The following is a 288,358-nucleotide window of genomic DNA, read 5'->3' on the forward strand; positions in this document are numbered from 1 at the left end:
CTAATGATGGACTCCTCCCAATCCTTAGTCCAGTTACAAAGTCAGAACTAGTAACTTTGTGCCTTTGCCACTGGATCAGCATGTTTCCAACTCTTGGCTCAGCCCTTGATTTTGATGCTACATTTCCTAGAAATCCTCCAGTGAAAATGAGGGTCACAGTGGACCACATCACCCCCTTCCTCCAGTAGTGCTGAGGCAAATGAGGAAGAAGCAGGTGTCAAAACTGCAGTCAAAACTATCATTTCTCCTTTCAGCCCAGTGGAACAGGGGTTAATTACTTTGTCCACAGAAATAAAACAGAAGACTCAAATTCAATTAAAAAGATCTCAGGAACAGGTCAGGCATAAAAAGTGTTCCAGAAACCCTACAATTGATTTTTTTTTACTCACTGATAAATGATCCTGCCAGCATTGTAGATAGAGTAACGTATCTAATTCCTATAATTCTATATCTTTAACTGAAGCCTGCAGGAGCTGCAGATGCTTTGATGGAAAGAAAGATCAATGGGACTGAAAGGAACATATTCCACTTCATTCCCTCTCTCTGAATTCAATTTCTTAGCAGGTACACTGAGAGCTTCCCTCTTCCATTCTTGCCTGAAGCCAAATCTTATTTATCCAACCCAAATGAAGAACACAAAGCCAATGGATTCGCCAAACACTTAACCTATTGAACACCCCAGCCCTCTCCCTGAGGCAAACCTTGGTAATTTCATTTTAGGTTCTCCATCCAGAAGAGAAAGAAGTACACTGGAAAAGTGGCCAGAAAGAGAAGAGACGGAGAGAGGATTAAAAGATCCAGAAAGTTAAGAAACAAGAGAACCTGCTTCAGTGCTATAGTCAACCATACTTTATGCTTAAATCAGCCATTCACTAATAAGTAGCCTGCTTACTTATATAAGTATAAGTAAGACATAGTCCCGGATCTAGCATTACTTGCTTCCTGATCTTGGACAAGTTATTTAACCTCCTTGTGACTCAGTTTTCTCATCTGTAAAATGGGTATAGTAAATAGACTCTACCTCAAAGGCTGTGATGAGAATTAACTGAGTTATTATGTATAAGGCATTTAAGTGCTATTGTAGAGATATTATCAAAGGAGCATAGGATACCTTCACAAAGGAAATATTAGTTGGGGTAGGTCTTAAACAATTGAGTAAGGGTTTAAGGAGAATTTGAAAGGGTTGAAAATGCCATCCTAGAGGAAAGACCAATATCACAATGACACAGAAGTGAAAATATGCACAAGTCACATGTTGGTGAGAGGCTGGGGTGGGAGAGAACTGGGAGGGTGAGGCTTGCTGGGCCTAAGCCTGCAGCGGAGAAGGCTGTCCAGATGATCTATGAAGCTCCTGCTGCAGGGAGGAAGCAGTCTTCGACTGGGTATAGGAACAGCGGTCGTGGAACAGAGGGGGAGCATCGCCCATCTGCTCCCATCAATTTCCTCAGCATCTGTTCCCGCCTACTCCCCATGGGGATGGGGGTGCAGAAAGGATGGAAATGATGTTTTCCCTGGGATGGGACATCTTTCCAGTTAAATTCAAACAGTGCTCATCCTTGGCAAGTTTCTGAGTAGAGCCTTTTGTTCTAGAATTTTCCCTCCTCTGAGCACTGTCTTCACAAGCAACCCCTGTCCCCAGGCTTCCCTCTGCCCCTCACTTTGCAGAGTCCCCCAGCACTCTAAGGAAGGAGCAGCCCAGGTGAGGCAGAGCTGAGACCATGGGGCACAGAGTGACTTCGGCTGCAATAGTATCTGCCCTCTACAGGGAGACCAGACTTTCAAGGGAGGCAGAGAGCAGGGGGAAAGAGACAGACACAGAGAGGAAAGCAGAGAGATGGAGGGAGAGAGAGTCTGAGTGTATCAAACACCTTCTGTGCTCCATCTTACAAGGCTTTGGCATTCAGCTTGGCAAAGATATAGCCTGGGTGGAAGTAGGAGTGGTCTCCCCACCCCATCACTCCCAGGGACCTCTGTGGAGTTTGTGCTCCTGTCTCAGGACCTTAGGTTCCGGTGGATTGGAGGCCCCAGGTCCCAAGACAAGGACACAGTTGGAGTTTCACTGGAAACCATCTGTTCATTTTAGGCTTTCATGTCAGTGGATGAGCAGACAAGACAAGGGGTTATATGTAATGTTTGCAAGGGTAACTGGTCCTGATGACCGTGAGGAGCTGGGCTTGCTGTTCTACCGTGGGAGGCAGGAAGGAGTGTGTCTGGAACCCAGGAGACCCCCTGGGGTGTCTCTTGGGGTTTTCTGTGCCCAGTAAAATGTCCATCTGTACAACCATGGCCTGGAAAGCCCTTGAAGAGGAAGGTTTGGGCCATCCCACCAGGCTAGCAGCCTTGATCCACCAAAGTGCTCGCTGAGGTGAGAGAAACGTAGAAGGTGTGGTGGGGGCGTGGATGATGAATCCTGATGGAGGCCTTGGGACCAGGTGTAAGATCATACATAATTCAGGATATAGGTATAGATATAAACAAGTGAAACCTTTTCCTAATATAAAGGTTTGTAATGGTTTTAAATTACCTCGTTTTCTATAGTGAACTTGTGTGCGTGCACACACACACACACACACACACACACACACACATATACACCACATTATAAACATAAGTTGACAGGGTGTGAAACTGCATCTCATTTACTATATAATGAAACACTATAATGATACTCCTAGAAATAATGCCTTTTCTCTGAGCCACTTTTCTTTTTAGTATTTAATATATGTTTTTATTACAGTTTTCATCTGTTTTTCAGAAATACTCTGCAAAATCCATTTTCCTTGTTGTGAAACGAAACCCAGAGAGCAGGGATCCCTGTCTGCATTGTTAACAAGTATTTTGCGATTTCATTAGAGATGCATAACTCCGCAGAACTGAGCCTATAGGCATGTGAGGTGCTGAAAGGTGTCACATCTGTAAGGATACCTCCCGGGCTAACCTTAAACTAACATCATGGGTGAGGGATCCTCTTCTCAGATGGCTTTGCTGGTTGTCTGGGACCAAAAAAAAGCAACAAAGATAGGTAATAATAAAGCAAATGACCAAAAACCAATTTTCAGATCAGCCAGGACTCATTTTTCAGTTGAAGTGACCAAAACACAACTCAAAATAACTGAAGAAAAAAAAAAACACATGGGGAGAATGGAGAGTGGTGAGAGGTGTCTTGATACCCAAGTCCAGGAACTCAAAGGAAATGATCAGAACTCTCGGCTCTGCTTCTTTCTGTGTGGTATCCTCATTCTCTCTGGCTGAAGAAATGTTTTGGTTGCAGGAAAGTCTTAGCATCATCCCAGAAAATCCCAGAGAAGGACTGTAATTGGTCCTGTACATGTCTACCTACCCACACATGTCCAATCATTGTGGCCCAAAGGATGGGGCACCATGATTGGAAGGCTCTGGCCACATGCCACATCAGTGGCTTAGTGGAGCAGAGCATCATGAGTAACAGTCCTACCGGAAGTACATAGTATGGAAAAATTAACATTTTCCTAAAGAACTGGAGACCAGAAGAAGGATGGAAGGGAAACTAGGTAGACAAAACAATAGATATCTACCTCAAAATTCAATGCACTGGTTTCCCTCAACTTACAGTTAACCTCCTAACAGTAGCTCCTGGTCCCATAAAGTGGAAAAGAAGACTGATCTGTAGTCACGTATATATAAACAGAGAGAAGAAGGAAGAGAGACCCAGGGAATGCTTCAAAATTTACCAGTCCGCATTACTATGTGGAGAAATCTCTGCCTACAGAGAAGGAGCCAAGTTCAAGTCAGAGGTGATGAATGAGAGCAGGAAAGCTTACTTCCTCCAGAGACATTCAGGGCAAGTGAAGGAAAGGCTGGTAAACACTGCAAAGCCATAGTGCAGTTAGGCAGGGCTCAGGGAGCAAGCTACTGTTACCTGCCCTCCCTCCCCCAACCCAATCAAACACCTACTCCTGCAGCCCAGAATGACTACATCTACCTGGATGGTATTACCCACCTCCACTGAGTACTCGAGGCCAGCACAGATTGTAGCTCTATTGTTTCATTTTCTTCCCACCACCTGCTAACCAGGATTTAACTACCCTTTTGGATTCTACTTTTTTAGTCTCCTTAACCAGGCTCTGGCAGCTTAGATTTCTTTTTATATCTAAATTTTATTTTTCATTATAGTTTACATTCAATATTATTGGAGTATTATTCAAGTACTAGAGGCATGGTGCACAAAATTCGTGCACAGGGGGTGGGGAGGTGGAGGGTCCCTCAGCCTGACCTGCACGCTCTCCAATTTGGGAGCCCTCAGGGGATGTCCTACTGATGGCTTAGGCCCACTCCCCATGGTTCTCTGCTGTCTGAGGGGCCCACTTGGCTGTTCCTGGGTCACCGTGGTGATGGCCAAGCAGGCCCTGCTCTCAACGGCCGCTCCCCGGGACTGGAGGACTCCAGCGGGGCTGAGAGGACTTAGCACTGCCATCTTTGTGTCAGAGTGATGGTTAATTTGCATATCACTCTTTTATTATATAGGATTGTCTTCAGGTGTACAGCATAGTAGTTAGATAATCATATACCTTACAAGCGGTCCCCCTGATATTTCAGGTACCCACCTGGCACCATACATAATTATTACAATACTAGAGACCCAGTGCATGAAATTCGTGCACTGGGGAGGGGGTGTCCCTCAGTCCAGCCTGCACCCTCTCCAATCTGGGATCTCTGCGGGATTGGGCCTAAACTGGCAGTCGGACATCCCTCTCACAATTTGGGACTGCTGGCTCCTAACCACTTGCCTGCCTGCCTGCCTGATCACCCCCTAACAGCTCCCCTGCCAGCCTGATTGACACTTAACTGCTCCCCTACCGGCCCAATTGCCCCCAACTGCCCTCCTCTGCTGGCCCGATTGCCCCCAGTTTCCCTTCCCTGCCAGCCATCTTGTGACAATGTGAGGGTGGCCATCTTGTGGTGGCCATCTTGTGATGATGTGATGGAGTGAGGATCAATTTGCATATTACCTCTTTATTATATAGGATTATTGACTATATTCCCTATGCTGTTCTTTACATCCCTGTGACTATTTTGTGACTACTAATTTGTACTTCTTAATCACTTCACCTTTTCCACCCATCTCCCCAACCCTCCTCCTCTCTGGCAACTATCAGTCTGATCTCTGTACCTATAAGTCTGTTTCTATATTGTTTGTTCATTTATTTTGCTCTATAGATTTCACATAAAAGTGAAATCATATAGTATTTGTTTTTTCTCTGTCTGATTTATTTCACTTAGCATAACTAGGTCCATCCATGCTGTCACAAATGGTAAAATTTCAATTTTTTAAAAAATATATTTTTATTGATTAAAGAGAGGAAGGAAGAGGGAGAGAGAAACATCAATGATGAGAGAGAATCACTGATTGGCTGCCTCCTACATGCCCCCCACTGGGGATCGAGTCTGCAACCCAGGCATGTGCCCTTGACCAGAATAGAACCTGGGACCCTTCAGTCCGCAGGCCGATGCTCTATCCACCGAGCCAAATGGGCTAGGGCAAAATTTCAATTTTTTATGGCCAAGTAATATTCCATTGTATATGTGTACCACAGCTTTTTTTTTTTTTTTTTTTATCCACTCATCTATTGATGGGCACTTGGGTTGCTTCCATAGCTTGGCTATTGCAAATAACACTGCAATGAGCATCGGAGTGCATATATTCTTTCAAATCAGTGTTTTGGATTTCTTTGGCTATATACCCAGAAGTGGAATTGCTTCATAAGGCAGTTTCATTTTTAATTTTTTGAGAAAACTCCACACTGTTGACCATACTGGCTGCACCAATCTGCATTCTCATGAATAGTGCATGAGGGTTTGTGGAAGCAAAATTTGGCCAAGACTTGCAAAAATAGTTTTAAGGAAAATTATTCTTACCCTAATAAAGTAATTACATGATTCTGGCTCCATAAACTCCCAAAGTCCCAATCCTTGTTCTGAAAACACTGACTTTAATCACTCTTTCTAATTTTATCTCCCCTACTTTTCTTCATAAATACATCTTTCAAAACACACTATTCTTTAATTACTGTCCTTCAAGTTTGTTTACATCTCAGCTTCTGGGATTTTGCTTGTGCTATTCCCATCACTTGGGTGGTTCCTTCTTCCATCAAAATCCCAATCATTCTCCAAATGTTACCTCAAAAACAAATTTTTTCATGGCGACTCCTATGACCACCTCAATGGAAAACGATTGCCATAATTGGTATTAGAATTTGCCATAATTGGTATTAGAATTTGGTGTTGGAATCAAGCTAATTTTAATAGCTTTAAGTGTGAGATTTCTCTCCTTACCTCTCTGATATTCTGCCACCACTTTTGAAAAGTGATTTTACACAACTCCAGCCATAAAAAATTAATACATGGTCTGGGTCTAAAGAAAGTATTGCTTTTTGGATTTTTATAAGAATTTTTGATGAGAGAGAACCCTGACTATGCCATGCAAAATATGAGCCTTAGTCTCATGAGTGAAAGGAAGCAAATTTATATGAAACTATGAATCTCAAAAACACATATAAAGTATGTGCAGATCTAATATTACAAGGATTACTCATTTGAAATTTGGAGAGTTTGCTACCAGCTGTCTAGAAGCTACAGAACCCTCTGACAAACACATCTGTTAAAAGTTTAGCCTACACAAGAATGAACTGTCTTTTCAGGGAATCCAAAGTACAAATAAGTTCCTAGAAATTGTAAGTCTTAATAGTAAAGCACACTAGTGGATAGAGCTTATGAAACAAGTAAACAACTTCAAAAATATTATTTTCCTTTTTAAAATTGCCCTAACTTAATATAGGTTCATTTTTGAAATTGTATTTATCCAAGTCTCCTACTTATAAGTGTTCTGTTCTTCATCACAGCAAGCTGTTCCAGAGATTTCCCTGTTGGTCACCTTATATTTATAGATATTATTTAAAAATATGTTTAAAAACACACACACACACAGCAATTTCGCCTTATAATCAGACTTCTAAAAAGTATTCTTGCCCTTGTCCTTGCCTTGTCACCCACTGCAGTCTTGCTGCTGGTCTCACCTCCTAAATATCTCACCAAGCTTATAAACACCACCTGCTGACAAACCTAATGAGAAACATTGGGGCCCTTTATTACTTGACTTCTCTGTAGTGTTGACACTGGGGGGCACTTTCTTGCTTTTGAAATGTGTCTCTTGGAGCTCAGCCTTTGCATCTCCTTCCTCTATATGCCCCTGAGAAATTTTGACTGTCAATGGATTCCGCTCCCCACTGGACATCTTCACCTTAACATCCTCCTTGCTCATCTTCACACTAAAAAAAAACCTGCTCCTCTGAGAATTTCCCCAAGAAGGGCACCGCCACATCTGCCATTTGCTGAGAGTCATCCAAAATCCCTCTCCTCTCAGCCCCCACATCTGATCAGGCACTAGTTCTTACTAGTTCTGCTTCTCCAAACCCTCTCTCCTTATCTTTGCCAGTGTGTTAGCACACTCATCACTTCCTGCCAGTGCCTTGTGGTCCTCTAGCTGCTCTCTCTGCTATCATTTCTATCCTTCCCATCCATCCTCCCCCTGCTTCCTGGGTGATCTAAAAATGCCTCATGTCTCACCCCTGATCAAAGTCCTTCAATGACTTCAAATAGCCTGTAGAACATATCCCAAATATGAATTGGTCCCTACTTGTCTGCTCTGTCTCCTTTCTGGCCTCTCTCCCATCATACTCTATGATCAAGACATCCAATCTACAAATAGTTAACTACATATATGGGCTCTCTAGGCCTCTCTGCTTTCATATATGTTGTCTTTTCTGCCTGGAATGCCCTCACCGTGCTGGTGTTCTTGGCAATCCACCACTCACTCTTCAGGTCTCAGTCCACATGCTACCTTCTCTGAAACATTTCTGACCCCTTAGGTCTTCTTTCACCCATGTTTACACTGTACTCAACAGATGATAATAGCTAACCTTTATTCAATAAAAATTCAATAATCAATCAATGATAACTAAGATTTATGTAGCATCTACAATGCGCTAGGCACCATTTAAGCACTTTTACAATTTAGATAATCAAAACTCTATTAGGTAGGTACTATTATTATTATTCCTATTTTATAATGAGGAAACTGAGGTACACAGTGATTAAATACATAATTTTTCCCAAGGTCACATAGCAAGTTAGTGACAGTGTTGAGATTTGAAGCCTGTAGCCTGTGATCAAAAAATCTCTCCACTCTTTAGCCTTCATTAGGGAAATCACACTCATATGGCAAACACCATTCCTTGGTATGTCCATGCTTTCTGTTGATTCCATCTTTATCTCTGATTTCTCAGGGACTACACAAGTCCAGGTACACGGGACTCACTGCATGTTTGGTAAAGAAATGTGTGAAAGCCTTGCTGGCGTGGCTCAGTGGTTGAGCATGGACCTATGAACCAGGAGGTCACAGTTCAATTCCCAGTCAGGGCACATGCCCGGGTTGTGCACTCTATCCCCAGTGTGGGGCATGCAGGAGGCAGCCGATCAATGATTCTCTCTCATCATTGATGCTTCTATCCCTCTCTTCCTCTCCCTCCCTTCCTATATATATGAAAGGTGTGAGTGAATAAGTGAATGAATGAGTTAATGAGATGAGTGTCCACAACATTTCTTGTAAGCATTTCTAATTAGTGCCTCTCAAGTTTCTAGTCTGTTCTTTCTTTAGCATCAGTGTGTCCTTCAAGCTGGTGAATATTGCAAAACCTGACAGTAAATTCAGTGTGAACAGCCTTTAATGAATAGCAAGAGGCAAAAATCATTAATCTGTACAAGAACCAGCCTGGAGAGGTCGGCTGGAGTATGTCACGGCCACTGCAGTTTAAGTGTACAGAGGACTGACTCCACAGGCTACAGGCCCAGCAGCCTCCCTTTCCAGGGACAAAAGGGACAACTAAACTGAAGACTCGGGGTCTGGTACTTGGCCTGGGGTTTGTTGCTTTCTCCTTCGTCTTGTTTACCCTAGAGAAGAGTGGGGAAGGGGACATCCAGGGACGAGTTTACATGTTGCCAACCCAGGTTCTTTCTTCCTTCCAAAAAAGATCTTGACTTTGCTGATTTTACTTTAGATTCTTTTCATAGATGTTTTACACTCTTTATCCCTGTCTGCTTCACTCTTGCCCTGCAGAAAACCCTAAAGCACACTAGAAATGAGGGGTTTGCTCCTTTCTCTACTCTACAGAGTTTTCAAGCTGACTACAGTCTTGAAGGCTGTCCAAGAATGTGAAATCATGTGACTAAATAGTCACTCACACAGACCCCTAGAGCTAGGCTGTCTGGCTACAAATCTCAATGACAACACTTACTAATTCTGACTGTGCGCAAGCTTTTTAGACTCCTGATGATTTAGTTCCCAAATCTGTAAAATGGGGATAGTCATAGCTCACATCTCACAGGGAAGTTGACAAATTAGAACAATATAATAGTATTAGAAAATTGCCTGACATAATATGTGCTCAATAAATTCTTACTTTTATGAGTATTGTTAATAATAATAAGTACTGAGTTCCTGTGGCATACAGAGCCATGCGTGGTGTACTTGCACAGTGTAAGTGGGGAGATAGAAAAATATTTGAAGTCCTAATTTTTGTCCCCACAAGAGTTCATGAGCAAAAAGGTAGATAAAACATACAAATAAGAAGTTGCCCAAGGCTATAGAAAAAAACAATACTTCGGCCAGGAGGAACATTCTGGTCTTCTCAGAATCTTAGCACATTCTGAGAACACAACTCTCTGCAAGGGAAATTAGAAAACTTGGGAGACATTATCTTTGACAAAGACAGATTTGAGTCTATTGCAGTGTTTCTCAACTTTGGCACTATTGACATCTGACATATTGACAATTCTTTGTTGCAGGGGCTGGCCTGTGCATTGTGGATGCTTAGGGGCATCTCTGACCTCTACTCACTTGATGCCAGGAGCACTTCACCCTGCAATGTGACAACTATAAATATCTTTGGGTATTGCCAAATGTCTCCTGAAGGCAAAATCACCAAGTTGAGATCCACTAGTCTATCAGGATTTCAGGAATGACACCCAGTGAGAGCACGCTGTGAAATAAAGAAATGAATAAAAGAACATTGGGCTTCTCGCTATAAAACTTGGGACAAGGCCCCATTTCTACCATAGCCAGAAGACCTTGGTTCTATATTTTCACTTTGCCCAGCCTACCCTTCCCTGTAGAATCAGGTTATTGCACGCAGCCTCTCAAGTTTGTGGTGGGGACTGAGTTGTGTTTGTAAACCCACTTTAACTATAAACTACCATTCCCATTTAAAGAAGTATCATTTTAAACCCAGAGGACAATTGCTCCACTGTGATTAAACCTCTGTGTGGACAAGTAAATTCGAACAGAAACATTGTCACATTAGAGTCTAAGATTTCAGACTAGATGTTTCTGAACTTCATAAATATTCATCAAGGCCCGCTCCCTGCTAGGCACCAAGCTGTGCCTTCTGGGGACACAGGGATGGGTCATGGGCAGCCTCTACCTCAGCTGGTGTGCTCTCTGCTCAGCATCACCCAGGACTGGACAAATCAGCCCTCAATGTTCACAACATCCAAGAAAGATAAAAATTGAATTGCAAGGTCCTATCTGGTTATATTGCTCTGTCTGATTATCTTGCATTGGAATTTCAGAGGGACTCTATCTTAGCCTTTAAAATCTCTCAGAGGGCAGGAAATCAAGTTTATTGAGTCTGCATCATGTGCTAGCTTCTGCTCAGGTTCATTCAGGACTGTGAGGAAGGTGTTATTATCCTGTTCTTACAGATTTGGACATTGAAACTCATAAAGAATAAAGTAATTTTCTCAATGTCACAGGGTAAGTGGCAAAACTGGGATTTGAAGTCACATTGGTTTTAATTCAAAGCCTTTTCCTGCCACACCATGCAAATGGAGGTATATTTGGAAAAGATGCTGTGGATAGCAGGAAATTGAATGCACTACTCAGATCATCTATCCCAGGGATGTGAATTTCAGCAAAAGACACTTTGCTCTTCTGTGTGAATACCTCGTTTAGGGAATGCTAGGGAAATGGCTATCACAGTGACTTGCCATTCCTCTGTTGAAGAGATATCATCTAGGTTGAGCCAGTAGAATCTGGATGTAGAGAACAAAGGAGGGGGATTCTTGACCAAAAGAAGCAATAACAATGAGCATCACAGTCTGTGGCTTCTTGAAGCCCAGCTATCTCCATATCCCTATAGAATAGAGCATTTCTCTGAAGCCAGCCATTCTAGGAATCCAATGGGTAAGAACATCTTAACAAACCAGCAGAGCCAACACATCGAGGCAGGGAGCAGAAGGGCAGATCCATAGGAACAATGCTCAAGGTCATCCTTGACAAGTAACAACAGTGTGATGATTTTGCAACCCTGTAATTTCCATTACAACGTATGAATATGCTTGGGAGCCAGAGAAAGGCAGATTGATAACTTCATTTAGAGCAAATCAATTGGATTCCACTGGTAGATTCATGAATCATCCAGGAGACATATGCAGGGTGTCAAGGCACACTGAGTCCTCTCCCTGGTGATCTTATCAAGACTCATCCATTTCTGTCCAACAAAACACTTCCATTTGGATTATTAATATATAAGTTCTAGAGTTCATGAAGTAAAATCCTTTCTAAAATTCTGGCACCTTGGCCAGCAAAACTTTGCCATTGCACCTTTAATTTAATTAACATGAGTAAAGGAAATATATGCCTATCCAAGTGTGGGCTGATCAGCTGTGACACTTGGAAAAGAAAGCCACAAAGGTAATCATTGGCAGTGTCCATGAAAGCAGTGTCCTGGGAAGAGGGAGACTTAAGTTGTCCAGATGCTCTTGTCAAAAGATCGTATGGACCATCTTAGCCTCACACCATTCCACACTTAATCAAATATTCCTTGTTCTAAGCCCATAGGTATTGACTGAGTTGGAGCTGGGGGAATGAGGTTGTGCCACCTCCTCCAAATATATCCATTTGTGTGCCATGATTTTCATAAAGGCTGAGAAATCACTGGGATAAAGTCTCAAATCTTGGGGTTCTGTTATAAACAACATAACTGGTAGACTTAGCAGATAATGGGGCTTGGTAGAATGGCAAAAAGAGGATATAAGATGCCCAGCGATACCTTCATATTGTTTTTCATAGTGGTTGGATAATTTACATTTCACAATAAATCTACATATGATCCAGTAATTCACTTCTGGGTATAAATCCAAAGGAAATGAAAACAGGGTTTCGAAGAGATATCTGCACCCTAAGCTATTTGCAACATTATTCATCATAGCCAATATGTGTAAACAACCTAAATGCCCAGCAGTACATGAATGGATAAAAAGATGATGTGGTATACATACACAATAGAATATTATTCAGCCATGAGAGAGGAGGGTATCCTGTCTTTTGCAACAGCATTGGTGGATCTTGAGCAGATTATGCTAAGTCAGATAAGTCAGACAGAGAAAGACAAGTACTATGTGATATCACCTATACATGGAATCTAAAAAAGCCAAACTTGGTAAGAACAGAAAATTAAATGGTGGCTACCAGAGAATGGGGAGATACGATTAATGTTTTTTAAGGGTACAAACTTGCAGTGAGTAGTAAATAAGCCATAGATGTCTACTGCACCATATAATGAATATTGACAACAATATTGTGCCATAATTATGTAATGGGATAAACATCACCACAATGGCAATCATAATATATACACTTATCAAAGTAAATTAACATATACCTTAAAATTTACACAATGTATGTGTCAAATATATTTAAAAATAAATATATAAAGCCTTTTCTACCTGTGACAAAAAGAAAAACAAAGGTGCCCAGGGACACTGTAATGTGCTGGTAGCCTCCTTCCCTGAACTCTACTGCCACAGTTCTGGTTTGCAGTTAGTGAGCTGCTGGTGCCCACAGAGGCTGGTGCCTGGAGACAGAGGTCTTCCTTTGCCTCCTCCACTTCTTTGCCAGTTGAGGGGGAGCAGGGAAACCAGTAAAAGCCAGCTTAAAGGAGGCAATAATAGGGGTGTTGAGAGCTAACTCATTATAGGAGAGGAAGAGTTGAGCTCTAATGAGTGGAACCCAATGCTCAGGCCCAATGTTAGAAGAGGTTAGTGGTTCTTGGTGATGTGCATAAGTGACACTCGAGTTTGTCTGGTACATGCCTGGTGAGAAAGAGGTTGCACACCAACCGTGCTCTGCATAACTAAGAAGAAATATTTCTTCAGCGCAGGGATAAAGGAACTTTGGCCTTGAGCCCTACAAAACTGTCATGGTTTGAGTGTATGGCATTTACATCCCCCTAGCTGCCATAACACCAGGCACCTTAGGCTCCGACTTGGGCTTTAATATTGACCTTCAACGTGTTATGTGAACTCACTGTGCTTCCATTTACTCAGCTGTAAAATGGGAATAAAAATAGAATCTATGTACTTTTATTTAGATAGACTTGAATCCTCGAACCAGCATTTACTTTTAATATTACTTTGAGCATATGGCACATCCACTCTACTCCTTGGGTTCCTCATTTTAAAATGGGCATAATAATTTCACATAACTCTTTGGGTTGCCATGAGGACTAAGTAAATACTGCAAATAAAACATTGTTGACATTCCAACCAACCTTGATAACCCTTCGGTTTCACTGAGAAGTGAGCTCTCTTTTCTGGGAGCAGCATTATCTCAGTCTGTATATGCAAGTTCATAGAAATGAAAAGGACAAAGCTCCTCACTTAGCAAGCAGCCAGCCCTGCTCCTGCTCCACGGAAGTCGCAGAGTCCTACACCAGGGTCACACTGTCAGAGGGGCGGGACTCAGTAAATTTTATGACCTGTAATAATAGTCCAAGTGATGCAGCTGAGATAAAAAGTGCTAATCAAATTTCATGCTTCAAAGCGTGAGCTGATTACTGCTGGGCTGAGAGGGGATTTATTCCGGTGGTTCTGACAGGCACCGGGGGACAAGTACACTTTGTGAGGTTGCACATGCTACTATCTACTTCCAAAGGGGAGGATCCATGAGTCGGGCAGCCTGACATTCACTAGCTGGACTTCTGTGGTTTCTCACATCAAAGGCAGAGGGATACCATAGGGGAGCTCCACAGGCAAAATATTTGCAGAGAAAGAATGACAGGGAGTGTGTGGAATGTACTTGGGGAAGCCCGGAGAACTTGTGTGCCAGGTTCTGGTCCAACCTAGAGAGGAAGGAGAATCCTCATGACCTCTGCTATTTTGTGTCTTAACTTCTGTAGGAATCAGTTTCAATATCTGTGAAATTAGGATAATAGTACCAGCTCCTTGAGGTGGCTGTAAAGATGAAAGTGGGCAAGATTGGATTATGGGAGACCATTGCAGATAGTGTCCCCAAACTATCAAGCTGACAACCTGGGAGACATGAGAGAACAGTATCTTGGCTGTGAGACAGCAATTCTTATGCCTAATAGCTCTGGGTAGTTAAAACCTTTGGCTCTGTATCAGAAGCATATAGATAGACCAAAAGTCTAAAATGTGCCCTAGCTGGTTTGGCTCAGTGGATAGAGCGTCAGCCTGCAGACTGAAGGGTCTTGGGTTCAATTCCGGTCAAGGGCACATGCCCAGGTTGCGGGCTCGATCCTCAGTGGGGGTGTGCAGGAGGCAGCCGATCAATGATTCTCATCATTGATGTTTCTATCTCTCTCTCCCTCTTCTTCTCTGAAATCAACAAAAAAAAATATTTTAAAAAAAAGTCTAAAATGTTTTCAAGGTAACCATAAACCTAGTAATTATTCAACCCCTAAGGCAAGTCTCAGGCCCCAGGACTTACACCAACAGGAAGTGGGATGCCAACATTGATATCCCAAACTTTTGTTCTTCTAGTGCTTATTTAGACAATGGCCAGAGAGGACAACAAACTAGGAAGATCCTTCTAGGAGCAACCTGGGCATTGAGTGGCAACCCAACCATGGGTTTGTTCTATCCCCAGTATTTCTCCAGCCCTCATGAGCTTCCCAGTTAGAATGGAGGAGACTAAGCTACACTTCCATGTGCACCCCTCAAGTCCACTCCAGGATGCTGAGGTTCAAGCCAGTTCCCCTGAAGGTGGGCTGGTCCCTCTTTCCTCTTCCTAACTTACCTTCCTCATTCTTTAGATCGTAGACCAAATCAGTCCACCTCTACTCAAAGTCTTCTCTAAACATTCCAGGCCACAGACCACTTTTCTTCTTCAGAATTTCCTATAACTCCTTTTACTAAGCATCAATATTGTACATGGCAATAATCTCTGTCCTTGTTAAAATGAACAAATATAAAGGTAATATATTTCAGAGGAAAGAGCGCTGGCTTTGAAGGGAGGCCCTGGCACCACTACTTGCTGAGTGAACTTGCTGGCACCACTACTTGCTGAGTGGAAAGTTTCTTACTCTCTCTAAGATTCAGGGTCCTCATCTGTTAACTGCAGATAATCATACTTGTAGGGTAATTTTCAAAATTAAAATAGTGTATGTAAATCACCTGGCACACAGTAGGCACTTAATACATTGAAGCTATTAATACTTGTGTCATTGACTTGACTTGGGGTGGTGAACACACAATACAATATATAGATGATGTATTATAGAATTGTATACCTGAAACCTATATAATTTTCCGAACCAATGTCACCCCAATAAATTAAACATAAAGATAAAATATACTGAAAATAAAATCCTAAAAAAATACTTGCATCACTTAAGTTTTTGTATGCTCTAGTTTTTATATCTAACTAAAGTTTAAGTTTTTTAAATATAGAGTTGAGCCTTGTTCATTTTGTATTCTTCATAGGTTAATGTCCACAACTAGTATCATGAAATATTTGTAACTAAGGACTAAAGTAACATTTGGGGTAAGGCCATTTTTTTCCCTTTGGTGTTTCCAAAACACTAGCCTAAGGACATTGAGCCTAATAATTCTGGAAGCAGATGATCAGTGCAGCAGAGATATCAGTTGAGGATCTGGACCTAGACATCCCAATATTGAGAACTGAGGGATAAAGTCTATGTGGTAAGAAAAAAACAGCAAAAATAGAAATACTGAGTAGAAGTCATCCTATTTCCCAATGGAAATGACAAGAGAGTGGATGAAAGATCCCAAAATGAATCTGGCAATAGATTCAAGAATCAGGGACCAGCAGTAAGAAGGACTTTATCATAGAAGCAGGTCTCCTGACACAGGGTCCAAGTTTTATGTGGCATCTGTAGTCACGTACCAATTCTGGTCTGACCTGTAGGTGAAGCAGGAACCTGGAGACACCTGACTGAGGTGCGTTCTCCAAGTCTTTAGGCTCATAGTGCAAATAAAGAGTTCAGGAATGCAGCAACTGACATTTCTAAATTACAAAACAGATAAAATTCTTAGAAGCTACATGCCATAAGCTCTACTAAGCAACTGGCCACAGAACTAGAACATTTGATAACTTTACTGGTGATTTCAATAGGCCTCCAGGCAGATACTGACACACGTTTTCTCTTAAAAACTAAACAAGAAAACAAAAACACATTTCAAGGCATTTAATCTGATCTACTTTTGATCTTCAGGAACAATCATTCCTAAGAGAAGCAGAGAGAAGGACAGAGCTTCTAAAACATAAACATGGAAGGAAGGGGCTGCTGCTGTTGGATGTTGTATAGAAATCCAGTCAGTGATCATTCCACATTTGCATCCAGAAAAATAGAAACAAACCATATTTCATTCATACATCAAAATCCAAGTGATCCTCAGGCCATTTTTTTTAGCTTGTGGTATTTTAATGATCTTTCTTGAAAGACTTTTGTGTATACCAAGGGCAAATATGCCCTCCCAAGCCAAGCCCAGTTCTCCATGTCCATGGTGGTCCCCCTGATTTACCACTGGAACTCTTCACATTTTCCACCTTGACGGCATCTCTGCCATCAGGCATTACACCCCCATCAGCCTTGGAAAAGCCTCATAACTCAGAATGACAATATCAAGACCATTAAGCCTACATACATCAGCAAAACTGCCTCACTGCTGTCTCTGCTCCAGGTTATAAAGATATGTCACAGCACACACAAGTCCCCAAAGCACCGGACTTGATGGGTTGTGCTCAGAAGGCCACTTCTAAGACCAAAGCCATTTTTCACTCAAGGACCCTGTCAGCAGGGCCCTCAAAATGCTGCACAGTAATGCTGATGGTGATAGCTTGAGGGTATTACCCAGGCATGGCCCATTGCTCAGATCTCAAAACTGGTGATCAGGTCTAGTTTACCATACTTCAACACATGCTCATTCATACACACACACTGAAACATAAATAATTTCCCTTTACTCGTGAGGTTGTAAAATCCATAGCCTATAGTGCAAGAATCCATTTGTTAGGCTTATAAGTGAATGAATCAAAATGGGGTAAAGTCAAGATCTGTTAACCAAGTCTAATAATCCCCCCAATTGCCATATAACCAGAAATATTTCTGGAGTCTAGTGGGGAAGACATTTTTCCCAGAGCCCATAACATTTGAGCTCTGTTGAAACTACAAATTTCAATGGCCCTTGGCATACCAGATGCCTCCTGAGATCTTTCAGCTTCCTCTTCTCAGCTCTACATCCCAACTTCCACCTCTAGGCAGATTAGCAAAGGTTGATAGATGACAGTGTCCAAAACACAGTGATGATTTAAAAGCAAGTGACAAAGTCGAGAGCACACATTAAAATTCGCAAATGTACATGACATTTGCCAAGAAATCTGTCCATTTTCTGTGGCACTGTAGGCAGAGGCTACAAAATGGTATGACCTCATCTCTTGTCCCTCTCTAGGGCTTGACAATGACATCTTAATTGTGAAATGTTATGCAGCTTGTAAACACTAAACTTCAAGGTCATAATTTCATATACACTGGCATTTATTTTGAATTAGTGCTCTCCTTCATTTTCATATCAGATTCCTACCAACTTAAACGTCACACCGCACTATCCATCCAAATCACCGCTGTCCTATACAACTTTGCAATGACGAAAATGTTTTGTCTCATAAAGAAGTCACTAGTCACATGTAGCTATTGAGACTTGAAATGTGGCTAGTGCACCAGAGGAACTAATTTTATTTTTTTTAATTAATTTATATTTAGCCACATGAAAATACTGGCTAGCATATTGTATAGTACAAATTACAGTGCTGATGACACATGACTATGTTTGCATCCCTAGCACTTAGGAAGCCCTAGAATGAATGGCAACCTGGCCCAGATGACATAGATAAAGAAGAGGAATTTAAACAGGACTCAGACACATCAAATACCAAAATGAATATGGGACTTAGCTTTTCAGATGCAGAGCTCATGAAATAAATGACTAATTGAACTGGTTCCATGATTATTGGACTCCTTCAACAAGACAAAGGCTATAAAAAGGAATCAAAGTCTGAAGATGGGAGAGAGGGTGATGAAGAGATTCTCTGGAGAAAGTAACTGCTACTGCTACCTTGTGATCTGCCTGAAATCCTTCCAGAGTTGGTTAAGACAAAATAAGATAAGGATTACCTGTAGACACAGGTGAGATAGGCTACAGCTCCTTAAATGCCACCCAGTAAGACTGTCGGCAGAGCAAGGGGACTCCAACGGCATGATACGACCTCATCTGGGCAGGGTGGACCCAGTGGTGTGCTGATTAATGTTTAAGAACCAACTCCCTGGAAACAAACCAACAAGTTCTGATTTTTTGCATTTTTCCACTTTCCTGAGCATAAATACTCCCACCATGGCCAATTTCCAGCTACCAGTCTGAACTCCCTGAACATAGTCGAGAATGGATGTGCACGATCAGCTTTTCTGAAGCAGAGTAGGCCAGCTCCAGAACAGCATTGGGTGGACCACCAGAGAGGCAGGGGCCACTGGGAAGGATCTTGCCTAGGGAATGGAAGGCACTCCCCGTGGTACAAGACTTGCATGTACGAGGTCCCCAGTGATGAGTGTGTCTATAGAACCCAGGAGAAGGGATGAGTTCACTTGCCAGACCATGAGCATAAGTCACCCAGCCAAATCAGAGCTCTCTCTTCGCCTTACATCTGCTTCATCCTCTGTCCCTTCAGCCCTTGCAGGAGATAAAATAGCAGTTTGGGAATCTGTGATAAGGTGAGTGGGAGAAAGAGCAGAAGCCAATCATAGTCTCTTCCTTAAAGGCAGGCAGCTGCCAACTACCTGCCTTAGACCAGAAAGGATGAGGAGACATCTCATCTCTGAGTGAAGAAGACTGAGACACTGATTAATATCATGGACTGGTTTATTCCAGTTACTGAGTTGAGATTGCGTGTAGGGACTTAAAATGACCTTAGAACTATCTAGTATTTGCCAACTATTTTCATGAGAGCAGGGACAAATTTAGAGGGACAGTAGGAACTCAGAACTAATAGTAATACAGTTGATCTTATATTACATCGTGAGTTATGCAAATTCAGCATTAAAAAATAAAGCCATGTTTGAGATACTATAACTTTCACATCAAAGTCAGCAGCTGTCCATCTTGAAAAACCCCTTCCTAAAATTTAATGTCTTTGCATGAAGATTTTCCTCCCAGATCCTCTCTGGTGAAACAACAAAAGGAAAAAAGAATGTAGGCATCTCCCTCTGTGACATGAGACAAACACGAACATGAGTCCATTCTTTTTCTCCACTCCCAGATGTTTGCTCTGGACACACTCTGTCTTCCAGCCTGGCACCTTCAGGGAATGGATATTGCCTGGTCTAATTCCCATTCAGAAGCCGAGAGTCAGATGGATGACTCAGAAAGAACAGAAAAACTCGCTAATGTTTGGTGATCACCCAAAGGTGCCAAGCTGGGGAAAATGGCACAGTTTGGTTGGAAAAACAGCCCTTTTCTTCCTCCCTGAGGGGCAGAGGTGATGGAGGTGTCACAAAGGATGCTGCTGCTTCCTCTTCCATGTTCAACGGTGCCAGTCACCCTTGACTCCCTTCTCCCTCTAGTTTCTTGATTTTAAGCAGAAACTCAAGTGATGCTTAACCCATTCTGGGTCTTGAGACTATCTGAATGATTTCCAAATATACTGAGATCCCCAAAAGAATACATACATGCTCACACTTAGATGTCCTCCAAATCCTGCATATAATTTAAGGGGGTTCACAGAGAACACTCACTCCCACCCAGATCCCAGGGATGAGGTTCAGAGGCCCTATCTCAAGACATATGCGCTGGAGCGAATGCTTCTGGATGATTATCCACACCCCCCACTCCTTCTGACCTTCTTCAACCGGCCTGGTTTCAGCCCAAGGTCACTTGCCAGTTGAACTGGCACCATGGGCCACTCAGGAGTTGTTTCCTGAGCCCAGGAAGCATGTGTTATGCATACATGAAGGGGAAACAGCCAACTTTCTTTAAGCAAATCATGCCTTAGTCATTTATTTTCTCCACTTGAAGGTTTTGAGAATCCCAAATTAAATCACAAACCACTGCATCAGCCATCTGCTGCTTCAGTCTCTTGAACCAAACTTCAATTTCTTGGGGGCACTTCGTGATAGATCCAAAATGCAGCCAGTTCTGGATCTATCTACATCGTTTAAGCACTAACACTTAATAGATCATCTATTGGGTACCAGGCAGTATTCTAGGCATTAGTGCTACAGCAATGAACAAAACAGACCTGATCTGAATTTATTCTTTTCCAAAATGGCAATTCTAACTATTGTTGCTTTAAAAACAATGATAATAAATGTTATAAAACTACATGTTATAGAGTCTGCATTATCTTATTATTTCTTAGAAAACTTGGTGAGGTGGGTATTATTATCCCCATTTTACAGATGTGAAAACTGAGCCAAAAATTTACCTAAGCTAGAGAGGGGCAAAGACATGATGTTGTAACACCAGGCAGTTTGTTTAAACTGCCTTTAGATTCAACATCCCTGGTTGTGCTTACAAAGTAGACTAGGTAGCACTACTGAAATGAGAACAGGTGTCTCATAAAAAATTAGTCTGGCAACGTGCATATATTTATGTAGACCCTGGGGCTACCTGTGGTTGCCAAGAAGATCAAAGTCAGCATGAATGTAATCAGGAGGCACTGACAACTTTGTTAACCAGAGAAGGTCTGTTGATCCTAGAAACAAAGTGGGATGCACCTGGCTGGGGAGGTAAGGCTGAGCGCTACTGGAGTCAAACTGGAGACAAACAACAGACAAACCACATGTTATTTTTAAAAATGTGTTTCAAATTCTATATTTTTAAGAAATTGTATTTGGACAGAAGATGATAATCCTAAGGCAATAAGTGGAGAAAATATAGAGTAGGTACCAAAAAGACTGACTAGTCCAAAGCAAATATTTAAAAACTAGTGACTCAGTGCTCAAAATTCGTGCACATTAAAAGGGGATTAATTAGAGGAAATGATTTAATATTGCTATTTGCCCTTTCTCTATAATAGAAGTGTCAGAGATGAAAGAAAATTAGTAAAATGTATATGAAAACCTTCCTCCTGTCAGAGTCTGGGGTGCACCACGGGAATCAGAGTCAAGTCCCCACACATCCATGTGTGCCTTGAAATCGTGCAAGACCCAGACCTGGCCAGCCCCACCCCCATCAAGCCCCACAGGGTGGGGGGCGCGGCCTCAGATCACCTGGCCTGGTGCCAGGGAGGGGGGCACGCCTTGCAGTACCCTGGCCCAGGCCAGGGGGCATGGCCTGAGGTCCCCCATCAAGCCCCACCAGGTGGGGGGAACAGCCTCAGGTCCCCTGTCAAGCCCTGCTGGGCGGGGGGCGTGACCTGAGGTCCCCCATCAAGCCCTGCTAGGCAGGGGGGGGGGCAGCCTCAGGTCCCCTGCCCCGGCCCAGTGCCAAGCAGTCTCAGGTCCCTGCTGATTGCTGTTAAGGCTCGTTAAGGGAATTTGGCCTCCTCTGTGGGTGCAGCCATCTTGTGTTTTGGGATCCCCACCTCTGGTGTGGGCGCAGCCATTTTGTTACCACGTCATGGTCAATTTGCATATTCCCTCTTTATTAGATAGGATAGCAGTTTGATACAGCCATGGCTTCCAAAGACCCCAGTTACTGCTAATGGACACTCAGATGAAATTTAGGACTGGAAATAATTGAGGGCAAGTCCATACTTTGCAGGGTGTGAAGGTTATGCAATTTGGGTGACCCTCCATAAAAAATTGCTAGTACCAAACTAGGTCCCGGGCCTTGGACAGGACCGAAGCTTCAGCTACAGTCGCATCACAGTGAATCTGTCTCTGCCCAAGTGTGCATCAGGCCCCAGGAGGAGGCTGGTAAGAAACACATTCCTCATTAGTGCTAGGATCACAGTGGCTGAGATAAGACTAAAAACCCAATTTGGAGAACGTTATGATCCAAAGATTATTTATTTGAAGGCACTTTGATAAGAAGATGCAAGACAATAGTGGAGGTGGTTTAAAGAGAGGCTTTCAGCAATCCAAACCATTGAAAGAGACACCCAATGTGAATTTGAATGAGACACCAATTTTTCTATGTCAATTTAAAAAATTCATGCTGTTAAGCCAGCCTCCAGCTAGCACGTACAGTCTATGCGGGATTTACAAAAAGACACCTATGTAGACAGACAAGGTGAAACGCCAAGTCCCCTCTGAACAGAGAGCTCCTGCAGGTGAATTGGTATAGCAATCAGGAGGCGCTTGGGGGTGAGGTAAAAAGCAATCCTTTCTCTCTATGTGGTGTCCCACTTGCAGGAGGCAAGCTGAGCAAGGGACGTGCAGGCTGGATTTCCGCCCCAGTTCATCCTCTCAGCTCGGTAGTTTGTGCCGCGTTCAAACTGCACAACCGAGCAGGGCAGTCTGTGTTTTAATTTATTCATTTATTTGTTTTTAAATTTATCTTTATTGTTGAAAGTATTACAGATGCCCCCTTCCCCCCCATTGACCCCTCCACCCGGCAGCCCCCTCGCCTCCCCCCCACCCCTGCCCTACTGTGTTATGCATATGTGAAGTGGCGAGCCTATATTTTAGAGGCATAGCGGTCTTGACAGTATACTGAAAGGGGCTTACAAGTGAGTAATTCTCTGGTGATATTACCCTCACTGCAGATACACATTTCTAAATGGTATCCAGACTTGCCAGGCAGAGACAGAATGGGGCAAGGAGTCAAACCCCGCCTTGACCTCCTGGGCGATGCTTGCACCTCACTGATTTCCACTTCCTAGCAAGTCCCAGCCCCGGGCTGCCGGCTGCACTTTGCCTCCACTGCCTTCTCTGACCTGCAGTGATGGGCGGTCATGGAGGGACATGACGTCCCCCTCTGACCGCCGCTGCCCTTCAAAGCCCTAGGAGTGTCTCTGTGCGCTCGAGCACAATGGCGGAACAGCTTTGGGTCACTGAAGACACTTCCCAGAGCCATCCTAGAAGGTGGGGATGATGTGAACCGGCTGGAGCAGCTAATTAGCTTAGCCAGCCTCCTCCAGATTTAGAGGACACCATTGCTGAGTAATTACAATTACTGAGCCATTTCCACAAGATATTAACTTTACGTAATCCTCACTAAACAAAAATTGAGAGCCGGGTTTGGGTTTTGTTTTGCTGTTTTTCATTTGGAAGCAGTAATTAAAGATTATTCAATTATGATAATGGGTTTCTATTAAGCATGCTCTCCGTAGCTGAAGCCTGATGAATACCATGGAGCCTGGATTTGAGACACTCTCAGATGAGTTCCAAATGGAGGAAATGTGCTTTCTCCCCTTTTCTATGGCTAGCTGTTCCGGAACCATCTTTAATTCCAGGCAGCTATTCTTCCCAGGGTCAGAGGTGGATAGAGCTACGCAGCATGTGTTTAGTGCCTGGGGGCCCAGGCACACCTGGCACTGTGGGGACCACTTTAGGACACAGCGGGTGGAAATTGGAAAAGGCTTCCTGCTTAATACTTGTGGTTAAATGGTGACATAAAATGGCCAGAGAGACCAGCTCAGGACCAAAGGCCCACAAATCTTCTCCAAGGAATAAAGGCTCAGCCCCCATTTATCCATGCACACAGCCTGGCCTGGCCTCTTCTCTCCAAAACCGCTCTTGCCTCAGGCTCCCCAGCAAACATTTGCTGAGTGCTGGATGCTGGTACACTGACATCCCTGGTGAGCATGCAATCAGCACTCCCTCTGGCGAGCTCTTAGCAGCCACTGAGCAGAAGGCAAACCCAGGTACAAATGACTGACAGGCAGGTAAATTACAGCTCCGGGGTTAGCAGGAGCCAGACCTCTCTCCTTGGTCCAAGTTCTCTTTTAGGGGTTGTGGGGAGGGTGCTGTATCAGAAACAGCAGAAAAAACACAAGCTTCTGTATAAGGCTAGACCTCGGTGTTAGGTATTCCTGTCTTGGGCAAGTTTGTTTTGCTAAACCTCAGTTTTCTCATCTGTAAAGTAGGGATGATAGCACATAACTCATGGAGGGGACTGTGAAGTCAGGAAGATAGCCTATCTCATTAAAGGGTAATATGCAAATTAACCATCACTCCATCACAAAGATGGCGGCACCCATAGCCACAAGATGGCAGTGCCCAGTCCCCTCAGCCTCTCTGGAGTCCTCCTGGGGAAGGCTGCCACTGAGAGTGGGCAGCGTGAGCGGCCTGGCAGAATGCTTGCTTCATCGCCATGGCGACGGAAGGCCTCTGGGCAGCGGGCACGGAATGGGGAGGGACGCTTGCTTCGTCGCCGCAGCAACGCCCTGGCTGCGGAGTGTCTCTGGGGGACAGGGGTCCGGCCCACAGCCTCTGCTGCCGAGCGCAAGTCCAGAGAGGAGACGGCGGGCCTGCCTCCCACGGAAGCAGCGCGGCTCCTGGTGGTGCACTGCGGTTCCCGGCCTACTGCACACGATACCGCGCGATGGGCTACTAGTCAGATATAAGAAGGCAGCACAGTTACTGACATTGCATCTGTTCTCTTCCACGCTCCTGGTCAGCTCCCAGGTGCTTCCTCTCATTTAATCCTTGATACCGGCAGCTACACTTCAGAGTCACCTGGCAAACTTATAAAAAAGACAGTTGCTTGACCCCTGTATTAGTTATCTATTGCTGTGTAACAAACCACCCCACAGTTTAATGGCTTTAAAAAGATACATTTATTATTTCACAGTTTCTGTGGGTCAAGAATCAGAGCAGCTTAGCCAGGTAGTTCTGATTTAGAGTTTCAATCAAGTTGTCAGCTGGGGCTGCAGTCACCGGAGGCTTGACTGAGATGGGAGGATATACCTCCAAGCTCACTCACAGGGCTGTTGGCCGGAGTTCCTCACCATGTGGACCTTTCGTTCCATGGGGCTGTTCATGGCATTTGGCTGTCCCCAAAGCAAATGATCTGAGAGAGCCAGAAAGCAAAACCACATGCCTTTGATGACCTAGTCTACAAGTCACAAACCTTCATGGCCACCTTATTCTATTCATTAGAGGCAATTCACAAAGTCCTGCCCACACTTAAAGGAAGGGGATTATAAAAGGGCATACATACCCTGGGTAAGTATCATTGGGGATAATCCTGGAGGCTGCCCTCCACAGGCCCCATCCAAAAGATTTCAATTTTACTGGTTTGGAGCAAAAGCATTTTTAAATATTTCTCTAGGTAACATCAATGGGTCACCAAGGTAAAAACAAACAAACAAACAAAACCACACTATACAATTTCTCCTAAATTACCTTCTCTTCAACTCAACTTTGTCAATTTCATCCCTTCCCTTATCATGTCCTTAATTGGCTCATCACTTCCTGCTGATAAATTCTCTCAGATCCTAAGCAGTCAGAAGCGGGGGGGGGGGGGGGGGGGGGGGGGGAGGGGGAAAGGGGCAGCCAGGGGGGTGGGGCCCTCCAGAATGCAGGGCTAAGAGCAGTAGTGGGGTTGAAGGCCAGATAAGCAAACAGTACCCCGATGTCAAGCTGACACAAACACTGGAGGACCCTGGAGCTCCCGGAGCAAGTGGTTAATCAAAAAGACAGGGTAAGTCAGCAACCAGGAATGATGAAAGGGTTGCCATGCATTGCTGCAGGCCAAGGCCACAGCGACCAGTGACCAACAGCAAGAAGACATCCAAAGCTAAAGCAGCCTGCTGGTTCCACCCCGCTGTCTTATTACTCTTTACTTTCATGATAGCCAATCCCACACACCTCCTGAAAGCGCTGCAGGTGACGCCAGCCTAGAGCAGTCTGCGTGTGAATTCAGAGAAGGAAAACAGACAGTTTCAGCTTCCAGGCAGAGGCAGTTCCCCTAATAAAAGCTGCCCTCAGCCCCTCTTCCAGGAAGCAAGCTTTCCTGGCTCATTGTAATGTTGGCAATGTCATGTACAGGATGAAATTGCCGACAACAAAAATAAACACAAAATGATTGTGATATACACATCACTGGGGAGTGAGGTGTCCATCATCACAGATGGCTTATTCATCTTGCTGTAATGAAACCCAAATTGTAATTGTGTATATTTCCAGCCTGTTCTCTCTCTCTGCGCACTAAAGAGATATCTCACTTTGTCTGTCTGATCAATTGCTGCCTGCGCTGGCCCTCTGGTCCTTATGTAGCATAGGAGCTAGAGAAGAGGGAGGAATAAAAGGACAAGTGATCATAGCCAAGGCTGGGGAGGCCTATAAAGGAATGCTTCTGAAGCGATGTGGTGAGCATTTGCAATATGCAAGAAAAATGGATGGAAGAGAAAAGGCTTGTAAAAAGAAAAATGTTTTCCAATAATGAGTCCCTTTTAAATGTCTCTAAGAATAGCAATGTTAAAAACCAGTTACTTGTACATTTCTTTTCACTTGATAGCCTATTTTTTTAAAAATTATGATCATGTTTGGAGATTGGATCATGGGGCCCTGCTTTAACGACATTCAATTAGTTCCCACACTAATATCCACATAAGAGTATAAACATATGGAGAGTTTTTGGCCTTCCAAACAGGCACCATGACCAAACTGGTGGATAGACAGGAGGCCACATCAAACACAACCTATTGTGCCTTTGAACTGTATCCTGTAAACAGCAGGGAGACAGCAGGGCACAGTTCAAAGGCATAGAAGCTTGATTCTATGTGGCCTCCAGTCTAACTACCAGTTCAGTCATGGCGCCTGTGTGGAGTGCCAAGAACTCTCCTTTACTCAGCTCTCGCCTCCACTGATTTGTCATTCCATCATCACCACCTGCACCCCACATTCCCACCTGGAGGGCACCTGCTGAGTCTGTACTGCATCAGTTCAATTATCACCCATCCTAGATGCAATTAATTCTCTCTTATTTTCCCTACTACTCCCCCATGGATAATTCTGTCACAGTATTTGTTTATAACCTTGCTGCACCTATTATTTTGAATGTCTTTCTTAACCAACGAGTTTGAAAGCTTTCAAGGGCAGGACTTTATTATATGATAGTATTCTATATAATAAAAGCGTAGTATGCAAATTGTCCCCTCCACCGGAGTTCTTCCTAGAGTTTGACGAGGGGATGGGCCAGCCTGGGCAAGGGAGGGAGGACTTGGTGCTGGAAGGCGGCCAGGGGAAGGGAGGGAGGCCCCGGCCAGCAGCCAGCAGCCGCTAGGGACCCTATCAGTGCACGAATTTTGTGCACTGGGCCTTTAGTATAATAATAATAACAATAGTTTTATTGTTATGAGAATTGTTCATGACCATTTGTTGAGCACCTAGCATGTGACAGAGCCAATACTCTTTGCAACACCTTGTGCCTTTTCCTTTTTGTCATATTTATTGCCTGTGCCTAGCAGAGTCTAGCATATGCTGGGCACTCAGTAAACATTTGTAAACACACAAATAGATATCTATTCATGGAGAAAAGGCAACAGGGAGTTTGAGTTTGACTCTTGTTACTTCTCTTCTCTGATACAAAAGAGGCCTGTAAGCTGATACTCTAATTCTGACCACCCAAAGTGGATTTTTAGTAATAAATAAAGCAAATGTAGTGAAATACTTTAAAATATTATATATGGTTTATATATGAAGATTTCTCAAGCAATAAATGGATGATTGGTGAATTATTTTTAACTGTATTTCAATGAGAGGAAGGAAATGTGAATATGAACTTTTAATCAAGTATAATCCATAGTATAAGACATACCAGCCTAGTAATTGTCTTCATTTTTTAATTTGATCCCTGGGCATTATTTTATGTTTTTCCTGGTGCAGTAGCTTAATAATTGTTTGATCTGATTTACGGGCATATGAAGCTTTATTTGACTATTTTCTCTACTTTTGAGTGTGTTTGAAAGTTATTGTTATAAAAAGATGAAAACTTTTTTAAATGCAGCATTGTTTTAGGATCTCTCCTTGCCACGGAGGGATCTGCATAGGGCTTCCTACTCCTCTCCCAAGCTTCCCCTTTCCTAATAAGCAACCAGATAAGGTCATTTTGGTGAGTGTTAGATCAAGAGTGACACATTATGTATTTTACCTGGTGGAATCGCTCTTCAACAAGTGCATGAAATTCGCTCTTCGCTTGATCTGATTTGCCTGGGTGATGTATGCAGCAGTGATTCAAGCTAAACAGTCACCTGGAGAGGCAATCCTTCTTCAGGGGACAGCCCAGCATATGAGATGTGGTCGATGACAGGCTTGATGACGGCAAGATTTATCTGCCAGATGGGGACACGGTTAGGGATGTTTTTCAGCTCCAGGGCAGGCCCCAGACTCAGCAGCAACGCTGCTCAATGTCTGCAGCTCAGAGCAGATAGGATTTTCCTTAGTCTTTGCAAAACCTTAGCCACAGACTAAGCCCAGGAGAGTTGCAGCTTGAAGCTCAGCAAGGCCTTAACCGCTCCTGGGGACTGGAGATGAAATGAGAAGAGCAGATGTACAAACATATTTGATAAAACATCAAACTTTCCCAAATTCTTGAGGGGGTCAAATGTGGTTCAGAATATTTTAAGCTTTTGATGGGAGATAAAAAATCAACAGGGAGAGAAACATAAATTTTAGAGTCAGTCAGATATAGCTTCTGATATCCGAAAAGCCATTACTGATTCGTGACCTTGAGTACTATTTAAGCAGCCTGAACTTCCACTGTCCCAGGTAAAGCATGGTGATGACCTTATAGAAATAGTACATGTAAGAAACCAGCACAATGCCTGGAACACAGTAAGTTCTCAACAGATGATAGATGTAGTCCTAGAAGATTTTTGACTGAGGTTGTAATATTCCAAGAGGCACACAAGAGAGGAAATAAGTGTTGATTTTATAGACTAGAAAGAAAATACTGAGGACAATGCAGGGAAATCATAAATTATGTGAAAACAGGTGAAGAAGACCTCAGATGAATTAACAGGCAGCCAGCAAGAATAAATAAAAATATAGATAGCTAATTTTCTCTTTGTAGATATCAGTTTTCGGGACTTGTTCCTGGTTTTACAAGACATTCCATCATCAAAGTGGAGCCAACGTCTCCTGAACATCCAGAATCTCATTAACTCAGTTTGGAAGCTTGTAGCACTGACTTGTGCAGTCCCCACTGAAACCCACAAGCGCTGGGTGGGGCAGTGCTGGCCTGAATGTCACCCTCAACACCCCACTGCCCTAAAAGAAGCAGAACAGACCGTCAATGAAGACTTGCTAAACCAAGCCATTTTCCTAGGTTATACCTCTTCCATCTCTGTACAAACTTTACAGTTCATTAATTGTGTGGGATTTCGGGAGCCTGAGGCTGTAATTCTTGGTTAGTGCTGTCCCACATGCTCTGGCAGGAAGACGAGCTGATCTGAGGATCCGGTTCCCAGACACACCTCAGTACCAGCCAGGAGACTCTGGGCTCAGACCTAGGGATGCAGCTTCGAAACAGATGTTTAACACCTGCCTGGTTAATGGCCTCCTTGCTTTAGGAAGAGATCTGGTAAAGGCTGTCGAGGAGCATTTTGATGCCACTGTGTTCATTTTCAGCAACAAATTGTATTGGTGTTGCAAGATCAAGTGTATCAGACAGTCAGAGTCCATTATGGCGTAAGGCCAGCAGCATCCTGGGAAAATCACAACATATATGGGATGCGAAAAGCTACGACCTTCAAAGTATCACTTAGGGCATATTTTAAAATACACAGAAAATTAGGAATAAAGACATTAAGGTTCCCACAGCCACACTAATTGGGCCACATGATTATCTAACCATCAGACTGTGTTTGGCATTGAGCAGGGCGGACAAGTGTCACAATTAGACCCTGAAGTCAATCAGCCATCTGCAATGTGGAATTGTCAACCCTAATGGTCTTACCATACTTTGTGTTTGTACTATGACATTTTACATGGCTTATGCATTATCTCCTAACTTGTTAATTAGTTACAGTCACATCTCTGGTCTCCTTTCCTAGTTCTTCCCTAGTTCAGGAAGCCTCTCTCTCTGCTTTTCACCCCAAAGCTTCACACAATTCCCCCTGGCACCAGACATTCCCCCAAGAAGTCTCTCCTACAGCAGAAGGCCAACTAATCTTTCTAAAGACCAATCTCTCAAAAACCACCAATGGACTTTCACATCTCTTCACACAACACATTTCATGGCCAGTTGACTATGTGGATCTGGTCCCCCAGTTGTAGTCAATTTTTGTGTCTTCATAACTTGACATTAAACTTTGACAGCAGAGACAGTGCTGGCATATACTAGTTGCTCAATAAATATTTGCTGAATGACTAAATGAGCCTGTTCATACGTAGTGGCTGATAATAAGAACTAGTAAAAATTCTTCTGGAAAGTAATTTGCAAATATCAATATTCATTATAATATTCATAATCTTTGACCTTAAAATAATATTTCTGAGAATCTATTCTAAGGCAATCATTCAATGGGGGAAATGATGTTTACTGCCTATAATAACGAAATGTCAGAATGATGTTAAAGCAATAATAAGAGAATGGTTAAGTAAATTAAGATAAATCCACTCAAATGAATATTATAAAGTCAATAAAAATTACTATGAAGACTGGTTAGTGACATGGAATGTTCTTATGACCTATTTCTTTTTAAACAATATTGAAAATTAAAACTATATCTTATTTTATCCACTCATGGAGCCAGGGTGGTAAGAAATGCTTAAAAGTAAAAATAGTGGTATTCTAGAAAAATTTTCTTTTCATTTGGATTTCTGTTAGTGTTGCAGGGCAAGTAAACCAGTCACCTTCCTACTTAACAAATGGGCACTTCAATGGCTCCCTATTCTACAGAATTGTGGGGTAAAAGTCACATCCCTCATTTTGTCCTTAGAATGTTTCAAGGGTCCACCAAAGACCAAAGTTTCCTTTGATACAAGACGCAGCCCAGCCCAGTGGATGCAGCACTGTAGGGCAGAGCCTCAGTGTTTCATAGCCCTGCTGTAAGCCCCGGCCTCACCCCGAGCCCAGTCTGCCATAGAGACATATTTGTCCATATTTGACCTCAGGTGAGTCAAGCCCAGTGCACAAGAATGGGCGAGAAGTAAACACAACACACATTTCCACCACTTCCCTCTCTTTTCCTTCTTATCACCTGCTCCCAACCCAATTTAAATCAAAGTTTCTGACATTTGGGAAGAAGTGGGGATACTTTGTGTACCCACATCAGGCCAAACTGCTTCTTCCCTCCTCTGTCTGACTAACACGGGAAGACTAGCCACGGGTCCCTGATCACAGTGAGCGAACAAAGGGAAGAAAGGGGGAGAGGTGGTGGCTGGTGGGGAACATCTCATTACCCTCTTTAAGCTCTGTGAGGGGTTAGGGTTTCCAGGGGTCTGTTTACTTAGACCAAGTGAGAAAGGAAACCAGGTTCAAACTGCGCTCTCTGCACCCAACAAGGGAGCAGAGTGATGGCACTGACTTTCTCTCAGGCTGTAAGCTCCTAAGGGCAAGAATTGTGTTTCAGCCTGACCTAGCGGGGTACCCCAGACAGACACACATAAGCACTCATCTGAACTGTACGCAACTTGAAGAATGTGTCTAGCACTGTTATGGTTATTTACTCGGGGCCCGAAAAGTGCTTCGTTCACATTAAAATCTCATCATATGCCTATTGACCAGTTGTCGCTAAGAAGCAGGCCAAGAGAGCCCTGGATGGGGAAACAGAAGAGCTGGCTTCCAGTTCTGGCTCTGCTCTGTGATCATGAGCAAACCCCTTTACCTCTCTGAGCCCCGTTTTCCACATTTGTAAATGAAGAAACCACGACTCTGCCAGGCTGTGTGAAGTCAGATGAAATAATGTTCACAAAGGTCCTGAATACACTAAACTGAAGTAGGCAAAGGAAAGTTACTTCTACGTGGCATTTCCCTCTCCCGCCACAGGGCACAAAAGACATTTTATAAAACCTAGGAATAGATGAGCCAGCACCTTCCAACCAGAGATGTCAGGTCTACAGTTTCAAAGCTGCTAGCAGCAAGAAACACAGAAAGAGGAAGCCGCTTCCATGCACTCTGGAAGATCAACAGGAGGGCATTGAGAAGAGAACCTCATGAACCCTGGAGGAAAACCTATCCCCAAGTCCACGGCTACTCGGTTCCTTCTGCAGAGACCCAGTGTCAGAAACAAGTAGGCAGCAATTTAGTGGCAACAGGAGGCATTAAGGAGACATTTGCACATTTTACTTGCCCTGAAACCAGATATGTTAGAAATAAAGCTTCATCTGGGGTCTCCCTAAAGTTAATGAGACTGAGCTGATAGTTCATCGACTTGCTTCGCAGAATTTATTTTACAAGTGTCTCTAATCCACATGACTCCTCTGCTTTGAGACTCAACCAAGGGGAAACTCCAGAAATCCCATTGGCTTACTTATACTTCCTATGTTACCTCAGACACAGAAAACACTATTTTAGAGATGATGTTAATCCACATGAGCACACACATGCATGCATACACGTGTGTGTGTGTGTGTGTGTGTGTGTGTGTGTGTGTGTGTGTCTGAATGTTCAAGGTCCAGTTATAGATTCCCCACAGGTACGGGGCTTCCTGTTCAATCTATCATCCAGATGAGTTTTACAGGGGAAGGCTCTCCCCAGCTAAAAATCACAGATTTCCCAACTGCCAGGAGAGAAAGAGAAAGAGCTTGGACAACTGATCTTTTTCAAGACAATGTTCCCAGGCAAGGGCCAGATCTCAGAGAGGATGACTGCACGCCACACTCAAAAAGGTTTCAGAGTCTTCACAATGAAGATTCTGATGCCCTCAACATGCTATGGAAGATGGAGCAGATGAGCCTGAAGGGACTATCGAGATCCCAGAATTGACACAGCTCATGTGCATAAATGACTAGTGCCACCCCCTTACACTCCATTCCACCTGGGACATAGAGCTTCAAGAATGACTGGAGTTACATTTCCTCCCAACTTAGTGAAATGAGGAATCAGGGTCAAATTAGGTAAATTAGAGATTATAAAAGTAAGATTTATGCACTCTGAGTTTATTGATAGAATTTATATTTATTCCAACGGGGAAATGATTACTTAAATTAATACCATGGGTTTGCTAGATTAAATCTTTTCAAAACTTAGTGTCCATGAAGAAAAATCCAAGTGGTTGTGGGGAGAGAGGGTGCATGGAGTGGGAATCCTTGGTGGTAAAGGCATTGGAAATTGAGTTTCTACCTAATCCGCAAGCACACAGCATTTTCTCCGCATTGCCCTTCCCTGCCACTTCCTGGACTCCCATAAAGACCCCACCTTGGGGTACTGCTCTCAGGCTTTAGGGGGCAATGCTGACTTACTTTCCTTCAGACCATCTTTTCATTGTTTCAGTTACTTCATCACTCCCCAGAAGAGCAATCTCAAAGGAGGTTGTCCAACTAGAAAGGCTGATGAATGGGTTGCTAGGATCTTTAGGCTGCAAAAAACAGAGACCCATTCAGGTTAGTTCACATTATGGGAGTCTATCAAAAGGACGTGTGTGAAAGCAGGGGTGCCATGAACCTCAGAAACAGATGCATACCTGGCCTTGAGGGAATGCAGGAGCCCACCCTACTCTGAACTCCACCACTGACATGGATGCAGGTCCTCTCTGTCTCTGCTTCTGCCGCTCCTGTCCCCACAAACCATGTCTAGGGACCCTTCTCTACCTCATAGCTTATATACTCATGGTCATTATGTACTCCTGGACTCTTCCATGTCATGATATCGTGTCCTTCCTTCTCTCAGTGTGCTGTCCCATTTCTGCTCCTTCTACAAACCAATCAATCCTCTGGCCCTAACTATAGTCCAGGGTTCTGAGGAAGACTCCCAATGTCCCTGTTTGCCAGAGCTTTCATGCCATGAGACGTCATAGGTTGCCACTGGTCAGCCTATGGATTTCCTAATGTATACATTTCCTACTCTCTACACCTTCTACTGGTCTAATCAGGTTATGAGGCTGTGGCCAAGACAGACTTTTCCAGGCTTAGCTTATTTGAAATAATCAGAATGTCAGAGACTTATTGTCAATTAGCTGAGTATACTTTTGCATATCTCTTGGATTGTATTAAATCAATATCACTTTTAAAAACGGATTTTATAGAAGCTCATCCTCTCCATTTAAGAAAGACAATAACTATAAATATTTGACCCAATTTCCACTTTAAATGGAAGATATCACTGAGCAAAAAAGTGAGATTAAATGCCTGACAAAGGATCAGTTTAAGGGGCTTTCTACTGAGAGTGTCAGGCTTATTGGGGTTTCCGGATGCCAGCAGGTGGTTCTCCCTGAATGGGGAAACACCTCTTCCTGATCATGAGAAGTTCTTGTTTCTAGGACAGTTCAAAAGACAACCTGCACACAGAGGTGTGGTTCCACTGTCTCATCAGCAAGCAGAGTGCTGACATGGGTTTGAAGCTGTCATGTGCCTTCTTATACATACGAGACCTGCGCCCCAAGCAAACATCCTCTGGCATCTGAATCTACAGGGATGGCTCAGCAGGAGGGTGTTTTTGGTTTGTTTGTTTTTTTGTCACTGGAGGCCTAGAGGTTGCCTTTGTGGCCTCCCAGGGTCTATGGTCTCCCAGGGTCTGTGGATGGAAATGCTGCCTCCAACCCCATGTCTCCAGAAAGTGCCACTTGAGACGCAATCAAACAGGCCAGCAGAATGAGCACACTTGTGCTCAGTGGTGCATCTTCAAATTGGCCTTCTTTGGCTTTTAACATGATATTTCTTCAACAGTTTTATGATTATCAAGGACAATCAGGACAGTAGGAAACCTGGAATATTTGCACCCTCTACTCTGTTTGGGCCTCAAGCACCAAAAACATTAAGTCAGTGCCCTAGAGGGTCCCTCCCCTTTAGAGAAAATGTTTTAGTAATTAAAGGCACCGTATTTCTGTACTCATTAATTTAAAAATATTCCCCAGTCAACATTCTTAGCAATTAACATGATTATTTACTGCTCAGTGATGAGCTCAGGATATGACAACAGTCTTTCTTCTACTACCTTCTGTTTTCTTTCAAGAGTAAGTAGCAGCACTCAACTGACTATTCACAATATCTATTAGCAACCAGTGTAATTTTAAATAATATACACAAATACCTATCTTTTTGTCCATCAACTATTGGTAGTATTTTTTGCCCATCACCTGCCACTTATCTTACTGTCCCTAATTCACTGTCCCAACTTCTCTACTTTTCTTATCCATACTTCTATTGTATATCTTCTTATACATGGTTGATGACAATAACATTTAAATGCTATCCCATAACCGTAAATCTTCCATGCTTTATTTATAGGTTGAATCTAAAAACCAACAAGCCAATACCCTTTTTGCTGTAATTACTATGTAAATATTATTCACCACAGAGTCAAACTGGATCATATAATTACGTTTTTCTTCGATACAGATAAAACACCATAACCCCTCGGACATTTGGAGAACATTTTTAGTGTCAAATACATTATCTGTCCCAATACTCAACCAATGCTCCAATCATGTCACAATATAATTAACGTTCTTTCTTTTTTTTTTTAATTCAACAAACTGATCATTTTATTTGTATGCCTAATTACTTTCCAAAATGGTAATTCTTTTTTTATAATACATTTTTATTGTCAACTAATGTAAAATAGTTTTAATACCTTTTAATTTATTTAAAAATATTTTTATAGATTTCAGAGAGGAAGGGAGAGAGAGATAGAAACATCAATGATGAGAATCATTGATCGGCTGTCTCCTGCACACCCCCTACTGGGGATTGAGGCCGCAACCCAGGCATGTGCCCTTGACCAGAATCGAACCTGGGACCCTGCAATCCACAGGCTGACACTATCCAGTGAGCAAACCAGCAAGGGCCCATTTCATTTCTTTCAGATTATGTTACATATATTTAAAATGTGAAAGGACCTGCTCTAAAGTTGTTTAAAAGAATTTATGATAAAAATCTGTACTAAGCATCAGTTTATTCTTATCTTTCTATGTGACCAGGACTTGGTTACAAAATGATTTGTTTTTTCCTGAGATTTCTAATTACCTTTTATTTTCTTGTTAAAGAAGATTAATAAGCTGTTCAAGTACCCTCAATTTTTTTCTTTTTCTCAAAATAGGTTTGCATGGAAACTCTATTTTCTCAGAGACAACTTCCAAGAGTCTTCTCTCCCTGCTGACCGGGTGTTCTCCGGGCCTGACGCTCGGCTGCCATGCTGGACTTCCCTCTGCCACAGCATTGGGCCAGAGCCACTCTTTCCATAATCATGGCTTTCTTTCCACCTGGTTTTGCTAGAAATCACTCCCTTATTTTGTCAAGTAAATATTTTGAGACCTTGTATGTCTAAAAATGTATTTTAGTCTCCCACTTGATTGGAGTGTGGCAGGATACAGAATTCTAGGTTAAATAAAATCCAGGTCAAAAGAATTTTCTCTAGGAACTTTAAGGCATTGCCCCATTGACTTCTAGCAGTTGCTGATGCGTGCTGATTTTGTTAACAGTGCATGCTGCTTGCTTTGCTTATTGTTTCACACTGAAAACTGTTAGGATTCTCTCTTTATTCTGACCTTTTTGAGTTGGATGAGATTATTCTTATGTGTGGATCTTTTTCCTTTCACACTACTCAGCACTTGATGAACCCCATCAAACTGAAGACTTTTGCCTTTCTTCAACTCTTGGAAGAAAGGCAAAAGAAATTCTACCCTGTATTATATAGTCTAAGTCTGGAACTACCATTAGTCATATGTTGAACCCTGGATTGATCTTCTCTTTCTCATATATATTTTTTTATGTCTGTCTATCTTTTTGCTCTATAGTTTGGAATGTTGTTTTCACTTCATTATCAATATTTGCTATTGATTTTTAACAATATTTGCTATTGATTTTTAACAATATTTGCTATTGATTTTTAGCATAATTTTTTAAAAATATATTTTATTGATTTTTTACAGAGAGGAAGAGAGAGGGATAGAGAGTTAGAAGCATCGATGAGAGAGAAACATCGATCAGCTGCCTCTTGCACACCCCCTACTGGGGATGTGCCCGCAACCAAGGTACATGCCCTTGACCGGAATCGAACCTGGGACCCTTGAGTCCGCAGGCCGACGCTCTATCTAATGAGCCAAACCGGTTTCGGCTGATTTTTAGCATAATTTTTATTACAAGAGTTAATTCTTTGACTATTCATTTATTATATAACTCTAGTCTTGTCTTGAACACAATGTCTTCTGAACTCTGTTAAGACATAATCAGATTTTTTAAAGTGATCTTCTGTTTCCTGAAATAGCTCCTCTGGGGTAAGTTATATTTATACTGGTCCTTCTTTTACATACTGCTCTTCTTCCTCACACATTTTTCACTCACATTCAGGAGTGAGGACAAGGCTGATTATTCTAGGTAGCTGGTATGGTTTTTTTCTGCTGTTTTATAGGTTCATATGATCATTTCCCCTAACAGAACTCTGCCCTGAATTGTAAGGCTGATGGTTACCTTTGTGTATCTGGATGGGATGTATTAAATGGCAGGTTTTGCTTTAGGGTGATCAGGGAAGAACAAGTTGCCTGAGTTCCAGGAGAAAAAATGCTTTATTCTGGTACAGCAATATTCATCAAAAGTCTTAGGTCTCTATAGATTACTTGTTCTCTTTATTTATAGAAAGAGAACATTTTTCAGTTTTGGTTTGTTTTGTTTTTGGCTTTTATTTATTTTTTTAGTCTTGGAGTGCATGCAATCTATTAGTTGTTTTATAAAAGGAGGCCAATAGAAGGGGAGAACAGAGCTGACTTCTGCAGCTCTTCTCTCGAACTCTTTTCAGTTCCCTCTTACTACTACCCTCTGCAACTATAGCCTCAGAGTGCAGAACCCCTTAAGAATTTCACAGGTAAGGTCAGCTTCCACTTCTCCTACGGGCCCCACGGTGGCTTCCTCTGCTTTGCTCACAGATCAACACATTTCAATTTTCCCTCTTCCGGGAATTTCTTGAAATAATAAACTCACCAATGATCTCTCTTTCCAAACTCATTGCCATTATAAGCTTATTCCTTTTTGTATTTTCTCAGCCTGGTCTTGGGGAATAAGGAGAGTCCATGAATGAGCAGTTTTTCCATCTTGAATCAGAAGCCCCCAGCACTTATTTTTTTGGGGGGAAGTTTGGACAAGAGGAAAACAGTATTTCCTCTCTCCCACAGCCAGAGAGGAATCATCAGTGGTAATCACCTGGGGAGGACAGTTGGGCAGCAGAATGGCTCTCACAGCAACCCTGAGTCATAAAGGCTGTGTGGCCACAGAGCACAAAGGCCAGGGTAGAAGACATTAAGAGACAATTGTAATTGTGTCAATTGCCTGGGTCAGACAGTTGTGAGTAGGTGAGTCAGTTGTCTGCAGAACTCTCATAAGTAACTGGAGGTCTTTTTTAAAGAGGACAGAAAACAGGGGATTAATTTCCCAAAATGACCATTGCTTCCCTACTTTTTCCAAAAGTACTGGATGGCCCCTTTTCCCCCCAAAGTAATTTATCTTTTAGATCTTTTAGACAGATATCCTGGGGTTAGGCAATCAACTATTCTAATAATTATGTTATTGTCTGGTCCTTGCTGCTCTAGCCCTCCACCCTATGCTGACTTCTACTTTTTATGCATAAATCCCCCTTTCCCCAGGACTCACTTTAGCTCTTTTCCCACTTGAGACACTGTTATAATGGCTATCTGCCTTCACAACCATCATCTTTCTTTATAAGTATATTGAGCAGGATAATCTAACAATTGGAGTGGACTGGCCCTATAAATGCTAATTCTTCCTCATATTGCAGTCCAGTGCAGGTAGTCAGGATGTATGGGTACACCCTATGTTTCAAACAGTCATTCAAGGTCCTAGGGTCCTTCATTCTTAGGCTCCATACTTATCTGGCTCTGTGGCATTCTCTCTCTATTACCTGGGTTTCATGGACCAGTTCTAAAGTAGCATATGTGACTTCTGGCCACATTGATTAGCCAGACTCTAATCACTTGAACCTAATTAATACAAGGGAGTCTTGGAAAAGAGCCCCCAGGAAGAAAAGAAAAATGTTTGGTGAACAAGCAGGCAGTTTACACAACAACAAATATTATATTATGGTGTATAAAATAGTGTATAAGATAGGATATCATCTGACAATACTGATGATTTAAAATTGTATATTACCCATATTCCTGGCTAGATTTTGAGATTTCTTTAATTTAAATTTTTAATTTATTTTAGAGAGAAGGGAGAAAGAGATAGAAACATCAATGATGAGAGAGAATCATCGATTGGCTGCCTCCTGCATGCTCCCTACTGGGGATCAAGCCTGCAACCTGAACATTTGCCCTGAGCGGGAATCAAACCATGACCTCCTGGTTCATAGGTTGACAGTCAACCACTGAGCCACACCAGCCAGGCTTGAGTTCTTTTAAGACAGGATTTTACATCACTTTTTCTAAAAGAGTATCTAACACTTAACAGTAGTTGCCCAATAAATGTTTGATGAATGAATTGTGGTGCACTGAAGCTAAAAGAGTCCCTAGAGATTTTCTAATCTAAACCCTTCATTTTAAATGTAAAGAATCAGAAATCTAGAGATGCTAAGTACTTTGCCTGTGTTCATTGGCGGGGCTGGGGCCCATTTATCTCATATCCCAGATCAAATGAGACAATCTTTTTAAACCAACTTATCTCATTTCCCCAACCAAAAGAGACTCTTTTTAATCAACTTATCAGAACTTGCACATCTAAACAAGTATTGTTTGCTCCAAGGAAGTCTCCTTGGGAGTGTCTATAATATTCAAATACTACTGCCATTTAAAAAATTCATGTCCCCCCTTCCCCCGCCCCCCCGTGTGGCTCAGTGGTTGAGCATTGAACCAGGAACCAAGAGGTTGCTGGTTTGATTCCCAGTATTGGGCTCGATCCCTGCCGATCGATGATATTCCTCTCTTATTGATGTTTCTCTCTCTATTTATCTACCTTCCTTTCTCTCTAAAAATCAATAAAAACATATTTTTTAAAAATTCATGGAACTTCATTTGAAGAATTGCTCTTATAACCTATGGCATTTTCTTAAATCCCATTAATAGCAGCTGATAAATACTCATTCTTTGGGAATAAATTTTATTTTGAGGAACTGAAGTAGTTTGAAGTCCATCTTGATAAATAAAGGTGAGTAGAGGCGATCCAGCTATGCGATATAGGGGTTGGGGGGCGGGGGGGGAATACTGGTTTTCACTTTTAAAAATGAGACTGTGAATCATTTTGACACAGGCCATTTGCCAAACAGCTTGGGGAACAACTCCAAAAGAGGAGATGTGTGGACATTTTGAGCAATGACATCATTGTTGGAATAAGTTCATGGATTCCTAAGTTGACTAGGTTGAAGAGAAATTACAGCCATCTGAAAAGTCTACTTCTAATTTGTATAATCCCCATGTCAGAAATGCATGTGTTGCCAAATGCCCATCTTAATGTCTAGTATCTTGAGATTCTACTAAAGAAATTTAGATGACTTTTAGGCCCATACTCGCTCCTTATTCAGAAAACAGCCACAGGAGGGGAGAAGGAATTGTTATTAGAAGAATGGACAAAAAGATTTCTGTATAAAGTAGAAGAAAGCTGGTAACCTGATCCACCCTTTTCTTGGGAAATAGAAAAAACTTAAAACAAAAGGCTGCAAAAAGTTGACTGTGCACCCAACCAACCTTTCAGTTCAGGAGCTGAGAGGATTCTAAGAGCAACCACATGCTCAGTGAGGCTCCAAGAAGAAAATTGTCCTCTCTCTCAACAAGCCCCAAATCAGGGGAGACCTTTCTTCCTTAGAGATAAACAAATAAAGCAGCAGCAGCAGGGACCCTTGATGAAAGCTTGCAACATAAAACAGCAATGCTCTGCAGAAAGTGTCCAGGGTTCTGCCTTAATTACCCTAAATTAAGCTGGGGAGGAAGGAATTCAGAGTTCAGAATCATTGCCTTTGTTTTACCCATTATATAAAAATTCAAACGTCAGTCTCATTACTTTACACTCACACCTGGCCTGTTCTGAGAAGCTCCACGACATTTCCCAGACAATCCAATTTAAAGACTTTTCAATTGCATAATTACGCTCTTGTGGTAAATTATCATCTTAAACAAGGGCCCAGGTGGGAAGAAAAGGACTGTTGGGCATGCGCTTCCTGGGAAAGTGCTGTTATTCTGTCCTGGTAATCTTTCCTGAACTAAACATTCATTTTAGGAAATGGAAATGTGAACAAGTGGCTACAAAATAACTATCCAAGGACTCAACAAAGACCCCAGCCTAGAACCCCTTTAGCTGGCCTCTTCTGCGCACACAATTACATAACAAGAAACCACCAGGACTCTTCCCTCTCTAAGTCACCCTTTCGTCAGGCTGACCTCGAATGCCTCTTGGAAATGGCACTTCCAAGGAAGTGGGAGACGTGCAAATACACATGTGAACTGTCCAACCACAGTGACCCCTCCTATCTGCCTCACCCAACAGCTGAGCTTCTTAAAACATTTTCCCCCTTGGCCTTTTAGATGACACTTAACTGAGGACGTGCTGAAAGGGCAGTTATTCACAGACACCACCAGGGGGTTTCAAGTTTGACCTCCTCACAATCACCTACAAGTTAAATTGTCCTCAGTTAACAAACAGTCAAAAGCTGACTCCTGTCTGCCAGTCCTGCAAACTCCACCTGGGGCGAGGGACCCAGCTGTGCTCTATTCTGCCTCTCACATCTTCAAAACTAATAAAGCCTCAGCAATTGGGATTTAACTGTCAATTTTGCTGATGAAGCAGCGGGAAAATTAGGAACTATTTCTGAGCCTATGGCTGTGTTGGACCCAACAAATGCTAACTGGAGCAAAAAGTTGTGGCTGCACACTTAAGTCAGTAGCCAGGACCAGGGCTTGGGGAGCAGACATACTGACTGAGAAAGGGTCATTTTAAAATAGTCCTCTTGCTGCCTTAACTCCTACTTTAAAGGAGGCTTCTCTGATAATTGAGGGTTATTTAAAAATCTGATCTCCTTCGTTAAAATCAAAACAAACAACTTGGAAATGCCTCAAGCAGATTCCGTGGAGACCAATATAACCTAGAAAATGTAATAAGGCAAAGCCTAGCAGCTGAGTTTTTTATTTGTGCCTAGCTTCAGAAAGCCAAACCTCTAAGGGGTCTGAACCCAAGGTTCATTTGTTCTTAATAAGCTCACTTCCAGGGGTGCTGTCAGCTTCCAGCTAATGACACCACCAGCAGCGGGGGTAGCTGGATTCCAAAGAAGAGTGAGCATCTAATTGAGGTAAGAAATATAAGGGTGGACTCATGTCAGCGTTCATTAATGTCCAGACCCCGTGTCTTATGTTTTTCACAGTTCATTCAGCCTGGATTCTCCAGCCCCCGAAGAAAGAGTACTTCTTGGTGCTAATCAAGATGGCACTGGAGACAGAAACCGTAACAAGCCCCTTCACCCACTATCCACAGACCTAGTTGCATAGCTGCTCAGAGAAGCTTGTGCTGGCCACAGAACACAGAGGCTGCTGCCCAAGGTCACATTCCAAACTGGTTGTCTCCTCCTGGTCATGAGAGTCTTTAACCCTATGTCATGAACTCCCATTTCACACCCTTCCCAGGGAATTAGGTGTTTGCTCCCTGAGGAATTCAAGGCTCATAGAGTCCATGTGAAGTGAAGGATCTGCCCTCTGGTCAGCTTGGTCCTGTAAAACAACCATTCTGTGGACGAAAGGAGCCTCATGCTAACCTGACAAGCTCAGGGGAGGCCTGCGTGGCAGTCTTGCAAACTCAGAGACCTGGAATAACCACAAAGGATGGTTTGAAAATTAAATATTTAACTACAAACAGGTTATAGTGGGCAGTCATTCCTAAGCTGATACCTTCCCTGACAAAGATCAACTTAGATCTTCTTTCCTGAGCCCATTTGCCTTTTTGCCTCTAAGATAACATATCTGTGAGATGTCTGGGTAACTTGTAACTTCCTTCTTTTGCTGGAGCCCCTGGGGCACAACCAAATGTGGTAGGCGCCAGGACAGATGCCTCAAATTCCTTCATTATCCTGTTAATTGTTCCTGTACCCACCTAAGTATGTGTCCATCATTTTACTTTTTGTCCAATCCCAGGGGTTTCCCACCATTTGACTTTATCCAATGAATTTCATGTAGCCCACCTATGTCCCTCCTTTGATGGCAATGCATAAATACAGATGTAACCCACCATTCTTCGGAGCATAATCTCAATTCGTTGAGGTTCTGCTTCCCGGCATATGTCGACAGTTTGGCTCAAATAAACTCACTAAAATTCTTTACAGGTTTCAATGGTTTTTTTCGTTAACATTACTTGGCGTAGTCGTGGCAGGATTCCAAAGAAAACTCACCCAGGATCATCCCTTGGACATGGACTTGGAGCTAGGATCCAGCAAAGGGCCCGTTGAAGCCCACCGGTTCTCCGCCCATTGGGTGAACGTGGGTGAGTCGTCTCTTGGATCCAGGACCTTCCCTTGCTTTGGTAGAGGGTCTGACTTTATTTGAGCTGTTTTAAAATCCTCGAGGTGGAACCAGGGTTGACAGAACCCCAGGTTAAGGGTTGGCAGAACCCAGGCTAAGGCGGGACTGGAGAAAAAAAAAAAATGGGTGGCTGGTTTTGATTTTGGCTTTTCAATTGGAATTGCTGAGAGTCTGAGCAAAAGTAACTTTCGCCGTATAAATGAGCTGAACTCATTCAGCTCCGAAGATAAAGGGGCAACATTTTCTTTATTTTTAAAGAATAGTCCGATTCTGAGGTGTTCTTAGGTGACTAAGAATTTTGTGGAAGTGTCAGAAATGCAGGAGCCCCATCTGGAAGTTCCGACGCAACTGCTAAATGGCTTTTCTAGGGGGCCACCATAAGATTTGGTCTGCCCGGGCCCCAAAACTTTTTGTGGTTTTAGACAGCCGGGAGAGAAACTGAGGCCACATTTGACCTACTACATAACATATCTAAAGTTTGCTCAGACTACAGATATCCAAAAATAAAAAAAAATTAACATGGGAAATTGTGCCTCCAAGGCTAGAAGCTCCCAAGACCCCAGCCCTCATTTAATACTCCTGATAAGAAGCCTTTACTTGCAAGTACTTAACAGAAATGAGAAAATTTAACTAGAAAATATTAACTGAGGAATGGCCAGAAAAAAGAAAGAAAAAAAAAATGCAGTTTGTTTGGGGTACCTATGTTAATATTTTGCATGCAGAAGAAAAAAAAAAATGCCGGCTCTGAAATTAAAGTGAATGAGTATATGGGAAGCATATCTTGATTTGGAAACTAGAAGCTTATAAGAAAAAATTTTCTTCCAATAAGATGGAAATTAATAAAAAAGATTTTCAGAGACTGTCTCAGAACTATTCTGAAGTTAACAAATGTCTACAGCCATTTTTGAATAGTCCTTTGGGAATGTACTGAAATTCTAGAGAGAGGCAGTTCCCGAACCGGGGACAAAAGACACTGCTTTGGTAATTTTAATGCTAGACATTCTCTGGTGTAAATTCTTAGTGTGTTTTCTGCGCGCCTGTATAAGAGTGTTGATGTTTTTGTGTCTCTTTGTTGTTGTTTAATTTGTTGAAAGAAGAGGCAACTCCCGCTTTGGGGAAGCCTAGTTGTGTGTGGTGGGGTTGAAAGCGTGAGAGAGATTGCAAGAACGTCCCAGCAGCTGCCAAGAATTCTTATTAATCTTGGGGGCTCTTCTTGCTCTCCCTCTCAGGGTTCAGCCTCCAGAAACAGCTAGTGAGATTTCTGTCTGTTTGTCTGAAAATATAATTGTGGCTGTCTATCTTTTAGGGATTTGGTTTGCTCTTTCCTTATTTGTTGTGAGAATAAACAAATCATCTTCTCTGTCAAAGAATAGTTTAGACAGCCTCCATTTTGGACTGTGACTTGGCAGCCGCCATGTTGGCCGCATGGCTTGCTGCTCCCCTTGAAAGAGCAAGGGCCAACCCCTCCCTTTGAATTAGCCAATCGGGAAAGACCGTGTGCCTGAGCTCCAATCAAGAGCAAGGACAGGTTACGTGCCTTGTTAAGGCACTCTGCTTCAGAAAGAAACTTGCAGAGATTCTCAGAGCCAAGTTCAAACAGGAAACTTTAGGAGGGTAGCATGTGTCCAGTCAGGGACACTGGCAAGCCAAGAGTCATGATTCCCTGTGGGGGCGTCTGCCAGTGATACTCTGGGTATTTGCGTTTCACATATTGGGAGTTTATGTATTATTTTCAATGCTCAATACACTGCTTGCAATAAGCCATGTGCCTCATTTTAAACTCTTACATATTATTCTTTATATGTTGAAATTATAATTGAATCTAAAGGTATACAAATTTTATATTATTCTCTATGTCATTTTACAGGGATTATTACTTACCAAGAAGTTGTTGTCTTGGAATGTTATATTTTATAGAAAAGCAAAGTTTTTATCAAATCTATAACCATGCCACTTTTAAATTTTTGTCATTTGTGGACAGCTTTATTCTGATGCATTTGTAGGTATATATGTCTAGAAAAATCCATGAAAAGGACTCAGATTTACTCTTAACTTGCAGGCTTCTAAGCAGGTCATATTTTGAACTGGATGAAGATTTATAGAACTTCAAGGAATAAATAAACAAAAACAACTATGGGACTAAATGAATTGAAGATAATTATTCTTATGATTCTATTTAAAATATTGTTGACTCTTAAATCTCTTGTTTCCTGAATATAGGGAAAAGTAAAGAGCAGACATTCTGCATTATAGGAACTAACAAATTGGTAACAGATTCATTTCACAGTGCGCTCCCGGGAGACGAAGCGTTCAAAGATCATGGCTTACAACCAGGAGATTTGCTGTCTTCGAAAAGACACCAAATAAAAAAACTCTCCAACCTCATTGGAGGGGACCTTACCAGGTATTACTAACTAACCCATGTGCAGCTAAGCTTAAAGGAGTTAGCTCATGGATTCACATTTCTCATTTAAAAAAGGCATCTGACTGTGAATGGACATCTACTCCCATCTCTGACACCATCTCCGTCTGCAGCGGAGACCACAGACTTTTCAAGGACGAGAAGTCGCTGACCACGGAGGCAGACAGCTATCCCAAGATGACATCAACAAGGCCTGTATACTCACAAACTGATAGCTTGTTTTCATATCATCTGATTGATACTGATTGAATGTACATAAAATGATTTTCATATTATTATTATCCTTATGGTTCCCTAGTGGAAACAATGTCTACCTCCCCAGACCTCTTTCTTTATTAGATATGAAAAATTTAACTTAGATACCTGCTAACCTTTCCTACCTACTACACAATGATGTTCTGGTTATCAGGTATGATAGTGAAATTAATGCCTTGTTAGCCACACATTGGTCTTCTGCTATCAATTTAAGCTTTGGTTGTTGTTGTTGTTGTTTTTTGGCTCTATCTATTATAAAGGACCCACCTTAGGCAAATACCTCCAAGAATATCTCCCTGATAATTCCACTGGTAGAATTGTATATGGATGTAATCTGGATGAATATTGTATGGCTATAGAGATGGGTGATGAATAACTAAGAAAAACACCTGGATATGATGGCCAAAGGCTTGCAGCAGCCTGTGCTATCTGTCATAGCATATCTTGTCCTCAGACTCACCAGCCATGTTCTTGTGGCTGGATGTCTGTGAAGCAAGAAAGAAATCAATGGGTCCCTATTTCAGAAATTATTGGCATTACTTGGTGGGTAGATATGTCTGTAACTACCCCACCATCCTTGCGTCCTGGACGCTTATGGGAAGCCCTATGAATACTCAAACTCTAGCTCATTTGGGAGTCCCCTTCACCTATTTAACTATGGCATGGGAAACTCAACATTTTGGGCTCCACTCAGTATACCCTAACTGCTCCCAAGCCATAGCTACCCAATGGCAACAACATTCCTGGTGGATCCAACAACATTGGTCCCCCAAAAAGAAGCAAAAGGGGAATACTTGGAGCAGTAGGGGCTGGCCTTGGTATTCGGGACAAGCTGAACTTGTATGTAGCTAATGAAGAATGTCATTCATTAGAAAAAGATTTTTATCTCAAATAGGTCACATAGAGGGAATGCTGTTTCTGGAAGAAGGAAAAACAGTGGGAAGCAGCATGGAAAGATAATAAAGCCTTAGTTTAATGGATAGAACAGGCTCGACAGACTAAAAACTCATGCCCAAACTCAACAATGGGAACATGCTTGTGCCCTAATTCAACTGGGCCTGTTGTCTATGCTAATGCAAGGAATCTGAAGTGGCTATGAAACAATGGCCAACTATAATGGCTGCAAAAGCCCAGGCCAGACACTTATGGGACTCATATGGTTCCCCAGGAATTTAGAAAATTTAAATGGGAAATGTGATCTACAATATTGTGTTTTTAAAAGCCCAGGTGTGAGTTAAATCCTAAGCTTAAAATTCCCAGTAGTTCAACTGGCTGGTGTAAGGACCATCCTCAATAATACTAGAATACTTCCAATGGGAAGTAGATGGGCCATATTTAAAATAATAAACAATGTGAACCCATCTCACTGTCTGTGAAAATTGGAAAAGTGAATGGTTATGCCCTCAATCCATATGGAATACTGAATTCACCCAGTCCTGGCTTATTGTATCTACCCCCATGAATAACAACATATGGTATATGGGAAAGGGGCGTTTTTGCTGGGAAGGGTTAAAAAACTCTTCTGTTATAATAAGTGATTTTTACTGTAATAACACCAAGTTTACTTTAAATAATACTAGAATATGGTGTAATACTGAAATTATAGGCAGAATGACTTTGCCTGATGTTCATAAAATCTGTGATAATATTGATACTGAAAAACCAATGTATTGGGAAATTGAACTCCTCCCCATGAAGCCATTTTTATGGGAACTAATTGGCCAGAAGAAAATTAGAGCTTCTAGATAATGAAATAGTAGAGTCTTAATTCATTTGGCCAAACATATCATAAGGTACAAATGACAGTGGATGAAGGAGGAAAGCATAATTAGCTTAATAAAAGATTATGATAATACATGTAAAGGGTTTTTTGGTTAGCTGTGATGCTTGTTCCCCTTAGAATTTTCCTTGTCTAGTATTAGACATTTTCTGTTCCTAATCAGTGTTATTGGTTTACTATTGTTACTTTTGTTCTTGATATGTAAATGTTATATTAGATGCAGAAAAGCAAAACGTAAGACAAACAGCAAAAAGACTCGGATCATGGTGGCTCAAAATTAGAAATGATCCAGAATACTTTTTAACAAGGACATATAGGATTTGACTGCCTCCCATTTACCTGCCTTTTTAAAATATATAATTCGATCTTAAATGCCATCTAAGGTTATGGTCTTACCCCATCCCCAGTGGTCCACCTGTTCAGCAAGACATGCTGACACAGACATCCTAGGAATGAGCCTTCCTAGCACCGTGGGACTCCATTATCCAACCAAAAGGTTGGTCATCAATGCATCCTTTGGATTGATTTATGACCAAAAGGGGAATGTGTGGACGAAAGGAGCCTCATGCTAACCTGACAAGCTCAGGGGAGGCCTGCGTGGCAGTCTTGCAAACTCAGAGACCTGGAATAACCACAAAGGATGGTTTGAAAATTAAATATTTAACTACAAACAGGTTATAGTGGGCAGTCATTCCTAAGCTGATACCTTCCCTGACAAAGATCAACTTAGATCTTCTTTCCTGAGCCCATTTGCCTTTTTGCCTCTAAGATAACATATCTGTGAGATGTCTGGGTAACTTGTAACTTCCTTCTTTTGCTGGAGCCCCTGGGGCACAACCAAATGTGGTAGGCGCCAGGACAGATGCCTCAAATTCCTTCATTATCCTGTTAATTGTTCCTGTACCCACCTAAGTATGTGTCCATCATTTTACTTTTTGTCCAATCCCAGGGGTTTCCCACCATTTGACTTTATCCAATGAATTTCATGTAGCCCACCTATGTCCCTCCTTTGATGGCAATGCATAAATACAGATGTAACCCACCATTCTTCGGAGCATAATCTCAATTCGTTGAGGTTCTGCTTCCCGGCATATGTCGACAGTTTGGCTCAAATAAACTCACTAAAATTCTTTACAGGTTTCAATGGTTTTTTTCGTTAACAATTCTAACAAAGGTCTCATTCAAATCACCTTTCCAGCGCTTCCAGACTGAGTGGCTCAAGTGATCCCCCCTATTCCCTTTTTCAGACCCCATCAGTAAACAAAAGCAAAGGGTTTCCAAAATGGTGTCAGCAAAGGAACATAGTGAAGCTAACTGGCCCACAAGGGGTTGGTTCCTGCTCTAGATGGGACTGCATTGTGTTTCCCTAAAAGGAGATGAAGAGGGGTTTCCTAGCTGAGGACATGTCAAAAGCAGACAGAGGGACATTCTTGGTAGAGACAGTAAATCTAGGAGGCTTTCCTGGTTTCTGGTTCCCCCCTGTCTGCAGTCTAGTCCAAGTACAGAGCCTTATGCTTTAGGAAGATGGGGGTTTTGCTTTCTAAACTTGTAGCCTGAGCCACAGAATCAGATCTCCAATTCAGACCCTTCCTTGGGTCTGGATCTACAGAGCCACTGTCTACTCAACATCCCCACTTAAACATTTCAAATGATTATTGAATTCAACTCACCCCAAATTAAATTTGGGATAGTCTCTCTGAACCTGGCTCTCTTCCTGTGTCATCTCCATGGATGACCCATCACCATCCCAGTCACTTTAGCCAGAAACTAGGAGCTGTCTTTGACATGTTTCTCGTCATCACCTCCCCCTCCCCCACCATATCCAACCGATCATGAAGTCCTGTATTTGTTATCTCCCAAATGTCTCTCAAATATACCTCCCTCCATATCTACAGACATTGTCTTTCTAGTCCAAGCAACCCGTATCTCTCCCTCAGCCTACTGTCATTGAATCCCCTTTCATCTTCCTACTTTCACCCCTGCTCCTTTACATTTAATTATCTGCACAGTATCCATAGGGACCTCTTTGTAATACAAATATGGTATGTTACTCCCATATGTATACCATTCAATTGTCCCCCATCTTTCCTAGGACAAAAGCCAAATCCTGAGCTTGGCTTATAAGGCTTTCCATAGACTGGCTCCTACTTGCCCCTCCAGCTCAACTTGCTGCTCTCTAAACACACTGACTTTCCCTTCGTTCCTCAGAGGTGCCATGCTTACCTCCTCTCACAGAAATCTTACACCTACAGCTCCCCCTCCCTGAGTGCCTTCTCCTTCCCCTTCACAGTCACTTCTTCAGGGGCTCCTCTCTGACCTCCCGACCAGGTCAATTCTCCTGTGACATGCTCTCATAAACACCAGGTACCTGCCTTTCAAAGCCCCTACCACAGTCTTCTTCTATGATTAATTGGTTAGTGTCTCTGTCTTCCAGTTTGCTGTAAGCTCCATGAAGTCCATTTTTGCTCATTAAGGCATCCCCTTTACAATGATGCCTAGCTGGCATTCAAAAATTGTTGAAGAAATTTATTGAATTAAGTGCCAAGGCAGTAAAGAAATGTCCACAGATTTTTGAAGGAAAAATGTTATGGCCCAAAATACTTCTTTAAGTTTTAATTTAATTGAAATGCTTCACACCCTCCTTGCTTTAAATAATTAAAATCTTATAGTTAATATTAACAGGGTCTTTGATCACTACCCACTCCCAACACTATACTACACACACACACACACACACACACACACACACACACACACACACACTTACTTAATAGAAATAACTACTGTTGAAAATTTGATGTGTATCCTTTCAGAATTTTGTCTATTCCTTTACATATTCACACATGTACCCAGAAAAACACTTAATACTAGTTTGGAAGGATGAAGGGGTAAGGGCCTCGATAATTTTCAACTTGGATAGGTTGTCTTAAACTAGAGAGAACAGCAAAAAACATTCCCAGATAATATCTTCCCTAAGAAAGATACACCACCCATGTACTCTTGAAAAACAGCTTTTGAGGTGTGGGATGGGAATGGGGGGATGAGGACAAATATGTGACACCTTAATCAATAAAGAAATTAAAAAAAAAATAGATCAGGAGACAGAGAAGATGCAAGCAGACCTTCAAACCTCAGAGTGAAAGTAAGAGAGGGTGGCTGGGGGGTGAGAGGTGTAAGAGATCAACCAAAGAAGTTGTATGCATATAAGCATAACCATTGAACACAGATAAGAGGGGAGTGAAGGCCTGGGCTGTAGGGTGGGGACAGGTTGGAGAGAGAAAAAAGGGAATATGCAATGCTTTCAACAATAAAGAATTTTTTAAAAGAAAAAAAAAGAAAAACAGCTTTTGAAAACTAATTTCATCAAGGGAAGATAAAAATTGTGATAACAAAAGACGCATAGCTCATTTCCACACAGTTCAGATGCCAGAATTGTACTGTGTGTGTTCAGAGAAGGTTTGTGGTCAGAAGACCAGCTTTCTTTACAATGTTTCACACACCTTCTAGTGACAGTTAACTAGGTCTTGAGCCATCTACCTCAGTCCCTAGTGATTGCTAATTTTGTTTAATAATATCATAAAATATAATAATGCTGTTTCAGTCCTTGCTAATAATGATCAAACTCCATATGGATAGGATGCTGTCCCAGGGGAACTGCTAGAAAAATCTTTTTTTTTTCCCTCCACAAAAGCATAGCTGTAGTAAGAACATATTGTTCATTTCATTGCCAAGGGAATTGAGATAAGATTTGCTGTGTTAAAACTCATACAGTTTTGTAAGTGGTAAAGAATAACAAGCCAGATGCTGTCTGTCATTTACACTTTATCTTTTATCTTTTTAAATCTAGTATCTATAAAGGTATCTGTGTTAATGGTGCTTAAAAATCAATACACAAATAAATATGCTTTAAAATATATACAAAAATAAATGTACCAAAATGTTAGCAATTGCTTATGTGAATTTAATTATTAACTCAAATATTTATTGAGACCCTGTTATATATGACACTAGAGGCCTGGTGCATAAAATTCATGCACTCGGGGGGTGGGGAGGAGGGTCCCATTCATGCCCTCAGGGGCTGGGGGAGAGGGTCCCTCAGCCTGGCCTGCACCCTCTTGCAGTCCAGGAGCTCTCGGGGGATGTCCGACTGCCAGCTTAGGCAGGGAACAGGCCTAAGCTGGCAGTCAGACATCTTTAGCCCTGCGCAGAGGGAGGAGAGGCTCCCACCAACACTGCTGCACTCACCAGCCTTGAGCCCAGCTCAGGGCTTCTGGCTGAGCGGCGCTCCCCCTGTGGGAGCACACTGACCACTAGGGGGAAGTTCCTGCATTGAGCAGCTGCCCCCTGCTGGTCAGTGCATGTCATAGCAACTGGTCATTCTGCTGTTTGGTCGATATGCATATTAGCCTTTTATTATATAGGATGAACAAGGGATCATGCAATGGACAAGTCAAATAAGAAAGAGTAATAGAATTCTGGCTGCTTTATCTCTATTTTATACTCTATAATAATTCATACTTTCTACAAATTTGAACATTTCTCATATTTTGGGGTTCACTGACATTAAGCTCTTCATAACATTCTTTTATAATATTCTTAAACTTGTTTGCATCAGTAATTTTGTCCTCTGTCTCATTCTTGATATATTTCTTTGTGGCTTCTGCCTTTTTAAAAAAATATATTTTTATTGTTTTCAGAGAGAAAAGGAGAGGGAAAGAGAGATGGAAACATTAATGATGAGAGAGAATCATTGATCAGCTGCCTCCAACCTGGGAATCGAGCCTGCAACCTGGGCAAGTGCCCCAATTGGGAATCGAACCGTGACTCCTGGTTCATAGGTCATCACTCAACCACTGAGCCACGCTGGCTGGGCCCTTTTTTTCCTTAAGTAATTCTGCCAGAGATTTGTCCATTTCTTAAAGCTTTCAAAAAAAAAATCTTTTGGTTTTGTTGATCCCTCTTCTGTAACTTCTTTTCCAGAGATTATTCATTTCTGTCTTTTGTTGATTATTTTCTTTCTCCTGTGTGTTTTGGAAGTTTATTCTATTCTTTTTAACTTTGTAATTTGGATGCTAATAAGCTTGTTTATTTTCAGCCTTATTTTCCAATATGAACATAATAGGCTATAAAGTTCTCTCTAAATGCCACATATATTTAAGACTATAAATTTTCCTCTGAGTACACTATTACACATTTTAATATATAGCATTACTTTGTTGTTTAGCTCTAAATGCAAAAGAATCCTGTAAGTAATACCTATAATCTGTACATTACTAGCATTTACAATCACCACAATCTGTCACAGTCCGTATCTGATCTAAATTTTCCAATTATTCCCAAACAAGAAGCCATGGAATACTAATTAGCACTCAGAGTATTATGAATAACTACTGATTTGAGCATAAACTCTTTTTTTAATATCTGAATACAAAGACTTACCAAATAGGCTAAGACCACATAGCATTCATTCCTTGTGAAGTTGCCAGTCTATTAATTTGGTAAATAACCTAATCTTACTTTTTCTTATCTTGAATAAAAATTCTTTCCCAAGTATCCTTGGCAAGTCATTTTTCTGACTATCTTATGTATACATCTATGTATTTGTTGATGTATATGTTTTTCATAACCACTTGGCTGGTGCTCGGTTCAGCTACTCGTTGTGCTTTAATACATTTTTAATACCCATGATTTCTGATGTATGGATTATTTGGAAGTAACTGTTAAAGAATTCTAACGTGTGTCTTCTTATCTTTCTTGTGTTTAATTTCTAATTTGTTAGCGTTGCAATTGTTGAATATGATCTGAATAATATCAAATCTTAAAAAATTTTAAGGACCTGGTTAATTACTTAGAATCAACTTTTATAAATGTTCTATGGGAACTTAATACAACTATACACAGGGTTCCCCCATAATGAGTAGAGTGTTTCTATGAAAACTTTTGCAAGCCAAATTGTGAAAGCAAACAGTATCCCCTGCTTTCTGCAAGCTCATGTTAAACCACTTTGATTTTACGAAAGACCCACATTAGTACGGTAACACTTCTTTTGTAAAAATGAAAATTCTCTTTGAATATATTTTGATTAGCAAAAAAAAAGCATATCTTTTGATCAGGTCCAGATCATTCTAAAACCAAAACAGTTCTTTCCTAATGCCTTTATATTGACACATACTGAAGCCAAGGAACCTCTACTGCCTGGGGAAGCTGTCAATGCAGATAAACAGCCCAAACTTTAATTCTCTACAGATATATTATGCTTTGATCATGAGATAAGCAGAGTATCTTGTCCTTCTGATTCCACAGTTCTGGGAGATCGTAATTGTCAGACTAGCAAGGGGTTGAACTGGCAGGGATTACACTGAGCCCCTGTTTTTGTGTGTGTGTTTTTGAATACAAGATTCAGGCTTCAATTTATACATAGGGAGAGTATGTGGAAATTAAACACCACCCTCCTGTACAACCAATGGATCACAGAAGAACTCAAAAGGGAAATAAAAAATGTATCTAGAGACAAAAATGGAGACACAGCATATCAAAACTTATAGAATGCAGCAATGCAGTTCTAAGAGTGAAGTTTATACTGTTAACATCATAAGAAAAAACAAAGATCTCAATAAGCAGCCTAACATTACACCTCAAGGAAGTAGAAAAAGAAGAACTAAGCCCAAAGCTAGCAAAAAAGGGAAATAATGTAGATAAAAGAGAGAAGACTAAAATAAATAAAATTATAAATGAAAACGGACACATTACAACAGATAACACAGAAATACAAAAGGTCATAAGAGACTACTATGAACAATTATACACTAAGAAATTGGACAACCTGGAAGAAATTCATAAGTACCTAGAAACATAAAATTTACCAAGATTAAATCACGAAGAAACAGCAAATATAAACAGACCAATAATGAGTTAGAAAATTGAAGCAGGAATAAAAAATTTCCCAACAAAGAAAAGTCTGGGACCAGATGGTTTCACAGCTCTCCCTACACACATATAAAAAAATAATAACTGTGAAGTGATGGGCATATTAACTAACCTTATTGTGGTAATCATTTTGAAATATATACATACATTCTCTCATAACGTTGTACACCTTAAACTCAGATAATGTAATAATGCAATTATCTCTCAATAGAGCTGAGGCAGGGGAAGATTTCTCTCCATGTTGCTCTGTATTGACATAGAACTGGCGGTAGCATTATTATTTTCCTAAACTGTTCTACCATATAGTTATATATATATATATATATCTTGGTATTAGAAGGGTCTGATTCCTATATATTTACCTACTATCTTTCTTTCCGGTGACTCCCTCCTCACTTGCTTCTCTATTATCACCTACCATTGCTGTTTCTTTTTTGGTCTCTTCCTTAGGCCTTCCCCACCTGCAGGCTCAGCACTGGGTATCCTTATCTTCGTCTTAAGTTCCCAGAGCCTACCATAGCAGCTGAGCTGTAGAAGGCCTTGTGTGGTGGCAGGCGAGGGGTAATCCCATGGTTATATGAGCGATGGACTTCGGTGGTACAACTGGAAGATAGTTTCCCCTCACATGCATACAAAAAATTCCCCAGTGCAACGGAACACAAAGCCTCAAACGCCACCACTGAAGAAGCATGCTTTAAAATAAAAAGCCTGTTGTTTGAGATCTTTATTAAAAATAAAATGCAAGAAGGCCAGTAGCCCCGACAAGAGCAACAAATCAACTTGTTTTCACTCATGGCTGCCTTACCTCTAATGACTTCAACTAATTAGACAGACAACCGGGAGAGAATTATGAGCCTGGATTCAATTCACAACCACCCAAACAAATGCTTGAGATTGTTTTCTGGACACCAGGAGAATTCATAAGTAGGCCAGATAAAGTCTAAAGGCAGGTCCAGAGGGGGTAACAGGCAGGGAGGAGCAGCCTCAATGTGAGTGTGTGGCGGGGTTGGGAGGTTTACCTGGAAAGTTGTCTGAGGTTCAAATGACAAAATATGTAAAAGTCTTGGTGAGCTAAAAAGCCCCAAGCAAATCTTCGTGGTTGTTTTTAGTATTCTAGAAAGAAAACATTCGTCAAGTGCCAGAAGGAATGCTGCCCCACTCGGGATTCAGGCTGGGGCTGGCCCTGTTCTGCTACCAGTGCAGGGAAAGCAGGGACCCCAGGGTGTCTTTGAGAGGCTTCAGACTTTGTGCTGGTCGAAGCTGCCACCCTCCTGGTTAGCGATGAGCAGAAATATTCTTGTGTGATGCACGTCATGGGGAGCAATTACTATGAACCCCACAAGAGTGCTCTGGCATCTTGAGTTCATTGGGTTGTGCTTCCTTCACACCAGGCTAGTTTCTGCTCAGAAACCTGAGCACCAAGCAGGTCAATCCCCACAAATCCCTCCCCTTCCTTTTCAATACACCTTAAGGAGCAATACACCCGCCATCAGCCCTCCAGGGCCCAAGGAGAGCTCTGCTTCCAGATGCTTACCCAGCACACCAGGGTGAGGAGGAAACAGAGGGCACGAAACCCGCTTCCCTGTGCAGAGCTGCTCTGGGAATTCTCTCAGCCTCACAGTGCCCCTCCCTTATAGCTCTTAGCTCGTTTTTAAAAAGACAAAAACAAAATGAACAGATGAGTCCTTAACATCCAAAGGTTTATTTGTTCAACATGAATATAGGAGTTTAGCCTAGATTGAGGGAATTAAACAAAAAGGGGCTTGCATTTGCATCATCCATTCGATGGATCCAATTTGAGTTCAAAAACAGTGGGGGAGATGAACCACGAAGGCAAACAGCATAAGAGGTCCAAACCCCCAAATAATGGGTCTTTGCCCAGAGATACCTATCCAGGGTATTCTAAGCAGGAATTTTAAACATTGGATACTGACACATTTATAAAGGTCCTTTTTCCTTATTTTCTTGTTGCTAAAAATTTCCTTTGCAAGGACCAGGAAATGCCCAAGCCCTGCCCAGGCAATCATTTCTGACCCTTCTTCCTGTACTGCCCAGCCTCCCTGAGGGAGCTCTGCACAACCACACAGTGGTGAGTGGAAAAAATAGGACAATGGCACTAGAGCTGTAGGTTGGGTGGGAATTGTAATAACAATCTCATCCTCATGTTGTTTCCTATCTAGGTTACAATTAAACAAATGTAATGAATTTTCTGCTTTAGCCAGAAACACTTGCAGATTTAGTTTTCTGGAACAGACTCTAATTAGAAAGGAAGAAGGGTACGCAATTTGGAGAAGGAAAGAAAAAAAAAAAGGTTTGAACTCAAGAGGAAAAAAAAGAAACTATGCACAGATTTAAAATAGGGGTTGGGAGAAAACGGTGACTTCATAAAGGCAGCTGGAGGCTACCTCCACTTGCAACGTAGCCCTCACAAACCTAGTCCATTTCTCCTGGAGCCCCAGCATTTCAGAAGAAGGGTTTGGAAAATGCTGCACCAGGAGTCACCGCGCCAAGGGCAGCAGCGGTGCTGAGTGAGGCCGCAGCATCCTGACAAGAACTAAAGAAGACGGAAAAGCAGTTGAGAGCATGACCTCGCAAGTCAGATAAAACAAAAAAGAATGACCCTCCTAGATCAGACATCACACTTCCCATATCCCATTGCTACAAATGCCACCTGCAGATATGAATGCAAATCCTGACACCCTGACTTACTTTGAGAACTAGAGCAAATAATTTCTCAGAGCTTTGAAACCAGAGCTTCATTTATAATAATATGACCTACCTGATAGGGCAGCTGTGAAGGTCAAGCAAGAAAGCACTTCATACACTATATCTAGCCATCAGCACTTAATAAATCTTGACTAGTAATTATAATAATTGTTGCTCATGCTATCAGGAACTGCAGCATGTTTGAGGCAAAGGGAGGAACTGTTTGCTTACCTTGAAGGTTAAAGCCATATTTTCATCTATTCTCTGCTTCAACAAAGTCCCATATATAACGTCATGGTCTCCCTCACTCTGTTTTTGTTCACTGACCTTTCCCACAAAGAGGTAGCTATTCTTTTTTTAAAAAAAAAAATACAAAAATCAATTTTTTTCTATATACTAGCAATGAACACATGGACATGAAATTTGACTATACAATATCAATTTCAATCACTCTGAAAAAAGGCATGTATAAATACAAAAATATATATATACAGGATGCTTTTGATGGAAATGATGACACAATGATGAATAAAATCAAGGATCTAAATTGAGGAATCTATCCTGATGATCCATGATCTTTGTTTCAACCATGTGTCTATGAGAGATGAGTTTCTGCTTTATTGTTATTTATTACTATTTTAAATTAAAGATAAAAGATAAAGCTGCTAATACTTGGGTGCCCTAAGAAATGGGAATGAGTGGCCCTAAAGTGTGTGGAGCATACCCACTCCAAGGCTGATCTCCATGGCATCCACTTATGTGAACATCTTCTCTAATATGATTTGTCAAAAATAAAAGTTTACCTTAGCTGGTTTGGCTCACTGAATAGAGCATCAGCCTGGGGACTGAAGGGTCCCAGGTTTGATTCTGGTCAGGGGCACATACCCAGGTTGCCAGCTCCATTCCCACTGGGAGCATGCAGGAAGCAGCTGATCAATGATTCTCTCTCATCATTGATGTTTCTATCTCTCCCTCCCTCTCTAAAATCAATAAAGTTATATTTAATAACTAAATAAATAAAAGTTTGCTTTGTCAAAAATTTATTTTAAGTTCCTTTCCTGAAGTTGTTCAAGCTCTTTGAATCCATTACTCCAAGGACACATGAGAAAAAGTATGGGATGTCTTAGTTTGGCTTCATAATAAAGACCAGCTACGAAGCACTGTTCCTCCTTAATGTAACTCTTGCACTGCATTTTCAATGCCTGTCCTGTTACACATGCCCTCTGAGCACCAGTCTTATAAAGAGTATCCTTGCTCTTCAGTGGGGTTCTGTTGGTGCAGTTCATTGAGAACAGAAAACTCTTAAGAACCACATATTTGGAGCTGGAAGTGATTCTGGAGATGGTGGATTTAATCATTTTTAAAAGTAAGGCCCCGAAAGGTCATGGAAAGCAAGATCCACACATCTTGTAGAGGCAAAACCAAGATTAGAACCAAATTCCATCTGGTGTTCAGGCCTCTTTCCCCCATCCACATTCAGAGAATTGTCAGGATTTTCTGTTCTCACCAAACACTCATTTATTCCCAGTTTGTTTGTGGCTGCCTTGAAGGCAACCCTTAACACAATAGCTCTGTGGTTCAGAAGGGCGGGGGACTTCTTCAGTCAGCAACTCCTCTTTTCCCAGTGTTACATCGGCACTGACGGCACTGACGTTTTTTCAAAAAGCCAGGTTCTAGGGCCTCACATTATTCATCAAAATGTAAATGGACAATTTGTATTGTGACCCTACAAGGAAGGTTAAAAGCCCAGAGGTATATTTTTTCCTGGTCTCTTCTGGGTGCTAATCAGCATACAGCCTTTGAACCTCAGTCATTTGTATCCCCGCATGCCTCTGCCACCAGCTGTGACTAGAGATGTTCTGAATTAAGAAAGCTTCCAGGTTTTGTGTCTAAGAAGCATTAATTCCTAGAAGCGAGGAGTCTGTTTCCTGAGGAGACTGTCCTCCTGATAGCCTTCTAAGAAGAAACCAGGAGTCCTTCTTCTTGGGAGCAAGAAGAAGCCAAAAAAGAGAGGGGCTTAACAGTTTTTGAGAAATGAATGCTAAGACAGGAAAGGCACAAGAGATAGGAGAGGAAGAAAACAGCCGTATAAAAACAGACGGAAAGGAGAAAGCTGAAAAGTGGAACTGGGAGATGGTGAGGCTCACAGTAAAAAGAACATTGAGGGCAGAGATGGCAGCTGTTCCACAGAAGAGACCTTTGGTAACACCATGGGTCTGAAGCATCGCAGGATATGCCACCCCTAAATATGCCACTTTGGTATAAGGTTTATATTTGTTTTGTTTTACTTTTATTAGCCTTTATTTTATGCTGAATTTACTCCCGGGCCATAAGTTTTTGCTTCTTCAGTTTCTTCTGGGATATATTTTTCTTCGGTGCAATCTCCTCTTCTGGTTCAGGAACAATCTGCTCTTTTTAGTAGGATCATCTCCATGTGGCAGGGAGGGCTCAGGTATGGTCTAATCACCCATGAGCTCTGTAAGTTTAGTGCTTATCTTGAGAGCTTTGTTCACCTGGATATGCTCAATGACCAGAGAATCTACATCTAAACCCTCAAACTCAGCATTACTCTCTGCATTTTCAAGCTTGTGCAGCAAAAAATCAGCACTTTTTGGGGACCAACAACCCTATGTCTAGCCCCATTGTTTAGCCTGGGCACACCTAACAATACCATCATTGTAATGATGGCAGGGCACATCTTGCTCCTGTCACGTGACATCCTTCAGCTACTTGGTGGCTTTTCATATATGCTTACCCTTGATGGCATGGACAATTTCATGTGTGCTCTTAAAGTGAACATGAAGATTTAAACCTCTTGATTTGCATGATTTTGTGGGATTTTCTTGGTCAAGGGAATAGTGAACCATTTTCAGAGGTCATCAGAGGCCGCTTTGAGGAAGAGCAGTATTAGGATTATCTTGAGTGCAGGCAATTGAGAATAAACAAATACAAGAAAAACTCTTGTCCTCACCCTATTTATCCAAAAGCAAGACATGAGTTTGTAAAGGTGAACCCCCTCTCCTGTCTACCATCCAAGACAGAAGTTAAGCACCAGAGACAATTTTATACTCTTATCAGCCCACAAATGGCATCAGAGGAATCTATACACAATTTACTAACCAGCCCTTATCCTCCATTAGATTCCCCATATATTTGCTTCCCATAATTTGTCACCCTAGAAACTCAAAGTCCTTTTCCTTTGTCTTGTCACTTCTCTAAAATGTATTGTTTTTTTATTAAGCTGCTAAATAAGTCCAAGTTCTAACCACTTTGATTTACTCATTGCTAGGTGTTCCCATGTGTATTTGGTCAATGAAGATTAATCTATCTTTTGTCAGTGTAATTTATTCAGCCCCAGCCAAAGAATCTAACATGGTGCTATGGACTAAATGTTTGTGTCCCCACAAAATTCTTATGTTGAATGAATGTGATGGCATTAGGAAGTGGCATCTTTGGGAGGTTATTAGGACATGAAGGCAAAGCCCTCAAGAATGGGATTCAGGCCCTTATAAAAGAGACCTTAGAGAGATCCCTCACTCCTTCTGCTATGTGAGGAAACAGAAAAAAGATGGCTATCACCAGTCACTGAATCTGCTGGAGCCCTGATATTGCACTTCCCAGCATCCAGAACTGTGAGAAATAAATTTATCCTATCTAATAAAGAGGGAATATGCTGCCGAAACCGGTTTGGCTCAGTGGATAGAGCGTCGGCCTGCGGACTGAAGGGTCCCAGGTTCGATTCCGGTCAAAGGCATGTACCTTGGTTGCGGGCACATCCCCAGTAGGGGGTGTGCAAGAGGCAGCTGATTGATGTTTCTCTATCATCAATGTTTCTAACTCTCTATCCCTCTCTCTTCCTCTCTGTAAAAAATCAATAAAATATATATTATAAAAAGAAAAAGAGGGAATATGCTAATTGACTGCCCCACCCTCAAAGATGGTGGTACCCACAGCCAATAAGGAGGGAATATGCTAATTGCCACACCCTTAAAGGTGGCGGCACCCACAGCCAATAAAGAGGGAATATGCTAATTGACTGCCATACCCTCAAGGTGGTAGCGCTCACAGCCACAAGATGGTGGCGCCCAGTCCCCTCAGCCCCGCCAGGGCGGCAGGCACGCAGCAAGCCTGCCTCCGGAGTCCCCCAGTCCCCTCAGCCCCCCAGCCTCCCAGGGCCGGCCGGAGGCACAGTCATCCAGGGCAGGCCCGAGGTGCAGGCAAGCCTCGGATGCTGGCCCGAGGAGCAGGCAAACCTCAGATGGCGGCTGCCCAGCTGCCCAGGGCCGCCCAAGGCTCAGGTAACCAGGGCCGGCCAAGGCTTGCACTGGCGGCAGTGGCAGCAGCAGAGGTGTGATGGGGCGTCACCTTCCCCTGATTGCCAGGCCACCTCCCACCCCTGAGAGCTCCCAGACTGTGAGAGGGGGCAGGCCGGGCTGAGGGACCACCCCCTCCAGTGCATGAATTTTCATGCACCAGGCCACTAGTGTTGATTATAAACCACCCAGTCTATGGCATTTGGTTATAGCAGCTGAATGGACTGTGACAGATGGATAGAGATAAAAAGAATGTTTCTCCTCCGATAGGTCACACCAGGTAGGGATGGTGGTCTAGCCTTCAAAAAAGAAGGGAATCACACATTTAGATTTGCATGGTTTGACAATTCTTACCACCTCCCTCAGTGAGGTGTGATGGATGATGCAAGACATGTGGGGTTGCTTCTAGATATCTAAATAATCACGCTCAATAAACCAAAGTTAAAACCCCATCCAAATGTCAAATGTCTTTGAGACATTTTGAAGGGACACTAGGCTAATGCTACTGGAACCAGTTCCCAAGGAGGAGCTAGCTGTACCTCTGACCCACTCATAAAAGCAGGGGCAAGGACTACAGAATAGAAATTTGGGTGTAGGAGGTTGCGGTTGTAGGGGTTCAGAATGAGTCTCCCTAAGATGTGCCACTGTGGAATGTGAATTGTTGTGAGCTAAAGGCAACCAAGACTCTGCAGGCTCAAGGGAAACTTCTGTGCCCCCTGCACCCACCAACACCCCACCCCACCCTATCTGGCACTACCTAGAAGAATTTAAATTAGGGGCCCTTTTCATAATAAGAGATTATCAGAGATGAACATCTTGGTTTATCTATATGGCAGGGCAAACTACTAATCACTGTATTGTCCTGTGTGATCTTCCTCCCCTCTGAAGCCCCAAGTTGCCTTACCTCATTCTTAGCTCAGAATGCCATATATACCACAATTTAACTTTCTGTCCCTAAACTTCTCATGCATGTGGGCTCTCATATGTTTGTATGTCTGTAATAAAGCTTAGTTATGTTTTGCTGTTAATCTGTCTCCTGTTGATTTAATTATTAGACCAGCTGAGAGAACCTTGAAGGGGAGAGGAAAGTTTATTTCTCTCCCACACAGTAGTGACACACATCAATAGGATTGAGTTCTTATGGTCCCAAAGTGGAGAGCAAAGAACTCTAGCAGGCAAGGCTTTCCAGAACACTTCCTAGAAACACATGGCTCACACACCTGGGGCTGTTTCCCCATCAAAAAGAATAGGAAATCTAAGAGAAAAGGCACAAAAGAATAACTTTCCTGGATCAAACACAGCACTTCAAATATTCCATTGCTACAAATTCTACCTACAACACAAAAGCCTCTAGCTATCAGATTTTTTTACTCAATTTTCACTCCTAAAAAAAAAGAAGGAAAAATATTTCTTCCCATGTATCAATTCAACTTCTTGGACCTTTTCTTTCCAAACAACTCGTATGTCTGAGGAATTTTCTGAATTCGGAGCTTTGGCTCATGATCCTCCCAGGAGCAGGTTGGGTTTTTATATTTAAGCTTCATATTTTGTAGTATTACTATTATACTTGTAATCCATTGCATTTACTTAATCTAAAATCTTTCAAATCTTAAATACAGGTTTACCTGTAGTGTTGAATGAAGAAACTTTTTAGGAGCCCCATGTGGAACTATTAATAAGAAATTAGGTATAATAAGGCAGATAGAGACCCCAAACCACTGAGTGCTCCCTTTCATCTTGTGCTCCCCTCCTATAGAGTACAAAAAGCCCGAATACTCACCTTCCCAGTGTCCCTTACAGATAGGGGGAGCCATATGACCCCTGAGGAAGTTTTCCCCTTCCCAAATATGAAGAGAAAATTTCAAAAGGAGAAGAATGAGGGCTTCTCCCCTTCTTCCTGCCTGGAATTCAGAAAGAGCTGCCTGGAGGCACAGCAGCCATCTTGAAACCATGAGGATGAACCTCAGGATGGAAAGCAGGAGACCGAGGGAGACGGGATCTGGTGCCCCTATGAACCACTGTGCCAGCCTAGGACTGCTTGTCTCTAGGCTTCCTGGTACATGAGAAAAATAAACACCTTATTGGTTTAAGCCACTGCAGAGTAAAGAAAAAAATTTGAAGGACTTTAAAATGGACCAATTGTCTTCAAAGGAAAGTGAGTCATTATCTAACGGCAGTGTGCTCTTCCCAGGTTATCTGATTCTATGGGGTCTCCGCCTGTTGCAGTGTTGGTGAGCCATTTCGCAGCTCTGGAAATTATATGGAACTGCCAGCGATGTAAATGACTCTTCCCTGTAAATTTGCAATTGAATGTTGTTGGCAGAGGTACACCTGATCACCCACGGTTTTACTCTACTAAGGAAATTCATTTTGGTATTCCTCCTTACACATATAGGCCTCTGTCCTCTGAATTTTTCCCCTAAATCGTTTGCAATATCTTACTGGCTCCCTCTTAATTAATGAGTTAAATAAAACAATTGGTAGGTGTTCGTTCTGTATTTGGATGACAGTCATAATGTAACCTTTTAAAAAAAGATACATACTTTACCATGGGTTTCTGTTACTTTCAGCCTTTCTAAACTAATCTTAACTGATGCATATACCTAGCATGACTATAGACAAGTAAACTGGTACCCAGGCGCAAGCTGAAGCCGTCACCAACACAGAAGAGCACAGCAGGAGAAACAGCTCATTCTAACAGACTCCGATCAAACCGGTGTCATCTAGACTGGCCATTTCCTATTCATCATCCCTCACAACAAAGAATGAGCAGGGGTAGTTGCTTGAAAAGAGTTTACTTTCCTTACTGACTCCTGAGATATTTTGGCAGGAGAGTAGGAAATGGGCTATAATAGTCTGGAAGAACCTGTGTGGCTTTTACTGATCTTGCTGGTGCTGACAATGGAGGGTTTGATTTTGCGGTGAGCTGGTACACACTGAAAAAAGGAAGCATCACTCCTGCTCCATCCACTCTCTTTCTCTACCCACAGCAAGACTCCAAAGGGAGAAGAAAGGTTAATTTCCTTGGTCTCTGACATAGGAAAGAAAGGCCAAGCCCCCTTCTCCTTGTCCTCTGCATTTTGGGTCTAGCCCTCTATAGCCCCATAAGGTGTCATTTCTTTCCTTGATAGAAATCCCCTGAGGGTTGGGGAGTGTGGTTTTTGGGATGGATCTCATAAAGCATCCAGCACACTGGGGCATTCGTTTGAATTAAATAGCATACTGGTAATTAAAATTTTAAAAAATTAGCATTTTTCTTTCTCCCAGGGATTTTGTTACAACAGTCCCTGGAGATGACCTAAGTTATATTCTAATAACTGTGGGGACATTTTTCATGAGACTATTCGACCATGTCATATTCCATCTGACCCGCACCATGATCTGACCTTTAGGAGGAATTGAATTCCATTGTCTACGTGTGAAGGTGTACTCTCTTGTGTATTAACATGCTAAATGTTGGTGCTAGTCCAGAGAGCACTTTCTAGAGATAGGCAAATGAGGGGCCAGAGTTTGAAAGTAATTATCTTAACATTTAAAAGAGAATATCTTAATAATGATACTATTTAAGCCTAGACCTATTTGATCTAAAGGACAATAAACACACCCACACACACACACACACACACACACATACACTCACCAAAAAACTCCCCTGGTAGGAAGAATGTTTAAAAATTGTCCTCCCTCAAAGATGTGAATTCTAAAATAACCCTCTACTGGCTGGGTCTGAAGTACTTTTCTTGGAAAGTAAATTAGGGTTTTAAGATGCTACTATTTGAATGATGGTAAATGGTCCAGGACAGAGCTTTGGAGTCAGACAGACCCTGGTTGTTGTCACATTAAATTAGATGCATAGGGAGCTTGACAGGATCCTTGGCACATAACACCAGTAAATGGTCATCATTGATGAGGCCAGCAAAGTGTATCTGGCTTGTATGACCTCACCTTTGAGGGCTGATGGCCTGGACTTAGTCAGTTAGGTTTATTAGGTGAAAGAGAACCTTTTAAAGAGAGACTGGTGAGACAAAGTGTACTAGAATCAATTTGAGAGCAATAAAATAAGGCCAAAGACTTTGTCTTATTTACCCTGTGTCTCCAGTACCCAGACAGGGCCTGACACCTAGAAGTCATTCAGTGAATGTCTGTTGAGTCCATGAAAGACGGAACAGCAGGAGGCCCAGCTCCCTTCCCAGCACTTCGGAGCCATCCAGGGAAACAGTACTTCCACTCCATGGCGGTTGTCACTCCTTCTCTCTGAGCTCCAGCTCCTCTCTGGCCCTTAGGTCTTGCTCACCAAGTATGGACACGTGGACACTGGCTGCTTTCTCTTTTAGTCCTGCTAACATCTCTAACACACCGCTAGTGTGTGAAGCAGATGAGGATCAGAGAACTGTTCAGGAAAACACTCCCCTTGAGAGTTGGACATCCCTCTCCTGCAGCCTCTGCAGCTTCCCGCCATAGTAGACGCATTATAAACCAGCTCTCCCTCAGGGCTTGGGGCTGGTTCTCCCCTCTCCTTTCTCCCTGGAGAGACTCCTAGTGTTGCCTCCGATGATGACATATTGAGGGTAACAGAGGTGACAGGAATGGGGGGACTCAATACTTCTGCTCAGAAAGAGCAGGTAAATCCCTTTTGTTTTGATCTCTCTCTTTCAAATTATACCAAACCTTGTCTTTCAGAAGCAAAAAGGCCATTAACTTAGTTCTTATAATAATCACACCCTCTTCTTTATTTCCCCTAACATACCCCAATACCATCCCCAAGTTCAAAGGCAAACACTTTCAACTCTTTCACTGTCTTCTTGGCCCCACCCCTGGCATTTACTTCCATATTTTTAGCATGATGCTTACACTGCTATTTCTTGATTTATCCATTTTAGACATTATTAATTGACGTCTGTACCAGTCAGACTCCATAAACCTATGCCAGGTAATCCAATAGAGGAAAATTTAATCTAAAATATGAGTTAGAACGTGTTAGAATTGCTGAAAGAGCAAACAGAGATCAGTAAATCCTGTTCCTGCCTCCCCCCAGGGCAGGAGAGATCAGGAGAAGGGGGTGTTCCTGGGCCGCACACAATAGGAGGGGAACCACTGGGCCCACCAGGCAGATTATGTAAATATTATTCACTGTTGAGCCAGGATTATGATTACATTTTCCTTCTCAAACAATTTTAGTTGTTTCTCCTGAAATATTTGCATTTTTTGGTGACTTGCTTACTTTACTGTATAACCAGTGACAAGTGTTGTCAAACACTCACCAGTGAAACCTCTCTAGTGCTCTCCTCCACTTTGGAATATTCATGATTGTGAGCTGAAGGCACCTGAGAAATAGCTGATGCAGGAGGGCTCTCTCAGCTTCCCCTTTCTACCTAAAAGCAGGTCTTGAAATTCCCCATGAAAAAAGTACCTTTCCCACCCGCCAGGCATGGCTCAGTGGCGGAGCACCAACCTCTGAACCTGGAGGTCATGGTTCATTTCCCTGTCAGGGCACATGCCTGGGTTCAGGCTCGACCCCCAGTGTGGGGCATGTAGGAAGCAGCCAATGAATGATTCTCTCTCATCATTGATGTTTCTATCTCTCTCCCCCTCTCTATTCCTCTCTGAAATCAAGAAAGAAAGAAAGAAAGAAAGAAAGAAAGAAAGAAAGAAAGAAAGAAAGAAAGAAAGAAAGAAAGAAGGAAGGAAGGAAGGAAGGAAGGAAGGAAGGAAGGAAGGAAGGAAGGAAGGAAGGAAGGAAAGAAAGAAAGAAAGAAAGAAAGAAAGAAAGAAAGAAAGAAAGAAAGAGAGAGAAAGAGAGAGAAGGAAGGAAGGAAGGAAGGAAGGAAGGAAGGAAGGAAGGAAGGAAGGAAGGAAGGAAGGAAGGAAGAAGGAAAGGAAGGGGGAAGGAAAGGAAAGGAAAGGAAAGGAAAGGAAAGGAAAGGAAAGGAAAGGAAAGGAAGGGGGAAGGAAAGGAAAGGAAAGGAAAGGAAAGGAAAGGAAAGGAAAGGAAAGGAAAGGAAAGGAAAGGAAAGGAAAGGAAAGGAAAGGAAAGGAAAGGAAAGGAAAGGAAAGGAAAGGAAAGGAAAGGAAAGGAAGAAAGAAAGATACCTTTCCTGGACCAGGAAGAGAAGAACAATCTTGTCACCAGAGTCTGGGAGTCTATGCCAAAATGGACCTACATGAATTTACTCAAATAACCCTTATCTTCTATCAGTTCCCACCATGTATTTCCTAGTCCCAGGCCCACAATTTACTGCCCCAAACCCAAGTTCCTTTATCTTGTCACATCCCCACAATTTATTATTTTTTGTATAATAAGGTTTATAAGCTTTTGAGCCCAAGGGCTTGTTTGGTTCTTCATTTTTATTTTGAAGACTACAGTGTGCACATAAAAAAATATTAAGTGAATTTGTATGTTTTTCTTCTGTTAATTTGTCTCATGCCAGTTTGATCCTTAGGCCAGTCACAGAATTTGAGAGGGCAGAGGAAGTTTTCCTCCCCTCCACAGACAAGCCATCAGTTCCATGTTCTTTCCCAGGAGACCTTCCCTGCCACCCCCTGCTCCTGCCTGCACTGGTTGCTCTGTGGGCCTGGAACACAGCTGTCATCCCAGGATCTCCCATCACCGCCCCGCAGAGAGGCCTCCAGGACATCTTCTTTCTTGGTTTACTCCTTTATTGTGCCAAAGCATATTCTCCACAGAAAACTAAAAGTACAATGTTTGAGTCACGGCTGTCTGAAAACACCTTTATCCCATCCTTACACTGGATTGGATTCCAGATTGAAAATTGTTTCTCCTCTAGTATTTTGAAGGCATTACTCAATTTTCTTGTAACTGCCAATGTGGCTTTTGAGCAGTCGAATCCCTTTCTGATCCTTTTTATGTGACCTTCTTTTCTTTCTGGAATCTCTTAGGATTTTTTCTTTATCCCTGGTGTTTCGAAAACTCACAGTGGTGTCCTTGGTCTGGGTTGTTTTTGGTGTGTGTGTGTGTGTGTGTGTGTGTGTGTGTGTGTGTGTGTGTGTTGTTGTTTTTTTGTGGTTTTTTTTTTTCATTGTGTTGGATAATGCTAGAATTTTTTTTATCCAGACAAGGAGTCAGCCAAATATTTTTTTTGGAAAGGACATGATAGTAAATACTTTAGGCATTGTGGGCCATATAGTCTCTGTCAAAATTCCTCAACTCTATCATTATAGCAAAGCAGCCAAGGACAACAGGTAAACAAATAGTCATGGCTATGTTCCAATAAAACTTTATTTACAAAACAGGTAGCAGGGCAAATTTGGCCCATGGACCAATGTTTGTTAAGCCCTGATCTAGACTCTAGATACCCATGGTCCTCAGTTCAGGGACATTTTCTTGTGTTATTTGATAATATTTTCCTCTCCATCTTCTCTATTCAGCCTTTCTAGGTTTTCTATCAGTCAGGTATTGGCCCTCTTAGATTGGTTCTCTAGTATTCTAATATTTTCTTTCTTATTGTTCACATTGGTCTTTTTGTTTTACTTTTTGGGAGATTTCTCCCACTATTGCATATTTCCGTTCTATTATTTAATTTCTAAGACCTTTCTTGTTCTCTGATTCTTCCCCCCGCCCCCCCCCCAAACAATAGCTGGCTTTTGTTTTGCAGAGTAAATATTTTTGTCTTTCTAATAATATATTATGGAGGATTTATCTTTATGTTATGGGAAATATCTGTTTCCTCTGAGAACCTTCCTTCCCAATCTTCCCCCATTTTATTTTTGTCTTATTTTGTTTCTCTATCTTTTATGTTGAATGTTCTCCTCAGACTTCTACTGATCCTTAGCTGTTCATTTTTATTTATTTATTTATTTATTTATTTATTTATTTATTTATTTAATAATTATATCTTTATTGATTTAAGAGAGGAAGGGAGAGGGAGAAAGAGAAAGAAACATTAATGATGAGGAAGAATCATTGATTGGCTGCCTCCTGCATGCCCCACACTGGGGATTGAGCCCACAACCCAGGCATGTGCTCTGACCAGGAATCAAACCATGACCTCCTGGTTCATAGCTTGATGCTCAACTACTAAGCCTTGCCAGCCAGGCAATGTTCATTTATATTTAATAGTAAGGTAGAGAAAAGTGATGGGAGAATAAAAGTTACCAAAAAGTAAAAACTACCAAAATGTAGTTCCTATTAGTTCCTATCAAACCAACCTTCCCCAAAAGAGGGAAGTTCATAAACCCTGAACAAAATATTAAAAAAAATAACTACATGAAGGCACTGAATAGCAACCAAAAATAGCCAGATATTGGAGAAGAGTTGACATTCAGAAGCAAAGGATCATTTCTCATTCTGTTACAGCTTCTGGCCAGAGAACAAGTATCATCCTGTACCAAGCAGAGGGCAAACATTTTAATAGAAAGCCCCAGGCTTACCAGCTTGAATAATCAGAGTCCTGGGCAACAACAAAGTGAAAGTACAATCTGGAAAGGAGAGACTCAGACAAGGGGAATCCCAGATTCTGTCTGTAAACTCCCATCCCATCTCTGGCTGCCTCCTGAACCACAATGTGTGGACAGGGTCTTCCCCCCCACACCCCTTAAATGTATTTATTGATTTTAGAGAGAGGAAGGGAGATGGGGAGAGAGAGTGAAACATCAATTACTTACTCCTTCATGCCCCCTAATGGGGATCGAGCCCAGGCATATGCCCTGCCCAGGAATCAGGGACTTCTTGTCTGATGCTCAACCAGCTGATCCAAACCAGCCAGGGCTACTGGCAGGCGTGAAGCCACTCAGATAAGACTAACATGTGGAACCCAGATTTCAGCTGCTGTCCATCATAGGGGAGAAGGAGTTCTCCAGTTCGAGCTCAGACACGTTAACTTCCTGATAATCCTATCTAATAAAAGAGTAATATGCAAATTGACCATCACTCCAACACACAAGATGGCTGCCCCCATGTGGTCAAAGATGGCTGCCCCCATGTGAACACAATATGGCCACCATAAGATGGCCAGCAGGGGAGGGCAGTTGTGGGTGATCAGGCCAGCAGGGGAGGGCAGTTGGGAGGGACCAGGCCTGTAAGGGAGGGCAGTTGGGGATGATCAAGCCTGCAGGGGAGGGCAGTTAGGGGTGACCAGGCCTGCAGGGGAGGGCAGTTAGGGGTGACCGGGCCTGCAGGGGAGGGCAGTTAGGGGTGACCGGGCCTGCAGGGGAGGGCAGTTAGGAGTGACCGGGCCTGCAGGGGAGGGCAGTTAGGGGTGACCGGGCCTACAGGGGAGGGCAGTTAGGGGTGACCAGGCCTGTAGGGGAGGGAAGTTAGGAGCGACCAGGCCTACAGGGGAGGGAAGTTAGGGGTGACCAGGCCTTCAGGGGAGGGCAATTAGGGGCAATCATGCTGGCAGGGGAGTGGTTAGGCGGTGATCAGGCTGGCAGGCAGAAGCAGTTAGGGGCAATCAGGAAGGCAGGCAGGTGAGCAGTTGGGAGCCAACAGTTCTGGATTATGAGAGGGATGTCCCAGAATGGAGAGGGTGCAGGCTGGGCTGAGGGACACACCCTCCCCCCCCGTGCATGAATGTCGTGCACCGGGCCTCTAGTCTACACTAATAAAAGAGAAACATGCAAACATCATTCCGCTATGCCAAGCCACACCCACCAGCCAGTCAGGAGCGAGTATGCAAATTAACCCACCCAAGATGGTGGCCGGCCACCAGCAAGCAGGAGACTTGGGTTGCCTCAGCAATGGAGGAAGCCAAGCTTCCTGGCCGGCCCTGGCCCCGACTCAAGGCTACAAAGTTTCAATTATAGAAAATAAATAAATCCCAACAAAAATGGCAGCAGCCACAGAGCTGGAGCAAGCAGGAGGCTTGGGTTTCCCTGGGAGATGGAGGAAGCCAAGCTTCCCGCCTGCCCTGGCCAGCCCTGTCCTCTGCTCAAGGGTACAAAGTTTCAATTATAAAAGATAAATCCTAGATACTTGCTTCCAGCCAGCCCTGGCCTCTGCTCAAGGAGCCGCTGGGGGGAAAAAAAAAAGAAAGAAAAAGAAAAAAAGGAGGGGCTGGGGCCTTGGGTCGCCAGGGGGTGATCAGGCCAGGATGGGATGGCAGGGGCCGTTGGGGGTAAGCAGAACAGCAGGGGGGCCAGTTGGGGGTGAGCAGGCCATCAGTGGGAGTCAGTTGGAGGTGATCTGGACAGCTGGGGGGGGGTCAGTTTAGAGTGAGCAGGCCAGCAGGGGGGCAGTTGGGGGTGAGCAGGCCAGTGGGGAGGGAAGGTGGAGGCAAGCAGGCCAGTGGGGGGGATGTTGGGGGTGAGCAGGCCAGCAGGGAGGGAAGTTGGGGGTGATCAGGCTGGTGAGGGGAGCATTTGGGGGCAAGCAGGCTGGCAGCAGGGGGCAGTTGGGTGCGAGCAGGCCAGCAGGCAGAGTGGTTAGGGGAAATCAGGCAGACAGGTGAGCAGCTGAAGCCAGCAGTCCTGGATTGTGAGAGGGATGTCCGAGTGCCAGTTTAGGCCCGATCCCTGTAAACTGGCAGTAGGACATCCTTCGAGGGGTCCCATATTGGAGAGGGTGCAGGCCGGGCTGAGGAACACTGCCCCCCCCTCCCGTGCATGAATTTTGTACACCAGGCCACTAGTTGTTTTATAAAAAAATAAATAATGGAAATAGAAGTGCTGAGAAGTTCTAGATTGCCTAGGCCAGGCTTATCAACTTCTAAGGTTTGAGGGAGGTCCTCAAACATCAGGATCTGTAAGCATTCTCTGTTCAGTTTCCCTGAAAAAGCAGCCACTCTCCCTGGCTTTCAGCATATGGAGAGCAGGGCAGGGGCAGGTAGCTGGGGGGCCCCTCATTCTGATTGTAGACATGTAATTAATCCCCTTTGCCAACCTGTGGGGTGGCCGATGTCCTCGTGGCCTGAGCCTCTCAGCATCAGCTTCTAAAGGAGAATTTGGGAGTGTTGGAGGGGAGAGGTTTAGTCATCACCTCTCTGCAAGAATTGGGGAGGGACCTGGAGCTCTAAGTACCCTTTGACTCAGCCCATCGGTCCCCGTTGCACATTGGCGTGCTTCTCCACAGTGCCCTCTGTGGAGTCAGTCACCATCCATTCTTTCATCTCTAAGAATGCACTGACATCTTTCATAGTTTCCCACATTTCCTCCATCCTGTGCTTCATAGCATATCACTCCTTGATGGCCCTTCATAGTGAGGTTGCAGGAGGAAGAAGGGCTGACTACAGTGGGTTAAACTGCCCTGTTTAACTGGAAGAAAGTATGATTTTGAAACATGCTAAGCACTCAGCACCAGATAACCATGGCATTGGGCAGCCCAGGGGAGAATGCCACAGGAGAGAGTGCCATCCTCATTGGTGGCCCTGGAAAAGCAGACGTAAGAAGAGAAATGTCTAGGGTATTCAGAACTGTCCTCTATTCTGGCCGAACAGGATAGCAGAAGGGGCTAGCATTTTCACCTGTAAAGAACTGATTTGTAGGGGGAGGGGAAGAAGAAGAAAAAAGGAAGCACCACCCATTTCCCGGGCAGGTCATCATGGATAAAAGCCATGAGAGTCCTAATGTTCTAGCTGAACCTACCCTCCTTTCCTGGTGACCATGTGATTTATGCTAGAGCCTCTCTCAGGTGACAGCTGCCTCTCTGTTCTCCTAGACAGAGCTTCTGGCTGCTTCCAGACTCCTTTTGAGGAAAACAAAATAGCATTTTTTTCACAGAACATGAGAGGCCACCTTGGGTTCAAGTTTCTTTCCCAATTAAACTGCTGGAGAGAGGGAAGCCGGGAAGCCTCCTTCCCCTCTGTGCCTTTGGCGGTTTTCACAGAGCCAGAATACAAAGGGAGCCATACCTGCCTCACAGAGACTCCCAAGGAACTGAGCAGCAGCCCCAGGCAGTGGTGCTGGTGTTGGCTGGATTTTACAGCTGGGTGAACTGGGGTGCTCACGCCTTACCCCCAGGCCCTAGCACAGTGTCTAGCACGTGCAGTAGGAACTCAATAAAAAAACTTGTGACTATGAAAGTGAATGAGAAAAGGTTAAGTACCTGATCAAGTCCACACCACTAGTACCTGAGGGAGGGGGAGTTGGAAGCCAGGGCTGTCTGACTCGCTTGCTGAGGCTGGAGCCAGTGCTGCATGGACAGAGGGTAGGCCAAGGGAGAAGGAGCTCCTTACTTGAGCTACAGAAGGCCTGCAGGCTCCACCCACTCAGACCAATCCCAACTTGAGTCTGCCTGGCTGAGCCTCCGTTCTGCTTCCTTAGCCAGCCAATCGTGCGGAGTTTTTCTACAACTTGAGCAGACGAACTGCAGCAAATCAATACTCTTGGATCAGGAGCTGCCACCTTCCATCTGTGGAAAGGCTGTTTTCAGCAGTAAAAGAGCTCGATCCCTTCTGTGGTTACTTTAGCCAGCCTCTGGATGATAAGGCAGCATCCCCTGCCCCGACGCAGGCTCTTCACCCTGCAGGGAGGGCATCTGCCCAGGGGCCTCGGGAGGACTCTCCCAGGCACTTTTTGGAAGAAACAGACAACTAACTGAACCAGAGGCTGCTGCAGCATGGATGACATGACTCCTCCAGCCAGCGCTGTACCCGCTCCAGCCTCTGTGCTCACAGCTCTGCATGCACGTCCATGCCAATCAACAAATCACTGCGCTGGTCCATGCTTCCCCATCAGGGACGGCTCTCATTCATTCTCACTTAGGAGTCAGAGAGAATCTTCCCTCTCTCAGCAGCCCCATAGCTATTTTCCCTGAAAACAAGCAAAAAAATCACCCAGCCCCAACCAGCCAGCCTCTCTAGGAAGCTTCTAGAAGTGGGAAGAAAAGCATTAATTGACATCACTTTCAGAAGAAAGTCTGGAAATTGGCTTTTCTTTAGCATTAAGGAAAATTCATCTGCCTTTCTCGCCTCTCTCCTCATCTGCTCCCAGGCAAAGGGTCTCTTAATTGTTAATCTCTTACGGTAGAGGAATTGTCTCTTGCCATTCCAGATACCTGGAAAGCTTAAATCTCGTATTGAAAAGGACCCCAATTCACAAGGAGCAAAAGAATCATGCAGTGTAGATGTAAAATAGGATGGATAGGGGGGAAACCTGTAAGTAGAGAAGCAGCTGAGCAGATGTAACACCCAGACTTCTCGCCATCCTGTAGCTCACACCAAGTGTGATGGGCCACAGGCTCTGCCCAGAGCCCCCATCAAAGGGTCCATCCCTGGGAGGCTCTACATTGAGAGGGGCAGGGAACAGCTTGTGACTGCAGAACAAGGGAGGCTCCCTGGTGGCTTTGTTAGGGACAGGCCTTTGAAGCCCAGTGGCAGTTGACCTATTGGGCTTACTCAGCCAGCACTCTGTGAAGTTGCCAGGGATGGTGGGGACGTGGGGGGTGGTGGGACATAGAGGGTGGAGACTGAGCTGCTGAAACATCCATATTTGTCTCTCAAACCAGAGAGAAAAAAGGCTGCAGGGATGCATCGTTCCTTCGACTGGACACAGGGGTTCAGGCAATACCAGATCTACAAACAAAGGGTTACTCAAAAGATGAAAATGTTCTTCTCTTTCGAAACCAAAGGGCAGCAGAGTATCTCTCAGCTACAATTGGGGAGCAAAGTCTTCAGCTTCCCTCACACCCATCTCTGTGCTCTTTCCCTGTTTTCATCATTTCCTATCTCATCCCTCCTCCTCCTCCCTGGAAATGAACTTGGTAAGTCATTAAAATCTTATAATCAGCTCTGATATCTAACTTTTATGTAGCACTTTAGTATTTACAGGGCACATTTGTGTCCATTCCCATTGGAGATGCACAATAGCTTTTTAATATACACCTAGCAGGTACCAAGCACTGCACGAAATGATGGGAGCCCCTAGCAGAATAGAATTTAAATGTCACTCAAATGTCTGCTACCTGTGTGTCCCAAATTACCAAGCATTCCCAGGTCACCCTTCCCTTCAATTTGAATGATTAAATGTGTTGAGCCTCCCTCCCTCGCTCCATTAAACCCCAAGGTTTCTATGTGTTTCTGAAAGGGCTCATGTCCTCATGGTCATCTATCTGGTTTCCCTCCCCAATAACCTCTCAAACAACCTCCTTTAAGAGCTGCCTGCAGACACTTCTCTCCAAGTCACAGCTTCCAGCCCCACTCCCTCAAGACTTTTGACAATAGTTTCCCATTAAAACGAACTCCGAGGGATTATCCATATTTTTATTTAGAACACACTTTTTCCTCATTGAATACTGCCTGACACAAATAGGCCATTGGGAATCACTGGGCTGTAGAGATTTTCATTGCAGTGGCATTTGCTATATAGCATTGCACCCATGTTTGGAATTTTCCATTGGCTTCATATTGAATTCTTTTCTGTGACCTTCCACAAAGTAAGATGCGATTGCTGAAAACATCATCACAATTTTAAATAATATGGAGCTATCCACCTCCTTCCCCTAAAAGAAACAACCTCTCTTCAGGGTTTCAGGAAAATCTGGCAAGGACAGAAATACATTGGCATGTGCAATATCAGGAAAATGTACAGACTTCATGATGGACATTAGGATCTCAGAAATAGTCAATACAGCCCAGCCAGCATGGCTCAGTAGTCGAATGTTAACCTATGAACCAGGAGGTCATGGTTCGATTCCCAGTCAAGGCACATGCCCGGGTTGTGGGTTCAATCCCAATGTGGGGTGTGCAAGAGGCAGCCGAGCAATGATTCTCTCTCATCATTGATGTTTCTATCTCTCTCTCCATCTCCCATTCTCTCTCTCTCTCTCTCTCTCTCTCTCTCTCTCTCTATATATATATATATATATATATATATATATATATATATATATATACATATATATTAACCAATACAATGCCTCAAGCCTATCTCGAAGTAGTAAATTTTGTCCCCAAATATATACAGATCAGATCCTTCCCCACATTATAGTCTTCATAATATTCACCCAGCTCAACATTATCTGGCTTCCAAAACAACATTCCATAACAAGCAGTAGCCATGTCATTAAAAAAAAAGATAGATGGCAAGTCTTCAGATGTAGTTTATGCCTTGATTCAAAGTGCTTGTCTTCAGGCCTATTACCTGAGGCTACTATTTGAGGAGTTCTTGGTCTCTTATGAGAATCTGTTGCCCACAGGAAAGCTCACAAGCATTCCCAATGTGTTGACTATCAAGGCTATCGCTGTATACTCTCCCCACCACACACCCCACCTCTCAAAATTATTGTCCAAATTCATATAAATCCTAAGAATCATAGTTCAGAAAACCTACTACACTCCAACCACAAAAGGTGTCTATAAAATGCTCTAAGTAAGCTACAGGGCAATGTAGAAAGTCACTGGGGCAGGGAATTGCCGACCCCAAAAACATTATACAAAGGAAAGAGAATTTATAGGCCAAAGCATGTGTGAAATGCCTACTTAATGCAGGACTTGCCTCTTACGTTTGGTACTTAGTATAATTTACCTCAAGTATGAGCATCTCACCTTTTAAAACTCTGCAACCCATGTCACCTAGGATTGAGACCGCCAAAGATCCCTGGGTTCACTCCCCACAAGAACCTGGTCATAAGAATGCAGCTTGTGCTGGCTGATGGCGTGTGAGCAACTGCCAGTGCATGAGCTGTGTGCGTGGGGTGCCTCTGAATCCATTTCATTTGGGCAGCTGCTTATGGAGACTTTCCCCCAGAAACCGATTTAGCCTAATGATTGTGAGTAGCAATGACTTCTGCTTAATTAGTACAGTAATCAGTGCAAATTCCCCCTAAATGGGAGAAACCCATTTGGCAGGTGCCAAGTGATGCTTAACCAGGTGCTAAATAGGTGTGAAAGCCTCAGTCCTGGTCTTTCCCAGCTAGTTGCCAAAGGCATAAAGATGAAATGAGGTCCTATGTATGCCTGGATGGATGAGTTGTTTAAAACTTCCCTCTAATTGCTGATAAGAGCTGTCGCATCCCCATCCCCACCCCTCCTCCCAGTTTGTCATTCTGAAAGCAGAGAAGGCACAGGAGTGGAACAGAGCAAAAGTCAAGTCAATAACACGTTGGTATCTCTGCTCCTGACTCTCAGTTCCTCCTTTTTCCCAGCTCCCACTCAGCATTCCTTTCCTGGTCATATGTCCATATGTCCTAACTTCTGCCTTTGTGCTTTAAAATGAAGCTGCTTGCCCGACTGTTGTGGCTTAGTGGTTGAGAGTCCACTCGAGGTCACTGGTTCTATTCCCAGTCAGGGCACATGCCCAGGTTGCAGGCTCGATCCCCAGTAGGGGGCGTGCAGAAGGCAGCCAGTGGATGTTTTTCTCTCATCATTGACGTTTCTATTTCTCTATCCTTCTTTATTCCTTTCTCTCTAAAATGAATAAAAACACCTTTAAAAAATAATAAAACCACCTTAGGATTGCTTAACACTGAAAGAAAATGAAGATCAAATTTAAAAATAAACACAAATAAATAATAAAAATGAAGCTGCTTTCCATGTACAAATAAGCCTAGGGCTACCTTCCTGGTTTGTGTGTGCCACTCTGATGGGAAGTGAGATTGTGCCCATGGACTAAAGAAGGGAGTGAAGATAAACATTAAAGAAAAAGAACGTTCCACATAGTCAGGCATGTATATAGTAAGTGCCCCAATTAATACTCTCTTCATTATTAAAAAATGTAACTTACTTTTATTGGGTGCTAGCTCTGGGCAGAAAGGCCTATGGGTTATATTATTTAACCCTTCTCATCACCCAGTCCACCCCATGCTAAGCCAGTTCATGTGTAGTATTTTGCTGCTGACTATTGGTCCACAGGTAGGCACATGTCCCTAGAGGGTCCTAACAGATGGAATAGAAGTCCTGATATTCCACTTTTGGGGGAGGGGACTTTCTGTCTCCTGAACTAGACATGAAGGAGAAAGCATGTTGCCCCAGTTACTGTCGATGATCCTCACAACAAAGCTGAAAATCAGAACAGGACAGAGACAGGAGAACTGGAGAAAACTTAAACTTGGCCCCAATTCCATTTGGACTGGTGCCTTCTTTACCTCTGGACTTCTCTTATTGGATTGCTTTGAGGATTATAGAGGACAATGACTACTTACTGATTTAAAGGATGATTAAGTGAGAGCTCATTAAACATCTACTTCAAGACCAGGTAGATATTAGACATTAAATGGAGGCACCAATCATCAATACTATTGTATTTACCATATTAATTACCATACAGTACATGGTGGCTGTCACCAGTGATCTAACTTCTTGGTTTGGCATTTAAGCTTCACCTGGATTCCTAGGCTTATATATCTACTAGAGGCCCAGTGCATGATTGAATCATGCACGTGTCGAGTGCCCTACACGCTTTCGCTTTCGATCACAGGGGAGCTGGGTGCCTGTCCACTGGTGCACCAGGTGCCGGAGGCTTCTGAAAGGCCTGGTGCCTGAGTGGACAGGCACCCAGCTCCCATACTTTCGCTTTCGATCGCTGGTGCACCAGGCCTTTCAGAAGCCTCTGGCGTGGTGGAGGCTTCTGAAAGGCCTGGTGCCTGAGTGGACAGGCACCCAGCTCCCACGCTTTTGCTTTCGATTGCGGGGGAGCTGAGTGCCTGTCCGCTCAGGCAGAAGGCCTTTCAGAAGCCACCGGCTTCTCAGCTCCCCCGCTTTTGATGGTTCGCGCGGCAGGACGTCAGCTCGCTGCCCCAGAGGCCCCTTCTGTGCCACAGCACAGACATGGCGCAGACGCTGAGCTCGTGCTGCTGCTGGCAACGCAGCTCAGCGTCCTGCCGGCCCAATCAGCTACCCCGGCCACCCTGAGTCCCGCCCGCGCCTCCTGGCCAATCGTGGGCATAGCGAAGGTACGGTCAATTTGCATATTTGTCTATTATTAGGTAGGATCCTCTCTTATATCAACACTACACTCCAGTCATACTCTTCTGCTCACTGTCTTCTAAATATGAGTCATGCATTCCCAGCTCTAAACACTAGGTCTTCTGCTACCCCCTGCTTAAAGCATTCTTTACATACCCCTTCCTTTATTTAAACTTTATCCTCCATTTGAGGTCTTTAAATCATCCTATCTTCTAAGTCATTTCTGACTGCATCAGACCAGAGCAATTTCTCCATCAACTAGGCTTTTTCTCCATACCAAGCATCCACCACTGAGCCTAAGTGGGTCTTCTCAACTTGAGTATAAACTGCTTGAGGGCATGGACCTCACCCTATACTTCTTGGATCCACAGTACTTAGTGAAGTTTATAGCACATAATAGAAGCTCGATAAATCTTAACCATTAATACTATTATCATTATAATGTAGTTAGGCCACAACAAATGTTTTTAAATCATTATCATACACTACCAAGTATCTATTTAGCAAAATCTTCTCTCCCTGATTTTTGAGATTCTAGGTATGGGTAAACATTTCTGAAGTTAGAAATATGATTCTATCAGAAGTTCATTTAAGTAGACCTTGTGGAAATTGATATCCATAGAGGTTGTTTTGGCTTTTACTGGTTCACATATCTAAAGATATATAGATCTTTATAAAGATATATTTATAACTTTATATCTATACTAGTGACCTAGTGCATGGATTCATGCACATTGAAAGGAAATTAATTAGAAAGGAAATTAATTAATTAGTCCCTAGCCGGTGGGGCGGGACTAGGAGAGATGGGCAGGACACGCCCTGGAGCCAACCTCCTGCGGTCCCTCCCTGGCGTCTGCGGAGTGAGTGGGGGGGGGTCCCCTCCGGCAGGTGGGGTCCCTCGGCCTGGCCTGTTGGGATCGGGCTGAAACCGGCTCTCTGACATCCCCTGAGAGGTCCCAGAGTGTGAGAGGGCACTCTGCAAAATTGCTGTTGTACAGGGTGTGGAACACAAATGCAAGTGTGCAGTAAACTAGATTCGGGGCCAGCAGTGCCCCAGTAACAACATAACCCACAGCTGAAGGTGGAATTGCATGGCCCCACGAGGAATCGGGCTCCCTCCTCTCTGGTTTTGGGGTGCATCACCTGAGAACTGCCACTGCCAAGTCACTGCAGCTCAGCAGTTCCTGCATTGAGCATCTGGCCCCTGGTGGTCAGTGCGTGTTATAGCGACCAATCAGACGATCGGACACTTAGCATATTAGCCTTTTATATATACAGATGTCTTTAGAAGTGAACCCGGGCCCGGACCACAGTAGGAGCTAGGTCTGAATCTGCCAGTGAGTAAAAGTGCTTTCCTCTATTCCAGGTCACAGCCCTGAAACCTTTGATTAAGTTAATAACAGTGGAGCAAGCTTCTCTGTTTATTGATGATAAATTAACATGAGAAAACCTTCTGAGTTTCCACTCCAGGGATAGGACCATGGGAAGAATGAGTTAATAAAGGTAAAAATACTCTATCAACTGTAAAACAGCATTTCATAGATGAGTATTACAATCATCATCATCATTGTTATTACCCCTGACAATAATAAAATCACAGGGATTCTCTTATGGGCAGGAGATGGTTTTATGCTTCTTGGGATTCCCCCTATCACCTAAACTAGCACCCTTCTCTTTATAGTGACAACTAGAAAAACACTTTGAACATTCTGCTTATTAATAACGCTCCTACAAAGAAAGAATATGAGAGCCTAGGAATGAGTGAACAAATGTCTCTGTGTGTAATAAATGGCTGAAGCTTCTCTAAAATACCTGGAAGGGAACCACATCTTCTGACAGTGTCATTAACAAGCTGTGTATATGCGTTGTTTCCATCCATGGAGCTCCCCACCGTGCGCTGGAATCTATGATCGGGGACCAGATGCTCTGCCAAGCACAGATTTTAATGAGGGACTCTGCATTGGGACGCCATAGCTGCCATTGCCTTTCATATTACAAGGGGCTGCTGATTGGCACCAAGGAGGCTTTCCAAGGTCTTGGGGCATGTGGAGGGGAGCAGCGAGCTGTGTGCGGATAGACTTTTTATATCTTGTTGACAGCTCCCAGCCACATGAAACCTGCAAAATTAAACTTATCTGGATAGAAATACAAAATTAAACTTAATTTCATTCAGCTGCACGCCATAGCATTTTAGGCAGAAACGAGTTTGTTTGTTTTGTCATGCAAACCTGTCTTTCTCCAAACCAAGATACTTATAAATAAATTAATTAGATCCAAGATTTGGAGTCAAAGGTTCTGGATATAAACCTCAACTCTGCACTCTATTTATTAGTTGTATGATACTGAGGAAATCCTTTAAATTCTAGGAATCTCAGTTGCTTTGTTTATAAATGAAAACTATGAAAGGACATTTTTAAAAATTTAATTCTCACAGAGTAGGTATGAGAATTCGATGAGATAACATTGAGTCAGGTTTTCCAGAAGCAGAGCCTGAGATGAGGACTCACAGGCCAATGATTCAGTAGGAAATGCTCCCAGGAGAAACAGGTAAGGCACTGGGGGAAGCAGGACTGCAGGAGAAAGGAACCACGCCAGGTGCAGGTGCAGGTGCAGGTGCAGGCAGAGCCCATGGGAGTTCCTTCCACTTGAACCCACTGAGAGACTCTGGAGCAGAAATTATCCCTGAGTTCTCCCAACCCAAGGCAAGGGTTGGGACAAACTCAGGCATTAATTCCTACTCCATACCTGTCAGGCATTGGCAAAAAGTGTGCCATCTGTTTCAGGTCACCAGGTGGGAGAGTCTATGTGACTAGATGTCTAGAAGCCTGAAGGATTTTCTGCACTATTGGCCCTGCCCAAAAGCTGCATGTGCAATGCCCTGGAGAGAGTCTTGAAGCAGCTTCTTAGGAAATACAATCAATATTTTCTTCCTCATTGCTAGTCAGGTTGTGAGTGAGAAATCAAGATGAGGTTGACATTAAAATAATGAGCAAGAAGCAATTCAGGGGAAATGAACTCAATTCTTCTTGAACCTTTGGAGATTTTTTGGCAGAAGAGAAAAAGGGGTCGGGAAATGGTCCCAGCCTTGTTAATAGACACATTCCCAGAGTTGACTCCTGAAACACATTTCACAAATCCTCTGTAAAGATGTCTCTAACCACACTCCTGAGGCCTAATCAGCTTCCACCAACACAACACCTACAGAGAAATCATCAGGCATCTCCTAGTGGATGTCTCATTATATTGTCTGTAGATTTGTGTGTGTGTTGCGGCGGGGGGGGGGGGGGGGGGGTGGGCGGGGGGGGGCGCGGGTAGCAGCTTTTAACCTTTAAGAGACAGGAAGGGCCAGAACTTGAAAACTGAGAAAAGCTTAGATGTAACTTGACTTCATCAATTTCTGAAATCAGGATGCTCGGGCACTTTATCTCCCACGAGGCACTAGGTTTTGGGATTTAGTAAAGTAATGAAAATAGGACTCCTACTATGTGAAGAAATGACTCTCCAAGTGTGTTTGCTGTTTCTTCCTCCAGGTAAAGAGATGACAGTGCTCAATACTCAGCCTTCCTGTGGAAGAATAAGAACACAGAGAGAGCTGAAATAGAACCCTAAGCTCCACTTACAGACCCACATTCTCATTCCAATGAACTTATTGAGCTGCCCCTGTAAGCTGGGCTCTCTGCTACACGCTGGGGGCACACAGCAATGAGTGCGATGACCCCTGCAGTCCCACACTAGGGGATGGTGCACTGTGCAGGTCCTCCAGGGAGAGTGTACCCTCGATGCAAAGAGAGCATTTGAAGAAGGAGGGGTGGCTGTGAGGGACAAGATCTGAGGAGGAGAGGGAGGAAAAATAAAGTCAGAGGGATTTCAAGTAGGGGTAGAAGCCAAGAGTGAGTGCGTGGTGAGGAAGCAGAAGCAGCTGCAAAGATTGCTATAGTGAAAGTATTTTTCTCTGTGTCTCAGCATTCTTACCTTGAACTTCTTACTCAGCATTTTTACCAGAGAATACTTCTGCATTGGGGGGACCCCCGGGGGAAAGAGCTTCTGCCTTCATTCCCTCCCCACTCACTCTTCCCGAAGACAGGAAATAAGTCTTACCTAAGGGGCAGACCATACCCCAAACCTCTAAAGATGATCACAAAGACAGCTCAGAATAAATGTGAAGGAGGAATGTGGTTTCTAAGCAGATGAAAAGGAGAGATTTGAAAAAGCCTGAAACAAAAAGCTATTTGAAGACTCAAAGCTTAAAGGTGTGGAGTGGGCAGCAGAAATAGATGACCATACCTCCAAGTTTTTGCAGGACAGTTCTGGCTTCGTTATTAATGCCCCCTTTTACTCTCAGTAGTGTCCTCATTTGGACAATAAATTATATGGTCATAATAAAGGAAATGGGATCAAGCATACAGCAGGGAAAGTAGCTGGTCTTAATAGAACATCTCCTCAGATGAAAGAATAATGGAAAGATGGAGATTTATGGGTGAAAAGTCACTTCAAATGACCAAAAAAACAGATCATTGTACCAACCCAAGAAGCTGGATTAAATTATTTCAAAGGCCTCTTCCAGCTTTTAAAATTCTATGACTTTATTATTTTTCCCCCTTAATAAAGATAGAGAGGGATGTTGGGAGCTTTAATGAGTGATTGCTTGGCAAAGAGTTACCAAGAGATAATTATCTTTTGTTGGTTTTTTTTTTCCTACCTGGGATCTCACCCACTAAAAAAACCCTAACTGGAAAAGTTTTAATTGCCAAGAAATTACTTGAAATCTAATTAAGTATACAGCAACTTGTGTAAAAACAGAAGGAGAGAAAGTCTTCAAGGAGTCTAGACAGTTAGAGGCCAAACAGGAATTTGCTGATACGCTTTCAGCAATGTCCAGAGGATAATGTGTCCTTTTTATGGGCTAGAACTTAACAAACAATTTTTAAAATTATAACATGAATTTGTCTTTAAAGAGAAAAGGATACAATCAGCCAATTCAATATTTACACAGACACAAATACACAGTCACCCCTACCCCATTTCAATAATTATCTATGATCATTTTTTAAATTTTATTTTATATCCTCACTAGAGGCCCGGTGCACGAATTCGTGCATGGGTAGGGTCCAGCTGGCCCACCCTGATCGGTCAGCTGGGGGAAGGTGCCTGAAGAAGACCCACTGAGCTGGAGCTGAGCACAGGCCCCAGGCTTCCTAGGGAGGACGGCCTCAGCAAGGAAACAGAAACTACCTGAAGGCTCTGCATACAGGCCCTGAGCTCCCTTTGGCCAGGCGGACTCAGAGCTGGTGTCTCTGTGTGTTCACAGCCCGGCACTCGCCTTTGTCTGTTGGTCAAATCCATTGCATGGAAAAACTTGTTCCCCTTCTTCTCTTTGGGCCCTTACAACAAACACTGGCCAATTGGAAGACTCGGGCCCCAGTGGCAGAGCCAGGCCCCACAATCACCCAGAATTTAGGCCTAAGACAACTGGGTAGCAATCTCCACGGAACAAAACACCTGTTTGAGAGTCTTAATTCTCCCCTAAAGTGTGCCCAGCTGCTCCTCTTTAACTAAACTAAGGAACCAAAGACTGAGTTTCCTTTGAGGTGGGATCCACCAGGAGCCGGCTGGTGGCAAGGCCCCTCACTGGTGGCTGCCTTCCCCCCAAGCTCAGTGTGCTCTGAGCCGGTCCATTTCTGGCGGTGCCGGGTCCTGTGCTGCTGATCAGGCATCAGGTCCACAGGGTTTCTCTCCACTGCCTTCCTGGCCTCCTGAGCAGTACCCTCAGGCCCGTCGTGCCAGGCGGCTGTCACTAGAGCCGGGACTTGCGCATCATAGTGACTGGTTGTTCTGCCCGTTCTGCCGTAAAGGTCACTGGGCATATATATATATATATATATATATATATTATATATATATATATATATATATATACTAGAAGCCCGGTGCACGAAATTCGTGCATGGCGGGGGGTTGTCCCTCAGCCCAGCCTGTACCCTCTCCAATCTGGGACTCCTGGAGGGCAGTCGGACATCCCTCTCACAATCCAGGACTGCTGGATCCCAACTGCTTGCCTGCCTGCCTTCTTGATTGCCCCTAACCGCTTCTGCCTGCTAGCCTGATCACCCCCTAACCACTCTGCTGCCAGCCTGGTTGATGCTTAACTGCTCCCCTGCCAGCCTGTTTGCCCCCAACTTCCCTCCTCTGCCAGCCTGGTCACCCCTAACTGCCCTCTCCTGCAGGGTTGATCACCTCCAATTGCCCTCCCTTGCAAGCCTGGTCTCTCTCAACTGCCCTCCCTTGCAGGCCTGGTCCCTCACAACTGCCCTTCCTTGCAGGCCGGGTGCCTCCCAACTGCCCTCTCCTGCTGGCCATCTTGTGGTGGCCATCTTGTGTCCACATGGGGGCAGGATCTTTGACCACATGGGGGCAGCTATATTGTGTGTTGCAGTGATGATCAATCTGCATATTACTCTTTTATTAGATAGGAGATATATATATATATATATATATATATATATATATATATATATATATATATATATATGTTTATTGTTGTTTTTTAATAAGTAACTGGGTTTTCCATTTATACATCAAGCTTAGAGTTTGGTCATTGTGAGTCAGTTCCCCTAGCCTGGTCTTCTCAGAACAAGCAGACAAACTCATGTTTCTGAAACCACAAAGTTAAAAAGCTGACCCGCAGCCAGGCAAAGTCCATGAAGCCCTGACTGAGCTGCCAACTCACTTCTCTTCCTGGTAACGCTGTCTATTCTTTCTTCAACATTAATAACCAGGAACTCTGAACAGCTCTAGCCTCTGGGGCCCCTCTGCTGTGGGCCAGGACTGATCAACTTAAGGAAGACCTGTGTTGGGACTGAAGCTCTGATTCCTCTTGTCTGTATCCTCTGAGCAGTACTGGACCATCACCCCGATTTGCCCATCTGAGTAGTCTAAGTCCACACCCCATTCTCTTCTCTCTGAGACCCACTTCCCAGAGTGGATAGACTGGTAATATTACCCTCCCAGATACTTTCTTTGAGAAGCCTCCTCAGGCAAATAAAAGTTTTCATTAAAACAGTATGAATTTCTATCTTAATTTCTTGTCTTTGCCAATGCACCTGACTTTGCACATGTTATTTCCTGCTATTCTCCACCCCAGCCAGGCAGATATGGCCAACCCCATGTTCCTACCAGCCCTCGGGGCCTTCGACTGCAGTCTTCTTTCCCTTCCTTCCAGCCCCAGCCTGAGCGCCCCTGACTCCAGGAGGCCTTCTTTATGGACCAATTCACTTTTCTAACAACCAAACGTTCTCACTACTTGCCAAACCAAATGTCTAGCACTTGCTCACATCCCAGCAGCAAGAGAGGAGCTAGAATAAGGGAGGTGAACACAGTCAGGGAAGCCTGGAGCCCAGGGTATAATGTAGTAGGATCTGTGTCACTTAAAGTCACCCACCAGTCGATGGCCATTTTAGATTTTTAGGCATGCTGAAAGTGCTATTTTATGAAGAAAAAGAACATTTCAATAACACACTGGCATAGGATGCTGTCAGTGCAGAAAGCAGGCTGGAAATGCCTGCTGGTTAGTATTCCACTGTGTGGCTGCATCTTTCAAGCCTGATTAATACTTAATGTGATTGTCTTTAAAATCTGTCACTACTTGGCAGTGATCAGCCGAGTGCCAGTGATAGAAGCACAAATATTTGTATTAAGGCTATGCTGTCTGCTAGGGTTCTATGATTAATAAGTTTTGCCTGATCACCCATAGAGATTTTGTTTTCCAATTTATTCAGCCATAGTGTTAACCAAAAATGCTGGAACCAGTGTGAAAATAAATAAATAAACAAGAGGAAGGACAGGTTGTTAGTAGCTTTGGGGTTTTTCCTTTAATTATTGAAAGGGTAGCACATTGCTTAAAGGGACTGGCTGACAAATTTAAAAGTCCTCAAAATCCTGCTGGAACCAGAGCAGACACTCTTAGAACCTGAATCTCACCAAGGCTGACACAGTCTGAAGAGAGGAGACAGGGCCAAAGAACTGCTTTAAAATTTAAAGGGAGAAGGGTGGGGGCAGAGAGAAACCAATTTTACTGCAGGGAGAACAATAAGATACCCTATCTAATAAAAGAGTAATATGCAAATTGACCATCACACCAAGACACAAGATCGCCGCCCCCATGTGGTCAAAGATGGCTGCCCTGATGTGAACACAAGATGGCCACCACAAGATGGCCACCACAAGATGGCCTGCAGGGGAGGGCAGTTGTGGGAAGTTAGGGGTAACCAGGCCAGCAGAGGAGGGCAGTTGTGGGTGACCAGGCCAGCAAGGGAGGGCAGTTGGGGGGGACCCAGGCCTGAAGGGGAGGGCAGTTGGAGGGGACCAGGCCTGCAGGGGAGGGCAGTTGGGGTGGACCAGGCCTGCAGAGGAGGGCAGTTGGGGGAGACCAGGCCTGAAGCGGAGGGTAGTTGTGGGTGATCAGGCAAGCCAGGAGGGCAGTTTGGGGTGACCCGACCAGCAGAGGAGGGCAGTTGGGGGAGAACAGGTCAGCAGGGGAGGGCAGTTGGGGGAGACCAGGCCTGCAGTGGAGGGCAGTTGTGGGGGGACCAGGCCTGCAGTGGAGGACAGTTGGGGGGGACCCGGCCTGCAGGAGAGGGCAGTTGGGGGGGACCAGGCCTGCAGGAGAGGGCAGTTGGGGGGGAACAGGCCAGCAGGGGAGGGCAGTTGGGTTGGACCAGGCCTTTAGGGGAGGGCAGTTGGGAGCCAGCAGTCCTGGATTGTGAGAAGGATGTCCAACCGCCCATTTAGGCCCGATCCCAGTGGGATCGGGCCTAAATGGGCGGTTGGACATCCCTTAAGGGGTCCCAGATTGGAGAGGGTGCAGGCTGGGCTGAGGGATTCCCCCCCCTCCCGTGCACGAATTTCGTGCACCGGGCCTCTAGTGTGTGTGTGTGTGTGTGTGTGTGTGTGTGTGTGTGTGTGTGTATACTGAGTGGCCAGTTTATTATGATCTCTGAATGCATAATAATCTGACCACTCAGTGTATATTCTATATAATAATCCTATATAATAAAAGGCTAATATGCAAATTGTCCCCTCGACCAGGATTTCAACCAGCAGGCAGGCCAGCCAACCACCCATGTCCCCTCCCCTTGGCCAAGCTGGCCGGACCCCACCCATGCATGAATTCATGCACCAGGCCTCTAATATATATATATATATATATATATATATATATATATATATATATATATATATATGTATATATATATATATGTATATATATATATTTTTTTTTCCCCTGAGAAAATGCACACAAAATACCAGATGCTATAACTTCAGCAATTCTAACAGAACCACACTACATACTTCTGAGCAAGAAAGAACATTCTGAAAGGAGACATAAGAAAGCAGTGCCAGGCTGCAGGGCCTGTGAACAGCGGTGAAGCAATTACCTATGGCCCTGCCTGCTCTAGGCAAATCCTAAAATTTGCCTTTAACTGCTCATGGTCACAGGTGGTCACAGGGGCACCATGTTCTATTTTTTCTGATTTTAGGTGGGAAGAAGGCCTGCAGGTGCTCTCTAAGGCTTCCTGACTATGTGATCAAGCCAACTACCTGGAACTGCTGAGTCTTGCAGGGTGGATTGTGAGTTCAGAGGATGGGTTTCAGTCACTCAGACCTGGTTTGAATCCTAGCTCTGTCATTTACTATGTGTATGATCTTGGGCAAGTTACTTAACTTCTCTGGGATCCAATTATGTCATCTGTAATATAAAGACAATACTTGGCCGGGCAGGGGAAAGGGGGCCAAGGGAGATGATGTTTTGAGATTTAAATGACGTATAAAGTGAAAATTATTATTTATGGAGTGAAAATTATTATTTATTTAAAAAAATTATTTATTTATAGTAGCCATTATTCATGGAGATTCATAATTTCCAAATTTCTCATTTTCTACCTCCTTCCCTTCTTTTCTCCTACCTTCTCATGAAATATTCATTTTCAGCCATCCTACCAATATCTGCCAATTGGACCTGCTGGCTTACCTTGATATTCATCTCCACAACACACACGATCACCTTTCCAGTACTAGTACAGAGACATTGATCCAAACAATGGAAGACAGCAGTCCCTATAGGATACAATACAAACAGAAGGTATCTAGTTCAATCATCACTATATTATTACCATCATCACCATTAATTAGGTGTCTGCTGTGTGCTTAGCTTTATAAATGATGACTAGCCACCTGTGTCCTATAAAATAAAACCAACAAATTGTTAGCAAGGCCAAATTACTCTGTGCCAAAAGCCAAACACTGTGCAGGGTGGTGTGTTTGTGGAAAGGAGAAACCAACAGAGAAGAGGGGTTTGGATTCAATGGCCATCTCTGGAAGCTGACAATTGCATGAAAGGAAGCTACCTGGGAATTAGGGGAGAAGCCTACAGGCTTCCTTTTCCCAGCTTTACTGAGATATAACTGACATATAAAATTGTGTTAAGTCAAAGTATACAACATGATGATTTGATATATGTATATATTTTAAAATTGTTACAATGAGGTTGGTAAACACATTCATCATCTCACATAGTTAACTTTTTGTAGGGTTTTGTTTTTGTTTTTGTTTTGTTTTGTTTTGTTTTGTTTTGTTTTTGGTGTGATAAGAATTTTTCAGATCTATTCTCTCAGCATCTTTCCAATATACAAAACAATACTGTAAACTATTGTTACCATGCAGTACATTACACCCCAGAATTTGTTCATCTTATAGGGAAGTTTATACTCTTGACCACCTTCCCTACTTCTCCCAATTCCCTACCCCTGATAACCACTGATCTACTCTCTGTTTCTATGAGTTTTGATCTTTTAGATTCTACATTTAAGTGCGATCATTCAGTATTCTCAGCCTGCCTTTTTGCACTTAGCATAATACCCTCAAGTTTCATTCATGTTGTCACAAATGTCAGGATTGCATTCTTTTATTATGACTGAATATTATTCTAGTGTGTGCATGTGTATGTGTGTGTGTGTTTTTCCACATTTTCTTTACCCACTCATCCATCAGTGGACACTTAGGTTGTTTCCATGTCTTAGCTATTGTGAATAATGCTTCAATGAACATAGGGGTGCAGATATGCTTTAAAGATAATTACTTCATTTCCTTTGAATATATAACCAGAAGTGGAATTGCTGAACTATTCTGCAGCCTTGAAATAGTCAATGAGACTCACTAAGGAATCACCCACAACCTACATCTACATTCAAATTTAAATTTTGAACATGAAGCCCCAACATACATACCTGCAAATACAATTGAACATATATAATCTATAATAATAAAAGCATAACATGCTAATTAGACCAGACATCCTTCCAGACATCCTTCTGGATGACCTTCCGGATGAAACCAGGCTGCAAGGGAAGCCCGGGTCCCAGGCGCCAGAGGGAAGCCGGTGCCGGCAGCTGGGAAAAGAAAGGCCTACACTTGCACCAATTTCATGCATCTGGCCCCTTGTTTACTATATTATTATAATATATTATAAAACATATTAAAATAGATTAAGTGAAGGGATAAATAATAGCTATATTCTTAAATAGAAATTCTAATATTTGTTTTGTTCCCCATGGATCATCTTGTAAAACTTCTGAGATGTGCGCACCCCACTTTGGAGATGGTTGTTCTAACCAGCTAATCCCTAAGCCCCTTCAATAAGGGGTGCCTGTATCAACCACTTCAGCTAAGTTGGGAAAATCCTAAGGGTGAACATCTTCTATGAGCCCTGCTCCTAATGCTGAAGATTGAAAGATGAGCAAGTCTGACCCTGTCCTTGCCCTCAAGGTGCTCATAGGCTGGTGGGAGAGAACCACAGGAAACTGCCCTTGTCAGCAGAATGCAGGAAGTTGGTCGGGCACTTAGCCCAGCCTGGGGAGGAAGAGAGAGTAATGTTTCCAGAAGCAGACATGAGTAGGAGGCAGGAGCTGAACGATGGTGATCAGCCGATTGACTGTAAATTTGTCTTTCCATGGAGCCATCCATAAAGCACATCAGTGAAAAGGAGAGCACTGGCTAATTGAACCAGAAGATTAAAACCCAGAAAAGAATATAAAAAGGGCATATGTAACATGTCCTGACCTCTGAATAATTAATTTGGAATTACACTAAGTCTAAAAGCCAAAATCTTGGCATCCCATTCCTGGCTTGTCAGCCAAAACTCTGAGAAGCAGGAAATAAAGCATTTAGAACTTCTTGAACCCCATGACCCCATCTATAAAATGCAATGTCAACAGATCATTCACCAACTATAGAAAATACTTTAATCACTAAACATGCAGAAATCCCTTGTAAATTAGAAACAAACATGCTATTTTGAAGCTTCTTAGTTGAATCTAAGCCCTTGCCTAAGAATCGATGAACAGAACTTAACTATTCCAATGAGATAGGACCAATTTGCAAAAGGAGAAACTGAGTCACAAGTGTGGCAATAGCCTCTCTATACCGGCACTGTGGAAGCCCAGGCTTAGTATCAAATCCTCTACCCATTCATATTCCTACTGTCCATGCAGGTTCTGCCTGGGGCCTTCTTTTCCATTCTGCCCTCTTCCTGGTGACCTTACAACTCCCATAAAGGTGCTGAGAGGCCCCACATCTCTATCTGTAGCTTGACCTCTTTTATGAGCTCCCTGCCCTTTCATCCAGCTGCCTCCTGGCCATTTTTCCATTGGAGCTCCCAATTGAAATTATTTTCTCTTGACAAACCTGATCCTTTCTCTGTGTTTCTTAGTTTGAGGAATGGTAGCAACATATACCAGATTCCCCTAGCCAGATTAGGGAATTATTCACTCTTCCCATTTCTCACTCATCAATCACCCAGAACAATAGACTTCATCTCCCACTGGCTTTCAAACCTCACATCTCCCACACCTCTCCATCCCTATGGCCACTACTCCATTGACCTTTTCTGAGGTAGCCTTCTTCCCTACCAATCCATTTTAAAATGCTTGAAACCCTTCATGGTTTTGTGTTGCCCTTAGTATGAAGTCCAAATGCCTTAACATACTTATATGGCCCTTAGGGACCTGGCCGTCTACATCTCCAGCTTCATTTCTCACCGCTTTCCTCTCCAAACTCTATGTCCCAGCCATGTTGAATTCTTTCTGTCCCATGAATGCACTGTACACTCTCCCACTGCTGGCTTTCATATAGTTTCTCTGCTTGGAATACTCCTCCCTCTTCACTTGGCTAATTCCTACTTATTTTTCAAACCATCTTCCTCTAGCAACTCTTCCTTCATCCACTAAATTAACTTGCTAGCCTGCAATAAATTCCCAATTCCATCAAGAAAGTATGGACTATGCTGTGGCAATAGTAAACCCCAACACCTTAGTGACTTAATCACATGTATTTCCTTGACATTTAATTTAGAAGTGATTTAAAACTTACCAAAAATTGCAAAACTAACAATAGTACAAGGAGCATCCATATACCATGTACTCAGATTTTCCTATTGTTAATATTTTACTTCTATTTGCATCAGTATTTGAGGGTAAGTTACATAAATTATGGCCCTTTACCCCGAAGTACTTCAGTGGATATTTCCTAAGAATAAAGAGGTCTCTTATATAACCATAATACAACTGTCATCTTCACACGTTTACTTTAATACAAAACTTTTAATAATCAAATCTAACATTCATATCCAAATTTTATTAGTTGATCTAACTATATCCTTTTTTAGTACATCCATTCTAGAGGCAATATTGCATTTAGTTCCTTCTTTTTAATCTGGAATATTGCCACAGTCTTTCTTTGTCTTTTCTGACATAGACATTAAACGTTTATTTCTCATTCACATCACAGTCTGAAGCAGACTGGGCCACCCTCTTATAGCTATGTTCTGTGGAATGTGTGGCCTCCAAAGTCTTACAGGCCAGGTAAAAGTGAGCATGGAGAAAGTATGCCTAGGATGAAAGCGACAATCACTTCTACTCACATGCCTTTGATCAAAATTAATGACATAACCCTGCCAAATACAAGGGGCTGAGAAATGTAGAAAAGCAGACAGATATGGTGAGAGACAGCCTCTGCCATGCTTCCTCCACGAAACGTATCCCATGCTGTTGTAAATGCACATGGAACTAGTTGTCACACGTAGATTTTTGACTGTGTCAGGGCAGGGTTTGCCTTGGTCAGTGTCATCTCTGGAGCACCTAGTGCAGCGTATGGAACATACTCAGGGATCATTAAATATTTGTGAATGAATGAATGACCAAGTTTGCTCAGTTTACATATCATTTCAAATATTTTAACAAGTTCCACTTACCCTCAAGAAGCATAACAACATGCAGAATGCTCAGAATAAAGTCGACTCATTGAGTTTGATCAAAGAATTTTTCCAAAACTTCCAGATAGATCACTAATCCTAGGAACAAAAGGCAAGCCTTGCCAATGACCATAAATAAAGCCAGGGAATGGTTAATAACCACCTAATTATAGTTTGAAAATCGTTTCTGGAATAGCCAGATGCCTATCCACTGCTGGGTGGGATATGTGAATTAAACAGAAGCAAAAATGCCAATTAAGTCATCTCCAACCAGCCTCTCTGGAGTCTTTAACAATTTGCTAGAGAAGATTCTCTGTCTCTTCCTTAAAGCCCTTGGATGGAACTTAATGTATATGTGAGGTTAATAAGAAAAATATGTAAGACCTTAAAACGTACAGCCCACAGCTGTAGAGAGTCACCCAATATCACAAAACTGGCGAATGACAATGCCAACATTGGAACTGAGATTTCTGATTCTATTGCACATTCTATTGCCCTTCCCCTTTTACTCAGCAACCTGGTCAACTCCCAGCCTTCATGAGCTGTTGCTGCCTCTGTTTGGTTGTTTCTATCTCACCATCCACATTCATCGCTCAGTTAAGGTTATGGTCCCATAGTGCTCTATCTCCAGGCTGAGAATTAGAAATCTCTAATTGTGTTTGGGATTGAGTATTTCAATGTCTATTTCTCACATACAGCTCTGGAAAATGGATGCCTGTTTTCTTCAGTTATATTTTCCCAAAGTTGTTAATTGGCCAGAGTTGATAAAGATCTGATAGCATAGGCTCCTAGGAAACCTCAGCTTTGAACTCCCTCTGAAATTGGGGCTGGGACATCTAAGTAGATGTGATATGGCAGGCAAAGGCTGAGGAAATATATGCATCATTCTGGCCCTGGTAATGGTGGCTTTCATCATATTTCTTCTCTTTAACACAGCGCAGTTAGCTCTTTTGGAAAGCTTTACCTTGACTGTCTCTTACTAATTAAGCCCATTTCTTCCATCCTGGCAGTCTGTACTGCAAATGGGACTCAGCACTGGCTGCTGTGTGATTTGCAGCCACGTGAGCTATAAAGGTGCAGTCTGACAGGGTTGGGAGAGGAGGACAGGGGGCCAAAGGAGTGATAAATGGTTCATTTGTTCTAAGTAAAAATTACATATCCCCTCCTAGCTTGTCTGGCTAAGCACTGAATTGTTTTATTACCTAGCCCTGAAAAGAGCCAGAAAAATGAGTATTAGACAGGTGGAAAATCTACATTAAAGGATTAGATCATTTGGCAAACAACGTGAAACAGCACTTTTTATCAGCCTTGCGTTTTTTTAAATAGCTGACATACATATAGTGATTACTTTATGCCAGACACTTTTAAAGTACATAATGTATACCAATTCTTTGAATCTTATGTCAGTCTTATGAACTACATGACATTATTATGCCCACCTTACAGATAGGAAAACTGAGGTACAGGGAGATAGAGTATAGGTAGGTCTTATAATACAAGTGGCAGAGCTAGGATTTGTACTTGGCAGTTTGACTTCAGAGTTGATGTACTTAACCACTACACTAAACCCTCACAGAAAAAAAAAGACAACTAAATTTTCACAGTTAGTAAGGGTTTTATTTTGAGTATTGCTTTAATCTCAGACTCTGTTTCCTCACTGGGACAATGAAACTCATAGTATTCACCTTGCCAGTTAGCTAGAAGAATTAGTGGCAATATTTATAAAATGCCTACTATGGGAACCCACCACATGTACTTCATAGCTATAGTATTTATTTTTTTTTTCTGTCATTCTTTATATATCAAAAGGGACTCCACAACAGCTTCTTATGTAAATAGAACCATCATGCAAAGATGTGCTCATTTAAACCCAAGCACAGAGGCATCAAACAAATATTAACATGTACAATTTTCAGTATTGAAAAATTTAACCTCAAGTAGACAACTGTCATGGCTCCAAATACCCAGAAGAAATTTCCTGAAATCTTCACCTCATCTGGTTCTGGTCAGTTCCCAGAGCCAGCCTCATATAAGGTGCCCTTGGCAGCCAGGTCAAATCCAGGCCCCTCTGGATTCAGGGCCTCCCTGGAGTATACCTCATTCCAGAGTTCTCCCCAGAACCCCGGGCTGGTGTGGCCTGAGCTAACAACCTGGACAAGGTCCAGATGGAAAGAGCTCCCTGGAAAGAAGGAGAAGGAGAACGAGAAGGGAAAGAAAAGAAAATGTTCCAAGGCTCTCAGGGTTTTCTGGGCCTAGAATAAACCTTGCACCAGGCAAAAGACTAGTTGAGTTCATTCAGTGCCTTTCAGCTCTCATGCAAACTTTTTTCATGGAAGAAAAAAGCCATAAAAACACAAAGCTTCCTACTGGGGTCTTATGACCACAGCGGGCTTCTAGCCCAAGGATGGAAGCCCAGAGGAAACGCAGGTGGAGAGAAGGGAGATTAAACAAAAGTGGACGCCACATGGAAGCTCAGCCACATGGAGGATATCCCTGGAGAACAGTGGAGGAGGGTCAGTCAAGGGTGTCTGTCCTGCCTGGGGTCTGTGGAGGCAGAGGGAGAGCCTCAGAAGCTTACAAGGCCTTGTTCCTTCAACACGGGGGAGGTGGTCAGTGAGACACACTGAAGCTGGCTCTTTGAGACTGAAGTTGAAAGGGAAAATCTTGCTGTGCGGTTTTGTCAGAATAGGATAAAAACTGTCACTAGAAAAGGAAAATTGCTCATGAAAGGGCATGAGCCTTTCTCATCTCCTCAGAAGAGTGAAAGAAAATGCCTCTGCTCAGCTGCTGAACTCGGCTTGAAAAGCAAAGAAAAATCTACGAACCAGGAGAACTAACAATATCTCTGCTCAGGATAAGAATTCATGGTCAAATTAAAACTTCAGTGTGAAGAAACTGTTATTAAAATCCCCAGACATGAAATTCATATAATTACCTGAACTTAGATCTTTCAGCAAGCTGAGGCAGGTGTGGGGGTTGCCAGGGGGTGGGCAGCTAGGCTGGACCTCATTAAAACGAAGTGAAGAAATGCCAATTTGCAAAAGACACCAAGAGAAAAAATTGCCGTGAATGTAAGCTCAGGAAGGGGCAGGAGCAGAGCCACGGAGCAGAAAGACCTCTGAACTGGGTGTCAAGGAATCTGGGGTTGTGTCCTGCTGATAGCCACATGACCTTGGCAAAATAGCTCAAACCAGTGTCTTGTGTTTTGTTTTTTTTTAATTACAGTTGACATACAATACTATATTAGTTTTAGGTGTACAACACAGTGATTAGACATTTATGTAACTCACAAAGTGATCACCTGGGTAAGTCTTCTACCCACCTGGCACCACATATAGTTAGAATGTAATTGACTATATCCCCTCTGCTGTACTTCCCATCCCGTGATGGTTAGCCAGTGTTTCTTACACTATAGCGTGAAGCAATCCTCTGGAGGGCTAGTTAGAATGCAGATGGCTGGGCCGCACCCCCACTTTCAGATTCTATAGGTGTGAGTGGGGCGTGAGGATTTGCATATCCAAAAAGTTCCCGGGGAGGCTGATGCCGCTGGTCCCAGGACCATATTTTGGGACCCACAGGCCTACCTGGGCCTCAGTTTCCAAATCAGTAAAATGAAAAAGGAAACCAGGTGATCGCTAAGCCCTCCTCCTGCTCCAAAAGTCTATGAGATGAACAACCAGGGGAAGCAGGGACAGTAGCAAGAGAATTACTCCCCAACAGCTTGCACTCTGCCTGGACTGGCAAGAAACAGGTGTGCAAACACGCTGTTGAAGAGAAACTTACTCAAGGGGGCTGACAGCAGGCCGAAGACCAGACAGCAGGACCGGGCTGTAAGCAATGCATCCTGGGTGGCAGCAGCACCTGCCAGACACACGTGCTTCCTCCCCACCGTTTAGAAAGGAAAGAGAGAAAAGTGGAAAGAACATCAAAAATATCATCAGTCAAAATGATGTTAATTTGGTCAGAGTCCCAGTCAATTGGTGAAGAAGAGGCAGCTAAAGTGACTGATGAAAGATACTCTATTTTATGATTCTAGAGCTGGGAGAACTATTTGAAAAGATAAACAGTAACCTGTTTTAACTTGAAATACAAAGTCAATGGTTAGTTTTTGTGCACGCTTGACCATTTTCATAGGTTTCTATATGAACATATTGGCTATGCTTGACTTTATGTAGGAAAAATAAAACAACTACTTAAAAAATTACATATAAACTCTAGAGCCCACTCAAGGGTTGAAGAGCCCCTTTATACAAATATAAAGTAATAAACATTGAGTCTTTGGTATTCCTTGACTAATCAGTCTCTTCCCCCTTCACTTATTAATAAATACATATTTCTTGTAACCATAATGCACATGTGAGAGTAAACCTGATATGGCTAAGGACTGTTGAGAAAATTTGATAGAAATGTGTATTTTTATTCATATTTATAATTAGTTGAGTTTATATATATGAATACATGGATGTAGAATTAAATCAATGTAAGTTTCTTAGAAAAACTTATATAACTTTTCATATAATAGTCATATACTATCACTTCCACAATGTCTTCCCTGACCCCTCATAATGAGTTTCATGTAGTAAAATATCTTGCTTTTAGATGAGAGCCTTATTCAATCACTTTTGTAGTTAAAAATATGACTTTGGAATGAAACCACCCTAAGTTCAAATTTTGGCTCTACCATTTGGTAGCTAAGAGACACTACGAAAGTAATTTAACCTCTTGAACCTTGGTTTCCTCCCATGGAAAATGGGGGTAAAAATAATAAACTTATAGTGTTCTTATGAAGGTTACATGAACTAATCTATCTATACCAATAATAGCCTAGGTCAGTGGTCGGCAAACTCATTAGTCAAACTCATAGAGCCAAATATCAACAGTACCATGATTAAAATTTCTTTGAGAGCCAAATTTTTTAAACTTAAACTTCTTCTAATGCCACTTCTTCAAAATAGACTCGCCCAGGCCGTGGTATTTTGTGGAAGAGCCACACTCAAGGGGCCAAAGAGCCGCATGTGGCTCAGGAGCCGTGGTTTGCCAACCACTGGTCTAGGTAGTGTCATGCCCTCACATCGCCACAAGATGGCCATCACAAGATAGCCATCACAAGATGGCCGTCACAAGATGGCTGTCACAAGATGGCTGTGCACACAGTGGAGGCGGGTCCCAGTGGCCGCTCAACGTGGTGAGGCCTGGGGGTCCTGCGGCTCTGCGTGTTGCAGAGGAGGCCAGTCTCAGCGTCTCCACCACCTCACATGGAAGAGGCAGGTCCGGGCAGAGAAGACTGGTCGTGGCAGGGGAGGGCAGTTGGGGGCAATCAGGCTGTCAGGGGAGGGCAGTTGTGGGTGATCGGGCCGGCAAAGGAGGGCAGTTGGGGGTGATCAGGCTGACAGGGAAGCAGTTAGGCATCAATCAGACCAGCAGGGGAGGGGTAGGGGGTGATCAGGCTGGCAGACAGAAGCGGTTAAGGGTAATCAGGCAGGCAGGCAGGCAAGCGGTTAGGAGCCAATGGTCCTGGATTGTGAGAGGGATCTCAGATTGGAGAGGGTGCAGGCTGGGCTGATGGACACCCCCCCCCATGCATGTATTTCATGCACCTGGTCTCTAGTCCTATCTAATAAAGAGGGAATATGCAAATTGACCGTCACACCGTCACTAAGATGGCGGCACCCATAGCCACAAGATGGCGGTGCCCAGTCCCCTCAGCCCTGCCAGAGTCCCCCAGTCCCAGGGAGTGGCAGCCACGCCGCTTGCCTGCTGCTGGAGTCCCCAAGTGCTTTCACAGAAAATGGGTTGCCTCAAAAGTTTGTTAAGCTTCTTAGGACAAAAAGCATTCAAAATCTTTATAAAGGGAATTCCAATATTTATAAAGGTTTGGACTAGACAATTCAAGGTTATTTCCACTACAACCTTCTATTATTTTGTGATATTAACATTCTGAATTCACTTAGTACCAGCTGTATTGTATGTAAGCAGATATTATTTAAAGGAATGTCTATTATTATTAAAACAACTCATAAAACCACACTGTTTATATGTCAAAGACATTCTGTGTGATTTTCCTAATGGCTGGAGTTCATGCCCCTAAATCAGCAGTTGGACATCCTTCGAGGGGTCCCAGATTGGAGAGGGTGCAGGCTGGGCTGAGGGACATCCCCCACCCCCACCCCATGCACGAATTTCATGCACCGAGCCTCTAGTCTATATATATAAAAAATAAAAAGCCATCAACCAGAATGCCACCTCCAATCGGTCCTCCCACACCAATCACGGGTGGGGCTGGCTGGCCAACCTCCCACAGCCCCTCCCCATGGCCGGCCCTGCCTGCAATCAGCCCCACATCCCAATCAGGGGTGGGGCCCACTGGTCAATCGCCCACGGCCCCTCACCCCAGCTGGCTGGGCCCTGATCGGCCCCAATCGGGTTGGGCCAGCCAGCCAACCTCCTGCTGTCTTCTCTTCCTGACAGGCCCAGCCCCAATCCAACCTGATTGGGGCTGGGCTGGCCGGACCTCACCTGTGAACAAATTCATGCACTGGGCCTCTAGTGTATAATAAAGCACGGCATTTATAAAATGGTAGCTATTACTATAAAACAATGTGACAGTTTTTTTCATTAAAATGTTAATAAATTATATATGGGAGATTTAATAAATGTTAAATTAACATAATTAGTTTCTAACTTAAAAAATTAGGTCTCTATTTCCAAGGTTACCTTAAAAATATTGTATAGCCTGTCAGATAGATCTCAAGAAGGGAAATGTTGATAAATGTGGAAACCTAACAAACAAAGCTCTAAGGGAAACAGGATCATTTCATAGATCTTTAGCCATGAGTTATAGTCAATGATTCATGTTTGAAATTGTCTTTTTTTGCCCATATCTCTGACCCTAAGTACTAGCTCTTTGGATTCTCTCACCATCACTTTCTGTTTGACATTCTCTGCCTATTGGCTACTTCCACATACATCTGTCTTACACGGTATCATTCCTTGCACCACCAGTCACATTTACAGACAGCTCAAGGCACACACCTATTGTGTGCAAAGTATGCAAGAAGACCCAGACTTTGCCTTAAGCTTCAGCTCTTATCTAAGGTCTTCTATTTTATGTTTGGTCAGTAATGAATTATGTTTATTAAATCAGCAAGCATTTAGAACACCACTACCTGGAGGAGGCTCTGGGCTGAGAACTCTGGGAGACTGAGGGGCAGGGCTCACGATCTCAAAGTCTAACAGGAAAAAATATCTCTATGCATGTAACTGTCATAGGTAGAAAGTAGAATGCCATGAGTGTCACAGAGGAGAGCTCCACAGTAAGATACAGTTCAGAAGACAAAATCTCTCCCTACTGAGGTCTGAGAAAATAGCATGGAGGAAAGAACATTGAGCAGTTTTGAAGTTTTGTATTTCTCTAGAACAGCATAAATTGAGAGAAGAAACTCCAAATATGACATATAAGGTTTCCTTTGGCCATAAGTAATATAGGGACTGTAAAGGAGTGGACAATAATTATTACTATTGACCAACATTTACTGAATACCTACTAGAAGCTTTATGTGCTTTTGTCCATTATTTTATTTAATTTTCATAACAACCTTATGAGATATTAACTAAAACCAACATATTTCCTATCCCTGGAAATAATACTAGCATCAGGCAAAAATAGTTTAGCCATTTGTTGCTAAAATAGCTTCTATTGAAAGATAAGACAGTGAAACACCTGAAATAACTCACTTTAAGGCTCTTGCCTCAGTACCCACCAATCCAAAGCTATTGTCCAATCCCAACCTCTGCCCAATCCCAACCTCTCCTGCCTTTCAAGACCCATCTTAAAATCATGCAGCCCTAAAGCCCTATAAATACCCTCTCTTGACTTCCCCCTTCTGAGATGCTGTAGTCTTTGCCAAGTAGTGATCTTTCCGTTACTGTAGTAAAGTCAAATAAACTTGATTCAGTCTAATAAACCTGTGCTTGATTAACAGTTTTTTAAAGTTGTCTTTGAAGAGTCAACTGTTGGCATCCATCCCCATTTTACAGAAGAGGAAACTGAGGCACAGAAAGGTGAACTACATGTTTAATGTTTCCAAATTAAGCAGCAGAGCTGAAATTAAAACCCAGATATTTCTGATGCTAAAGTCCAAGGTCCTAACTAGACAGTGGAGGCTATAAATGGCAAGTTGGGAATTTGCATATTGTAGGTACCATCCCAAAGGGATGTTCAAAGTCCCCCTCTTCCTAAAGCCTTCCTGCCCTGTACCCTGCTTAGGAACTCCCTCTATAACATCACTAGCACGGGACCACGGAGCTTCTGTTTCAACATTTCCAGATATGGGTCCTTGCTGACTCAAAAGACCATTCCTAGCATGACTCAACTAAATTAAACACTTTTTAGCACTGGGAATTTTATAAAAGAAAAGTAGCCCACTTATTAGGAGCATGGGCCCACCCAATATTGGCCCAAGAGTAGAAGATGCTCCAGGGTTCTTCTCTGGATGGAGTTGGCTTAGAATGTCATGATTTTAATTACGCCATCTAAACCATGGTTCAGCTTAGCAGGCCTCTTGATTTTCATTCTGGAGGAACCGGGGAGGTAGAGTTAGGCCTTCAGACATCTCTGGGTGTTTCCTTCCAGTTAGTGCCCAGGGCTCAAGACATCTCCTGAATTTTCAAACTCCTGTTTATCAGAGCACAGCCAGCTTCTCATGGGTCTTTTTCCCCAAGGCTACTACTTCAGAAGTAGGGAGAGGGTAGGGATTGGGGAGATGTGGAGGAAGGTATTGACTTATTATCTCCTGTAACTCAGGCAGAGGATTCAGGGCTTAACTTCTATTTGACCACTTCTTTTCTAAATTTAATAAACAAGAACATCCTTCTGGCTAAGTTGTGCTGACTGGTACAAAGTTAGCTTAAATTTAATACTAGATCACTTCTAAGCCAAAATATAATTAAAAACTCATTGGCATCTATCTTTTCCAAAGTGGATAAACGTATACAGAGGAAAATTATCATACACAAGACAATATATCATTTGTCTTTTTTCATTACAACCTCAAGTTTAGAAAATTACCCAGAGAATTTTAAGAATTTACTACTTGGAGAACAGATTTTTGTGGATGACCTGCTGCTCTCCCATTCTGCTGGCAGTATGGGAATAAACACTCATATATGATTCAACCCTGTCTCTGCTTAATTGGCTCAAGTAGTGACAGGCAGCACAGACCCATTAATTGTCTGGTTACATATTCTGGCAACCACGAAGGGATATAAGCAAGAGAATCCTCTGGGGTGAGTACCGGGGATCCTGCTTGCTGCCTGGACTGGGGACTCCTGGGGCTGAGGCCTGGACTCTCATTTTCAGCGCTGCCAGGAATTTTCCTGTTTTGAGTTCTAGCCGCAGCCTTAGCAATCCCCGTCGTCTCACCTGAGACCCAAGTTGAATCAAGCGTTTTTGTAGGAGGAATCAAGTATGTTTGTGTGGCACGAGAAATACCTGCTGCCTCTCATGTGGGCTTCCTTGTAAGGAAGCATGTACTGTATATGGTAGTATGGTGAATGGCATGGGAGGCACTTTACTGTCTCTTGTCTGGGTGAGGCTGATCAGCTCCAGGTGGCAAGGGACTTCCAGCAGTCCTTGCCTCATCTCCGAGCCCTTAGTCTGATCCACTCTGGGATGAGAGACATCGCTCTGCTTCAGTTGGTTTCTGTGGCTGGACAGACAAGGAGCATGGTATGAAGCTCTTGTCTGTAAATATGGTACATAGAGTGTCTCTGTTGATTGTTTTGTGTCTTTGTTTGGTTTAATTTGTTTAAATATGGGGCACATCTCACTTTGGGGGACCCAGCTACTTGTGGCAGGCTGACCCCATGGCAGGGACTGCAGGAACTTCAATCTTAAGCTGCCAAGTATTCTTGGGGACCCTTCCTGCTCTCCCTCTCACGGCACCAGACACTGGAAACTCTTAGCTAGTGAAAGTTCTTGTTTGTCTGTGATGTAACTTGGTTACTGATGTTCTTTGCTTGCTTTCTTATCTTTGGGGGACTTAGTTTGTGCTTTACCATTTTATGAACATAGGGAATCCCCTGTCTCTGCTGTTTGGGCTTTGTGCCACTCAGAACCCATTTGCTATGCTGGTTTAGTGTGATAGAAGATTCTAAGGCTAATGTTCTAGTCCACCCTTTTGTGAGTACTCATTCATTTACTGTAAGGGATATTCTGGTTTTGTTTTAAGATCTGTTCTTATATGTATGATTTCATATTGTTAGTCTACTCATAAAGAAAAATATAAAGGAAATAAAATCTTTGAAATCCCCCAAGTTCTTTTCCTAGGAGGACCAGATTGGCAGAAATGCCCTCCAGTAGGTTACAGAAATACTAGTGGGGGGCCATTCCCATTTTTGTAAAAAAATAAAATAGTACTTTTATATTAAAGCCACTGAAGGCCAGTGAGTAATTCCTGTTACAAAATTTGCCAAGAAAATGCCTTGGGTAGTAATAATTGCCTTTAAAATCTCAAAGTTGTTAAGGCAAAATAAATATAACTAAAATGAAAGGTATATGATAAAGCTTTTTCAATGATAATTATATATGCCTAACCAGTTTTAAGTCTTTGGTAACTTAAAGTTCATAGCTCTACAGGCCTACCTCAAAAAAAAAAAAAAAAAGAAAAAATTGTAATAAATTATCTAACCCTACAATTTAAAGAATTAGAAAGAAAGCAACAAGAAAAGCCCAGAGGAAGCAGAAGGAATTAAATAATAAGGTCAGAGCAGAAATAAATGACATAGAGACCAAAAAAAAAAAAAAAACAAACACACCACAATACAAAAGATCAATAAAACCAAGAGCTGGTTCTTTGAAAGGATAAATAAGATTGATAAACCTCTAGCCAGGCTCACCAACAAACAAAGAGAGAGGACCCAAATAAACAACCGACCCCACAGACATACTGGGTGTACTGGTTATTAATGCGAATTTTTTTCAATAGATGGAGTTACACATATGTTGATATATATGCGATTTGATATGTATGCTATTTTGTTGTATTGACAGCAAGCTTCAAAACTTCATATGTCAAATTTGCTGAAGGTGTTAACATCATAGATATTTTTACACTTAAAAATGTCGAATTTCGTGCCAAAAAAAGAGCATTTGTGGGAAGTTTTAATTCATTACTTCATTTTGAAGAAAAAGTTATCGTATACTTCAGGAAGCTTATGGTGAACATACTCCATCTCAAGATACTTGTAAACCCTGGTTTAAACACTTTAAAAGTGATTATTCTGATGTGAAAGACAAAGAACGTCCAGGTCAATTGAAAAAGTTTGAAGACCAACAATTATAAGCATTATTGGATGAATATGCATGTCAAACTCAAAAACAACTTGCAGAAAGATTAAACATTGCTCAGCAAACAATTTCCAATCATTTACAAGCAATGGGAAAGATTTTAAAGGAAGGAAAATGGGTGCCACATCAACTGAATGAAAGACAAATAGAAAACCAAAAAGTCATCAGTAAAATGTTGCTTCAATGGCACGAAAGAAAGTCTTTTTTGCATCAAATTGTGACTGACAATGAAAAGTGGATTTATTTTGAGAATCCCAAACGCACAAAATCATGGGTTGATCCAGGTCAACCATCAACATCGACTGCAAGGCCAAATCGCTTCGGAAAGAAGACAATGCTCTGCGTTTGGTGAAATCAGGAAGGTGTGGTGTATTATCAGTTTCTAAAACCAGGTGAAACCATTAATAATGATTGCTACTGACAACAAATAATCAATTTGAACCATACTTTGTTCATAAAACGACCAGAATGTGCCAGAAGACATGGCAAAGTAATTTTGCTTCATGATAACGCACCATCACACACTTCAAAACCAGTTAAAGACACGTTAAAATATCTTGCCTGGGAAGTATTAACACACCCGCCGTATTCACCAGATCTTGCTCCTTCAGATTACCACTTGTTCTGATTGATGGCACACGCACTTTCTAAGCAGCACTTCAAAACGTACGAATAAGTGGAAAATTGGGTCTCTGAATGGTTTGCCTCAAAACAAGAAAAGTTCTATTGGAACGATATCCACTGAAAGATGGGAGAAATGTGTAGCTAGTGATGGACATTACTTTGAATAAAACACTTATGATGTTTCTCTTGAAATTATCATGTTTTCTTTTATTACAAAATCCGTATTATTGACCGGTACACCTAGTACAAAGGATAATAAAAAAAAATATTATGAAAAACTCTACTCCAACAAACTGGACAAACTAGATGAAATGGACATATTCCTGGAAATATATAAGCTTCCAAAACTCAATCAGGAAGAATAAAAAAACATGAATAGGCCAATAACTATGATGAAATTGAAACAGCAATAAAAAAACTTCCAGCAAACAAAAGCCCTGGACTGGATAGCTTCACAGAGGAATTTTACCAAACATTCAAAGAAGAACTAAAACCAATCCTTCTCAGACCATACCAAAAAATTCAAGAAGGCATTTCCAAGCTCTTTCTATGAAGCCAGCATTACCCTAATCACAAAACCAGATAAAGACACTACAAAAAAAGAGAATTACAGGCCAATATCCCTGATGAACATAGATGCTAAAATCCTCAACAAAATTCTAACAAATCAAATCCAGCATTATATTAAGAAGATCATACACCATGACCAAGTGGGATTTATTCCTGGGATGCAAGGCTGGTACAATATCCGCAAATCAATAAATGTGATACATCACATAAACAAATTGAGAGACAAAAATCACATAATCATATCCATTGATGCAGAAAAGGCATTTGACAAAATCCAACACCCTTTCCTGATAAAACTCTCACCAAATGGGAATACAGGGATAATACAACAACATAATAAAAGTCTTATATGACAAACCTACAGCCAATATCGTATTCAATGGGCAAAAACTAAAACCATTTCCCCTAAGAACAGGAACAAGACAGGGATGCCCACTTTCACCACTCCTGTTCAACATAGTACTGGAAGTGCTAGCCATAGCAATCAAACAAGAAGAAGAAATAAAATGCATCCAAATTGGAAAAGAAGAAGCAAAACTGTCATTATTCACAGATAACATGATATTGTACATAGAAAACCCTAAAGACTCCATCAAAAAGCTACCAGACTTAATAAATGAATTCGGCAATGTAGCAGGATACAAAATTAACACCCAGAAATCTACGGCTTTTTTTTTCTTTTTCTTTTTTATTGATTAAGGTATTACATGTGTCCATATCCCCCCCATTGCTTTTTTATACACCAATAATGAACGTACAGAAAGAAAAATTTTTTAAAAAATCCCATTTACCATTGCAAAAATAAATAAATAAATAAGATACTTAGGAATAAACTTAACTAAGGAAGTAAAATAGCTGTACCCAGAAAATAACAGGACATTGAAAAAAAGAGATAGCGGAAGGCATTAACAAATGGAAGAACATACTGTGTTCATGGATTGGTAGAATCAACATCATTAAAATGTCCATACTACCAAAGCAATCTATAGATTCAATGCAATCCCCATTAAAATACCAATAGCATATTTCACAGACCTAGAACAAACTCTCCAAAAATTCATATGGAATAAGAAAAGACCCCAAATAGCTGCAGCAATACTGAGAAAGAACAAAGTAGGAGGGATCTCAATATCAGATATCAAGCTGTATTACAAAGCCACTGTTCTCAAAACTGCCTGGTACTGGCACAAGAACAGACATATAGACCAATGGAACAGAACAGAGAACCCAGAAATCGACCCAAACCACTATGCTCAATTAATATTTGACAAAGGAGGCAAGAACATACAGTGGAGTCAAGACAGTCTCGTCAATAAATGGTGTTGGGAAAATTGGACAGATACATGCAAAAAAAAAAAAGGAAACTAGACCAACTTACACCATACACAAAAATAAACTCAAAATGGATAAGGGACTTAAACATAAGACGGGAAACCATAAAAATATTAGAGGAATCCACAGGCAACAAAATCTGACATATGCTGAAGTAATTTCTTCACTTATACAGCTGGTAGGGCAATGGAAACTAAGGTGAAAATAAATAAATGGGACTACATCAAAATAAAAAGCTTTTGTACAGCAATAGAAACCATCAACAAAACAAGAAAGCCCACTGCATGGGAGAACATATTTGCCAATGTTATCACCGATAAAGGTTTAATCTCCAACATTTACAGGGAACTTAACAAAAGGAAGATAAATAATACAATTTAAAAAAATGGGCAAAGGACCTAAATAGATACTTTTCAAAAGAGGACATACAGAATGCCAAGAGACATATGAAAACATGCTCAAAGTCACTAATCAACTGAGAGATGCAAATCAAAATGACAATGCAGTACCATCTCACACCTGTCAGAATGGCTATCATCAACAATTCAACGAACAACAAGTGCTAGCTAGGATGCAGAGAAAAAGGAACCCTTGTGCACTGCTGGTAGAAATGCAGACTCGTGCAGCCACTGTGAAAAAGAGTATGAAGTTTCTTCAGAAAAATTAAAAATGGAACTCCCATTTGACCCAGTAATGCCAAGAAATCAGAAACACCAATCAGAAAGGATATATGCACCCCCATGTTCATAGCAGCACAATTTACCATAGCTAAGATTTGGAAACAGCTTAAGTGCCCATCAGCAGATGAGTGGATTAAAAAACAGTAGTACATCTACACAATGGAATACTATGCTGCTGTAAAAAAGAAGGAAATCTTACCATTTGCAACAGCATGGATGGAACTGGAGAGCATTATGCTAAGTGAAATAAGCCAGTTGGAGAAAGATAAATATCACATGATCTCACTCATTTGTGGAATATAATGAACAACATAAACTGATGGACAAAAATAGATCCAGAGTCATAGAAGCATCGAACAGATCATCCAACCTAAGAGGAAAGGCGGGTGGCGGCAGGGGGGGGGGGGCGGGGGGGGAGAGGTAAGAGATCAACCAAAAGACTATTATGCATGTGTATGAGCATAACCAATGTACACAGACAGTATGGGTGTGAGGGCATATGCTAGGTGGTGGGAGCGGCTGGGGAGAAGTCAATGGGGAGAAAAGAAGACTTATGTAATACTTTAACAATAAAGATTTTAAATTAAGAAAAAAAGAATTTACTACTTCAAAGATATTAACTTAGCTCCCAAATTCATATCAACCATAAACTTGAGCATCAAGTCTTCCACCAAAATATTTAATTTTTTAAAAAGGAGGGGTGGAAGCAATGACAGGTTCCTGAAACACATCTTTATAAACCTTTCTCCCAGTTTATATTATAGTAAAACCTTGATATAATGGGCTAATTCAGGCAAGGGGGTGTCTGTTAAAGCCAAAAGTCTGTTATATAATAAAGCAGGTTTTTGGAATGTATATGTTAAAAAATTGACAACTTAGTTTACCTGTTTTTAGTAATGTAGGCATTTTTGTGTAATTAAAATTAAGTATGTATGAAAAGTTTAATTTCACAGAAAAGTTTTTTATATGTATTAGTATAATTTTAAATGAACACTGAATAGGCCTAGTAAATGCATGCATTCACCAGTCACCTCGAGTAAACAAATGCACACAGCTGGGGTGTGGTTTAGTGCAGATGTGAACATCAGCCTTCACATGTTAAACCTGCTACATAAAGTCACACCACAGGACTATTACCACTGTGGTGTGATCACGTGCCAATCATTCGCTGAACACTGTTGAGGAGCGGTGACTCTTGGATTTAAATATGCAGACTATACTTGTAGATATGTAATATTTGTTTATGTTGGCAAAATTACTACAGTGTTTTTTCCAACATATGGCCTATTTGCTAAAATTTGTTAAAAATAACAGTGACTTAAAAACAACCTCTTAATTTAATTATAAGCATATTTTGGTTAAAAACATTTAAAAATTAACAGGATATTAATTTTCACATATGACATATGGACTGGAAATTTTGTCCATTAAATCCAAAGTCCATTAAGTTGAGGTCCCAAAATTGAGGGTTTACTGTAATTCATTTAACAGCTTAAATCCACCAAACCAAACAATTATCCAGGCTACACTGTTCCAATTTCTCCATATGAATTTAATTCAAACTGATCAGAATTCTAATTAAAATTCAGATAAACTGAATCTTTATCTCCCCTTGACCTTTAACGCTAATGATCCTATTAAAAGAGAGAAAACAATACCAATCTGAGATGATTTGTTCATAGTGAGTTAGGTTCATCCCACCTTCTTATGAATAAATTCTATAATATTTCTAACTGTACATATCAAGCTCACTAGACTATAGAGTTTCCTATATGTATTTTTTAATTTAGATATCTGTTCAGCTTAAATCTCTGAGGATCTTTCTAAATCACCACCCTGCTAAATGTCACCCAGTTACCCAGCAGTTTTCAATTGTATCTCTCTCAGTTTCCTGAAATGAAATTCACCTACACACAGAGATTTGAGGCCTGTTTCAGAAACTACAATCTCATTGCCTCCTCTCAAGTCTTATGCTCTACTTTTCTTAATAATTCTTAACTAGAATTGCTTTTCCTTTCTGAGAACTTACTGTCTCCCTACTCTAACCACATATAACAACTACTAATGGCCTGTTGCATGAAATTCATGCACATTAAAAGGGAGTTAATTAGAGGAAATATTTTAATATTGCTAATTTGCCCTTTCTCTATAATAGAAGTGTCAGAGATGAAAGAAAATTAGTAAAATGTATATGAAAATCTTCCTCCTGTCAGAGTCTGGGGCACACTGCGGGACCCAGAGTCAAGTCCCCGCCCACCCGCACGCACCTCAAAATTGCGTGAGACCCAGACCCGGCTGGCCCCACGCCCTTTGGGTGAGACTCAGACCCGGCCGGCCCCACCCCCATCAAGCCCTGCTGGGCAGGGGGTGCAGCCTCAGGTCCCCTGGCCTGGCGCCAGGCGGGGGGTGCAGCCTCAGGTCCCCCGGCCTGGCGCCGGGGCGGGGGATGTGGCCTCAGGTCCCCCATGCAGGGCGAAGGGCATGGCCTGAGGTCCCCCAGCCCGGCAGCGGGGCAGGGAGTGCAGCCTGAGGCCCCGCGTCCAGCCCCGCTGGGCGGGGGGGCGCAGCCTCAGGTCCCTGCTGATCGCTCATTACAGGAACCCTGCCTCTGCTGTGGGCGCAGTCATCTTGTGACAGCATGAGGGTTAATTTGCATATTACCTCTTTATTATATAGGATTGGTACTCTATCTTAGCACTTGCTCCCTGTCCTGGTCCATCACTCATTGCAAGCAGTTTCAGTGCAGGACCAGGTGTTATTCCTTTATGTGTTCCTTCAGTGCTTAATCACTGGTGGGTAAGAGCCCCATACTGTTTGTTGAGTTGTTGCTGAATGGAGCCAATACAAATGACATTTTGAAAAAGTACTTTAAGATGATTAATCTGTCTGTGGCATGTGGGAGACATGGAAAAGTGTAAAAAAGAGAAGCTAGTTTCTGAAATCACTTAAGGAGCTATGATAGTACCTTAGTGTGAAGTTAGAAGGGCCTCAACTATGGTGGTGGAAATGGGAATGGTAGGCAAGCACCAATATGAGAGAGAATTTGGGGAGAGAATACCCATGTTTGGCAAGTAATTGAATGTGGGGTAAGTAAGTGTGGCCCAGATGACTAGCTGATGACCAAAAATTCATGCTTTTTGTCAAAAAGTGACTGCCCAGCCAGGGACTATATTTCCCCATCCTTTCTGCATGTAGGTGGAGCCGCATGACTAGCTTTTGCTATTGAAATGTGAAAGGAGGTAATACGTGTGCCTTTTAGTTCAAAGTGGTTAAAAGGTGGGTGAGAGATTTCCATGATCTTTTGCCTCTTCTACTACCCAGAAGGAGAGAATTTCAAGGTCCTGGGGGAGGATGGAAAGAGACACTTTGGAAGAAGCCTGCGGCCTTGAATAGTCACCTACCAAGTGAGAACTGAGGGCACTGAGACTGTACTTTACATGAGTGAGACATAGGTTGCTATTGTGTTAAGCCTCTGAGATTTTAGTTTATCTGTTACAGCAGCTAGTGTTGTCTTAATTAAAATAGAAAGGGGCAGGAAAAAGCATGGATGCCTTCTGGTTCCTGGTGATACCCAGTACTTTGGAGAATGGTGGTGTTGTCTTAACACAGTGGTCGGCAAACTGCGGCTCGCGAGCCACATGCTGCTCTTTGGCCCCTTGAGTGTTCTAACACCACTTCTTCAAAATAGACTTGCCCAGGCCGAAAACTGACTTCTGCGCATGGGCCACTTAGTTTCAATCGCACTGGCACCCGCACGTGGTATTTTGTGGAAGAGCCACACTCAAGGGGCCAAAGAGCTGCATGTGGCTCGCGAGCCGTCGTTTGCCGTCCACTGTCCTAACATAAGGAGAGGTTATCAATAGCAGGACCATTTAAGAGGGAAATAGCAGTACCCAGCCAAATGACATCATCATGTGAGGAATGTGTCTAAAACTGGTAGTCAGAAGGCTCAGCTCTAGACTCAGTTGCCCCCTTAAAAAGTATGTCTTTAAACAAGTCCCTTCACTTTTTAGCCTCAGTTTCCTCATCTGGAAGATAATATATGGAGCCATGTTTAACAAGCAATAAAGCGCTATTCCAATGAAAAATGGCATTATTATAATATCATCACCCCCTTTTAAAACTATAGGGGACCTTACAAGTCATCTAAGTGAGAAAAACACTAAGTCTCATATGGCAGTTACTATAACCTGGCACTGCATTAACTCATATCATTTTCATGACATAGTTACTATTATTGCCATCACCAATTTATCAATGAAAACAATTGAAACACAGAAGGGTTAAGTAATTTTTCCAAGGTCACACCACTAGTAAGTGGAAAAGTAGGGATCAAACCCAGGCAGCCTAGATCTCAAATGGGTGCTATTTGCCACCAGAAAAAGATGTCTGCTCTGGGTACAGTATCTTCATTTCAGATGTGGAAAGTCAGGTCATGTCACACAGGTGGTTATGCACTAAATATAAACTACAGTGACAGAGAAGGCAATTTTCTCCCCGGGAAAATTCTAGTTTCTTATAAAAGGCTGGTTCTGCAGAAAATCAATGAGCTGAGACTGCATAAATTACTAAAGAAACCAAACCAGATACTTGAGCAGAATATATGTTGATAGGAGAAAAGACAAAATGAGCCTTACCATGGCCATATCTTTCAAATATGAAACAGGAGGGATGAGCAGATGAATTTATTTAAATGTTTTCCAGGTAAACTTTTCCTGTGGTTCTAAGACATATCAAGGTCCTTAGAGAAGTGAACTCCAGTCCCTTGAACCCCTTCCAATCCAGAGCAGAGAAATGGCCCCAGGGTGACCCTGAGGCCAGATCAAGCTCCACTTTCCTCCTGAAAGCACTTAGCCAGCATAAACCAAGTACGAGAAGCTGTGAGCAGAGCCCACAGTATCCCCCTCCTCCTGGGTTCTCCTGAGTTACTCATCCCTGAGGAAACTGAACATGTACCCAGAGCCCCTGACAGGCTGTCGAGGTCTACGGAGCCTCCTTCTGGACAAAGCCACCTGTGAACAAGACTCTGCCCCTCCAGACACTGTCTAAAGCAAGCATGTCAAACTCAAAGGCTAACACGGGCGAAATAAACAAGGTTTAAGTTTATGCAGGCCGAAAAAAAACCAAAAGCTTCAATTTTCATAGAAATGTAGGTTTATATCGATAGAGACATGCTGAACACAAAGGGCTGAAATAAATGAGTAATTTTTAACATAAAATAATAGAACATTTTAATAAAAATTAGTATTTTTTTCTTGAACATTAACTTACCACAGACACTGAATAACTGCACAAATTAATAAGCATAATGCAAATAAACCTATTATTCTTGTTCTCAGAAAGCAAAATACTTCCTGTTGCGCACACCAAACAAGTCAGTACAAGACTAATGACGTGGCTCTCTACTGTTAAAATATTTGCTGCTAGTATTAGTGGGGAGAAATGGTGCGCCTGCGCGTAAGGTGGCGAGTAAGGGAAATGAAGGCAGCATAATTATAGTAATCAGTCATTAGTGAACGTTATAGTTCGTTATTAACAATTATGTATAACAGGATATCATAAAAATTAAGTTATAAAATTTTTATTAAAACGTTTCTTACCATTATATTGACTGGGCTGCAAAAATATTCATGGGCTGCGAGTTTGATATGCTTGGTCTAAAGCAGTGGTCGGCAAACTGTGGCTCGCGAGCCACATGCGGCTCTTTGGCCCCTTGAGTTTTTAGCAAAGGCCAGCTTAGGAGTACCTTAATTAAGTTAATAACAATGTACCTACCTATATAGTTTAAGTTTAAAAAATTTGGCTCTCAAAAGAAATTTCAATCGTTGTACTGTTGATATTTGGCTCTGTTGACTAATGAGTTTGCCGACCACTGGTCTAAAGTGATCATGGGAAAAAGTGACTTCTCCTAGTATCAGACCATTCACACTTGCTTACATTCAGATCAGAGAAAATCTCGTGTTTCTGAAAGCCCCAGAGGCAACATGGTTCACCCCTGGAACCAACTGACGCCAGGATCCACATGTCTTACTCCTACTGATTGTTTGAGGAATGTCTTCATTCTCTTATGACACAGGTGGAACAGATGAATTTCCAGATGGTTAGACGGATCCTTCCCTTTTCCCACACTGAGAGAGATGCGGTCTATTAGTTGCTACAAACCTGCACAGACACTTTTAAATGTTTATCATCCTTGTATGGACTATTTATTTCTGACCATTCATTGACCTTGGATATTTTTTTAAAAGACTCAAAAATCAAAACATGCCGTTGGTATTTTAATGGGGAGTGCATTGAATCTATAGATTGCTTTGGGTAGTATGGACATTTTAATGATGTTGATTCTACCAATCCATGAACATGGTATGTTCTTCCATCTGTTTACGTCTTCCTCTATCTCTTTTTTCAGTGTCCTGTAGTTTTCCGTGTATAGGTCTTTTACCTCCTTAGTTAAGTTTATTCCTAGGTATCTTAATTTTTTTGGTGCGATGGTAAATGGGATTGCCTTTTTAGTCTCTCTGTCTGTAAGTTCACTATTGGTGTATAGAAAGGCCATAGATTTCTTGGCGTTAATTTTGTATCCTGCTACATTGCCGAATTCATTTATTAAGTCTATGAGTTTTTTGACGGAGTCTTTCGGATTTTTTATGTACAATATCATGTCGTCTGCAAATAAAGACAGCTTTACTTGTTCTTTTCCAATCTGGATGCCTTTTATTTCTTCTTCTTGTCTAATTGCAATGGCTAATACTTCCAGTACTATGTCAAACAGGAGTGGTGAGAGTGGGCATCCCTGTCTTGTTCCTGTTCTTAGGGGAAATGTCTTTAGTTTTTGTCCATTGAGTATGATGTTTGCTGTGGGTTTATCATATATAGCTTTTATTATGTTGAGGTATGAGCCATCTATTCCCACCTTGTTGAGAGCTTTTATCAAGAAAGGGTGTTGGATTTTGTCAAATGCTTTCTCTGCATCAATTGATATGACTATGTGATTTTTATCTTTCAATTTGTTTATGTGATGTATCACGTTTATTGATTTGCGGATATTGTACCATCCTTGCATTCCTGGGATAAATCCTACTTGGTCATGGTGTATGATCTTTCTGATGTACTGCTGGAGCCGATTTGCTAGAATTTTGTTGAGGATTTTGGCATCTATGTTCATGAGGGATATTGGTCTGTAATTCTCTTTCATTGTGTTGTCTTTATCTGGTTTTGGTATTAGGGTGATGCTGGCTTCATAGAAGGAGCTTGGAAGTGTTCCTTCCACTTGAATTTTTTGGAATAGTCTGAGGAGGATAGGTTTTAGTTCTTCCTTGAATGTTTGGTAAAACTCTCCTGTGAAGCCATCTGGCCCCGGGCTTTTGTTTGCTGGAAGCTTTTTGATGACTGCTTCAATTTCGTCCATAGTTATTGGCCTATTGAGCTGTTTAGATTCTTCTTGATTGATTTTTGGAAGGTTATATTTCACAGACCTTGAAAGAACTCTCCAAAAATTCATCTGGAATAAAAAAAAGACCCCGAATAGCCACAGCAATCCTGAGAAAGAAGAATAAAGTAGGAGGGATCTCAATACCAGATTTCAAGCTGTATTACAAAGCCACTGTTCTCAAAACAGCCTGGTACTGGCACAAGAACAGACATATAGATCAATGGAACAGAATAGAGAATCCAGATATTGACCCAAACCACTATGCTCAATTAATATTTGACAAAGGAGGCATGAACATACAATGGAATAAAGACAGTCTCTTCAATAAATGGTGTTGGGAAAATTGGACAGATACATGCAAAAAAATGAAGCTTGATCACCAACTTACGCCATACACAAAAATAAACTCAAAATGGATACAGGACTTAAACATAAGACGGGAAACCATAAAAATACTAGAGCAATCCACAGGCAGCAAAATGTCAGACATATGCCAAAAGAAATTCTTCACTGACACTGCCCCTAGGGCAATGGAAGCTAAAGAGAAAATTAACAAATGGGACTACATCAAAATAAAAAGCTTTTTCACAGCAAAAGAAACCATCAACAAAACAACAAGAAGGCCCACTGCATGGGAGAACATATTTGCAAATGGCATCACTGATAAAGGTTTAATCTCCAACATCTACAGGCAGCTTATACAACTTAATAAAAGGAAGATAAATGATCCAATAAAAAAATGGGCAACAGACCTAAATAGAATCTTTTCAAAAGAAGACAGAAGGAAGGCCAAGAGACACATGAAAACATGCTCAACGTCACTAATTATCCGAGAGATGCAAATCAAAACAACAATGCGGTACCATCTCACACCTGTCAGAATGGCTATCATCAACAAATCAACAAACGACAAGTGTTGGCGAGGATGCGGAGAAAAAGGAACCCTCGTGCACTGCTGGTGGGATTGCAGACTGGTGCAGCCACTGTGGAGAACAGTATGGAGTTTCCTCAAAAAACTGAAAATGGAACTCCCATTTGACCCAGTAATCCCACTCCTGGGAATATATCCGAAGAAACTAGAAACACCAATTAGAAAGGATATATGCACCCCTATGTTCATAGCAGCGCAATTCACCATAGCTAAGATTTGGAAACAGCCTAGGTGCCCGTCAGCAGATGACTGGATCAGAAAACTGTGGTACATCTACACAATGGAATACTATGCTGCCATAAAAAAGAAGGAATTCTCATCATTTGCAGCAACCTGGGAGGAATTGGAGAACATTATGTTAAGTGAAATAAGTCAGTCAATGAAAGAAAAATACCACATGATCTCACTCATTTATGGATAATAAAGAACATTATAAACTTGAACAAAAAGATAGATACAGAGACAGTAAAGCATCAAACAGACTGTCAAATTACAAGGGGAAGGTTAGGGAGAGGTGGGGGAGATAAGAGATCAATCAAAGGACTTGTATGCATGCATATAAGCATAACCAATGGATGCAAAACTCTGGGGGGTGGGGGCATATATGGGAGTGGGGTGTGGGGAGGGCAATGGTAAGATATGTACACATATAATACCTTAATAAAAAAATTGAAAAAAAAAATCAAAACATTATGAAATCAAGAAGGAAAAACAAACCATAAGAACAAAAGAGGAGAGGTTAAAGTGGGGGGATTTGGAGTCTCTGATGAAGAGAAAAAAAACCAATGACTACACAGACATTTTTTTCTCCCTGACCCAAAGCCAGGGGTCTAAAAATACAGACAACACCTACCTGCCCCTGCATCACAGGCTAATGCAGAAAGGCAGGGAAAATAGTTATTTTTTAGCTTTGGACTTCATCACGTGCAAAGCCTCTCCTAATTGGTGTTCACAACAACCCTTTCATAAGAAACTGGGATTAAAGTATTAAAGTGATGAGCTCAAGGTCATAGAGTTCTAAACAGAACATGTCTCAAATCCCAGCCTCAGCCTCTGTGCCCCACTCCCTCTTGGGTCGCCATGTGAACTTGTTAAAAACAGTCCCTGCCATAACCAGCCACACGAGGGAGGATGAACTACTTTCTTTAGGGCTCAGTGTATTCACTTGGAAAATGAGGTTACACTAGAAATGGATGATGTAAGGTTCTGAAAGTCTATGAATCCAGACTCTGAAAGTCTATGAATCCAAGAGTCTGTATATCCATGAAGACTAACAAACCAGTTTTTTAAATTGCAAGTGATGATTTACTAGTGGATTATGAAATTAATTTAGTGAGTAGGCATCATTCCCTCTTTTTTTCCTTCTCAAAGTGACAGTGAACAGAAACTGTTTGAACAGAGTAAAATGGGTAAGGTGGGGGGAAATGGAGTGAAATAGGATAGGAAAAAAATGCCAGCATGCATCCATGAAGTAAGCATGAACGTTGTTTTGTGTATGTGTACTGAGTCAATTTACTTCTTACTATGGGACACAGTAAAAAATGATGGAAACTCAGATTTAAATTATAGACTCACATGACACATGTAGCAGTATTCCCCAACGATATAAGCACTAGCTGTTTTTTTGTGGTTTATTTTGGCTCTGGTTTGACTGTTTCTCCTTTGGCATATTTTCCGCTGGACCAGGAATTCTCATCCTCTCCTTCCCTTTCTCACTTGCTCGGTATCATCCTCCTTGGGGAGGCTTCTGACTGCGACCAGAGAGGTGAGGTCTGAAGGAAGGGAGGCGTCCAAGTATTGGGTGGAATCGCATGTGTTGCTAAGCTCATGACTTCTGGTTTCCTGAAACAGGGAAACACAAAGGATGAAGAAAGTCTGGTTGGGATGATAGGAAAGGCCCTAGAGATTCTGGACAACAATAGTGTCACGGTGTGGGACGGTGGGGCTACAATTAGCCACAACTCTGGCTCTGCTGCCTTTTCTTTGCAGGAGGGTGATTAACAAATGTGAAGTCTTCGAATAAACGTCCCTAAGAAGGAACCTATGTCTAGGGAAGTGGGGGTTACATCAGCTTTCCCAAGGCTGGCCGCCCAGAGGAAATTGCCTACATTCATACAAGAAATGGATGTTTGGGGAGGAAATGTTGAGGTCTACAGCTTCTAGTCTGTTGCTCAAAACCACTCTCCCCCAAAAGGTTTTGCCCATTCTAGTTCAAGTTTAAGCAGGTGAGACAGGAGCTCCGTGGAGCTGGAAAGGAGTTCCTTGACCCTGGAGCCTCCCATGAAACATTGTCTATTGGGACCCTCTCCTGGAGCCTTTTGAGTACACAACTCTGACTTGCATATAATTCAAAGCTTGAAGTTTAGGTCAGTGGCTAGAAAACAAAGCTCACAGGCTATCAGGTTCTCAGTCATTCAGTATCTGAGATGAAACTTGCTAAAAATGTAATGGAAACCATTTAATTCTGAGTCACCTGGGTGAAAACTTGAGATGTGGCATCCTAAGTATTCCTATCAGCCTGGTCTCAGAACAGCCTGGCTTGGAATAATGTCCAGGAAATTATTAATAATGAGAAAAAAATCATTCCTAGCAGCCACAGTCTACTAAAGGCATGTGAAATGTAAGTGCAATCTCATGGGTACTACACAAATCTATATATTTTGGTCTCTCAGTGACAACATCAGCACTTCCTTCAAGGGGCTGCAGGTGGGGATGAGATGAGAGTGACCCCTGGTTCTCATTGGCTCTCTGCACTGAGCTTTTTTCTCAGAGTATCACAGTGTCCACTTCGGATCTGCCTGGCAAGGATGTCTTGTCAAGCGTTACTGTGTTAAGCAGCCCCTGTGGCTTTTTAAAGCAGCTGACCTGCCATTGACCTGTTCTGTGTCACTGGAGCTCAGAAGCAGTCTCTCTGGCTAAATACTTAGGGCCCCATGCTAGATTACAATACAGATGACAAAGGCACAGCCAACCCTAATGGCTCCCCACGGCCGCACATACAAAAGCAGTTCCTGTTAGAAGAGCATGGTGAGCCCCTTCAGGAAGGTTGGGTCAGCAGCAAGGACTCCAGAGCTGCTCGGGGACAGTCCCCCCCAGACTCCTACCCCTCCGACCAAAGCCAAGTGGTCTATCCGGGGCAGCTCCACATTTTCTAAAAAACAAACCTTTTCTTAATTTATTCACAGTTCCAAAGGGGCCGCAACAAATTTCCACAGGCAAAACTCATCTTTACCATCAAAAATGGCTTCCAGATGTAGCACAGTTTACTAATCCACTCATCTGCTGATGGGCACTTAGGCTGTTTCCAAATCTTAGCTATTGTAAATTGTGCTGCTATGAACATAGAGGTGCATATATCCTTTCTGATTGGTGTTTCTGTTTTCTTGGGATATATTCCTAGAAGTGGGATTACTGGGTCAAATGGAAGTTCCATTTTTAATTTTTTTGAGGACACTCCATACCGTTTTCCACAGTGGTGAATACTATGCTGCTAAAAAAAAAAAAAAAAAAAAGGAATTCTTACCATCTGCAACAGCATGGATGGAACTGGAGAGCATTATGCTAAGTGAAAAAAAGCCAGTAGGAGAAAGATAAATATCACATGATCTCACTCATTTGTGGAATATAATGAACAACATAAACTGATGAACAAAAATAGAACCAGAGACATAGAAGCATGGAACAGACTGTCCAACCTATGAGAGAAGGGGCGGGGGGAGGGCGGTGAGAGGTAAGAGATCAACCAAAGGACTTTTATGCATGCATATGCGCATAACCAATGGACACAGTAAGCAGTAGGGGGGTGATGAGGGCATGTGCTGGGGGATGGGAGTGGCCAGGGAGAGGTTAATGGGAGAAAAAGGAGACTCATGTAATACTTTAAACAATAAAGAATTTAAATTAAAAATAATAATAAAAAATGGCTTCCAGGAATTATCTTGCTATGCTTGTGACTGGACAAGGGATGTTAAGCATCATTCCTGCCCTGGCCATAGTCAAATAAGTTAGGCACTTGCAGATAAGAGGACCAGAGCACTAAAGAGATACTTAGATTAGATAAAATCAACATTGACACCACCTGTAAGATAGAAAGTTCACCAAAGATGACAGGAGAGGCTATGGGCAGTGCACATTTGGGCAGGGTAGGAAAGGCTGCTAAAATGTTTGAGCACCTACTATGTACCACACACTGTGTTAGCTATTATGTATATTTTACTTCATTTAACCTTTTATCATACTCTTAGAAGAAAGGTATTATCTCCCTTTTTTAACAAATGAAGAAGCTGATGCTTAGTGTTTTCTTTTGATTTTGTTTTGTTTCTCCAGTTTTAAGATATAACTGACAGTTTTTAAAATGTATATATTCAATGTGTGCAACATGATAATTTCATATATGTATACATTGCTAATTAGCATACCCATCACCTCACCTAGTTACCACTTTTTTGTGTGTGTGGGTTGTTAGTGAGTTTTAAGTAATTTGCTCTAATATCAATCCCCTATTGACATGTGAAGATTACATGAGATGAGGTAAGTAAGTCCTTAGAACTCTTGGTATAATCCCTAATACGTACTATTTGGTGATTGTTTAGGTTTTCTCCACCTTGAAAAGTATGATTGTTATCATTAGCTAAGTGGACATTTGTCATTGGAAGAGACCTAATGTGCCAGTTACTCAGGATGGCAGCCTAGGTCCAGGAACTAAGTTCTATAGCCCATCTCTCTCTCCCATGGTTTTCTTATTTATTTGTCTGTTTATTTGTTTATACCAGTCCTCGACCCTTAAAATATTATGAGATGGATCACAGGGAACCAATACACGTTTAAAATTCAAGATCAAGAAAAATAAGAATATATGAAGACCAGGCCAAAAGCAGAAATGGAGACCATCAGGAGCTGTGCAGCTGCTATAACTGAACCCTGGTTTACTGAGAACTGAGTTTCCTGAGCACCAACACACAGGGAGCTTGATGAGTTGCCCAGCTTTCTTTGTTCAAGAGGAGGGAAGTGTGCCAATTCCTTAGAGGAAGTAAAGTATATCCTTAGAGTTTTCCCTCTAGTAAATTTCTCCCATGAAGCTTATTCGATGCAATGCAAGGATAACATCCTCAACAACAGAAAGTGCAGTCACAGTTTCAAGAGAGCTTTGTCATTTCTCTCAGTGAAGCCAGCAGGATAACAAAGCACAACTCATGAAAGCAGTCTGTTGGAGACCGAGCAAGATGGCCCAGCCACATCTTTCCTGTGGCTGGCTTGATCAAAGAATGAAGAGCAGAATATCTGAAGAAATGGATGAACCTTTCAACAGTCCTCCATAACGAGAAGTTTCTTTATGGAAAATACTAGAGCAGTCTACCATGGTCTGCCCCACCTCCTAACTCTTCCTCTTCTATGGTAGCTACTGTACCAAGTCCCCATCGGCACTGGGCACAGGTGGTTAGAACAGAGCAGGCATTTCATCAGATGGCCTGACACCTGTGAAGTTTGGCCTGAAAGATGAGCTGAGCCCAACAGATTGTTCCCAGGAATTTTAATCTAACGCTCCTGTTAGATTCAGAAATGGTTCTAAGGGCAGGAGTAGGAAAAATTGTGATGGGAAATTGCTGAGGTGCGGGAAGAGAAAGTATATGTCATATGGAAGCAGGAACAGCCAGCTGGTAAAGAATAAGAACAGAGCAAATCTATACTCAGAAAGAGAAGCAGCATGAATGAGAGACTATGCAGCCCCTGAAAGAGAGACTGTGATCATATACTCACCCCCAAAGCTGCCTTGGATCCAAAACCATCTCCCATTCCAAGACCTAGCTATGATGAGTCTTGATTTTGGATTCCTGGAAAGCCCTGGATTCTTACAATAAATTCCTACTTACTTGGGTGGGGTTGAGTGGGTCATTATTCCTTGAAAATAAGCAAGCCTGAATAGAACACAAGCTTTTATTGGAGTTGGACAATAGGCAGTATAATGTTCTAGTTTCTACATTGCAGGCATTGTATTGTTGAATGAGGGCAGATCCAATACATGAGAGATCAAAAGCAGATGGTGTAGCACACAACAACGTGGACGAATCTCAAAGGCATTATGCTGAATGAAAGAAGCCAGTCTCAAAAGGTTACACTCATGATTCTGTTAATATGTAATTCTTAAAAAGACAAAATAATAGTGATGGAGAACAGATCAGTGATTCCCAGTAGGGGTTGGGGGAAAGCATGACTATAAAGGATAGCACAAAGGAGTTTTGGGGGTGATGGAACTGGTATATATCTTGATTATAGTGGTGGTTACACAAATCTATTCCTGTGTTTAAATGCAAAGAACTGTAAGAAGAAAAGAAAGAAGGGAGGGAGGAGGAAGAGAGAGGAAAGGGGAGGGAAGGAGGTAGGGAAGGACCACCTCTCTCTTGAGTAAGCAGAGTCACTAAATAGACCCTCACTCAGCCAGGCTGGAAGGCGGGCCAACTCTCAGCAAAATTGCCTTGGCATATTTCTCAGTGGTCTTTTTGTCCCTCAATGCCTCCTTCTCTTCTTCTTGGCTGGCATTGCCTTCATAAAAAAGTCAAGCTAAAGAAATGAGCAATGCAAGTGGAGTTTTATGTATCAGCCAAGAAGTAAAGCAGATTTTGATAGCTCAGATTAGGTCTTGCCATCCTTCCTAAAATCACACCATAGATACAGAAAATCCTCTATTCTTCCTACAAATGATCTTGGCATGGAAAAAGCAAGATAACCTAGAAGCAGCACTAAAACTTCTCAGGAAGAAGGAAAGAAAATGCCTCCGCAGGGACTAGAGTGATAAGAGGGTGGGAAGAATTAAAGCAAAAGCAGCTTTCACTCTAATCAGGATGCTTATGCCCAGGAATTCGGGTTAGAAAGCAAAGCCTTCGCCTGCTCTGGCTTACGCTACTTGGGCCTTCCCACTGAGGCAAGAAGGGATCTTCCACACAGTCCAGCCCAGCTTTCTGGTCCTGGCTGATAGTGACACCTTGCTTTTCATCGCTCCGTTTTCCTTACAGACATTTTCTTTGGGAATCTTGCAAGAACGTGTGGCTGGGACAGCACATAAATGAGCATTTCTGTGTTCCCTAACCAAATGTCCGCATAATCCTATCACAACCTTCCCCCAATGTGTCATTTCTAAAAATGCTGCCCTGTTATTCTTTTCTTTTTCTTTTTTTATTGTTTAAAGTATTACAAATAATAGTACATATGTCTCCTTTTTTTCCCCCAATTGACCTTCCCCCAGCCTCCCCTACCCCCCAGCACATGCCCTCACCCCCCTCCCAGTGTCTTGCGTCCATTGGTTATGCTTATATGCATGCATACAAGTCCTTCGGTTGATCTCTTATCACCCCCGCCCCCCAACCCTCCCCAGCCTTCCTGCTCTCCACAGTAGTTTGGCATAGAGCACATAGCAAGAAACAAACATTTATTGAGTGGGTGGGAAGAGAGGCAAATAGAGAGAGAAAGGGAGTGGGCAAAGAAGGGAGGAAGTGCTCCTGGGATTAAGGGTAGAGGGAACAAAGGCATCGAAATGGAAGAAGCTGAGCAAAGGTGCAATTTGGGGTCAAGTTTCTAGAGTGGCTTCAGCCTGATCTTGCAGGCGAACGGGAATATGAATTACCCTGCATCAAAGGAATGGGGCTTTCATGCTCCTGAGCCCATCGGTCATTGGATAAGAGCTGCCCTGAGGAATGTAAATGCCTAGGCACTTCTGTGTGGCCAGGCAGGCCCTAGTATCCCAAGGGGAGTAGCCTGAGGGCAGTCTCCTGCAGCTGTTGGTAGTGAATGGACCCCAAAGCCTTATTTGCTGTACTTACTCTTCCCCAACACACACACACACACACACACACACACACACACACACACACACACTATCATTAAAGTTATTCAAAGTGATCTGGGTGGAGCACCAACATTGTCCAAGGCACAGAAGCACTCAAAAATGCTAGTTCTCATGAGGGTGTACCTTACAATGAGCTACCTCTGCTCCTCATGAGGAGTCAAACTGAATGAATTAGGAGGCATTCTCCATGAGAAGATTTACACCAGTAAGACAGGGAGTAGTAAATAAAAGCAACAGATTAGTGCACTATTACTAAATCCCATCATTTAGGTTCCTGCCTGACAGATTTAATAAATGAGATCTATCTCAGTGGATGCACAAGCATAAGTACCACCTAAATCAAGTCTGCAGAGAATAAACTGACCTGATGGATAGCTATCCTCTAGCTCAGTATCAGCAATGCATGGAGGATTTGGAGGGATTTGTGCCAGGAATTAGAGAATGTAATGTTTGTCTTGAATTAACTAATTTTTATAATCAATGTACTGTGAGTGATATGCTCCTGCCAAGGTAGATTTGTGACCTGCCTGAAGTACCAATTATGTTCCAATTTATACAGTAAAATCTATTTGGTAATATGAGGTGTTGCAGCAATTTTAACACATCAGTAAAGATAGAAATCAATTTATTTTCCTTAGTATTTGGCAACAAACTTTCTACATAAAAAATAAAAAAAGAAAGTGTGGGGTTTCTGGAGCCAGGCAAGTCTTTTGCTTTAACCTTTTGTATTTCTTGGTTACTGGCTGCGGGCAAGGTTTGACCCTCTGGGGTTCCACTCTGACATAAGACCAAGCTAGTGCTCCCTGGGCCACTAACTTCTCAAGTTGTTGAGAAGAGTGAGGTCTTCTTCAGGACAGAACTGGTGCTGGTTGGATGGGCTAATACTGAGCTTTAAAAGTGTGTCAGATCACGCCACACATTGTTTTACCTGGCAAAGAAAGTTGGGAAGACATCAGCATTCCTACATTACACATAAGGAAACCAAGTCTCAAATATGACCAGAGATTTGCCAAGGTTAAAGGTGAGACTCAATTTCTAGGTCTTCTGACAATAAATCCTGATTTTTGTCTATGGAAGTAGTTTAATGGTTTAATCACTGTGTAAGCCTGCCCTTGTCTTCTGGGAAGAACATGAGGTCACTAAGACAAGTGGAAGGTTGCCAGGTAGAGGAAAGGGGAGAGGTGAACATGCAGGCAGAGTGAGCATGCGCAAGAGCAGGGAGGCTTTAAGTATGGTGAGATTTCCACTTGAGATGGAGAAATCTGGAAAGAGTCTCACTCTACACTTAAAAAACAGCACATCCCAAATTTTTTTGAAACCATCAGAGTTCAAGTGATAGGATAACCAACTAACCCAAAACCTAAGGAAAAACAGGTGCTTGCAAGGAGAGATTAAGAGTCACAAACTCTTGCTTATCTGGGAAAGATGCTATTGGACATTGAAGAATTCAGCTAAAACTTAATGAATTGGAAAAGGCTGAGTAGGAGCTAGTGAGAGTATTTAGAACCCCTGGGAAGGGAGTGGATATACAAGAAATCTGCACCTACTTGCAATTTCTTCTTTATGGACCTCACTGGGCACTCACAGAAAAGTCTGGCAAGAGTCCTAAGAATGTATCCCGAGATAGCGTTGTAGGACGGAAATAGCAGCTGCTGCAGGAAACCCAAGAAACCTAACCCAAATCCTACTGTTCTATCTCCCCAACAGAACAAAAGTTTTAAAATATTGAGGGGAGAGCAACACACACTGTCACACTCAGGGCATGAAAAAAAACCTACTGCAGTTGAGGAGAGAATATGGAAAAGAACCCTCTACTCCTGGGGGTAGGCAGGAGTACCTTCAGAGCCAGAACAACCTCTGGGAGGGGGCAGAAGCACCGAGAGCAGCACAGCCTGCGACCCAGGGACGGAGCACCTCTCTGAGGATGTCTACATAGAATGACAGAGAGCACCTCTCCACTCCCCACCACTTCCCAGGACCAGGCTAACAATCAGAAGTAACAGATAATCAAACAGTGCTGAGAGACTTACAAGAGTGTGGAGAAAGACTCTCTTGGAGGCACAACTCAAAGAGACTATTGAAAGCTGAGAATAGAGAAGACATTAAGAAAAACCTTCTAACAAACTAGCCCCACCCTAAACACAAGGCAATGCCAGAGAAATTTTAAGCCTGCCACGCACTGGGTCTAACCATGCCAACAACAAACTCCAAGCCCAGGTCACTAAAAGCCTCAGAGAAGAAAAGGTGTGCTCATTCCACGCACAAAAATTACTTTCAGTCTCTATTATGCTATTCAAAATGTCCATTAAAAAAATTACAAGGCATATAAAAAAGAAATAAAAAACAATATTATCAATATACAAATCCCCCCAAAATGAGGCATATCATATTAAAACTGCTGAAAACACAAGACAACTTTAGAAATCTTTAAGAGAGCCAGGGGAGCCATAGCCAGTTTGGGTCAGTGGATAGATTGTCAGCCACGTGGACTGAAGGGTCATGGGTTTGATTCCAGTCAAGGACACATACCCCGGTTGCAGGCTCCACCTTCTCCGGGGTGTGTGCAGGAGGCAACCAATCAATGTATCTCTCTCACAATGTTTCTCTCTCTGTGTCTCTCCCCCTCCCTTCCACTATCTCTAAAAATCAATGGAAAAAAAATATCCTTAGGTGATTATTTTAAAAAGTGATGATTAAAAAAAGAGAGAGAGAGAGTCAGAGGAAAAAGATACATACAAGGGAACAAAGATAAGAATTACAGGAGATTTCTTGTCAGAAAACAAGCAAGCTAGAAGACAAAGGAATGACATATTTAAAGTGCTAAAAGGAAAAAAGAAAAACCTACTAACCTGAATTTTTTAGGCAGTAAAAATGTCTTTCAAAAATGAAGTAGAAATACATTCTCAAACAAAAACTGAGAGAATTCACTGCCAGTAGACTTGCAATATAATAATTTTTCAGGCAAAAGCAGTACGTTACCAACAGAAACTTAGATCTACACAAAGAAATGACAAGCACTGAAATGGAATAAATGAAGGTAAAAATAAATTTTTTCTTATTTTAATGACTCTAAAAATAGTTGACTGTTTAAAGTAAAAATAGTAGCAATGTATTGTGCATTTATATCTTATGTACATTAAAATATAAAAGTAGTATAAAAGATGAAAGGGAAGAATTGAGACTATACTTTTGTAAGGTCCTGACATTATACCCAAAGAGGTATAATATTATTTTAAGATGTACTCTGATTAATTACAGAGGTACAAACCTGTACATTGTAAACTTATTGGCAATCACTAAACCATTACAAAGAAAAAGTGTAAATAATAAGCCAATGGTGTTGATAAAATGGAATCAAACAATTCTTGGTTAATCTAACAAGGTACAAAGTAGGAAAAACTTTTAAGGCTAATGGAAAAACTAGAAAACTACTATCTAAATGGTAGACCACCATTTGCAAAACAAACCTTAGCAAATTTAAAGGAATAGAAATCATACAAAGTATGACCTCTAAGCACAGCAGAATTGAACTAAATGTTGTAAAAAAAAAAAAAAAAAAAAAGAGGGATCCCAGACAAAGTCTAACTAGAAACCTGAGGACACCAGGTTGGGAAAGCTCAGTTGGCTTCTAGGACTATGCTGTTTTCAAGGCATATGTTGCACATGCTGATCAAGACAGGCAAAAGCTTTACAATACTTTCTGAAGCCAACACATGGTAGGAAAAGTATTTGGGGTTGTCACATTCTTTCCCATCCATCAGGAAATACCAATGCTTTGCTTTGACTTGCGATGCATATACATTGAAAGGCTGTGAAATATAGACTGATGTCTGAGAATCCAAATCCAAGGCCTCCTGCTGAACACGCATGCCCTATTTCTTCCCCCTCTGTCAGATCATACAGCGCAAGCAGTACAGAGTGATGATTCAACCCTGGGGCCTTACAGACCTAGAGAGATAGGCCCAATCCTCGTTCTACTGTTGACAAGCTATGTGGTTACGGGTACATTGCTTAACCTCTCTAAACTTCATTTGCTCATCTGTCAAGTGGAGATAACAATTGTACCTATTGGTTTTGTGAGAATTAAATGAATATGATGTATGAAAGTACTTAGTACAGGATGTACAGACCACAGTCAGTACTCAATAGAAAGAGTTATCACCATTATCATCCATTATTATTTTTCCTAGAAAGAAATTCTCTGGGGAAGTTTCCCATAAGACTAAAATACATGTGCTGTTTAGAGACCATTTATTTAAATTTATAACCTGGCTAGAGACATAAAATCTATAGGTGGGAAGAAATTAAATCTGCTCTGGTTTCCTGTCTCCTCTCTGGGAAGGTTGGGGGGGGGGGGGCGGGAAATGGAGCCAAATATAGGGCTGCCTTATATAGACTCTCACAGGAAGAGCCTGTCCCAAGTTGTTTTCTCTACCTGAGTGTTGGTGCTTGGAATGTCCTTAACCAGAAACATTGTCATTCTACAACAGAAATGTGACTTAAAATATATGTAGTGCTGGGATAGGTGATATAAAGTATTATATTTCTATTAAAATAAAAAAGTGGGTTTTAACAGACTGTCAAACCTCAGAGGGAAGGCAGAGGAAGGTTGGGGGGGGGAGGAGTAAGAGATCAACCAAAGGACTTGTATGCATGCATATAATAAGCATAACCAATGGACACAGACACTAGGGGGTGAGGGTTGGGAGTGGCCAAGAAAAGGTCAATGAGGGAAAAATGAGATACATTTAATAGTTTAATCAATAAAGAATAAAAAAATAAGTAGGTTCTACATTAGGGTAAAAAGCTTTTTATACATGAAGAATGAGGAATTAGGAGGTTCTCACTGAAAGAGGAGGCAGTGCATCCTGAAGACCTCCCTGGACCCCGAGAAAAAAGGCAAATGAATAAAACTGGAAGGATCCTGGAAGGTACACAGACCAGAGATCTACAGACACCAGGCATCAGGCCAGTTTGCTAGAATCACCTAAACTTTGTTAGACATACTGACGCCTAGGCTCCATGCTAGACCTACTGAATCTGACCGAGGTGGGGAGGAATGATAGGATTTTAACAAGCGGGAGGAGCCACAGGTAGGAATCCCATCAATCACACAACTTTTCACTTTACAGAGGACAAAACTGAGCCCAATGAAGTAACTTTGTCTGGGGTCACTTCACAGCTATTTTCAACAAACTCGGCTCCGCTGTAATTGCAGGAGAGAAAGCAGTGTGAGTGGGCAACTCTATTCACTATCTCACCTGCCCCTAATGGTCCACTGAGCATTTTACACATGGTGAACAATGTCACCTTCCTGTGATCCCGTCTCTCTATGTTATCCACAGTGACACCTCTCTCAGGATGGCTAAGTCCACACTCCTCTGTAAACTCAGCTTCTTGATTATACCCTTAACTTTTCTCCAAACAATAAAACTACCAAAGGTGGAAATGTCACATTTGGTCCATAGCTGGCAGTCATGATTAGAATACACGCTAACAAGAAGAAGTAGCAAGAGGCCAAAAACGAATCTGAAGGGAACAAAGTGACCTCTAACCACCAACAAAACACAGGTCAATAAGCTGAGAAAATCAATGAAGTGAAAATGGTCTGCTCAGGAAAATCAATAGGGTGCAAGTCAGCTGCATTCAGGCCCGTGGCTTTGCGCGCAGCTCTGACCCCAAAGCTGAATTGCATCTTTCCGGCTTCCCAAAGACAGCTCCTCATTTCCACCTCAAACTCCTCACCCCAGCATCTGCCAATTTACCCAAATGTATGTTTCTCCCTGAAATGCCTTAAGTGTTGTCACCACATGAAAATGTCCTCTGTCCAGCCTCCCATGGCCACCACTCTTGCCCAGCACCTCATTGTTTTACATCAATATTATTTTCAGAACCTACTCTCTCTGCCTCCATCCTATTTCTGGTACCCCTGGTGCACAAAGCTCAGAAAATCCTGCCTCCTCTCTCTCCTATGACACTCCCCCGACCCTTATAAGACTTCCCTGCCAACCAGGCAGGTCTCCTCTTTATCCCTGCCTGAAACTCACAGCTTTTCTTCAGCCTGGTCCTTAGAATACCTGTTCTCGTCTCTCCCTGAATATTCAGATCTTCCACCAACTTTGGGTTGTGAGCTAAAGTGCCCTCTTCTCCACCAGGTCTTCCTGGAATACCAGCAGCCCCCAAAGCTCTCCCCTCTCTCAGCATCAATGGAACATTTCATCTGCACCCCTCACTTCTATATTAAGCAATACCCACTTTCGCTGTTACAATGCTGGGGGGTAGAGGCAAGGGGTGGTATTGCTACAATATGCTCAGCTCTTGGAGGGAGGCAGCATAGAGTGGAAAGCACACTGGGATGAGACTTGGAAGTTGTTGGTTCTGTCCAGCCCTTGCCTATATTTACTGTGGGTCCCAAGGCAAACATCTCAGGGCTTTTTTAATAATAATAATAATTATTATTATTAACAAAACTAGTGGCCTGGTACATGAAATTCGTGCATGGTGGGGGGTTCCCTCAGCCCAGCCTGCACCCTCTCCAATCGGGAACCCCTTGGGGGATGTCTGACACTGCCGGCAGTCGGACATCCCTCTTGCAATCTGGGACCGGTGGCTCCTAACCACTCACCTGCCTGCCTGATTGCCCCTAACCCCTCTTTCTGCCTGCCTGATCACCCCTAACCTCTCTGCCTGCCTGCCTGATCACCCCTAACTGCCTCTGCCTGCCTGCCTGATCGCCCCTAACTGCCCTCCCCTGCCGACCTGATCTCGCCCCCAACTACCCTCCCCTGCTGGCCTGGTTGCCCCCAACTTCCCTCCCCTGCCAGCCTGATCTCACCCCCAACTGCCCTCCTCTGCCGGCCAATTTGGTTCTGATTGGTAGGTTTCTATGCCAGTCAGTGTCTCTGGGCCTATCAATGGGGCCTGATCAGAAAGGCAGGGATGATCAGCAGCCCCGGTGGAGGCCTGGAAAGAAATGGAGGTGCGGCTGCTGGCCTGGCTGGATAGAAAGAGAGAGGCAAGTGCTAATCAACAGCTGCCACACAGGCTACGGATCAGACCCTGCTTCTCTCTTCAGGCCTCTCTCCGGGCCTGATTCGCACCCCCCTCAGCAGTTAGTGCTGGGTCGCCACGGCAACCCAGCGCTGACTGCAGGACTGATTTCTGGTTGGTCGAGCCTCCAGTCCTGATGGACCCAGGGTTTTTATATATTAGGATAAGATGATTGTATGAGAGACCTCTAAAGTTCCTTCTCATTTTAACATTCTGGATTTCTAAAGCAAGAATTGTGTCTTTAATATCTCCCATAACACTTATTAACTCTTTGCCCTTAATCTTCCTTAACCTCTTTCCTAATTTATTAATGAGATTGATAATAATACCTTCTTCATAGAATTTTTGAGAAACTCATATAAGATACTGCTTGTAAGATATACAACCTAGTCCTGGCACAAAGTAAAGGCTTTAAGAATTTTTGTTATTATTAAAAAATAGAAGAAGCATATTTGAATATCTAAATGAATAAATAAAAATAACTTTTAAAACATAACTATTGTTTGAGGCAAAAAATACCAAGAACATTTAATTGTTATTCAAACAATAAAGCATGTTACCTTTCTGTTTAAAACAGGAAGTATTTTCTTTCCCTGAGCTAGGAATCTCATTTATAACAACCTTTCTGCATCTACATGGGAAACAGAAACTCAAAGTGATTTCTGCAGCCCATGGGGCTGGACAGTGGCTCCCAGGGAGGCCAGGGAAAGACAGCCTTGCCCACCCTAGATGGCACTCCTGAAAGTCAAGCTTGCTGCCCCTCCTGATAGGAAGATCAAACATCCCCTTTAGAGAATCGATGGCTGCTTTAACCTAAGACTCAGAGATGGAGATCCTTGAGAATACAATGAGGAGAAGTCTGTAGTTCAGAGGCTGACAAGTTATTAAAACGTCAGTGAGCTCACTGAGTGAATCCTTTTCCTTCTGAAAGCAAATCCACTTGATGATGCTTCTCTCAGAGTCAGAAGACAGAGAAATCTCACCCCCTGGTGACCATTTACAAAGCCAGCCAGGTCCAAAGCAGAGGAAGCATGTCCTGAGACAGCCCCCAGGGATGAGATCACACTCTGAGCTAAGCCACTGGGAGGAACAGTCCCCACTCACCCAATAGGAGAATTTCAGGGGGAGCCATGACAAGGCCACTGCCCCAGGGACTATAAGACAGGACAGTCCTGCCGTAAAACAGTGCTCAAAGAAATGGAGTGAGGCTGCCTACGCAGATCAGGAAGCCAGAACACATGGCACTCCAGAATTCGAATAACCCAGACTAGATTTAGGGAGAGTGACAATGTTCTTCTCGGAAATATAACAGCTTATTAAGTTCATAGAAGGAAGAGCTTCATACAATAAAAACATTTTACTACTGCTTCTGACTCCAAACATGTGAAGTATTGCTTCAAGTGCCACCAAAAATAATTCTTTAAAAAATCCAACATGCTTCCTCTCCTTTGACGGAATTCTACTGGGGCTGGGAGGCAGGTATGAGTGGAAGATGTACAAGGTGATTAGAAGAGAAGTCAACGCTTTGAAAAATGCATTACTCAGTAGCTAGATTATAGATGAACAAGTAGTCAACACCAATTTGTAAAGGAACTGTCACAGCATTTCTATAACCTTGCACATGCTCAGTATGCACCCCTCATTCTATAGGACACACATCAATCCTGATGTCTCAATCCATTCCAGACCCTTTATAGCAGTGGTTCTCAACCTTCCTAATGCCGCGACCCTTTAATACAGTTCCTCATGTGGTGCTGACCCCCAACCATAAAATTATTTTCGTTGCTACTTCATAACTGTAATTTTGCTACTGTTAATGAATCGTAATGTAAATATCTGTGTTTTCCGATGGTCTTAGGCGACCCACAGGTTGAGAACCGCTGCTGTAGAGCCTAAGACCATCGGAAAACACAGATATTTACATTACGATTCATTAACAGTAGCAAAATTACAGTTATGAAGTAGCAACGAAAATAATTTTATGGTTGCGGGTCACCACAACATGAGGAACTGTATTAAAGGGTGGTGGCATTAGAAAGGTTGAGAACCACTGCTTTATAGGTTGATGGTTGAAATGGCAGCCACAATGCCTTCTTTCATTTACTGAGAGTCACAGGGAAGGTGGAATAAACACAAGCTGTTTGAATTCTCTCTTGCAAGAAGTCAAATGGTATGATATCTGAGGATAAGTTCAACCACTGTTCAATTGTTTTTAATCACCTTTGTTTTTATAGCGTATGTGTGATATCAGCACATATAAAACTTTGGTCAAAATTATTTGGTGACAAGGAAGGGCTCAGTGGTTGGTGTCAGTCCTCACACCTAAGGATCGAAGGTTCGATTCCTGGTCAAAGGCATGTGCCTGGGGTGCAGGTTCGACCCAGGCCCCGGTTGGGTTGCATATACCAGGAGGCCACCAATCAATGTGTCTCTGTCACATTGATGTTTCTCTCTCTCCCCCTTCCTCCATCCCTTCCACTCTCTCTTTTAAAAAATCAGTGGAAAAAATATCCTCAGGTAAGGATTAACAAAACAAAACCAAAAAAAAAGAAAAGAAAAGAAAAATGAGGAATGCTGAAAGTGCATACAGTTTACCATGATGAACTCTATGGGTAACAAGTGGGAAAGAAAATAAAATGCTATAAAGGAAGTCACATAGCAGAAAATATTACTTTTAGGGCCAAAAGAATGGACATGTGTCATTGCTGAGTCTCTTACCGATTGCAAAATTTTGTATAAGTCCTTCTATTCACTAGGTCTCAGCTTCATCTTCTATAAAATTGGGAAAACAGTAACTGCCCCTTGTAAAATCAAAATATTGTGTGCTTTTTTCATGTAGGATCTCAGGGAGCAAAATATGAAGACCAATCAGTGATAGACCCAGATCTTGATATTTAACAAGTTTCTGAATCTACTTCAAAGATCTATTTTTTATGTTATTATTTCCTAGTTTCAGGGTGACCTGCATGATCCTGGGCATGAAAAAAGAGTCGTCCTCTGAGTCTCTGAGTCAGGAAGATCATGCAATGCAGTGAGAATGCAACACAGAGCTTCCGCCATGGAAGCTGAGACTGAACACAGGGGCACTCATGTCTTTTCACCTGTTCCGGTAAATAAGGGACAAAATTCATTTTTTATTTTCTTTCCTATAGAAAGTCTCATGGCCTGGTCTCCTGAATACTTTTCACATCTCAAAAGGGAAAAGATTATTTAAGTAGGTTAGTCCTGCTTCTATAACAGACACTTCAACTTTGTACTATATCACGTTTTTTCAGTCGTTGAGTGCACACACGAGCCTGTGTGTGCGTGTGTGCATGTGTGTGTGTGTGTGTGTGCATGTGCACAAGTCAACCACAATAGAAGGACCCTGGATCTAGAGAGCCACCGATTGAGGAGAGAAAGCCAAAGTGACAAGCTCAATCCTAGTGCCTATGGGAATTGCATTCCTGACCCACGGCGATGGTCTCTGAGTCTGCTTCAAAAGTAGTTTCAGCAAGTCTGGCATCCCTGCCCTCCCCTCAGTGTCCAGTTCCTCTGTCGTGCCAAGGCTGCCAGCCAAGGGACCAATTAGTGTCAACTGTGATGTCAACACTTGCCTGGTGAGTCCCGCATCCAGCCACATCTTCCTAATGAAGCTCTGAACTATTTAATTAGGAGCTGCTCCGACAATTCTGTCCTTGTCACATCAGCAATAGATTGGAACACAAGGGAGAAAATTTCCATTGAATCCATGCCACGGCATTTGCTCTGCAAATTGAGACGAGTGGGATGCATTCACCTTGCTAATGCACAGAAATAAGAGGTAATGCAGTCTCTCACCATATCAAATGGAAAGGTACAAAGACACAGTCCTGCATAAAACAAAGGACATTTGTTTCTCTCCCCAACCAAGCATTTGTTTGCTCACCATTTCTTCTTTTTGGGACATACAGGTGCTTTATTTGAGGATATTGCCTTTAGAGTCAGAGACATCTAAGTTTGAATTCTGTTCTAGCCTTTATTAACTGCCTGACCTTGAGCTAGATTCTTAACTTCTTCTGAGCCTCAGTTTTCCCACCTGTTAAATGGAGATAATTATAACTACCTCTGAAATTGTTATAATGATTAAAACAAATAAACAAAAAATATATAAAGCACTAAGCATAAGTACTGAATGTCCAGTAAAGGATTCTTCTAATTACGGTCATATCTCAATAATGTCCTGTGTTCTAAATTAAAAGATGAATTCCAGACCCGACCAGGTGACTCAGTTGGTTGGAGCATTGTCCTGTACACCAAAAAGATTGTGGGTTTGATTCCCGGTCAGGGCAGGTTCAATTCCCAGTCCATGTGTGTATGGGAGTCAACTGATCAATGTTTCTCTCTCTCTCTCTCTCTCTCTCTCTCTCTCTCTCTCTCTCTCATCAATAGAAGCATATCCTTAGGTGAGGATTTTTTTAAAAGGTGAATCACTGTGATAAGTATAGCATTGTCTTTTATTGGCCTCTCTCACTCCAGACAGTTGTCTTTTCCAACCTAGTTATTTCTTGAGTCCTTATATAACACTAGAGGCCTGATACATGAAAATTCATGCACTGGAGGGGGAGTCCCTCAGTCCGGCCTGCCCCCTCTCACAGTCCGGGACCCCTCAGGGGCAGGAGGTGACCTGGAAATCAGGGGAAGGTGATGCCCCATCACACCTCTGCTGCTGCCACTGCTGGCAGCACAAGCCTCAGTCATCCCTGGTTACCTGAGCCTCAGACGGCCCTGGGCAGCTGGGCAGCTGCCATCCGAGGCTTGCCTGCACCTTGGGCCGGCCCTGGGCGGCTGGGGGGGCTGAGGGGATTGGAGGACTCCAGAGGCAGGTGCGCAGAGCAGCTGGGCCTGCCTGAGGGCGGGCCCAGCCTTGCCACGTGCCTGCCGCCCTGGCGGGGCTGAGGGGACTGGGCGCTGCCATCTTGTGGCTGTGGGCGCTGCCATCTTTGAGGGCAGGGCAGTCAATTAGCATATTCCCTCCTTATTGGCTGTGGGTGCCACCATCTTTGAGGGCAGGCAGTCAATTAGCATATTCCTTCCTTATTGGCTGTGGGTGCCGCCATTTTGCGACGGTGTGAGGGTCAATTAGCATATTCCCTCTTTATTAGATAGGATAGATTTCAGCCACCTCACCACCCCAGTTGTCCTCCTCTATTAATTCCAATTTGTAAGTAATTTTTAAACACTTGGTTCCCAAGTTTGAATCCTAAGTTGCTATCACAAAGTACAATGAGACTTTTATTTCTGTTGAACTGGTCAACTTGCTCACTAATTCAGTCTTGGATCCCATTAACTTTTCGGCAGCCATTTTACATGGGGATGAGAAAGGGCCCTTCTAGCCCAAGGGCCAAGAAAGGGTAATTTATTTGGGGGGGGGGGGACACCTAACTCCACCCATTTAAGTTTTTATTAAATGGAGAGGAAATGAGATCTTAAGTTATATAATTCATTTGTGATTATTACATTCTTTGAAAAGGTTAAGGTGCTTACCACAAGCATAAAACAGTAATCTGCATCTTTACTGCTGAAATTTCAGGAAGAAGAATGGAAATTTAGAAGGCAATCATTCCTCTAGAGTCTTGGGAGACAAACAGAGTATTAGGATGAAGTCTGACAATCAAGGAAAATAAAGATAAAGAGTAAAATTGATAAAGAGCAAAATTTCACTGGTTCTTTCCTTTAGTTCAAAAGAAAACAAAAGAAAATGTAGGTCTTTTCAAAAGCTAAAATTGCTTTAAAAAAAAAACAAGTATGATGGGATTTCTTTCTTTTTGTAAGGATTATCTTTTTAAACACAGCCCTTTTACCCTTGAAACTACCGCTCCTCCTCCCCGAAGATGCCTAACTAGGGCACTTTGCCCCTGAGCAGAGAAAGGATGTTCCAGCAAAGAGACCTGCAATTACCATGTGATCAGAGCACAAGAGAAGATTAACTGGGAGCAACAACCACTTAGAGCTTTTTATTCCTCATTCAATTTGTACCCAAGTCAAAAATAATTTTTTAAAAAATTCACTGGGGTGACATTTTTAATAAAATTATACCCATTTCATGTGTTCAGTTCTATAATATCTCATCTGTATATTATATTTTGTGTTCAACACCCCAAGTCAAGTCTTCTTCATCACCATTTACGCCCCCCTTTACCCTCTTCTACCTACCCCACTCCCCTTTCCCTCTGGTAATCACCATGCTATTGTCGGTGTCTATGAGTTTTTGTGTATGTTTTTTCTTAATCCCTTCACCTTTTTCACTCAGCCCCACAACCCCACTCCCCTCTGATAGCTGTCAGTCTGTCCTCTATCTATGAGTCTGTTTCTATTGTGTTTGTTAGTTTATTTTGTTTATTAAATTCCACATATAAATGAAATCATATGGTACTTGTCCTTCTCTGACTGGCTTATTTCACTTTGCATAATACTCTGCAGGTCTATCCATGCTATTGCAAAGGGTAAGATTTCCTTTGTTTTTACAGCTGTATAGTGCACCACAGCTTTTTTTATCCACTCATCTACTATAGATACTTGGGCTGCTGCCAGGTTTTGGCTATTGTAAATAATGCTGCAATGAACATTGGGTACATATATTCCTTCAAATCAGTGTTTAATAATATGTATTTTTTAAATGTCAGGGATTTCCATGTTCCATGTCATCCCAATGCAGCTGGAACATCTGCTAAGCCCTCACGTCCCTACAGAGCCAGGCAGAGTAAAAAGGAAAAATGGCTTCACTGGGCTGAGTTTTGTAAGAGCATGAGCAACCTGTGACATAAACAGAACATGACAATGACAAGGATGGGGAGTCAAAACTCTTGCATACCAACAAAGGAGCATTTTCACTGACAACTGAGAGGTACAAGTTCCTTAACTCTCCCATCAAAAGCAGAACCAAGAGAGAATGTAAAATCATTTGTCCCCTCAACCTGAACATGGAACCAGAAATACAGAGGCCCAACTGCTGTAAACCAGGGACTCTCTTTAGGAGATGTAACAGACAGAGAAGGAATGACACAGAGAGACAGAGAGCCTGAGGGGGCCCAGAGAGAGAGATGAGACAGAGAAGTTAGGAGAGAAAGAGGTGGGGAGACAGAGATGCAAGAAGTCCAGAGTGAAGGAAAAAGAGAAGTCGTGAAAGGAAATCAAAGGCAGAATGATAGTTAGAGAAAAGGCACTTGATGGGCAGGCCAAGGGAAACCTAAAGGAAAGGAAAAATAATGGGAATCAAAGTGAAAAGGGAAAGTGGAATGGATGAATGATTGATGGGCTGCAGAGACACTGAGAACCTGATGAGTTATGAGGCCAAGCCCTTCATGCATTTCTTCAGGGGACCTGGCAATTGCAAAGCATAGTCTAAAGCTATTGATGTTTGCTTTCCAAGAGCATGGACTTTGAGGGCAGGCAGATCCTGAGCAGATATTTGGCAAAGCGAAAAGTTTAGTTTGCACGTCTGCTAAATGGGAGTGATAACCTGCTTCACTGGATTGTTATGAAGATTAAATATAATAAAGTATATAAAATCCCATCATAATATCTGACACATAATGGATGCATAATGAGGGTGAGTCTCCCTTCTTTTCCCCATACTAGGCATTACACGTTGGACTTTTTAGTCATTAATAATTCTCTGTACTGTCTCCCCACCCCACTGCAAAGCCTGGCTTTTGATTGTAACTTCTTTAAGGGCAGAACCTCTGTCTGGGTTACAAGGGAATCCTAGGTGCCTTGCACAGTGCTAGGCATAAGGCCAATACTCAATAGCTGAATGGACAAATATTTATTGACAGAATAAAAAAACAAATGAGTTAATAAACAAGTCTTCCTTTGGGAGAAGTTTCATTACTATACATCAGGGTTAAGTGCAGAAAACAGAAACTACTCAAGATAATTCCAGAAGAGAGCTTAATATTGGCTATTGCGTTGGGGCGGGGGGCGGGGGCTTCCAAAGACATTGGCAGGACTGGAGAAACAACAGTCAGAGAGCTGCCACTCAGCTATAGGTTTCGAGGTCCCTCCATGGTAACAAGCCACAGGTCAGGAAACTGATGCTTTGGCCATGGCCACAACCATCCTTCATACCCACAAATCTGGTGACTAGACAGGGATTCTGGTCCCCTCACTCCAACTCTTCAAATCTTACATGTGATGGCCCAGCCTGCCAGAAACAACAGCTGTAGTAGAATGGCATCTTCCTCCTTTCTTCCAAATCTCAGCCCCAGCTCACTGAATTAAAAAAAAACAAAACACAAAATTTGCATCCTTGAGTCTGAAGCATGCAGCTTTTATAGCTTTCTAACATATCCATCTAGAAAGAGGGTGGAGTGAAGAATGAAAGAGCCAGTCCATGTCAAAAAGTTCTTTCAATCTAATGAGAGAACAGGTTTCAGTCATGACAAAGCAAGAGAAGAAGCAGGAAAGGCTAAGAGAAAAACATAACTGCTCCTTGGTTTTCTAATATTGCTCCTATTCAAAGATGTGGGTCCATTATCAGACCTCATATGCCTTTTTGGGTTTGTAAAATTGCTCACATCAGATGCAGAAGAACAAAATTCACCCCATTCCCCAAATACCATTCCTTCTATGACTTCATCCACATAGACGACAGCCAGCATTCTGGAAATCATAGTCATTTGAGATGGGGATCTGTCCTACCAAATGTTTTCTCAGAATCTTGAAAACATTCCCATCTGTTGCAGAGAGGAAGCATGTTTTCCAAACCAGCTTCTCAATAAATCACAAGCTGTGGCAGCCATGAAAATGGGTTTCAGTCTTCCACCTGCTGGGAATGTGACTGACCAAGGGCCTCAAGCTGCTGCTGGCTCTGACACCCGTCGAAATTCATCACTGCTCTGGCGCCAAAGCTGCTCTTCCCCCAAGCTGCTCCCAGGCAATGACTAAGCACAGCAAAGGCAGGCTCTTTCCTGGAAGATATGGGACTCATTGAATGGGTGACTTTGGCTCAAGGACTTCCCCAGAGCCTTGCCAGACTTTCCTTAGAATTTTCCTTAGCCTGCTCAGCAGTCTAGGGTGCGTTCATTCAAACTTTCTTTCCTCTGCCCTTCACTCAAAGTCAGACTTGCATTCTACTTTACAGGCTCTCTCAGACTCTCTCAGCTTCCTTCCATTTCCTCTGACATTTTCCCAGGCATTTTTCTTCATAAAATCCTGCCTTGACATCTTCTTTCTGCTGGACCTGGACTATCACATGAGGCATGCCTTATGGCTGATCTTTAATGTCCTAGTCCCAACCATGTCACTAGGATGGGGAGGGAGATGCTAAGGAGGTGGGGATAAGAGGATTATTATGAGACCATCCAGAGTAAGCCTCTTATATAGGCAATGGAACCATGTTTTGCATATCTAACAAGAGAACAGATATGAGAGAGGAGGAAGTCAGAGAACAACCAGAGGGCTAAGAAATAAACATGACTACTTTATGACCCTGAGTTTCCAAGGTTGTTCCAATTCAAATATTCTGGCCCATCACCAGATCTCATGTACCTTTTCAGGTTTGTAAAAACTTGCTCACATCAGATACAGATACAGACGGACAAAATCTACCTCATTCTCTAAATACCATGTATACATATATACACATCTGTGTGTGTGTGTGTGCGCGCGTGTGTGTGTGTGTGTGTGTGTGTGATTAAGGAGGACATTTTGTATTATTAATCTCCGTCAGGAAAAATAATCTCCATTCATAAATAAATAAAATATGTTTTAAAGCTTTCTTCTCCTGCCTGTATTCAGGCAAAATTTTCTCTCCTATTTATTTATTTATTTATTTATTTATTTATTTATTTATTTATTTATTTTTATTGATTTCAGACGAAGGGAGAGGGAGAGAGAGTTAGAAACATCAATGATGAGAGAGAATCATTGATCGGCTGTCTCCTGCATGCCCCCTACTGGGGATCGAGCCTGCAACCCGACATGTGCCCTTGACCAGAATCAAACCCGAGACCCTTCAGTCCACAAGCTGATGCTCTATCCACTGAGTTTTTATTGTAAAGAGTTTAGTACTTTTGTTTAAGCTTTTAATCAGAGCTTGCCTTGCTTATTTTATTTCTGAGTATTCTCCTTGCTAGACTAGATACATGAAACAGATCTATCACATGATTATAAAAATCTGGTCTGTAAACTCCATATCAGTCTAGTTAAACACTGTAACATCAGTCCCTAGCACAATGCTGGGTATATAGTCAACATGTTAAAATGTTATTGATTATGTCTCAGTCTTGATCCTCATGAAGTCTGTCTCAATGGTGAAATAACTCACAGAAGATTCTCTTTGCATTTTTTTCTAATAGTTGCTAATCCTGTAAACAAGGACATATATAGAAGGAACTGCATTTGGAGCTGACTTTCATGGTCCAATGTGTGAAGTTGAGAAAGGGATGCCACCTGCCCATATGGGAACTTTAGCGTTACTGGTTCCCATAAACACAGTCTATCCAAATACTATAGTGATTAAAAACCCAGTTCAGCTGTCCTTAACATCCTTATGATGTGAAATGTATAGAAATGCCCAGCACTCTGTAAGCAGTCTAAGCTGTTTTGGGATTGCTTCTGCACCACTGTTTTGGCTCTGGAAGACAAACCTGAAAACAGAAACTGCTTTCTGGTCCAGTGAGAGTCAGATTCATTGAGCCCACATACCCAGGGCTTCTTTGGCCAATAGGATTCAACTCTAAATAAAACAAGAACTTGGATTCTGGCCAAAACAGTCGAATAACCTAATTATTAGCACCTTCGTGGGTAACTTTGATTATTTGTCTAGAAATGCCACTTTTTAGTGGCCTATTATTTGACTTTTATTTATTTTTTAAAATATATTTTTGTTGATTTCAGAGAGGATGGGAGAGGGAGAGAGAGATAGAAACATCAATGATGAGAGCGAATTATTGATTGATTGCCTTTTGCATGCCCCCTACGGGGGATGCAACCTGGGCATATGTCCTGACCTGGAATCAAACCATGACCTCATGGTTTCATAGGTTGACACTCAATCACTGAGCCACACCAGACAGGCTAGAATTTAATTTAAAAAAAAATCTTTTTAAATAACAAAAATAAGACTATTGATGTGATCAGTTTGTGTCTTATGTTGTGATTTTTTTCTTTATCTCCCCCCAACACCTTTTTCCTGCCACTGTGGATCCTGCCCTTATACAACCAGACACAATTATGAAGAAAATCCTGACCTTCATGACTTTATTTTTAAAAATTATTTATTGAGCATATACTACATTCCAGGCCAGACATTAGATTCTATGGAGACCATGATGAGCAAAACTGACAAACTTTCTGCTATCATTAAGGCTTTAAGTTTGGAGGCAGACAGTAATAAAGTAATGTCACAAATCAATATTCAAATTATAAACTAAGGACTGTGCTATGAAGAGTGGGATGCTAGGAAGCATCTCAGAGGAAATAACAAATTGAGCTGATTTGTGAAGCATGGGTAACAGTTAACTAGGAAGAGGGGGATAGATAAGAATTGAGAGGGTGCTCCCAGACAGGTAGATCAGCATGTACAAAAGTAGGAAGAAACACAAAACATTTCAAAAACTGGGGTAAGGCCCCATTGGCTGAGCCCCAAGCATGAGAGGGAGTGCAGTGAAATGAGACCATGGAAGGAGGCCACAGTCTGACAGATCATCAGGCCCTTGTACACATTCCAGGATCCTAAGAATTTTCCCTTTGGGCTTTTCTTTATTCCCCCACCAGAGCTCAGTACCAGATCTCCCCCAAGCTTGCATCTGACTCAGTTTTATACCCTCTCCTTATGCATTTCAAAGTCCTCTCCCAGCCTCCTTCCTCCCCATGAAAACACCAGGGCTCCCATCCGGGACTAGCTTGCAACAACACTACTGGAGAGCCCTTGTCACTTCCTGCTATCAGCTCTGCCTCCTTGGGCCTGCTGTTTTTTTCAGTGTGAAGTGTCTTGCTACTTTTTTCTTCCACTTAGTTCAATTTATTCTCAGATCCTCCCTTTGTTGTATAAATGCCTGGCTACAGCCTACTGGGTAATCCTTCCCAAGGATACAGGACATTAAAAGGGAAAGCAACGTCCCTATGCTTTAACCCACAAACAAGGAAGTGTTGAGGAAATGTATCTCTCAGGGAGGGAGATGTCTGTGGGCACTGCATTCCCGGTGTTCCCTAAACCTGCCACATGGGCATTTCCTCCCAGCTCTTCTTGTCTAGCCCCTAGCAGAAATATATGTGAGAAGGTCATTCACAACTGATTATCCGTAAGCCAGTGGTTCTCAAACAGGGGTCATACTGCCCCGCAGGGGACTTATGGAAATGTTGATTGTCACGCTGAAGCCCTGTGTTGATGCTACTGGTGGCTAGTAAGTAGAGGCCAGAAAAGCTGCTAATATCCTAAACATCATACAATATGCAGGTTGGCCCCCACAACAGAGAATTATCTGGCCCAATATGTTAATGCTGCTAAGATTTAAAAACCCTTAAATAAACCCTTCCATCTTTGACATGACAGTTCAAGCTCCACACCCTTCATCCCTGATTAATATCACCAATTTATCATAATTTATATCATTTGGTGGATAGTGCCCCCACAATACACTCACATAATTACTGCCTTGTGTTTGTGTGTATTTTTTGTTGATTACAGTTGCATCCTTGTTGGCTCTCCAACTTAGATATTTAAGGTCTTCAAGAAGCTGATACTTCATGTACACTTAGTAATCCAATATGACCTGACTGAGCAGTTGGCATCCAACAGTCTTACTCTGTGTTGGAGAGATGATTAGATTGTTGAGAAGTATTAGGGTCTCCTTTTGCACATTCTCTTTATATGGGGGATGGGACTGCTGTAATGGACCCCAGGGCTCTCCCTGTTGGGGGGGGGGGGGAATAAAGTTCTTAACAGTCAAGATAAAATTGAATGTGCTTTGGTGACAAATATCCTCAAAATCTCAGTCACTATAAAATGACAGATTTTATTGCTCACTCTCACTACACATCCATTACAGGCCAGCCGGGTTCTGCTCCTTCTAGGCAGGCAGGGTCCCAGGCTGATGCACACTCTGCCACTTCCAGGTGGGCCTTCGGGGCTTTCCTGGGGAGGGAAAGAGACGCTAGAGAATCATGCTTCAGCCCAGAATTTGTACAGGTCAATTCTGCTCATGGCTCTTAGGCAGGAAAGAGTCACATATTCCCATATAAGCAATAGCAAAATGTCTAGAAAATATAGGGGGCAAATAGAATATTAGCTGAGCTTGTGTTCCAACTTCACCACTTACAACCTGGGATGAGTTGTTTAACTTCCTGAAGCCTCGGTTTCTTTTCTGTGTAGATGTTACTTCATAGAGTGGTTGTGAGGATGAAATAATATGTTTTCTCTTTAACTGTGAGATAATAGAAAAATATATATTGGTCTCTATCCCCGGTTCCTGGCACAGAGCTCCTGAAACTTTATAAATTCCTCAGTGATGAGAGAACTACACACATGTTTTGTTCTAATGAGGCAACTCTGGCTGGGCTCCTAGGTGGCTCAGCAAAGACCAACTCATAATTAGAAGCTGATTTTCAGCCCTGCTCCCGACTTCTCTCGAAATGAAGAGGGGCTGGAAATGGAGTAATAATTGGTCATGCCTAGTGAGGAAGCCTCTATAAAATCCAAATAGCACAAGTTTAGGTGAACTTACAGGTGGGTGAACACATCCACATACCGGAAGGGTAACACACCTCAACTCCACAGGGCTAGAAGCTCAGGACTCTTCCAGACCCTGTGTGTTTCTCCCTGTGCATATCTTCATCCGGCTGTTCATCTGTGTCCTTTCAGATCCTTTAATGAACTGGTTAATGTAAGTAAATGTTTCCCTGAGTTCTGTGAGCCACTCTAACAAATCAATCAAACCCAAGGAAGCGGGGCCGGGGGGGGGAGGGGGGGGGCGGGCGGCATTGCAAACTCCAATTTTCAGCCAAATTGGACAGAATCCTTGCCCTCCTACAAGTGGGATTTATTACAGCCCCCTCTTATCCTCTATTTTCCTTTCTGCATTTTCAGTTACTTGGGGTCAACTGTGGTTAAAAAATATTAAATATAAAAATTTCAGAAATAAGCAATTTGTAAGCTTTAAATTGCAAATTATTCTGAGTGATGCGATGAAACCTCACACCATCCTGCTTTGCCCCACCCAGGATGTGAACTATCCCTTTGTCCAGTGTATTCACACTGCATACACTACTCGCCGCTAGGCACTTAGTGGCCATTTCAGTTGTCACATCTACTGTTGCAGTATCATTGTGCTTATGCTCAAGTAACCCTTATTTTACTTAATAATGATCCCAAAGCACAAGAGTAGTGATTCTGGCAATTTGGGTATGCCAAAGAGAGCTGTAAGAATATGTATGTATAGGGAAAACACCGTACATATAGAGTTTGATAGAAACAGAATGCCATTAATACTGAGGCAAGATGTAGCACAGACATTTAGGGGCTACGATGCAAGGTCTGATGGAGTATCAGTCAGACTTCTAGGAAAACCTATTAACATAATCATCATTCAGTCTATGCTCCAACTGCAAAGGCTGAAGAAATGAAATTGAAAGCTTTTATACAAATATCCATGGAGAAATTAATCACACACCAAAACAAGACATGGTGATAATTACAGGTGACTGAAAAGCAGAAGCAGGAAATAAAGCAGAATCAAATGACATTGGAAAATTTGAACTAGAGGTCAGAAACAAAGCAGGTGATCAGCTCATGGATTTCTGTGAAGCCAACAATTTGTTCACCACAAATACATGCTTCAAACAACCAAATCCATGGACATCACCACATGGCCAATATAGACATCAAATAGACTATGTAATTGGAAGCAGAAGATGGAGAAGCTGTATTCTCTCTGGCAAAACAAAACCAGGAGCAAACTGTGGTGCTGACCACTAACTGCTTATATCAAACAGAGTAAAGCTAGAAGAACTCTAAAAGGATCATAGTGTCAACATATAGTGTAAATGACATTCCTGGTAGATTTAAAGTTCACATAAAAATATTTGCAATGTTAAACTTAATTGACTGAGACCACAACTGTGGGCTAAAACTAGAAATATCATTAGGAAAAAGTGCAAAAAGACAATGTCAGAAGTTAAAAGGAGAGAAAAATTGAGTGGATGACAGGAGAAACATTAAAAGTTGTTAAAGACAGATGAGAGGCAAAAGTAGAAGGTAATGAAAGCAGGGTTAGAAAGACTAACTAACCCTTTTCAAAGACTATCACATACAGATAAAGAGAACTGTTACAATAGTCAATGGAAGGAGATGGAAGAAAACAACAAAAAAGGAACAACAAGAAATATTTACCAGGAGGTTCAAGAAATAAAAAAAAAATTTTAAAACTAGAATAGGAATGCTGAACAACCAACAAGGAAGCCAATTAACTAATCAGGAGAAAATAAAGGGGAGGTAGAAACAGTATATTGAAAAATCTATACAGAAGAGACAAAAGCATGACAGATACCTTTGAAGAAAATTCCTAGAAATCCTGTAATTCTAGAAAGTGAAGCAAAAGCTACCCTGAAAGTACTGGGAAGAAATAAATCATCAGAGGTAGATGGGATACCAATATAATTAGTTCAAGCCACAGAGACAGAATCTGTCATAATCATAACAAGAATATGTCAACAAATACGAAAAACAAAACAATGTTCTATAGCCTGGAAACATTAATACCCATCCCAATCTTCAAGAAAGGAGATGCCAAGGAGTGCAGTAACTATAGAACCACTGCTCTAATTTCCCACACAAGTAAAGCAACACTCAAGGTGATGCAGCTAAAGCTTATATGGAGAAAGAAATGCCAGATGTTCCAGCTGAATTCAGAAAAGGAAGAGGCACTCGAGATCTAATGTGAGCAGTTGCTGGATAAAGAAGCTCCAAAGAATTTCAAAAAGGTCAGTCTGTGTTTTATAAACTACAGGAAAGCCTTTGACTCTGTCGATCATGAAAAGCTAGGGGTTGCTCTGAGAGAAATGGGAGTGCTGAGCCCTTGAATGTTCTAATGCAAAACCTGTACCGTGGACAGGAATCCTCTGCCAGGACAGAATATGGATGGACAGAAGGCTTTCCTATAGGCAAAGGCGCCAGACAAGGGTGCATTTTATCTCCATATTTGTTTAATCTGTACACAGGACATACTATACAAAAAACTGGGCTAGACTCAGAGGAAGGAGAGAAAATTGGTGGGAGAAATATCAACAACTTCAGGTATTCAGATGACACCATCTTATTGGCAGAAAGTACCAATGATTTGAAATGACTTCTGATGAAAATGAAAAACTAAAAGGCCAAAGCAGGACTGCATTTGAATAGCAAGAAGACAAAAATCATGACTACAGAAGTAACACACAACTTTAACATAAATAATGCAGACATTAAAATTGCTAAAGATTTTGCTTACCCCGGTTCTGTCATCAAGTCAAATGGATACTACAGCCAAAAAATCAAGAGAAGGCTGAGACTTGGAAGGGCAGCAATGGAAGAATTAGAAAAAAATCATCAAGAGCAAAGCTGTGTCATTAGAGACCAAGGCTAAGATCAGCCATACTCTTGTACAGATGCAAAAGTTGGACAGTGAAGAAGGTTGATAGAAAAATATAGGTTCATTTAAAATATGTTGTTAGAGAAGAGCTCAATGGGTACCATCAGACAGATGCACAAGTGGGTCCGAGAGCAAAGTAAGCCCGAAACATTGCTAAAGGCAATGGTGACAAAACCAAAGCAGTCCTACTTTGGGCACATCTGGAGAAGGCAGGGTTCTTTGGAAAAGAAAACAAAACTGGGGGAAAATAGAAGGCAGCAGGAAAAGAGGAAGACCAAATGCAAGATGGATTGACTCCATAAGAGATGCCATAAACATGAGTCCACAGGAACGGAGCAGGGCTGCTGAGAACAGCATACTGCAGACATCCGTCATTCATGGGGTCCCCAGGTGTCAGAGCTGACCCAATGGCACGTAACAAACACATATAGTTAGTTACTATTTGTGATTTCAGGCATCCACTGAGGGTCTTGGAATGTATCCCCCACAGATAAGGGGGACTACCATACTTGCAATTGGTATCTGAAGTACAGTGGGGCTGTTTTTGTGGGACTGAGCCCTTAACCTGTGGAATCTAATGCTATCTCCACGCAGATAGTGTCAGAATTGAGTTGAATTGAAGGACACCCAGCTAGTATTGAAGAATTTTTGGTGGTGTGGGACACACACACACACACACACACACACACACACACACACACTGAAATTGGGCTCAGAACACTTTAATAGCTCATGGCATACTTTATGCATATAGTACTGGCTAAATAAATGAAAAGTGCTATTGTTATAATAATGGTGACAATAATGATAATGTTATTCTTGGTCTTTGGGCCACCAGCTTGAGTAGGTCCAATAAATCATACTGTAAAGTGGATCCCAAAAGAGGCTACTGCCAGACCATGTTATCATGGTGATTTGTCAAATTTTCTCTTGTATCCCTGGGAATAAAAGGATTTTACTGTTTGTTCATTCATCCAAAATAATTTTTGAATACCTACTATAATCCAAGTATCACACAAATGCTGAAAATAGAAAAATAAATAAGACCTCAGTCCTATCCTTCAAGAGTTCAGTCTGGAGAAGGGGACAGTTTAGGTCTATGGAAGCTCTGGAACAGCACCCTGCAGACTAGGAAGGCAAGGGTCAGGCCACAAAAAGCAAACAGAAATTATGAGGGAAGGGGGTAGTCTGGACAAGGAAGAACGACACAGCCAAGGAAAGAACATTTGCAAAGGTACAGAGAGAGCTTGGTACATCCTGTCATTTAGCAAAGCCAGTGTACTGAGTGAGAGGTAGGGTCAAATGTAGAGGGACCAGCTACACAAAGAAGTTTAAGCAGGACAGTGATGTGATCAAATTTATTTTTGAAAAATTCTATCCAAGGGGGTATAGTAGTCTGTCTGTGAAGGCGGCCATAACAAAGTACCAGAGACAGGACAGCTTAAAAGAATTTATTTTCTCGCAGTTCTGGTGGTTGGAAGTCCAAAATCAAGGTGGCTGCAGGTCTGGTTTGTACTGAGGACCTCTCTCCTTGGCCTGCAGATGGCCACCTTCTTGCTGTGTCCTCACTTGATGTTTTCTCTGCACTGTGTGATCTCTACTGTCTCCATCTTCTTATGAAGACATGCCATATTAGATTATCACCCACCCTTACAACCTCATTGAACCTTAGTTACTTATTTAAAGGTTCTATCTCTAAAGTAGTCACATCAGAGGGTAGGGCTTCAACATATGTATTGGATACAATTCAGTCCCTAACAGTGGGCAACTGTGGTGGCAGAAAGGTAAAAGTTACAGCAGCAAAAAAATGACGAGGCCTGCACTGAGTTAGTGGGAGTAGTGACAAAGAAAAGGGGAAGAATCTGAAAAATAAAATGTTGGTAGGATTGATGAGACATGGTAGCTGGTTAAATGTGGTATGACTTAGGCAACTGAGTAGAGAATTATCATACCATGCACTGAGGTGGAGGAAAAATAGTATGTAGACAAAAGATGAAAAGTTCACTTTTTCATTGGTTTTCAGTTCCTGGGGGACATATCAATGAATAAATTAAACAGATAATAGGTATGTGGTCTGGCTCAAGCAAGACATCTAGGCTGGAAATATATATTTGGGAATTGTGAGCATGGACAGGGGCTGGCTAAGGACATGAGAGTAAATGAAATCACCCAAGGACAGTAAGTAGAGTGAAAAGAAGAGGTGGCCAAAATCCAAACCTTAGGGGGAAAAAAAAAACATTTAAAGAGTGAGTGGAATAAGAATTGCTTGTGAGGATGCCTTGAGAAAAAGAACCAGGAAGATTATTGAGAAATCAAGAGCATTTGAGGCCACAAAAGCCACGGAAGCAGAGGGTTTCAGGAAAAGCCTGGTCAGGAGGGTTAAATGCCACCAAAACATTAACAATATGCATTGCAAAATAGATTAAACTTCCATGTGTTACAACCATCGGGACAGTTCTAGCATAGCACGAGAGGCAAGAGCCACTCTGGGGTGGGGATATCTCACAAGGGGACATAAGAAAGGGGTCAGTAAACTAACTCTTTCAAAAATCTGTTTGTATGAAGGAAATAACAAGAAAATAATAGAAACTAAAGGGGGATTTAAAAGTCAGTTAAGGCCTTGGTTTTGCTCAGGTAAAATACTTATAACACATTTATATGCTGAGGGGGTGTGCCAGTAAATGGTAGACTGAAAATATAACCAACTGTAGAAAACTGATGGCATAAGGCTTCCAAGGAAACAGGGGTATACAGTCCAGGGTCCAGGGGGAAGGAATGGCATAGAATCTGTTACAGCGACAGATCAGGTTCCTGAAGTCAAAAAAGAAAAGTCAGCATGCTGGGCTCTTAACTCCCCACCCTGGCTTCCTGTCACAACTCTGCTTCACTGGAGGCCTCTGCCTGCTCAGACAGCTCCCTCTTTTTCAGGACAAACACATTTCTTTGGGTTGGGCTGTCATTAGCTAGACCAATGGTCAGCAAACTTATTAGTCAACAGAGCCAAATATCAACAGTACGATTAAAATTTCTTTTGAGAGCCAAATTTTTTAAACTTAAACTTCTTCTAACGCCACTTCTTCAAAATAGACTCTCCCAGGCCATGGAAGAGCCACACTCAAGGGGCCAAAGAGCCGCATGTGGCTCGCGAGCCGCAGTTTGCCGACCACTGAGCTAGACATCTGGAACTTAGCACAGTCCCAAGTGTCTCGTAGGTTCAATAAATACTTGTTGAATAAATAAATCCGGGGGTGAGGCCTTAGCCTGTTCAGTGCAGACCTTGTACCTTCCCATGGTCACTGAAGAATGGACCAGGCAGTGGTCAGGTGAAAAGAAAAGGCAGACACTCTTGCAGGGAAGATCTCTGGGTAAGATTCATTATTCATTCCACGAACATTTACTCAGTGCATGGTGCTGCCTTCAGCCATAGAACTGATTGCTCAAGGCAACTAATTCACAAGGACTCCTTCAAACTGGAGGATTCCCTGCTCCCTGCAAATGATAAATCAGTGGCTTCTACACACACCCATCTGCCGTGATCTGGAGCCCAAATATTCTTTCTGAATCCCCAGCATCGGGAAGTGGATCACAACCAATTTTTCTTTCTGTCAACAGGAGCTAAGGAATAATTATGCCCAGTTGACATAAGCAGCTCCAATTGCCTTCAGAATTTGGCCTGAAGCCCAATTATATTTCTCTAGCTTGTGCCACAGTACATGAACAGTACAATTTGTCTCATTTCTTTCTCTTGCTTTTTAGAATATTCAAAAAATCTGGCTCAGTGAAACCAACCAAGCATGTTCTTTAAGAATAAATTTTAGCACAATCCATAAGCCAAGTTAATATGATATATAGTCTGAGAGAAATTCAGTTGAAAGCATCTAGATATATTATTTTTAAATTATATGCACATGAGTAAAGTATATTGCACACAAATAATTTTAAAATGCTATTGCTAGGTTTAATATAAATCAAGATTGTAAATTTGTACATGCACACACACATACACATACACAGTTCCAAATTCACCCATGAGCTGTTTTTAAAAAAATTATTTTCCTAAGCTGTTTGAAATTTAGAATGTATGTTTTCAGAAATAATGGCATGAATGTTGGGGAGCTTCCCAGGGTTATCTCCAAACACCAACTTCACCTCTAATTCAAATGAACTAAGTAGACTGGTCTGGTTCCTCAGGAGAATGGGGAAGAAAATGAGAATGGGGGTGCATAGGATAGGAGAAAAAAAACACAGCTCCAGCTAAAACCTGCTAGTGGCTGGTGGTCTGTGCATCCTCCCCTTTTCAAGACCCCCACGCTGCACTAAGTCTCATGTTTTCTGGAATCCTTTGCCCAAGTTCAGGCCTCCATTTGATACCAATGGCTCTGTGGACCAACTGTGCTCACCCCTGCCCATGACCAAAATTCACATTCTCTCAGAATCTTACCCCATGAACAGGCCAGCGCTGCCTGTGGGCTTGTCCTCAGGACAGGTCCTAGTCTGGAACCCACCAGTAAGCCTAGACCAGTGGTCGGCAAACTCATTAGTCAACAGAGCCAAATATCAACAGTACAACAATTGAAATTTCTTTTGAGAGCCAAATTTTTAAACTTAAACTTCTTCTAACGCCACTTCTTCAGAATAGACTCGCCCAGGCCATAGTATTTTGTGGAAGAGCCACACTCAAGGGGCCAAAGAGCCGTATGTGGCTCGCGAGCCGTGGTTTGCCGACCACAGGCCTAGACCAAAGGAGGGTTTGCTTGGCTCACTCGGTGAATGCTCGCTCAGTCTTGTGTTCGTTTCTTTCTAACTGTATTACATGCTCAAAAGTCAGGAGAAGAAAGTAGATATTACTAGCACTCACCAATACCCACCTGTCCTCTTCTGGGTCATACTCCCAGCCCCTGAGTAGCCAGGGGGCCACACGACTGCTTCTGGTCAACAGACTGTGAGCAGAAATGACTTTGAGGCCGAGGCAGGGAAAAGCTCCCATGTGTGTTCTCTAACCTTTCTGATTCTCAGTGTATTAGGTTCCTAGGGCTGCTATAACGAAGTACCACAAACTGAATGGCTTAAACAGCCGAAATTATGGTCTCACAGATCTGTAGGCCAGAAGCTGGAGGTTAAGGTGTTGACAAGGCCATGCTTCCTCTGAAGGAGCGAGGGAAGGACTTGCTCCAGGCCTCTCTCCTCACTTCTAGTAGTGCCTTGCCTTGTGGCAGCATCATTCTTCACGTGGCATCCTCCCCATGTGCGTGTCTTTCCCTGTGTCTAGGACTTGCCCTTTTTAGAAGGACACCTGTCATATTGGATTGGGGCCCATCTGATGACCTCCATTTTCATTTGATGACCTCTGTAAATACCCTATCTCTTAAATAAGGTCACATTCTCAGGCACTGGGGGTTAAACCACCAACATATCTTTTTTTGGCGAATACAATTCAACCCATAACACTTGGCCTCTGGGAACATGGAAACCTGGTGTTGAGATGGAGGAGCCTAGGTTCCTGGGTTGATGCCTGGAGGAAAGCTTCCCTGGAGACTCCCAGAGGACTTCACATGAGAGAGAAATAAACTGTTGCTAAGACACGGGGCTTTCGGGGCTATCTGTTAGCACAGTATTGGCTAGCCTAACTACCTATCGATACAAGAATATTTCATGTAAAAATCCAGATTTCTTCCTTGGAAGATCTAGCCTGCTGGGCTTATAGCTAATGGCAACCACCAGCAACAGGCAACTGAAGAGCAGGGGTTTCCTTTAGGCTGAAGTACATACTGCTCCCCAGGCCCCATTCAGTACAATCCACACTACTCCCTATCTTTGCAGCTCAGTATTACTCAGTTACCATTTTCCATTCCATGCCTGTTGCTGTTTTTCTTACTCTTACCCTGCTTTATTTTTGTATGTTACTGCCCGGACTCTAAGCTTGTGAATTTGCCAACTCTGCTCTAAACTGGTCTTATTATTCATTCATCCCTTTCTGAACATTTAAATTATAATCCGTGTGTGTGTTCTCAATAGCTCTCTAGGTAGCTGCAGATTAGAATAAAGTCAGTTCCTTCTACCTCAGAGTTCATAATTACCTGTTTTTCCTGTTTACTTTTAATGTAGAGGCATAAACACATTTCAGGAGCAATTTCAGATATATGTTGAAAAATCATCATAATATCCTAAATAGAACTTTATACCTATTTTAGGGCATTTTTATATTCATAACAATTCTGACAAGGTAGAGGCAGAAATATTATTTTCATGTTTATAAATGAAGAAACTAAAGAGCAACGACATTAGGTGATGCCACCACAGTCCCAGAAGTGATCATCGGTGAAGAGTGCACGAAGTGGGTAGCTGTTAGACTCAAAAGCAGTGTTCTTTTCCATGGCTGGGTCTGTGTTTCCTCAGAGAAAAAAGGAAGCTATTTGATAATAAGTAGGAGTTTCCAAACTTACGTTTAGCTGTGTATGTTTTACTCTAGCCAAAGCTCCCACAGAACAGCCAAAAGGAAGTAAGAGGCTCTGGCTGACATAGGCATGCGCTCCAGAATCAGCTAAGTGACATTTTCATTCTGGCAGATGTTTTTGACCAAGGAACATTTTGACTCAGGAGAAAATGCAATCAATTAAACTTTCAATTTTTAAAAAATTACCAATGTTCCTCTTTATTTATTTATTTCACTTAAATTTCCCTTTTTAAATTACCAAATGTAGTGGGTTGAATAGACACTTCAAAATGGTATATCTACATCCTAATCCCCAGAACTTGTGAATATGGCAAAAGATTGAATGTTTCCTTATTTGGAAAAAAGGGGGGTGTCTTTTCAGATATAATTAAGGACTTTGAGATAAAGAGATGATCTTGTCCTCTTCTGGGTCATACTTCCCAGCCCCTGTGTCTATCCTCCCCTTTTGAAGGCCCTAAATTCCATGACAAGTATCCTTATAAGAAGAGAAGACACTGACACAGAGGAAAAGACCATATGAAAACAGAGGCCAAGGTTAGGGTTCTGCAGCCACACGCCAAAGAAACACTGGGTCCCCCAGAATCTGGAAGAGACAAGGAAAGATTCCTCCCTAGAGATTTCAGAGGAAGCGCAGCTCTGCCGACACCTTGATTTATGGCCATCAAAACCGTGAAAGAATAATTTTCTGCCGTTTTAAGCTGCCAAGTATGTGGTAATTTGTTACAGCAGCCACATGAAGCTAATAGCAAGTAATTTGAAAACCCAATATGCCCACACTATGTCTTCCCCATACTGGCAATGTCATTCCAGAGTAGAGAAAAGGGGTGAGGTCACATTGAAGGGTATGGTGAGGGTACATGAGGTTCAGAGACAGCATGAGGCTCAGGAATTCCCTAAGAATTTACTTACCCCTTGGCTGGTCCAGGTCTCAAATTCTCTCATTCAGTCATCAGACTTCAAGACACTTTGTATAAAGATATTCAACCCTATACTCTCAGCTCCAGACTGCACAGGAAATTGCCAATTACATTTCTAGCCGTTCTCTCAGAACTTTTGGTAATATACATTTTCATTTCATAATATTCCTATGTAATGCTGGTTTGGGGGAGATAAGCTTGATGCTCCTAAGAACCTATCCTGGTTTAATAAGACTTCTAAAAAAATGTATTTAATATTTTTTTCTGAGTAAAAGTAATAAATGTGCATAAAATTCAAACAATAGATAAGAGAATAAAATAGAAAATGAGAATCACCATAGCAGGAGGGGTTGGGGTAGAATAAGGATCAAGGGCAGTTACTGTATACATTATTGGTTATTAGAAGTAGTGGTTTTATGACTTTACAGGATCATTTTGTGCAGCCAAGCCATGACACAATACCTGCACCCAAATGGTTGCGCCAAGATGACTCTTGTATCAAGATAGCCGTGTCAAATGTCCTGCTTCGCCTACAGAATTGCGCATACACTGTCCCTGAGCTTACAACACCCAGAAAGTCCCTTAAGAGATTTCCAGGAGCCCCTAAGAGATATTGAGACACAGTTTTAAAAATATTGAATGAGTGTGATGCTCTTAAAGTGCCATTCAGCTATAACATCGCACTGTGTTTAATAGAGAGCCATAAAATAACACAATGCAACAGAAAGCTACTGGAATGGGTGCCCATAAACCAGTTAGTGCCTGTCAGCAATCAGAAAACCAGTCGCCTCTATTATATTTGTGATTGCAACATAACAATGTTTTTACTTAACTGATGGCAGCTGTTTCAAGAGAAGCTATTAGCACATTAGGTCTTTATTAAGACTGGCAAAGTAATAAATAATGTTTGTGACTTCTCTTTTATTCACAAAGTTAATTACTGTTTAATAGTATTATTGTGATGTGTTAAGAGCTCCTGAGGAATTATATGTGCAAACCATTAGACTAAAATCTCAAAAATCTACTAATTTATAACTTGTTGATGGACCTAAGACATACCTGGCGGTAAAGTGCTGGGTATTGTGATGATTACCCAGGATTTTGCATTCATTCAGATATTTTCATTTAAGCTGTTGTTGGGAGATACTTCTTTAGCAATATACGGAGCTAGAAACTCTGGGAGGTGAAAAGATATAGAAGATACCACCAATGTTCTTGAGAAACGTTCAGTGTTGTTGAGGAGGAAACAATGTTAAGTAGATCATTGAATGAGCTGCATTCAGAGGATGCAAATAGAAAACTGCTCCAGCTTGGTTGTAATACGTAGTCATTTTTACACGTTGCTGGATTTGGCTTGCTAAAATGTGTTTAGAACTCTTTCAAATCCATGCCATTTGTTTAAGCACTGTCAATTGGTTTCTTTGCAACTTGCTGCCAAATATACCCTAACTTACCTAGGTGTAGTTCTTTAGACACCGCTCCCCTTGGAGTGGGACAGGACCTAAGAGATCATTAATTTCTATCTCTCTATCCTACCAAAGAGGAGGGTGGAGGCCAGAGAAATGAAGGGATTGGCCCAAACTACATCGCAGCAGCAAAGCCTGGACCAACTACGTTCAAGTCACCTAATCTCTTCTTTCCTTGAGACCTTAGAAGACAGTTTTAGTTGTGCCAATCCTGCCCATTATAGTTTTCCCAATTTGAACACAGTGGCTCAAATCCCAACACACAAATTAGACACACAGGCAGAAAGGGGGGGAAATGATGATGATGATGTGGAGGAGAATAATAAGAAGAAAAAATTCTATTTAATGATAGTGTATGATGGACCAGATGCTTTTCAAACACATCCTATATAATAAAATGCTAATATGCAAACTGTCCCCAAGGGTGGGAGTTTGACGTGCACTGACCGCCAGAGGGTGGGTGTCCCTGACGCGGCGCTGGCATCAGGCGGCAGCAGAGGGACTAAACCACAACACATAACACAATGGACTCTACAACCTCTGGGAAATCCTGTGCCCCCTCCAAGTCCAACAGGAACTAGTCAGGGACACAGACAGTCCTCACTGATGTTGGCTGAGGAAGCCTGGAGACAGGCTCAGATTGCTACAGCAGCCCCAAATGACATTTTTGATGTTCTTGCTCTCTGTGGTGCATTCAGTTACCAAGACAATCATCTCAAATAGGAATTCCAATGAAGCTCAGAGCAAATTAATTAGCCGTGCAGCAGACACATTAAAACTCTGGGAGCAGTCACCATAGTAGGTAACCTTGCATGTTTTACAAAGTATGGCGTTTTCATTTCAGCTCACGTTTAATAATTTCCCATGGCCCCTGCTAAACAGTGAATGATGAGAAGCCCTTCGCAGATTCAGTGATGTTGAATTAATCTGATGGTAGAATATCCACACTTTTTTCTAGTCTGCCATCCCCTTATTCTAGGTCTCTGTCCCTTTTCCTCTCTCCATCCCCCACAAATTCCACCTCATGCCTTCCAAGGAAATGGCCCTCCATTCCTGGCTACAGAGGCAGCGTCTGCTGGCAATGCCCAGCTGGGGGCAGGAGCCTGTGGGAATGGGCATGGGAGAGTGTCAGAAGCCACTGGCATCCCAGGAAACCAGATGCAGTGCTTCTGCCTGCAGCCTCAGTGCCCACCCAGAACCCACCTTGCCTGAGGCAGCACACAGCATTGCCTCCCGGAAAGACAGTTCCAACACCCTCTGTTGCTCTCCTGCCCTGCCTTGCTTTATTGGTCTTTAGGAAAGTTGTATATTCATTTGCTTTCCACTTTATTTCCCTCCACTAAATGTAAATACCATGATAGTGTGGACTTCGTTTTATTCACTGCTGTGCTGGGGTGACAACACCTAGAACAGTGCCTCGCACATGGACGAAACGCAATACTATTTGCTGAATGCGTGGATGAATGCCATAGGCATTTGCCAGCAATGCCATTTTGCTGAGGTTTCCCTGGCAAGGTGGAGGAGAGAATGAAATCACATCCCATGAAGCAAGACTTCACCCAGTCCCTCACTGGACATCTGTCCTCTGATGTAACTCCTTTCCTTTCCCACCCAGTCTCCACAAATGCCCCTCAACTGGCCCAACAGCCTAGGAGGTACCTACCATCCAAACAAAACCCAGAGTCACTGCACACACTCCCCGCCTCCACCTTAGAAATTACTTCAGCCAAAGACAAAGCAACCCAAACATCAATAGAGAACTGACTAAATAAATGATGGTAGATTTGGAAGAAAAAATACTATGTAGCCATTAAAAATAATTTGGCTGATGAGAGAGAGAGAGAGAGAGAGAGAGAGAGAGAGAGAGAGAGAGAGAGAATAATGATCAAGACATATTGTTTAATGAAAAATCAGGTATAGCACCACATATATATAGTATGATTATCTATGTGAAAGAGAGAGAGAAATACACATATATTAATATTTACTTAGTGATCTTTGGGAAGGCACATAAGAAACTGCTAAGTGGCTGCCTATAGGAAACTGTACAAGGTGAAAGGAGACTACTTTTTAGGGCTTTTGGTACTCTTTAAGTTTTAGTTTGGGGTTGTTTTATTTTTTATTTTGGGTGTGTTTGAATTTTTTATGTACATCAAATAAACATAATTATAAACTAAAGGAAATAAAGAGTGTGGTGGGCAGGCAGTCAAAGCCATCAATCAGAATTCACCCAGCCAAACAGGACTATGGTGCCTTGGGGGTGTCTGCTGAGAACACAGTCTGGAATCTGCACCCTTCATTCTCCGCAAGAGTGAAATCTCAAAGCACATAATGCTCGCCCCTCCTCCCCCAACCCAAGGCCAAAGAAACTCAGTGAGCCGGCAATTAACTTAAGAAGGCATTTGCTACAGAAAAACTATTTAAATGTAACTATGGGGTTGGTTTCCCCAGAACTTTCAGTTCTCCCAGCCATTCTTTTCATGGAAAATAATCAGGATAAATTGCCTTCTGTGATAACAATATAATGTAATGAGTGTTTGGAAACATGTTATATTTATCAAAGAACTCTCCAATCACATCAACTCAGTTTTCTGGAATGTATTTCTCTCTGAATTATTTATCTGCTGGATCTGTGGCCTGTATTCACCACTTGTTAATATGTCCTATAAAAGTGTTAGGTCAATTGTTGGGAGTAAGAGAGAAAGAGCAAGGGTTTTGTTTGTGTGTTAATCTCTGGGAAGAATCCGGCCTGTTCCTCTTGAAGGGCATTGTGAACTGTCCTGAGGGGTGAGAGTATTGGCTCTCTGCCAGGCAGACCCCCATGGCAGCTGACACTTACTGGCAGTGACTGACCAAGACTTGTTCCAGAGCCACTGAGAGACAGCAGGGAGTTAAGTCTGGATCCAAGAAACATTTAGTCTAGGCCATCCTCACCTCCCACAGACTTTCCCAGGCCCTTCATCCTAAAACTACACATACTACTATACCTATAACTACACCTACAAATCTACCTATACCTACACCTACACCTATAACTATACCTACACCCACATCTATTCCTACATCTACACCTATGCTTATATCTAACCAATACCAATCTATCTATAGCTTTTCTCTTTGACTGAATTGGACAAAAGATTGAAGTGGGTTGAGCACAGGTGAGGGAAAGGGAAGGCTGGTGAATTTCATGCTTTAAAGAAGTAGGGGAAGCCTTTCTCTTAAAGTAATTTTGCACTATTTGGCACCATCAAGGAGACCATGGTGGGAAGATCAGTTCCTTTCTGATTGCCAAGGAACTAACAGCACTGAATATTATACTTCCAAAACAGCTAAAGAGAGGGGGCTGTGGTAAGGACTGAGAGAAAGTCCTGTGCTGTCAATCTCTGATAAGTCAGAGAAGTCTGTCAGCACAAATGTGGGTGAGTTAAGCCTGGCATACAAGTTTAGGTTTATATCTTCATAACTGCATTTGCATCTTCCTAGAATTAAAGAAAAATTGCTAACATAACCAGCAAATACCTAGATCACTGACAGTTGTTGAGGATAAATGAGCATGAATGCATTTTAATTTAATTTAAGGGCCGATTAGGTAATAAAAGAGGTGCCATTTAGAACCGGATGTCCCCATATTTCTAGCCTTAGTGCCTCAGTCCTCTAATTTAAGGCCATTACAGTCACTTTCAAATTGTTCAGGACAGATCCCACTGTACACCCTTATTAGTCATACATACCTAAATGTTAATTAGTATGATTTAGACCTTCTTTTAAGATTAGTATTTAGCCTGGCTGGTGTTGTTCGGTGGTTAAGCATCAACCCATGAACCAGGAGGTCACAGCTTAATTCCCAGTAGGGCATATGTCCAGGTTGCAGGCTCAATACCAAGGCAAATTTCACTAACTTTTCTTGAGGGGTTGGACTCTCGGGCAGCAGAGAGCTTTGCCCATTTAACATGCCTCTGTCATAGAACATGTGGTTTCCTGACATCTCCTATATATATTTTAATCTTTAAAATCTTTATATAGAGAGTAGCCTTGTCCTGCTTAAGCTGTGGTTGTTCTTGATCCATTTCTCTAACTAGCAGCAGAATAGCATAACCTCACTCTGAGATTTCACAGGAGTCACTAAAGAGTATCAACTCCACTTAGCCATTTCTTCTCCCTCTTAAGCACCGTAATATATGCCTTGAAAATCCTCATTATATAATAAACAGAATTCATAGCTATTTATGAGCTCATCTGGTCTATTATTTTCAATTTCTTGAAGAATCAACCCTAATGTTAAACATGACTTCATTAAGAAAGCTGTTAATCTAAATTCAAGCTGACTCCCTCAGCCAGAGACCTGACACTTAGGGAAAACTCACCATTATGGGTTAAATTGTGTCCCCCAAATTTATCTGTTGAAGTCCTAACTTCTAGAACTTCAGAATGTGACTGTATTTTTAAATAGAGTCTTAGCAAATGATCAAGTTAAAATGAAGTCATTTGGGTGGTCCCTAATTCAGTATAACTGTGTCCTTATAAAAAGGGAAATTTGGATTTAGAGAGAGACACTTGCACACAGGAAGAATGCCACTTGAACATAAAGGCAGAGATTGGGGTGATGTGACTACAAGCCGAGAAACAACAAAAATTGATAGCAAACTACCAAAAGCTAAGACAAGAGGCATGAAACAGAATCTCTCTCATAGCCCTCAGAAGAAACCAAATTTACCAATCTTAATCTCAGATTTAATCGCTAACTTCCAGAACTGTGAGACAATAAATTTCTCTGTTTAAGTCACCCAGTCCATGGTACTTTGCTACAAGCAACCCAAGCAAATCAATAAACGAACCTTCAAAACTTTAGCTCAAGGTCTATTGATGTAAGCCCTAATATCTTAAAATATTCCTGTCTCTACTTTGCTCAACCATTTCAGGAATCAATCAATCTTCAATCAAATAGCTCCAAACTGAGCCCTAGCCAGTTTGGCTCAGTGGATAGAGCATCAGCCTGCAAACTGAAGGGTCCCGGGTTCGATTCCAGTCAGGGGCACATGCCTGGGTTGCGGGCTCGATGCCCAGTGGGGAGCGTGCAGGAGGCAGCCAATAGATGATTCTCTCTCATCATTGATGTTTCTATCTCTCTCTCCCTCTCCCCTCCTTTCTAAAATCAACAAAAAATATATTTTTTTAAAAAAATAGCTCCGAACTGAGATGGGTTTTGAGTTTCCAATTAGGGAAATAAAAACTTGTATTTTAGTCCTGGTTGACTATTTATGTGAACTTGAGTAAGTTATTTCATATCCTTATGCCACAGTTTCTTGGTTGTCATATGAAGAGATTAAACAAAATTCTGGTTAGCAAATAGATTTCATCTCTTGTGACTATTCTGATTTGTGGCAGTAACCTAGAGCACAGTCTTGACCATTCTCTGTGGACCAGATCCCCGTATCTCTGAGCCTGACCCACTGGCTCTGCTCGTCTCATCAGGTAAGAATTAGATAATTTAATGATTTATATCCATCCCTTTCCACACTGTTCCAACAAGTTCTAAGTGAGACTTTATATTCCCACAGAGCAAGTTATTCAGCTTTAGGATCATTCTGCCCTGCCCCTCAGATGCCTTGACTGGGTAAAAAGAGTGCAACAATAGATCAGCAACGTTTACTATGGATGCAAGATGGGAAATTTGCCCCACATGACCTGTGGATTTGCCATCCGGGGACTGAATGATCTCTGAGCCTTTCCAAATCTAAAAGCTTCACACTTTCTTTCTTCACTGATTCAGGGCTTCTTATTACTGCCCTCATTATCACTTTTAACCACTGCTGCCGCTGTATGCTATTCTCTCCAAACCAACTGCACTTTATTTTTCTGTCTCCCCCCATATCACTTCTCCAACTGTGACGGTTAATTTTATGTGACAACTTGCCTGGGCTAAGGAATGCCCAGATAGCCAGTAAAACATCGTTTCTGGGTGTGCCTGTGAGAGTGTTTCCAGAAGATAGTAGCATTTGAATAGGTAGACTGAGTAAAGTGGATTGCCCTCACCAATGTAGGTAGGCCTTATCCAATCTACTGAAGACCTGAATAGAACAAAAGAACAGAGGAATAGGACAGAGGAATACAACAATAGGACAGAGGAAGGGTAAATTTGCTCTCTGGTTAAGCTGAAGCATCCATCTTCTCCTGCCCTTGGACATTGGTGCTCCTGGTTCTTGGGCTTTTGGACTCTAACCAGGACTTACACCATTGGCTCCCCCCATTCTCAGGCCTTTGGACTCAGACTGAAGTCCACTATCAGCTTTCCTGATTCTCCAGCTTGCATATGGCAGATCATAGGAATCTCTTGGCATCCATAATCATGTAAGCTAATCCCTATAATTAATAAATAAATCTATATATGGATGCATATATATGTATATGTGGATATATGGATATATCCTATTGGTTTTCTTTGAAGAACCCTAATACACCAGCCTTTTCCTGATCTCTGTCCCCTAAGCTTCATGGCTTTGGTGCTGGCAGAGTTATCTATTATAGCCATCACCAGCCAACTAAAATGTACTTTTTCTTATGGGCTGATAAAATAATCAATCACAGTACATTGTCTACGACCTTTTCAGCATAGGTCCTTGGCTATTTTCCTCAGTGATTATACTCATCTTTTTTAAGTCTCCTAACGTTTTGTGGTAGCGCTGGGCAGCTATGAATGCTGGACCCTGATCAGCTAGGGCAGTGTTGTGATACCACAAAGAGCCTTCCCAACACTCAGTGATTGACAGGAGGTAAAACCAGTCATGATTTCTGAAAAGGAGGTGATTACATTGCAGCAAACACAGTCCTATTTTTATCTACAGCTTCCCACACATTATCCTGTTTGATCTTCACAACCTTGTGATATAGGCAGGACAAGTACTCTGCTAATCCCATGTTACATTTAGGAATCAAAATCAGAAAAACTAAGTGACTCAATTACACAGAATTAAAACATTTCAGGTTGTGTTATTTCACCACTCACTCGACAAATTAGCTCATCTCACTCATAGAGATAATATCACATATGAGTAGATCCTTTTCCTTAACCATCAAGGTCTGCCAAATGAGTAGGGTTAGACAGCTTGGCTAGTATTGTATTGATTAAAGGCTACATTTAATGGAGCCTTAAACTGTGTGCAAACAGCTTTTTCCCAAAGCAGTTTTTTTCTCTCTGAAGTGCTCTCTCTTTGAGACTCACAAGCTCTGCTTGCCTCATCAGGTGTGAATCAGATAAAGTAAAGAAATAGCTAAATTCATTTTGCACATGATTCCAAGTCAATAGGCCTAGAGTGAGGGCCTATATGTTACCCCACAAGGGTAATGGCCTGAGGGGTTTTCCTTGCTACACAGATGCCCTTTTCACTGTGGTCTAGATACCATTACTGTGTCTTGTGGTCACACTCACCATAAATATGCAAACACATTGCCAAGTGCTTCCACAGAAAGCAACCCATCTTTAATGTTTATTAGGAAAATAAGGAGACCATAATGAGGTTTACACTGTGTATAGCTGCCACTATTTTCAATCTCTACCAATGGACTTTTCTGAAATATTAGCAAATAGAAATAATAACAGGTTTTCCTTTAGCCTAAATTTTCCTCTGGACCAAACACTAAAGAAAGCTACACTGAGAGCTAAAGTAGAAAAGGCTTGCTGTGCAAAAGCATCCATCTCTGGGATGAGAGATCAGGATTTCCTCTGCCTCCTGGTCCTGGTGAGACATGCAGCATTAGAGGGAGTTGTGCTGTGGTGAGCGATGAAAGCTCACCTCAGGAGGTGCAGCTGTGTCCAGGTTTATGACAAAACTACAGGTTTGCTCCCTGAAGATCTGCAAAGTATTAGGCAGAAGTAGGAACACCGTCATCCTTCTTTGCTCTTGACAGGTATTACCCAAGTTATTTGCCAAAAGGACAGAGCCCAGGTTTCCAATCAGTCTTTCATGTTGAGATAGCAGAGAGCTCATTATCAGATTAGAGATTGAAAGCTACCAGGTGACTGCTGCTGGGCAGGCCTCCCACAGGCCTGAATCACTCTCCTGGAGGCTGTCCACCCACATGACTTCACAGCCACGGTCATCTATCAAGTGTCTCTGGTACATGTAAGGCTCAAGTACTCAGATACTTTATAAGCCTTATTTTGTCAGACTTTTCATCAGATAAATCATATTTGATCATTCTCTGCTTTGTTAAATCCTATTTTTTTTCCTGTTTCTATGACACTATGCTCCCACGGGTTTTCTCTTACCCCTCTGACAACCTCTTCCCTGTATTTCACTTGAACCTCCTCTCAAGCTAACTTCTGAATGCTGGAGTTCCTAAAAGTGCATTCCTACCTCCTATTCTTCTTTCTCTAGACTCTCTCCTTGGTGATTGCATTCTATATTGCTTATCCAATAGCTTTTGTATTATCTTACCCTGGATATCTCAAAAGCTCCTCACATTTAACAAAATAAAAACTGAAGTCTTGATCAAAAAGAGGTCTGAGACTTCTTGCATAGCTTTTAATCAAGAATGACAGACAGTGACCTATTCAGAGGGAGTCACTTCTGGTGATGGTGAACTAGATAAATCAGACCAATTTTCACACGGAGAACAACTAAGAGAGCTGGGGAAACAGTTCTAAATCTGAGGGCATCAGAGAAGTAACGTGGCCAGGAATAATCATGAGGCCAAGACTCAGAAAGAGAGGAAATGCAGGGAGATGAGTCTAGCTTTGGGGACCACTTTTTCCCTAGGGAAATATTCCACTTCATGTAGAGATGCCCTGGAGGCAGAGAAACTTAGCAGAGCTTTTAACAAACATATAAGGCAAGGGGGCATAAATGAGATCTTAGGGCCTGCCAAGGAAAGGAACCTTCATTAACTCCCCAGGCTTTGGTTTGGTGAGAGAGAGAGAGAGAGAGAGAGAGAGAGAGAGAGAGAGAAATGAAAAAGGAGGAGGAAATAATAAAGATAAGAATATACATTAATAAAAAAGAAAACAGACATAATAGAGGGATCATTAAAGGAAACAGGTTTGTTGAAAAGACTATTATAGTGATAAACTTCTTCAAAAAAAGGCATAAATAATGTCAGGAATGAAAAAGGCAATAATGTCACTATACATCCTACAAACATTGAAATAAAAACATTGTTTTAAAAATCTACATGCAATATATTTAAAATTTTAGATGAATTAAATATATTCAATAAAACACACACACATAACCTAGTAAAACTAAAATACATTTATGCCAAAGCTGGACAAGGGCATTAAAAGAAAGAAACACTGGAAGCCATCTTGCTTATGACATTAATTTTTTTTAATTCTAAACAAATTCTAACAAAACCAAACCAGCAATGTATTCAAAAGATCATACATCACAGCCAAGCAAAAAAAAAAAAAAAAAGCCAACTTGGTTTAACATTCAAAAATCATTCAATGCAGTCTGCTTCATTAATAAAATTAAGGAGATGAACCCTATGATCATCTCAGTAGATGCAGAAAAAGCAGTTCATAAATTCATCATACCAGAGTTTCAAAAAAGATAGCAATCTGGAAATACAAAGTAACAGCCTTCATCTGATAGAGTTTCTACAATAAACCCAAAATAAAACTGAAGTTCTTCATTATTTGCTCGATTCACTATTCTACCAGTCTTTCTCCATCTCAGTAAAATAACATCTCCATCCATCAAAAATCGATAAAGCCGAATATGTGAAAATTATTATTTATAGTTCATTCTCTCTGTCTCCAATCCATTGCCAATGGATTGATTCTACTTCCAAATGTTTCCAGAGTTCACCCGCTGTTTCTATTGTGTTCATTACTACCATAGACTTGCAACTGATCTCTCTGTTTCTATTCTTGATCCTCAAACTATTATTCAAATCCACTTAGCAGACAGAGTGATTTTCTTAAAATGTCAATCAGATTATGTCAGTACCTGTTTAACAACTTCCCAATGTGCTTGGGAAAAAAAATCTAAAATTCTTACTAGTGTCTATAAGACCCCATGCCTCATTCGAAAATCATTTTCCATCCCCCAACCCACTACATCATATTGACCTCTTTCAGTGCTTTGCATTTGCAATGCTAGCCCCCTTTTCAGCACTGCTCCCTCTGCTTTCAATGTTCTACCCACTTCTCATTGGCCAAGTCTTAGTCAACCTACAGGATTCAGCTTAAATATTTCTGCACAGTATCATTTAAGCCTTCCTGGTCACCCTATGACCCCCTTCCTCAGAATTCTATACTTTTCCTTCAGAACTCTTATTGTAATTTATAATTCTATATTATTTTGTAATTTTACTTTTTGTTTTGTTTTGTTAATCCTCACCAAGGATATTTTTCCATTGATTTTTAGAGAGAGTGGAAGGGAGGAAAGAAAGGAGAGGGGGAGGGAGGGAGGGAGGGAAAGCGAGGGGAGTGGGGGAGGGGAGAGAGAGATAGAGTAAAAGGAAAAGAGAGAGAGGAACATAGATGTGTCACATGCACTGATTGCCTCCTGCGCACACCCTGACCAGGACAGGAAATTGAACCTGCAATTCAGGTACATGCCCTTGACCGGAAATCAAACCCAAGACCATTCGGTGTGTGGGCCAATGCTCTAACCACTGAGAAACGCTGGCCAGGGCTAATTTTACTTTGTAATTTGTCTGCTTTCTTCACTGCACTGTAAGCTCCACAAAGGCAAAAATCATGACTGTCTTGTTCTCTTCTGTGTCATCTCTATCTATCCTAGTATTATCTCTATCTATCCTAGTACCTAGTACATAATAAGCATTCAATAAATTATTGTTGAAATTATGAATAAATGAATACTTTATATATTTCAAGTACACTGAAAGTGTGTGCAGCTTTTTGAGTAGATTCCTTCCAGCATGCACATTTTGAGTCATTATTGTTAGTCATTGTGACTATGAGCAGTTTCAGGCATATAACCTTGAGCTCCCAGACAAACCTTGAAGCAAATGAGCATTGTGTCTCAGTTAGACCCCTGCAATTAATTCTAACTCCTAAAAAACCTTACCTACTAGATCTTACAGGAAGTTATTGCAAACTTGAATAAAAGCAACTAAAACAACATATTAAGAGATAAAAGCTTTTATTATGCTGCAAATCCAGTTTTCTACTTAGCAGACTTCAAAGTCAAGTTAGAAAGCTTTATTTTGTCGTAAGCAAATAATGTTCCTTAAAAAAAATGTGCAGCCAGTGATATTTATTTATAAAGACCTATGACCACCTTCTAAGAAATGTTAAATGATGGTAAAACTTAAAAGGCATCAAAACAACTAATACAAACTTTTTGTTACAAATAGCATCTTCAGATGATAATCCCAGAAAAGCAATCTTTATCGGACTTGCAACTAATCTCTAACTGCAGAGAGATGCAAAATTAATTTGGTTATGCCTTTGTACCTCGTTTTTTTTCTACCTGCAAAAGGTGACTGCTTATCCTATGTGAAAATAGAATCTACAGAAACCCATGTTCCTAGTACACTTTAATGATGGGGTCAACTCCCTCAGTATCCTGGAAAGAGAGGAAATCCTTTTTATTTTCTTTATAGGTTGAAAGACATGGCCAGACTTTGTGCCATAACTGGAATCAGCTCAAAGCTATGGTTCTTTGTAGTATTAAACCAAAATCAAAACCACCAGCTGACAATTGATACAAAAAGGTAGTTAACTCAGTCCTGTAGGCACAGGAAAAGGAGAAGCACCAGCTTTCTATATCCTTATTTGAAATAAACAAGAAGAGTTCAAGTAAATATCAAGCTGTGGACCCAAGGGCACTTAAAGAGGAAGGTTCTAGAAGCAGTAGGAACTGGTAAGGGCAACAAGAGCTTTATACTCTCATGGTTGTGAGTTCAAATCCCAGGTCTTTCACATAGAAGTCCTGTGACCTTAGGTAAGTTTCCAAAACTCATTCAGCTGCAATTTCTTCCTCTATAGAAAGAGGATAACAATGCTGTGAGAAGTTGGAGATTATCTACAGAAAGTACCTGGCACATAGTGGGAGTTCAACAGATGGTGGTTATTCAGTGAAATAGATCTTGGCTTTTCTTGATAAGTAAATTAAGAAAAGGAAACTGGCACTAGCAAAAGGTACTAACATTCTTCCTGGGGTTTAATACCACCAGGAAGCCTGAACCCATCAAGAAAGGAATGTGAGCCAGATAGAAACGTGACTGGTAACCAGGACTTCGTTATCTCACATTCTCAAATTACCATTAGCTAACAAACCAACCGAGTGACATCAAATCTGGACTAAATTGAGAATAATAGTCAGAACCCCATGGATAAGAGATAGACAGGAAGGGAGAAGGAGGAGCAAATGAAAGGAACAGGAAAGGAAAGGGAAGACAGAAAAAAGAAAAGAAAAAAGACAGAAAGAAACCTACAGCTCCATCTGGATTCAAGTTTGCTTATAAGCAGAATGACATGACGTGGGACTGCCTTCTCCTTCCTGCTGTATTTCCTGTGAAGCAAAGACCATAACTGCTTTGTTCACTTCCGTATGTCCAGTGACTAGCACAGTGACTGGAATGGCACAGCCATTTAATAAATAACTGTGGACTGTGCAAATGAATTAAGGAATGACTGCTGCCTATGTCTCTGGAGTCATAGATATTCGCCCTACAACCAAGAATTTGAAAACCCAGAGGACTGATTTTATGCATTCATTCTAGGTACTTGGAACTAGAATTCTAGTATAACTGTCCCCAGGTTTGCATCAAGTGGCTGTCACTTACCCATCTCTCTGGCCCTGCAAAATTGCCTTTTCAAATAAAGATTTGAGGGTCCTGTAGGGTGGCCTCAATTTCATCTCTCACGCTACCAGTATTCTCAGTTGCCTTATAATATAGTTTCTGGTGTTAGATATTAAAATGCAGACAGAACTGTTTAGAGACTCTGAGTTATATTTTAAAAAATCAAGATAGAGCTGAGCTGTTAAAAACCAGTCAATATAGTGTCTGCTCTCATTATTGAGAGATGCTTAATCTCGTTATTCAGTTTCAGGAGAGAACAGGAGGCATGCAGTGAAATTCAATACAGACAAATATATAGCTTCAAATTAGCAGCAGATAGGGTAATGTTGCAATTACCAATTTCAATATAAGTTTACCTGTCAATAATTATAACTATTTAATCAAAACATTGTTAAAAAAATTTTGATACGTTGCATATTAACGTTTTTTAATCTATTCAAAACAGGTCAATGTCCCATTTAGATTTATGCTTTGGGACTTTTTCTAGAACAATTCCTGTAAACCCACTGCTACCAAAACACAGAGCTGTGAGGATTAAATTTAATTGTGTACATAAAAGTGCTTTGCAAACACTTGATGACATTGTTTCTTTCTCAGCCAGTAACATGTAATGACATCACCTTCCTTCCTTACCTGCCTTTCCATTAGAGGCAAGATTTTTCTTCTTTCCTTCATACGCTAAGGAGATTGTTAAAAGCAATCTCATCCGATCAGAAGCTACCATATTTCAGAAATGAAGTGATTTATGGGTGGTAATTACATTACAAAAAGTTTATACATCGTTTGGGCTCAATCTGGGGAAATGGGATAGTATGTTACTGCTGTTATTAAACCCCAGAGACTCATTGATCAAGAACATAAAGATCAACCACTTGTTTTGTTAAGTAATTAACTTAACTCTTCCCCATAGCTCCCACTCAGCTTTAGCATAATCCTGTTTCTCATCGGCAGTGAGAGTCCCCAGCAATGTACTGAAAAGGGCTACTGAAAGGTGATGCCAATTAATTGCCAAAAGGAATTGCCATTTTGAAATTACATTATTGTCTAATTTGCTGCCACTAGATCGTTAAAGTGCCAATTATGCATCTCTGCTCTAATGTATTAATAAAAAAAGCAATCATGCATTTATTGCCTTTATAATTCCTGAGATAATTACCCAACAGGCTGAAGGTATATTTCTTCTGTGGTGCAGCAAATTTAGCAGCCACATTAGAGGCTCTAGTGGCTAGGAAATTAACATACCAGAACTGACTATTAGAGCTAACACCCAATATTCTCAACTACTTTATTTGAAGTGTCCTAGGGCCATTCCATAGAATGAAGTTGTGAGAAAGTAAGAGCTTGCCTCCCCACGATAACCTATTTCCTCTTCCTCTATTCTTTCCCAGGTAGGAGTGAAATAGAAAGAAAACCTTGTCCTGGAGCAAGAAGCAGGTTTCCGGGTTGGTTTATAGGCCGTGTGTTCATGCGGTTCAGGAGAGATTGAATTTCTAGGCTACCAATGAGCCACTTGCATCTTCAGGAAGCTCCCTGCCCGCCTTGGGAAAGGTTGAAGTATCGCTACAGCAGGGACAAGGAAGCTGGGGCCCAAGTGGCAGGCTAGAGGTGATGTTTTCAACACTTGGTTCTATTATTGTGCTTGAAATTCTGTGAATTTCCAGATTATAAATCTCTCTTTTTTTTTTTTAACATAGATATAAAAATCCATTCTGCAGATAAATAGAAATGATTTAAGGAGTCTTTCTTTTGGATTATCTGTCCTCTCTACTTTTAATATAAATGAGTTTCAACTCGCTTGAAGTGTTCTTTCTTATCCAAAAGTTATGGCATTGCATATTTTTTGTCCACTCTTCCTCATACTTGTCATGTTAAAATTGAAGTAGTTGGTTCCATAACTGTAATATTTTTTCCAAAATAATTTATTTTTAAATGAGGTAGAAAGAGTATATGTAATATAATACCTTTGTGAGAAAAATAAAAACATTTTTTTCTTATTTATAAAAACACAGGAAAGATAAACTAGAGGCTAATGACAATAGTTGCCTTTAGGAAATGGGTAGGATTGGAATGGATGGGATATACATGGACACAAGATTTCCCCATCTATAGTTTTGATTTTTGAAGCACGTAACTGTTTTACATACCTAATAATACACAATTAAACCAAAAAGAATGAAATCATTGAATGCAAACAAACAAATGATTCCAAAGGTGTCCTTGCTAGATTTCTTTACACTAAATTCTGAAGAAACAAAAAAAATCCAGAATGCAGGGTAGCCTGCAGGACACCTTAACTGAACTCTTTAAAAGGATTTAAAGTCAAGAAGAACAGTGACCTGGCAGGGGGGAAGAGATAGGCTGTTCTAAGGGACACTGAAGAGACAAGAATCAATTACAATGTGTGAACCCTGACAAGCTCCTTAGTTAAAGGGGGGAAATCATCTATATGAAACATTTTGGAGAAATTTAGTATTTAGTGTGGACAGCATATTATATGATGTTTAGTAAGTAATGGTTATATTTGTGGGTGTGATGATGGTATTGTTTATCAGAGGATGTCCCAGTTCTTGGCAGATGCATGTTGAAGTGTTTAGGGATGAGGAATAATGATGGCAGAAACCTACTTTCAAATGATTTGACAATGGGAATTGTGTGCCTATTTATAGGGATGGAACAGATGTTAACAGTTGGTAAATCTAGATGTGTGATACACTGGTATTCATTGTATTGTTCTTTTAACTTTTCTCTAGGTTTGTAATTTTTCAAATAAAAATTAGATTTCAAAAAGTAAAAAACAAAACAAAACTGAAGTAGTTGTACTGAGTGCTCCATGGAGCTACACATGTGGGCAGAAGAACTCCCAGGCTATTGAGGTAGCCACTACTCATCTCATAAAGGATTCTGTGCAAATTGCTTCTCCAGCTGTCACAGTCCACTGATATACCTTTATTCATTCCTGACATCATTCAAGTGAAGAGGTCAACAAACTACAACCAGCAGGCAAATCCAGCCCACCTCCTCCTGTCCATAAAGTTTTATTGGAACACAGCCACGCCCATTTGTTTACATATTGTAGCTGTCCCTGTCTTTCCATAGCAGCTGAGTTGAGTAGGTGCAAAGTGGCCCACAAAGCCTAGGATATCTTCTACCTGGTCCTTTACAGAAAAGTTTGCCAATCCATGTTCTAGTGGTATTTTTTCTGCTGACTATTACAGAATCTCCTTCCCCACAATTATTCTTACATTGCTTGTTTTACTTTTCTTCTCTCCGAATCATTCTTCCTAAATTACAGCATCTTCTTTAACTTCAGAAATTTAACTCTAACATTTTATCCACACACTCCCTAGTGACTTTGAGAACAGTTTCCCAAGGATGCTCACAAAGGCACTTACTTGACAACATCTCCTTTTGATCAGCAGCTTGATAAGAAATCACCCTCTGAGTAGATCAAAAAAGTTTATGCATCCTTTCAAGTAATAGACATTTGATAAAGGTCTTTACTGTGTGCCAGCACTGGTGCTGAGATGCAAAAATTCACATGGTCCCTCCCTACCTGCTAACTCAGTCTGGCAGGGAAGACCTCCAACAATTCAGGGTATTGTTGTGATTGTTGTTTAACACTTTCATAGTTATACAGGCTAAAAACTATTATGAGCTTTACATATATTAACCCATTTAATCCTCATAATAATCCTATGAGGAAAACATCCTTATTTGACAGATTAAAAAAAAACAACTTAGGTATGCATAAGAGAATAGAAATTTAAGGTAGGATGACACAAAGGTTTTGGTAATTTGGCCAAGGTCAAACATCTATTAAGTAGCAGAGCTGGGATTTGAACCCATGCAGTCTGGCTCCAGAGCCCAAACTCTTAACTACTCTGTCAATAGTAGCTTTTATTTTCTCTGCCCATGACCAGAGGACATTGCTCCCACATGGAACACCCCTGAAATCCCCATCATAGAACAGCAGAGGATCTGAATTAGGTTGCGCCAACTCACACACTTCCCACCATCAGCCTGCTCTGCTTTGCGGGAAGATGGGTGGGTGCTGGCACCTTCAGGCTCCCAAGTTATTTGGGAATATTCTGGTTTTCTAGTTAATGATTCTCTTATCAGACCAGAGCCTCTCAAAAAAGAAAAAGGTGGTTCTCACTCTCCTGTAGTGGGAGGTGAGAACTATCATCTATTTTAGCCAAACTGTTGGCAACTACTTCTGACTTCAAGAGGTGAGGCAAAATTCCTCTCCAAGGGAGACAGTTCTTCAGTTTAGGAAAATACTTTGATGCATATCAATGTTGTGTTTCTAATTTGGACTTTATTTTGGTTTATTTTTTATTTTTTTGCTGTTACAGGGAAAGGCCTCTGAGCATAAATGGATAGGAGTGTTTGAGACCATGAGGGATGATCTGCTCTGCATAATAAAGTAAAGAAAAATTTGAGGGCATCCCAAAGAGAGAAGATAAGGGGCTTGAGATGATTGATAATGGAAAAGGTATGAAGGCAACCTAGAGGGAGAAGAAGGCCCAAGAAGGTTTCCAAGCATTGGGGCCATAAGAAGAGAAAACTGGCCAGGGAGAAATCCCCTAAATGGAGATGGTCAATGGCCTTTAGGACTGTGATGCCTGATACCAAGCTTAAAGTTGTTTGCTGGGCTGTGTGATCCTAGGAAAGGGCAGTAGAGGAGACAGGAGCATTGTGGGAGCAAGACTGGTTTTAAAAACAGCCTCCTAACTAAAGATTGAAAAGAAAGAAGTAAATCTATCTCTATTCATAGATGACATGATTTTATACATAGAAAATCCTAAGGCATCCACAATAAACTATTAAAACTAATAAATAAATTTCTATAGGGTTGTAAAATATAAGATCAATATATGAAAATCAATTGTATTTCTGTACATTAGCAATGAACAATCCAAAAATTAAGGAAACAATTCCATTTATGATTATATCAAAACAAAATACTTAGGAATAAGTATAACAAAAAAAGTACAAAATCTACATACTAAAAACAACACATTATCATTGGAAAATCAACAAATGACAAGTGCTGGCGAAGACGTGGAGATAAGGAAACACTTGTACACTGCTATTGAGAATGCAGACTGGCGAAGCCATTATGGAAAACAGAATGGAATTCCTCAAAAAATTACAAATGGAACTCCCATTTGACCCAGTGATCCAATTTCTAGGAATATATCCTAAGAAACCCGAAACACCAATCAGAAAGAATGTATGCACCCCTATGTTCATAGCAATGCAATTTACAATAGCTAAGATCTGGAAACAGCCCAAGTGCCCATCAGTAGATGAATGGATAAAAATGCTGTGGTACATCTACACCATGGAATACTATGCAGCAGTAAAAAAGAAGGATCTCTTACCCTTTGAGACAGCATGGATGGACCTGGAGTGTATTATGCTAAGCGAAAAAAGCCAGTCAGAGAAAGACAAGTATCACATAACCTCATTCATTGTGGAATCTAATGAACAAAATAAACTTATGAACAAAATGGATCCAGAGACATAGAAGCATGGAGCAGACTGTTGAATCTCAGAGGGAAGCCAGGGTTGGGTGGGAAGAGATCAACCAAAGAACTTGTATGCATATACTAGTATATGTATAACTCATGGACACAGGCAATAGTGTGGTAAAGGCCTAGGATTGCATAAATCATGGCTCCTGCCAGAGAAAAGAATGAAGAACCAGGCAAGTGGTTAGATTTGGCTGAAAACAGGGCTCTTTCTGCTTACGTCATAGATCAAAATTTGCTGCTAACTATGTGAGACAAGTCATGTCCTGATGGGCTTGAGACTTCATTCTTCCTAAACACTGGAGGATGAAGTTGTGAACCGGAAAGAACAGCAGAAACCCAGGTCAATGGGGCAGAGGTGGAAGATGCAAAAGACCCTCAGAAAACCTAGGAACATCTCCTAGGGAATAAAAACTACACCACCCACCCCAACTCCCTCCTGGACTCTACTCTTACCCACAACCCAGACTGGAGGGAAAATGTCAGAGGTAGTTAGATCAAGGCACAGCACCAAAAGCCCCCAATCTCTGAAACCCCAGCAGTCGAAAGGGGGTATCACCTACTCCTACATCATCAATGGAGCAGCAACACTAACCATGGACAGCCAGCAGCATGGGCCCTTCCCTGTAACTCAGCCAGAGAAACAGGGAGGTACATGTCTTCAGCCTCCTCCTCCCGAGGAAGACTCTTTCTCCTTATGACAGAATGACAGGGAGTCTACCACAGGTTTAGCTGCCTAAGTTTGGGTACTTCCAAAACCACCTCCTATTAATACTGCAGGCTTTTAGCCCCATTTCTGAATTCAGAGAGTCCCAAGTTCAAATCTCAGCTCTTCTTCTAACATGCTAAGTGACCTTGGGCACATTATCTTCTCAAAACCCTTTAAGAGGAGTTGTCATGGTTGAAGCTGGGAGAACGAGACCAAAGACATAAACTTGAAAATCAGATGTTATATGGCTTAGGTAAGATTGCTCAGAGAAAGCACAGAATGGCTAGAGAGCTCAGGACTGTCAGGGACTTATTAAAACCTTGGAAATCAGCAATGGAAACTACTGAGTTCTGGGCATCGTTCAGTGGATTTTCATGCCTTACTGGTTTCTTCATTAATTAATGAGCTACATAAAATCTTTCATGTGCTCCTTTTACATTTGTCTGAGAGTCCTAATTTTACCTTTTTGAAAATGGTACGTCAGCAGAACCAAGCCCTTGAGGAAGGCCAACAGATAGAGGAGCTGATTTTGCAAAGGACAAAATGCAAAAGCAACCAGTGAAGCAGGGAAAGAAGCAGGCATGTCAGGGCTCAGAGGTCAAGGTAAGACAAGTGTTCTGAAAACAGGGAGTGAGCAATTAAATTAAAGGGCGTTTAATTAATTTTCATCTTATTTAATTGACCACACAACGGCATTCAACACCTAGCCCTCCCCACAGCTGCTGTGTACCACCAATTCCTCCCACGAGATATGAGGCAACTTTTTCTAACCCACTCAAAGCACAGGATGTCCTGTTACTACCTTTTCCTGAGACCAGAGGTGGCTAGTCTGACATCTACATAACCAAGGAAGTCTACGCAAGTGTTCTTTGTGAAACAAGGAACATTTACTTCAAAGTAATTTTCTGTTCCCAACTCAAATGAATCAGATGGCAGTGAAGAAAGAGAGAGGGAGGGAGGGAGGGAGGGAGGGAGGGAGGGAGGGAGGGAGGGAGGGAGAGAGAGAGAGAGAGAGAGAGAGAAACCTTTCAATGTAGTCTACTCATGCACTTCTTTAAATAGAGTCTATACGCCCTGCTACAATAACATCCTTAGTGGTTGTCCCACAACACTGACATCCTTGGAAGGAAATCAGCTGGCATTCCAGCTGCCTTCATTTCCAACTCACAGATGGGAAAACAGAAAAGAATTATGCAGTTGTGTCTAAGCATGTGTAAGTTAGCCCCCTCAACCTTGTTTTTACTTCTCAGGTGACCTTGGGATCTAGATAAGCCCAATTTCCTTCTTTTTCCCATGCTCTGACCTCGAGACAGATTGCATTTGCCATAGCAATAATCTTCCCCTGTCATTTTCCAATTCCTACAACCTGCAGAAAGAAGAGCAAAACGCAGAAAAATTACTGAAAACCAACCAATCGTTTTTAAAAAGCAGAGCCCTCCAGATGTTCTCTAGTCTGGAAAAAAAAAAAAAAAAAAAGCACAAGCCACAGGGCACAGCTTGAAGATACTCTCATTTTTTCCTCATCTCCATTTGTCCAGGTTGAAGGAAAATCCCCTGACTGCCAGCAGCAGGCATCATTACTTTTCATTTGTTGAACACCCAATGGATGGATCGGCCTCTTGAATTGGGTGCTCTACTGCACCACCTGCTATCATCTTTCCAGGTGCACTCGCAAATGACACTTTAGCTAACAAGCCTGAAATTTTTCTGTTCATCAGAAGGGCACTTGAAGAAATTACCCATTTGTCTAGGACTGCAGGCGGCTGCAGTCACTGGCATCCCAGATGGTCCCACTTTTCAGCATTACAGATTCCAGAGGGAGAACCTGACACAGCAGAGCTCCCTGTCCAGCATTCACCTTCTCACTTGCTTCCTAAAGGCAAGATATCAAAGATGCCCTGGTGGCCGTTTTCAAACTGCAGAGTCCCATGACAGAATAACCACAGCCCAAATTCAGGGGGCACTTGTGAGTGCATGCCAATAAACACCTCTGATAAATGCCAACAGTTGCCCTTCTTAAACTTTACAAAATATCGGGTAATTCTTCTGAGTAGCCACGAGATGGCAGGCTTGAACCTCCCTATAGGATCTCTAGTGCTTCTGGTCTGCTGCCTTGCGAGGTTGGGGGACAGGGACATGACAAGCTGTGGGCAGAGGTGTCTCTTCTGTTTATTAACATTCCTAGGCACCGCTTGAGATGCTCTTGCTTCACTTTATGGAACTGATTTGTTTGGGCATTCATTTGGTTTAAGAAGAATAATTCCCTAATCATTTGTCAGGTGACATGCTTTTACATTTTAGCTCCTGCTTTTACAGAAGAAAGTGTCTACCTTCAAAGGATTCACAAGGGGATGTGTATATGTGCAGAATATTCACCTGCGTGTTAACAGAGAAACCTTGTTTTCCAGGGAATAAGGAATTTACCAACTGATGAAATAAATGAAGGTATCCAATACTGGAATACACAAATCAGAAAAAAAAATCATAGTAACAATGGCTTGCAAATATTATTTCCAGTTCCAACCATAATTATATTGTCCTCCATCAATCCTGTGTGTTCTTTTTGGCTTCTAATGACTCAGTCACCTACTCTAAGATGAGAAAATAAAGGTGCAAGTGTCTGCATTTTAAGGTGTCAGTCACATCTTTGAAAAGTAAAACACAGAAAATCTGTTCCAACTTGTTCAAAAAGAGAGAATTAAACACTTGTACCCATAGGGTATCTACCAGCTGGGAAGGGGGCTAAGGAGGAGGGAAGGCAGGGGAAAATGAGGACAGGGATCGCACTGGGGACCGTGGTTACACAAACAGAAATAATCTAGGTTCTCTTGGCCAAAATGAGAAGGTAATTTAGCTGCAGCTGGATCAAGAGGATTTCAGAGCAATAAGAATCAAGTAAGGGCATCAGAGAGAGTTAATAGGGGACATTTTGGACTCACAATAAAGATAATTTCCTTTGGGCCTTCAAATTAGCAATAGCTTCCAGAAGATAGTTAGCACGAAGACTTGAGATTACTTCAGCTCATCCTGTTCATAAAGACACACACATGGGTCCACCCACAAGAGCCAGTCATTAGACTCCACCATTCCCCGTCCCAAGCAGCCTTACACAGTGGCCATTAACCCTCCGCTCCAGAGGGAGAAGTGATCTGAGGATGCTGTGTGCACAGGCCAGGGCTCATAATGACAGCAGCAATTACCCTCCCTCCATGTGTGTGTCTGCCTCCGGTGGGGGGGGCAGCGTACTGGGCACATTAAAGAGCATTTATAAACAGTAGGCTAGAAGCGCTCAGGGGAAGAAGAACCATGTAATGAGTGATGGTTATTAATGACCATTATTATCTTTGTTCTGACCTAAGCACTCTTCCTCCAAGAATGTTTACTTAGCATGCCGGGCTGGAGCTGAGTCAAACATGAGGGGCTCTGAAGCTCTGTTATTAATCCACCAGTTTTATAGAGAGAGGGAACAGCTTCATGAAGTTCTCTTCTTCAACATTAATATATATAAATGAAAATTTTAGAGCTCCCGAGTTCCACCAGAAGAGAAACAGATCAATTCTCTGTGTGGTGAGTCACATAATGGAGGGCATTAGGCCAGGTTTAACATGAATAAGATATCGATTTCTCCTTGTTACTTGATTCAACTTTATTCCTTTTGGATTGCGAAGGCCTCTGTGACAACATAGGCTGTGGTCTGGAGGGCAATTGGGAGCTGTATTTTCTGGTCCTTTATTTATTCATTAAAGTTTTACGCTAACAATATCTGAGGGAAAGTGAGGATTCAGTAAAGGGTAACCAGTATGCTTGAGCCTTTTTGGACTTAATAAAGAGAGTGGGCAGGTTACTTGAGAGGCACTGAGAAAAGGGATAGGCAGGCCATGCCTGGTATGACTCAGGCTATTGTGGGAGGTGGGGAAGGGGGGGCTTGGTTTATTTTTTTCTGTCAAAATTTCATAATTTAAAAATACAGTTCTGTTATCTGATATTATGCAAAAATATTTTGAGAAAAAAGTAAACATCCCATTTCCCATACCTGTCCCCTCTTCCAACCTGTATGTCTCCTGTTGGTAACACTGCTAACATTTGGACATGTGTCCATCCAGGATTTCCTGTGCATTTGCATCCACATACAGTACACACATATAGTTTTGTTTTTACAAAAAGCAAATGATATATGAATTGCTAGAGCGTAACATGTTTTGGAGACCTTCCCATGCCAGGACATCCCTCATACTTTCTAACAGCTGCATAGTATTCCATAATATGGATATTCCTTTACTAACTTAATCATTCTCCCACTGATGAATTTTCAGAATGTTTTTGGTTTCCAGTTGCCACAGAGCTCACACACCTTGGCCTCACGGGAGGTCTCTGTCACATGGGCAGCTGGACAAGAGGCAAAGTGGTGCTAAGACAGGCCTGGGATGGCAGAGGTATGTCCTGGGACCACCACCTCTCTTCCCTCAGAGACAAGCTCCAGATAACATCTGAAAGGGTCCCCTTGCTCGACCCCACCCTGCACCCACAGGATTCATACAGGTGTAGACAAGGATATGAATGAACTGGCAGACGTGGCTAAGCCTCACCGTTAATGTGAGGGTGCTGAAGCCAAGTAAACTGTTCGGATCCTGTGACCTGACACCAGGAATAGTGTGGGGAGTGGACACTTCAGCAATAAACACAGAGCATTTAGACCCAGCACAACAAAGAGAAACAGACACATATCAGCAGAATCCAGAGAACAGACACCTGTGCTGAGGACACAGCCTGGAGAGAAGGGCAAGAGGGCAGAGGAAAAGCTGAAGAGCCTGAGTATTTCCTCCAGAGTGCTGGAGGCTAAGACCAACAAGTAGTTAACATATAAATGCGAGAAGTCCATCAGAAGACTAATGGACTTTGATATTCAGCAAGGGCTGAAAAATCAGCATTATATTACCCTGCTGTTGGCTGAATGGCTGAAGGCAATCCCCTAACCTGATAATCCTTTATTGTTTACCAAACCTTCCATTGATATGTCTGATTGCTTTGCTAAAGGGCAAATGTGTATTCTAGTAAATAAAAAGCTATGGGCCCGGACATTCCGGGAACCTCTCCACTAGAGAGTAAGGTCTCCCCTGGCTCCCCCCATTTATAAATTTATATTTCTTGTCTAGTATATCCATTTTATATTTATATTTCTTGTCTAGTATATCCATTTGTGCGCAGCCCCTTCTCCGGACCTTGAACCCTAGCTGCAAATGGATGCGGCATTCACACAGAGACTGAGTTCAACTGCAAACTCCCAAAGTTGCTTTGAATTGGCAAGATCAAGTTTATCACCTTCACTGAGAGATTTGAATGTTGCATTAGTTTGCTAGGGCTGCTGTAACAAAACACCTCAAACTGGGTGACTTAAACAATAGAAATTTACTCTCACAATTCTCTCTCTCTCCCAGTTCTAGAGGCTAGAAAACCAAGATCAAGGTGTCAACATGGTTACTTCCTTCCGAGAATCCAGAGAGAGAAACTGTTCCATGCCTCCCCGCCAGCTCCTGCTGGGTTGCCAGCAGTCTTTGGTGTTCTTGGCTTGTAGAAGCATCATCCAATCTCTGCCTTTATCTTCACATGGTGTTCTCCTGTGTGTGTGTCTGTCTAAATTTCCCCTTGTAAGGATACTAGTCATATTAAATTAGGGCCCACCCTAATGAACTCATTTTAACTTGATTAATTCTGTAAAGTCTCATATCTCCAATTAAGGTTATGTTCTAAGGTACTGGGAGTTGGAACTCCAACATATCTTTTTTGAGGGACACAATTTAACCCATAACAAGTTTTAAGTTTAGTTAAAGAGAAATAAAGTTCTACTTTTGCACACCTAAATTAGGTAGACTGAAACTTGAACTCCCAAAACTATTTCACTTGCATCAAGAAATAGGAAATCTAATGGAGAAGTCTGTCCTTGAAGATGCTTGACCTGTAACATAGAAAATGTTTTTACATAAGATTGTCTCTAAACTTAGCTGAATTTGCAAATAATCCCCTGAAAATCCATTGCCTCACCTCTGCAGAAGCAAAACCCTCGAAGCTCCAGGGAAGACCAAGTCTAGGAGGCAGCAGGGTAAGTTACCATGTGGTGGGTGCTGTACTGCAGAGGTTGCAGGGGAGAAACCTAACACCAGCCCAGGGGCCTTCCAGGGTGTCTGGGCAGAGTGTAAAGGACTAAGAGCTGGGAGCAGTACAGCAGCCAGGAAACTCAGGTGATGAGTCCATTTGACATGCAGCCTTCCCAGGATCCTTCTTATGATTCACTTTCCTGTTCATCCCAGAAAGAGCCAGAGAGTGGCCTTAGGAGGGTAAGCTACCAGCCCCAAGGGATGGTCCAGGTGCTCTTGCCAGCATTTTTAATGGCCAAACCATCTCAAATTCAGAGAGGGAGAAACTTGTCAGAAGCCAATTTACTCTCAACGAGTCAATATCTGAAATGAGGTCAGCAACTCGGCAGTAGCAGGTATTTTCTGGAGCTTCCGAAGGAATGTAGTACCTGCCATCCTCTTGACAATTTCTATAAGACCTCGTCCAGTTAGGGAGTTGGTTATGGAGCTTTGTTCGAGGCTGTTTTCTTGTATGTGTCAGAGGCTGATGGCTGCTTGGAGGGGGTGGGGTTGTCATCGCAGTGGTTGAACTGTTGAGACTGCCGCAGCGCATTCTGCCTGAGAGGGGAGCTTAGAAAAATGCTTGTGTCAAAAGCAACCAAACACACAGAGACAAACCACAGGGAGCTGGTAAATGGCTCACACCTGACCACCAGATTGGGTTTACTCCAAAAAGCACATGGTGCATATCACGTGCATCGCAGGCTGGAAGTGCTGGAACAGCAGCCACACACAATGACTGATGGGATGAGTCACACAGCCCCGGCTCCCTCACTTGGGCTGGTTGAATTCTAGGCATCTTTTGTACACTGGCTGTAGAGTTCCCAGGGGCATAAACTCCAGTAGCCCAAGTGGGTGCTTGATAACACCCCTTTACTGACCACCTCCCTTCCCTGTTTCACTTCCCCTCCCTCTACTGGTTTTCAGGCATTACTTCCCAAATAATCTCATGGCACCCAAATCCTTGTCTTGGGGAAGACCCAACCTAGAACAACCCCTTGCTGAAATGGATTGTCCCTATTTCACTGAGATGTAAACCAAGATCCAAGCATGGGTTTGCTGAGAATCCTACTCTGTTCAGCACTGTGTGGGCTGGCACACAACCTCTGGGATGGCAGCAAGTGGGAACTGTGTTTGAAGGTGTGGAAAGAAGTAGGTTTCACTGAGAACGAGAAGATGAGTATAGAGGAGCTACTTCTCCTCCTATTCTTGCATCAGATCTTAAAATCAGAACTTGTGCTTGGTCCCCCATGTTTTGTATTCCCATCATGTCCCATCCACTAATACAGGGAAGTGTCCTGAGCACCTGACTAGCTATCCTTGGCTCTCTTTTGGGTCCAGCCTGCCCACAGGCCTCTGGAGTCTCCACTACAGACTTTTTCATGCCTTAAAAGTGGAATCTAACTGCCTGGCTGTGATGGGATCGTAAGTTCAATTCAGATGGGGAAGATTAGGAAGTCCATTCTCCCTGGCATCATCAGAATTCATATGAGTGACAGTGATGACTGATAGAGTTTAGTTTGACTCCCCCTCTCTTTTATATGTTAGTTAAAATTTGAATCACTTAGAAACTTTGGCATATTACTAGCAATAGTAAATTATTTTGCAGTTGATTGACAGGTAAGTCTAACATGTCAACTCATTTGGACCTACTGATATTTGTTAACTAACCCTAAATGGGGTTTGGAAAAGGGCAGTGTGAGGAGAAATGAGTTGATGTAAATCTGTGTACCTGGGAGCATGATTTATAATTAAAAGAGATATGAAATGCAGCAAGAGCAGGGTTTCGTAATGAAGGCCGAGAACAGCCATAATCAGCAATATGCCTTAAACTGTATTTAGGAATCCAGACTCTAAAATGCTCAGTGGGTATGAAGTGGTATCTCATGTGGTTTTGATTTTCATTTCCTTATTACTAATGATGCTGGATTTTTCATATGCTTATTGCCTGTTTGTATATCTTCTTTGAAGAAATGTCTATTCTAGCCATGTTCCCCTGGAATTGGAAGAAGGCAGGTGCAGCTGAGCCCTTTTGGATTCCTATGACTAGTTCTCAACTAGTTCAGGATCCAGAGGGCACATGACATGAATAATTGGAACTTTCAAACACCAAAGTCATGAGATATGCTGCTTTCATGATGGAACAGTGTGAGGAGGACACATTCTCTAACGTTGTTGGCAGAAGGAGTGTTTCACTGCTTCATTCTGTGGGCAAAAGGTCAGAGGTTCAATCCAGGAACAAACTGGTAGCAGCAACGGGTGGCAGGAGTCACACAGCCCAACTCCAGCTGCAAACATCTGGCTTCTCTCTGACTCATTCGATGAAAATTAGTTCTCCTTGCTTCCTCAAACCAGCTGCTTTGGAAGGCAGAGCTGCCCAATTTGTGGCACAGGAAAGACAACTACCCACGTGTCCTTAGCCAAGTCATTTCACCTCTCAGGGCCTCAGAGAACCCCGCACCCCTCACTCACACACACCCCTTTCTCCTGCCTTCTTCCCCAGTTCTACATTGCTAGATCTCCATGAACAAACATGTTTACCTGTGCCAATTCTTTGCCTCTCCATGGATCTAATGCTGCAGCCAGACCCCAATGTGGCCCACACCCAAACTCATCTAGAATTGATTAGATAATTCTAACACCCTTCCAGCTTTAGGGTGTGCCTCCTTAATTCTGTGTGTCAGATTTCCCCCATACACAGAACTTCTTAACACTTCAATTCCCCCAGCCTGGGAGTCACTGGCCCACCCTACCTGGGCGTTGTATAATTAAGTGTAACTAATTCTCAGAAAATGTGTTGTACAAGCAAGACCATCAAGACTCCAGGGAAGACCCTACTGGCCACCAAGTCCACCAGAGAAGAGGCCTCGGAGGCAGCAGGGTAAGTTACCACATGGTGTGTCCTGCACTACAGGGGATGGAGAGGCAAGCACTGTCTCTAGATGCAGAACAGAGAGGCAGAGCCTTTGCTTTACTCCACTCCTGGGTGTAGGGAGAGGCTGTAGGGTTAAGCCTCGGACTGACCTGTTGGCAAAGCCACAAACAAGTCCCAGCTTAGAGGTCACAGCCCTCTTAGCATAATTAAGCTTGACCTTATAAGGCTCACTAGATCCTATCTGGGTAGCTAATCGGCTGTGGGAGGTGCAGCAAGTGCTGCCAAACCAAGTGAAACTCACAAGAACATTGTAACGATGGTGACCACTACCTTGTTTACCTCTCGCTGTAAAATAAAGGCTCAGCTTGCTGTCTGAATCTTTCTCTGTGGCCTTAGCCAGGCACAGGAGATCCACCTAGACCCAGCTTATTCTCTTTGTCTGTCTTTTCTTCAATCCTTTACTGCCCCTCCTCAGGCTCACCGAACCCTTAGCTGTGCTGGCACGGCACACCTGGGCTTATCATTAACTCGTTTCTATGAGAAAGATGGGGGTAGGGAGAATGCTCCATCATGTAAAACAACTATTTCGAAGCCCCAGGCACTGGCATTATATGGGGTTGATTTGTGTTAACACCCAGGGAGTTTAGACAGTTGTGGGGACTTCACAGTAATGGGATCTGACCAGAAAGATTTGACCTGCCAGGAACCCTTATTCTCAGTAACCTGACACTCCGGGGAAGTTTCCACTGGGCCAACCTTGAGGGAGGGCCTCAACCAGGGCAAAAAGATCAGAGTAACTGGAGCAATTCTGAGTTAGGGCAAGGTAATCAACCAATCGTCCCTTCTCTGTAAAACAGCACAACTCAAATTCAACACAACAGAAGTGTTACCTCCAAGGTAAGCATCCAAAGTGTCGTTTATGCGCTCCAGCCCAAATGACCTTAGACAGTGTGGGCAAAAGGTTATGTTCCACTTTGACTGCTTCTGCCACCCTTTCCAACAAGCGGGATCTTTGACTTCTTCTATCAGCCTTTCCAGCATGTTGGACATTGAGGCCTGGGTCTATGCTTAGAATACCGTTCTCAGGTGTAGCTATTTGTACTTTTATCTCACCTCTGGTTGAGGACCCTTGGCTGAGAGTCAGGAACTGTGGGTTTGGCCTTGGTTCAGCACTGAAAAGCTGGAGATCAAGGGGGAATCTTTTACCTGTTCTAAATCCCACTTCCCTGCTTCAGAAAAAGATGAACAAAGCAGGAAATCTCTGAGGTTCCTTCTATCTCCTAAAATATCACTACCGTTATTCAATTTAAATACATACAACAGTTAAATTGCTTGCATAGACCATATTCAGGAACAAGGGTGAGAGAGGCAGATGATTGAGAATAACTCCTTTTTAAGACACCATTTAAAAAGTGATTTATATTCTAAGGCTCCCATTTTGTCTTCTTGGAAAGCCTGAAAGAAATTCCTCCTTTTATCTAGTTGTCAGTCAACCTTTTTATTGAGGCTTTCATTTTCTTTTTTAAAGAGAAATATAAATCTGGCTTTAGATACCTGGTTAGGAGTGAAAGCTGACCTCAGGTGTCCCTTAGCATGAATGTGAATTATGGCTGCCTCTCAGTAGTTTGACTGAAATTGCAAGAATTTAAGAAGAATGCTTTAAGGCAGCTGATGAAACTACAAAATGGATAGTAGATACTGGAGGCGAGAAAAGGCTATAGAAAGATTGATAATTAAATGATGCATTGTATTTAGTAATTCTCTAAAGAATCCTGCCAAAATAGTATTTCATCATCATATTAGCATTTTGAATAAGAAGACCAGATAATCCCTATTCAACTGATGAGCAAATTACATCCAAAATGATAAATGACTTGCCTTAATTTTCATGCAGGCCCAGGCCTGCAGCCTCTCCAGCTTGGTGCTTCTCTTCTGGGCAAGCATCTACAGAAGACAAAGAAAGGTTATTTTCATCACTCAGCTTCCCTCATATCAGCAGCCTCACAAGGGCCAGGGCAGAGAAAGATGAGCAGGCACACAGGCAGATCAGGCACCATAGCTGTAGGCTGGGAAATTCAGTGTTAATTTTGTAGGGGGCAAGAAGAACCACATTTCCCTTGTCTCAAGTTCCTGCCAAACCCCTGGGAGAACATTCTTTCCTGGGCAATCAGGGCACCTCCACTTGCCAGGACTCAGCACAATATTTTAGGAAGGAAACAGAAAGAAGCGTTTGACTTGAGACCCTAAAATTAGGGTGCAGCCAAATTCAGCAGAGCGAATTGCTTTACTTCAGGTCCCTGGCACACCCTGCCAGTCTGCAGACCACTTGTCACATTGCAATTTATTTGGTTATATATCTGTCTTCCTATTAAACTAAATCCATTGAAGGCAATGCCTGATGAAGCATGCCGTTTAAATTAGCAGGGAGAAACCATATCCACTTAATCTGTAAGGCTACATGCCGGATTTATTTGGCCAATAATGCCGGTAGCACCAGGGCAGCCACCCAGACCAGAAGCAGGGGAAGCCATTCTTAGCAGTTTCCCTTGGTGCCTAAAGCACCTGAGGGGCTGGGTGTCATGATGCTTCCCAAGCCTGATCCTTTCCTACATGAGACTTGCATCACTATTCAAGAATGTATGTAGATAATTCATGCCTTTGATGGGAAATATTTCTGGATGCCCATCATCCTTTTGGTTCTTGGGTCAAACCCAGCACCAGCAAGTCCACATTCAGAGGCAGGAGTGGGGTGAGATGGGAGAGAAGAAAGTAAGGGCAAGTATAGCAGGTCCTCCTCAAATAACAGCCTTTCATTCAACATCACTTTGTTGTAACATTGATAAGACGCTACAGGAATTTAACTCTTGTTTACTAGTATATCTATTAGCCTGGGGCAAAACTGGTTTTGTTATATGGCTTTCCAGTGATGTTAAGTGAGGACTCACTATAGCCAGTTCTTCCTGAACACTACCCTTGCCTCCAGGTGCCAAGAGGGTGGAAGGTCCATTTCCTTGCCACTTCTTATTCCTCTTGTTTTCAATGTCTATGTAATAGCTGGTCCATGGTTTGCACTTCACAAGCATTTTCGAATTAGCTACTGTAGCTCTCTCTTAGCTGAGTTTCCAACTAAACACCTTGTTTGCTCCCATCCTAACTATACAAATACAATATAAGCTTTGGAGATATTCAGTGATTTAAATGTTGACCCAGATAGTTAGTAGCATAACACAGATCTACATTTAATCCCATCTTTTTTTTTCTATTATCTCACACTATTCCTCCTCTTCTAAAAACCTATAGCAGTTCCCTTAGCACACCAGATTTAGATGTTTCCGCTCAGTCTTCTCACCCAAATGCCTCCTATCTCTCCATCTTTTTTCCACATTAACAAGACTCTGCTAATTGAGCATACCTGCTGTTCATCTCATTTTTGCCTTCTTACAAGCCCTTTGCCACGCATTAAAATTCACATCCCTTTTTTCCCCTTGGAAATCTGTATCAGAACTCACCTCTTCCAGGAAGCCCATGCAAAGTATTATCACTTCACTCTATTCCACTCTGATGACTCCCCCCTCAGCATTTCAGCAGTCCTTATATTCTCTTCATGCTGTACTGACTGACACATAGTGGGCACTGAATAAAAGTTTGTTGAGCGAATGAATAGATTCTACTGATTTAATCTCTGAGCCATCTCTCAAATGCGTTCTTTTCTTCCCTTTCCCACTGTCACAGCTCCAGATAAGGCTCTCATCATTGTCCCCATGGACCATCAAAACAGTTGAAGAGCTTCCTCTTCCCTCCATTCCCCCTCTATTCGGACTCCATAGTGCCACCTGAGTGATCGTCAATAGTTCTTAGCATGACTTTTAAGGCTCTTCACAATCAAGTCTCAAACAGTTCCTCCTGTCTCTATTACTTTTCACTACTGATATATCCATGTTGGAGTTAACCCTTTGAGCACAGGGTATATGTCTTATTAATGCTACTCCTTTTGCCAGAGGTATCCTCCCCTCTTCTCTACCTGATGAATTTTTGCTTACGTTTTGGGAACTATCAAATCTATCACCACCAACCCCAGGGGTAGTTCTGCCCTCCTCTGGGCCCCCACGGATTTAGTCTTGGGTGTGGAGTGAAGGTGCCACACTGACCACAGTGCATTGTAATTGCTTGTTGGTCAGTCTTTCCTCTTGCTTTGTGAGCCTCTTGGAAGCAGGAGCAAATGCTCGTGACTTTTACATCCATAGCCCCATTAGAACACTTAGCTCCTAGGATGCTCTCAGTGTTGCTGAATAAGTGAACAAAGCATTTATTCACACCATGTTAATTTGCACTCACTCAGACATTACACGTTTAGAGCTGAAAGGGATATTAGAAAATATCTTTCCTACTTCTCAATTTTCACATGAAGAAACTTCAGCAACCTACAAGGATTTAAGGGACTTGCCCAAGGTCATAAAGACATAGCAAGAGGCGTTGATTTGGTCACCTGATCCATACCATCTTCTGCTCTATTGTACATATAGAGTCATGATGCCAAAAGACAGAGCAAGCACAGCAGTAGCAAAAAAAAAAAAAAAAAAAAAAAGTATTTTCTTTCTCTTGCATTTTTCTAGTCGGGGGGCTATCTGTTCTCATTTGAGTTCAACAGATGTGACTAACTTAATGACATTTACTGAGCTGTGTCTCTGCTTTGCAGTTGGACAGCTGTCCCTTGATATCATTTTGAAGTATATTATAGTGAGTCAATTCAATTGTCTTGAAATTTTAAAATTCTTCAGATTTATTGAAATTATTCAAAAATCCCCTTAGGATGATGCATATTAAAAGATTTAAATTAAATTATTATGGACACTGACTTCCTCTGATACCCAACGTAAGTTACAATGTTCCCAAGTTATGCAATTAATCAAAACAAACACCAATGTCTGGCTCTTGCATTCAGACTTTTGTCTCACAATATGATGCTGAGGATAATTTGCATTTCTCAGATGGGACAAGTCAAAGAAAGATGATAATAGCAATAATCATAGTAATAACAGACACGTGGAAAAGCAAAGGAACTGACACTGTTAGTGGGAAAAGAGGGCACTCTTATGCTTCTATTTTTTTCATCTTCTACAACGCTGATAACACAAACAGAATCTTTTTCAGGAAAAAAATATTAGATAAATATATATGTACTCTTTTGAGCTATGCAAGGCAATGTGCCCTCTGAATTCATCACTACTTCCTATCTGTTGACACTATCAGCCATGAGTTTGCATTCTTCTAACTACAGGGAACACGTGTCTTAAAAGGTTCTAAGAATTTTATTGAAGTAAATACACAAGAAAGAATTTTCAATCATTTGCCATAGAAAGGGGAATGGCACTTTAGAGAGATTTAGTAGCTTTAATAGTACATCCTGCACTAATGTATGCACACCCTGTAAGCGAGGAGGTTATCTTTACGCTCCTGCTAATACACTCCATTTCCACTCCTTTGTCCCGCGTATAGTTAAAACAGGCTTCAGTAATCACATTACTGTCATTTTGTGCTATCTCAAAGTTAAATCATAATGAGCTTTGAGATTGTTAGTTGTTTCTCTCTCTCTCTCTTTTTTTTTTTTCTGCAGAAATGCAGGCTCCTTTTTCATTTTGGAGGATCTAAGTCTCCAGGTTTCTATGATTGCCTCTCACGCCTTCTCTCTTCTTTTATTCTCTTCTCTTCTTTGGCTCCAAAAGCAAACTCATTACCAAAGCAAATGTATGAGCCTCCCACACAGAATCTGAAGGAAAAAGACATCCCATTTAATTCAGAGGAGCCATTTCAGAGGCCAGTCGCAGTCCACAGCTTCACTGGCCTACAGGACACATCAAGGGTAACCTAACTAAACACAGGACTATCTCTTCTGCTCTGTGGTCTGAACAAAGTCATTGACATGGAAAAGCAGCTACTTCTCCCATTCACAAACAGCTTATAATTTTAAAATTAAAATGATTATAATAACAACAACAATAACAAACACTTACAAAAGCATTAATATGCATTTTGCATGCATTATCTCATTTAATCCTCAAAACAACCCTGTAAGGTAGGTATTCTCATTATATTTATTTTACAGGTGAGTAAAGTGAGGCTCAGAAAGGTTAGCAACTTGCCCAAGATCACACAGCAAGCAACAGATACAGATTAAACTTCATATGTTCATGTTCTTGGCCACTACCCTATACTGCCTGAAATTAAAGGACAAATATATAATAGAATTGTACACCTGAAATTTATATAATGTTATAAACCAAAATGTATCTATTAATGGTATTCTTCTCACTAAGAGTATTATAGAATCAATTTTGAAACTCTATAATAGGATAATAATAAAAATAATAAGAATAAAAACAGCCCTAGCTAGTTTGGCTCAGTGGATAGAGCATTGGCCTATGGACTGAGGAGTCCTGGATTCAATTCTAGTCAAGGGCACATTCCAGGATTTTGGGCTCAATCCCCAGTAGGGGACATGCAGGAGGCAGCCAATCAATGATTCTCTCTCATCATTGATGTTTCTATCTCTCTCCCTCTCCCTTCACCTCTGAAATCTATAAAAATAAAAAATAAAAGAATAAAAATAACTTATTGAGGGGCTATGTGCCAGATGCATGAGTTATAAAACAACAACTTTATAGGTTTTAGTATTACTCCTCATTTTCCAAATGAGAAAACTTAGGTTAAGTAATTTGCCCAAAATCACACTGTTAGTAATTGTCATAGTCAGGAATTGAACTCATGCACCCTGACTGCTAAATTATCTTGGTATACTTCTCCCTCTTACTTCCATAAATATGAGGAAAATGAGGCACAGAGGGGTGTAGTATGTTATGCAATACAACAGCATGATCTCATTCTTTTCAGAGAGAGTTTTTTGAAAGCTCAGACCAAACTCCAGGTCTTCTGAGTCTCAGTCTTGTGCTTTTCTCATGGTAGCTGTCCCTCCTATCTATTTACCTTATCAGTGAATGCTGCCCCAACCCCTCCAATCACCCAGGAGCCCAAGGTAGACACCTGAAATCATTCCTAGTTCCTCTATCATGCTCACCACCCTACAGCTAATTTGTCCTTATGATCCACTGATTCTACCTTCAACCACTTCTTGAGTCTATACCTTTTGCCTATAGGATAAACTTTAAATTCCTTAATATAGCCACTCAAGCCTTTCATAATCTTATCTCAATCTTCTTTGCCAGTATTTCATCACCACAGCTGACCCCAACACACACACACACACACACACACACACACACACACACACACAGTGGATTGCACTGAAGTTGCACTTAAGCTGCATGAAAGCTATGTTTTATTATACCCATAGTTTTGCAAACTTCTTTTTTCAGGCAATACTTTTTCCCAAACTCTCCATTTTTTAACTCCTATATAATCCTTAAAGCCTTTCTTTGCTTATCCAGGCAGTTAGCTACTGCTTCCTTGGTACTTCATGTCACTTCTATAGTATGTATCATACTGTTTTGTTATTTCTAATCAGGCTATAAATTCTGAAAGGGCAATAATTTTGTGTAAATTTCTTTACATCTTGATCACCTAACATCATGCCTGCTTCATAACTAAATATTCCATAACTGAAAGTTGAATTAAATTGAATTCTCACACAGCAGTTGGCCCAATTGGTCTAGCTCCCTGTTACTCAAAGTGGAATCCAATACCAAGGCTCTAGTGACTAGCATTTGAATCTCCCTTTAGCAATCATTTCAATAATCTGGAATATATTTTCCTTTCTTGCATAACCAATATAACTGACATGAACTCTACTGGTCTTCTAAAATTTGTGGGAGTTCACAGATATGCAAAATTTTGCAATCAGGTATTATTTCTTTAGACTTGTCCAACATGGAGATATTATAGTAAGGTAACTTCCCTCCCCCCACCCCACCCCCACCCTGAACCCCAGCCCTACTCTTGATTTAAAACAAAACAATTCAGGAAAAATCAGAGTTATACTGAAGAGGATAAAGAAAAAAATCAACATTTCTTTTTTAACAATTATAATAGAAATACCCCAAGTTGAAAGTTTTAAATGGCATTGGAATTTCAATTAAATCAATACATACATTAAACACATACAGAGCATATTTCCTTATCAGTTTTCAGACACAGCAGATGAATAGCAGAAGGAGTTGATAGTGTTTCACATTTAGAGTTGTTAAGGACCTATGATGTTTTTAATTAGTTTTTATTCCCAATTCTGGGTGGTAGGACCATATGACTACTTGTTCATTTTAAAGATTAAAAAAAAGAGAGAAAGATTTAAAAAAAGATGGAAGCATAGGTAAACACCTGAACTTGCTGCCTCGCACAACCACTTCAAAACTATAACTAAAAGATAAAATGGGTATCATCCAGAACCACGAGAAGGCTGGCTGAGTGGAAATTATACAACTAGAAGGAAAGAGAAAAGCACACTAAGACTTGGAGGAGGTGCGGAGGTGCAGAAGTGAAGTGCAGAGGTATGGAGGCACGCGCAGAAAGGGCTGGCAACTGAGTAAGCTGTTGTCTTTTTCAATCGGGAGGGAGATACAAGCTCCCGACTGCTCTGAACTCCAGTTTTGGGCAAGACTCTGGGGACCCAGACTCATACGGGGAGAAACTGGACTGTCTGGCATCGGGCGGAACTCAAAGGCGGCTTTCTCTCAGAGGTGCTTGCAGTGATCATTGTTCCTGCATGGTGCTGCAGGACACAGAGACACGGGACCTCTTCCAGACAGGGCTAACAGTCAGCCATTACTGTTTGCTCCACCCTGGTGATTCCCAGAGACGCCCCCCCCCAATTTACAACCCCACCCAAGCTGTACGCAGAAGCTTATGCATATGAATGGCTTGGCCATTTGCAATCTGAAACCTAAGCTACTGCAGCTGGGTCAAAGAGCCCCAGAGCCTCCAAAAGAAGGCCCAAGGCTCCACAGCAGCTTGCATTGCTTCACAGCTGGGCCTCATCTGGGCACCTCCAAACCCCAAACAAAGAGAATGAATGTGCAGATCTTTCTATAACTCCTGCTGGGTGGCCTCTCTCCTTGGAGATCCAAGAGCCAGTGTACCCAGTGGTCAGAGAGAGACCATCCAGACTACAACTCTTCAGATCCATAAAAGACACACTCAGGGGGCAGACTCAGTGAGCACCAAAGCCCCACTGAAGCAAGTCTTGCCCTATAAGGGTGTCTCCAGCACAGAAGTTCCCCCATCACAGACACAACTGATACTCACAGCCAATTGGCCTGGAGGTCAATTCCTCCCAGTCATATCAACAACAATCAAGGCTTAACTACAACAATACTGTGCACACAGCCCACAAAGGGGTGCACCAAGAGTGTCCACCTCAGGTAATTAGGGAGGCTGAGCCACTGGGCCCTATAGGACACCTAGCACACAAAGCCATGCTATCAACACAGGGAAGCAGCCAAAATGCGGAGACAAAGAAACAGGTCACAAATGAAAGAAATGGAGAAAAGCAAACTACTGAATATAGAGTTCAAAACCACGGTTATAAGGTTACTCAAGAATCTTCTAGAAATCACCGATAAATTTAGTGAGACCCTCAAGGATATGAAAAAGGACCAACTAGAAATTAAGCATACACTGACTGAAATAAAGAATAATATACAGAGATCCAACAGCAGACTAGAGGATCGCAAGAATCAAGTCAAAGATTTTAAATACGAAGAAGCAAAAAACACCCACCAGAGAAGCAAAAAGAAAAAATAATACAAAAAGTTGAAGATAGTGTAAGGAGCCTCTGCAACTGCAAGCATACCAACATCCAAATTATGGGGGTGCCAGAAGAAGAGAGAGAGCAAGATATTGAAAACCTATTTGAAGAAATAAAGACAGAAAAATTCCCCACCTGGTGAAAGAAATAGACTTACAATTCCAGGAAGCGCAGAGACTCCCAAACAAAAGGAATCCAAAGAAGACCACACCAAGACACATCATAATTAAAATGCCAAGGGCAAAAGACAAGGAGAAAATATTAAAAGCAGCAAGAGAAAAACAGTTAGTTACCTACAAGGGAGTACCCATACGACTGTCAGCTGATTTCTCAACAGAAACTATGCAGGCCAAATGGGAGTGGCAAGAAATATTCCAAGTGATGCATAGCAAGAACCTACAACCAAGATTACTCTACCCAGCAAAGCTATCATTTAGAATTGAAGGTCAGCTAAAGAGCTTCACAGATAAGAAAAATCTAAAGGAATTCATCACCGCCAAACCAGTATTATATGAAATGCTGAAGGGTAGTCTTTAAGAAGAGGAAGAAGAAGAAAAAGGTAAAGATAAAAATTATGAACAACAAAGTGACAACAAATACATATCTATCAACAAGTGAATCTAAAAATCAAGTGAATAAAAAGTCTGATGAACAGAATAAACTGGTGAATATAATAGGATCAGGGGCATAGAAAGGGAGTGGACTGACAATTCTCAGGGGAAAGGGGTGTGGGGGATGTGGGAAGAGACTGGACAAAAATCGCACACCTATGGATGAGAACAGTGGCAGGGGGAGGTAAGGGCAGAGGGTGGGGTGGGAACCAGGTGGAGGGGAGCTATGGGGGGAAAAAGGAGGAACAACTGTAATAATCTGAACAATAAAGATTTATTAGTTTTAAAAAAAGATGAAAAAAAATAAAGCATGAGGATTAAGTGACTTATTGAAATTACCCAAGCTACCACCTTCTGGTTGTAAAATAGTAGTAATCATTTATTGGGGCTTACTGTGTGACAGACAAGATGCTAAGTATTATATGAATTATCTCAGTCCTCACATCAGTACCATGAAGTATGTGCTATTCTATCTTCTCAACTATATGATTTTTTTACTTTCACTTTTTTATTGACTTCAGAGAGAGGAAGGGAGAGGGATAGATAGATAGAAACATCAATGATGAGAGAGATTCATTGATCAGCTGCCTCCTGCATGCGCTGCACTGGGGATCAAGTCTGCAACCCAGGCATGTGCCCTGACCAGGAATCAAACCGTGACCTCCTGGTTCATGCCATGAGTTGATGCTCAATCAGTGAGCCATACCAGGTGGGCTCAACTGTAATGATTTTGACAATCAATGTTGTGTTGTTGTTTGATTGGCAGCAATTTTTCTTTGTTAGTTTACTGAAAGGAATGGTGGCATTTTAGCTCTAAGTGTTTGCCCCATTTTTGTAGGTGACGAAACTTAAGCATAGTGAAGTGAAGTGGTTTGTCCACAGCCAAAGAGCTAGTGAGTTGCAGAACCAGAATTTGAACCCAGGCAGTGTGCCTCTAAGCCCACACACTTAACTATCTATGGTACCCCCCGACTAATAGGTATTTTGCACTCATAGCATCTGAGTTGCCAGTATGGTAATGAATGCTCTACATTGGCCCAAGAAGGCAGCAGTCTCTTTGGCTGCCAGAATGACTGGAAATAATGATGAATGATAAAGGAATGAAAAATTAACTTTTCCTTATCAGATGGCCTTTGACTTCTTTGGGACTCCTTCAGTGATCCCAAGCATCTATAAGTAGGAAAGGCCTGTGGGAAGTGCTCATTCTCCCCAGAAATTAGAGTTGGGTTGGGTTGCAATATCTTCCGGGGGATACCATTGTGTCACTTTAACTACCAGTTCTGTGTATCCCTCTTGCAAATGTAGCCAAGTGGGAACCCATCTCTGATTCGATTATACTCTGTTTCCTAACATAAAGCCTGACTTTTCTCTAAACTGTGAAAACCCTTCTAAGGCCATAGTTAAATTTCCATGATTAGTTGGGTTTTAGAAAATAAACTTGGCAAGTCTTAAACTTGGCAGTAACAAAATAGATATGTATTTTTCATTAATGGGAGTTGGAGAGTGGTTGTATGCTGGAATTGGAATGTGTCAGCTGCAGAGAGAGAGAGAGAAGTGGTTGATTTGGGCAGCAGTGTGACTAATTAGGTTTTCTTTTATAAAGGAATTGGTTTGTATTGATTTATTTATGTCTGATAGAACTCAGCAGTCCTTCCCTGCCCAGGGAAGCCTGCCTGGACTGGTAAGTGATAAGAGGCAGGAAGAGCAGCTCGACTGGCTCATTGCTGGTGTATGTATCTCTCTGTTGAATCAGGTGTGCAGGGCCAGCATGACCAGATCACCCTTGCAGGTGTCCATCCCCTGCTTGTCACAGGCCAAGCCTGTGAACTATCCCTGCTGGTGGGGTACAGAAACCAGAAGACCAGGGTTGCCCTCGAATATCACTGGAGAGAACTCTGAGCTTCAGAGAGCTTGAGCTTTACTGATTGAATAACCTAAACCAGACAGGGACCCGCCCTATTTTGTTTGCTGGGATACAGGCCTTTCCTATCATTCCCATCATAGGTGGAAGAATCTTTCCAGGGACAGAACTCAGCACTAGAGTTAAGGTATCAAAAAACATGCAAGTAAGGCATCCAAGGCAACGTTCAGATGAATCGTGTTTTTCAAAGAGAATTAGGAGGGCTGCATTTCAGATAGGATTTTGTGTCTAATTAGCTGTATGTCCTTTTACTGAACTTCTCTGGGCCTGTGTTTCCCTATTTTGTGACATTTTATACACATAGAAAGATGACAGCAGTAAATTTATCATCTCTAGAGCCCATGCAGAGTCATTTTTCACAAGATACTGATAGTTTTGCACCGAGTTATCCACACTCTTTTGCCCAGAAACCTTTGTCTCAATACACACCAATTCCAAGATACAGATAGCAGTCTGAAGTTCTACAGCCATACATAGCACTTATTTTTGTAAAAACAGGCTTTGAGAGGTTAAGTGAAGTCACTCATAAATAGTGGGAGTGAGATGTTAACCTAGATCTGTCCGAATCCAAGACCCAAGAGGGCTGGGGACCTGGGAGGTAAGAGTTCCTAAAACAATGAATCCCCAAGAAGAAATAATGGACACCTTGCTTGGGCATGACTCAGAATTTATAGAGAAACTAGGAGACTTTTAGAGTAACTACCAAAGACAGCAAGCATAAAAATGTTAGTGCCAAAGCAGGAGGTAGAACAGGGGCAGCTTAAGGAAGCTATCCTTGGAATAAAATGTCCAAAGAAGGCCAAGCCTAGGTTGATGTAACCAGAATGGCAGAGCATAGAGGAGAGGCTGCTGGTCCAGGTTCAAGTGAGCACAGAGAGAAGAATTTTAGCCCACCACTCAGTGAGCATGCTAGGACCCAAACAGACAGGGGTGTCACCTCACTATCTCTCTGCTCCTGGCAGTTTTTATTTCAAATAAATAAGGATGTGCATTGATTAGGGTTATTTGGTTTCAAACAACAGAAACTAACTCTAGTTAATTTGAACAACAATAAAAAGTTTTGGGAAGGGAATGGGAAGTTCACACTTTTTGTTTTATTTATTGAAAAGTTGAACCTTGGACCATAGGGAAGTCAGAGAGAAGAGAAGCTTGGGTAATCTCAGTAGCAGGACTTTTGGACAGTCACTTCAGGACACTCTTCCAACTACTTTTCATCCTTGAGTCAACCTGTTTAAAGTTTAAATACCTGAACAGAATACCTGATTGGCCTGGATTTTCATGGTGTGTGTGTGTGTGTGTGTGTGTGTGTGTGTGTGTGTGTGTGTATTAGGTCTTAAAAGATTACTGTAATCACCTATTAAAAATATTCATTTGTTTCTAAGTTATGTCAGCAATTTTTATGCAAACATTCACTAGGGCATCTTTCCCATTGCTCCCAAGATTTTGTCTCTTTCTGCTGCTGTAAGCATAGATGGCTTCCCTCCCTTCTGTCTTTTATAGGCCATGATAGAATTTCAGAATTCTGGCAGTTTTTGTATTTCCAGAAGTAAGTGGAACACCTTTTCCTGTCATGGTTATTTTCATCCATACATCTGGTGGAAGAATGGGATTTTGACAAGCATGCATGCACATGCTAGGAGGGGACACACCTCAGTTGGAAGTCTCACCAAGAATTGCTTGCAGTGTAGTTGTTACCAGTAGGAGGGAAATGATCAGGTCAGGAAAAATCAGTAGACATCCACTCCAGGGTCCCAGACCAGCCATTCTACAACAAGACTAAGAGGGCAGATCTTATGCCTTTCCAAGAGCTATACCTGGGAAGTTTCAAGGAGCCAGAAGCTATGCAGAGCTGAAAGAATATCCATGCAAGAGAGTAAGTGTTCAGGAATGGGAGGGACTTTAAGAATCAGATACTGTTTTCAGATGAGAACTGGTAGACATCAGGCCTGGACAGTGTGAAAAAATTTCACCTCAGTCAGAAGTGTCTACAATATTTCTTGCTATGGTGGAGCCCAGAACCTGGGTTAGTCAGCCTGGTGCTTCCAGAGACAGAGAGAGTAAGATGTGAGCTGTTTAGAAGTTGGGTAATGGTAGGTCTTGCCAATGACAATATAGAGAAAGTTGAAACAATTAGTTCTGCCCATAGGGAGTAGGTGGGCCAGAGCCAAATAGGGCAGGAAGTATCTCTGGGTACTCCTAGTTGTGCCCCACTGCACACTAACAGATACACACACACACACACACACACACACACACACACACACCACCTTTGGGGTAAAATCAGGGAAATAGATGCTATTGCTTCATGGACTTAATTTAGTATCCTTGGCTTTCAAATTCTCCTCCCTCACGCTTCCTTTATACAATAGCAAATTCGTTCACAGTGTGTTATGCTTTTGCATTTTAAACATTTTATTCCAATTGTGGAATAGAATGTTTTATGGCTAATATGTAATGAAAAGAGCATTTCATTTGGTGTCAGAGAACGTATGTCTATTAATCTAGGCTGGTCTTCTTTTCAGGCTCCATTACTGTAGGGTGATGCTCATGGTGAGGAACAGTGTCCATTCATCCTTCCCTCTCTTGACCACTCCCCTCCTCCAGGTCCAGTGCTCCCCCTACGCTGCTCTACCTTATAACTAAATTGCCCATCTTTCAGGTTCAGCCCAAATGAAGGCAGTGTGGCATAGAGCAAGGTATATAATTGCATCAATTTAAACCCCAGCTCTACCACTAATGAACTGCAAAACCTTACTTTACCTCTCTGATGCCTGTTTCATGATCTGTAAAATGGAGATAATTGTACCTCTCTTTCAAGAAGTCCATGAAATCATTTATGTAGAAAGAAATGCCCACAGTAGACACCAGATGGCTATCATTACCTCTTCCACAAAGCCTTCCCTGCCCAGCCCTTCCCAGTGATCTCTCCTTAGTGCTCTGGGCTACTAAAATGTCACCTTTATTTTAACACCTATATCAAAAAATCTCCCCCAGAGTACTGTTTAAAAAGCTTATTCGACAATGTACGATCCTTTTCCAGGAAATGTCCTGCTAACTAAACTCTCACATCATCATTAAATCCTATGACTTAGCTGCATGAGTAAGATGTTCAGAAAGACCATTCTGAATAAGAAGTTTATAACTACATATTAAAATACCCAAATCTTTGCTCTTTTCCTTTTCAATTTAACCCCAAAAGATTCTTCATGCAGATATGGTCTAAGTTTCTGAAACTTGGAACAGCACATATTTTCTTACTACCCAAAGTTAACCAATTTTCTTTTCCTGCTATTAGTCCTGTCTGCACCATCCACAGCCTGGCAGTCCTGTGTCCTAGTTGTGCATCTCACCCTCCGTGTTTCAGTTGTGCTCAGCCTTGGGATTCCTTAACCTAGGAAAAATGCAGAAGTGGGTGGAAATAAGAGGCAGGCTTTGTTAGAAACACTGCCCACTCCTCCCTTTCACACCTCCCCAGGCACCATAGCCTCTAAGGAGTTACTGAAGTTGAGTCTCATTTCATCCAATTTCATCAAAAGTCCAGTAACAGATGCTTCATTCGAGTAAAAATGCAAAGAGTGAGGAAGTTTAGAGCCCTAATATCAATTCAGCAAGCACATATCAGACACAATCTGGCTTTAGTGGAAGAGATGAAAGGGCATGGTTGATGGCTTCCCTGGGTGAGAGGGAAATGAAGTCTGAAGGCTGTTTCTGCTGAGTGTGCTTATTGTCAGATGTCTGGAAACAGATGCCTAAAAATTGAGCAAGATCAAAGACTCATCAAAGAATCATTCATCAAAGTTGGAACTCCATGCAGTCTATGTTAGAAACTATGTCCCCTATCCACACCCAGGAGAGTCTGCACAAGTAGAGACAGTCTTTGTTCCTGCTAATTGGTGTAAATAAAATAATAACCAAAATGGGGAGAGGAGAAAAAGATGAATGCCAGGAAAATTAGGGTCTCTGAGAGCTCTATGGCCTTTTGAAACTCGTAAGAAAATCTCTACCTCCTTCTTCCATCTTTCCCTAGGAAGGCTCTAGCTACCACCACAAATTGGTGTATAGTTCTTAGTATTCATAAAAAGGTAACACATTGAATGCCAGCCATGATTTCACACAATGTGCAATTATATCCAATCTCTAATCTTAGGCTCACATTCAGAAGAGATAAACCACTGAGGTATAAATGAGAGACTAGACATGAAGGTTCTCAAGAGAAGTAGGTGCATATGTATTTACATATGTTTTCTCAGTTTCTCCACCAAACTGCTGGAGAACAGTGCACTCTGCTCCCAAGAGAGTGCCCTGCCTGTATTAGGTACTCCAAGAATTGGAAGAAGAGAGATTGAAACTTGTTTTAGCTACTTTTGAATACTAAATGAAAACTGAGGGAGTTTGCCCTATAGTCACAGATGATAGACAGGCAGAAAGGAAATGCCAGAGGCTATATCGATCCATGATGAAGGACAAAACCATGACTGGCAGACAAACTTCCCACTGCATTTTCTTGGGAAGCAGAATGCATGCTATGAAGCATCAGGTTGGATACAGACTCCATATTGCAATTAAGGTTCATGACTTTCTCCACATGGTTTCCCAGGCCAAGTTCCAAGTAGAAAGGAACAATGGATGAAATGTTTCTTCCTAAAATATCTCAGTGAAACAATAGATGATGATTTTACATATGCGAGGTTATGATCCCAGATGTACTTTCCAATAAGCACAGAAAAATAGGAGTCATTTTGAACACTGTCAAACACTGTGATGGCCAGACAAATCTTGTCTTAATCACATTTAAGAAAAGAGATGCTTCTTTACAGTGTGGCTTCCCAATATTTTTCGTAGAACAAAACCAAATGTTGCAGAATTTGAAAGAACCAAAAACCAGACAGTCCAATTAAATTTTCAAGTGAGAACTGAGTTCTCTCAAATGAGGTCTTTTCATCAGGAAACTGAATTATTTCCTACTATATTTGGGGCTTGGCTACAATTAGCCTTGCTCTTCCTTATGGTTTTCGACCCTCTTTTGGGAAGTAACAGATGAATGCAAAATTAGGATGCGATCTTACTGAGAGGGCAGTCACACTAGGAAGACTGTCCCAGGGAGATAAACCCTGTGGGAAAGAAATCCACACACTTTGGTGACAACAGTGGGAAATGTTCTCAACAGACTTGCTACACGGCCACCATTGGGAGTGTGGTGGAGGATGTCACTGCCTGTCAGACACACAGCTTTTTACTTTGGTTTCTTAGGAAATAGTACATGCCCTTTCTGCTTCCCACTGAGAGTGAATTACTCTTGCCTGCGCTCAAGCAGAGAGAGAGGCTGACTGGGCTGGGAGCACTCAGCTACAGCCTATTAAACTGAAGTTGCCTTTAAAGTTGGTTAATGACAAGAAAACTCTGTGTTTCCATCTATCCATATATCCAAGCTCAGATACAAGAGGAAAAAGTCTGTGCAGAAAAATGCCCTCATTTTACAAATCTGAATATGTTATTGACTTGACATCTAAGAACTTTTATTAAAGACATTCAGATAAAAATAAAAATGTAACTTGAAAATTATTAAATCTTATTCTATGATAATTCAAATGCATACACACTTGTTCATCCACAAATAAAATGACTTTCCTGGAGGTCAAATTGTATACAGCTCAGGTAGACAAAAAAGGCAGTCTATGTTCCCTCCTACTCTATATCATTATCATTGGGGTCTAGCATTTACACAGCACTGCATTGTGGCTTTCTTTATAAACATTTCTATCAACTGGCCCTCAGCAGTAACCTTCTTTTAGAGGTCAAGTCAGGGAATGGCAGTTTGTAAATGAGACACATAGAAGCCAAGTATTTGCCCAGCATCTCAAATCAAGAAATACTATATGAGTACATGTCTTTTAAGCAAGAACTGAAAATAAGGTATGTAGCATCATATTAATCATTTAGGTCATTTCCACTAGAACAACTTTCAGGCCAAACTTGTAGCAATTTTATTACTCATTTCCTGGTATTTTTCTCTTTATTCACTATTGCAATTCAGTAGGTGCTTCTAAGATGAATTTTCTCATATGAAATACCATTAATATAAAAAGACTACATCAGTCTTACAAAGCCAGGTTTTGTTCTTTATGTGTTTTAATATTCAAAGGCCATATCTATTTCTTAATTGTCCAAGTCAATTGGCCTACTTATTGCTGTCATAATTTTAGCCATTGTTTAATTATTTTAGATAAATAAGAGTTGGTAATTGTATATGTTCCTCTCACAGTTTTATTAAGGTATTATATGTGTACATATCTTACCATTGCCCCCCCCCACCCCACTCCAATATATGCCCTCACCCCCCAGAGTTGTGCGTCCATTGGTTATGCTTATACCTCTCAGTTTTAAAAGACAAAGGAACAATTTTAACTTTCAATAATTTAATATTCGCCTTTAATGGAAAGTAGTAACTGTAAAGAAAATGCAAAGAAAACTCAACATCATGTGCCATGATTTGTCAAATGTAGACCACCATCCGAATGTTTGTCGGCATTGATGATGAAGAAAATGAGGAGGAAGAGCAGGAAGAGGAAGAAACAGCTCTCATTTCCACAGAGAAGGACTAAGCTTCACTTCTGGTTCTTAATTCCAATCATATAGATGATACCAAACTGGTTTTGAAAATGTTAGAGGTAGAGCATGGCTGGGGGGCCTGGTCTGAAAGTCTATGCTTCTGATTAGAGATAAACTGACCATATAACATATGGATTTTGATGGAATGACAGGATCTCAGTCATTTATCCAGTATTCGATCTTGGAACTTTTCAAATGGCAGAAACTCAAAATGTCATAAAATCTAATGGGAAATAACCTGGGACTAACTTGTTCTTTTCTCAAGCAAAAGACACAGAACATCTGGTTCCTTTTCAGAATAAGAACATCCAATGACCTGCAGTGATCTTAGCCAGACACAAAATGTGAACATTTTTAACTCAGATTGTAAACCATTAAAGATTTCCTATCTGAAATTCTGCAACAACCATGAAAATAAGCAATAACTCATGTACTTCAGGCCTAAAGAAACCCAGACAATATGCTGCAAATAGCTAACTCTACTTTCTTCCTTTGTGCTATTCTCATGAGTATCTGTACAGATAGATAGTCCATAAGTGTCATGCAAAAAGCACCTTCACTCCATTCAGATGTCCTCCTTTCTGGGGCAACATTCATATCACCATTACCTACAAGCATTTATTTCCTTAACTCATGCTGCTGCCTCCCTTCTACACACACTCTTGCCCCACCCCACTTTTTTTAATCTAGCTCATGTCAGAGACTCTGAATAACTGGTTAACTGGTTAACCAGCCACTGCTGACACATGGTAGTAAGGCTGTGTAGTGTGGTGAAAGAGCCATAGATCCCAGTCAGACTTCCTGGGTTCAAATCTCAACTTAGCCAGTTTCCAGCTACTTGACCTTGGGCAGTGACTGAAATGATCTTTGTCTCAGCTTCCTCCTGTGTAAAATTGCCTGCCCCACAAGCTGTCATAAGGAGTGAATATATATAAAGTGTGCAGAGTAGCACCTAGCATACAGTAAGCATTACACAAGTCTATGATGTTTATTATTAAGGACAAATGTTGAACAACTTCACTGATATCCTATTTCTGAAAAATACTCGGCTGCCTTTCTCTCTGGATAGGTAGGCAGCTCTCTGGACACCCTGTGCCCCTGACAATTCTCTGACCCTAATTGTACACAACAGATAGGACCGCAGCCACCAAGCTAGTGTGAGCACTCCCTGGACTCCATTCATCTAGCGGCACTCCTACATCTCTTAATCAATCCCTCTGGTCACCACTGCTCACAGGGTCCTTGGAATTGATAGAGATTTGAATGAAATTTCCTTGGGCAATGAAGAAATAAGATTGCTAAGTTAGTAAGAGGACTAAAGCAAGGCCTCTTGTCTATCTCCTGTCTGAATACTCCAGAATGTAAACACCCTAGAACTCCAACAGATCTCTGTCCAGGAGTACTTTCCCTCCAGCATCATCCATTCCACGATTCTGCATAGACATTCTGCCCCTCTCCTCCTCGACAGAAATGTCTATTCAGTTCTCTAGCCAGACCCTGCTGCTTATTCAGAGGATGGATCTCAACTATCCCCATTAAGGCTTCTTCCCTCTTTGAAAAGCCCTAAACAGGCCTACTTCTCCCCAACACTTCCTGCAGGTAAAATTTTAAAGCCATGTAGGAGCAGGGAGGAAACAGAGACCAGAGGAGACACTATTACGCAAGCAGAATTCCCATTTCACCTTATATTTCTGACCAGCCTGTTTCTGAGGACACTCACATCACATTTGTTGCTTGTGCTCTTTCCTTAAAAGGAGCCAGAAGGAAGATAGAGGCTAGGAATGGCAAACATGGCAGGTCAGATCTGAAACTGATTTTGGATGACAATTTCTTAAAGCAAAGTTTGGAGAGCAGATACCAACAACATGCAAAGTGCTAGCCATTTTCCACTTATGGAAAATTAAATAACAGTCTATAGAACTTGTTAATAATCAACTACATCCTATATCATAAAGAACTAATATGCTAATTAGACCAAACAGCCGAATGACCTTCCGGATGTCTTTCCAGACAACCTTCTGGACTAAGCTGGGGTTGCCAGGGCCAGCCGAGGCTGTGAGGGGCTACGAGGGCCAGCTGGGGCTGCGAGGGCCAAGCCCCTTGCACAAATTTCGTGCATCAGGTCTCTAGTATCCTATAACATAGGATATATTATGTACTACCATGAGGAGGAAGTAGCAAATAAGTGATTTTTAAAATGAGATCTTGGGACCCTCCAGGATCTATAAAGTACCTCATTATATATATACTAGAGGCCCATTGCACGAAATTTGTGCATGGGGGTGGGGGGAGTGTCCCTCAGCCCAGCCTGCACCCTCTCCAATCTGGGACCCCTTGAGGGATGTCCCACTGCCCGTTTAGGCCTGATCCCAGTAGGATCGGGCCTAAACGGGCAGTCGGACACCCCTTTCACAATCCAGGACTGCTGGCTCCCAACTGCTTGGAACCTGCCTTCCTGATTGCCCCTAACTGCTTCTGCCTGCCAGCCTGATCACCCCCTAACCACTCCCCTGCCAGCCTAATTGATGCCTAACTGCTCCCCTGCCAGCCTGTTTGCCCCTAACTGCCCTCCCCTGCAGGCCTGGTTGCCCCTAACTACCCTCCCCTGCAGGCTTGATCACCCCCAAATGCCCTCCTTTGCAGGCCTGGTCCCTCTCAACTGCCCTCCCCTGTTGGCCTGACCGCCCACAACTGCCCTCCTTAGCAGGCTTGGTCCCTCCCAACTGCCCTCCCCTGCTGGCCATCTTGTGGTGGTCATCTTGTGTCCACATGGGGGCAGCCATCTTGTATGTTGGAGTGATGGTCAATCTGCATATTACTCTTTTATTAGATAGGATATTTTAAATTTTGTGACTTTATGGTAGTTACATCTTTAAAAAAATAATGTAAACATTTCTATAGACTTAATATCTGCCTCTCCAAAATTCATATGTTCAAAACTAATCCCTAATGTGATGGTGCTTGAAGGTGGAGTCTTTAGGATGTGATTAAGTCATGAGGGTGGAGACCTCATAAATGGGATTAGTGTCTTTTATAAAAGATGTCTCAGAGAACTCCCTTGCCCCTTCTGCCATGTGAGGACACAGCAACAAGAATACAGCCCTTACCAGACATTATTAAATCTACCAGTGCCTTGATCTTGGACTTCCCAACCTCCAGAACTGTGAGAAATAAATGTTTGTTGTTTATAAGCCACTTAATTTGTGGTGTTTTGTTATAGAGCCTAACTGGACTAAGATAAGCATATTCTAGATCGAGAGCTGCTGAAGTCTCAAAATCCATGAAAGATTGAGGAATCCATAAAAACAATTCACTCTTGAACAAAATATGGCAAAATGTATAAATAAATTCAAGGCTAACAGATACAGATAAGCCAAATGGAAGCCAAAATAAAAGTATCTTTGAATTTGGTTCTCTCCATTTTTCCACAAAAATTCTCAATTATATTTTAAAAAGTATTACTTCCCCAAGCCCTATTTATAATTTTTATGGGAAAGGCATTTTTCCAGACTCATGGTCAACTTACTAGGTGATTCCAATAAGAACAGTTTCCACAGCCCTGTCTCGTTATCCCATTGGGCTGAACAGACGATGATAACACAGGCTCTGATATTAGCTCCACCTCTAACTTACGTTGCGATCTCTCCAAGATTCAGTTTCCCACTTGTTAAATGGAGATGATAAGTCTAAATAAAATGGAGATGATGATTCTAAATAAAGACTCTTTGTAAACTTAGAATATCTTAAAGTATTCTAAGATAATGAGTGTATTGTTCCAAGTGGCATGTACACTTAGTCAAAAGGCTACAAGGGCAAATACCCAGCTAACTTTTTTACTTAATTTTGGTTTGAGGTTTCCCACTTCTTGATCCTATAAATTATTTTAGTGAAAGATACATTCCTCCCTTCTTCTTGAACCCTTATAAATAATGGGAGATTTTTACTGATTTGTCAGGGGAGAAGAACATCTATTCCCACACAAACAATTTGCAGAACTGAAGTTAGGCCAACACAAAGAGAGATATCTAGGTTATAAACTGAATTAAGATACAGAACAAAAGGAAAGATAATTTCTTTCATCACAACCTCCATAATAAGCCTCTTCTGTTCCATTTGTTAATTGGCTCAGCCATTTGTTCTACCAATATTTATGGCAATTATAATCATGGGCACTATTCTTGACCCCAGATGCCCAGCAGTGACAAACCCAGGCCTTGCTCTCATTGAGGTCACATTCTAGCTGGGGGGGGGGGGGGGGGAGGAGGGGGGCTAGAAATGAACCATAAATAAACACGCCAGGTGGTAAACAGAAAAATGAAGCAGGGCTTAGGGAGCAGAGCATGGTGGAGGGAGGTGGTATTAGGGTGGTTATTATGCCTTTCTTGTTAAGTGACATTGCTGCTGAGGCTTAAACAGAGCAAGGCAGCAAGTCATTCAGATATAAGAAGGCAGCATATCCCAAACAGAGGGGACAGTAATGAAATCCTGGAAGCCAGAGGGTAGTTGGCATGTTCTAGGAAGAGCCAACAGGTCAGTGTGTCTGAAGCAGTGGGAGCAAGAGGGACAGTCATGGCCCATAAGGTCAGGGAGGTGACAGAGGACAGAGGGTGTGGAGTCTTGCAGGCCATGGTAAGGATTCTGCATTCTACTCACAGTGAGAAAAGAAGACATGATAGGTTTTAGTGTGAAGGAGTGACATGATCTGATTTTTATTTTTAAAAGATTCCTCTGTGGATTATACACTGGGGTAGAGGAGCAAGGGTAAAAACAGGGAGAACAATTAGGAGGCTGCTGCAACTGCCCAAATGAGATGATGATGGCTAGCATTAGTGTGGTAGCAGGGGAAGTGGGAGAAGTGAGAACTCTGATTATGTTGTAAAGATACTGTCTCTGGGAGTCGCTAATGGACTGGCTGTGCAGCAAGTGAGATAGAGGGTCAAAGACAACGACATCCCCTGGGAGAATGGCGATGCCATTGTCAGAGAGCGGGGAGCCTATGAGAGGAATACATTTTGTGGGAGGAAAGAGAATCAAGATTTGTTTTGGACATGGTAAGTTTGAGCTGCCTGTTAGAAATTTAAGTGGAGATGTTAAGGCTATGGAATATGTAAGATTTAGTTTTCCCATCTATAAAATGTTTAGGAGAAGGATTTAGGCTGCAAATAGAAATGTAGGAGTCATTAGGGGAAAGACTGGATGGGTAAGGTTGCCAGACTTAGAAAATAAAATTATAGGACTGAAAAATTATTGGTTGTCTATCTGAAATTCACATTTAATTGGAAATCTTGTATTTTACCTGTCAGCTCTGTGGATGAGGCTTCCGGGATCACACAGGAAGTAAGATGGTGTGAACAGGAGAGGGAGAAGAGGCCCCTCTAGAGGACTGAGTCCTGGGGCAGTGCAAGGTTGAGAGGGCAGAAAGAGGAGTAGGAGGAGTTAGCAGAGGAGCTAGAAGGAAAACCAGGAAGCACAGTGTTTTAAAAACCAAGAGAAGTGTTATACGAAGGAAGCGGTGATCGACTGTGTCGGCTGCTAGATTTGACATTAAATGCAGGTGGCATGGGGGAAGGAAAGTGTGATTGGAGTGGGTTCAAGAAAAAAATAGAAGAAGAGAAACTAGAGAGAACAAGAACATAGGCAATGTTTTTTAGTTTTATTGTAATAGGGAGTATATAAGTAGCTAGAGGGTAATTTTGGGTCAAAGGATGTGTTGATTTTTTTAAAGATGAAATAGTGGTCAGCAGCAGGTGGGGCGGGTGATGGAACTGGCATCCTTTCCCCATACACTTGACACTGAGAAGCGGGCACTCTCCTGGTATGCAAACATGGAGCGGTGGCAGCCAGGCTAGTCTGGGAGAACCACAGTGGGTCCTCGACCAGGAGTGGTCGGGATGTACATGGTGTGACACCAAGTTTGACTTAATCCCCAGGAAGCACCACTGTCTCCAGGGTGGAGAGCCCTGCTACATATAAATCCCTTGCCCTGGGGTTCTTGGGTGGACCCGGGTAGACCAAGGTTACTACTACTTGTGACTTCAGAAAAATTAGATCTGAAACTAGGATTTGTTGTCTTTTTAGCAATCAGAGATCTTGTTTCTGGATAGACACAGGTATTATGGAACTGAAATTGCATATATTTCTACTGCTCAGATGCTTCTGGCTCCAAAGAGGTAACTCAAGATCCCAAACATGTCCTCACGGTATTCAGTGGCAGAGGCAGAGGATGTGACCCAGATGAAGGATGCAGCTGAGGGAGAAGTGGAGTCCAACAGGGACAGTCAGCTGCCATTTACAGGGCAGCCAAGTGCCTCTGTGAATCATGTGACCAGAAACTCCAGCAGCGTGAGTCTACTGACCTGGACTGACAGAGCCAATCTGGCACAAACACATGCCCCTCTATCCTCACAGGTGATGAATCCTATTATTGTGAGAAATACAATTTAAGAATTTGGAGAAGCAGAGGTGTTCATATTCCTTAGGCAATATGTGCACAGTTTATTAATGCTCAAAATAGTTTCCCATTTAAAAACTTATGTATTATCTTTCTGGTATTTTCTTGGGAGTGGGAGAGTAAGCTATCCCACTTTAAACTAATTTTAATATTATCTATATCAAAGCTATATAATTTCCTGTGTTAACTAGAAGTTTGTTAACTTCAACACTCATTTTATTAATTCTTCCATGAAACCTGGTAATAGTTCCTGGGGGGGAGCTTATTTAATTTTAAATATAGTAGCGTTAGCATATTTTACAGAATGTCTATCTACTATATCACTAATTTGGGGCTTTGAAAAAAATGTTTTATGCTTTATTGAGAGAAAGGAGCCAGCTTCATCTTTGTACCTTTTGACAATATGTTCCCTTAGTAAAATGACTGTATATCAATTTGTTTATATACCTTATTATTAACAACTGTATTGAAAAAATGTAAAAGATATACTAGTATGTTCACCATAAGAATCAAGCAAGGAGGCAGAAACCAATCATGCAGGAGACAGAATGTAAAATTGAAGCTGGGCCCTGGCTCAGTTGGTTGGATTGTCTTCCTGTAAACCTAAAGGTGATAGGTTCGATTCCCATTCAGGGCACATGCCTAGGTTGTGGTTTGATCCCTGTCATGGTGCCTATCAGAGGCAACCGGTTGATGTTTCTCTCCCACATCAATGTTTCTCTCTCTCTTTTTCCTCCTCCCTTTCTCCCTTCTCCCTCTCTCCCTCCCTCCTCTCTCAAATATATATATTTTTAATTGCAGCAGTGTAATCGAGGTTGGGGATGTGCAGAGTCGAGCACACAGTGGAATGAGGTGCAGGGATAGTTCACCTCCTTCATCAACAGCAAGAGTTGCTTTGTGGGGACAGGTGCAGCTGGGTTCTGTGTTTGGGTGATGAGAGCATGTGGAATTTCTCCTCTGATTGCTTGTGTCCTCTCAGTGAGATAAGAAATTAGGTCATGAGCTGAGAGTGAAGAGTAGGGAGGGGTGTTGGAGGTTGGAGGGGAGAGGAGAAGGTATGAAATGATGATCTAGGGGGGAAAGAGAGACGGGTTGACTAGGGAAATGCTGCAAGACTGGCTGACCACACAGTGCATTTGAGGTTTGTGGTAATTAATTCAGAGTAGGGCAATAGAGAAATAAAGGGGCAAGGAACCAACAGTGTATGCAAGGGAGTTAAGGAGAGAGCATGAGGGGAGATAATGATCAGTGCAAAGCTGATAGGGTCAAAGGATAGGAGGTGAGGTGCAAGAGCTATTGGAGCACACATCTAAAAGGAATAAGCTGGAAAAATAGGAGATGGTGGTGGGCTATCAGAATGCTTGAGGTTGAGATTTTTAAATATATATATATATATTTTATTGATTTCAGAGAGGAAGGGAGAGGGAGAGAGAGATAGAAACATCAATGATGAGAGAGAATCATTGATCGGCTGCCTCCTGCATGCCCCCCACTGGGGATCAAGCCCGCAACCCAGGCATATGCCCTTGACCAGAATCGAATCCACGACCCTTCATTCCACAGGCCGATGCTCTATCCACTGAGCCAAGCTGGCTAGGGCTTGAGGTTGAGATTTTTAAAAAAATATATTGTTTATTGATTTCAGAGAGGAAGGGAGCGGGGGAGAGAGAGATAGAAACATCAGTGATGAGAGAAAATCATTGATTGGCTGTCTCCTGCTAACCACACACTGGGCAACCTGGGCATGTGCCCTGACCAGGAATCGAACCATGACCTCCTGGTTCATAGGTCAATGCTCAACCACTGAGCCAAGCCAGCTTAGCTTGAGGTTGGGATTTTTAAGGGAGTATATTTCCATAAACATTCTCATTGTCTGCCATTGTTTCCAAGGTTCAATAAAAGTCAGTTTGATATTGCCTAAGAATATATCTATATCTATATCTATATCTATATCTATATCTATATCTATATCTATATCTATATCTATATCTAGATAGATAGATAGATAGATAGATAGATAGATAGATAGATAGATTTACATGGCTAATATGCAAAGTGTCCCCTCGGGAGTTTGACCTGGAGACTGGGAGTTCAATCACTCGCTATGACATGCACTGACCACCAAGAGGTGGCATGGAACGAAGGAAGGCCCGGCCAGCAGCTGGAAGGCCCTGATAGGCCCTGATCACCGACCAGGCCTAGGGACCCTACCCGTGCATGTATTTCGTGCACTGGGCCTCTAGTACTACATAAATGCCAATGAAAGTCTCACTTCCCTCCCTCCCTCCATTCTCCCTCTCTCATAATTCTGAAATGTAATATTATTGCTGAATTTTGAATTTAACCGAAATAGGCTAAGAGCAATGCCTGATGAAAGAGCATCTTTCCATCACACAGAAGATACAGAGAAAATGCAAAAAGAGCATGTTTCTGGGAGAAGCTGAGAGGAAGAACACAAGAATAGTTGTCTCTGACATTTAAGCAAGCCTGGTGCTGGTGTTTTTAGATCTATGTGACTGATAAATAATAGAAGATTCCTTGTAGAGGACTAATCCAAGTGAAAAATAACCAAATGAAAAGAGAGGTTTGTGTTAGTCATTGCAACAAAAAAGAAAAGGCTGAGCTATTTTGAAATCAAAGATAATAAATGATGATTTTTCATTCATAATATATCACCCTTCCCAATTAAGTTACTTTCAACCTCTCCTCTCTCTCTCTCTCTCTCTCTCTCTCTCTCTCTCTCTCTCTCTCTCCTTATGAATTTATGTCTCTGTGTCTTTGTCCAAGTAAACTGAGGCCCTACCTGTTAGAAAAGTTCAAGTCATTTTTTTTAAATCCTCACACAAGGATATTTTTCCATTGATTTTTAGAGAGAGTGAAAGGGAGCGGGGGGGGGGGGGGGGGGGGAGAGTGAGAGAGAGAGAGAGAAAGAGTGAGAGAGAAACTTCAATGTGAGAAAGAGGCACACATCGATTGGTTGCCTCCTGCACATGCCCTGACTAGGGCTGGGGATTGAGCCTGCAACTGAGGTACAAGCCCTTAATCAGAATCAAACCCTTCACTCTGCAGGCCAACACTCTGTCCACTTGAGCCCAAACTGGCTAGGGTTCAAGTCATTTTTTATAATAGTAGGGTTTAATCCTGAAATGTTCTTTTATTTAGAAAATTATTTGTCTGTTTTTCAAAACCTTTCTATTTTCCTTCTCACTCAAACATTTCAGCAAAATTCTTCTCCTCTACATGTGGCATTTATAAGTAGTGGAGTATTTCTTGGAGAAGGAGGTGGGTCAGAGATACTGTGCTTTTCTCTGGCAGAGATTTGGTTTAAAAAGTGGGGGGAAAGCCCTAGCTGGTTTGGCTCAGTGGATAGAGCGTTGGCCTGCAGACTGAAGGGTCCTGGGTTCAATTCCAGTCAAGGGCACATGCCCTGGGTTGCGGGCTCAATCCCCAGTGTGGGGCATCCAGGAGGCAGCCAATCCATGATTCTCTCTCTTCATTGATGTTTCTCTCTCTCCCTCTCCCTTCTTCTCTGAAATCAATAAAAAAATATATATTTTTTAAAAAGTGGGAAAAAAGCCATGTTTTACATTAAAAATTAAACATTTTGACATTCATATTTAGCAGGGAAAAAAGCAAATGGTTAATAATAATCTATAAAAGATGTTCAATATCACTTGAATGCATTTGTTTAACTCATAGAGTGCTTATTTTGTATCAGGCACTGCTCTAAGCACCAGCTACCATTCTAAATCTTTATAAATATTAACACAATTAAATCCAAGTATAATCTTATTGGGCAGGTACTATTATTTTTCCCCATTTTCAATGGGAAGCTGAGTCACAGAGAAGTTAAGTAACTTCCGAAGGTGACACAGCTAGGAAGCAGCATAGCCAGGCAGTTGGGCTCCAGGCCATGCTTTTGGACACAGTGCCATGAAGTTTTGCCAGGGAAATGCAAATTCAAACAAGACACTATTTTCTACGCAACAGATTGGCAAGACAATTTTAAATCCTGGTAAGGATACAGGCAAATGAACACTTAAATATTGTTACACCCTTTTTACAAGGCAATCTGGCAGTATACAGTAAAATTTGAAGAACACAAAACCCTCTACATAACATTCTACTTTGAGGACTCTGGCCTACAGAAATAAAAGCATCAGTGTATAAGGATGTACATGAAATTGCATCATTGTTTATGGTGATATCAGAACTAGAAACAGCACAAAGATCCAACACAGGAGCTATGTTTGAGTAAATTATGTTACATCCATACTACAGAATATTATGCAGCCATTATCCTATATAATAAAAACCTAATATGCAAATTGTCCCCTTGGGCAGTCGTTTGACGGGAAGTTCGATTGCTCACTATGACGTGCGCTGACCACCAGGGGGCTGCGTGAATCATGGTGGGCGTCGGTGGCACTGGCAGCGGGCAGCAGTGGAGGCGCTGCCAGCCCGATGGGCCCCAACGAGAGTGGGACCACGGTGGGATGGTGGAGCAGGTGAGCTGGCAGTGCCAGGCCATGGCAGGTGTGAGCAGGGGTCTGATTACCCTGCTGATCGCCCCGCAGATGGTGACCAGCGGCAGCAGCAGGGGACAGGGCTGCCACCCAGCTCCCAGGCGCTGAGGGAGCTGGGTGGGGGGCCCAGCTCCAATTGATTGCTCCGCAGATGGGATGGTGGAGCAGGTGAGGGGGCTGCGCCAGGCCAAGGAGGGGTGCCAGGCAGGGCTGCAGGGCTTCAAGGCTGTGGGGATGATCTGGGGCTCCAAGGCTGGGCGTGTGAGCTGGGGCCCCGATCTCCGCAGGCCATCCCAAGGGACCCCACCCGTGCACAAATTTGTGCACCGGGCCTCTAGTATAAGATAAATCTATATCTATTAATCCAGAGAAAGTTGCAATAATGTGTTCAGTATGATCCCAATTTTTTAAATATATTTTTATTGATTGCAGAGAGGAAGGGCAAGGGTGAGAGAGATAGAAACATCAATGATGGCCTGGCTGGCATGGCTCAGTGGTTGAGCATCGACTTATGAACCAGGAGGTCAAAGGTTCGATTCCCGGTCAGGGCACATGCACAGGTTGCAGGCTTGATCCCCAGTGTGTGGTTAGCAGGAGACAGCCAATCAATGATTTTCTCTCATCACTGATGTTTCTATCTCTCTCTCCCCCGCTCCCTTCCTCTCTGAAATCAATAAACAATATATATATATATATATATATATATATATATATATATATATATATATATATTTTAAATCTCAACCTCAAGCCCTAGCCAGCTTGGCTCAGTGGATAGAGCATCGGCCTGTGGAATGAAGGGTCGTGGATTCGATTCTGGTCAAGGGCATATGCCTGGGTTGCGGGCTTGATTCCCAGTGGGGGGTATGCAGGAGGCAGCTGATCAATGAGTCTCATCATTGATGTTTCTATCTCTCTCTTCCTCTCCCTTCCTCTCTAAAATCAATATATATATATATATATATATATATATATATAATATATATATATATTTTTTTTTTTAATCAATGATGAGAGAGTTATTGACTAGCTGCCTCCTGCACACCCCTACTGGCAATTGAGCCATCAACCCAGGCATGTGCCCTGACTGGGAGTGGAACTGTGATCCTCTGGTTCATAGGTTGATGCTCAATCACTGAGCAACACTGGCAAGGTGATTCCAATATTTTTGGTAAATATTTTTATGCGCATATTTAACAGTTACCTCAGAAACTAGGATAGGACAGAGGAAATTATTAACCTTTTTTATATGTACTTTTGAATTGTTTCACTTTTTTATACAAGCTTATATTGCCTCTGCAATGTAAAACTCCGATTAAGTTAAAAATCATTATCAATGTAATTGTAATAATCAGCCTAGAAAATATGTTTTAGACCTTCAGCTCCATATAGAAAATTATATATAGCTTTCAAATCAGATATGAAAGACTCAGATTTATATTTAGGAATGCCTTTTATGTACAGGCATTGTAATTTATAGTTCTCAGCAATTACAGAATAAACATTCATTTTCGTTCATGGGCATTTCTGGCAATAGAAAGCAGAGGAAATCATTTGTTTATGCTTTGTCTAATAGTATAACTAGGCAGTGGACAGTAATATCATTTTTAAAGTCTGTGTAAGATATATAATCTGTTTCTATTCCTTCAGTTTCATACTCAAATGGAGAGAGAATCCACATTCAGGAGGGAAATGGAGGGGCTTGTAGTGTTGAAAGGTTTAAAAATGCCTTTCTTTTTTGATAAAGAGGATTAGACAGACATTTCTTGGGCTTGACATCTTCTCCCTATGCTCTACACTGTGCAAGGCTCAGGGAGGTGAAGCTGAAATCTGAAATAGTGGCTGGAAATGTTGGTGGGGGCCTGGAGACAATGCTAGGAGCCTGAGGCGTCATCTGATTTCTGGTTGTGTTAACCATAGGTCCTTCCTGGTGAAACTTAAAGTGCTGCTGCCATCTTCAGGAGTTCCCCATTGTCATCTTTGAGTAAAGTTACAGGTAAGTGGGATACAGCCACAAAACCCTCTCCAGGAGTTCTGAATCACAGCTAGAAAACAGGCATCCCAGGTGACTGCTAAAATGAAGGCAGTTTCTCAAAAAAGCTTAAGATGATTACTTAGTAAGTCGGCTTTTTTCTTTTTAAATCCTCACCTGAGAATATGTTTCCATTCCTTTTTTGTAGAGAGAGAGGGGAAGGAAGAGAGAGAAACCTGCAACCTAGACATGTGCCCCCACAGGGGATCAAGCCTGCAATCTTTTTTGATGCATGGGGCAATGCTCCAACCAACTGAGCCACCTTCCTGGGCTAATAAACCAGCTTTTAGTGTGTATGTTATGAAATGGTACGTTCCTGAAGTATGAATTGAGTTAAGATATAGGGTCCAAAAAAAAAAGTCTGACTGAGAAGCTTAAGACTTTCTCAAATGGGGGTGGGCATGGGGTAAGTTATAGCGGTTTTGGATACACTGAGTGGCTCTGAAGCCCTTTGGGTCAGTCTCCCGGAGGACCATATGCTCAATTAAACTCCAACATTAAGTTTAGAGAACATTTGCTCACAAGTAAACTGTGGGCTTCCATTTTTACCTGACTTACTGAGTGATTTGTTCATTAATTCTGAGCCCTCTCTTCTCTGACTGCTTGAGTTATGAATACTTGATAGGAAAGGCCAAATTGTCTAACAGACCTCTTAGCACAAAGCTCCACTCTTCTTCCAGAAATAATTCTACTTCATTATGTTGTGAAGAAAATTAGGTAAGCCCTAAAAATGAAAACAAGTCCATTACACTATCTTTCTCCATCATTGTTGGAGGTGTCTGTGCATGGTCTGGGAAGTCCATGAGAACAGGAGTTTCCTGGTGGCTCTCAGGGGAACAGCGGTCCAATCTTGGAGCCATGAAACCACAGTGTTGTCTGCAAATGCTCCTTTGAGACACTGAAGTTTCCCTATAGCTCATTTCACACTGCTTCTTTGTTTTATTCATCATTTTAAGCAATCTGACGTTTTCACAGCCAGTTAGAATGCATCTTATAGAGTCCATTTTTGTTCTTGGTTTGCATTATTAAAAGAAAAGAGTAAATCCCTTTCAATTCACCTTTATAAAAATTCACATAATTTTAGGAGATATCCAAGTTCCCTTCTACCACAAAACTAGCAATTAAAAAATGTATGTTGAAAGAAAGGATTATAATACATAGCTAGGGCCATAATGGATTTTAAGTCATCAGCATGGCACTTCAGAAACTTCACTATATTTGGAAGACTGTCCACGTCTTCTGAAATTTTGCCTTTGAGTTATTCATTTCTTTGGCAAATACTTTCCAAGGGCCTATTAATATGCTATGTATTCTGGTAGGCACGTTTCATATGTTACCTCTTTGTTCTTCATAATGATTCTGTGAAGATCATATATTCCCATTTAGCAGATGAGGAAACTGAGTTACAGATAGTTTAACTAACTTGCCTATGGAGACAGGATTAGAAGCCAAGTATGCCTTACTCTGATGCCTACACTGTTTGCACAATGGCATCACCAAAGCCAGAAACATCTGAGCACTTTCCTGCTTACTACACTTATGAAACAGTCATTCAATGAACATTTGACTCTTTGCTACAATCAAGGCATTGTGAATTTTATTAATAGAGCAGTAAGGGAAGAAAAATAAGTCAGGCCTAAAATTAGACTATAAAACAAGTAAGTTATAAAAATGGAAAGTCTGACTCAAAGCATAGAGAGCTATTTGTGCTCACTGCCACTGGGGGCATTGCTGACTTACAAATGGAAGGAGAACAGGTGAGCAGATTATACATCATAACCTTAAAATAATCTTGAGCCCATCCAATGCCACATAGGAAAAAAATGGTTAAAAATCTAAAACATACCAAAATGCATCTAACCACAATTTGACAGCTGGACTATAGATTACAATTTTCACTTCTACTTTACTTCTTATTTCTATTACATCTGACCAGTCAAGCCTTGAAATAGAAAAATAAATGATTCTTTGCAAAATTTACCACATCTTGTTTTATGTGTAATGTTATTACTATTTCTGGATCTCAGAGCCTGTATATTTAATTCAATATTAGGGCAAATCTGGCCTTGTTCAATTTCACTGCACTCACTACTGTGTCAGTTCTTCCTCTGGAGGTCTAAATGGGCCCAGACTCTGAAGTTGAACAGTGATGCCGCCATCTCAGCCCAGTGCCCTCGGAAGGCTCTGGTGCCACAACACAGCTGCTTACAGCTTAATGAGCCACTGTTTAGTGTGCTGCTAAATGAGGTTGCAAAGAGAGAATCATCTCTAACGGCATCAGCCTTTCATTCGAAGAAAGGAGTTCTTCTCATCACTTATCAGTCTTCACCTGAAGGATAAAAATACGCCCCCTCCTCCCATCCCAGACCTTCACATTTGGGTCAACTGTGAACTCTTGAAGGAGCAGATCTGACTCTGCTTGCTGACCTGTTTTTTTACTCTAGCAGTCATCATTAATATATTAATGCTAAATTGGAAGGAGAGACATTGGGGTCCTCAGGCAGAAAGTCAGCCCAAAAGGCTGAATGTGAATTAGCCAGGATGGGTGGGTCACGCTTAATGCTAATAATGATGAAAACTTTGCATTGCTCTTTGAGGAGTTCAGACAAATGCTGCCCAGATTCAGCCTAAAAGTAGTGAAATCAGTAGACATTACATGTACTAAAATTAAAAAGATAAGGAAATCATTTTGATTTCTGTCTTGGGATGTACTCCATACTCAAGGAGACCCTCTACCCTAGAACTGCTAGGGACATTTGTCTGAGACCCTTAATGGAACTACCCCAAATATTATGAACGTTCAGATTTTCCTATCACCTCAACCTCAAAATGTCTAGAATATTATCTGTGGCATCCCCCACTTCCTCCTAAGAACATTTGATACCTCAACTATCCGAGTGTCTCTGGCTTCAAACAGTAGGATCTTGCCCACCTCTCCCTTGGCCCCTACACTCAATGTCATCAGGTCTTCCTTAGTGAAGTTCATTTCAGAATTCCTCAAACTGCCTTTCCCCTTGTCTAGATTCTCACTGTTGCACTTCCGGTCTTATGCTAACTTGACCTTGAAGGGTAGCAGAATATGCCAACCCAAAATATGTCACTTTGGTATATTGATCATTTTGAGCTAAAGACACTTGAAAAAAAACAGCAAATTTAGGGTGATGTTTTCTCTGAGTTACCCTTACCTACCAAAACTAAAATCCTCCAAAACTCCCTTGTCATAAATCCCCTCCCCAAGAGTTTCATCAACCAGGGAAAATTGATTCATCATCAGAGAGGAGACTAGAAATCAACACTATACCCAGACACCTTGTCACAAACTTATCATTCCTCCCATTTATTCTTCTCAGAGCCCATTCATCTTTCCTAAAAAGCATTTACTCCCCCCTAAAAGGCCTATATCCTCCTCCTTTTTCCCTATTAAGATGGTATTTAAGCTTGAATTCTAAGCCACCTCAGGGAGTTACTCATTTTTCCCTGGGTATCTCGCATGTATACATAAGGTATACATGCTAATAAACGTCTGGGGTTTTTTCTCTTGTTAATATGTCTTTTATTACAAAAATCTTAGCTAAGAACTAAGAAGGGTAGAAGTAAAATTATTTTACTCCCCTACAACCACTAACCAATCTCCTGGCCTTGTAGTTTCCTTTATCCTTTCAGCTCAGATTAATTTTTCTAATGTGTCACATTCCCTCATTCAAACCCATCTATAGCTCCCAAGTCTTCAGAGTAAAGTTCTGACTCAGCCTGGCATTCAAGACCCTCCACAGTCACCGCATGTAGGGCTTCCATTACTTACCCTCTGTGCACACATTGTTCCAGTCAAAGCAGCCTGTCTATCCCTTTAATAGGACATATGTATTTCTGTCTCTGAACTGTTATTCAGGCCATTCTGCCTGCCTCTTCTTTCATATAAATCCTACTTCTTTTCAAAGACTCAGCTTACATGAACCACTACCACCCTCCAAGTAAGCTTTCCCAGTTCATCCTTCTGTGTTCTTTTCATCTCAACACTATTTCTTTATTTATATCACTACTTCCCAAAAGGATTTACAGGCCAATCCTGCAGATTGCTGAATATGCCACTTATTTACCACTTTCCATAATAACAGTTGCTAACACATATAGTGCTTACCAATGCCAGGCTCTGTCCACTGCTTTACATATATTAACCTATGTATTTGAAACTCACAATGACCCTATCAGACAGGTAATATTACTAGCCCCCTTTTACAGATCAGACACTGTACAACGTGCTCAAGGTTACCCAGCTAGACAACTGCAGAGCCAGGATTTTGACCCAGGCAGCTAACTCCAGAAACTATGCTTTTTACTACAGTCCAATAGATACTGTTTTATTATTCTTTAACTTTTTACACCTAATGATATCTTGCTAGATTCTTTAAAGGTAGCAACTATGTCTCATGCCTTATTTCATCCCTTTCAGTAACTAGTGTAGAGTTTTACATATAGATAGTTCTTTACTGTACAGTTTGCTGATCTTATCTGCCTCAAAGTAGTCTCTTTTTTATTATTGTCTAAAGTTTTACATATGTCTTCTTTTTCCCCCGCTTGACAATGCCCCCCCCACAGCCATTCCCACCCCGGACAAGCCCCCACCTCCCCAGTGTCTGTGTCCATTGGTTATGCTAATATGCATGCATACAAGTCGTTTGGTTGCTCTCTAACATCCCCTTCCCTGCCATTTGTCTCTGGGTCTATTCTTTTTCATCAAATTATGTTGATCATTATATCCCACTTATGAGTGAGATCATGTGATATTTATCTTTCTCTGACTGGCTTATTTCACTTAGCATAATGCTCTGCAGTTCCATCCATGCTGTTGCAAATGGTAAAAGTTCCTTCTTTTTCATAGCGGCATAGTATTCCATTGTGTAGATGTACCACAGTTTTCTAATCCACTCATCTGCTTATGGGCACTTAGGTTGTTTCCAAATCTTAGCTATTGTAGATTGTGCTGCTATGAACATAGGGGTGCATATATCCTTTCTGATTGGTGTTTCTGGTTTCTTGGGATATAGTCCTAGAAGTGGGATTACTGGATCAAATGGGAATTCCATTTTTAACTTATTGAGGAAACTCCATACTATCTTCCACAGTGGCTGCACCAGTCTGCATTCCCACCAGCAGTGCATGAGGGTTCCTTTTTCTCCACATCTTCACCAGCACTTGTCATTTGTTGATTAGTTGATGATAGCCATTCTGACAGGTGTGAGATGGTATCTCATTGTTGTTTTGATTTGCATCTCTCAGATGATTAGTGACTTTGAGCATGTTTTTTATGTCTTTTGGCCATCAAAAAACTACTAGACTTAATAAATGAATTTGGCAATGTAGCAGGATACAAAATTAACACCCAGAAATCTATGGTCTTTTGATATACCAATAATAAACTCACAAAAAGAGAAACAAACAAACAAACAAACAAACAAAATCCCATTTACCATTGCAACAAAAAAATTATGATACCTAGGAATAAATTGAACTAAGTAGGTAAAAGACCTGTACTCAGAAAACTACAGGACATTGAGAAAAGAGATAGAGGAAGACATAAACAAATAGAAGAACATACCATGCTTAAGGATTGGTAGAATCAACATCACTAAAATGTCCATATTACCCAAAGCAATCTATAGATTCAATGCAATCCCCATTAAAATACCAACGGCATACTTAAAAGATCTAGAACAAACTCTCCAAAATTTATCTGGAATAAAAAAGACCCCAAATAGCCACAGAAATCCTGAGAAAGAAGAACAAAGTTGGAGGGATCACAATACCAGATATCAAGCTATATTACCAAGCCATGGTTCTCAAAACCACCTGGTATTGGCACAAGAACAGATATATAATCAATGGAATAGAACAGAGAATCCAGAAATTGACCCAAGCCATTATGCTCAATTAATATTTGACAAAGGAGGCAAGAACATACAATGGAGTCAAGACAGTCTCTTTAATAAATGGTGTTGGGACATTTGGTCAGATACATGCAAAAAAATGAAACTAGATCACCACCTCATACACAAAAACAAACTCAAAATGGCTAAAGGACTTAAATGCAAGATGGGAAACCATAAAAATCCTACAAGACTCCATAGGCAGCAAAATAGCAGACATATGTCATAGCAATATCTTTACCAACACAGCTCCTAGGGCAATGGAGACTAAGGAGAACATAAACAAATGGGATTGCATCAAAATAAAAAGCTTCTGCACAGCAAAAGAAACCATCAACAAAACAACAAGGAAGCCCACTGCATGGGAGAACATACTTGCCAATGATATTTCAGATAAGGGTTTAATCTTCAAAATTTACAGAGAACTCATACAACTTAACAAAAGGGAGATAAATGATCCAATCAAAAAATGGGCAAAGAACCTAAATAGACACTTTTCAAAGTAGTCTTACAGTCTTTCTGGGTGGAAAAAGGTGGGATATAAACAAATAAGCAATGAAATCTTTATATACACCAGTCCTCCTGAAAAGTCTATGATCAGATTTACAAAGATTTTGGTCATCTTTGAATCAGGTAAGAGAATCGTACAGTCTGGAAATCTGACTTTACATAATATATGAATTCTAATGAGAGCTGTGAGTAAAACCATGCCCCACCTCTCCGTGCACACGCCAGTTTCTAATATGAATATTTAAAAGTGTTTTCATAGGAAAACAATTCCTAAGAAACCAGTTCTCAAATGCATTAAATACAAAATTCGTATTGAAGAAGGTTTGGGGAGTAGTCAGACTCTTGATATGCTGGTTGCATTGTTATCCTAAAAGAAGTTTTTGCAGCATTTAGATCTTTAGAATTTGTTGTTCTAAATGTATAATAACCTGTGAGGTCAGGAACCCTGTCTGATATCACATTTATATTGTCCAAGCACCTAGTATAGTGGTAGACACATAGTAGGTCTTTACAAATTCTCTGGATTGATTTCTCCAATGTCTCCCAAGCTTACAGATTTCCTTCTCTCACCCTTCCAGCTCCTGCAGCTTTGTTCTCTTTGTTCATCTTTTTCTGGGCCATTACATTGTCTACTAGAGTTAGCCTGTAATATCATATTTGCCAGCAGGTGCTGCCATTTGCCACAGGATTTGCTAATTTTCAAAATCCCCTAGTCCTGAGACTCCAGATTGTGCAGAATAGTACAGGCCTAATTTATCAACTTGGCAGGTTCGAAATGCTATCAAATCAGTTATTTGAAATGAGTGAGACTTGTAATGTGCTGCACAGTTTTAATGAGCAGAGCTCCGCTGCTCCATTAAGACAACAGGAGACCGCACTGGGGAAAACAAGCAGCAAGAATGTGAGGCTGAGAGAATAGCAGGGAAACCTGTGTCTTGCCACAAGATCCCAATGGGAACAATATGTTCAACAACAAAAAATTGGCTTTCTCATTGGCAAGTAAAAAGAACTCATCTTAGTGTCTTTCATATTTGTCCTTCCTCTCCACTTCTCCTATAAAAATTACTCCTGTAGCCTTATGTATTTTCTCCTTTTATTATCTCCTATAAAAATTACTCCCATAGCCTATGTATTTTCTCCCTGCCCCCAGGCTCCTTCCACTCCAAACCATCCTGCACATTCTGGAATAGTCTTCCTAAAATGACACTTGCTTAAGAACCTTCAGCCCGGCTGGCATGGCTCAGTGGTTGAGTGTCGACCTATAAACCAGGAGGTCATGGTTCAATTCCCAGTCAGGGCACATGCCCGGGTTGAGGGCTGGATCCCCAGTGTGGGTTGTGCAGGAGGCAACCAATCAATGATTCTCTTTCTCCCTCTCCATTCCTCTCTGAAATCAATAAAAATAATTTTTAAAAAAGACCTTCAGTCATGCCCACAATCAAGGCAGCCCTCTTCAGTGTGACACATCAGGTCCTATAATCCAGTCTCAGCTTACCTGCCCAACCTTACTTTCTATTATCCCCAGATTCTCCACTTTGACAAAGCAGGGATTGTCTTTTTCCCCACTGATTAAGTCATTCCCATTTTAGTAACTTTGCACCTGCTAATCCACATCCCTAAAATGCCTTCCTTCTTCTCTAACTCCTTAGTCAACGCTATTGCTATATTTAATTTCCCAGGAGTAATTAAATGCATGGAATGTTGCTGGTTAACATAATTCCTTCTCCCGACATCCCTGGGAACATCTGAAATATAGGACAAACACTCTATGACAGAGCAATATTAATGAAATACAATACCTTGTGACACTTATATAAAGCATTAAGTCAGCAGACAACATACAGATAATTCTTGGGGGAACCTCGGTCAGCACAAGCCCTTTGACTTGCTCACGGTCATTTTTGCATTCCCAGTGATTTTGAAGGAGCTTCCTCACCTTCTCAGGACTTGTCTTGGCTGCATGAGTGAAATCTCAGAGGTAACTGGGAGAACGCTCTGCCCCATTTTAAGTACCATCTCTCCTCTCTGCCAGCCCAACACACATTTTCCTGTGACTTCCTGAATGTCACAGACCACACTATGTTGTTATTTGCCCTGCTACTCTGGACCTAAGGCACACAAATCATGATATCCACTAATATCACTAGAAGGAAGGCCAGCAAAATAATGTTCCCCTTTTTAATATTTCCATATTCTGGCCATAGTCATTTCCCAACACCAGTTAGTCCAAGAGCCTCTCTGTCCACAAAACTGGCCAATCTCTGTCTGTTCTATGACACATCCTGCTTTACTATTTTTGGATGAAATATACACTATTTAGAATCAGAAATCAAATGGTTTAGATTCAAGTCCTAGCTCTGCCACCATCCAGTTGATGTATTTGAACCTCTGTTTCCTCAGAGGCAAAATGGAAATGATAATTTCCATAAATTCAAGATGTAAGCTCAAGGGGGATAATGTATATGAAGCACATTGACAACTATAAAGCACTGTGCACAAGCAAAATGTCATGCATTTATTTCTGTATTCACTCGTTAGCTGTCACAAACACACAGTTCACCCCAAGAGGAAGAAACAACACGAACAAAACTAAAACCCTGGCAGGGAGGAGGAACTCTCCAGTTCATTTTTTTTTCCTTAGCATCTTCAAGAATTTGTCCACGAGCTCTATCGGAATGCCATCTAGTGGACACGGAGTTCTTGTGAGAACAGAAGTTCTGCAAATACAAGTGAGGGTTCCTAAGGCATGAACCTCTGTCAGTTCAACCAATACATAAGCTAAATCCTAGCCTTAGCAGGAGACAAATTAGTGTCCACCTGTGAGGTACAATATAAAGAATTCTGGGTAGTCCTGGTTCTTAATATTTCTACCCCTATTTCCAACACCCCCACAATCTTATCACTAGAGCTGCATTTTTTCAAGCATTGGAGGATTTTTAGTCTTCAAACATCGTTTATTAGTGAGCAAATAACCCCTTAAACCTCTTTCACCTCACATCTTAGCAGAGTTTAGCTGAAGGTAGAAGAGCAAGGTCGTACAGGAATAGAATCAAGAAGGACAGGGAAGAGTGAGGGGCCTTGGAGAGTCATGAGAGGGTCAAAGAGGAGACCAGGAAGCCCAAAGGCAAACTCCATACTCACCCCAGTTTTGCTTGAGCCAGGCCTTGTTAATATATGTTGTTTGCCTTACCTTCATTCTTTTTACATCTTATAGCTTACAATTAGCTTTAATGGCTGAAAAAGCCCATATTCAAGCAAAAGTGGGAAGAATGTGTACTTTTTAAACCTTTAGCTACATCTCTGAAGCCATCTTGGCACTCACAGAGGCCTGTGGGGGTGGGGTGGGAAGAGGGGGACCTGCTTTGTGGTTTGAATCCAAAGCCCATGGGGATTCCCACCAGCAGCCTTAGCTTGGCAGCATGGTACTGGAGGCAGGCCTCTTTGGAAGCGTATCAGAGCCCTGCTTAGCTGTGTCTACTCCTCCTTAACGTGCTTCCTTTTTTATCTACAGTATTTGGAAAGATGAGAGACAACGCTGCGAAGAACACAAAGGCTCTTTTGCAAACCATCTCTGGCTTCCTTATCAAAGCTGTCGCTATCAGGGTTGGATATAGTAACTTGGCATTCACTTGTTAGGGCCACCCCTGTTCGCAGCCATCTGGAGTCTTTTGGAGAAATTTTAAAGAGGCACTGCTCAGAGAGCATTTTGTAATGGAGAAAGCACTGATGTTCAATTCAGGAAGCCTGGATTTGAGCCCAGCACCAGTAGCTAAGTGACCCCTTGCACTTCCTTGAACCTCTTTCTTCATCAGTTAAGTGACTAATCAATTCTTTGCAAGACTTAATAGTCTAAGGCAGAGGTCCCCAAAGCATGGTTCCTGGACTAGCAGCATCAGTGTCACCTAGGAACTTATTTAAAATGCACATTCTCGGTCCCCACTTAGGCCTCCGGAATCAGATAATCTAGTATTAGGGCCCAGCAATCTTTGTTTAAAAAACCCTCCAGGTAATTCTGACACAGTCAAAATTGAGAACCACTGCTGTAGGGTTCTATTACTGCTGCTTCCACTCTAGCTGTGCCTGGGCAACACTGATTTGCAGCTGGTCAAAGGTGTGCTGGAGGCCAAGGGAGGCACTTATTTGCAAATGTTGGCTGACCAGGCAACTGGAGAGGAATCAAGTGTAAACAGGAATCCTGAGGGAGAGCCCTGCATTACTTCCCCAGACCCTTCCATGGCTGACGTTCCAGAAAAATTTGAAGCCGTCTACAGAAAAGACATCTTTTTGGACATGTTCTCAAAGCACATTTTTTCACAACATCAAAAGCAAGAGCAAAAGTGGTTTTTGTTAATGATGCCAACCTCTTTTTTGAGTATTTTTATCTCTAATCCCTATAGATACATGTCATTTAGTGCTGGGCAAGGAAAATTACTTTCTTTATTTTAGCTTTTTGTTTTTCCCTCTACCTTTTTTTGACAGCTCTTCGTTTCCTCTAAGTTATCAGGGACAACCTGCAAGTGTTGTTCTGGGTTCCACAAGGGAATGTGGTTTCCTAGCAACAGCCAGAGCCTGCTAGGCCATTCTCTGAGTCACCAGCTCCAGGCAGCTCCTGATAAGCAGTGCTGTTTGCAGAGGAACCCTCTGTGGACCCCACACGGGAGCCTGCCTGCACTCACCTCCTTCACAGGGCACAGGATCTATGGAGAATAAAGCACTGGTGGGACTTAAAGAATGGCATAAGTAGGCCTCCCTTTAAGCTAAATGGATCATCTTGATTTTTCTATGAGGTATCTGAAGAAGGAACGAGCAGAGGGAGAAAGAAAGGAAGGGAGGAAAGAAAGAAGAAAATTTTCAACAATCATTCCCTGCGCATCTGCAGTGTATGCTTTAGCTACATACTGGAGATGAGAAACCAAATAAGATGTAGTCCTTGCCCTCAGAAAGCTTATAGCCCAAGAGGAGAGACAGTTCAGCAAATCCAATTTGCATCCCATCCTGAGAGATATCATCATACAGGAAAACACTGGTCCCATGACAGAGTAGAGCTGCAGGGCCACGTGAGCCATACCAAGGCCTCTTCCAATTTTGCAATTTTTAAATTTCTCTATAAAATCACCTTATTGTTGAGATCTTCAAATGTATTAGGATTCAGTCGTATATAATATGGATCTACAATGTGTTTAACCTCTATATCTGTGGTTATGTTAGATATCTTATTCTTAAGACTGTGTATTTCAGTCTTTTCTCACTTTTCTGTTTTAAGGTTTTTCCAAGAGTTTGTCTCATTTATTGATCTTTTTGAAATAGGCTCTTGGTCAATTAATAAATTCCACTTTTCTTTAAATGTATTGATTTCTGTTTGTGTTTTTATTGATTCCTTTCTCCTGCTTTCCTAAAGTTATGTTTGTTTTTTTATGTCCTCTTGAGTTGAAGCCATAATTGAATACATTTCTCTTCATTTTTTGTGTATATTAATAAAAGCACTTAAAGCTGTGAATATCTCTGATTTCAGGTTTGGCTGCTGCCATATGTCAATATGAAAACTCTTATGGAATGTCCTTATTTACTTTTGTCTGCTTTATCTATCATAGGTATTAAAGTCTCCTCTATGGTTACAGATCCTATAGATTTCTCCTTGTATTTCTAATGTGTATGTATGTATATATATATATATATATATATATATATATATATATATATATATATATTTGATGCCATGCTATATATATGTTTGATGCCATGCTATTTAGCACAATTCCTCCACCTTCGTTATAGATTGCACCTGTTAGCAATAAGAAAAAAAAATCTTATTTATCTCATTTAATGGCCTGCCTTGAATTCCACATCATCTGATATAAATTTTAAAATATAAATTTTTCACCCCTGATTTACTTTTATTGTCCATACCTTCCTTTATGGTTTGGTTCTGGACCTGTTTCCCCTCTGATTTATTCCTTGTCCATCAGCTCTGCATCACAGTGGTGCTCCTACAGCCAGTCAGCTGGCTTCCTGCTGGGTCTGGCCAATTGAAGGGGATAAGCAGGTCATTCCATTCTCCCTTCCTCTCCTGTGTTTTCTGAATAGCTGTAGCTCCCCTCTGGCTCCAGCTCCTGATGAATGGGCCTGTCCTGGTTCTAGCATCTGCCAAGTGACCCCAGTAATTCTGTCCTCTCCTTCTAACATTGAGTGGACAGTGGCTTCCTGAGGTTGCTAATCTCTGCACTGCCTTACTGTCCCCTGCTTAGCTTCTCTATTCTTCTTTCTCCTGTGTAACCAATTTCCTGCATTAAATTCCTTCTGTTGTAAATATTTAAGGTAGTTTCTTTATTGAAATAGTAAAAGGAAATGGTGATTCACTTAAGTCTTTTCTCCTTCTGATTTCTTGAGTGAAAGTTGCTATATCCACTCTTTTTATTTCATATGAAAATTTAACCTATTCACTTTTCCAGCAAATACTGTGCGTTGACTTACTGAACACCCATTCTAAACTCCCTTTCCTTGCCATCCGCTGGTATAAAGGCTGCAAAGCCAAAAAACTAAACTCTCTTGCAGCAAGCAAGGTCATGTAGTACAATGAGATGTAAATAGAAGTCTCCTGAGGATTTCTGAAAAAAATTTGCTTTCCAAATATAGGTATTGCCCTTTCCTTCTCCAGCCCTTCTTTCTTCTTGTCTGGACACTGGGTTTGATAGCTGAGCTCCAGCAGCCTCTATGGGCTATGAGGAAAAGACAAATAGAAACACAGTGAACTGAGCCCTAATGCCCTTGAGCCACAGAACCTATAACAGCAACCTCCAGGTTTCCTGTTACATAAGGAAATGAAAACTATTTTGCTCTTAAACTATTAGTAGTATGATTTTCTGTTACCCTTAGCAGAATACAATTCCTAATTCAATATTTTCCAAATGGATGTAATTGGCATTCAGGGCTGGCCAATTATTTCTGTGCAGGGGTAGTAGATGTGCAAATTGAGGAATATTTAGCATCCCTGGCCTCAGGTGCTAAATGCCAGTAGCACCACTCAAGGATTGTGCTTACTTAATCTCCCCCAAATGCTTTTGTAAAGGATAGAGTTGTACCTTCTTAAAAAATAATAATGCACATACACAGCACACACATGAAGTTTTGTATTTTAAATACAATTTCAGAAGTTACACGAATCCGTCTCTTCCCCCTAGAAACTCACCAATTTTCTAATGGAATCATTGTTTTAAGGACATAGGTTAGATATTTATAACACTTTTGGAGGAGTGTGAAAGGTTTTAAAAATAAGAAAAGCACAAGAATAATATAACAAACACCCATGTACCCACGATTTAGAATTAACAAATGTTAACATTCTGTTACTTTGCTTCAAATTTTTTTGTTTAAAAGAAGTGAAACATTATAAAGTTGAAGTTCTTTATTCCAATTCGCAATCTCAAAACTCTTCTTCCCTCCTCCCAAGAGGTGATCACTATCATGAATGTGGCATGTTTCCATTTAGTTCTTGTTTCTTACTGTTATTTGCTATGTGGACAGACACAATTTGTAGTAACATGTGTGTGGCTCTGAGTGCTTGTTAAATGTACATGAAGGTTAGTGTGCTATACATACTGGGATTTGTTCTTCTATGTTTTTATATTTACTTAAAACACAAATGTACTTCATTAATTTTAACTAATGTATATTATTCAGTTATATGAAGTAATCACAGTTCATTAATCCCCCTTTTGATGGACAGTTGGGTTGTCTGCAAATTTTCACTATTCAAAAAAACCTAATGACCATCCTTGGAGGAGATCATGGGGGGCACATTTGCAAAAGTTTCTTTAGGGCATACGTCTAGAAATAGAATTGCTGAATCATAGGGTATGCACATCTTCAACTTTGCTTTATATTTCCAAATTCTCCAAAGTATTAGTACTAATTTAAAGTCCCACCAACAGATTAAGAGAGTTCCTGTTTCCCTGAATAGTCACCAATACTTCATATTGTCAGACACACTAATCTTTGGCAATCAGAAATTTGTATTTGTTTGATTACTAAGTAGATTAAGCATCTTTTCTTTCCTTTTTTGCCATTTGGCTTTTATTTTCTTCAAATTGCCTAAAAATTGTTTTTGTTACATCTTTTTATCAGGTAGTCTTCTTACTATTGATTCATGGGAGTTTTAAATTCTAATTGATCGTAGAGATTTAGCAGATTTTTCAATCATTTATTAAGCACTTACTTTGTGCCAGGCACAATTCTAAGCCTGGGGATAAAATAGTAAACAGATCAGACAAAATTCATATCCTTATAGAGCCCCTATTTATTTTCTTCTGCATCCTCCATAATCACAAGTTTAGATCTGAATAAGCTATCATTTTATGTCCAGATTATCATTTTTAACATTTCTGCTAAATTTGATACTGATAAAATTCATAACAGCGATTATTTACACAGATACTAAATTTTACTGGTTTCACTTCATGTGAAAAGTTCTGCGACACTCTGACTTTCTCCAATTTGAATTATTTACTTTGACTTTTTTCTTGAATTGCTATAGGACTTCTTCAAGAAGTTTTTCTCAGAAAGAGGAACACCTTACGTGTTTTTAACCATCTGAGAAGAGATTTTTCTATTGCTCTCACACATAAATTGAATAAGAAATTATTGGGTAACAATCTTTTCCCTCAAAATTCTGTTATTCCTGTCTTCCAGCAATTAGTATGAATAGTAGTATGCTGATGCTCTTATTTTCCCCCTTTCCTGATAATCTGTTTTGCTTTGTTTGTTGTTTTTTTGCCTGAGTGCAGGAAGGAACCTGCATTAGGTTCTATCTCAGTGCAGGAGTCTGTACATGAATTTTACCTGATTGCTAGTAGATCCTTTCAGTCTGAAGACTCAGATGTTTAAATTTAGGATATTTTTCCTATTATTCCTTTATTGTTACTATTTCTTTAGCTGCTGTGTCCTTTTGATATTTCTATTACACCTATATTGGATCTGTTGGATTTTTTTTGCTCCATACATCTTTCCTTTTCATGAATATGACTAAGCTTATGTACTTTCTTCTGCATTCTACTCCTAGAATTTCTCAACCTCATTCATCTAATTCACCAATTCAATTTACTTCAGGATACAATTTTCTTTATCCTGCCTAAATTTTAATTTAAGGATAATATTTCTGATATTATGGCAATATTTTCTAGTCCTAGAGTGCTTTGTTTTCATAAATACAGTGTCTTCTTTAATCTTTTATTGAAATAGTAAAAGGAAATGGAGATTCACCTAAGTTTTTTCTTCTTCTGATTTCTTGGAATATATGCATTTCAGAGGGGCCATTTCCTTTGATTGCTCTGATTGGCCGCCCTTGTTTGAATAATTTGAATAATTATTGAATAATTTCTCAGGCCCAGTTATGTTTTCCTACTTACCCATCCCTATAGCTCCTTGATTGTCCTGTGTCCTCTTTTATCTTGCCTTCAGGTCTTTGCACATGATGTAAAACTCCAAATGAAACTGTCATCCTAACATAATGGGTGTCACATAGTAAGTGCTCAACAAAAATTTGAATTTAATGAGTAAATGTCTACATTTTTTTTTCTATTTGAAGATTTGAAAGATGGCTTATCAGAAACTATGGATCTCTTATCAGAAACTAAACTATTTAGTTTCAGACAAAGAAAAAAGGGAAAATTTTATATGTTAGTAGCTTTATTTTTACAAAATTGATAGTTTAGTTTATACACAGAAGTTTGGAAAGAGCATATACAAGAAAAGTTATTTGCTTAGCCTACTGTGCTTAGTGGATGCTTTTCTGTATTTATTGCCATTCCCCAAGCCAGCCTCTCTCTCTCTAACAGTACAAAGCTGCTGCAATGATGTCTCCATTTTACTTGGCATGGCAATCATGGCAATGGTGGAGTCAGGAGCCAACTTCCCAAGGTCATTGGTAGGGTTTAGGTGTGTCCCACATTTACTTAAGGCCCTGTTGGTCTGAGCTTGGAGATTATCTGGGAGTCTGCTGAGGCCATCCACCCCCTTATTTTCCAGGTGAGTCTTTCCTTCACATGTGTTGAATTGCATCTGGGTCAGCACTTCCCCAAATCCACTTTTTAAGGTTTTCATTCATGCTTGTATTAGTTTCCTAGGGCTGTCATAACAAATTTCCACAAACAGGATGACTTAAAACAATATAAATTTATTTTTTCACAGTTCTAAATGCTGGAAGTCCAAAATTAAAGCCACGCTCCCTCTGCAAGCTTTAGGAAAGAATCCTTCCTGGCCTCTCTCTAACTTCTGGTGGTGACTGGCAATCCTTGCTGTCCCTTGGCTTTCAGCTACACCCCTCCAATCTCTGCCTCTATTGTTACACGCCCTTCCATGGTGTACATGTGTCCAAATATCCCTCTCTCATAAGGGCACCAAGCATTGGATTAGGGTCCCCTAATCGGTGCTGGCGGTTGGGACTTGAACTTACCATTTTGGGGGCTACAACTCAAACCATAACAAAGATTTTTAATAAAAAATTCATAAAATAAGATTGTCTCATGACAATATAGGTAAGACCCTAAATCTAGTTTTATATATACCATATCTTATAGAAATGTCTTAAAGTTTCTGGCCTGATGATGGCATCGTTTTCTGTTTTCTAGCTCTGCTATAGATGTTATCCAATCTTTCTTTGGCTGTTCCAAATGGAATTTGGATGGAAAGAAGGGGAGTAAAATGTGTGGATACAAGTCACCATCTTAAAGTGAAATAATGTTATTCACAGATTTTACCAACATTCACTTATTGATAATATTAAATGGGATTAATCATGAGCACTAGGAGAGAATATCAGTTATTCTCTCCTATTAAGAAAATACACATAAAATGACCATTGATCTCTGCCCTGAGATTTCACTGAGCCAAAGCTCAAGGCACACTCCTTCCCTCGACTGCAGAGTACTCTTCCCCCAGAGAACTTGTGTAGGTGCCTAGCTTAGAAAATATCTAAGAGTGTTTTTCAAAATCTTTCTAATGTCAGTAAAAATAGAAAGATAATGTGCAGTGACATTTTCTCATTCTTTTAGCTGAAGAGAGATGGGAAGCCTGAGGCACATGTCGGCTTCAGGAGCACAGTAGAGTGGACCACGTGCGTGAGGCTGATGACCAGAAGTGGGAGAGATGAGGCACCTTCTCTGTACCCACACCTGAGCAGGCACTCTTCACAGATTAACGCATTTAACCCTCACACAAGCCTACAAAGTGAGTGGTAGTGATCCTGCTTTTGCAGATGAGCAACCAGACTCAAAGGGATTCATTTGCCTGCAGTCATATAACAGTTAAGAAACAGCAGCAAGGGAGCAAAGGTGGGCTGGTAATGTAGAGGGACGTGCTGGGCTGAGCAATGAGCTAGGGGCGACATACCTTAGATAGCTTTGAAATCACACTTATTCCAGTCTTGCTCTGTCGAGTACCAACCAACTGAGCAACTTTGAGCAGGTTACTTATCTTCTCCGAGCCTCAGTCAACTCATCTAAAAAATGGTGTTCAATGTGACAAAATATACGATACCTGTTTCAGAAGAATATTAGTTCCCAACCTAGAAGGAGAACTGCCCCCAAGGGAATTCTGACCTCCCTAACTTAGCTGTATTAATCCTTTTTCTTTTCATTCTCAAAGTTTGTCACATGCTTTATCCTAGTCAAAACTGGTTGGGAGAGTCTAACACCCAGCCCACTGCTCTGGCAGATGAAGAAACAGCCTCAGAAGCACTGAGCAATCTTCCCAAGGTCACAGAGCTCCAGCTGGAACTGGGCTCCCGATCACCTGATTTCTGGTTACAGCTACACCTAATGGAGCAGTCCTGCAGCACCGCATTTGCTGAATTACTAAGCACTGTAGCTGTACATCAAAGCCAAACGCTAGAACAAGCTGCTGTGACAGCAATTTCGGGTTGAGTCTATTGACCTGTTAGCTGTCCGCCCTGACTGAGGCATCAACTACCTCACCCATTCTGTGTACAATGTGGAGCTTCAATAAAGGGCCAGGTGGGGACCATCCATCAGTGTCACCACTGTGTCTAGAAGCCCTCGTGGAGACAGGAGTCGGGGAGAAACAACACTGCCCACAATGCGTGAGCTGGGAAACAGGTTCATATAACATCTGATTTGCTACTCTCCCTCTCAGATAGAGCCTTATCTGGGAAACAGAAATGAAGAACCCTGTCTGTCCCCTTGACCCCACAAATATACTTTTAAAAAAAAATTGTAAATGTGGAGAGTCAATGAAAATTATCTATAAGGCTTTCAATCATTATTTGCCTTCCACCTTCAGATTTCTACATCTACTAATTAATAACTGTCTCTTTATGCCACACACACACACACACACACACACACACACACACAGAATCTAATTCAGGTTCAGGTTGCTGGTATACATTAATCTTGACTTTCACAGCAAACAGGCAAATGTTAAATCCTTCTCCCCATTTGGATCCAAATCAATAATTTTTTAGTCTGAATGGTAGGAGACAAGCTCCAGAGTAATGCTCAGTTAAAATGCTGCACAGCCAGCCTCATTTCCATCGCAATATCTTAATCTCCTGAATGTTAAACCTTCTGTGGTGGGAATCCCTCGCTTACTATTCCCCTCATGTGCAGTCTGCACGATTAGCAGCTCAAAAGCGAGCCATGCTTTATGCCAAGGTGATCTCAGGCTCTTGCACACATTATGCAGACTTTGCATACAGGGGGGAATAAATCTCAATGACCCTAAAGTCTTTCTCTCATAATCAGTTTTCCTTTCTATAACTGCATCTCTCTGAGGACTGTCTGGGGCTTTGCTGCAACAAATAAGTTAATGTAGAAAAGAAAACAGATGGGCTTGACTGCATTCTGGGATTTTATAAAGCAACTTATTTTGGAAACTATAAGTGAGGTTTTGTCTACAAATTTCCTAAAGGCATGAATAAAGAATGGGAATTTGGTTCCCAAAATAACAAGGAAGGGCAATAATTACAGTTCTAACCCACAAGTGGCCTGAGAATTCAATCAGTAGCACTGAGGTTCCAAATGCTGATTTGAGGATGCTCACTTTATGATTTACACATGGCGATTAACAGCTCTACATTAGGCTGGAGTTTTCATTTGCCTCACAGGTTTCATATAAGAAATATCTATTCAAAGTGAGCATGTTACTTTTTACTAGCTACTAGAGAGTTTTGTGCCTCATCTTAAAAAAGCAAGTTCAGATCTCAGAAGATGGTGGCATAGGTAAATGCCTGTACTTGTCACCTCCCACAACCACATCAAAATTTCAACTAAAATACAGAACAACCATCATCCAGAAATGCCAGAAAGCTGGCTGAATGGAAGTCTACAACTAGAGAAGTAAAGAAGAAAGCACACTGAGTCTGGTAGGCGGTAAAGAGGCACAGAACAGGCTGGGCTGGCACCCACATGGGCTGCTTTTTTAATCAGGAGGGAGATCACCTACGCCGAGGCCATGCAGAGGAGCAAGGGGCCCCAGCCCCACACCAGACCCCCAGCCCAGGGTCCCAGCGTTGTGAAAAGAAGTCCCTACAGGGTAGTAAGAACTACAGGCTGTAAGAACTACAGGCTGTAAAAACCAGTGCAGATTGGGGCTCCGTGACACAGAGGCCGCTGGAGACCTAGCTATTTCTCTTAAAAAGCAGCAAACAAACTGAACTTACAAGATCCTGCTTGCTCTGAGCTCCAGTGCCAGGGCAAGGTTGTGGGGAACACATACACATACCATGAGGAACTGGATTGTCTGGCATTGAGGCAGGAACTCAGGGGCAGCTTTCTCCCAAATGGAAGTGCTTGGGGGTGCTCCCAGGGCTTATTGTTCCTATCCTGGGACCTCCCTGGTCTCAGGGCTCACTGGCAGCATTTCTGTTTGCTCTGCGCTGGTGATCCCCTAAGACCCTGCCTCATCCAATTTATAACCCCACCCAGGCTGTGTGCAGCAGCTTTTTCAAATGAATGTCCTGTGCTTGCTCAGGGTAAAACCTCTCAAACAAGCTGCAGCTGGGTCAGAAAGTCCCAAACCTATCAATAAAAGGCCCAAGACCCAGCACCAGCACCAGCCTGTCTTGCTTCAAAGCTGGGCCTCTTCTGGGCACTTCCACACCCAATACAAAGAGGAGGAATCTGCAGATCTCTCTGTAGCTCCTGCTGGGTGGCCCCAGGCAGTGGCTGACTTTGCACCTCCCTGGAGACCCAAGTGCCAGTGTGCCCAGTGGTCAGTGTCAGACCATACCAGATTACAACTCTACACATCCAGAAGCAACACAATCAGGGGGCAGACTCAGTGAGCACCAAAGCCCCACTGAAGCAAGTCCTGCTCCATAGGAGTGTCTCCTGCACAGCAGCTCTCCCACTGTAGTCGCAGCTGGTTCTCACAGCCAATTGGACTGAAGGTCAATTTCTCCCAGTGAAACCAACAGCAATCAAGTCTCAACTACAACAAGACTGTGATCACAGCCCACAAAGGGGTGCACCTAGAGTTCCCAGCTCAGGTGACTGGAGAGGCTGAGCCACTGAGCCCCATAGAACACCTACTACACAAGGCCACTCTATCAACTCAAGGAGACATAGCTCTAGCCAATACATAGAAACAAACACAGGGAAGCAGCCAAAATGCAGAGACAGGGAGGCATGTCACAAATAAAAGAAATGGAAGCAAGCACACTACTGGATATAGAGTTCAAAACCAAGGTTTTAACCTTTTGCACTCGGATGTCGAGTGTGACTCGACACGGTTAGCATTAGAATAAAGGAATCGAGAGAAAAGCAAGCAAGTGCAAAGGGTTAAGGCTACTCAATCTTCTAGAAACCTCCAAAAAAAATGAAAAAAGACCAGTCAGAAATTAAGCATACACTGACTTCAAATATGAGGGAGCAAAAAACACCCAACCAGAAATGCAAAGAGAAAAAATAACCTAAAAATGTGAGGATGGTGTAAGGAGCCTCTGGGACAACTTCAAGCGTACAAAATTCACATTGTAGGGGTGCCAAGGGGGAGACAGAGCAAGATATTGAGGACCTATTTGAAAAAATAATGACAAAAAACTTCCCCTACCTGGTGAAAGAAATAGACTTACAAGTCCAGGAAGCTCAGAGAGTCCCAAACAAGAGGAACCCAAAGAGGACCACACCAAGACACATCATAATTAAAATGCCAAGAGCAAAAGACAAAGAGAGAACTTTAAAAGCAGCAAGAGAAAAGCAGTTAGTTAACGCAGTTAGTTACTTACAAGGGAATGCCCATAAAACTATCAGCTGATTTCTCAACAGAAACTATGCAGGCCAGAAGGGAGTGGCAAGATATATTCAAAGTAATAAATAGCAAGGATCTACAACCAAGATTACTCTACCCAGCAAAGCTATCATTTAAAATTGAAGGTCAGATAAAGAGCCTTACAGACAAATAAAAGCTAAAGGAGTTCATCATCACCAAACCAGTAGTATATGAAATGTTGAAGGGTATTCTTTAAGAAGAGGAAGAAGAAGAAAAAGATTAAAAAAATATGAACAATAAAATCACAACAAATACATACCTATCAACAATTGAATCTAAAAATCAAAATAAATAAATAAGAAATCTGAACAGAATAAACTGGTGAATGAAATAGAATCAGAGGCATGGAAATGGAACAGACTGATGATTCTCAGAGGGAAGGTGGTGGGGGGTGGGAAGAGATTAAACAAAGATCTTCTATGCATATATGCATTATCCATGGACACAGACAATAGGATGGCAAAGGCCTGGGGTGGAGCAGAAACTGGGTGGAAAGGGGCAATGATGGGGGGAAAAGAGGGATTTCTGTAATAATCTCAACAATAAAGATTTTTTTAAAAGGCTCAGTTCAACTTAAAAATAACAAATTGTCAATTGATCACTTCCAATACTTAGGACTACTCTAAAGTTAGTATGCTGGGGGTGAGATTTGGGTGAGACCGCCCCTTCTTTTCTGAAAACTGTTCCACAGTGGGCCTTTGCCTAAGTGTACCATGTCACTGTTCTACTCCCACACTCAACTGCCTGCTCTCATCCTGAGCCATAGTGAGCAGAGTAGATATCTGGGCCAAAGGAAACCCATCCTGAGATTGAGCTGGGGGAACCAGACACTGTCTCTAGTAACTTAGAATTAAAAGGTAGTGGACATCATCATACATTGCTGGTGGGAATATATATATATATATATATATATATATATATATATATATATATATATTATGCTAAGTGTCCATCCGACCAGTAGCTATTATGTGCACTGACCACCAGGGGACAGACGCTCAACACAGGAGCTGCCAAGCTGCAGTAACTTGACAGTGGCGGTTCTAGGGTGATTCACCCCAAAACCAGAAAGGAGGGAGCCCGATTCCTCGTGGGGCCTCACGATTTCCACCTTTGGCCGTGGGTTATGTTGTTGCTGGGGCACTGTCGGCCCTGAATCTGGTTTACTGCACACTTGCATTTGCGTTCCACACCCTGTATGACAGCAACTTTGCAGAGTGCCCTCTCATACTCTGGGACCCCTTGGGGGATGTCGCAGAGCCAGTTTCAGTCCAATTCCCACAGGCCAGGCCAAGGGACCCCACCTGCTGTAGGGACCCCACTCACTCCACAGGTGCTCTTCAAGCCACAGTGCCACCCCAGATGCAGGCCGGCCAGGGAGGGACCACAGGAGGTTGGCTCCAGGGCAAGTCCCGTCCATCTCACCCAGTCCCACCCTGCCGGCCACCTACGAATTAATTTCCTTTAAATGTGCACAAATGCATGCACCGGGTCACTAGTGTAAAATGATGTATGAAGTGTTTGCTACTATGGAAAACATTATGGCATTTCTTCAAAAAGTTAAACATAGAATTACTGTATTACTCAACAATTCTACCCCTAGATATATAGCCCAGAGAATTGATAACACATGTCCACACAAAACTTGTATCCAAATGTTCATAGCAGCAGTATTGATAATGGCCAAAAAGGAGAAACAACACAAATGTCCACCAGTTGATGAATGTGCAAACACAATGTGGTATATCCATAAGCTAGAATATGGTTTAGCCATAAAAGGGAATGAAATACTGTTACATGCTGCAACATGGATGAGCCCTGAAAGCGTTTTGCAAAGTGAAAAAAGCCAGACACACAAAAAATACATGATTGTATTTATATGAAATGTCCATAATAGGCAAATCTAGAGAGACAGAAAGTAGATTTGTGGTTGCCAGGGAATTTGGGAAAAGGGATAATTGGGGCTAGTTTCTAATAGGTACAGGGTTTCTTTTGAGGTGATAGAGGTGTTTTCCAATTAAGTAGTGGTGGTGGTGGTTGGACATGATGAATATATTAAAAACCACTGAAGTGTACACCATAAAATGGTCAATCTTACACAATGTGAAATATATAGCAATTTAAAAAATACTACAGGGTGGGGCAAAAGTAAGTTTATAGTTGTTCATATGGAAAATAATACGATAATTAATAATACAAAAATAAACTGTGTTTCATGTACTCACAACTGTAAACCTACTTTTGCCCCACCCTGTATATTGAAAAACAAAAAAAGTGGGATTAAGTATGGGCTAAGTCCTAGTGTGGATCTTGTGAGACCCAGCCGACTACCCTGCCTTGGTAGATATTGCTATTCCTACTTAATTGCTCAAGCCTGTTTGAGAGGATTTCTGGAACTAGACAACCCCTGTCTAAGACCAACACCAAGGCAATGGCGATACAGTTAAAGCACCTGTTCCCCTGTTTGCCCCACCAAATTGAGAGCATTTTCCAGGTCCCTCAGGACATGCACATGAAAATGGAAATATCCTCAAGTACCAAATACCTGGTTCTACTGAAGAAAAGGAAAGCCCACTTTCACTTGGTCAGCACACTTTCACTTGAAGAGCTGTGAGGCCTGAGCACAGCAGGAGCTTAGAGTAACATGTGTCGAACCTGAAGCACAGGGGACATGGAGGGCACAGCAAAGGCTGGTCTCACCTGACTCTCAATCAGTGCTTAAAGGAAGCCCCTCCTTTCGGAGCAGCTGCAAACTGCCCAGATTACCTCCTCTAAAGTTTCCTTCCTCCACCCTGTCTACCCTGAGGTGCCCTTATTTCCCACTTAAGGCTAAAAGATAAAGGTTGGGGAGGACAATCGGTCAAATAGCATGTAGAGAGGGTTGGAACATTCCAAAGTCCTTTTTTTTTTTTTAATCATCTTCATAAGATCTAAGTTTTTCTCCCAAAGTAGAAAGCAATATGATATATGGTAGGGGAAAAGCTTAGTGAACACCCTTCCTAATAGCTTCCATGAAAATTAACTTTCATTGATTTGCTATTAAAATTCTACATCCATAACTACTTTGTATAATGATTTACTGGGTAAGGCTGATTTGAGTCATGAGCTGGCAGGTGCATAGGTACATTTATAGCAGAGAAGGAATCCTTTTAAGGATGCTAGGAGATGCCTAAACTCAGCATCACTATTCTCTCCAAGGCTCCCAAAGATTGGAATATCTACATCTTCCAAAGACTCAGTTTTCAGAAACTAGTGCTTGCAAAATCAGAATGTTATCTGTGAGGTCATTGGACCTTGGTCTAACTCTAATTTGAATAATTACATTTCATTCCACCCTGAGTCAGTAGAGGCCCCTGATTAATAATCAGCATTTGCTACATGCCAGTGAAGTGTTTGCTGCTATAAATAGACAGAGTTAACAATCTAATTAACTATAGGAACTGGCAAGATGAACATTCCATTCAGGGAAAAAGATAGATGGCAATATTTTTAAGGTTTGTGGGCACTGAGCCGTCCCTGACCCTAATCCATTAGCAGTTATTGTCAAAGGTCACTCTGTTAACCCTCATTTTTAAACACCCCTTCCAAAATATATCACCTTTTCTTCCTGGGGGCAGACATTCCAGCAATAAATATTCTATAATGATATGATAGAACCTTGAGGTACCTACATATATATGCATGACTGGAGAAGCATATATCACTGTCATCCTAACACTTCTACCCACTCGTTGTTCACAGCCCTCGGACCTGCTGTCCTCAGTAACCAAGTCCCTACCTCTGGTAGCCAGGCTGGTACAATTTTGCTATTGCCTTTTTCATATCACAGCTTGCCTCTCGTGGAATTTCTCTGACACTTTCTTTTATCAAATTACAATGAAATTAAATCCAGCATAGGACAAGCCTCCTAGGAAAAGAGTGTGTTCTATTAAGTGATTTATAATCTGAAGTTCACATTCTTAGTTTCATCTGGGAGTATCTGAATGTAGTCCATTAAACTAAAATAAACTTTTTGCCAGTAGTAGGATTTCCCTTTTCTTTCATATTTGACTTGCGATAATATGTCTCCTTCCCTTGTCTTGATTCCCAACAAAGGATGCTTGAGCCCTAGAGTACCAGCCCAGCCAAGCTGTGACCTTACCAGTGAGCCAATCTCTGGCATCTACAGAGGGCCTTAAAGACAGGATCTTTGTTGTTCACACATTATCTAAGTACCCATAGTATCTTGTGGCTGTGAGTCCAGGGCCTGGAGTGCATGATAAGTATAGATTTCTTGTATTAGGCTTCTGCCTTAACTGCTATGTCAGATGCCACCTATGGTGACCTAATGACAAAATTTCATTCCCATGGATTTATTGAAGCATCTGCCACCACTCAGCACCTTTTAGATTCCATCTTTACATTCTATCTAATTCTTTCTTCCCTTGGTTCAACTAACATTCTTTTGGTTTCCTTTAACCTTGCTGATAAGGTTGCCAGATTTATCAAATAAAACTATGGGATACCCAGTTAATTTTTATTCCAGATAAATATGCATGGGACATGTTTATACTAAAATGGTATTTGTTGTTTATCTGAAATTCAAATTTAACTGGGCTTCCTATATTTTATCTGGCATCTCGACTTGGTGATGGTATTCTTCTGCCACTTTCCATCCAGGCTCTAGTCTTTGTTCCCATTATTTCCTTTATCTTCACTTGCCCCTCTCTGAATTTACTTATTCTACTAGGCTCAACCATCATATATATCCTTTGTAAATCACCTTTCCCCTTCTCTGAACTCCTTAAACCTATTCAGCAATTTAATATGCCTTCTTGTCACATAAATCTCTTCTATTGTCTTGAATTATTATTATTTGAATCATTGATGTGTTTATTATTTATCTCTTACACTTGATTTTAAATTCCTGGAGGTAAGAATGCTTCTTTGTATCCCATGGCCTGCAACAGGGCTTCCAGGGTTGGGCTCTCCTAGCCTTTGGTTTCTACTCTTCAAATCCCTTACAGAGCTGCCTGGAAATCCTACCACTACATGTCCTTAGTACATTCACTCTCCAACTCTCCTGGATATTACACCTTGTCCACCTCTTCCTCCTACCCTCCTCACTCTTAGCTGATGGCCTCACTTCCTATACTGCTGAAAAAAGAGAAGCATTCAGAGAAAACTTCCACACACTCTCACTTGTGTAAATAACAACCTATTGGTGTCTGTACCATCTATTCCACCTACTCCCAAGACAATGAATCCACTCTGAGCTCCTTTTCTAAGGTAACCCCTCCCTTGCTCAGCGGACCTCATCTTCCTCACTGATTCAGGTCATCACCTCAGCAATTCTCCTTTCTCTCTCCTACATAATGTTCTCCCTTTTCTGGGAACATTACCATTAACATGCGCTAATATTTCCCTTTTTAATAAGTAAACAAACAAACCTCCTTCTTCCTTGACATCAAATTACTCTCCAGCTACCACACTATTTTTGGCCCTCTTTACAGCAAAAGTCTTCCAAGGGCTCTTGTATTTTCTGTCTCCACTTCCTCTCCTACCATATTCTCCTGAATTCACTGAAATCAGGATTTGGTCCCAACTATGCCTAAATTGTTTTTTGTCAAGGTTGCCTATTCATTATTTCCAAATTGTCATATTAAATGGAAACAATTTGGACTCATTTACTCAACCAGTCAGCAGTGTGTGAACTGAGTTTATTACTTTAACAATTGTCCTTCTCTCTCCTGTATAATAAGTTTTGAAACATTCTTGGAACCACATCTTCCCTCAGCTTCAATATCATCACTCCCATTTGGTTTATTCCTCCTCCCTCACTGGCTGTTCCTTCTTAATCTACTACTTCTCATGTTCCTGAGCCCTAAAAAGAAGAATACCCAAGGGCTCAAACTCTGAACTTCTATACTCACTCCCAAGGTGATCTCATCCAGTCTCATAGATTTAAATGCTTTCTATATGCTAATAATTTCCAAGACTTTTGTATCAGGAACTTTTCCCTAAACTCCTGACTTGTATGTCCATTTGTGTATACAACATCTCTACTTGGGAGTCTACAATGAGTCTTATATTAAAACTAGAGGCCCGGTGCACAAAATTCATGCACGGGGGAGGGGGGGTTCCTTCAGCCCAGCCTGCACCCTCTCCAATCTGGGACCCCTTGGGGGATGTCCGACTGCCAGTTTAGGCCCGATCCCTGATTGCAATCTGGGACCGCTGGCTTCTAACTGCTCATGTTCCTGCCTGCCTGATCGCCCCTAACTGCCCCCCTGCCAGACTGATCACCCCTAACTGCCTCTGCCTGTCAGCCTGATCACCCTAACTGCCCCCCCCTGCTGGCCTGATTGTCCCCAACTGCCCCCCCCCTGCCAGCCTGGTCACCCCTCACTGCCCCCCCTGCTGGCCTGGTCACCCCATGCAGCCTGCTGTTCAGTCATTTGGTCATCCCTCACTAACCCCCCTGCTGGCCTGGTCGCCCCACGCAGGCTGCTGTTTGGTCGTCCGTCTGGTTGTTTTGGTCATGACAGCCCCTGGCTTTTTATATATTAGGATGTCTAAAACTAAACTGGTTTCCTCAAACCTGCTTCTACCACAGAATTCAACATATTAATAACTCTAACATCAGTTCTTCCAGTTGCTCATATTAGAAACCTTGAAGTCACCCTTGACACATCATTTTCCCCCACACTGCACATGCAATCAATCATAAAATCCTGTTATTTCTACCCACAAAATATATTCAGCTTCTGACTTAACTCATCCACCTCTTGCCTGCATTATTAAAATAACATCGGTTACCTACTTCCAGTCCTGCTCTCTAACCACCTAGTCTCCATGCAGCAACCATAACGATCCTTTTAAAACATTATTTTTAAACTTAGCTACATCAGGCATTGTGCGAAAGGATAATTACATCCTCTTGTAACACCCTTCAATGGCTGCCTATCTCAGAGTAAAAGCCAAAAATGCACATTATTTGTCTACAAGGCCACGTGATGAGGATTTCCATAACTTTCTACCTCCAAACCACTCCCCCCTCCACCCCACCACACACACGCTGGCTTTCTTGCTGTTTTTTGGAGATCCCAAGCAAGCTACTTGGAATTGCTTTTTATTTGCTATTTCCTTGACCTGAAATAATCATTCCCTGGATACCCATCATTTCCTTCACAGCTCAACTCAAAGGTCATCTTATCAGATGGGCCTTTCATGATGACTTTATATAAAACTAGAGGCCCAGTGCACAAAATTCGTGCATGGGGCAGGGGTGTCCCTCAGCCCAGAATGCACCCTCTCCAATGTGGGACCCCTCGAGGAATGTCCGACTGCTCGTTTAGGCCCGATCCTGGTAGGATCGGGACTGAATGGGCAGTCGGACACCCCTCTCACAATCCAGGACTGCTGGCTCCCAAGTGCGCGCCTGCCTGCCTTCTTGATCACCCCTAACCACTTCTGCCTGCCAGCCTGATCACCCCCTAACCATTCCCCTGCCAGCCTGATTGATGCCTAACTGCTCCCCTGCCAGCCTGTTTGCCCCTAACTGCCCTCCCCTGCAGGCCTGGTCACCCCTAACTGCCCTCCCCTGCAGGCCTGGTCACCCCTAACTGCCCTCCTCTGCAGGCCTGGGTCCCTCCCAACTGCCCTTCCCTGCGGGTCCGGTTGCCCCCAACTTCCCCCTCTGCCAGCCTGGTCACCCCTAACTGCCTTCCCCTGCAGCCTTGATCGCCCCCAACTGCCCTCCCTTGCAGGCCTGTCCCTCCCAACTGCTCTCCCCTGCTGGCCTGATCACCCACAACTGCCCTCCCTTGCAGACCTGGTCCCTCCCAACTGCCCTCGCCTGCTGGCCAACTTGTCGCGGCCATCTTGTGTCCACATGGGGGAAGTCATCTTTGACCACATGGGGGCAGCCATCTTGTGTGTTGGAGTGATGGTCAATTTGCATATTACTCTTTTATTAGATAGGATAGAGGCCTGGTGCATGGGTGGGGGCCAGCTGGTTTGCCCTGAGGGTGTCCCGGATCAGGGTGGGGGTTCCCTTGGGGCGTGGGGCAGCCTGGGTGAGGGGTCTGTGGTGGTTTGCAGGCCAGCCACACCCCCAGGCAACCCAAGCGGAGGCCCTGAGATCTTGGATTTATTTATCTTCTATAATTGAAACTTTGTAGCCTTGAGTGGAGACCAAGGCAGGCCAGGGCTGCGAAAACTTGGTTTCCTCCATTGCCAGGGAAACCCAAGCCTCCTGCTCTCCGTGGCTGCAGCCATCTTGGTTGGGTTAATTTGCATACTCACTCTTGATTGGCTGGTGGGCATGGCTTGTGGGTATAGTGGAGGTGCAGTCAATTTGCATATTGCTTTTATTAGATAGGATAACAGCCTTCCTCTTCTCTCTCCCACCCCGTAATCCCTATTCCCACCATCCTGATTAATTTTCTCCAAAGCAATTTCATGTCAAGATAGAAGTTTGTTTCTTTACTATTTCCCCTACTAGAGTGTAAGCTTTACCTGAACAGGAACTTGGTCTGTTTTGTCACTGCTGCATGTCTACACCTAGACCCATGCCCAAAACATGGCAAACATCCAACAAAAGTTCATTCATTCCTTTATTCATTCAACAAATGCATATTGATCATTTACTATGAACCAAGTGTTTTCCTAAGCACTATAAAGTAGAACATATAGCCTGGAGAACAAAAAAGTCCTGTCACCAGTATTTATCACCTATGTTGCCTTTGGCAAGTAAACAGCTTCCCTAAATTCTGCGTTGATCAGCACATTAGATCAAGAGACAATCCACCTTGTAGTGTGATTGGAAAGAACAAATAAGACAATTTTTTTTACCTGGATGTGCTCTGTAAACATTCTAGTGCTATGTAAATAGAAACCTTTATTGATACAATAGTCCCATTTTTAAATTAAAAAAAATAATAATAAAGGTTAAGTTATTTGCCCCCTAATAAGAGATAGTAGCAGAGCTAGAGATGCATCTCAGGTCCTTAAGCCTGTGTTCTAATTCTATTTTCATGATGCTCTTCATTCCAGATAGTTCAATACATGTTGTATGGGTTAATGTAATCTTGTTTATGAAGGCTTTCAAATGTCTTTGACAAAAGATCTAGAGAAGGGGCTATATTAGTTTCCTAGGGCTGCCATAACTATTACTAACTCAGTGGCTTAAAACAACAGAAATGTATTCTCTCACAGTTTGGGAGGCTATAAATCTTAAATCAAGGTGTCAGCAGGGCCATGCTCCCTTTGAAGGCTCTAGGGAAGAATCTTTCCTTGCCTCTTGCTGGGTTCTGCAATCCTTGCTTTCCTTGGATTGTCGGTGCCTCGCTCCAATCTCTTCCTTCATTGTCACATGGCTTTCTCCCTATGTGTATGTATGTTTGTGTCCAAATTCCCTCTTCCTATAAGGATATCAGTCACTGGATTAGGGCCCATCTGAATCCAGTATGACCTCATCATAACCTGATTACATCTGAAAAGACCCTTTTTCTAAATAAGGCTACTTACACAGGTACTAGGAGGAAAGGTTTGAACATCTTTTTCGGGGGGAGAGGGGAGGACACAGTTCAACCCACAACAGTATTTAAAGAGCTTAGAACCATTTTTCAAAGAGCATGCCAGGGAAGAAGTTTAACGTTACGGGAAGGCATGCATACCCAACGAGTCCAGCTGTGCATGAATTGGACACAGACCAGAGTTTCCCTTGCAACTGACAAACAAAAGCATGGGGAATCAACCTAAAGGCATGAAATTGTCATCCTGGTGGAAAAGGGTTTGGCAAAGTACCCCCGTTTCTCTGAGAGGCAGATTGATTCATAAAGTAATCTACCTTAATCATCATTATATAATTCCGCAGAAGCACGTGAAATGGAAGCAATGATGCAAGCAGGGCAGAGCTCAGGGAGAAATCTTGCCCTACATTGTTACGAAGCGCTATTGCGCAGCTGGCACACCTTTCAGCTTGCTCTGCCTCTAGCACCTCGCCGGGCAACTAACCCAATTTAGTCAGACCTTCCGATGTGAAGGGAGATTCTATATTTAGACAATAGTTCCTGCCTGAGGATGACCTTTCCTGGCTGCAGTGTCACACCTGAACACGACTCTGCGCCTACCCTTTGTTTTTGTTGGGGGAACCAGCAGCTTTCTCTGACATATGAACTTAAGGTATTTTTAGAGATAGAGAGACCCCCAACTCATCTAATTCAACTCTTCCTTTCACAGCATTCAAGTGGAGACTTTGGAGCCACTATCTGGGTTTGAGTGGGAGTCCCAACAATTCCTAGCTGCGTGCCTTTGGACCAGTTTCTCTTTGTGCCCATTTTTCTGATCTGTGAAATGCAGACAATACATAGTAGTATTTGCCTAAAGGGGTTATTGGAAGAAGTAGATCCATGTAAGAACTTAAAGCAATGCCTGGCACATAGTAAATACAAAAGGAAATTTAACCATTACAATTTTCATTGTTTCAGATGAGCACACTAAGGCTCAGAGAGACACGATGTGAGCCGCCCAGGTTAACCAGCAATCTAGTACAATCCGACCTGGAATTGGTCTATTGGGGGAATACCTCTTATTTGGTCCACAGTTAGCAAACTTGAAGTAGCTCCTCTGAGATCAATAAAAAAGTTAAGAGCCACACCTCACCAGCTCTAGCTTTCATTTGTTTCCCAGATCACCTGATTGTCACTGGGAAAGTCAGACCTGAGGGGATGAGATAATAACAGTAACAGCGAGTTAGATTGAAGGGGTGTGTGATTCAAGACAAGAAAATCACTTGGTGGCAATTACAGTTGTCTAGGTAGTAAATAATTAGATGAGAAGGGAATAAAAAATAGGGAAATTACGTTTTTTCTTAAAAAAGAACATAATAGGGGGTTAAAGATGGCAGCATAAGTAACCGCATATACTCGCAGCCTCCCACAACCATATCAAAATTTCAACTAAAACACACTGGAAAGCTGGCTGAATGGAAGTCCTACTAGATAAAGTAAAGAAGAAAGCACACTGAGAGTGGTAGGAGGGGCAGAGGCCCGGAACGGCTGGTCCTGCACCCACATGGGCTGCTTTTTCAATCGGGAGGGAGATCGCCTCTGCGGAGGCTGCCCAGAGGAGCAAGGGGTCCCAGCCCCACACCAGACCCCCAGCCCAGGGTTCCAGAGCTGGGAAAAGAAGTTTCTATGGGCAGTCAGAACTACGGGCTGTAAAAACCAGTGCAGACAGGGGCACAGTGACACAGAGGCTGCTGGAGACCCAGCTGTTCCTCTTAAAAGGCTGGAAACACGAACTGAACTTACAAGGTCTGGCTTCCTCTGAGCTCCAGCACCAGGGTGAGGCTTTGGGGGACACAAACACATATGAGGAGGAACTGGATTGTCTGGCACCAGGGCAGGAACTTGGGGGAGGCTTTCTCCCAGACTGAGGTGCTCACAGGGATCATTGTTCCTATGCTGGGACCTCCCTGGTTTCAGGGCTGACTGGCAGCCATTTCTGTTTGCTTCACCCTGGTGATTCCCTAAGAACCCGCCTCATCCAATTTACAACCCCACCCACACTGCCTGCAGCGGCTTTTGCATATGAATGGTGTTTCCTTGCTCAGGGTAAAACCTCTCAAATAAGCTGCAGCTGGGACAGGAAGTCCCAAACTTATCAATAAAAGGCCCAAGACCCAGCACCAGCACCAGCCTGTCTTGCTTCAAAGCTGGGCCTCTTCTGGGCACTTCCAAACCCAATACAAAGAGGAGGAATCTGCAGATCTCTCTGTAGCTCCTGCTGGGTGGCCCCAGGCAGTGGCTGACTTTGCACCTCCCTGGAGACCCAAGTGCCAGTGTACCCAGTGTTCAGTGTCAGACCATACCAGATTACAACTCTACACATCCAGAAGCAACACACTCAAGGGGCAGACTCAGTGAGCACCAAAGCCCCACTGAAGCAAGTCCTGCTCCATAGGGGTGTCTCCTGCACAGCAGCTCTCTCACTATAATCACAGCTGGTCCTCACAGCCAATTGGCCTGGATATCAATTCCTCACAGTGAAACCAACAGCAATCAAGTCTCAACTACAACAAGACTGTGATCACAGCCCACAAAGGGATGCACATAGAGTTCCCAGCTCAGGTGACTGGGGAGGCTGAGCCACTGAGCCCCATAGAACACCTACTACACAAGGCCACTCTATTAACTCAAGGAGACATAGCAGCTCTAGCCAATACATAGAAACAAACACAGGGAAGCAGCCAAAATGCAGAGATAGGGAGGCATGTCTCAGATAAAAGAAATGAAAGAGAGCAGACTATTGGATATAGAGATCAAAACCATGGTTATAAGGTTACTCAAGATTCTTCTAGAAACCTTCAAAAAAAATGGAAAAGGACCAGTCAGAAATTAAGCATACACTGACTGAAATAAAGAATAAAATACAGGGATTTAATAGTAGAATAGAGGATTCTGAGAATCAAATCAATGATTTGAAATATGAGAAAGCACAAAACACCCAACCAGAAACGCAAAAAGAAAAAAGAATCCAAAAATGCGAAGGTAGTGTAAGGAGCCTCTGGGACAACTTCAAGCATAACAACATTTGCATTATGGGGGTGCCAGAAGAATAGAGAGAGCAAGATATTTAAAACCTATTTGAAGAAATAATGACAGAAAACTTCCCTACCTGGTGAAAGAAATAGACTTACAAGTCCAGAAAGCTCAGAGAGTCCCAAACAAGAGGAACCCAAAGAGGACCACACCAAGACACATCATAATTAAAATGCCAAGAGCAAAAGGCAAAGAGAGAACCTTAAAAGCAGCAAGAGAAAAGCAGTTAGTTAACGCAGTTAGTTACTTACAAGGGAATGCCCATAAAACTGTCAGCTGATTTCTCAACAGAAACTATGCAGGCCAGATGGGAGTGGCAAGATATATTCAAAGTGATAAATAGCAAGGACCTACAACCAAGATTACTCTACCCAGCAAAGCTATCATTTAAAATTGAAGGTCAGATAAAGAGCTTCACAGACAAGAAAAACTAAAGAAGTTCATCACCACCAAAACAATAGTATACGAAATGTTGAAGGGTATTATTTAAGAAGAGGAAGAAGTAGAAGAAAAAGATAAAAAATATGAACAACAAAATGGTAACTAATACATACCTATCAACAACTGAATCTAAAAATCAATATAAATGAATAAGAAACCTACTGAACAGAATAAACTGGTGAATGAAATAGAATCAGAGGCATGAAAATGGAACAAACTGACAATTGTCAGAGGGAAGGGGGTGGGGAGGCAGGAAGAGATTAAACAAAGATTTTATATGCATATATGCATTATCTATGGACACAGACAATAGGGTGGCAAAGGCCTAGGGCAGGACAGGAACCAGGTGGAAGGGGGCAATGGGGGGTGAGGGGGAAGAGGCACATCTGTAATAATCTCAACAATAAAGATTTTTTAAAAATAAAATAAAGTAAAAAAAAATAAAATAAAATCATAATAAACTAAGGAGCCTTGTTACCAGTAAAAGTACAAGACAAGCAAGTGAAAATATAAGTGTCGTCCTGGATAAGACCAAGACAGAGGACTTGGTGTTTAAGACTTGTTTGGTGAAAACATGTGGTCACTTCAGCCAGTTAGAAGTTAGGAATAAAGTAGAATTGCTAAGGTGCCCAGGTGGAATGGTATCAGGTGTCAGGAACTATTTAAATCAAAGAGGGGCATGGGAGGAAAATTGTAAGAGGATTTGCTCCTTCACTCTATCTACACAATTGAGGGCACCCAGATCTTCACAGCATAGGACAGCCTGGTGTGGCACTCAAAAGCAGGATGTCTTGGGGAAAGCTACCAATGAGTTTTCCTCAAGAAAAGAAAGGACACTGGTATTTTAAAAATATCTCTGAAGTCTAGGCATGTTAATTCATCTCATGAAATTCTTGGGCCCCTCACCAGACTTCAAATGATAAAGGGTCAAGTGAAGGTGTCCCTATTTTGTACAGATGAGGAAGTATTGATAAGGTGTGGGGATAAAGAGAACTGAGGCCTTGAGGATGACACCCAAAGGGAGGGTGCTTTCCTGAGTTTGGAATTAGCAAAGCACGTCCACATCCACTTCTCATTTCTCCAAAGTACCTTAAAGACTAGTTAACACGAGAGAAAATATTGGTTTTTCATACCTGTTCTCTTAAACATCCCTCATAGCTAGATTTGTTCTTATCTTTATTTTACAGATAAAGGAATCAAGATTCAAAGAGGTCACAGAATTCTGGTGTTCTCATATCACATTAGGAGACTTTCAAGTCTGTCAGGGTGATGGCAATGAGTTCTGTGGGGAAGAGGAATTGAAGAAGCTGCAAAATGCCACATTCAATTAGCAAAAGCAGGCGAACATTCTAGCTTCACTTGATTTGTAATTTGTTTAGGTTTGGTGCTCTTGGAATGTGGGCCTTTGGGAAATCCTACAACAAATTCACTCATTCATTCATTCATTCACTCAGAGATATTGTTGAATGTCTGCTTATTGCAGGCTTGTCCTGTTCTAAATGCTAAAGAAAGAGACTAGGACAACACAAAGAACTTTGGCACCTAGGCTGTGAGGTAATAAGTAAACAAAATATCTACAAAGTGTTACAAAGAAAGTAAATGTGAGGCAACTGGTACAGGGGATCTGAGAGGGTATTCATGAGGTGGGTGGGTCAGAAAACACGCCCTCATCTACATGGACAGTCTTGTGCAGGAAAAGAGTCAGCCTTGCTGAGATCTTTCCAGGCAAAGAGAAGAGAAGATACAAGGCCCAAGGCTGAGTCAAGTCTGAGCTAAAGGAGGACAGGAGGCAGGGGCCAATCTATGTAGGTCCTGGTATTCTCAGAAGTTTAGATTTTATTCCAAGTTTGAAAGAAAACCAGTAGAGGGTTTCAGGCAAAAGAGTGACATTATTTGATTTATGTTTTTAAAAGATCCCTTCAGCTGCCATGTGGAGAATGGACCATAGAACAGCATGAATGACAGATGGGAGACTAGTTAGGAGAGTACTCTATAGTCTAACAAGAGTTATGTGGTTTGGATTAGGGTGAAGCAGTGGAAATGGAGATAAGTGGATGGGTATTGCATATCCCATATTTTGAGGAGAATTAATGAACTAGATGAGGAGAATAGCCAAAAAAGAAAAGAACTCAAGCAAGAATAATTTACTAAGTTTTTGTTATCTATTCTGGTGAAAGAGAGCAAGCACTTCTAAATCTAGGCAATGGATATAGTAAGTCGAGGCAAACAAGGCAGCCCACAGAATTAGGAAAGACTCAAGCTTTGGTCACTAAATTAAATTCAAGTTCTGGCTCCACCACTAAAAACTGCATTTCCTCGTCTGTAGAACGGCAATAGTGCCCGTCTCTTAGAATTTTTACTGATAATTCATGGAAAATACTTAACACAGTAGTGGCATATAGTAAATGCTCAATAAATTTCAGATTACCATTAGTATTCATTTTCATTAAGAATTATTTACAGGGAAACAGCTGACACTTTTTTGTTCTCCTCCGTGCTTAGCTCTGGGTCTCTTATTTCTTATCACACATCTAATCACACCATCCTCATTGATCTGAACATAGCATCTCTTTGAGTTGGGTCCACAAAAGAAAAGCAATTGATCAACCACTCTCTGGTGTTCACCTCATGCCAATAGGCACATGGCTTCTGAGTCTGCCCCAGGCATCCTTTCCAGGATGTCTGGCAGGTAGGACATTTTTATAGGGCAGCCTGACCAACTATACTTAAGCCACCTAGGATTTCCTTGACTATGCTTGCCATATTCAGAAGCATAACTCAAGTGTTAACACTACATAGTATATAATAAAGCTTAGTCATTCATGAATGGAGTTGTGTTGTGATAGAATTGTATTAATTACTTGCTAGACCAGCATCTTTTTTAAAAAAAAACAAACTTATTACAGAGAGGAAGAGAGAAATAGAAACATCAATGATAAGAGAGAATCATTGATTGGCTGCCTCCTACATGGCCCCCACTGGGATCGAGCCCACAACCCAGGCATGTGCTCTGATGGGGAATCAAACCCTGACAGCATGGTTAGGCGTCGACCTGGTTCATAGGTCAACGTTCAACCACTGAGCCATGCTGGCCAGGCTAGACCAACATCTTTAAAAAAATTGTTTTAAGTATGACCTATAGTAAAAAATACATCATGACCCAGTAAACAGTGTGCAATGGAAACAAACCATGGTAAAACAGCATTTATTCTTATTAAACACTAGAGGCCCGTTGCACGAAGAGATTCGTGCAATAGGTCTTCCTTCCCTTGGCTTTTAGCACCAGTTTTCCTCCGGCACCTGGGACCCAGGCCTTCGCTCTGGCCAGAGTCTACCTTATTCATCTTTGCTGCAGACTCTGGCCTGTTTGTCTTCGCTGCTTCTGCCGTCTTGTCTTTGCTGCAGACTCCGGCTAGAGTCTGCCATCTTCGTCTTCACTGCAGACTCCGGAGTCTGCAGTCTTGTCTTCGCTGCGGCACTCCACTCCTGTAGATCCCTTCACCCGCCTGCCCCCCTTGCCCTCCCTCTCATAGCAGGAGTCCTCGCCCACCTGGCCACTCCACCTGGAGCAGCTGGGCGGCCGCCACCTTTGGCCTTCTAATTTGCATACTCACTCTGATTGGCTGTGGGCGTAGGAGGAGGTACGGTCAATTTACATGTTTGTCTATTATTAGGTAAGATATTACATTCTGAATATTTCCTGTCCTGTTTCTACCACCACCTTTTGTTTCAAATTCTGGTCACAACCCACTAAATTGATTTCATGACCTCCCAGTGGGTCCTGACTCACAGTTTGAAAAGCTATGTTGAAGGGCCACAGCAGATTGTTTTATACCAAGTTTCCTTACTCTAGTCTCACCCTGTGTGGTTTGTTATGATTTGCATGCGTTTGAACTCTACATCTGTAAAAGGCAGTCATTACTTGTTATTTTTCAAAGGACGCTTCTAACTCAAGTGTTAGCCCATCTGTTAAGACCCACTTATTGCTTTTTAAAAGAAAAATAATTAAAAGCAAATTAGGAATTCCAGGTTTACACTAACCAGGATTCCCCCACCCCCCCCACCCCCTTTTGTAAAAGCCTTCCATCTGTCTGCCCTCTTTTGGACAAAACTCAAATAGGAGCACGCATCTCATCAAATCAAATGTGGGAAGTGTCAAAAAGCTGCCAAAACATCATGCCAGTTGCTTTATCTTTTAAGGAGATTTAAAATTAGATTTAACAGAATGAGTTGTTTGTTTTGTTACTTTTTCTTCCATTATAGAAGCATGGCACTCAATTTATGGCCTATAAGTTTATGCAGTAGCCTTCCAGGGACAGTCCTAAGGTACACTACAATAAATCTGGATGACACACTTCTTCTAGGGCAGAGATTAGTTAGTGATGGAAAAACAAACCACTGGGGGAGTTGCAGTAGACCAAGAGCTCTAGCTCTGAACCCCATTAGATCAGAAGCCCAGGGTGGGGGCAATTATCCCACAAGACTTAGTTTTCTCTCCCCCACAGAGCCTAGCAGAGAAGAGCTCAATACCCTTCAATTCCAGTCCCCAGGCAAGTTAATCTTTGACAAGTTCTCTCTCTTTTTTAAAAAAAAAAAAATATATATATATATATATATTTTTATATATATAAAAATATATATATATAAAAATATATATATTTTATATATATATATATATATAAAATTATATATATATATATATATATATATATATATATATATATATATATATTTTATTGATTTTTTACAGAGAGGAAGAGAGAAACATCAATCAGCTGCCTCTTGCACACCCCCTACTGGGGATGTGCCCGCAACCAAGGTACATGCCCTTGACTGGAACCAAACCTGGGACCCTTGAGTCCGCAGGCCGATGCTCTATCCACTGAGCCAAACCAGTTTCGGCGACAAGTTCTCTCTCTTGATCTACCTTTCAGATTTAAAATAATGGCTGTCTAGCTACTTCTCCAAAGATTTGCTAAGAATAATCAGGAATTAAAGAGCCACATGTAAGTAGATAGAGGGACCGACTAGTTATTGCCCAGTTATCAGATGGCAGAGCCCTCCCTTGAAGATCCCTCCCTTTCTCCATAGGATGGGTGGTCTCAGGACTGTAGCCTCAGGACTACAACCCCACCACCACCAAGGAAGCCACATGCAGAGGGGAGGTGGTGCTATGCAAGGTTAAGAGCCAAGACTCTGAAGTCAAACAGACCCTTATGTTCAAATTCTGGCTCTAAATCACATAATCTCTCTAAACCTCAGTTTTCTCCTTGTTGGGAGACTAAATGGAAATAAATTATATAGAGCACATGACATGCAATAGCAAAAAAGAAGCACACAAATGGCAGGTGCTACTCTTATTGTCTTTGTTATTGTTATGAAAGGAAGAAACTTTACTCAAGTATCTTGTAGGTATAGATAGAGCAGTCAAAATGTAGAGAAATCTGTAAAAAAAAACAAACACGAAAGAAGGGGACACGTGTAAGATTAATACGGTGATAAAAGCAAATGCTCAGATTTAAAAACCAATGACACAAAACAAAATAAGAGATGGATGAAGGTGAAGAATTAGAGCCGGAAAATTATTTTAAGTGGAGTATTTAGGAAGAATTTCTTTCCTGAGTCAGTTTAATGTCTCAGTGGTAGGTCCTTACTTAATCATGCACATATCCTTATTTAATCTTACCTAATCATAGAAGCAGAAACTCATTTTTCAATTTCCCTTCGCATCATTCTCATCTCTTCTTGTCACTTCCTTATTCTAAAGAATCTTCCTCCACAAGAAAACTAATTTTTGTTTACTCAAAATATGCTTGTTATGGACTCTATCATATCTTCTCCACTAATACTTTATTATTGTTTTGTGATGTTAAGTCACCCTTTGTGTTTCTTTGATCAATCTATCTTTTAAGTAGTACTGGTTATTCCATGCATAATATCTGAAATAAAGTTAATTAAAAGGGGGAAGGGGACCTTCAAGTTTGAAAACCCTAATAGAGAAAAAATTACTATGATAATATTTTGGGGTGGGCTTTAGCATAAATTCATAAATAAGAATCTTGTCTCCAGTTTTCAGTTTCATTTAGTGACTCTTGAAATGATCTTTCAGGGGTCTTTTAAATGCAATATTTCTAAAATATGTTTTCTATCTACCTAGGCAAGAATACCATTCTAATCCAAGTCAGTGCAGTTCTAGGATACAAGTATTTATGGAAAATAAAATATATTTAGTTGTATTTTCCCATGGTTTATTTTATTCTTTATCCTCATTTCTGGTTGTTCAGCATTTGGCAGTGGTTCCCCCAGTCTCTCTACCAAGTAAATAATGATCAATAAATAATATGTACCAAGGAAATTGTAACTTAAAGAAATGCTGCTATTTAAGAAAATTTATTTGTAAAGTATTACTTATAACATAAATAAGTTTCTAACTTATTTAGGTTTAGATTTAGATTTTTGTAGAGCACTTTTCTTAAAGTGAAACCTCAAGGCTGCACCATAAAGGACAAATAAGCTCATATTAAATTTTTAGTGACCTCTCTTCTATGCAGTCTGGGCAGGATATTTAGCTTATCAGAACCTCAGTTCCCTCATCTGTTAATGGAAGTGATAATATCCACCTTGGGTGTTGTGAAGATTAAAAGTGATAATGTTCTTGGCACTTAAGAGCAGGCACTTAATAAAGGCTAGCTATTTTTAGAGTTGCTAATCTATATAATAAAAGCCTGAGCGACAGTTACAGCAGAACGACCAGAACGACCAGTCGCTATGATGCGCACTGACCACCGGGGGCAGACGCTCAATGCAGAAGCTGCTTCCTGGTGGTCAGTGTGCCCCCACAGCGGGAGTGCCACTCAGCTGACAGATGGGTGCCAGATACCAGGCTGACAACTGGCAAGCACAGCTGCGGCAGCACAAGCCTCTTCCACCACACATACTCCCTCTGAGTGCCCGAGGGGCAGTGGCAGGTGCAGCGGGGCCAAGATGAGTGGGAGCAGCGGCACACAGGCTCAGGCTCCTCCCCGGCTGCCTGCCGCTTCACGCACTACTTGGTGCTGTGCGGGATCGATGTGGTCAGCGGGCTGGAGCCTGATGAGCTGGCAGGTAAGGCCAGACTGTGGCAGCGCGGAGGTCCACTGATCCCCGCAGGCCAGGCCGAGGGACCCCACTGGTGCACGAATCCATGCACCAGGCCTCTAGTAGAAAATAAGAGACTGATGAAGCTGAAGAATAAGTCCAGCTGGAAAATATTTTTAAATGGAGTACTCAGGAAGAACTGCTTTTGTGAATTGATCAGATCTCTGTGTTGCTAAATCAGTCAGACTAAGCAGCCAACCATTGTCTATCCACTGGTATGGCTCTTTGGGAAAACCCTGGAAGTTTAGACTCTGTCTCATTGGAGAACTTGCCACCAAGTTGATTTCCTGCTGCCATTTACTAACCAACCTTGTTTGATTTATCCAAGAATTATCTGGACATGGCCCTCTCTTGGAGATTAGTACTGATGTTTGTTAATGCGATGGTCAAGCAGGGTTAAATCAGATAGTGCAGGGCTGTCATCATAAGTACCCATTTAATATTGTTATTTCCTAGCTGATAAAAATGATTAGACAAGATGAACTCTGAATTCTCTTCTATTTTTTAATATTTCATGATTTAAGTCCAAAAGTTACTAACTAGCATGATTTATTGAAAACTATGCAAAGTCTTTAATTTACAATTATAAAACATGAAGTGCTCCTAAAACTGAATGTTTTGGTGTGTGTTTTTTTGTAACTCATTTGTCCAAAAACCTGACCTGAATGGCTGAGCATCTATTTATAGTCCTTACATACTTCACTGCAGAAATATTCATGCATATGATTACAGGGTACCTGCTACAGACCCTGCTGGCTGTTATATAATATACACGTATTGTGTAATTCCCTTATAGTAGATACTATAATCCAGGGTCATTTCTGGAAACCCTGAGAGTCACTGTCACCAGCTCTTTTCCTACAGAAAGCTTGGCACTCTACCTTGCCTTAGGCAATCTTCCCCATTGAACTGATTAGATTCTGGGAAGTTCTTGTCCTGCAATTCTTCCTGCAACCCAGGCTTTAGCCATTTGACTTGACAAAGGCAAAGAAAGGAAACAAAATTATATTAGTAAATTTGCCTTAATTATCAGCTGCTTGGAAAAAAATTGATGAACAAAAACTATTGCTATTATTGGTTTTTAAATATATATATATATATATACACACACACACACACACACACACACACACACACACACACACACACACACACACACATATATCCCTGCAAGATTTAGGCATTATGTGGAGATTTCACACACACACCCTTGTAAAGAACTTTCCCATATTACTGTCCCCAAAGAATCTATGTAGTATTTGTAGAAAATATTTTATCAGTTTTTACAAATGAGAAAACTAAGACCCAGAATAGTTGTCTAATTACAATGGGCAACATCAATAACAACAACAAAATTGTCCTTGTTTAAAAGAGTGCAGTAGTCCCCCCCCCCCCCCAAGGATACATTCCAAAACCCCCAGGGGATGCCTGAAACTGCAGATCCTACCAAACCCTATATATGCTGTTTTCCTTATACATACATACCCATGATAAAGTTTAATTTGTAAATTAGGCACAATAAAAGATTAACAACAATAACTAATAATGAACAATTATAATAACATATAATAAAAGTCATGTGAATGTGCTCTCTCTCTCAAAATATCTTAATGTATTGTACTCACATTTTCACTTAAAGGAAACATCTTCCGGCTTCTCTTGGGCTTGTCTGAATTGCCAGCATTCACTATTGTACTTTGCGGCCATTATTAAACACAAGCACCAGGAAACCTCAACAGTTGATCTATTAACTCAGGAGGCTACTAAAATAATGGGCAGAGAGCGTATAGAGCTGGAGCATCAAAGATTAAACATTTTCAAAATATAGTGAGAGAGCTTTCCTATATTCTCTATTAAAATAAATTCCTCACACATGTGTGGGTGAGATTGTTTAAATACCAGAGAAGAGGGAGCTTTTCAACTCAAACTAATAAGTAACGTACTATGTACTTAAGAACACCAATTTTTAGAAATGTAAGTCATTCCCAGAACTTGAGGTAACAAAAACACATCTCAGAGGGGAAATGTACCAGGAATAGGCCTCTTCCAGGCATTATCCAGTAAGGCTCCAAAAACACACTGATTCTTGTTTCCAATCACTCATTCATACAGTGACTCTCTTCTAAATCACATCTGAAGGATTCTTTTTGCATATAGATATTCAATTATCCCGGCAAATTTGTTGTAAAATTTATATTTTCTAGAGCTGGGTGAAAAAGGTGAAGAAATTAAGAAGTACAAATTGGAAGTCACAAAATAGTCACAGGGATGTGAGGTACAGCATAGGGAATATAGTCAATAATATTGAAATAACTTTGTATAGAGGGTACTAGACTTATCAGGGGATCACTTTGTAAATTATATAAATATATAACCACTATACTGTACACCTGAAACTAATATAATATTGAATGGAAACTGTAATTGAAAAAAAAGTTGAATGGAGAAAAACTAGGGAAAAACAACAAAATAAAATTAACATTTTAAAAAAATATTGTATTTCCTAATTGTTGCCTTGGCACTATTGTCAAGAGTCAATTGACCATATATATTAGGATATATTTTTAGGCCTTCTGTTCTGTGGATCAATTTTTTTAATCTTCATGCCAAAATCACATTATATTGATCATTTTAACTTTATAGTAGGTCTTGAAATCAGATATTGTAAGCCCTCTAACTTTGTTCTATATTTACAAAGTTGACTTGTCTATTCTAGGTCTTTTGTGTTTATATATTAATTTTAGGATCAGCTTGCCAATTTCTACCCAAAAAAGCTGATGAGGATTTTGACATCTTAACAATATTGAATCATTCAACTCATGAACATGGTATAGCTTTCCATGTATTTAGCTCTTTAATTTCTCATAATTAAATAACATGTAAGTTTTCAGTGTAAAGGCCTCAAATTTAAAATATAAATCTGTAACTTATTACAGTCTACTTTCAAATAATATTATACTGCATAAGGTATATTATAAAACCCTTACCACAATATATTTCCATTTCTCCCCTTTCATCCATTGTTCTATTGTGATTCTATATTTTATTTCTGCATATATTATTTATTTATTTTGTTTGTGTAGTAGATTTTGTTTGAAGAAAAATTTTAGGTTCACAAAAACACTGAATGAAAAGTTCAGAGTTCCCATATAACACCTGACCCTACACATGCACATCTTTGACTATAAACATTCCCCATCAAAGTGGTACATTTTTTTTGTAACAGCTAAACGTACATTCACATGTCATTATCACAGAAAATCCATAGTTTACATTAGGGTTCACTCTTTTGTTGTTGTTGTTTTTATTGTTATTGTTAATCCTTACCCGGGGATATTTTTCTCATTGATTTTTGGAGAGAGTGGAAGGAAGGGGAAGAGAGAGAGAGAGAGACAGAGAGAGAGAGAGAGAGAGAGAGAGAGAGAGAGAGAGAGAGAGAGATTAAGAGAGACAGATCAAGGTGAGAGAGACATTGATTGCTTGCCTCCTGCACACACCCGACCAGGACCAGGGATCAAGCCTACAACCAAGGTATATGCCCTTCATCAGAATCAAACCTGCGACCCTTCACTGAGAAAAACTGGCTAGGGCTAGGGTTCACTCTTGATGTTGTACATTCTATGGATACTGACCAATATATGCACATCATAGTTTCATACAGAATAGTTTCATTGCCCTGCCAACCATGGATTTTTCACTGTCTTCAGACTTTTTGCCTTTTTCAGAATGTTATGATACAGTATGAGGTCTTTTCAGGTTGGCATCTTTCAGTTAGTATTACTCATGTATTTTCATAGCTCAATAGCTGATTTCTTTTCAGCACTGAATAATATTTCTTTGTCTGGATGTACAGTTTACTTATCCATTCACCTACTGAAGGTCAGTTTGATTGCTTCCAAGTTTTGACAGGTATAAATAAAGCTTCTATAAATATGCATGTGCAATTATTTTTTCTGTGAAAGCATAACTTTTCAAGTTCTTTGGGTTAATACCTTGGCACACAATTACTGGATTATATGGTAAGAGTATGTTTAGTTTTATAAGAAACTTCCCAAGTGTCTTCCAAAGTGGCTCTACCATTTCGCATTCTCGTAAATAATAAATGAGAGTTTCTGTTGCTACACATTCTTGCCAGCTATTGGAGTTCTCAGTGTTTTGAATTTTGGCCATCCTAATAGGTGTGTAGTGGTATCTTTTTGTTATTTTGATTTGTAATTCTCTAAGGACTAATGATATGTGACATTTAAATATGTATCTTTATATCTTCTTTGGCAAGGTATCTATCTGTTCAGATCTTATGCCCATTTTTAATTGTTGTTTTGTTTATTTTATCGAGGTTTTCATATACTTACTCTTGAGTTTTAAGAGGACTTTTTATAGCTTTGAATAACATTTTTTTTATCAGATGTCTTTTTTTCCCCTTTTTTAAAAATAAAGTTTATTGGGGTAACATTGATTAATAAAATTATTTAGGTTTCAGGTGTACAATTCTATAATTCATCACCTGTATATTATATTGTGTGTTCACCATCCCGAGTCAAATCTCCTTCCATCACCATTTATTCCCCCCTTTCCCTCTGGTAATCACCATACTGTTTTCTATGTCTATAATTTTTTGTTTGTTTGTTTAATCCCTTCACCTTTTTCACCCAGCCCTCCAACCCCCTCCCCTCTGATGGCTGTCAGTCTGTTCTCTGTACTTATGAATCTGTTTTTTCTACTTCTTTAGATGTTTAGCAATTTTTGTTGAATTTAGGCTCTTTGTATTATGAAGACTTACCACTCTGGCTAGTGAGAACACCAACTATTTCCAGCCCTATGAAATCTACCTACGCCTTTCCATGATTCTTTCCATGACTTTAAATAACTTTCTCACACACGAGCAGATAATTACTCAGCCAAAACTAAAAAAAAAAAATAAAATAAAATAAAAAGACTTAAGAATTCCTTCTACAGATTTACAAAGATCTCTTTTTGTGAAGTTCTCACCTTCCCATATTTTCCCCTGAAAACTCTAACCACTTGGTCTACCTAAATTTCAAACTCTTCAACTTGCAGTATTGCTAGTCTCTCTTTGGGTTCCCCTTCTCTGTGCTGCAATCTCAAAATTCTCTCCAGGTAAATAAGCTTTTATAATTGTAGGACTCACCTCATTTGTTTACCTGGTCCCAGGGATCACTGTCCTGTGCTGCCTGTTGTCCAATGTCTGAAACCCACTGATTCATCTATTTTGTCCAGTTTTATAGTTGTTTAGAGAAGGTGGGTAAATATAGTCCTTATTACTCCATCATGGCCAGAAGTTCCCTGGTGGGTTCTTTTTATGCCAGACTTTTTAGAGATAAATGGAAGGAATTAATTAAAAATAATTGGACTGCTTTTTAACACAAGTGTTTTGTTTTCATGGTTAATAAACAATTAGGTAAGACATAAGTTAATGCTTGATCATGCATAGCAGTTCAGTGCATAGACTTTAGAATCAGGTTACCTCAGTCTGGGTGCTGCCATTTACAAGCTGTATGAGATTGATCCATGGTCTCATTTTCTCTTTGCCTTTGCTTCCCCATCTGTAAAATGGAAGTGATAAAACTAACGATTTTATGGGGTTTTTATAAACATTAAGTGAGCCATACATGTGCAAGGTACTATATACATTATTGCTGCATTACAAGCTTGACCAACAAAATACTCTAAAACTTAGTTGCTTAAAACAAGAACCACTTATTTTGCTCAGTTAGGTAGGTCACAATTTTGATTGGGCTTCTCTGGGCAGTTCTGTTGGTCTCCGTGTAATTTACTCACACATCTTCAGTCAGCTGCCAATCAGTTAGTTGACCCTACTTCTGGGGTTCAGTTCATTGCTCGCTCTGATGATGGGGGTCAATGAATCACATGTCCTTCATCCTCCCACATGGTAGCCTGGGCTTGTTCACATCACTGTTCAGGGTTCCAAGAGCAGCAACAGTGCAAGCTCCATGATTCAAGCGCTTCTCAAGTCTCTGTCTCAATCACATTTTCTATCATCTCATTTACCAACACAAGCCATATGGCATAGCCCAGTCAATGAAGGAAGGCACCATCAGAGATAGGAATATAGAGAAGGGGCAAATTTGTGATAGATTGACATTTCTGCAGTCTATCATAGATACTTAGCAAAATTATAACTTTATTACGTTAGTAATTTCCTCCTTATTTTATTATAGTACATTGTAATAAATACAACAAGCATGTTGTAGTTACTATTTAAAAGTAATAGACAGTAATAAGAACCAGAGAGCTAAGGTGGTAACTCGATTGCATCAGTATGTTGTTGTAGCTAAAGTAAATGTGTTTGTCTTGGCTCACCTAATCTTTCCACTCTGCTTCTGTGCAATCATTACAACTTCAGGGGACGTCTCTGGCCTCCGGTGCTGTAGTCACGTTCTGCTGCAAATTTCTTCTCTCTGCACCCTTCCGTGGGAACAGTTGTATAAATCACCCAGAATGTTGGCAAGAGCAGCTTCTGGGCTGAGTGCTTTTTGAAAGGGAAAAAAAAAAATCTTCCTTGCTACCCAGAAGTCATTTACATAGGTTAATTCCTGTGGGTTAAAATTTACAGCACCCCTTTTGCTGTAGCAACTGTGGGAGAAACTCTTCTTTGCAGCATCACAGAGGAGTTAGGGTTTGAGCATTTTATGCACACATATGTGGGCACCCCCGCAACAAAATACTATTTATTGTTCCTGCACATTTAGGTCTGAATAGCTCTCCCTTTCTGGATATGTTACTCTCCTGACACCAAATGCTATAATTATTTTCCCGGTGAAGTATTGCCTGAATCTTCCTGGGGTAAGCACTCAACTGCAAATCATTGCTCAATCATTCTCTGGTCCTACATTCCTAAAATGGATTCAATCATAGATAGTGTGTGCATATCCCACAAGTCTTCACCGAACCTCGGTAACCTACAAGTCACCTACTTCTCTGTGGTGGGATGATTCATTGAGATATTAATTTTACCTTGTTCTTGCTGCAGTAGGAGAATACAAAGAATGAAAGGAAAAATGTTCTCATCTACCTCCCTTCCAAGAATAATGATGCCACTGTGATCAGCCTCCCTTGCTTTGTAGGAATTATTTTAGTAGCTTCTTTGTGTTTCAGAAGAGACCCTAAAAGCAACACCTCTCCCACCCTACTCCAACCTCACACCCAGCTCTTTGTTTGGGAAGAAGCCGGTGCTTGGAAAACAGGGATGATGGTCTGAACTCTGAAGAAAGGGGAGGATTCCTGTAAAGTGGGCGGGTTTGGATGGGGAGAAAGGTATTGTGTGTTTCGAGAATACATAGATTTGGACTTCACTCTCTTGCTGTGGCCCACGAGTGGTCAGACCTCTGATATGGCAACAGGTACCATGACCTCTGGAACCATAACCAAGCTTGGTGTACGGGAGGGTTCGTATTCAATTGGACCAGATGCGCTCGGGCTATGAATGTCTTAGCAGCAACTAGGATAGAATAAAGACAGAGGCCCTTTCTCCAAGTTTCCTACATTGTGTACATCCCAGTTAGGGGAACAGCACTGCCCCCTCCTCCTTGCCCCAGGTGCCTGCAATTAGATTTCCTGCTAGCCCTGGTCAGGAAGGAAAGCTTGTATTGCCTTCCTCACATCCTAGTCAGAGTGCAAAATTATACTGATGTACTCGTAAAAATAAACTCTTCATCAACAAGTTCCTGGGAGCTGGCCTTCTAAACCACTTTCCATCCTTGCATTTTTTTTTTTGTTTCAAGCTAGTCACCAGAAATCCCAGGGATAACATCATCCAGGAGTTAGGGGGAGTCTAATATGTCAGTGCTAAAATGTCCTCTGGATCTGGTATGCAACATCTAGCTGACTGGCACCAGTAGGACTGTTAGCAGGTGTGAGGTAAAGAGGATTCAAATCCTACCATGGCTCAAAAAGCAATTACACAGAAGTGTTGCTGCAGGACTTAACATTTAAAGCTCTCCATCAGTTTGTATTTGGCTCTATCCACTGGTCCAAAGGCAATTTCCTCCCAAACTTTTAGCATTATAGATTCCCTCTTTCCCTTGAACCTGAAAATCCAGCTGTGTTCCCTCGCCTCTGACATCACTGGCTTTGATACAGCCAACCATCTGGTCGATGAGGCATGAGACAGAATGGAATCCAGCTCACTGGTCCCTGCTGTTTCCACATGAAACTACAACTCACTGGCGTCACCATGGATGGCGAGCTGTGACTCAGACTCACAAGGAATTAACATATTAAATGACCCTGGACCATAATTTCTGAGAGCCATCACTGACATTTTCAAGTTGAGAATGAGGTGGTTCTTCTTGTGATATCATGGAACTTTGCGGGAGGGGAGGGGACACTTTTAGTCAGGTAGTCTCCCCGACTTCACCAGATAACGTGAATTCCTCAGTACATGTGATAGCATAGAGATCTAGAATATTGAGAAAAGGAGTTAACATTTTTAGCTATTTCATTTTTCAAGTATGAAATGTATTTGCTCATCTCTGTTTGAGTTCAGACTTCTAAAGCTGCTCTTTATGTTTTCCTACTCCTTTTCAACACCTTGTCTGTAAGTAGAAAACTTTTACCCATCAGCATTAACCATTTTCTTCACCTCCCACCTGCCATACCTCACTCCTCCAGCTTTCCTGTAATTTCTTACTTGGGGAAATTTTAAAGGGGAAAGAGAGAAAACAACAACCACAAAAAAGAAGGAATGAGAGTAAGAAGCGGCAGCATGATGGTGGAGACAGGTTTTGTAATCAGGGGACCTGAGTTTAGTCTTCACTCTGCTACTTACTAAATGATTGATCTATGTGTAACATCATTCCAACTATCTGCACCTCAGATTCCTAATCTGTAAATGAGGTAAGATGTGATCTGTGTAAACTAGGGAGTCCTTATAAGTATCATTTATTAAAGGAAAATTGAGAAAAGGATTTTGAACTTCGTATTAGACCCCAAGTAGAGGCAATAAAATGAAAGTTGCTAAAGAACCCTAGTTTCTCCTTCTCATTTCCCCCATGAGCACTGAAGTAGGGACTATATTTGTTTGGTTTAGTGCTTTCATTATGGAGATGAATTCTCTGAATAGATTCTCCCTGGCAGGATGAGAATTTCTCTCTCTCTTTCTTTCTCTGCAGGGAATAGAAACTTAGGATGTAGGAAGCAACACCAGGCCCTCTGCCCATTTATCTGCCTGTGTCCGTGGACTGTCCAGTCACCTTTCTCCAGCTCTCAATTGAAACTAAAATATAAAAAGAAAAGGGCCATCCACAGCCTTGCTCAATGTGACTGTGCAAACCTGTTTTATTCTTACTTTGTATTCAAGACACATGCGCTCCTCCTCCTGTAGTATTTGCTGATATACTTTGCACTCCAGCTGCTGCAATATTTAAATCAGTGATTCAGTACACAAACCACACGATGTGCCACTACACTCCAACAAGTAAGGTCTGTCTCTCCATGGGGACAGAGGATCTAAGCATCTGTCATTCTCCTCCCTTCACTTATAATTAACCACACACCCCTTTACACACATAAATATTTATATGCAAAAATAAAACTCCCTGATGCTTTAAGCCAATCTCTCTTCTCCTCAGTGAGCTTTGAAAGTTGCCAAAATAAATGTTTTACTTAATTCAAGACTCTATAAGAAACTCTTTGGTGTAAAGAACTTATATAATTATATTCCCAGAAAATAATTATAAAACCTCAGAGTTAGAAGTAGGATACATGCAAACTTCTAGAATGTAAGCTTCATAAGGGAACAATCTTTGCCTATTTCATTGATATCCCAAGTGTTTAGAACGGTCCCTGATATACAGTGTGAAATCAATGAATATTTTTGAATGTTAAATGAATAAATGCACAGGAACCCCAACAACAAGACATGATTTTGTTGTTTAGGATGAAGAATTTAAGACTAGGACATCTAGGCAAACACTGTGGAATCTGAAAATACTTTGATATTATGTGAGAATAAGCTAGAGTGAGAAATAATCACCCACCTATTCATTTATTCACTCGACAAATCATTATAAACTATTGTCAACCATCATCACATTCAGTCCTGATGCATTTACCAAAAAAATGTTTTTTGCCCTCAGTGAACTCCTGGCTTGTGTGTGCTTCTCAAAGGATGGTCCATAGCTCTTCCATCAGTGTTTGTTAAAAGTGCAGATTCCCAGGCCCCGCCCAAACTTTTCTGAATCAGAATCTCTGAGGATGGTCTGGGGAATTCATATTTTAATTTTTATTTTATTGTTTAAAGTATTACACGTAGTAGTACATATATCTCCCTTTCCTCCCCCCCCCCCGCCATTAACCTACCCCCAGGCTCCCCTACCCCCTGTCGCATGCCCTTATCCCTGCCCGCCCCCCCAGTGTCTTGTGTCCATTGGTTGTGCTTATATGGGGAATCCATATTTTTAACTTGCTAGGCACGATCACTGTTTGAGAAGCTGGTCTAGTGAAACTCATGTTATTTGACTGTTTCTCAGCAACTATGTGCTCCCTGCTACCATTCAGGTAAAATTTACATTGTCACAGACAAACATCCCTTAGTGAACTGATAGATTGTAATAATATTAAAATAACATGACAATTTTAGTTTAGTTATTTGGTATCCTATTGTTAACTAATTCTTACTAGGACTGGTGATTTGAGATTAACTAAAAAGACAAACATTTAGCAGATGCAGACTTTAAGAAACAGATCTAAATTGAATTTCTTGCATGTTTACTAAGTTCCTAAACTTCTGCTAATAGTGTGTGAAACTTGCCTTAGGCCTCGTCAATTTCAAATATTCCAGTGTTTCTATTAACCTGTCCTGCCCAGCACTAACTCCAGAATTGACTGACACCTGCACACCTTCTTGAGAAGACTAATTAGGTGCTCAGTGCCCAAGGTGTAGTCAGAATCAACCACCATCTGGCTCAGAATGGTGAAGCCTTAACATTCTGAATGTTTAGCTTTAATTATGTGTTTCTGTAATTTAATGCAACTTTCTATAGACTAACAAATCACATCTTTAAGCAACGTTGCTAATCCTCTGTGCATTGTAAGATCCATTTCCCAGTTGTTCTTCTCATTTAAATAGCTCCTTAAACCTAGCTCCAGCAGGAAGAGCCTTTCACACATATAATTTTTAATGTCTTATTCTCTTCTACTCTTTCATTTCTCCACATTGTTCAACTGTGCAATTTCTACTGGCTCATGAATCATGTCCTATATGGATCCTGACACCTTTAATAACCAATCTCTTCATTTTAGCATTCCTGCCAATCCTTCACCAATTCTTTTTGAAATGATTTGTAAATGTTTAATATTTCATTATTTTCCTTCTTCTATGCCTTGGAGCTGTGTCATTTGCCATTTCACTAAGGATAGAGTTAGTACAAATTGAGAGTTTGATCACATACAAGTGTGGTTATTATTTGTATATAATATTATACTCTGATTCTCTGTGGAAAAGATATAGTCAATTCAATGCCAGCTGGAAAAAAATGAAAATGATTTGGGAATTGCAAACATTGGTCACTGAACTAGATATAAACACCTCCTTAACATTTTGAGAGAAAAATACAGATTACTAATGATTAGAGATAACACCCTTTAATGTCTTAATGTTAAACTGTACATATTTGCTATTAATTAAAACAATTTTTCAACTCAGAGTGATGGTACTTAATGTTCTGTTAATTATGCAAGGAGCTAGTCAAGTTTCCCCTTAAAGGATATTCAACTGATTAAGAGAAGCTAATCATCAATTATGAAATCTATACGGCTCAGATGAGTCAGGGTTCAAATGCTTTTTGCTTACTTGGGGCCAATAATTCTGTCTCCTTAAATTACCTCCTATTTCAGTTGTAAGAAGTTATTTTTTTTCCTTAAGTATGTAGGTGTTACACCTTACTTATGGATTGGAAATTAAAACCTAGATTTTCAAATCAAATCAAGAACAATGGTATAATAGACTCAACTTATTAAGTAATCCCTAAGGGGCAATAATTAGGCAAAGGAATCATATTTTGACATTAAGGATATATTGTAATGAATGAAATAAGACTACTTACAAGTTTAACTCCCCTCAATGCTGTAAAGAGAATCTAGGCATGTTAATTGTTCAGTACTCTAAAAAGATCATTTTTTAATAATAATCATCTATTCAACAAATATTTATTAGGTGTCAGGTGGTAGACACCAAAAATGTAAGTAAGGGTATATAAATCACACTTCCTGACCTTAAAAGGCCAACCAAAAGACACAAAGTAACCACAATGGTTGATCTTAAAAGTTTTCATTACAAGAAAAAAATTTTTCTGTAACTCTGTGTGGTGATGAATATTAACTAGACTTATTGTGGTGATCATTTGGCAATATATACAAATATTGAATCATTATGTTGTACACCTGAAACTAATGTAATGTTGCCACATGTCAATTATACCTCAATTAAAAAATTTTTAAAGCACCCAACATGATAAATAATTAGACACATTTTTACTCATGAGTCATTTAAAAATAAACAAAGCAAAACAAAACAAAAAAAGCAGATTTATACAGCAACATGGTATAGCTTATACATCAGAAATTAACAGGTGGACAAAAGCTACCCATGTCAGAGGAAAAAGGACAATTCAATGATTCCTAATTTAATGAACTGGCAGTCAGGATGCCTAGCCTCTACTTCTAGCTGGTAGCTATTCCTAATGCCCTTGGGGAGTATTTAAATTCTCTCTACATTTTAACTTTCTCATCTGCAAAAGATCAGTGAATTTTCACCACATGGTAGGGGTCAATTTCAGATCATTTGGAGGAAAACCAGAACATCCTCAAGGGCTTCTGTACTTGGAATCCAAATACAAAGTGCATTAGCCAATCAATCATTCAGTCAGTAAGTATCTATTGATTATCTACAGAGTGCTCTCCATGGTGCCAGGCCCTGTGGGGAACACATAGAAGAAGAAATAAAATGACCACTTTCTTCATTAGCTGCCCGTTTTGTTGGAGAGAAGACAATTAATATGCAGCGATAACAAAGAAGAAAATTAATAAGTGATATGCCAAGTACTGTTATGCTTTTTTAGACTGTAAGGCTCTTTCACATGTTATGTTATTTAAGAGTAAGCAAGTGTAGCTCAGCCAGTGTGGCTCAGTGGTTGAGCATTGACCTGTGAACCAGGAAGTCACAGTTCAAGATTCCCAGTCAGGGCACATGCTTGGGTTGCAGACTCGATCCCCAGTAAAGAAGGAGCTGATCAATGACTCTCTCTCATCCTTAACGTTTCTATCTTTCCCTTTCCCTTCCTCTCTGAAATCAATAAAAATATATTTTAAAAGAATAAAAAAAAGACTAAGCAAGGGTATATAATAAAAAGGTAGACTGTGTAGTCTGTTGAGTCATGTAGGAGGTTGTAGGAGAGAGATATCAGTTAGGCTGCTTTGATATTAGAGGATTTGAACTGAGCCAAGATGTTGAACTGTTCAGCAGCAGGTGACGCTGAATAGACAGCATCACATTCCAGAGGAACGGGACCAAACCCAAAAGAGGCAAGGAACTGAACATGCTAATCATGGTGTGTTTCGTGGACATATGCTTTTACTGAAACAGAGGTCTTATAGACCGGTGATGGTGGACTTGGAAAGCCTAATTTAAAATTGGCAGGAATGTCAATTTGGAAGAAAATGTGTAGAAAGAAATAAAATACCTGGAGTAGAAAGCAGATAAAATTTCTAGATTGGGGAACACATGTGATAAAAGAGATTTAAGGGACATTGATCTGGTAGTGGCATGGTGACTAGATTTTAGAATGTAGCAACTAGACCATCAGAAGATTGTCTCCTTCTGAACCCAAAGTTCCAATTTCTGCAACACCTAAATCACAGATTTTGCTCTGATCATTTGCAGGATAATGTATCACTTAGAGATTTTAGATCTGTTAGTGACAGATGGTTTATGCAATATAAAGCACTAATCCTACTTGTTCCAATTTGAAATTTGTCATGTAAAGATTTCCTCAAAAAGAGAACAGTTGTTTCGTTGCCCAACTTTTATTTCTTCACTGTCTTCCTATCTATCTTTTGATTCAGTGTTGAGTTAAAACAAGATCAGCCCTAGCCCGGTGTTTTGGTTGGTTGGAGCATTAGCGTGTACACCGAAAGGTTTCAAGTTCTATCCCCAGTCAGGGTTCATACCTAGGTTGTGGTTCAATTCCCGGTCAGGGCACATATGGAAGGCAACCAATCGCTGTTCCTCTCTCACATCGATGTTTCTCTCTCTTTCTCTCTCTCTCTCTCTCTCTCTCTCTTTCTCTCTCTCCTTCCTTTCAGAAAGAAGAAAAATAGAGGAACAGTTAATAGGAAGAACCAAGTGGAGATAAAGCTGCAATTGCCTGGAGCATCTAAGGAAACTCCTGGGTAGCAACCCTCACAGAAACATTCACCTTCTGCCCCTCCTCCTCTGGTTTCCTCCTCTCTCTCTCTATCTCCATCCTACAACCTTCCTCCTCTGCCAGAAACCAGTCTTTTCTCTTTTCCTTTCTCTCTCTCTCTCTCTCTCTCTCTCTCTCTCTCTCTCTCTCTCTCTCTCTTTAATGCAGATCCACTTCAACTGTTCATAGAAGAAAGGAGAGGAGTTCTTTTGGTTGCACACAGGTTGGGGTGACATTTGATTTTTATAGTGAGTACATTTTTCTTGTAGGTTTTTTATTTTTATTTATTTTTAGTTTTTATTGATTTCAGGGAGGAAAGGAGAGGGAGAGAGAGATAGAAACATCAATGATGAGAGAGAATTATTGATTGGCTGCCTCCTGTGTGCCCCCTACTGGGGATTGAGCCCCCAACCCGGGCATGTGCCCTTGATTGGAATCGAACCCCGGACCCTTCAGTCTGCAGGCTGATCCTCTATTTACTCAGCCAAACAGCTAGGACTTAGTGAGTACATTTTTATAAGTTATACTTCGTGCCTGTGTATCTAACTCATCTATCTAAATATATATTACCCCGTTACCCTTGTATAAGCAGAGCCTTGAGGGATCTTGATTTCAAGGCGTATCTGGAATCCTCACAAAAGTTCCTTACTATCATATTTTGTCCCTTTCTTCTTTTTTCCCTTCCCTTCTCCCCCGGCTCTTCTCTCCTCGCAGACTTTTCCTCTTCTCCCATTCATGGCAGAAAACCATGAAAAGCAAAACAAAATATGGAGACTTTCTGAAGAAATACTGATTCTGATAGAGGAGACTCACTTTCTGAGAAAGGTGGACTGTGTGGGAGAACCTCCACACAGTACACTCTAGTTTCTTTGACCTTTTTTTTTTTTTTGCCCATGACCAAAGGATTTCCCTCTTCCCTACATTGGTGGTTCTGAAATTGTTTCACTTTAACCAAGGCACTACTCACCAAGGTTCCAAGAATCATGCTCCCTTCTTGCCTCTCACCAGAACCCCAGCCGGGATGAGCTAACCTCCCCACCAGAACCTTTATCACTCAGGCACGGGCTTCTGGCCACGGAACACAACATAGAAACGCTGAGATGACCTCCGTGTTGGAGAGTTAGAGAAGAATTTGGATGGAACTTTGTGAACCTTTTCAAGATTCTGTTTTCTTTATTTCTAAAATCAGACATACTCCCTTCATTTCTAATTTTTTATTCTCCTCTGTCCCTCTCCCTACCCACACACACACACACACACACACACACACACACCCTGATTTATTCTTTTTTTTTACAACAAAGAAGTTCTTTCTAGTTCCCTGTGTTTTCCTCCATTTTAATTGCATGTAAAAACCATAAAGCTTATGGTTTGGAAACACTATAGTCTAATTAGGCGATAGTACGTGGAACATCTGCACACTGTTTAGACCAAGTTATGATTACTGCATTTCCACAATGCCCTAACCCCACTCTGCGGTCCACTTTGTAATAGGAAATGGGTAAATTTAATAAATATTACTCAAGTTCACGCACTCTGAACTAGTCATTAGTTTACTTGTCAGTCCCCAGCTCTTTAAGCACAGGTACTCCTAAAGTAATAATTCTTCATTGCCAATCAATGAGCTTCCTTATAAGAACTTTGACATACACCTGAGTATTAAAATAGAGGAATGAGATACAGTATAGAAACCACCATTTATTTTTTATATGCTAAATATAGTATCAGACACTCACAAGTTTTATTCTTAATCTTATTGTGATGATTTGGAAACAGAATAGGAAACTGATAGCCAACGTTTTAATGTTTTAAATCATACTGGCTCTATTTGTCCTATAAGCCTGGCAAATATTTAGTTCCATGATTTTCTTCTAATGTAGTAATATAGTATCTACCTGTTATATTAAATAATCTCATTCCATTTTAGCCTATTTAGAATTAATTTTTAAAATTAAAATACTTTTTGACTCTTCTTGTCTCGGAATGTTTCAGACACATGCCGCTACATCAGACACATTTCACACCCACATTAATCAAAGCACAGAGAAATCATTACTAAAGATGTGAGATTGATAGCACTGTCTTTTTAGACAGCTAAAGCAAATACTATACTGCACAGAAGAAAATATTCCACCCACACTCCCATCTGCCCTCCTTCTACTTCTCAACGACCCTTAACTGAAATTTGTTATTGGTAAGCAAAGTAACCACCACTCAAGATGAGAGAAATTGTTGAAATCTTCTTTACAACCAGATCTATTTTTGAGTGTTCATTGAGGAAACAAACAAAACAAACAAACAAAAAGAATAATTAATGGCAGACGCGGTTACAGAAACTCTGCCCAGGTAAAAAGGCAAGGAGAACAGAAGTCATCTTTCCCTGAAAGCCATATCGCTTTCCATTAGCAGTAATGTTGCCATTTGTTTTTACAAAGCTCATTCACATCAAGGCTCAGCAATGTTTTTCCTGAAAGTGCATTCATTCTTCATTCAAAAAATATTTCCTTGGCATCTGTGATGGGCCACACAAATTCAAAGCACTGGGAATACAAGATTCCTCTTTTCCTGGAATAGCTTTGTATAATAGAACTTTCTGTAATGATGGAAATGTTCCACAGCTATGCTGTCCAATATGGTAGCCACCAGCTATGTGTGGCTATTGAGACTTGAAATGTAGTTAACACTATTTTGAAACTATTTTATAATCTTAACTTTAATTCGCTTACATTTATATTTAAATAGCGTCATGTGGCTATTAAATAGGACAGTAGTGCACTTTATAGTGAATGTATGCGTGTGGTGTGTGTGTATTGAGGGGAGTAGTGACAGATTTAATCATACATAAATGAATAATAAATGTCAAACTGTATTAAATGCAAAGCAGACAATTAAAACCGGGTAATGTGATAAAGCGTGATGGGGAGGCTGCATTAGAATGAGAGGTTGTGGAAGGAATCTGACAGAGTAATATTTAAGCTGAGATTGAAATAATAGGAAGGATCCATGCAAAGATCAGGGGAGGAACATCCCAGGTAGAGGGAACAGCTAGTGAAAAGCCCTGGGGTGGGAACCAGCAAGGTGTTCTAACACCAAGGACAGAGGGAGAGCAGTGGGATGGAGGGTAGAGAGCAAGGGGAGGGCAACAGAACTGAAGCTGGGAAGTTTAAGTGCACCCTTTTCGTTTACTAGGGCTGCCATAACAAAATACCACAAACTTGATGGCTTGAAATAACATAAATCATATTTTCTCACGGTTCTGGAGGCTAGAAGTCTGAAATCCGGTGTCATCAGGCCCTACTTCCTTCAGAGGTTTTAAGAGAGTTTTTTCCTCGCCTCTTCCCAGCTTCTGTTTTTCTCAGCTATGATTGGTATTCCTTGCTTTGTAGCCCTATCACTCCAATCCCTGCCCTTGTCTTCATATGGCCTTCTTCTTTGTTTAGTAGGATCTCATTTTAATTATATCTCCAAAACCCTATTTCCAAATAAGGTCTCTAAATTGGGAGGGAGGCACTATTTATGACCCCCTACAGCACTCATTTTGTAAGACTTTGAAAGCCAGATTAAGGAATTTGGCTTTTACTATAAATGTGATGAGAAGCCATTGGGGAATTTGGAGACAGGGAGTGACTAATATGATTTATGCTTCTAAAAATTCATTCTGGCTATAGGGAGATTGGATTTTAGAGAAGCGTAGAAGAAAGGAGACCAGTAAAGAAACCACCGTGAGATCCCAAACATGAGATGACAGGGGCTTGGATAAGACAGTGCTGGTGGAAATGGAGGAAGTGAACAAATTTGAGATATGTTTTGGAGGTATGGGAATGAGGGTAAAAGAAGAATCAAGGAAAATTCCTAGATTTGGGTGTGACGAAAGAGTGGGTTGCCGTTTATATGCCAGGGCAGAATGGGAATGAGGCAGGTTCTGTTTGGTGATGTTAAGATTGAGATGCCTTCAGGCAGTCAAGGTGAGATACCGGCTAGGCAACTGCACATACAAATCTACAGTCTGAGGAGTAGTCAGTGGAGATTTGGATATTCAGATGAAGAAACTAAGGCACAGAGAAGCAAAGGGACTTTCCTCAGGTCACACAGCTAGTAAGTGGCAAAGCTGGGATTGAATCTGAGTAGTCTGGCTTCAGAATCCATGCATTTAATCACTTTGCTATGCTACTCATTAGCACTTGAAAGGAACTCAGGATTTTGAAACAGAGGTAGCAGCAATGGGGGCAAAGAAAACATCTGTAGCAGTTGATCATTGTACCTGAATATAAACATAATCCTCATTTATTTACTTAAGTGTGCTTTAAACTACATTTCAACATCCATGTGTCCATATCTTCAGCCATGTTAAAGGAGGAGACAACGTTATGGGAGTCCATGTTTTATGCAAAACATGTTGATTTGTACACTGTCAGGTATTTATTTAGAATAAAAATTTTTATGTACTTTGTGAGAATCAAAACCTGTGCAGCTTTATTTCCTGGTAAGGGGAGTTACTACAATCTTTCCTATTGTGTCTGTGTATCCCTGGTTGACTTTCCAGCTAATTAGAACATAAAGAATATACCCAGTGAGAATTCATCAACGTCCTGAACCAGTACAATTATACAAAAATAATTACTTATTTACATCAACTATCAGAATTTAGTAATTAAACTGTAGCAACAGTTGATGCAGTACCTTATTATTAACATAGACCAATTTTTAAAATATTTTTATTGATTTCAGAGAGGAAGAGAGGGAGAGAAGTAGAAACATCAGTGATGAGAGAGAATCATTGATCAGCTGCCTCCTGCACACATGCCCCCCGACCCCCTCCACTGGGAATTGAGCCCACAAACCCCACCCGCCCTGAGAATTGAGCCCGCAACTCAGGCATGTGCCCTGGTTCATAGATCAATGCTCAACCACTGATCCACTCCAGCCGGGTAATATAGATCACATTTTTTAAATGACATCCACAATTAGTGACAAATAGTAAAATACTTAAGGTTACTATTGTTGTATTTACTAGTACTACCAAGAGAGAAGGTTGCATTGGTAGAAAAATTCAAACTTTTGAGAAGAGAGAAGTAGGAAATTTTAAAAAGATATAGTATGCACTGTAGACTCTTATATTTGGGGGCTTTCCTAGCTTGTCAGTTCAAGTAGCCTGGTGTGTTGGACAGAAAGCAGCAGTGCACAGTTGCTAAAAGCACAGTTGATGCTGTGCTCTGCCATGTACTAGATGTAGGACAGTAAGAAAGTTATTTAACTTCTCTTGCCTCCATTCCTTATCTACCTCTAAGAGTTATGGTAGGAATAAAGTGAGATAATATACAGAAAATGCTAAGAGTGCTGCCTGGCACACAATAATCACTCAAAAAATGTTAACCATTTTCAGATTTCCTCAACCTGCCTGTGTTTCTTGCCTTAGTCTGAAATAATTGTCTAAGTATGAGGTGGCAAATATATGTTCCATATTTCTAAACTGGCTAGACTAGATTCTCTTCAGAAGCTCCCCATTATGTAAGGGTCCACCCTACCGCTTCTTATCCCCTTCTTATCTCTGCCCCTGGGAGTTAAATGCTTTCTCCAGGAAATCATTCAAAATCCCCATTGTCAACCAGAAAATTCCACTTCTAAAATTTACTAAATTTATTCTAAAAAAGAATTAAGAATCTATGCTCAGCCCTGGCCAGTGAGTGTCATGCTGTACACCAAAGGGTGGCAGGTTCCATTCCGGATCAGGGCACATACCTGGGATATAGGTTTGACCCTTCGTCGAGGTTTATACAGGAGGCAACCTATCGATGTTTCTCTCTCACCTCTCTCTCTCCCTTCTTCTCTCTCTAAAAATCAATAAAAAACATATCCTCGGGTGAGGATAAAAAAAAAAAAAGAATTTATGCTCCTATTTAGCTGTGATCTTGTTAATAACAGTGAAGAAATAAATTCAGAAAAACTTAGTGAACAACAATAGAGGATTGGTTGGATAAATTGTGGAGTACCACACACAAAAAAATTTTTAAAGCAACTCTAATAAGAATGTTATATAAAAATAATGAATGACAGGAAACAAAAGTTCAAATATATATTTTTTTCAATTTTTAAAAAACAAGCTACAATGTAGCATGTGCTACATGTTTCTATTTTTTTCAAATGTAAATATAAGCATAGAAACCATTTGGAGGATTTTAGTCACCAAATTAGTGTATTATCCACTTACTCCTCCCATTAACATTGGAACGGCTACTGGTCTACTAGCAAGTCCAGATAACTGGCCATTCCAGTATAATCTCAGCCTAACTTTTCTCTTGCTAAGCAAAGACTGGGAAGAGAAAGGGGATACACTGGTTACAACTAGAAGGAAGGGTAACAGTTTGCATTTTTTTAATTGTCCCCCTTATACCTTTCAGTTTTGATGGAGTTTTTTCCCCTCCCCTGAGGTCTCTCCTGTGACAGTGTCGACATGTAGCTAAAGGACTCATGGATGGTACAGAAGCAAAGAGTTGTTTTTCCTGTGTCGGACTTTGCCCATGGTCACTGTCATGGCTCCAGGACCATTGTCCTAGCCCTGACCTAGACTGTTCAAATGACTATGATCATATAGGGATTTTAAATTGTTCAAATAGTGAATGATCAAACTTATTTTTCCTTTCTTTTATCATTATTGGGAGTATTTTTAAAAAACAAATTATAGACCCACTTTATTATTGTATTCTTAATTATACATGTCTTTTCCACCCTTATTAACTGTAATAATCCAGATGGCTTGTTTTAACTTCAGAAATGGAAAAGACTACTACGTGTTAAGGTAATCAATATGTAAGATCACTAAATCTTTTTACAATACATTCAGATGGTCATGCCACAGTTTCAAGTAGGAGATTTGTGATTAACCATAAAAGTTAGTAGTAAAAGTGTCAGCTTCACATATTTTAATGAAGGTGCTAGGATATTGTTCTGATTTTTTAGGTCACTTTTCAGTCCCTGGCATTTGGAAGAAAAAAAGAGCCCTTTTAATGAACATTAAATTATATTTTTTCCAAGTTTCAATTTTTCTATCACTTGAAACTGTACGCATAAACCAACTAGTAATGGATAAACTATGATCAAACCACATTAATTTGTCAATATTTTACCAACAAAAAAAAAAAAGGTAATTTCTTATGATATATCCTAATCCTATATAATAAAAGGCTAATATGCAAATAGACCGAATGGTGGAACAACTGAACAACCGAACAACCGGTCACTATGACATGCACTGACCACCAGGGGGCATATGCAGAACATGACGGGATAGTGGAGCAGGTGAGCGGGGGCACCAGACCAAGGCAGGGCGCCGGTCGCTGTCATTGGGGCGAGACTCTGGTGGTTACTGAAAATTCTTTGCTCCCGCGTGCCGCAGTCCCACCCAGTGCTTGTACCTGCTGCCGGCGCCAGCCCTGCTCGCACCCGCAGCTTGCTCTGGAGCCGCCGCTTGCACCTGCTGCCAGTGCCTGGTGCTGGTCCCGATCCAGTGGGTGTGAGCGACAGCTGCCAGCCCTGATCACCCCAGAGGGCTTCTCCACCTCCCCCTGCTCCTGTAGGGTGATCAGGGGCAGCAGCCACCACTCACACCCGCTGACAGTGACGGCCCGCATTGCTCCGCGCTGTCAGCAGGTACAAGTGGGGCCAGCACCATCAGTGCATGGGAGCGGTGGCAGCAGGAGCGGGGCTGCTGGCAGACAGAGGACTGGGGGCCGAGGCGAGAGGGGCTGGGTTGGGGCATGGAGGATGGGCCAAGACCCGCCCCTGTGCCTACCGCAGCCTTGCAGCCCACAGTTATTTTCAAGGTGCATTAATTCGTGCACTGGGCCCCTAGTACTATAATAAAGGTACATAAATGTTTTAAAATAAAGCCTCTTAAAATATTTTAAACACTTATTTTACCCAGATATATTTGTTACATAAAACAGGTTTATTTCTGTTAGTTTGTTTTTTAATCTGAAGTTTACTGATGATGTTGTAATCACACTGGTTCAGGCCTGCTATGTTCTAAGGGAACCAGGGACGTGGAAGCATTTAATAAAAGTTATGTAACTTGCTCTGGGAAGTAAACAGGTTAAATGGGCAACTAAGGAAAGAGCCCCAGAGCTGAAATAATCGTGTTACCCATCCAATAAATATTAGCTGAACACATACTATGTGCCAGGAACTATGCGAAGTGCTGAGAACACACCAATGAACAATTTCTCCTTGTGATCCAACTTTTTACTTAATTCTACATAAATTCTCATGAGTATATTTCTTTTTTTTTTCATGAGTATATTTCTTGTTTAAATCATAGAAGACATTTAGCTCCAGTTTAGGTTTTCTTTCACACTGATAAAATGTAACTTCAGTATTTATTATTTTATATATGATTATAACACAAAAATATTATTTTTTGCAATGGGTAAGTTTATATTCTTACTTATTAACTATTGCACCCCTGTTGCATTTTTTACAATTGTGGTAAAATGCATATAACATAAAATTTACTGTTTTATCCATTCTGGTTATATGTTTTTAATCACTAAGTGTGTAAGGAAAGTGTTAAGTCTATGTGCATTTAATGCTGTAGATATAGGTGCGTTGGACATGTATATCTGTCTAATGAAGTAACCAAATGTGGAAAAAAGTAGGAAATCAAATCAAGTCCAGTCTACCCTTTGGGAAACTGGCAATCAGAGCATGGTACCAATTTGGCAACAAGTTCTATCTATATCAGTATTTCCCAAACATGTTTGATCTCATTATAATGTGGTGATGAAAAGTCAACTGAGCTCATAAAATATAGGCATCTGGTTTCAAAGAATATGCAATTGCTGTTAAATGTAATAAAAATTTTATCTATATCTCAAATATGCATAACATAGACTGAAGATCATGGAATAGTTTATATACATTAGTCTTTAGATTATGTTGGTAAGGTGGTCAGATCTGACTCTGCATTTACTAACAAACTGAGCACTAGTCAATTATCCTTCAGGTGACATATGCAAATTCCTTTTCTCTAAGAATTGCCCACTATTTCTTAAAGACAGACTTTTGCATAATAAGAGCAGCAGAAATGTGCTTATATTTTTCTTATATATAGTTTTGAAATATACTTTTGAAGAAAATATTGCAAACACCAGGTTTGGGGGTGTTTTGTGTGTTTGTTTTGTTTTGTTTTTGCTAAACCTATTGTGTTAAGGCAGTTTGGGAACACTGTTCTATAAGCCATGCAAAGCGATGAGGGATTAATACAAACAGTTTGGGCCAAATGTGACACCTCACCTAATTTTTTAAAGGTTTTATGAACATTGAGAATATCTTCCAATTTATGTGCTATACGTGATCTCCACTTTCAAAAAATCAGATTGGGATATTAAATAGAAAGCTAAGATACCAGTTAATTAAGGGGTTCCTTCTTTAGACTGTAAACTCTGAGAATAAAGAGAGAATTGGTTCCTTGTTTATATTCCTAAAGCGCCTAGCATAGTACTTTGCAACTAGCAGACATTTAATAACTATCTGTGGAAAAGGGATAATGTGGCCTAGTCGGACACCCCTGCATTCAAATCTAACTCTAAATCTTACAGCTGAGCAGCCATGGGCAAGTTTGTTAATGTCGTCCTTTGTTAATCCTGTATTATATGATAGTGATAATGTGTTCCACAATTGCTATGAAAATTAAATGAGATAATAAATATAATGTGTCCAGTACAAAGTATAGGCACATAACAGAGATCCAATGACTGTTAGGTCTCTTCTCTTGTTTTATATATTCCTCAGATCAGAGTTAATCCTAGGGAAAATTATAAAGTGAGGCCCCATTCCACTTTCCATAGTTCTCAAAGACATTTCCACTTGTGGTGGGTTACTTTAGGCTAAGGTACAATTCCCTCAGGTTTGAGTTCCCTCTTTTGTCATTAAAAATACTTGCTGAAAAAGTTGGTGACCTTTGAAGGTTTCTTCATCTCAGGAATTCTTTTAGCTCATCATTCCCCTCCTCTCCTCCCTACCAAATTTCAACTTAACCTGATAAACTAGGCTTTAGGGAAAACCTACTGCATATTGCCCAAGGCTTCCAAAGGCAATTTTCTGGGCATTGCAATTAGCTGCCCTAGGCAAAATTGCACAGTAGGCAAAGCTTTCCTCCTTCCTCGCCTGCAGTACCCACCCCCATGCCTGCAGGGTTCCTCAACTGTCTTCAGCCTGCCAGAGCTCTCACACCCACCTATGATTTTGTCTTCAACCCAAGCCGCAAACTCTAAACTTTGCCCTTGTTTCCCCCTATATAATTTTTTATTCTCTCTTTGAGGTTAATCTCAGTTAGGGTATACAAGGTAATCTGATTTAAAATTTTCTGACTGACACCTACATTTTAAAAAACAGTGTGTAAGCATAAATAGTATAATATTTATGGGAAACTAGAGGCCCGATGCATGAAGATTCGTGCAAGCATAGGCCTTCCTTCCCCTGGCTGCCAGCACCACCTTCACTCTGGCCAGAGCCGCCTTCCGCCTCTTGCCTTGTCATATCAATTTGCATATTCCCTCCTTATTGGCTGTGTGTGCCACCATGTTTGTTGCTGAGTTATGGTCAATTTGCATATTCCATCTTTATTAGATAGGATACTTCTGAACCTTTTAAGATGAACCCATTAAGATTCCCTTTGCTCACTCTGGGCTACCAGATCATGTGATATGTTTTATTTCTTCAAAAGAATAGAGATCAAAAGAAGGAACTTTTACCATTCTCAACAGCATGGATGAACCTGGAGAGTATTATGCTAAGCGAAATAAGCCAGTAAGAGAAAGACAAGTATCACATGATCTCACTCATATGTGGAATCTAATGAACAAAATAAACTGAGGAACAAAATAGATCCAGAGACATAGAAGCATGAAATAGACTGATGAATTTCAGAGGGAAGGCGGGGGTGGGAGAGTGGGGAGAGATTAACCAATTAAATGGACATAGACAATAGTGTGGTAAAGGCCTGGAAGGGGTGAGGGTGGGATGGTGGGGGTCAATGCTAAAACAAACAAAAGGGACATCTCTAATACTTTCAACAATAAAGATAAATTTTTTAAAAAGAATAGAGATAATTTCTTATGCCATTGCTTCTAAAATATTGCCAATCCCTGTGATAAATTAACCAATGCCAGTAGAGTTCTCAGATAACATGCAAGTTTTGGTGATATTTTTTTTCATATTACTCCTTCAATCTGCCTCACTGTCCTTCATATATACAAAACTGGTGGCCTAGGATATCTACAGGGCCCTGGATATGTTTTATTTTCCCATTTCACTGGATCTGTAATAGGTAATGAAGCACATATTATTCTTACCCAGCAACACAAGCAGGTTAGTACCCACTGTTACATCGGTCTTCTTCACATATTTAAGTTAATTGTACAAGATACATGAGTTTGTAAAACACTATTTATTCATCCTTCAAGAGCTACCCCTCATCCAAAAGTCATTTTTTTATGAAGATTTGAATACCCAATCCTTTGCAGACTTACAGCAGGTTAATTGCTAGATGCGTTAAACATAAGCACCTAGTCCTTACATAGGGGTTCCAAATAGAATAGTTCACTGAAAACGCAACTAGACAAGGTCCTATGGTGATTTCAGACTGTGGCATCCAGGAAGTAGGTATTTTGAAGCTGACTGGGCTTTTCTGTGCTTGTAAATGGTCCAATATAGGATGCTAACTCCTTTATGTCTACGACTGTCTAGCACAACCTTGTACCTTATAGTGGCTCTGGAGATAGTACATACCCTTATATCCTATATACACAGTGTCAGTATATGGTAGGCATTTAGACAGACATGAGCAGAGCAAGGACAAAGTGCCCGGTACAAGTCACCAGCATGGAAACCTCGCATGCCTAGCAATGAACAATTGTAGGGTGGGACTTGATTCCCAGGGTGGCCTTTCCTCCCTAGCATATATTAGGGACACGTTTGGACTGCCTGACCTTTTCTTCCTAAAGATAACATCTGGGCCACAGTTGTATTTCAGCTCCAGGCCCAGAAAAGCGGCAAAACTAGACAAGCGATGTCATGGCTGATCTCACAACCACTGCGTTGGATAATGACCCCCTGCCCTGGCACCCACCAATCAATCAGTGGAGACCTAGGCCCTGAAAGGACACATCTGGAAAGCTGAATATTCTATCGAGATCCTCTCCTGGGACCTCCCCTAAGATTTCCACCCTAAAAACCCTTAGGAGGAGGGCCCAGTGTACTCTCCCTTCCCTGAATACCAAAGTCTTACCCCTCTTTTTCTCCCTCCCCCAGACTCTTCTCCTTGACCTTCCTCACTTCTAAGCTCCAAGGGCCCTTCCTTTGACTATAACTTGTTTCCTAAGCCCATTTCTTCTACGAAATACTTCTGTGATTTTTCTAAATAAGTGTTCTCTTATAGTTTGAGTCTTGGCTCTGAATTCTTTCCTAGCCAGAACTCAAATACCAAGGTTGGTAAAGCCAGGTCAGGTCTAACCCCACCCGTCTAACACCTGGTGCCATTCCTACCCCTGCCAACAAATATTTAACAAAATTTCATTTGCATTAGGCAACATCATTTCCCCCCTCTCACGTGTAAACTGAGACTATTTGGACCATTTGGACTACAGCCAGGACCCACTCCTTTGTTGCCTTTTCTCTCATCTGAGCAAAATAAACAAAAGCACATCCTGCCCTCAATTCCCTCCACTGCCATGACTCTCCCAAGAGGGTGAACATAATAATGACAGTAATCACTGTTTTAAGAAAAGGCATAAATCTAGTGTCCTGGAGCTTTGCTATGGGCCTACCATATAAGAACCATTCTCCTGGTATTTTGGTAACTGAACCTCCTTGGACTGTAGGTCGAAAGGAGATAATATTATTCTAAATCTTATTCCTTTGCAAACAGAATAATGGCAAAATTCCAGCATAATAATACTGACATTTACATAATGCTCTTTTTCACCGGCATTCATAGTGCTTTGCAAAATTTCTTATGCATTTTCTCAATATTAGATAAGAAGAGGGGGGAGGTGATTGATTCTAGATGGCAAAAGAGGGATAGGCAAAGCTTGAATCAAAAAGAAAAAAGGAAAGAAAAATAAGTGAAGTGTGAAACAGAAAGCTTGACAGTGAATTCCTAATTCTGAACCTACTGTTTTCTACATGATCCTTCTGATAGCAAACGGTTTTTTCTTCTCTTGAGTCTGCTATTCAATAACACCAAGTGAACACTGAAATGAAAAAGAACATTAAAATGGCCCTTAGAATTGGACACAGATGAAAGAAAGGTTTAGAAGGCAGAGTTTATTAAAAATGGGTTCCAAATAAGCCTGTTTTTAAAATTAAGAACCAATAGCAAGTCAAAATTAGGGGAAATATTAAATACCCACAAAATGAGCTGCATCTTTGTGTTCCCTAATGATAGAAGATACAGGCAATTGTTAGCTAGCAAAAGACCAGACTATCCTTAAGTAACCTGGAGGTAAGCAGAATAAATTATAATTCATCTGATAAATTTCTCAAAAAAAAAAAAATATATATATATATATATATATATATATATATATATATATATATATATCCAGCTTGGGCTCACTAGGGATTTTTCAGAGTACTAGATTTAGAAGAGGGGAAAAAAAAAAGGTTCTTGAAATAGAAAAGGAGGTGGGGGAGTAATATAAAGAGTGATTTTAAAATCTGAGTCTGATTTTTTTTAAAGCTGTAAAAGAAACTAGTGATGTCATAATAGCCCCAGGGATTTAAAAAGAGTTCCCTCAAATATATCCAGGGGATAAAAAACACTGGAAAGAAAATAGGTCCATTAATAAATGACAAATGAGATGAAATGAGATTTTGAAATAGTTGGGCTACTGAACTGCTTTTTTTTTTTTTTTTTTTTTGGTTCAAATAGATATTTTAACAAGAAAAACAAAAAAGGGGCTAAGAATAGAGAACAAACAAGACTGGTCAGCAGAATGCTGATAAATAGCAAGCAAGGGAATTCAGTTCTTGCAAAAAAAAAAAAAAAAAAAGGATTTTCCAAATCAGCAAACTTGGTTGATATGCCTTCTACTGGGGATAAAAAGGAACTGAGTAATTTATATTCTGAACCACATCTTCCCTTGTACCTTCATCCAGCCAGAATGATCAAACCATATTTCAAACCATATTATGAACTCTAGGAGCTACTTTGACTTCATGCAAATCACTTGCATTGCATTCTCACTCTTAAAATCCTCAGATAATCTCACATGTTTTTTTAAATATATTTTTATTGATTTCAAAGAGGAAGGGAGAGGGAGACAGAAACATCAATTATGAGAGCGAATCATTAACTGGCTGCCTTTTGCATGCCCCACACTGGTGACCAAGCTCACAATGTGGGCATGTGCCCTGACCAGGAATCGAACCGTGACCTCCTGGTTCATAGGTCAATGCTCAACCACTGAGCCACGCCAGCTGGGCTCACATGCTTTTAACAAACATTAATTACCCACTATACTAGGTACTGTGAATAC

This window comes from Cnephaeus nilssonii (assembly GCF_951640355.1).
Source record: "Cnephaeus nilssonii genome assembly, chromosome: 4".
In the NCBI taxonomy this organism is placed as follows: Eukaryota; Metazoa; Chordata; class Mammalia; order Chiroptera; family Vespertilionidae; genus Cnephaeus; species Cnephaeus nilssonii.